General features: G+C 45.8%; 1 protein-coding gene across 6 annotated transcripts; it reads right to left on the bottom strand.

The window, feature by feature from the left end:
- Positions 1-69,678: 69,678 nt before the first annotated feature.
- Positions 69,679-198,141, bottom strand: LOC147124358 (transducin-like enhancer protein 1). 6 transcript variants are annotated; one of them, XM_085985553.1, is made up of 20 exons: positions 197,639-198,141; positions 197,067-197,167; positions 196,314-196,377; positions 196,097-196,141; positions 169,146-169,208; positions 167,770-167,871; positions 157,328-157,532; positions 153,664-153,680; positions 123,967-124,086; positions 121,601-121,654; positions 116,884-117,036; positions 110,165-110,297; positions 109,661-109,845; positions 93,294-93,370; positions 92,282-92,531; positions 85,967-86,214; positions 84,944-85,091; positions 82,900-83,050; positions 73,762-73,838; positions 69,679-70,957 (listed from the first exon to the last, which is right to left on the bottom strand). In XM_085985553.1, the coding sequence occupies exons 1-20, from the start codon at positions 197,660-197,662 to the stop codon at positions 70,850-70,852; spliced, it is 2,325 nt and encodes a 774-aa protein (XP_085841679.1). In that variant the 5' UTR covers positions 197,663-198,141; the 3' UTR covers positions 69,679-70,849. The 6 variants fall into 6 exon arrangements, 5 of the variants coding, with proteins under 5 accessions (XP_085841679.1, XP_085841669.1, XP_085841688.1 ...); XM_085985543.1 differs by having other exon boundaries at positions 69,680-70,957; positions 167,770-167,874; XM_085985562.1 differs by having other exon boundaries at positions 69,680-70,957; positions 167,800-167,874; positions 197,639-198,140.
- Positions 198,142-288,358: the final 90,217 nt, after the last annotated feature.

The raw sequence follows: 288,358 nt of genomic DNA, 5'->3' as shown, positions 1-288,358 counted from the left end.
GTGCTAAAGGAGCTTCACGAGGGGCATCTGGGTGGAGTGAAAATGAAGAACCTAGCTAGGGCGTTTGTATGGTGGCCAGGTATCGATGGAGACATCGAAGACATGACCAAGAGCTGCCTAGGATGCCAGAAGGTCCAAAATGCTCCGCCACAGGCCCCTCTACATCCATGGGAGTGGCCCTCATCTCCCTGGCAAAGGGTGCACATTGACTTTGCTGGTCCATTTATGGACTCAATGTTCTTAATCGCAGTTGATGCACACTCCAAGTGGCCGGAGGTAATAAAGATGTCCTCCACCACCACGGAAAAAACCATCACAGTATTAAGGACCATATTTGCCAGGAATGGGCTGCCGGAGCAGATATGTTCTGATAATGGACCGCAATTTGTGTCCGAAGAATTCAGAAAGTTCTTAAAGAACAATGTGGTAAAGCACTACACGTCCGCCCCATACCATCCCGCCACCAATGGATTGGCTGAAAGGTTTGTCCAGACCTTCAAGAAGGCCATCAAGGCCATGGGTAATGAAGACATAAAACTTCAGCACAAGGTGGATAACTTCTTATTTGCATATAGGAATGCAACGCATATGGTTACTAACCAAACTCCCGCCATGATGTTCTACAATAGAAACCTAAGATGCCGGCTGGATTTGGTCAAGCCCAACATCCGAAGGGACGTGGAGAACCGGCAGTTTCAGGGCATGAATGAAAGGCCAACTAGGGCCTTCCAGATAGGCCAACCGGTTTTGGCCCGGGACTACCGTACCGAGAAATGGCAGCCTGGAACTATCTGCATACGATTAGGACCACTGATGTATACCGTGGACATCGGAGACAGCATAATAAGGTGCCATGCTGACCAAATCATCAAGTCATCCGAAAAGGGACAACCTACACCACCACTCTATACATCTAACGATGAAGTAGAGATACCCATATCTACCTCCGATCCGGTGATACTGGAGCCCGATGAACCCGACACTGGCCTTCAAGCCGAATCAGCCTTGCCAGAAGAACCTACTACACCACCAGAAACTACTACACCCCCGAGGCGTTATCCGGACCGAGTCAGGAAGCCTCCTGAGAGACTAACTTATAATTAATTAATACAGCAATGTATATTATTTTGCATATAACATCTAATTAATAATTACTTAAAATATGATGTACTAGTTAGCTAGAAGGGGAGGAATTATGGTGTATGTGCCTTTAAGAGCCCCAGGTGTGCGTAATGCCGGTAATTGCCACTTGGGCTATATAAGCCTGTGTATTGTGTATATCCTTTAGAAACCCCCCCCCAGACTTGCTTAGTAAATACCTATGAACCAACTCCTGTCTTCAGTGTCTTTATCTACACACGGACACTACAAAGATAAAGACACTAGTATCGGCCTTTACAAGTGAAACAAAACATTTGGCCACACCTTCTACTTTTTCCCCCGCGAGGGTGATGCATTTCGCATCCGTGACTGGCCCCTGCCCGCCCTGCAGCTCCTCCTCACTGGGACCCCAGTGGCTGCAGCAAGGCTGGGGGAAGGCTGCTGAGGGTCAGATGGCGAGACGGCAGATGCCCTTGGGGGTCGGCCTGGACCAGCTCTGGGCCTGGAGGGGCCGGCTGCTGACTGCTCCAACTCTGCTTGGGCGGCAGCAGTCTGTCCAGCGGCTGGTGGCAGCTGCAATGGGGGAGTGACAGTTTCAGCTGCAGGAATGCTGCCAACCTGACAGATCACAGGTACTCCCTGGTCGCCTGATACATTGGCACTCGCACGGGCCAGCACTGCAGCATGCGCAGCAATCTGCTGAAGCACAGACTGCTGTGCTGCTGCGGCGCGGCGAGTGCCCTGGCAATGCCTGGCCGATCCAGCGAGGGTGGCAGCAGTTAGTGCCCGTGTGGCCCTGGTCTGTGTCCGCATGACACCAGCCAGTGAATGCACGGCACGACTGAGCACTTGGCTAGAAGCCGCCTGAGCTGCCGCGAAGTCCTGCTGACTCCTGGCCTGTGCTGCACTGAATTGTTGCAGACTCCTGGTCTGTGCTGCACTGAATTGTTGCAGACTCCTGGCCTGTGCTGCCCCGAATTCCTGCACACTCCTTGACAGTGACTCTATGGAGTCAGGCATCCTTGCCACTGCAGCCATGAGCTCAGTGTGCCTGCGCTCAGCCTGGGCGCCCATTTCCGCTAGGAGTTGCACCTCCTCTGCGCTCACCGTAGCAGGACTGGAGGCTGCACTCACCCTCCGGGGAGAAGGCCGCCGAGCTTCCCCACCCCTCCCGCGTTGCTGCAGCCCGCTGGGCCCCGGAGCTTCACTCTCCTCCGACCCTTCCCCCCTGCTCCCCTCCAGGGAAGACGTGTCCCCATCATCGCCATGGGCTGCCTCGGCTGAGGGTGGCACTGATGGTCCGGCTTCCTCTTCCTCCTCCTCGCCCTCCGATTCACTCACAGTGCCAGCTTGAGGGCCCGCCTCCTCACCTGGCGATTCAGCATCTGAAAGCAGGGAGGCACAAGAGTTGCTTTAGAGTGAGGACAGGGTGGCAGCGAGGGAGGCATGAGTGCTGCTATGCACTGCATTGGTCCGACAGTGGCAAAGGATGCTGTTCTGAGGCGCAAGTGGAAAGGGAGAGGTCAAAAAGGTGATGCCCTTACCATTGGGGCCCACAACAGGGTCGGCATCTCCACTGGCGACGGGGCCAATCAGCCGGCCTGACATAATGCGCTCCACACGCTGGTCCAGGTCGGAGAGCTGTTTGAGGTCAGGATGGCCTCCCCCGGTCTCACGCTGCTGCCTTCGGTTGTGCACCACCTTGCCCTGCAAGAGAAAGGACGGCCTCTAAGTACAGTGTGAAGCCCTGATCTTGTCTGCACTGCCTCCCATGATGGACTAGCCCTGACAGTGTGAAGCCCTGATCTTGTCTGCACTGCCTCCCATGGTGGACTAGCCCTGACAGTGTGAAGCCCTGATCTTGTCTGCACTGCCTCCCATGGTGGACTAGCCCTGACAGTGTGAAGCCCTGATCTTATCTGCACTGCCTCCCATGGTGGACTAGCCCTGACAGTGTGAAGCCCTGATTTTGTCTGCACTGCCTCCCATGGTGGACTAGCCCTGACAGTGTGAAGCCCTGATCTTGTCTGCACTGCCTCCCATGGTGGACTAGCCCTGACAGTGTGAAGCCCTGATCTTGTCTGCACTGCCTCCCATGGTGGACTAGCCCTGACAGTGTGAAGCCCTGATCTTGTCTGCACTGCCTCCCATGGTGGAATAGCCCTGACAGTGTGTAAAGTCCTGAATGTGCAAGTGATTTTCATGACAGTCCCATAGCTGCTGGATGAGGGCTGGGCATTAGGGCTTTCAGGTCCCTTTGCCCATAAACTGAGGTGCACATGCAGGGATGAGGAGGACACTGGAAAGGGTACTCACCCTGACAACCCGAGTGAGGTCGTTGAACTTTTTTCGGCATTGTACAGGAGTCCTGGCAACCACGCTGTTGGAGGTCACCCTGTTTGACACCTCCCTCCAGGCTTTCCGATAGGCGCTGGGCAGCGGCCTCCTGCCACCTTGAGGGAACAGAACATGGTGCCTGCGCTCCACTGCGCCAACCAGCACCCTCAGGTCACCCTCGCTGAAGCGCTGCGCTCTCTCCCTGGCCTTCTCCATTGTCCTGGGCGTTGTACAGATCAAGCAGCAGTGGTCAGGCCTTGCTTCAGGGCTGCAGTGTGCAGGGCGTGGCAGCCAAACAAATCCACCCCCCCCCTTTAAGAGCTCACCGGCGCCAGAGTGTCTGCCTTCAATCAGCAACTCACCGCACCTGCGCTGCGCCCGCCCTCGGGGGTATCGCCCCGGGCCGCCGGCTTAACGCCTAATGATAGTTGTGCATCGCCTGTTTTAGTGCAGCAGCAACCTCTTGGGGCGATGCCACTGAATATCGGCGAAGGTGGCGCTAAGTTGCGCCGGGTGCAAACTTTAGCGGCCGCCCGGCTGTAGCGCCCCAAACGTGGCTATACTGAATTTCTAGGCCAAAGGTTTTATAAGCAACATATACTGTATAACAACTATGTACATATATATAAAACGCCTTTAATGTAGAGAAAACATCCCAAGGTGCTTCACAGAGCCTTAATCATACAAAAATAAGCTGTAATAGGATAAAATATGTTATATAATATTATTTTTAACTGTCAATTCTCAAGCTCTTAGGCATTTCAACATCAGTCAGTATTATTTCTATTTGTGCTAAATAACCAAATTTTTTGGATTAATTAACACTAACATTCTTGTTTCGATTTCTGGTCTTCCCTAGATATTCTCTTGGATTCATTATCACCGGTCTCTCTCATAAGCAGATCCCGCAGCCCTTACTACCCGATATCTAGTTCTACTATAGTGTGACTCAGGGGCCTTATCTCAAGTGGAAGTGGTAAGTGGGAGCACAACTCTGGATAGACCTTTCATCTGAATTCTAATCTGAATTTTAAAGAAGCCAACTGTCCTGTGATTTTTATTTCCAATAAAAATTGGGTGAGATGTAAAACGAGCTGCTGATTTGCTATCACCCATTTTATACTATGGCACAAAGTAAATATCTACCCTTTGTAGTTCAAAGGGGTGTTGGAGGGTTTTTACTTACAGTTTACCTTGTTGGATTTGTGCCTTTTGGTTTTTGTCTTTGTTCCTGCATTTTGTTTTACATATTTTGGCCTGTTTTTTCCAAGCTAAGACATAAGGGGAGAAAAATTCGGCAACTTAGCGCTGGCACTAACAGGGCACTAAAGCATTATCACCGGGGCAAGGTGAATCCAGCGTCACACATCAAATCGCACCACCCCTGCAGCACCTCCGCTAACAGTTATCGCCAGGAGCCTCAACGCCAGGTGGATCATGACATCAGTGAGTGTGCAATGCTCACGGACCGCCCGATTTGCAAAATTAATTATCACCTGGAGGAAACAGTGACAGGGAGAGCTGGTGTGACATACCAGGAAGCCGGCTCCAGGAACAATATTTAAAGGGATCATCACTAATGAGTCGCAGCTGTAAGTTAGTGGAGTTTCAGTGCTTTCTTGTCAGTTTCACATAGTGCAGCAGTCTCATTCCATGATTTCAAGGATATTTAGTATCAGGAGTGTTGTGGCAACTAAAAAGTAGCTACATTTATTCTTTAAAAAATCAAACTGCTACACTTGGTTGCATTAATGGGGCTGTACTGGCAGTTGAACTCGCCCTCCAGGATCTACGGCGGAGGCAGCGAAAAAGACTGGAACATGTGGCCAGAGGGAGGAGGACAGCCATCAGGACTCTCAACAGGAGGCCTTAGCCTCCAAGGGTATTCCGAGAGCACTTCTCCTACCTCCAATTAAGCAATGAGCAGTGTATTAGAAGGCTCTGCTTCACCAAGGAGGTGGTCACAGAACTCTGCCACCTCCAGTAACCAGACCTCCAGCCTCAGATCAGGTCGACCACGGCTCTCAGAGTGGCAGTCAAGGTCACCATTGCCTTCAATTTCTTCACCAGCGGATACTTCCAGTCTGCAACAGGAGATATAGCTAACATCTCGCAGTTTGCCGTCCATCGCTGCATCCAGGAGTTCACAGAGGCTGTCTACAGCAGGAGAAGGGACTACATTTCCTTCCTCTTCACCAGAGATAAACAGGATAAGCGTGCATGTGGCTTTGCCAGGATAGCGGGATTCCCCATGGTGCAGGGCACCATTGAATGTATCCATGTGGCTTTGCGGCACATAACAATCCTGACATCTTCCGTAACTGCAAAGGCTACCACTCACTTAATGTGCAGTTGGTATGCGACCATAGACAGCTAATCCTCAATGTGCCAGCACTCTTCCAGCCACCACGTCAAGCTCGTAGCTGGCTGGTCAGAGACAAGGGCTATCCACTCTCCACCTGGCTCATGACTCCCCTCCGTAACCCCAATGCTCCTGCCCAGCAGTCATATAATGAGAACCATGCTGCCACCAGGAATATCATCGACAGACCATTGGCCTGCTGAAGCAATGGTTCCGCTGCCTTGACGGCTCAGGAGGAACCCTCTAGTACTCGGCTGAGCAGGTGTCCCATTTTGTGGTGGTCTGCTGCATGCTCCACAACTCGGCCATCATGAGGGTCCACCCTTGCCACCAGGGATTGTTGGATCACCTCAGGAGGAGGAAGAGGGAGAGGAGGAGGAGAAGGACGAGGAGGAGGAGGAACAGGAGTGAGGGAGGAGGCTGCCACTCATTCGGTTTGAATGAATTAAACACAGACAACCGTTGCTCACCACGTCCCCACAAAAGAATCCAAACTGAATTAATAAATTTATCAATAATCAGTGAACACATATGAACAACAAAAATATTAACTCTTCACCCCTGTGCAATCTCTTAGTGCCTCTTATTAATGTGCCATTACCTACTCTAGTGCTCCAATGAAGTGTTGGCCCAACGGCTGCAGCAGGGCTGGTGGAAGGCTCCTGAGAGTCTGTGTGGGAGACTTCAGATGGCCTTGCAAGACATTCTCGACCAGCTCTGGACCTGGAAGGCCCAGCTGTAGACTGCACCACCTCAGCATAGGCGACAGCAGTCTGGGCTGGCTGGATGACAGGCAGCGACAAGGCCAATGACGGAGTGGCAGTGGTGGGAACAGGAATGCTGTCATCCTGAGAGAGCAGGTTCCTGCTCCACTGACCCACTGCCACTTCCCTGGAGCAGCACTTCAGCATCCCCAGCAATGTGTTGGAGCACAGATTGCTGGCCTGCTGAGACATATTAAAAGCCCCAGTCGACGGTGGTAGACCCAGACACGATGGCAGCAGTCAGAGCTTGCGTGGCATCAAGCTGAGAATGCATGAGAGCAGTCTGAGATTGGATGTCACCAAGCATAGATTGCATTACAGCACTAAGACATTGCGTCACCTCTGCCTGTGCTGCAATGGAAGCTACCTGATTGACCAACACACGCGGCATCAGGTCTGGGTCGCCATGGTCTCTCTGGGATTCTACTATCCTTTGCAGACTGGAAATGATGGGCTCCATGGTGTGCACAGAGCCTTGTGCAATGTTGGAGGCGGACTTCTCCACGCTCCTTATCATTGCTGAGAGGCTCTCGGGCATCCTTGCCATTGCACCTATCATCTCCGTGTGCATGCCCATCACCATTCTTCTAAAGGCCTCTCCATTGAGGTCCTCATCTGAGTCCTGTGTAGCAGAACTCCCGCGTGGGGAGTTGGTCCCCGAGCTACCCTTTCCCCCGGCCTTGCAGCAGCCCACTCATCCCAGGTGCCTCACCCTGTGCACATCCCACTACTATACTAGCCTGTAAAGACTGTGTCGTGCCAGTGTCTGAGCTGGTATCTGCGGGTGAGACATGCAGTGACGCGGTGTGTTCTTCCTCCTCCTCTTCTCCCGCCTCGCTCTCAATGGTGCCCTCAGGGGCAGGCTGCTCAGGTGCTTGCTCATTATCTGAAAGCACAAAGGCACAAGAGTCGGGTTAAGGTGGGGAGGTGGGGGCAGGAAACAGCATGATTAGCTGGAAAGTGCAAAATGCTTGTGGGGTAAGGCAGAAGTGGGATGTAAGAAAAAAGAGTAGGGATGAACATACTGTTGTTGTCCCCAAGGGAGACAATGTCACCGGTGGCCATGGCGCCCACCACCTGATGCCCAATAATCTCTAGCACTCTATTTTCCAACGCAGACAGTGGTTGGGTGTCGGCTTGTCCCCTGCCTGTGCGTTCCTGCTTCCTCCTGTTGTGAGCCACCTTGGCCTGCAAAAGAAAGGAAAGTGGGTGTAGAGCGACGTGCCTGCCATATTTGAATAGCTGTCATTGTGTGCAAGGTGTGAGATGTGGGTGTGAGTGTTGGTAGGTAGAGATTGTTGGTGGGTGAGTGCTAGGGTTTGGTGCTTTGGGCAGTGTGTGAAGACTGGTTCAGATGGTGGTATGTAGCATTTGTAGAAGTATTGACTCACCCTGACTGTCTTGTTTTGCACACTTTGTACAAAAATAATAAATTGCAGGACAATGGAGTATTACAGTTTAAACTCTTTTATGAAGCATCAGGTCTGTGAGCTTTCTCATACAGCACAGTGTGGACAAGATGGAGTCAGGACCCCTTACAGATGCCTGCAGGCCAATGACAACTCAGCATGTGATCACATGTGAATATAATAGGTATTCCTTACAGATGCCTGCGGGCCAATGATAATTCAATATGCAAATATTACATCCCCTTTCTTTTAAAAGAAAAATGTTATGCATTACTTTTAAACCTTTCTTCTACATAATGTTCTCAGTAGCATAAACATATAAGTAAACTCAGCATTTAACTAGCGCTGAAAACATCTCAACGTTTCAATAATGATGTAAAGTTTTTTTTAGGACAGCGATCCGCCTACACCCTTTGACAGTTCACAAGTCAAGGATAACTCTAGGCTTGACCTCTTGTCCCGACCTTGTGTGGTATGGAACTGAGCATGCACTTGCTTGGAGCTGACGACCTCTGGCTACAGCTGCTGGTTGGTGCTTGGAAGGATTGAGCGAAGTCTACGGCTCATCAACAGCTGTGCTGGTGACTTGAAGTTGTCAACTGGAGTGTTGCGGTACTCAAGGAGACTGATGTAGCAGTCTCTTTTGTCCGCTTTGGCTTTGTCCATGAGTGTTTTTGCAATCTGGACAGTTTTTTCAGCAAGGCCATTACTTTGAGGGTAATGTGGGCTTGATGTGACATGTGTGAAATCCCATGCCTTGGCAAACGACTCAAACTCTTTTGATTTATATTGGGGGCCATTGTCTGAGACTAAAGTCTCTACCATGCCATGCCAGGCAAAGGCTGCCTTTAGCTTGTGGATCACAGCTGCAGATGTGGTGCTGTGAAGCTTGTCCAATTCAAAAAATCTGCTGTAGTAATCAACAGTCACGATGTAGTCCTCGTTGTTCCATGTGAACAGATCCATTGCCGTGACCTGCCAGGGCCTGTCTGGGATATGGTGAGGTATCATGGGCTCTTTGACATTTGATGGGCGGCGTTCTAAACAAATGGAACATTTTCCGATAATGTCCTCAATGTGTTTGCACATTCCGAGCCAAAACATAATGTCACGTGCTCTTTGTTTGCATTTTTCCATGCCCATATGTCCAGCATGAATTTTTGTCAACATCTTTTCTCTGAGACTGGTAGGAATGATGATTTTCTCCCCTTTGAAGACAATTCCGTTGATTTGTGACAGTTCGTTTCTGTGGTTCCAGAATTCAGGTATGCTCTGAGGGCATTTCCTCCTTTCCTCAGGCCATCCTTCGTGTATGACTTTGCTCAGCAGTGTGAGTTGTGCATCTTTCTCTGTTGCTGCTCGGATCTCTTTCAGTTTTGAGTCACTCACAGGTAAGCTGTTGTACACCATGTGTACCTGCACATCCATGCCTTCACTGAGGCTGCTGTCCTGGTAGCTAAGAGACTTTCTCGAAAGCGTGTCTGCGACAGGAATGTCTTTGCCTGGACGGTGAATGATTGTGAAGTAGTACTTCTGTAGCTGAAGGATCATTCTCTGTAGCCTTGGTAGGGCTGTAGCTAGTGGTTTCCTCATGATTGACTCGAAGGGCTTGTGGTCGGATTCCACAATGACTTGTCAGCCATAGACGTACTGGTGGAAACGCTTACATCCAAACAGAATTGCATAGAGCTCTTTCTCGATTTGAGCATAGTTGATTTCACTGTCTGTGAGAGATCTGGAAGCGTAGCCGATGGGCTTTCCTTCTTGCAGTAATACTGTGCCTAGTCCGTACTTTGACGCGTCCACTTGTAGTCTGATCTCTTTGTTGGGGTCGAAGTAGGCAAGAACTGATCCTGGCTCTCTGGTGATTAGGTCTTTCATTTTCTGAAATGCTGTGTCATGTTGTATGTCCCACAGGAACTCATTGGATTGTTTGAGCAACTGACGCATGGGTGCGTTGATTTCGGAGAGGCTCGGGGCAAACTTGGCTAAGTAGTTAACCACGCCTAGTACTGTCTCTAGCTCTGTGCGGTTCTTTGGCGGCTCCATCTTCTTGATGCCGGAAATTTTCTCTGGCTCCGGCTTAATGCCATCAGTTGAGAGGCGATGCCCGAAATAACTGACCTCGGTGGATCCGATTATGCTTTTCTCGGGGTTGAGCCGGATACCTTTCTCCCGTGATCTTTGTAGCATCGCATGGAGATTCCTGTCATGTTCCTCTCTATTCCTGCCATAGATGAGGATGTCGTCTATGATTGCGACTACTCCATTGAGGCCTTCATAGGTTTCGTCGATCTTCCGCTGGAATTCATCCTGAGCTGAGATAACACCAAGTGGTAAATGCAGAAATCGGTAGCATCCAAATGGTGTGTTGAACGTTGTTAGCTTAGATGACTCTTCTGTGAGCTTGATAGTCCAGTATCCTGATCATGCGTCCATTACACTGAAGTAACGTGCTCCCACTAGCTTGGGTGTGATATCATCTAGCGTTGGTAGAGGGTAGTGAGGGCGTTTGATAGCTTTGTTCAAATCTCTGGGGTCGAGACAGACTCTGAGCTTGCCTGTACATGGTTTCTCAACCACTACTAACGCGTTGACCCACTCTGTCGGTTCTGTTTCCCGGACGATGATTTCTGTATTCTCCATGCTCTGCAGCTCCTCCCTCAGGCGACTGCATAGAGCAAGGGGTATCCTTCTTGGCGCAAACCACAGGGGTTGCTGCTGGGTCAAGGTGAATAGTGCATTCACCTGGGAATAGTCCGATTCCTTTGAAAACGTCAGCAAACTCCTCCATGACTGTCTGCTTCTCAACTGGTGCTGTCAATGATAGCACTAGCTTGACGAGGTCCATGTCTAAACATGCCTTTAGACCTAGCACTGGAGGTGCTCAAGTGTCAATAATGTAAAAGTCCAACATCATGTCGCTTTCTTTGTACTTGCATTTCATCACGCATGTAGCTTTTACAATGAGCTGCTCACCTCCATAGCTGGTCAGTTTGTGTGAGGTGGGCTGTAGCTCATGCTCATCCTTCAAGCTGTGATACTCACTCAGAGGAATTATATTAACCGGAGATCCAGTGTCTAGTTTAAACTTAAGCTCTTTGCCCTGTTTTCCTATCTCAACATCAGCAAAGGCTTGCTCAGTCTCTGAAATCTGCTTTTTCTGTGACACAGAATCAATAAACAGTTCCTCTGCATTTGGCTCTCTATCTGGCATTTGGCTGTCACTCACTGTGTGTACTGCTAATCCAAAAACAGTCCTGCAAACTTTAGCAAAGTGGTTCCGTTTACCACATTTATCACATTGCCTTCCTTTGGCAGGGCAATGCTCCTTTTCTCCATGCATCTTGTTTCCACAATAGCCACAGTTTTTGAAGCATTTTATGTCTGTGTCGCTCATTTTTAGAACTCTGAAACATGCTCTCTGGGCGGTGTTCTTTGGTGTATACCTATTAACTGCTTGCACTGTCTGTTCACATGAGCTGTTCGTGGCACCGGTTATGGTTTGCAACTGTGCTTGGGCTATCTCGTGCGATCTAGCTATGTCCATAGCTTTGTCCAGCGTTAGCCCGGACCCAACATTCAAAAGTTTCTCTCTCACTTTAGCTGAATGTATTCTAAACACGATGCAGTCTCTGACCATCTCATCTTTATCTTCTGCATATTCACAGTCTTTTACCAGCAGTTTTAACTCAGTCACGAACTGTTCAAATGACTCACTAGCTCCTTGTACTTTCTCCTGAAACTTGTACCTAGCGAATATCGTATTTGAATTGGGCATCACATGTGCTTCAAAATGGTCAAAATAACTTTTCAGTACCTTTGCTTCATCCGCGGTGAGACACCATGTGTTAAAAATGTCTCTCCCTTTTTCTCCGATCCACAGGAGTAGGTAGCTGCATCTTTCTTCCTCCCCTTTGCTTTTCAACGGACCTGAGAACATTAACTCTACGTGTTGCTTGAACTTGTGCCATTCTCTATGTAAGTTCAAAGATTCCCAATTCATTCGAGGTAAGGGAGCTCCAACGATGTCCATTTCAAATCCCACTTCTGACACCATGTCTTGTTTTGCACACTTTGTACAAAAATAATAAATTGCAGGACAACGGAGTATTACAGTTTAAACTCTTTTATGAAGCATCAGGTCTGTAAGCTTTCTCATACAGCACAGTGTGGACAAGATGGAGCCAGGACCCCTTACAGATGCCTGCAGGCCAATGACAACTCAGCATGTGATCACATGTGAATATAATAGGTATTCCTTACAGATGCCTGCGGGCCAATGATAATTCAGTATGCAAATGTTACATTGACCACCCGAGTGAGGTCGTTAAATTTCTTCCTGCACTGTGTGTGAGTCCTGCGGACCACAGTGCTGCCCCAGACATGCTGGGCAACCTCCCTCCACATGGTGTGGAAGACTTGGGGTGAGGGTCTTCTGCCACTTGCCAGGTAGAGCACCGCCCTCCGTCTCTCCACAGTGAACACCAGTGCCTCCAATGCTTGATCGCTGAATCTGCGGGCTCTCTCCCTGGGCCGTGGCTCTGCCCTGAGTACAGCTGCTTCAGTCCGCTGGCTCCTTCTCCTTGACCTGCTTCTCCTTGCTGAGGCAGCTGCGCAGCCAACAATGCTGAGAATAAGGCTCTGCAGCATAAATGAACCTCCCCTTTAAGAACTGGGCAAGGTCCGTGGCAATGATGACTTGCGATTAGACTGCACCTGATATTGGCCCTTTGAGTGTAATGCCAGTGAGCTTGGGCTTAATGGGTGAGAAACTCTCAATGGCCCCATTTGGGGTGCTAAAACTTTAAAAGTTGAAGAAAGAGCGCCAGGCGCTAATCATTGTCGACTCCCGCGAAATTAATTGTTAGCGCTCCAAGAGGGAAGTGGAGCGCTAAATCAAGCGCTTCACTCCTAACTTAAGGCACTACCTCTGAGAGCAGGGCACTACCAGCAGAGCGATAAAGAATGTAATGCACAGTCCAAATGGCACTCTTTAATCACACAGGCTGCATCCATCTCTTAAAGGGAAGGGCCAATAACGCTGTATAACCTCATCGTCATCAGTGGTGTTTTACAACATGACCTGGGCGATGGCCATTGCAGCCCCCATCACTTTCAGAAAGTGCAGCATTTGGAGATGTTTGAGGAAAAGGTGTAAAAAAATTTGCACAGGCAGCAGACTGGTGCAAGTAATAAATGGTGCGATCAATGAAAGTGCCTTTTTCGCGATGTTCAAGCGACATGGAATCATTCAGCGTGAGGCGCGAAAGCAGGGGGCGAAAGGCAATTTTGCATCGGGGCCGTTAACGGGCCGCCTGACACCTCGCTTTTAATTAGCGCCGCCCCAGCCACAGGTAGGCCTCCCTGACACTGTCGGACATAGCGTCCGGCGGTAAACCAGGGGGCGCTACTGAAGATCGCTACTGGGGCGCGAGCTGGGCGCAGCGCACGGCGATGATGTCATCGCCGGCGGCACAGCGCCACGAGGCGCTAACGGTTACCACCGCCGCTAACCTCCTGCTGAATTTCACGGAAGGCATTAGCGGTGCCGCGCCTGGGCACTAGTTGCTTTGCGCCCCATTAGCACCCTCTTAAAGCGCTAATGGGAGGCGCAAAGCAACCGAATTTCTCCCCCATGTTGTTTGACTGTGTAAATTCTTACCATTAAAAAGAGGGCAAAAGAGGGCAGTGCCCTTTTTCTGGATGACAGGTTTTCTGAAAGTGTAAGGCATAATAGATGACATGCCTGTGGCCATCTAGGCCCATATCACTTCTGGTATACATGCACAGAAAGGACTACCATTCAATTAACAAGCAGGTAGCCTGTGACCATCTGCACAAAATAATGCGTCAATAATCACTACACTGAAAGAAAGCAGTTTCAACACCCCCAATCTACTGAGCCATCGTTATTTGGAGGCGGGACACTAGACAATGGTTCCTTCAGGGTGCCTACAGAAACAGAAACAGAACATCAGTTGGAATGGTGATACCAAGACTCCTCTTCAAGCAGAACTAATGTATTGGGGGCGAATCTTGAGTTCGATAGCACCCGTTTTTTGGGCACCACGAGGTCCCTTAAGGTTCCAAAATGGCGTCTGCGGCACACGCGCACACTTCTGACGTGAAGTGTGCTGGACGCCATATTGGTAAAGGGGTTAGCGCACATGCACCTAACATCCAGCGGTAGCATGCAGAGCAGGCAGATCATGACGCCAATCAAAGTGCAATGCTGATTTGACACCAGTGCTGTCATTTTGGAGCTCCACGCTCCAGCCTGCACCACCTTTTAACTCCCACAGCTGAACACTTGTTCAATGGAATGAAGGAACCCCTCTCCAGCGCTATTTAAAGGGATCATCAACTAATTACAGGTTAGTTGCTGGATTATTTCTTCTGGCTGTTGCTGCAATGCCACGCAATTTGGATGCTTTTCCATACTTGTTAAAGTTTAATTTGTCTACAGGGAATGGTCTGGCTGGTGCTGAAGTACTTAGAACATAAGAACATAAGAAAATAAGAAATAGGAGCAGGAGAAGGCCAATCAGCCCCTCGAGCCTGCTCCGCCATTCAATAAGATCATGGCTGATCTGATCCTAACTGCCAATCCACTATCACAGAACCATCTCCTGAATCTAACAGAATTAGACACACGAAATAGGAGCAGGATCAGGCTACACGGCCCCTGGGCCCACTCCGCTACCCACAGGGCCATGACCGATCCGAACCTAGACTCATGTCCAAATTCCTGCCCGCTCCCCGTAACCCTTAATTCCCTTTACTTCTAGGAAACTGTCTATTTCTGTTTTAAATTTATGTAATGATGCAGCTTCTACAGCTTTTTGGGGCAGCATATTACATGGACCTACCACCCTCTGAGTGAAGTAGTTCCTCCTCATCTCAGTTTTGAAAGAGCAGCCCCTTATTCTAAGACTATGCCCCCTAGTTCTAGTTTCACCCATCATCGGGAACATCTTCCCCGCATCCACCCGATCCAACCCCTTCACAATCTTATATGTTTCAATAAGATCGCCTCTCATTCTTCTGAACTCCAATGAGTAGAGTCCTAATCTACTCAACCTCTCCTCATATGTCCATCCCCTCATCCCCAGGATTAACCGAGTGAACCTTCTTTGTACTGACTCGAGAGCAAGTATGTCCTTTCTTAAGTATGGACACCAAAACTGTACGCAGTATTCCAGGTGCGGTCTCACCAATACCTTGTACAACTGAAGCAATACCTCCCTATTTTTATATTCTATCCCCCTAGCAATGAAAGCCAACATTCCATTGGCCTTCTTAATCACTTGCTGCACCTGCATACTAAACTTTTGAGTTTCGTGCACCAGGACCCCCAGATCCCTTTGTACTTCAGTACTTTCCAGTTTCTTGCCATTAAGGTAATAACTTGCTCTACGATTTTTCCTGCCAAAGTGCATAACTTCACACTTTCCAGTATTGTATTCCATCTGCCAAATCTCTGCCCACTTGCTTAGCCTGTCTATGTCCCCTTCAAGGTTTATTATGTCCTCCTCACTCACTACTTTCCCCCCATCTTAGTATCATCTGCAAACTTTGATATGTTACACTCGGTCCCCTCCTCCAAATCGTTAATATAGATTGTAAAGAGTTGGGGACCCAGCACTGACCCCTGCGGAACACCACTAGTTGCTGATTGCCAGTCTGAGAATGAACCATTTATCCCAACTCTCTGCCTTCTGTTAGATAGCCAATCCTCTATCCATGCCAGAATATTACCCCCAATCCCGTGATTTTTTATCTTAAGCAATAATCTTTTGTGTGGCACCTTGTCAAATGCCTTTTGGAAGTCTAAATACACTACGTCCACTGGTTCCCCTTTATCCACCCTATATGTTACTTCCTCAAAGAACTCCAGCAAATTTGTCAAACATGACTTCCCCTTCATAAAACCATGCTGACTTTGTCCTATTAAATTATGATTATCCAAATTTCCTGTTATTGTCTCCTTAATAATGGACTCCAAAATTTTACCTACCACAGATGTTAGGCTAACCGGTCTATAGTTTCCAGCCTTCTGTCTACTGCCCTTTTTAAATAAGGGTGTTACATTAGCAGTTTTCCAGCCTGCCAGGACCATTGCCGAGTCCAGGGAGTTTTGGAAAATTATTACCAATGCATCCACAATCCCTACCGCCACTTCCCTCAAGACCCTAGGATGTAAGCCATCAGGTCCAGGTAATTTCTCCGCCTTGAGTCCCATTATTTTACCGAGTACCACTTCCTTCGTGATTTTGATCGTGTTTAGCTCCTCCCCCCCTTTAGCCCCCTGTTTGTCCAGTGTTGGGATATTCTTAGTGTCTTCTACTGTAATGACTGATATAAAATATTCATTCAGTGTTTTTGCCATCTCCATATTTCCCACCATTAATTTCCCGGTCTCATCCTCTAAGGGACCAACATTTACTTTAGCCACCCTTTTTCTTTTTATATAACTATAAAAACTCTTACTATCTGTTTTTATATTTTTTGCTAATTTACTTTCATAATCTATCTTCCCTTTCTTAACCAATCTTTTTGTTATTTTTTGCTGTCGTTTAAAGTTTTCCCAATCCTCTATCCTCCCACTAGATTTGGCTACCTTATATGCCCTTGTTTTTAGTCGAATACTATCCTTAATTTCTTTACTTACCACGGATGGCTGTCTTTTCTTTTACACCCTTTTCTTCTCAGTGGAGTATATATTTTTTGGAAGTTGTAAAATAACTCCTTAAATGTACACCACTGATCATGTATCGTCTTACCCTTTAATCTATTTTCCCAATCCACTCTACTCAATTCCGCTCTCATACCTTCATAGTCTCCTTTATTCAAGCTTAGCACGCTTGTTTGAGATCCAACCTTCTCACCCTCTAATTGAATATGGAATTCAACCATGTTATGGTCACTCATTCCAAGGGGATCCTTTACTAGGACATTTTTAATTAATCCTGTCTTGTTACACAGGACCAGATCTAAGGTTGCTTGCCCCCTGGTCGGTTCAGTTACATACTGCTCAAGAAACCCATCCCTAATACATTCAATGAACTCATCCTCAAGGCAGCCCTGCCCAAATTGATTTGTCCAATTAATATGATAGTTAAAATCCCCCATAATTATAGATGTTTCCTTATTACAAGCCTCAACTATTTCCTGATTGATACTCCGTCCAACAGAGTTGCCACAGTTCGGAGGCCTATAGACTACGCCCACTAGTGTTTTTTTCCCCTTATTATTCCTTACCTCCACCCAAACTGTTTCATTGTCCTGATCTTTTGACCCAATATCATTTCTCTGTATTACAGTGATTCCTTCCTTTATTAACATAGCCACCCCACCTCCCCTTCCTTCCTGCCTGTCCTTCCTGATCGTTAAATAACCTGGTATGTTATTGACTTCAAGACTTGTGCACAAACCAGTTGCTTGCAGACATGGGTGGCCTAGTAGGGCTTCCTCTTGGCACTGAGCATGACTGGAAGAATGAGCAGAGGCCACGCCAAGCAGGACAAGCTGCAACAAGAGGGAGGGGGAGGGAGGAAAAAGTGTTCTCAGCAGGAAGCCATGTCCACGGAGGGTCTTTTGGGAGCAGATCTGTTGGAGAACAGATTGCAGGAGTGCTGTGATGCCCTGAAAGCCCCTTTGCACACTCGTATCCAGAGTCATGATAGCAGCAGTCTGAGATTCCACTGCAGCACTCAGACATTGGGCGGATGCTGCTTGTACTGCAATGGAAGCTGAGACATCGGCCATCAGATGCTGCATCATGGCGGGTTCCACAGGTGTGCTGATGGAGGTTGTGGTGTATGTAACCGTTCCACCTTTAAGAGAACTATTTTAAGAGATGCACTACTTTATCTTGGCTGCTGTATACTGTAATACCGGTGGTGACCACACCGGTATATAAGTGCTGTGTAATGATTTATTGGGCAGTTCAGCCTGACCTTCGACTAGTAAAGACCTGTTGAATTTATTCTTGTGGTCTGTGTGCAGTGATTCTTATTAACAATAACTAGAACACACAGACTTAACAGTGGCGACGATGACGATCTTACCCTGCGGCAGAGACATATCCAAGGCAGTTTAACGGGCGTCGAGAAGAGGCATCCGCCCTCATCATCCTGCTGAGAAAAGACTCGGGTCTGAAGAGCAAGGAAGAATCCTGACACGAAGCCTTCCATCAGCAACAGGCAGTGATCATCCCTTCTATCACGGTGGTGGGTAAGCCGATCAGCGACGAGCAGCAAGTTGGCCACGTTGGCTGTGAAGTAGGGGAGGGAAAAACGGAGGATATAAGGGCGGAGAACTCGACCACGGCCGGGGAAAAGAGCCGGACAGAAGTCGGGGCCAGAGGCGCTGAGACTGGGGCAGCGTAAGGCACGGGAGCCGCGGTGAATGCAAACGCAGCCGGTGTAAAAGACCGGGCTGCAAGCGGGCTGGGAGGCGCAACAGCGTCGAGAGAGAGCTCGACCGTGACCGGGGAAAAAGGCCGGGCAGCTACCGAGGCCGCGAGGCGCAGGAGAAAATAAAAATAATTTTTAAAAAAACCGTGGAGAACTCAGCCGCAGCCGGGGGAAAGGACCGGACTGCAAGAGGGGCTGCGAGGCACGATTTGAGAACCGCTGGGGAGGGCGAACGCAGCAATACGGCAATCGCCATTACAGCCAGCGGGGGAGAAAGGCAAACGCGGGAAGCCGCCATTTTCGTAGGCGGGGGAAGAAGACAAGCGCGGGAAACCGACATTTTGAAAAAAAAATAAAAGAAAAATTTCTTTTTGTTTCTCAAGAAGATTGCGAGGATGCCTAAACGTGGTAACATCAATGATTTTGATGCCGATGTTGAAGATTGGGCCACGTATGTAGAACGCATAGAGATTTATTGTAAGGCAAATAAAATATCAGATGAAGATAAAGCACTAACCTTACTAAACTCAATGGGTGCGAAGACATACGGGCTATTGAAGCATCTTCTATCACCAGCTAAACCGGCGGATCAGGCTTTCGCTAATATTGTTGCTGTCCTGAGAAATCATTTGAACCCCACACCGCTGATGTTAGCGGAACGATTTAAATTTTATGCGAGAACGCAACTGAAAGAGGAAAGCAACGCGGAGTATTTAATTGAACTGCGTAAGCTAGCGAAATACTGTCAGTTTGGGGAAAGACTGACAGAGGCACTGAGAGACAAATTCGTGTGTGGATTGTCGAAAGAAGGAACACAAAAGCGGCTGCTTGAAGAGAATGATCTTACACTTGATAAGGCTGTCACTATTGCAGCATCGCACGAAGCCGCAGCGAGAGGCACTGCGGAAATGCAGCTGAAGGCAGCGGTACTCAGCGTAGATCAAATGGCTTTGGGTACAGCGAAATGTTATCGTTGTGGAAAGACAACACACGATCAGAACCAATGCTGGTTTAAAAATCAGGAATGTAGAAAATGTGGCAAGCTTGGTCACATAGCTAAAGTATGCCGGTCAGGAAAGAAGACCAGCAACAAAAAGTCACCGCAGGAAAAGTGCAGAAAGGTACATAAGGTGGCTGAGAAGAGTTCGGATGAACAGAATTCGGATTCAGACTCCAACAGCAAGGAACTGGGTAGTCTGAGAATTCACAATGGGCCAGAAATTCCAGAACGGGGCTTGCAGCGCGTGCAAGCCCCGTATTTGCACTTACCCCGCGCTCCTGCCGATCAGCTCCAGGGACGCCTGCACTTCCAGAAACTGAAGCAAGAATCCCGGGCAGCGTATGACGTCACGCCGCCCAGGAGCGCAGCCAGCGCGGACCCAGGAGCGTGCAGTGTAAGTGAGACACGCCCCTTGAGGTCTCAGTTTCACTGGACACGCCCCCAATGTTTCTGTCAAGCTGCTTTGCTTTTTTACATGCAAAGCAGCAGTTTAAATAGGTTTTTGGAAGTTTTTTGAAGATTTTGGTAACTTTTATAAACTTTTTAAAATGTTTACATTATTTTGAGTAATCTGAAGTAGTTTTAAAGAGAATTAAAGTAATTTAAAGACTTTTAAAAGCCCTAAAAGAATTTTTTTAATTCCATTTATTTATTTAGCAATGTCGTCGTCATACGTGTCTTCACACTGTTCCCTTTGGGGAACTGTATGAAGTGGTGGAAGGATTTATGGCCGTGATTAACGCTCATTCCGTGACCGTAACCATCTTTGAACCAGCCATTAGGGCGGTTAGTCCTGTGGCGGGAGGGTTTTACAGGCTCCCACAAGCTATACAAGGAGGGGGGGCCACCCACACCCACGGACGCAAATATCCCACTGGATGTCAACCCAGAATTTAGAGCCGGAGCTCCGACTCCACTTGCCGGGACTGTCTGGAGCGGGGTTCGAAACCCTACCCTGATCTGGCCCAGCGGCAGGGATCCTACTGCTATGACAAAGGCCCAATCCGATTAGCAACGTGAAATGGCAGCATAGGGCTCCAGTCACGGGGAGGGAAAAGGCGCAGGAAACGTATGGGTGTCACCTTTTGTGCGGAGTGTGCCTTTTGCGTAGCAGTAACCATCCCCGCCGCTGGGCCAGAAGGAGTAGGGTTTTGAACCCCACTCCAGACAGTCCCGGCAAGTGGAGTCGGAGCTCCAACTTTAAATTCTGGGTGGACATCCAGCGGGATACTTGCGTCCGTGGGTGTTGGTGGCCGCCCCCCCCCCCAGATGGGTTGTGGGAGCCCGTAAAACCCTCCCGCCATAGGACTAACCACCCTAATGGCTGGTTCAAAGATGGTTACGGTCACGGAATGAGCGTTAATCACGGCCATAAATCCTTCCACCACTTCATACAGTTCCCCAAAGGGAACAGTGTGAGGATACGTCCGATGATGACCTCTTGCGCAATGCACCTCCTTGGACCCTCAGTCGCAGGTGCGAGGGGGCAAGTGGTGCAAGTGTTAAATTTTTTATTTTATTGACATGTAAAATGTTGGCCCAATAATTCCCTTCCAAATGCGCTAGTACGGTCGGGGTACTTACGCATCTGGCCGGATGAAATGCTGGTTTTCAGCATGCACAGTGCATGTGGGGAAAACCGGCATTTCCTGTCCTCTGAACGAAGGGGTTCAGAGGCAGAACGCGTGCGACTGCACATGCAGCGCGTGCGCAGTATAATTCGCCGCTTTCATTAATGCTTTCAGTGAGGTCCAGTCATTACAACTTACACATGAAAAAAGCATGGGTACAGTTGCTACAGAGGCTGCGGAGGAAGATATTTCTTATCGTGGAGCTTCTGAAAGTATGTATGTCTGTATATATTCCTTTGCGTGTTATGTATATATTCCTTTACTTATGTGTATGAATGTATTATTTAATTATGACTTTCAGAGAAAGTAACTTATTGGAAAATCATAATTAAAAACATACATTCATAGTAAAGGAATATAAAACATACATACATATACGTAAAGGAATATATGTGGACATACATACATAACTCATTCTCACATTCCATTCACACAGCCACAATTGCTCCTTCTACCCACCGTTCTGAAAACCCTTTAAAAAAAAAAAAATTTTTAACTTTAAAACTTACTTAAAATAACTTCCCTCCCTTTCCCAAACAAAAATATTGCATTTCAAAAGCTCCACGATAAAATATATCTTCCTCCGCAGCCAATGAACCACTTTACACTTGCTTTTTTTCAGTGTAAGTTCTGAGGACTTACCCTCACGGATTTCATGAATGAAATCCACGAAGTTCACTGCGCAAGCGCTGCCTGTGCAGTCGCACGCGCTCGAGGTCTGGAAATGCCGGCGTTCCCCGCATGCGCTGTTCCTGCTGAACGCCGGCATTTCCAACGGCCAGAAGCGTGAGTACCCCGAGCGCACTCACGCTTCTGGCCTGGAATTTCTGGCCCAATGTGAGTAAGGAAGCTGACCTACAAACTATCTGGGTCACACTTCAGATAGCAGGAGTCCAAGTGAAGATGGAATTGGACACCGGATCAGCGTTGACGGTCATGAATAAGCAAGATTACAAAAGGTTATTCACACATATTCCCCTACGGGATACGGAGATAGTATTGCAGACATACACGGGGCAAAGAGTATACCCCATCGGAAAGATAAAAGTCAAGGTGGTACACAAGGGCAAAGAACACCAAGGAATGGACTTATATGTACTACCTGAGGGAGGTCCACCACTTCTGGGACGGGAGTGGATCAGGAAAATAAATGTGGACTGGCACTCCCTAAAAGCAATAACGGTAGATTCTGGAAAAAAAGATGTCAAACCTGAACGATTGTCCAGAATATTGGTTGAGGCTAAAGAGGTGTTCCAACAGGGACTGGGAACACTGAGAGGAATTACGGCAAAAATCAAGATTGCAGAACATGCAAACCCAAAATTTTTCAAAGCCAGACCGGTACCTTATGCGATACGACCTGCTGTGGAAGCTGAGCTGGAAGGGCTAGAACGTTCAGGAGTACTGTCTAAGGTGGACTGGAGTGAGTGGGCCACGCCCATTGTTCCCGTCATGAAGCGTTCATCGAGTAACAAGCCAGGGGAACCGGGGAAGGTCCGCATCTGTGGAGACTTCAAGATCACGGTTAATCCGGTGCTTCACACGGTGCAATATCTGCTTCCGCGGATTGAGGATATCTTTGCTTCATTGTCTGGCGGGAAACACTTCACCAAGATAGACCTGGCACAAGCGTACTTACAGATGGAAGTTGAGGAAGAGTCGCGCCAGTATCTCACAATCAACATGCACAGAGGCTTGTATCGATATAACAGACTGGTTTTTGGAGTGGCTTCGGCTCCAGCAATTTGGCAGAGGGCCATGGAGCAGGTATTACAGGGAATTCCAAGCACTCAATGTTACTTGGACGATATCCTGATTACAGGAGATGACGATGAGGAACACCTTGCAAATTTGAAACTGGTGCTCACCAGATTGAAGGAATATGGACTTCGAGTTAATCGCCAGAAATGTGAGTTCTTTCAGAAACGGATCTCGTACTGTGGTCATGTCATTGACCAGGAGGGGCTGCACAAGTCACCTGACAAGATCAAAGCTGTTGTGAAGGCTCCCGCTCCGGAAAATGTATCCCAGTTGAGGTCGTTCCTAGGGTTGATTAACTATTACCATAAGTTCCTGCCAAATCTATCCACGGCGCTGCACCCGCTGAACGCTCTTTTGCAGAAAGAAGTACCATGGAAGTGGGGCGAGGACTGTAAGAAGGCCTTTCGCAAAAGCAAGGCATTGATCACCTCAGAGGAAGTGTTGGCTCACTTCAACCCAACGCTACCTATTCGTTTAGCTTGTGATGCTTCTCCTTATGGTATTGGAGCAGTACTCTCACACAAGTTGCCAAATGGCTTGGAAAGGCCAGTCGCATTTGCATCCAGATCATTGACCTCCGCTGAGCGCAACTATGCTCAGATAGATAGGGAGGCTCTCAGCCTTGTGTGGGGAGTAAAGAAGTTTAATCATTACCTGCAGGGCCAGAAGTTTACACTGCTGACAGACCACCAGCCGTTGGTATCCATTTTTAACCCTAAGAAGGGTGTTTCGGTGATGACAGCACAGAGGCTCCAGAGATGGTCCCTTTTCCTAGGGGCACATCAATATCAGATAGAATTCAAAGGTACAAAGCAGCATGGTAATGCTGATGGGCTGTCGCGCCTGCCACTACCTACTGAGGAGGAGGCACCGACGGTTGACCCGGTGGAGTTATTTCACTCGACCATCATCGAATGTTTACCTGTCACCAATGCAAATATTGAAAGGGAGATTAGGAATGACCCGACACTGTCCCGGGTCTACGAATTGACAGTAAAGGGATGGCCAGCCCATTGTGATCCACTGTTACCAGCATTCTCAGCAAGACGAGAACAGCTGTCCATCTGTCAGGGAACATTGATGTATGGAACAAGGGTGATTATCCCTCCTAAGTTAAGAGAGAGAGTTCTAAAAGAACTACATGAAGGTCATCTGGGGGGAGTCAAGACGAAAAGCCTTGCTAGGGCTTATGTGTGGTGGCCGGGTATCGACCAACAGATAGAGGATCTGAAGAAAAGCTGCTCAGGGTGCCAAAAAGTCCAAAATGCACCTCCAATTGCACCGCTGCATCCATGGGAATGGCCTTCAACCCCATGGCAACGTGTACATATTGACTTTGCTGGTCCATTCATGGACTCCATGTTTTTAATTGCGGTGGACACACATTCTAAATGGCCAGAAGTGATTAAAATGACTACCACTACCTCGGAGAAGACGATCGCGGTGCTAAGAACGATATTTGCAAGAAATGGATTGCCAGAGCAAATATGTTCAGACAACGGACCACAGTTCGTGTCAGAGGAATTCCAGAAATTCCTGAAGAAGAATGGGGTGAAACATTATACCTCTGCCCCATATCATCCAGCTACGAATGGGCTGGCCGAGAGGTTTGTACAGACGTTCAAAAAGGCAATAAAGGCCATGAGCGAAGATCAGATTCCACTGCAACACAAGGTGGACAATTTCCTACTGGCATATCGAAACGCCACCCATGCAACTGTGGTAAACCATTGTTTGTATTCCACTGTGTACATGCCTGGACATGCCTCGGCTGACTCCTCCCACAAGTCCTAGTATAAAGGTGACTGCTCCCCAGCCCTTTGTATTCTGGACCGGTCGACCACTCGAGGCAGACCTTCATTCTTTTGTTAATAAAAGCCTTTAGTTACTCTCTTAACTCTCAGTCTTTTATGAGTAATTGATAGCGCATCAATTTTATTAACAAAATTTTTATAATGGAGAAGATCCTCACACCAGCATGCCTGGACTTAGATCATCGGGAGGCGGACTCATCCACCAAGTTTACTCACTGGCTTAAGTGTTTCAAAAAATTCCTGACCGCCTCCGCAGCAATCAAATCGGACGAGGACAAACTGGATGTCCTGACCTCCAAAGTGAACCACCGAGTGTACTCGGTCATCCAAGACGCGACCTCGTATGCGGACGCTATCAAGCTCCTCAAGGACCAGTACACGCACCCAGTGAACGAAGTGTATGCCAGGCACCTTCTGGGGAGTCGTAAACAACAACCTGGGGAATCGACCATGGAATACCTTCAGGCACTGTCTGTGCTTGGCCGGGCCTGTGGTTGTAAGGATGTAAAGGCCGCCGTGTACACAGAGGAACTTATCCAGGACGCTTTTGTAGCGGGCCACAGATCCAATTACACCCGACAGCGACTGTTGGAGCAGAGTGACCTTGACCTCAACAAGGCCTCTGAACTCGCACTATCATTGGATGCAGCCTACCGGGGCATGGATGCCTACTCCTCTGTACCGTGGACGCCGCAGGGAATGACAGCCTGGGACACGGTAGGACCGCCTCATAGCGCCGTGCCACCCCAGCCACACCCCAGCAACAACCCAACTACCGCAGCAGTGTCCCAAGGCCAGACAGCAGTGTCCCAAGGCCAGACAGCAGTGCCCCAAGGCCAGAAATGCTACTTCTGTGGCCAGGCAAAACACCCCAGAGCGCGCTGCCCGGCGAAAAACGCGATCTGCTCGGGCTGCGGGAAGAAGGGACACTACACTAGCGTCTGCAGGGCCAAAGCCACCCCGAACCCCAGCAGCGCCGCGTGTGGGCCATGCGGGCCGCCATCTTGGGCCTCCCCGGCCATGTGCGAACCACCGGTACAGCAGCCATTTTGGACGCCTCCAGCCACATGGGGATCATGGACGCCGCCATCTTGGACGACACCCGGAACGCAGCAGGCCCCCAACACCGCCTCATCTGATACCCGCAGCGACACACCGACCCCTACGCTGGCATCCGTTACACTGGACCAAGCGAGACCGCACCAGCTGGCCAGTTCCACAATGGACATTAAGGCAAATGGTCACGATACAATCTGCCTTTTTGACTCTGGGAGCACGGAGAGCTTCATCCACCCCGACACGGTGCGGCGTTGCTCTCTCCCAGTCCTGCCTGCGCACCAGCGGATTTCTATGTCCTCCGAGTCCCAGTCGGCGGACATCGGTGGCTACTGCGTGGTGACACTCGTAGTAGATGGGACTGTGTACGATCATTTTAAACTTCTGGTCCTGCCCGACCTCTGCGCTGCCGTCCTGCTGGGGTTAGATTTTCAGTGCCACCTTAAAAGTGTTACGATGGCGTATGGTGGACCCCTACCCCCACTCACAGTCCGCAGCCAGCAGCTCCCAAATTGCCCGCCGCGCACCAGGTGCAACCTCTCCACACTCAGAGTCACCCCCCCCCCACTGTTTGCTAACCTCACCCCCGACTGTAAGCCCATCGCCACAAAGAGCAGGCGATACAGTGCCGGGGACAGGGTTTTCATTAAAACCGAAGTGGAGCGGCTCCTGAAGGAAGGGATTATTGAGGGCAGCACCAGCCCCTGGCGAGCCCAGGTTGTGGTCGTTAAGACCGGTGAGAAGCAGCGCCTGGTCATCGACTACAGCCAGACAATAAATCGCTACACCCTGCTGGACGCCTACCCACTCCCCCGCATAGCTGATATGGTCAACCAGATCGCGCAGTACCGCGTCTTCTCGACCATTGACCTGAAATCAGCGTACCACCAGCTCCCTATCCGCCCTGAGGACCGCCAGTATACTGCCTTTGAGGCAAACGGCCGCCTCTATCACTTCCTTAGGGTTCCCTTTGGCGTCACCAACGGGGTCTCCATCTTCCAAAGGGAGATGGACCGGATGGTAGATCAAAATGCGTTGCAGGCCACTTTCCCATATCTGGACAATGTGACCATCTGCGGCCGTGACTTGCAGGACCATGACGCAAACGTCGAAAAATTCCTCCGCACCGCCCAACTCCTGAACCTGACATATAACAAGGAGAAGTGCATATTCCGCACAAACCGCCTCGCCATCCTTGGCTGTGTTGTGGAACACGGAGTCATCGGCCCCGACCCCGACCGGATGCATCCCCTTATGGAACTCCCACTGCCCCACTGCCTCAAGGCCCTGAAGAGGTGCCTAGGGTTTTTCTCCTATTACGCCCAGTGGGTCCCCTACTATGCGGACAAGGCCCGTCCGCTGATCAAGTCCACCTCTTTTCCCTTGACGGCAGAGGCCCGCTTAGCCTTCCACCGTATCAAGGAGGACATTGCCAAAGCCACCATGCACGCAGTGGACGAATCCATCCCCTTCCAGGTGGAAAGCGACGCGTCCGACTTTGCCCTGGCCGCTACCCTCAATCAGGCGGGGAGACCCGTGGCCTTCTTTTCACGAACCCTCCAAGGCCCGGAGACCAGACACTCCGCTGTTGAGAAGGAGGCCCAGGCGATTGTGGAGGCTGTGCGTCATTGGAGGCACTACCTGGCCGGAAAACGATTTACCCTGCTCACTGACCAGCGTTCAGTTGCTTTCATGTTTAACAACAAGCAGAGGGGCAAAATCAAAAATGACAAGATCTTGAGGTGGAGAATCGAACTTTCCACCTACAATTACGAGATCTTGTACCGGCCCGGGAAGCTCAATGAACCCCCGGATGCGCTATCGCGTGGCACCTGCGCCAGCACGCAGATCGATAGACTGCGGGCCCTCCACAATGACCTCTGCCACCCGGGGGTCACCAGGTTCTTCCACTTCATCAAGGCCCGCAACCTGCCTTACTCTATTGAGGAGGTCAGGACCATGACCAGGAACTGCCAAGTCTGCGCTGAGTGCAAACCGCACTTTTATAGACCAGACAGGGCCCATCTGATAAAAGCCACTCGCCCCTTCGAGCGCCTGAGCGTTGATTTTAAAGGGCCTCTCCCCTCCTCCGACCGCAATGTGTACTTCCTCAATATTATTGATGAGTATTCCCGTTTCCCGTTCGCCATCCCCTGCCCGGACATGACCAGTGCCACGGTCATTAAATGTCTGAACGACCTCTTCACCCTGTTCGGTTTCCCCAGCTATATCCATAGCGACCGGGGCTCATCGTTTATGAGCGACGAACTCCGTCAGTACCTGCTAACTAGGGGTATTGCCACAAGCAGGACCACCAGTTACAACCCCCGGGGGAACGGACAGGTGGAAAGAGAAAATGCGACAGTTTGGAAGGCCGCCCTGCTAGCCTTAAAGTCTAGGGGCCTTCCAACCTCCCGCTGGCAGGATGTGCTCCCCGATGCGCTCCACTCTATTCGGTCACTGCTCTGCACTGCCACTAATGCCACCCCTCATGAGAAAATGTTTGTCTTCCCAAGGAAGTCCACATCAGGGACATCGCTACCGCCATGGCTGACGTCCCCAGGGCCGGTCCTACTGAGAAGACACGTGAGGACCCATAAAACGGACCCCCTGGTCGAGAGGGTCGACCTCCTCCACGCCAACCCCCAGTATGCTTACATTGCATACCCGGACGGGCGGGAGGACACAGTCTCCATAAGAGACCTTGCACCCTCGGGGGCCGCAGTAACCCACTACTCACTACCACCGCCCCCCCACGATCCGATATCCAGTCCCAGCAGACGGCAGGCCTGGGCCCCGCGACCCGCTCGACATCTACGAGGACGACACGCCTGTGCCACAGCCTACGCAGGACTCGACGCCGGAAGCTCCACTACCCCTGCCGTCGCCACGCCGATCACAGCGGCAGACAAGACCTCCGGAGAGACTCCAATACACTAACTTTTAATACAATTCACCCCGCCGGACTCAATTTTAAACAAGGGGTGAATGTGGTAAACCACTGTTTGTATTCCACTGTGTACATGCCTGGACATGCCTCGGCTGACTCCTCCCACAAGTCCTAGTATAAAGGTGACTGCTCCCCAGCCCTTTGTATTCTGGACCGGTCGACCACTCGAGGCAGACCTTCATTCTTTTGTTAATAAAAGCCTTTAGTTACTCTCTTAACTCTCAGTCTTTTATATTGATAGCGCATCAGCAACAACAAACCAAAGTCCTGCCATGATGTTCTATAACAGGAGGTTGCGGTCCAGGTTGGACTTGTTAAAACCAAATGTGCGGAGGGAAGTCGAAAACAAACAGTTCCAGCATATCAATAACAAGCCCACTCGGAGTTTTGAAATAGGACAACCGGTGTTAGCCAGGGACTATAAAAACGAGAAATGGCAATCTGGAACAATTCGGGCCAGACAAGGACCCCTGATGTACACGGTAGATGTTGGTGAAAATGTAATGCGATGTCATGCTGACCAACTGGTGGGATCGAGAACAAGGGTCGAGCCCATGGTTACGACAGAGACAACCGTGGAGGAAGTTAGTGAACCTGAAGCATCTACCTCAGAAGTGAATATACCTGATGATGATGTCCTATCCATAGGGGATCAACTAGATGAGTCACCCCAGCAACGAGAACCAGAGACCCCTGAAAGGCGTTATCCGTCTCGGATCAGGAGGCCTCCTCAGAGACTGAATCTGTGAACTGTTTTTACATGAAGTTGTGTATATATGTTATTATGTTATGTTAAATGGGGAATATATACTGTTAAGCTAAAAAGGGAGGATTGTGGTGTATGTAACCGTTCCACCTTTAAGAGAACTATTTTAAGAGATGCACTACTTTATCTTGGCTGCTGTATACTGTAATACCGGTGGTGACCACACCGGTATATAAGTGCTGTGTAATGATTTATTGGGCAGTTCACCCTGACCTTCGACTAGTAAAGACCTGTTGAATTTATTCTTGTGGTCTGTGTGCAGTGATTCTTATTAACAATAACTAGAACACACAGACTTAACAGAGGTGACCACCTGTTCCATGCTGGAAAGGATGGGCTCCAAGCTCTGCACAAAGCCCTGTGCCAAGTTGGTGCCTGACTCCTCCATGCTCCTTGACATTGAATGCATTCCAGTGCAACAAGCATTTGGGTGTGTACACCATCAGCCTTCTTCTGTAACCTGGTCCATCAAAGTCATCATCTGAGTCCTCTGCAGCAGAATTAGGTGCGACCTCACCCTCCAATAGCTGGCGCCTCCGCTATATTTTCCCTCTGACCTGGCTGCAGCGCACTTGTGCCCGGTGAGGGGAGAGGAGAAAGTAAGAATTGCATTCTTACACCATCAGCAGCTTCTCAGTCAACAGAGATTGTGGGATGAGGGAGAAGTGGGATGAGAGAAGCAGGATTAGGTTTGCGGATACTCTCATCTTCAATGGCTTCAGCCCTGCCGGTGGCCACGACCTCAGCAATGGCTCTTCCCATAATGGGCAGCACCGTCTCCTCCATGGGGGTTAGAACATGCAGGTGTGGCTCTCCCCCTCCAGTTAGTTCCTGCTGCCTCTGGTTGTGTGCCACCTTCTCCTGCAAGAGAGAGAGAAGTGTGTCATTGAGTGTCGTGCAATCTGTGTGTGTCATGTGGCTGTCATGGTTTAATAGCTCCCAGTGTATGCAAACTGTGGGATGTGGGTTTGAAGCTTGCAACAGAGCTAAGTGTATCTTCTTCTTCTTCTCCTTCTTAGGCAGTCCCTCGGAGCCGAGGATGACTTGCTTCCACATTAAAAATGAGTTCTCAGGTGATTGATGAGTCTAATACGGAACCTACAGTCTCTGTCACAGGTGGGGCAGGCAGTGGTTGAAGAAGCGGGTGGGTGGGGTGAAACATAGAAACATAGAAGATAGGAGCAGGAGTAGGCCATTCGGCCCCTCGAGCCTGTTCCGCCATTCAATGAGATTATGGCTGATCATCCAAATTCAGTACCCTGTCCCTGCCTTCGCCCCATATCCCTTGATCCCTTTAGCCTTAAGAAATATATCTAACTCCTTCTTGAATATATTTAATGAATTGACCTCAACTGCCTTCTGTGATAGAGAATTCCACAGGTTCACCACTTTCTGGGTGAAGAAATTCCTCCTCATCTCTGTCCAAAATGGCTTACCCCTTATCCTTAGACTGTGACCCCTGGTTCTGGACTCCCTGGCCATCGGGAACATCCTTCCTGCATCCAGTCTGTCCAGTCCTGTTAGAATTTTATAAGTTTCAATGAGATCCCCTCTTATTCTTCTAAACTCCAGCGAGTATAAGCCCAATCGACCCAATCTCTCCTCATACGTCATTCCTGCCATCCCAGGTATCAGTCTGGTGAATCTTCGCTGCACTCCTTCCATGGCAAGAATATCCTTCCTCAGATAAGGCGACCAAAACTGCACACAATACTCAAGATGTGGTCTCACCAAGGCCCTGTACAACTGCAGCAAGACATCCTTGTTCTTGTACTTGAAACCTCTCGCTACGAAGGCCAACCATTTGCCTTCTTAACCGCCTGCTGCACCTGCATGCTTACCTTCAGTGACTGGTGCACAAGGACACCCAGGTCTCGTTGCACTTCCCCTTCTTCCAATCTATTGCCGTTCAGATAATAATCTGCCTTCCTGTTTTTGCCACCAAAGTGGATAACTTCGCATTTATCCACATTATACTGCATCTGCCATGCTTCTGCCCAATCACCCAACCTGTCCAAATCATACTGGAGTTCCTCGGCATCCTCCTCACAGCACACATGCCCACCCAGCTTTGTGTCGTCTACAAACTTGGAGATATTACATCTAGTTCACTCGTCTAGATCATTTATATATTGTGAATAACTGGGGTCCTAGGACCGATCCCTGCGGTACCCCACTAGTCACTGCCTGCCACTCGGAAAAAGACCCGTTTATTCCAACTCTTTGCTTCCTGTCTGCCAACCAGTTCTTTATCCAAGTCAGTACCTTGCCCCCAATCCCATGTGCCTTAACTTTACACGCTAATCTCTTATGCGGGACCTTATCAAAAGCCTTCTGAAAGTCCAAATACACCACATCCACTGGTTCTCCCTTATCTATTCTACCAGTTACATCCTCAAAAAATTCCAGTAGATTAGTCAAGCACGATTTAGCTTTTGTAAATCCATGTTGACTTTGTCCGATCCTGTCAATGTTTTCCAAGTGCTCTGCTATTACATCTTTTATAATGGATTCTAGCATTTTCCCCACTACCGATGTCAGGCTTACCGGTCTATAATTCCCCGTTTTCTCTCTACCACCTTTTTTGAATAGTGGGGTAACATTAGCTACCCTCCAATCCATGGGAACTGTTCTAGAGTCTGTCAAATTTTGGAAGATGACCAGCAATGCATCTGCTATTTCTAGGGCCACTTCCTTAAGTACCCTAGGATGTAGATTATCAGGCCATGGGGATTTATCGGCATTCAATCCCGTCAATTTCCCTAACACCATTTCCCTACAAATACTGATTTCTTTCAGTTCCTCCCTCTCATTAGACCCTATGTTCCTCAACACCTCTGGGAGGTTATTTGTGTCCTCCTTTGTGAAGACAGAACCAAAGTAGTATTTAATTGGTCTGCCATTTCTTTGTTCCCCATTATAAATTCCCCTGATTCTGACTGCAAGGGACCTACGCTTGACTTCACCAATCTTTTTCTCTTCACATATCTATAAAAGCTTTTACAGTCAGTTTTTATGTTCCTTGCAAGCTTACTCTCATACTCTATTTCCCCCCTCTTAATTAATCCCTTTGTCCTCCTTTGCTGAATCCTACACTACTCCCAATCCTCAGGTTTACTGCTTTTTCTGGCCAATTTATATGCCTTCTCCTTGGATCTTATGCTATCCCTAATTTCCCTTGTTAGCCACGGTTGAGTCACCTTTTTTGATTTATTTTTATGCCAAACTGGGATGAACAAATTCTGTAGTTCATCCATACGATCTTTGAATGTTTGCCATTGCCTATCCATCGTCAACTCTTTGAGTAACATTCCCCAATCAATCCTACCCAACTTGCACCTCATACCATCGCTGTTTCCTTTATTTAAATTCAGGACCCTAGTCTCTGAGTCAACTACTTCACTCTCCATCTTAATGAAGAATTCTATCATATTATGATCGCTCCGACCCAAGGGGCCTCGCACAACAAGATTGCTAATTAATCCTTTCTCATTCCATAATACCCAGTCTAAGATGGCCTGATCGCTAGCTGGTTCCTCGACATATTGGTCCAGGAATCCATCTCGTATACACTCCAGGAATTCCGCCTCCACAGTATTGTTATTAATTTGGTTAGCCCAATCTATATGTAGATTAAAGTCACCCATGATAACTGCTGTGCCCTTATTGCACGCGTCTCTAATTTCCCGTTTAATGCCATCCCCAACCTCCGCATTACTGTTTGGAGGCCTGTATACCAGTCCCACTAACGTTTTCTGCCCCTTGGTATTTCTCAGTTCTGCCCATACAGATTCCGTATCATCAGAGCTAATATCCTTCCTTTCGATTGTGTTAATCCCCTCTTTAACCAGCAATGCTACCCAACCTCCTTTTCCTTTTTGCCTATCTTTCCTGAATATTGAATACCTCTGGATGTTGAGTTCCCAGCCTTGGTCACTCTGGGGCCATGTTTCCGTAATCCTAATCATATCATATCCGTTTACCTCTATTTGCGCAGCTAATTCATCCACCTTATTACGAATGCTCCTCGCATTCAGACACAAGGCCTTCAGGCTTGTTTTTTTTAACACTCTTACACCTTTTAGAATTATTATTTACTGTGGCCATGTTTGATTTAAACCCTTGATTTCTCTGACTGCCACCTTTATTTTTCTCCTTCCTTTCTTTTGCTTCTATCCTTGTTTCCCTTTCCACTTTCTCCCTGCCCAGGTTCCCAACCCCCTGCCATTTTAGTTTAAACCCTCCCCCAGAGCATTAGCAAACACTCCCCCTAGGACATCGGTCCCGGTCCTGCCCAGGTGCAAACCGTCCGGTCTGTACTGGTCCCACCTCCCCCAGAACCGGTTCCAATGTCCCAGGAATTTGAATCCCTCCCCCTTGCACCATTCCTCTAGCCACGTATTCATCTGAAATATCCTTCTATTTCTACTCTGACTATCTATTTCTACTCTGACTAGCACGCGGCACTGGTAGCAATCCTGAGATTGGGTGCTTGGATTGATGTGCGCTCCTTGTGCTGCTTGCACTGGCTTCCGCTTGCTCCCGGCGAAGAGACTCGATGTGTTTGGCACCTTCCCGGCTGCTTCTTTAAGTGTATGAGGGTGAGGTGAAGCACAAGTGTTAGTTATGAGGTCGATGACGAAGGGTCATCGACCTGAAACGTTAACTCTGTTTCTCTCTCCACAGATGCTGCCTGAACTGCTGAGTATTTTCAGCATTTTCTGTTTTTATTTCAGATTTCCAGCATCCGCAGTATTTTGCTTTTGTGTTAGTTATGAGTCCCAATTGATAGAAATTGTTGCTAGGTGAGTGATGGAGGTGAGGTGAACTGAGCAGTGGTTTAGGTTAGTGGTGCCATTGTTAGGATATGGCATTTGAAGATGCATTCACTGACCTTGACCACTCACGTGAGATCATTAAACTTCTTCTTGCACTGCATCCAGGCCCTTGGGTCTATACTCCTGGGCCTATCTGTTCCCATTGCCTTCTTATCGTGTGTCTGGAGGGCCCCTGTCCCCTGAGGGTGCAGGACATCTCTCCTCCTTTCCACTTCCAAGACCTCCTGTGCAGCATCCAAAAACGTGGGTGCCCACTCTCTCCCATGGTCAGCCACTCTTCACTCTTTTCCAGGTCAGATTCACCTGTAGAACGACTTCCAGCATTTGCTCCAGCCACAATGCACCTCCCTTTAAGAGTTGCAGGCTAATCAAAATAATCAAAAAGGCTGATGGAATGCTGGCCTTTATACCTAGAGGACGAGAATAGAAGAGGGTAGAAGTTATGCTACAGCTATGCAAAATCCTGGTTAGACCACACTGGGAGTACTGTGAGCAGTTCTGGGCACCACACCTTAGGAAAGATATATTGGCCTTGGAGGGAGAGCAGCGTAGATTTACCAGAATGATACCCAGACCTGAAGGGTTAAATTACGAGGAGAGATTACACAAACTAGGGTTGTATTTCCTGGAATTTAAAAGGTTAACGGGTGATTTGATTAAAGTTTTCAAGATATTAAGGGGAACTGAGATATAAAGTATTTCCGCTGGTTGGGGAGTCTATGGCTAGGGGATATAGTCTAAAAATTAGAGTCAGGCCTTTCAGGAGTGAAGTTAGGAAACACCTCTGCACACAAAGGATGGTAGAAGTTTAGAACTCTATTCCACAAATGGCAGTTGATGCTAGGTCAATTGTTAAATTTAAATCTGAGATTGATAGATTTTTGTTAACCAAAGGTATTAAGGGATATGGGGCAAAGGCGGGTATATGGAGTTAGGTCACAGATCAGCCATGATCTCGTTGAATGGTGGAGCAGGCTCGAGGGGCTGAATGGCCTACTCCTGTATGTTCCTATGCTAGCTTTAAGTAGTGCAAGGTAGTAACGATACAGGGCCCCCTGCTGATGTGAGCAGCCAATGAACAGCGCCGGGAGTGCTGGGTGCAGAGATCATTATAATCAGCAGGCAGCATGAAGTTGGCGTGCTGCCTGCATTCCACTCAACGGGCGTGGGTTAATCGCACATCGCGATCCCCACGCCCATTTTCGGGGGTTAACCAATTTAATCCCCATTGTGTCTTGTGCTGCTGTGGTACAATGGATGGCTACATGTGAGCGAGTGAGTGATTGAGTGTCCTGCAAGCAGATACAAGTCTGGATTTTACAATCAGTTTTATTTTAACACCAGTGGTAACTCTTTTTAAATGGGTTACTGCCACCTTTACAATAATGGTGGTCAGGAAAGTGCAGGTTACAGTGTGTTGAAATGTTGAAGATAGAAGAGCACCGACTTTGACACCCAAGTGTCCACCCTGTATCCCAATTGCATGTGAGTCAATAAACAGTAGCTCATTTATTTTAAATGGGGTACTGCCACATGCCTGAACATGCACCTACTTTTTGCTGGAGGCTTTGTGAGCACAACTTCTAAGATCTCTGTGTAATAATAATAACAACTTGCATTTATCTAGCACTTTTACCATAAAATAAAGTCCCAAAGCTCTTCACAGAGGTGTTACCAAAAAATGGGCACCGAGCCAAGGAAGGAGATATTAGGAGGTACTCTGATCAAAGAATTGGGTTTTTAGGGGTGTCTTAAGTAAGGAGAGGGAGGTGGAGAGGCAGAGAAGCATAGGGATGGAATTCCAGAATATAGGGCCTAAGCAGCTGAAGGCACGGCTGCCAATGTTGAAAGGAAGGGGAGCAGAGAGGAGGCACCAGAGGTCAAACTCAGAGGAATGAAGAGTTCTTGGGGAGCTTTCTGCAGGGCTGGAGGAGATTACAGAGATTGGATGGGGCAAGGCCATGAAAAGAGTTAAACACAAGGATGAGTGTTTTAAATTTGAGGTGTTGGGGACCAATAGCCAATGTAGGTCAATGAGCACAGTGGTGATGGATGAGAGGAATGGAATATGTGCAGCAGAGTTTTAGATGAGGTGAAGTTTACAGATGCTGGAGGGTGTGAGGCCGGCCAAGACGACATTGGAATAGTCAAGTCTGCAAGTCAGAAAGGCACTGAGGAGAGTTTCAGGAGCAGATGGACTGAGATAGGGGTAGAGGGCAGCGATGTTAGGTGGAAGTAGGTGTGCTTTGTGTTTGAGTGGATACAGCTCAGAATCTCAGCTCAGGGTCAATAGGGGGCCGAGTTTGCGACAGTCTGATTCAGCATGAGACAGTGGTCAGGGAGGTGGATGCAATTGGTGACAAGGGTACAGAATTTGTGGTGAGGAGTGAAGACAATGGTTTCAGTCTTCTCAATGTTTAACTGGAGGAAATTACATTTCATCCAACACTGGACAAGCAGTCAAAGACAGGTAGAGCTGGGTGTCAGTGTACATGTAGAAGCTGACCGTGTGTCTACAAATGATGTCGTCAAGGGGCAGCATGTAGATGAGGATAAGGAGCGACCAAGGATAGATCCTTGGGGACTCTGGAGGTAATGATGTAAGGGTTGGAAAAGAAGCCAATGTTGGAGATGCTCTGGCTACTATTGAATAGGTAAGAGCAGAACCAAGTGAGGGCAATCCCACTGAGCTAGATAATAGAGGAGAGACCTTGGAGGAGGAGGATATATTTCACCATGCCAAAGGCTGCAAAGAGGATGAGGAGGAGAAGGAGGAATGAGGCACCATCGTCACAGTTGCAGAGAATATCATTTTGACTTTGGTTAGGCTAATTTTTTGTACTGTAACAAAACAGGAAGTGGTGGGAAAGATATGCGGCGATTTGGGAGGCAACGATACTTTCAAAGACTTTGGAGAGGAAAGGGAGGTTCGAGATGGAGCAATAGTTTGCAAGGACAGAAGGATCGATGATGGGTTTTTTGAGGAGGGGAGTGATGGCAGCATTTTTAAAAGGCAGGATGACAGTACTGAGGAGAGGGAACCATTTACAATATCAGCTAGCATAGGGGCCAGGAAGAAAAGTTGGTTCGTCAGCAGTTTAGTGGGAATGAGATCAAGGGCACAAGAAATGGGTCTCATGGACAAGATGAGCTGAGAGAGGGAAGATAAGAGAGGAAGTAGAGAGAGCTGCGTCTTCAGGGCTAGGCAGGAGGAGCTTGGGAGGAGGTTTGACTTGGAAGGAAAGGGAAAGGGAGGGAAGTAACAGAGTGAAATGAACAGATGATCTCAACCTTAGTGACAAAGAAGTTCATGAGCTCCTTGCTTTTGTTGTTGGAAATGAGGGCGGAGGGAGTAAGGGAGAGGGGTTTACAGAGATGGTTGGTAGTGAAAAAGCCATGGGTTATCTTTGCTCTCCAGGATGATCCTGAAGTAGTGAGCAGTTTTGACAGATAATAGTTGCATATTGCAACCTACAAAGTTTGTCCTGCAGCAAAATGGGCTTGTATGTTAATGTATCAAAATGCTTTGCATGCTGCCTCAGTCAAGCTGCAGTAGGTTATCTTTAAACACTTGGGCCTAGAAATTGGGTATAAGCCCCGCTTGAGGCGCTAGAACTGGCGGTACGCAAAGTTTATAGCCAGACGAAACTTATCGCTGCCTGGCGAGATATTGGGTTGCATCGCCCCCAAAGGGGATTGAGGCGCTAATTCAGCCGTTGCACGGTGCTCCTAAGGCGCAAAAGTTCAGGCGCTACTCAATATCGACGCGGACGGGCGCAGCGCAGGTGATCTCAATTACGGGAAACCACGAGAATTCCAGGCGCCGGCCGGCTCTTAAAGGGGTGGGTCAGTCAGCCTGAGCTGCCACACCCAACGCCCTGTAGGCCTCAGAATCAGCGCTCGCCCTTCTCTGGCGTTAGAAACTTGTTGAGCATGGAGAAGGTTAGACAGAGAGCAGAGCGCTTCAGCACTGAGGTTCTGGACCAGTTGGTGGCTGCAGTTGAACGCTGTCGAGATGTCCTGTATCCGGACAATGGCAAGAGGCCGAATCAGAAGGCTTACCGATGATCTTGGAGGGAGGTTGCTGTGAGGGTCAACTCCAGCAGCATGGTGACCAGGACCCCTGTTCAGTGCAGGAAGAAATTCAACGACCTCACACGGATCGTTAGGGTGAGTGATGGTTTAGCAAACTTCTGATTCCCTCCATCTGCAGCTGACTTCGGGCACCTTGTTGCCATGATGCCCCAATGGCCATCTGTCAGCAAGCACCCATGGCCCTTTCTGGCCACACACATGGATAGATGTCTCAAGGCCTCATGTAAGGGCTCTTTCACCATGGGGGGCATGCGATGATGTCTCAAGGCCTCATGTAAGGGCTCTTTCACCATGGGGGGCATGCGATGATGTCTCAAGGCCTCATGTAAGGGCTCTTTCACCATGGGGTGCATGCGATGATGTCTCAAGGCCTCATGTAAGGGCTCTTTCACCATGGCGGGCATGCGATGATGTCTCAAGGCCTCATGTAAGGGCTCTTTCACCATGGGGGGCATGCGATGATGTCTCAAGGCCTCATGTAAGGGCTCTTTCACCATGGGGGGCATGCGATGATATCTCAAGGCCTCATGTAATGGCTCTTTCACCATGGGGTGCATGCGATGATGTCTCAAGGCCTCATGTAAGGGCTCTTTCACCATGGCGGGCATGCGATGATGTCTCAAGGCCTCATGTAAGGGCTCTTTCACCATGGGGGGCATGCGATGATGTCTCAAGGCCTCATGTAAGGGCTCTTTCACCATGGGGGGCATGCGATGATGTCTCAAGGCCTCATGTAACACAACTTCCCCTTCTTTCCTCTCCAGGCCAAGCTGGCGGCCAGGCAAAGGGACCACTTTCAAACCGGTGGCGGGCCTCCACAAGTGGTCCCTCTCACGGACCTGGAGGAGAGAGTGCACCAGATTCTTGGAGGACGTCTGTCTGGTCCTGTGACCACTGCATCTGCCGACTCCATTACCGACAACGAGGGTAAGACTCTCACCTTTTTCACCTGTTGCCTTCCACTTGGTCCCCCCGCCAGCATGCATCCTCAGTGTGCAGCCATGTCAGAGCCTTGCCACAATCTGGCATGCCTTTCCGCAAACCTGTCCTTTTGCTAAAGCCACTCTTCCACCTCCCTGCTTTCAGATGAATCAGCACCAACTCGGGCACAACGCACTGAAGCTGCCAGTGCCAGTGCCACCAGAGGCGAGGAGCAGGAGGAATCCGGACCAGCCATTGCAGAATCCGGGGAGCGGACACATCTATAGACTGGGGATAGTAGTCCCCTGGAGGGGAGGGGGGGGCGCTCTGAGGATGAACCAGTTGCCGGAACAAGCGGCATGCAGCAACGCAAGGGGGATAGGCAAGTTCGGCCACCGTCTCCCCGGAGGGCAAGGCAGGTAGTTATGACTGCTGCTCAGAGTGCAGAGGAGGTGCGTCGCCTGGGTGAAATGAGCAAACAGGCCCGGCTCAGACACACGGAGCTGATGGCTGCAGTGGAGAAGATGCCTCAGTCAATAGATACATTGGCTAAGAGTATGTTGGACTTCGGGGCAACAATGGAGAGGACTCTCCAGGGCTTTGGGGCAACAATGGACAGGACTCTCCAGGGCTTTGAGGCCGCTATGGAAAGGACTGTTCAGGGCTTCGGACAATCCCTGGAAAGGTCTGTCCAGGGCTTGTCTGAGGCAGTGGAGCGGTCGGCACCTGCCTTGTCCGAAGCAATGGAAAGAACTGTCCAGGGCTTCTCCGAAGCACTGGCACCTGGCACACAAGTCCTCACTGTTGCCACGCAGTCACTTGCTGGGCTCGTCCACACCCAGATTGAGGCAACGCGATCTCTCACTGCAGCCACCCTCTCTGCATCAGTGAGGATCACCCCGGGCCCTTCCAGTCCCATACAAGGCCAGGAATCAGTGGAGCATGCGATTGTGGTGGATGAGCCGAGCCGCTCCCCTCAGATAGCCAGTGTGTCGTCCGACCATGGTGCAGGTGTCCTCTCTCGGCAGGAGACCATTGCACATGCCAGCGCTGGGACGTCTGCAGTGCAGCTGCCACCACCTGCAGGGCACACTGCTTCCAGCCATGGTCACATCAAGCATCCTGCGTCCGCACCCTCCAAGCCCAGAGGTCGGCCAGGCCGTCCCTCAGGAGCTTCTGCGCTTCCACACAGTCAGCAGGTGTCCCCCAGCCTTGAGCCCGCCACTGGGGTCCAATTACGTAGGAGCAGCAGGGAGGGAAGGGGCCGGCCGCGAAAGAGAAGTCGTTCTCCCTCAAGGGGCCAGTTGTAGAGGGAGGTGCTGAAACATTTCTTTGTCCAAATTCAAGGACACCCTCACCTGTTGTTATATTTGCAGAAGGTTTGTTGAGTTTTGCGGCTTTGCCGAAGAGTTCACAGTTATTTTGTTAGTTATGGTTTCTGTTGACATGACGCTGTTTTGCTGTAATGAAAGACTTTTGTGACAATAAACAGAAGTTTCAATGTAGCATGGTGCACGTGACTACTTTCAGTGATGCTGGCATTCAGAGGCCGTCAAACATCCAAAGTGCGCAGGAGTTAAGACTCTCATCATTCCGCCAGAGGGGTCTCGAAACGAGTCCTGATGAGCCTCTGACGTATGGCCCTTTCACTTTCAGGAGCCCTTCCATCTTCCTCCTCCTCATCCTCCTCCTCCGCCTGCTCTTCCTCCTCCTCCTCCTCCTCCACCTGCTCTTCCTCCTCCTCCTCCTCATCCTCCTCCTCTGCCTGCTCTTTGTCCTCCTCCCCCTCCTCCTCCTCCTCTGCCTGCTCTTCCTCCTCCTCCTCCTCCTCCTCCTCCTCCTCCTCCGCCTGCTCTGCTGGTCGTTGAGGGACAGGTGGAATTGGCTGGGTGCGTCGAATCGCCAAGTTGTGGAGCATGCAGCAGACGACGACGATGTGACCCACTTGCTCTGGCGAGTACTGCAGGGATCCCCCCGAATGTTCCAGACATCGGAAACACTTTTTGAGAGCACCAATAGTGTGCTGTTCACTGTGCCTGGTCGCCTGATGGCCGCTGTTGATCAGCTCTTCTGCTGGGGTGTCGGCCACATGGAGTGTTGTCATCAGCCATGGGCAGAGAGGATAGCCCTTGTCCCCAGTAAGCCAGCCTCGTGTTCGAGCCAGCCCCTCAAAAAGGTCACAAACTGAGGTCAACCGCAGGATAAAGGCATCGTGGCTGCACCCTGGGAAATGTACGTTGACTGCCATGATGATTTGGCGGTGGTCACAGACCAGCTGCAGGTTGAGGGAGTGGAACCCCTTGCGGTTGCGGAAGTCCTAAGGATGCTGGCATGGCGCCCTCAAAGCTACGTGTGTGCTGTCAGTCGCCCCCTGCACCATGGGGAAGTCCGCAATAGAAGCGATACCCTGCGCGCGCTCCGCCTGCTTGTGCAGGGTCAGAGGGAAGGTCATGAATTGACGCCTTCGCCTATAAAGGGCATCTGTAACTTGCCGGATGCAACAGTGGACTGCAACCTGAGCAATAGTCGCAATGTCCCCAATGGCTGACTGAAAGGATCCGTTGGCATAAAAATTGAGGCCATCAGTCAGTTTAGCGAACACGGACAGAGAGGTTCTGCACCGTTCACGCGGCTGCAGGTCCTCAGCAAGCAGGTGGCACAGATCAGTAACAATGTCCCTCCCGAATCGGAGCCTTCGCAAACACTGCTCCTCCGACATGTCAAGGCTTGTCACCTGCTGCCTAAAGACCCTCGCAGCATACCGTCGGATTGGCCGACCTCCATTGCCCCTCCTCCTTCTGCCCAATCCCGGCCCTCTCTCCCGCCGTCTCTCTGCCCCTTCACAGTGTTCGGACATGAGGCCGTCGCCCTCCAAAGCAGCTCCCATTCCGATGCCAGTTGGTCAAAAGGCTGTTAGGTGTAGTGCTCCAACTGCTCCGGATAGGTTTGAAGGTCCCAAGAACTGTAATGCTAAATTCCCAAAACTCTGCTCCACAGTAGCTCGCCAACTCTCTCCAGCAACGATCGCAATGAGCAGGCCAAGTGGCTGAAGCTCCTGCACTAGAGCTGTCCCCTTTAAATAGCGCCCCCCCTACTCTGAGAAGGGCCTGCTAGCGCTCCCTCGAACTGTCACTAATAGCGCTAGGCGTTAAGGCTCCGGGCGCCACCCAATATGCGCTCAGGAGCTCCTAAAAGGCGTTGCACACTGAAATGACGTCATGATCTGCTTGCGCTCGCGGGTGCGTGCAAACGCTTAGCGCAGGCGTTAAATGTATAGTCAATATGCGAGTTGTCGCTATCTTCATAGAGACCGCCCCAACATAGGGTATCGCCCCAATTCTAGGTCTCTTTAGGTGCTCAACGCCGGCGCTACCAACCAAATTTCTAGGCCTTTGTATTGTGCAGCCTTCAGCCAAATACATTGTGTAAGCAAATACTGGGTACGCTTACATTGGTAATCTTTCTTAGGCCGGTAAACTTTTACATTTGCTCCCATGACAACTGGGTGAGAGAAACAGCGCCTCCATCCACTCAGTATGGACAACTTCAGGAAGGAGGGTGCCCCTGTGCCCCAAAGATGGTAACCCTCCTTTGCCATGTTTGCTGCAGAAGTGCCTTGACTGCAGCAGCTGAAAATGGAGCCATCCTATTTCTTCCTCTGGACGTCGCTTCAGCCAGTTCGTTAACTAGAAATTAAACTTCTCATCAAAATATTGGGTTCTGACAAAACAAAGACACTTTGGGTAGAAATTTGTCTTGGAGCTGAATATCTGATGGGGTGAATAACAGGCGGCTGATGCAATACCACCCGTTTTGCACTACTGCCCGAGATGAATTTCTACCCCTTTACCTTTAATTAGCACCAAAAATCCCCCCATCCCCACCACCAGCAATCAACGGGTGGCTGCAACAAATTCACACAGGGAGCTCACAGAGCATATATTAGTGAGCTGCCGTCACAAGATTATGCAAGTTCTGACTGTAATCCCTCAATGCACTGTATTCACAGCAGATTGGTCCTACCAGTTCAGCACCGGGAATGGGAAAGCTATTCTTGCTTCTCTATGAACTGGGAGTAATTATGGGACAATTTCAGGACCTGAGACTATTAAGGAACAGTTATGCAACAGTGACTGCTTTAAATTATCTCCCAAGATAGAATAATGCAAATACCTGTACACAGCATCTTAAATTTCCACTGGCAGTAGGTTAAGACACCCCTTCTAAAGATATTGTAGTATAAATCATTCAAATCTGTCACCTCAGTGAGTCAGAGTGGGACATACATTTGCTAATGTTTTTCTAATAAATGTGATCTGAAACACTAATTATGCTAAAAAATCATAAAATAGAGGCAAAGTAATAACTGTATAGAAATAAAATGATTGACTTTAGCTAAAAGAATGCATAAAATCCAAAGATGCTGGGACTGAAAATCTGCAGCTCATCCTGCACACTATTGCCATAATCCTGGTGAGAGTCTGGTGGAGGGGCTGCGAATTAGGTTGGGAATTGAATACACTAGGCCTTCCCCAGGAGTTTCTGGTAGGCCTTGTTTGGTCTGTCACAAAAAAGGATCAAAAGGATATGGGGTAGATTTTCAACTTGCTGCCTGGCATAACACTGACATTGTGGCTCTTCCCCTGTTGTCAGAATGTCCTGAAATCAATGAAAATTGAAATCGGACCATTTTATAATGACGGCCGGCACACAATAGCAGTTTTACGTTGGGTGGCAAGTTGAAAATCTAACCCATTGTTTCCAGTTTTGGGTTTCCTACTTTAGAAAGGATGTCAAGGACATGGGGAGCACACAAAAGACATTCACTGGGATGATACTAGGACTGAGAGACCTTGGGGGCGATTTTGCCAGCCCTGGGGAGGCGAGTTTGGAGGTGGGACTGCCAGGAAAATGGCAGAATCTGAGGGCGGGTACCCATCCCGCCACCAACCCGCCTCCGTGCTAACTTCCCAGGAGGCGGGTACCCGACCCGCGCCAGGTCCCATCTCCTGGAGGTGGGAAGGGGATTACAGCCACTTAACTGCCTGTTTACAGGTAGTTAACAGGCCGCTAAGAGGATTATCCCCATTTTTCCATCAGATGTGCGGGCTTCCCGTCGTCAAGAAACCCTGCCAGGGTCAGCGAGGTGAGCAGTGGGTCTGTGGGGGTTGGAGGGGTCCAAAAGTGCGCTGTGGAGGTGAGTGATGGGTGCAAGTGTGGAGAGGTAAGTATGTGGGGTGAGTGAAAAGTGTTAGAAAAAGTTTACTTACCTTTGTTTCTTCCTGCAGGCTTCAATCGTTGGGGATCCGGAAGCTCCGGCATCTCCACGGCAGAGATGACAGAATGGCTGCTGCATTCTCCGATGCAAGAGCCATCTGCTTTCTGCTCAGAAAATAGGTTTGGTGAGCCTTGAGTACAAGAACTCACCCAACAACAGAGAATGTCAGTGTTTGACAGCTTCTCAAAGCTGTCAAACGATGACAATTCATCTGAAATGTCATACGCTGACGTTCTCCGTCACCGGCTTCCCCTTAAATGGCTTGCTAAGCCCACTGGGTCTCACCGCCAACGCGCCCCCATTGGCAAAATCACCCCCCTTGGTTATGAGACTAGAGAAACTGGGGCTCTTTTCATTAGCACAAAGAAGTTTAAGAGGAGATCTAACAGCGGGCTTTGAAATTATGAGGGATTTTGATAAGGTAAATAAGGGAAAATCTATTTCCAATGATCAGCAAGTCAATAACTAGAGAACATGGGCAGAAATTCAACTCACGCCAGTTTCCAGCACAAAATGGGCAGCATGATCCAACCACATCAGCTTAGTTCATCTCTTCTGCACCCTCTCCATTGAAATCGAACCCAAATAGGGTGCCCAAAACAATATTTAACTATGTATAAACCAATCATTTGCATAGATTTAGCATTATCTCTGCTTTTTTACCCTATATCCCTCTATGAAACAGTGGATCCCTAATTTATTTTACAGCTATATCTATTGCCTTTAGCAACTTGTCCTCCCAATTTGAACAATTTGTGTTTCTGAACCCCTATCCTTCTGTTTGTCAACGTCAAATTTTTTCTCCTTATTCTTCCTCCAAGAAAATCCCCGGCAACGCTCTGCCAACAGAAGAGTGACCACTGTTCCTGACCCCGATGGAGTATCCGGCGTCAGGGGGAGGTCACCTAATTAGCATGGAAGTGGTGCGCATCTGTATCACTATTAGTGCCTCTTGGGACGCCCGCCAGCAGAGGATGGTGGTAAAAATGGCATCAACAAGCCACTCACTGGTCTGTTGACATCACCAATAACCAGGAGCAAGGAATTGCATAAGTGCTGTCGAGTGATGACTTTCTCTCCAAGTTTACCTCCTCCAACGTGAAAGGTGAGTTTGTATCTCAGATGATAGTGAATGTGAAGGAAAAACCACAATACTGGGTCCTTCCATCAGCAGCTTGTTGTTCCTTACATTAGCTATTAAGAAAATGGGCCTGTATGTAGTTGCTGTATTCTACATGTCCTAACTAGAACATTGTGTTTCCATCAAACAAGTAGAAATAACCACACCTGCCATTGCAAGTGAGATCCTAATGGCAGTGTGCAGTGATTAAATGAACCATACCAATTTCACAAGAATCAGGGATTGTCAATCAGCTTTGGTGGTTTTACTTAAACAAACAGTGCTTGTCACTCAGACCTCATAAGTCGCCCAGGGGTATGCAGCATGCGATCCCTCAATGTAACTTCCATTGTAATAATAGGAAAGGCGGGCCAAGGATTAATAAAGGGAATACTGCTGAATTTAAAATGGGGCTTTTATTTTTAACACAATTGAAACTGAATAATAGGCACTATTATTGCTCTTAGGCCTCAAGTCCTTTAGGGCTAAAACCATGTAAAGAGCCAAGAACCACCTTCAGGAGTGACTATTGTGTAATCTGTGCCTCAGAGACACTGTTCTGTTGTACATGTTGGACATCCTGTAACCTTTACTTGTCAAAACATTTGATAATGGTTTTATTGAAAATTTGAACTCGATTGCACAACTCTCTGCTCGTAATTTTTCTTTCAAGTTTTTATTTATTCAAACTTGCTACACGGTCCTGTTTAACAAGGTGTGTGCATATAACCAATTTTTCTCTCCTTTTCTCTGAAGGCAGTGATTCATGTTCGGATTTGTCTCGCGGACTATGGCAGACTGCTGGACCCTTCCCAGGTGGGTTAATTGAGACTCTGTGGGAGTCGAAAGAAACACAAATGAGGCAATGAATTGTTTAAATGAGGGAGTAGTGTAATCTACCCTGCTGTTTCATTCTTATAGCCAGAAATTCTCTCAATGAGCAAATGTATAGACTAAAGTTCATTTTTTGAGTGTTGATGGATTACTTAGGAAATTGGCAGATAGATTTTTGGCTGTTTGCGCTCATTGAAAATATCTCAAACCTTTACATATATGGCATCTTTTGTACTTTTAGAGTGCAACTTTGTGCTATAGCCTGATAGTTTCTTTTCTTGTTATCATTCTCTAATGATTTTCTTTCAATTCTCATCCCTCCTCTCATGAAGGTGTTGGCTTGTTGCTAGCGGTCAGCTGCATGGGCACCAGCTGCCCTCAAGAAACTCACCCAATGACAATGAGTGTCAGCAGACTATTCAGTCTTGGGCTGTGTCACAACCAGGACCCCACTCACCATGCACAATGCATGAATCCAGCTGAGGTGGCTGGATAGCAATCAGAAGGAGATTCTCTCCTCCTTAAATGGAGACACTGAGGCCATTGATCGCTAAGTGCGCTAACGAAAGCCAGATTGGACATCAGCTCTTGCTAAATGCACCGAGCAATCACGGTAACCCTTTTCCTACATTAAATTTTTTAAAGCAATTTGTTTTCTTTCTCTGTCTCAATTTTTTACCCTCCTCCTTCCCTGAAGGCATTCATTGGCTCTTTACTGGAAAACTGTTCCACAGGTGCCCTCTGGTTTTTCACTCCAGGGGACCGTACATCATGTGTAAGACTTTACAGTAAGTGTTGGCAGCCTGTTTTTCTACTCGCCTGATGTTCTCACATACACATTTTCCAGAAGTCACTCAAAAGGACTCAGGAGTGGGACCCAGATTGATTTTCCTCTTACCAGCTCAGGATATGGGCATAGGCAGATAAATGCCATGGTGTACAGTTTTATTCCACAGGGACTACGTAAGGGAAGCCCTCACTTATTACACACTTCAAAGTAGTGCTGCTGCCTCCCCTAATCAAATTCAAATTTCGGGCTGCTTCTTCCATCCTAAGTCCAGATGCTGTGCTGCTTCACGTCTGCCCGTGTTCCAGTGTGGTGCCGCTGATTCTCCTGCCCTGGGTCGCAATGTGGTGATAGGTCACATCCTGTTGCGCTGTTTCTCACTGGTCCCCATGTTGTGATGTTTCTCACTGGTCCCCATGTTGTGATGTTCCTCATTGGTCCCCATATTGTGATGTTTCTCACTGGTCCCCATGTTGTGATGTTTCTCACTGGTCCCCATGATATGATGATCCTCACTGGTCCCCATGTTGTGATGTTTCTCACTGGTCCCCATGATATGATGTTTCTCACTGGTCCCCATATTGTGATGTTTCTCACTGGTCCCCATGTTGTGATGTTTCTCACTGGTCCCCATGATATGATGATCCTCACTGGTCCCCATGTTGTGATGTTTCTCACTGGTCCTCATGATATGATGTTTCTCACTGGTCCCCATGTTGCGATGTTTCTCACTGGTCCCCATGTTGCGATGTTTCTCACTGGTCCCCATGTTGTGATGATCCTCACTGGTCCCCATGTTGTGATGATCCTCACTGGTCCCCATGTTATGATGTTCCTCACTGGTCCCCATGTTGTGATGTTCCTCACTGGTCCCCATGTTGTGATGTTCCTCACTGGTCCCCATGTTGTGATGTTTCTCACTGGTCCCCATGTTGTGATGTTCCTCACTGGTCCCCATGTTCTGATGTTCCTCACTGGTCCCCATGTTGTGATGTTCCTCACTGGTCCCCATGTTGTGATGTTCCTCACTGGTCCCCATGTTATGATGTTCCTCACTGGTCCCCATGTTGTGATGTTCCTCACTGGTCCCCATGTTGTGATGTTCCTCACTGGTCCCCATGTTGTGATGTTCCTCACTGGTCCCCATGTTGTGATGTTCCTCACTGGTCCCCATGTTGTGATGTTCCTTACTGGTCCCCATGTTGTGATGTTCCTCACTGGTCCCCATGTTATGATGTTCCTCACTGGTCCCCATGTTCTGATGTTCCTCACTGGTCCCCATGTTGTGATGTTCCTCACTGGTCCCCATGTTGTGATGTTCCTCACTGGTCCCCATGTTATGATGTTTCTCACTGGTCCCCATGTTGTGATGTTCCTCACTGGTCCCCATGATATGATGATCCTCACTGGTCCCCATGTTGTGATGTTCCTCACTGGTCCCCATGTTGTGATGATCCTCACTGGTCCCCATGTTGTGATGTTCCTCACTGGTCCCCATGTTGTGATGTTCCTCACTGGTCCCCATGTTGTGATGTTCCTCACTGGTCCCCATGTTGTGATGTTCCTCACTGGTCCCCATGTCGTTCGATTCCTTTCCCATCCAAATCAAAATAAACTCTTAGGACTTTTTTTGAAACATCTACAGAAATGGATGCAGTGCATGATAAAGTGAAGAAGAGTCAAATGGGCAGACAGAGAAGTCAAGAGAAAGCTTAAGTCAGAAAGTTTGGGAGGTGGTGGTGTTCCCATGCGCCTGCTGCCGTTGTCCTTCTAGGTGGAAGAGGTCGAAAATTGCAACAAAACACCACAATCGTTTTGTTCTCAGCTTACTTTTAACTTTAAATTTTGTTTTCCACCCTGGAGGTGTTAGAATTGAGTGTTCATGTTTCTGTTACTTTTCCACACTAATAATCTGCTTGGTATTTCTTCTTGTCTTTAAGATGAACACCATCATAAAATCTTGGTAATGACTGTAAAAAAAAGTTGCTGCAGTGATAAACTTTGCTGAACAAATGTTAGGACCAAGTTGGCAGTGCTAAAAGTTTGCATCGCCCAGCAGGGCACTGACTTTACCACAGTTTACTAGCAGGGTAACAGGTTATGCAAAGTGAGGGATGGGAGAATAACAGGCCAATGGTGTACAACATTTATTTTTGTACTTACATCCCTGTCCCGAGATACTGAGATCATCAGTAGCAGTCCTACTACCACCATACTTGATGTCAGCTTATTAAAGCACTTCTACATCATTGATTTGAATGGCTAGAAAATGAGAAGTGCTATGAATCTGGTGTGCTGACATGCACACCTAGTTCTCTGATGTGTGCTCCCATCAAGGGACACTTTGCCAGGAGTTGAGTCTCGCAATTTTGGGGCTTTATGAGAGAAGCTGACTGCATTCAGGCGTTCAGGCTTGGGCTGATAAGTGGCAGGTAACATTTGCACCACAGAAGTGCCAGGCAATGACTATCTCCAACAAGCAAGAGTCTAACCACCTCCCTTTGACATTCAACGGCATTACCATCGGTGAATCCCCCACCATCAACATCCTGAGGGTCACCATTGACCAGGAACTTAACTGGACCAGCCACATAAATACTGTGGCAACAAGAGCAGGTCAGAAGCTAGGTATTCTGCGGCGAGTGTCTCACCTCCTGACTCCCCAAAGCCTATCCACCATCTACAAGGCACAAGTAAGGAGTGTGATGGAATACTCTCCACTTGCCTGGATGAATGCAGCTGCAACAACACTCAAGAAGCTCGACACCATCCAGGACAAAGCAGCCCGTTTGATTGGCACCCCATCCACCACCTTAAACATTCACTCCCTCCACCACCGGCGTACCATGGCTGCAGTGTGTACCATCTACAGATGCACTGCAGCAATTCGCCAAGGCTTCTTTGGCAGCACCTCCCAAACCCTCGGCCTCTTCCACCTAGAAGGACAATGGCAGCAGGCGCATGGGAACACCACCACCTCCCAAGTTCCCCTCTAAGTCACACACCATCCTGACTTGGAAGTATATCGCCGATCCTTCATCGTCGCTGGGTCAAAATCCTGGAACTCCCTACCTAACAGTACTGTGGGAGTACCTTCACCACACGGACTACAGCGGTTCAAGAAGGCAGCTCACCACCACCCTCTCAAGGGCAACTAGGGATGGGCAATAAATGCTGGCCTTGCCAGCGACGCCCAGACCTCATAAGCAAATTTTTAAAAAATACCATGATGTAAATAAGCCAAGCTCCCTTATCGCTAACATGTGGGTCTAGGATTCTACTGTCGGAATAAGGGTTAGTTACAATAATGCAGGGAGCTGGTCTTGGGTCTTAATTCATTCTGGGGTTCCAGAAAAAGGCAAGATTCAGCACCCCCATGAAACCAACTCCTTAATTTGAATTTTAAAGCGAGAGCAAACTCCCAAAATTGTATGTGGTAATAAGCACAAATAAAACAACTTTAGAACAAACCAGGAATTAACCTTCTCATTTGCTTGACTCAGCTGCACACTGAATTTACTAGCTGAGTCATCACGGCAACTTTATTTCTAAAGCAATTCCCACAAAATGCAAGAGACAATTTAAACATCTACCATTAATAAGAGAAAACAAGTTGTGGAGATTGGCACACTAGATCAGTTCACTGTGCTGAGTTAATTCACTACAATTTATTTTGTCTTGAATAGGCATCTCTGAAATCTGGCTTGAAGGATTACAGGGGCTGTCAATAAGAGGGAGCCGAATTAACATTAGTTGACACAGTCATGAACCCAGGGTGCAAGCACTGTGTAATTTATAATTGTGTGTGTTAATTCAGCTCCCTTACACTGTCTGTCGTGCTAACTTCAAGTCATTATCCCAGAGGTCATACATTTCTCCATCCTCTGTTTTTATTATAACTGTTCATCAGCTACAGTGTGTTATCATACGCTTTGTGTATAATATGGTACGCAGCATATACGGATTGCCCGGGAGTCTCCAGGAATGGAAGTTTAATCTCCTGGACACTGCTGCAAGCAAGCCAGGAGAAAAATCATATGGCATTAAAAAAATTGTTTTTTTTTCATTTTCTTTGAACACTTTTGTTTATTTGTTGGAAAAATATTGGAGCTGGGGGAAAAATGGCTGTTCGACTGGGCGGGGCTGTTGGAGGCAGGAGGTCATGTGATGATACCTCTAGGAATACATCCAACCAGAGTTGGCAACCCAGATCAACTGGCAGTTTTACCTCAGTGTATCACTATAGTTGCCCTTCATTGCCCCCAGTGTTGCTGTCTGGGCTTGTTTTGGCTTATCTTTGTGTATCTCTCAGTTGAGCAGTTTGATGCAGACATGTGGTCACTGGGGCTGTGTGCAGTGGTGGTAGTGGTTTGGTGGGGATGGGGGAGGGAAGGGTTTGTTGATGTTTCAGCCTATTCTGGCAGTAGATCCAAAAATGAGGAACAGATTTTGGAGATATCTTTTTCTGAATTTAGTCTTAACCAGCATACAATATTTCCCCAGATAAGGGTTATAATAGTGATTCATTGGCTGGGTAGAAGAATGGTGTTCCTGTCATAAACACTTAAAACAAGACACTAAATGGTTCATAAAGATACCAAAAAAAAATTAAAAGGGTCTTGAAGGTAACAGTTTTGCAACAGTTTGATTTTTAATAAAAGGATCCTGAATTCCGTGGCTCAGCTGGCAGCACTTTCGCTTCTGAGTCAGAGGTTGTGGGTTCAAATCCCACTCCAGAGATATAATCCAGACTGACACTTCAGTGCAGTACTGAAGGAGCGCTGCACTTTTGGAGGTGCCGTTGTTCTGATGAGACATTAAATCAAGGCCCCATTTGTCCTCTCAGGTGGACATAAAAGATCCCATGGCACTATTCGCAGAATAGCTGGAGAGTTCTCCCCAATGTCCTGGCCAATACTTATCCTCCAAACAACACCTAAAATAGATTATCTGGTCATTATCACAGTGCTGTTTGTGAGAGCTTGCTGTGCACAAATTGGCTGCTGTGTTTTCCACTTTACAAAAGTGTCTACATTTCAAAAGTACATTTCAATCGGCAGAAAAGCGTTTTAGGACATCCTATAATATAAATGCAAGTCTTTCTTTCTTTTATGGGGAGACTCAGTTGATGAAATCTTGCATATATTGGATTTTACAGGGCCTATGACGAAGTACGTTGTGTGTACGCGGTGGTAAGTGCCCCGCAATTTCCGGGTTTACGCATGGGCTGCGCATGCGCGAAAACCCGGAACTTGCGATCTGTCAAGTTTCAGCTTGACAGATCATCCACATGTGCAGGAAATGGACATTTGCTGGCAGAGAATTGGGCTATTTGCCCAACTACTGCCCAGCAAATGCCCACGAAACCCTTACACCTGGTAAAAACAGGTGTAGGGCCTTCTTTTACCAGTGTAAGGGTTTAAATAAATATTAAAATACATTAAAAAAAATCATTATAAACATTCAAAAACCTGTAAAATTAGTTTAGGTTATGTTTGGCCCCTTTAAAAATTTCTAAATTTATTTCTCCAAAAATTAAAATTTTTGTTTTAAATGTTTAATTAAATTGTATTTTTAAACATGTGGTGATTTATTTTTATTTAGGTTGTGTGGAAATGTGTTTGTTTGGTGATTCCTATTCATGCTTATGGGGATTCTGTAGGTAATTGGAATCCCCATAAGCATATTAGGAATCCCCCTTGTTGATTGGTTGGTCTGGCCCACATGATCCCAGGGCGCTTGCGAACTGCATGCATCCCTGGGATACATGGGCCTTTACGTAGGCCTACGCCTGGAGACCCAGGACCGCAAGAGTCCGAAGATATGGAGGCACCAGGTAGGTGCGTACTTTTCTTGCGGATCAGAGGCATTTGCCAGCGGGAAGCCTCCGACCGCAATTTCAGGTCCAATATTTATTTTCTCCATTCTGTAGTTACTTGGTTAAAACGTTACTTATTTGTTATGCTCCCATCTGCCATGTAGTGGAGTTGACTAGAAGCTATTTGTTTTTACGTTACACTTCATGAATGGAAAACAAAAGGAGTTCAAGAGTCAGTTTCAAATATGCCAAATGGGTTCAAATTGCCAGTGGCTTATATAAAGTACAGGCTTTAAATAACGTTCTCACTTGCCAGACATAAAATCTTGTTAAACAGCAACATAAACTACACAGTATAAGGCCAAAAATGAGCTGCCCATACATGATCTTACATTGCAATTATAGCAACTATCATAAGCACAAACAGGCTCCTGCAGCAATCAAAACTAATCACTTGCCCAAGCTTAGTTTTTCAAGTGCATTACAGGAAATGTATTTGCTTTTAAAAAAAGCTTGGTACTAACAGATAAATTCCACAGTGTACTTAAAATGTGTAAGGATAGAGAAGACCATTAGTCACGGTACACTGGAGTACTATTTACTATCTGGCTATAAGCCATAGAGAATATTTATAGAGAGTTACACTGAGCCAGTTATACAAATCTCTAAATCGCCATCAGATCATGCATCTTTCACTTTCAACAGATGTCTATTGTCTGAAGGCGGTCCAAAAAAACAAGACAGCTTTCACCTGCCATGGAGGGCATATCCACACAAAAAATTGTACACACTTTGGGCTGAATCCGCAATATCAATGTGAGCCAAGGACATTCCTTTTAATTGCCCAATAGAGGCTCATAACTCACAACCCAATCAAATGCTCAGTCATTCTCTGTCTCATAACCTTCATCAGCACAACCTCTTTTTTAATAAAAACCAATGATGATTAAAGGAATTGAGGGCAAAAATCAGATTTCTCCAATTATATTAAAGGGATTGAGGGCAAGAATTCGATTTCTCTAATTATGTTTGATAAATTAAAATGCTTCGACTCTCTCCTAACTTTACATGTAAACTTTGGATGGTTTTGATTCTATGAGAACTGCATGTGCGATAAAGGGCTAGGTCGCTCTTTCAAGGAACTTTTATATTGGTAGTCTACTATTGGCAACGTGCTCTGATGATTTCCAAGACATGACTTCATTCGGAGTCCCAGGAGGTTCAAAAAGCATGGCTACATCCTATTAGCTCTCTAATAGGCCCAACCAGGAACTGGCAACACACCACTAAATGTTAAAAAAAGTGTTTGGCGGTCATGGCCTACAAATTTGATGGTGCCACCAATTGCCCTTCTCCCAGTTAGTCCCTTCTTTCCCGGACATCCCCTCCCGATTGCCCTCCCTTCTCCTTTGGCGACTTACATGAGGGCCACCGCTGGCGACGCAATGGCCCAAAATTCAAAGCCTCTTCAACTGTGAGTTGTCTAGGGAGGCCCTGCAAATGCCCTCATTTAACTGAGGCCCAATATTGGGCATGTCTTGAGTCTACTTGTTCAGGCACGGGAAGCATTCCCTGTCCCCAGTTTGCACAGGCCGGTGCGAACTAATTTCTAGATCCATAAGTCTTCACCAGAGTGCCAGTCTCCCAGCATCAATATAAAATTGCTGTAAGCACCTTGAGGCCAATTTTGATCACCATTGCCTGGTGGCAATGGCCTTAAAATGTAATAGGTAGCCTTACCTCCCTGTTAGCACCGGAGTTTCAGCCAGCTCCATTTTGAAAGGGGCCTACCACTGGGTGTCCAAAGCACCAGCCTGTTTCAGGCAATAAGGCACTTTTAATAAGGAAATAGTACCCCAATTGCCATTTTAGATTGGAACAGGTCGGAGCCTGGATATTGCACACTCCAACCAGTTCCACGGGCAATGAATCCGAAGTGTTGAATTTTTTGTGTGTCCCCGGAAGAGCTGCCCCATAACCTTCATCCTCTGTGATCGCGGCCCTGCCCTCGCAACTTGCGATGCTCAGGCCTCAGTCCAGTGAGCTGCTCTGGGATGCCTATTTGGTGCCCGCCAGCTCACCAGCCAAATTTAAATGAGGCTGGGGCATCAAAATCGCATTCTGCCGGTCGGTCGCCCAAAAGTCAAAATAGACCCCTTTGTATACAGCTCCTCAGACAACTGTTCTGTAACATATGTTACCTTTTCTAACCAGACACTAATTGAATAAACGGTTTGCATTGGACTCATTTCTTTTGAGTCAGGTCTTCTAATATGTGTTTTTTTTTTGGCACTGACCCCATGCCAAATCCCGGGAAAAGGGTAATTTGCATAATAGGGGCAGACGCCCATCCCATGGGGGCCCCACATATCCAGAGCAGACTGGTCTGGGCTAAGTGGATAAAATGAAAGACTGACCCAAATTACTTGCACCATCCAGATGACATCAATTTTCCACCAAAAATGGCGGGAATTATAAAATATGCAGTTTTCAATACTGACCAGCAGCAGCGATTTTGTTAACTAAGTATTGCAGCACATGAGTTTCTTCACTTAAAGGAAACCAGCTGGACAAATACCTTCACCAGCATTGTTTTAATGGGCAATGCTGCCCTACCTCCAAAACAATCTCACAATCAAGATTAGATGATGACATTAATTGAAGTCATCCCTTCCTTCCCCACCACTAAATATAGTAATATTTTAAACAAGAGAGGTCTTAAGGTAGTTAAATTCCACATAGTTTGCAATAAAAATATACTTCACTATAGCTAATGGATTTGTGACGAGACCACTTTTACAAATAATTTGTTGGTTAAAATTTAACCCTTTCATGTAGATGACACTAATTTTGCATTTAAATGTTGAGTAAAGTCTACTACGATATTAAGAGTGAAGAAAGCTACAGAGGATAAACTGATTTATTGAAATTCCACTTGACTTTCAATTAACTACTGAGATGTGAAACTTTTCAGGAACAATTTACTGTGTTGGTAAGTTTGCAAATTGTAGATTTGTGAACACAGTCAGAAGTATTTGGGATATAATTTAAAAATTAAGTGTAGAAATTCAGCTTGATTGTGCTTTGTTCTCCGCATCCACTGAAGTCTTCTTTTCCACAGAAAAATTTACATTTTTCGTCTTTCTTGTTCCTCCAATGCCTTAGGATCAACAGTACTGCCTGGTCTGCTATCAAGCCACACAAACTGAAAGTTCCCAAGTTCAATCCCTGGGGCTGTGCTGAGTTAGCTAATCTCAGACAGGGCTGAGCTGGGGGTGTTACAGTTGATATCAGCACTCCTGGTTTAGCAGTTGAAATAAAGATCAGCCAAGGGTCCCAACCCTCATCAACTTTTGGCTGTAATGCACTCTTACCCCCTTTCACTCAAAAAAACCACAACCTGTTCTCTGTACATTAACTATGGAATGAAAATCCTGTGGGATACTCCTTCCCTCATCTTCAAGACACCCATTAGAGAGAGCCATTCCTTTCTGTATTTTCAAGTCCTTCAGCGATGCCTATACCTGCTATTTTCTGTTTAAATTGGCTTGGTCAGTTTGGCACATTTGCTTCTTCAGAATGGGCTTCACATATATATTTATTTCCATATTATAATGTGCACTGACTTAACAACCTGGTTTCAAATAAGATCACATGGTTCTAGAGGAAATGTCAGACAATTGCCCATTACAATAAGGTGCCTTCCCCCTGAACACAACAGTAACCCCAGACAATAGACTTGCTCCAAAGACTACAGCATTCCTGCTTGGCATCTGCCATCTAAAGAAATGGCCATTAATGATCAGCAGCTTTTTAAATACAGAATATCCAACCACAGGAAAACTAGAAATCCATGGACTCCGATACACATTTTCTTGCAGTTTCTGGGACTGACACATCTCTTTGTGGAGTGCACACTTCTGGACACAGTCCCAGAATTCTTCACAACTTATTGTTACTTGCCTGATCACACAATGCATCATTCAATCAATGATCAGAAAACAATCTTCTGAGACACCTGGGTTGACAGAACTGGTGCCACATCACCTTTCTGTTGCTGGATGTTACATTCAAAATGGATTTTTTCAAGTTTGGAGACCGTTATGTGCTGAGTCCATCCTTGATTGAGAGTTGCCATGATACAGGGTAATGCTAAACCTGGTTGATTTTTTTTAAATTTCAAGTTGAAGTAACACTGAAACTGGCTTTGAAAAGTATTCACAGCAAATTATCTGACGTTATTCCAAACTGGTCATCTGTAATGAACAAAAAGAAAAACACAAATGCGGGAAACCTGAAACAAAAGCAAGACAATATTGGAAATATATGGTAGATCCTCAGCAGTGTAAGAAGACAGATCAAAACATTTTGTGTATAACAGCCTGACAGAACTAAACAATAAGCATAATCATGTTAGTAGGGCTGGGGAAAATGGGAGGGGAAAGAAACAACAGATATTCCAATCAGACAGGAAGTTAGAGATTGAATGCCTTGCAAACTGTGTCAGCCTTGACTCAGTGGCAGCACTCTTGCCTCTGAGTCTGAAGGTTGTGGGTTCAAGTCCCATTCCAGAGACTTGAGCACTTAATCCAGACTGAACTTCAGTGCAGATCTCAGGAACTGCTATCTTTGGAGGTGCTGCCTTTTGAATGAGACATTAAAGCGAGGCCCCGTCTACCCTCTCAGGTGGACGTTAGGTTCTCTTGGCACTATTCGAAGAAGGGCAAAGCAGTTCTCCCAGTATCCTGACCACTATTTATCCCTCAACCAGCATCACAATAGCAGATTATTTGGTCATTATTTCATTGCTGTTCGTGGGAGCTTGCTGTGTGCAAATTGGCTGCTGCAGTTCCTACGTTACAACTGACTTCACTTCAAAAGTGATTCATTGGTTATAGAGTGCTTTGGGACATCCCAAGGTCATGAAGGGCGCTATATAACTGCAGGTTGTTTTACTTTCTTTCTCAATCAGAAAGCAGTAACCTGTTAGATGTATAGAAGATCATCTCAGTGAGGCACTGAAATCTATTTGAAGAGCAAAAGAGTATGTAAATAGCTAAGATGGTGAAAAGGCTTGAGAAAGTTAAGGGACTTCAATGTCCATCACCAAGAGTGGCTCGGTAGCACCACTACTGACCGAGCTGGCTAAGTCCTGAAGGACGTAGCTGCCAGACTGGGCCTGCGACAGGAGGTGAGAGAACTAACAGGAGGGAAAAATCTACTTGACCTCGTCCTCACCAATCTACTTGTCGCAGATGCACAGAGTCATTACAGCACAGGAGGAGGCCATTCGGCCCATCGAGTCCGTGCCGGTTCTCTGTAGAGGAATCCAGTCAGTCCCATTCCCCCGCTCTATCCCCGTAGCCCTGCAAGTTTATTTCCCTCAAGTGCCTATCCAATTTCCTTCCACCACCCTCGTCGGCAGCGAGTTCCAGGTCATTACCACTCGCTGCCTAAAAAAGTTCTTCCTCACATCCCTTCTGTATCTCTTGCCCAAAATCTTAAGTCTATGTCGCCTAGTTCTTGTCCCATCAGCTACTGGGAGCAGCCTTTCTCTGTCTACCTTATCGAAATCATGATCTTGTACACCTCTTATCAAATCTCCCCTCAACCTTTTTTGCTCCAAGGAAAACAACCCCAGCTTCTCCAAACTAACCTTGTAGCTAAAATCCCTGATCCCTGGAACCATTCTGGTAAATCTCCTCTGCACCCTCTCAAGGACCTTCACATCCTTCCTAAAGTGTGGTGACCAGAACTGGATGCAATACTCTAGTTGTGGCCTAACCAGAGCTTTACAAAGGTTCAGCATAACTTCCCTGTTTTTGTACTCAATACAGGAAACTTTGTGCTATCCAGCACCGACGGGACCGAGCTGCTGCCGTTCCCTCAAAACTGCCGTACACTCCAGAGCTAATGTTGAAACATACGGAGATTTTCATCTCGGTATGAATCAACAAACCCTGTTGCTTAGCAACAGCCTCTAAACAGTCGGCAAGCGTCTCTGTAGCGTCTCTAGCTGAAGCTGTTGCTTAGCTACAGACGTTGCAGAGCTTGACTGTTCAAAAAAAGCAAAGAAAAGAAACGAAAATAATAAAAAACGGCTCCTGATTTTTGCCGGTGGCTCGAGCTTGCCGGATGGTTCGCCTCCGGATAACACAAAGTTTCCTGTACCTCTATTTATGAAGCCCAAGATCCCATATGCTTTGCTAACATAAGAACATAAGAAGTAGGAGCAGGAGTAGGCCATACAGCTCCTCGGGCCTGCTCCGCCATTCAATAGGATCATGGCTGATCCGAATCTAGACTCACGTCCACTTCCCTGCCCTCTCCCCGTAACCCCTAATTCCCTTATCTGCTAGGAAACTGTCTATCTCCATTTTAAATGTATTTAATGTTGCAGCTTCCACAGCTCTCTGGGGTAGCAAATTCCATAGATTTACTACCCTCTGAGTGAAGAAGTTTCTCCTCATCTCAGTTTTGAAAGGGCAGTCCCTTATTCTTAGATTATGCCCCCTAGTTCTAGTCTCACCCATCAGTGGAAACATCCTCCCCGCATCCACCCGATCAAGCCCCCTCACAATCTTATATGTTTCGATAAGATCGCCTCCCATTCGTCTGAACTCCAATGAGTAGAGTCCCAACCTACTCAACCTTTTCTCATACGTCAACCCCCTCATCTCCGGAATCAACCGAGTGAACCTTCTCTGAACCGCCTCGAGAGCAAGTATACCTTTTCTTAAATATGGAAACCAAAACTGCACGCAGTATTCCAGGTGTGGCCTCACCAATACCCTGTATAACTGCAGCAAGACTTCCCTGTTTTTATACTCCATCCCCCTTGCAATAAAAGCCAAGATTCCATTGGCCTTCCTGATCACCTGCTGCGCCTGCATACTAACTTTTTTTGTTTCATGCACCAGGACCCCCAGATCCCTTTGTACTGTAGCACTTTGCAGTTTCTCTCCATTTAGATAATAACTTGCTCTTTGATTTTTTCTGCCAAAGTGCATAACCTCACACTTTCCAACGTTATATTGCATCTGCCAAATCTCTGCCCACTCACTTGGCCTGTCTATGTCCTTTTGCAGGTTTTTTATGTCATCCTCACTCATTGCTTTCCCTCCCATCTTTGTATCATCGGCAAACTTGGATATGTTGCACTCGGTCCCTTCCTCCAAATCGTTAATATAGATTGTAAAGAGTTGGGGTCCCAGCACTGACCCCTGCGGAACACCACTAGTTACTGATTGCCAGCCCGAGAATGAACCATTTATCCCAACTCTTTGTTTTCTGTTAGATAGCCAATCTTCCACCCATGCCAGTATATTACCCCCAATCCCGTGATGTCTTATCTTGATCAGTAATCTTTTGTGTGGAACCTTGTCAAATGCCTTTTGGAAGTCCAAATACACTACATCCACAGGTTCCCCTTTATCCACCCTGTATGTTACATCCTCAAAGAATTCGAGCAAATTTGTCAAACATGACTTCCCCTTCATAAAACCATGCTGACTCTGTCCTATTAAATTACGTTTATCCAAATGCTCTGTTACTGTTTCCTTAATAATGGACTCCAACATTTTGCCAACCACAGATGTTAGGTTAACTGGTCTATAGTTTCCAGCTTTTTGTCTACTTCCCTTCTTAAATAAGGGTGTTACATTAGCAGTTTTCCAATCTGCCGGGACCTTTCCTGAGTCCAGGGAGTTCTGGAAAATAATCACCAATGCATCCACAATCACTACCGCCACTTCTCTCAAGACCCTAGGATGTAGGCCATCAGGTCCGGGGGATTTATCCACCTTAAGTCCCATTATTTTACTGAGTACCATCTCCTTAGTGATTTTAATCGTCTTTAGCTCCTCCCCCCCCCCATTGCCCCCTGTTTATCCAGTGTTGGGATATTTTTAGTGTCCTCCACTGTAAAGACTGATACAAAATATTTGTTCAGCGTCTTTGCCATCTCCATGTTCCCCACCACTAGTTTCCCGGTCCCATTCTCTAAGGGACCAACATTCACTTTAGCCACCCCTTTTCTTTTTATATAGCTGTAGAAACTCTTGCTATCTGTTTTTATATTTTTTGCTAGTTTACTTTCATAATCTATCTTCCCTTTCTTAATTAATCTTTTAGTTATTGTTTGCTGGCTTTTAAATGCTTCCCAATCTTCTATCCTCCCACTAGATTTGGCTACTTTATATGCCCTTGTTTTCAGTCGGATACTATCCTTTATTACTTTACTAAGCCACGGATGGCTGTCTTTTGTTTTACTCCCCTTTTTCCTCAGTGGAATATATTTATCTTGAAAGATGTGAAATATCTCCTTGAATGTAGATCACTGCTCTTGTACCGTCTTACACTTTAATCTGTTTTCCCAGTCCACTTTAGTCAATCCTACTCTCATACCTTCATAGTCTCCTTTATTTAAGCTCAGTATGCTGGTTTGAGATCCAACTCTCTCAATATGTCCTGCCACCTTCAAAGATCTATGCACATGAACCCCCAGGTCCCTACACACTCTTTAGAACTGTGTCATTAATTCTATATTGCCTCTCCCTATCCTTCTGCCAAAATGCATCACCTCACACTTCTCTGTATTAAATTCCATCTGCCACTTGTCTGCCCATTCTGCTAGCCTATCTATGTCCTGTTGCAGTCGATTGGTATCCTCCTCACTGTTTGCCACACCTTGAAGTTTGATATCATTCCAATATCCAAGTCATTTATATATATCAAAAAAAGCAGTGGTCCTGGCACTGGCCCTTGGGGAACACCACTGTCTACCATCCTCCAGTCTGAAAAACAACCATTTAACACAACTCTCTGTTTTCTGTCCTTAAGCCAATTCCTTATCCAAGCTGACACTGACCCACCTATTCCATGAGCCTCAATTTTGTTAACCAGCCTTTTATGTGGTACTTTGCCAAACGCTTTCTTAAAATCTATATAGACAACATCCACTGCATTCCCTTCATCAACCTTCTCTGTTACTTCATCAAAAAATTCAATTAGATTAGTCAAACACGATCTGCCTGTTACAAATCCATGCTGGCTCTCCTTCATTAACTTAAACCTCTCCAAGTGCCTGTTAATTTTTTCCAATTAGTGTTTTAAAAACCTTACCCACCACTGATGTTAAACTGACCGGCCTGTAGTTACTGGGATTGTCCTTACACCCTTTCTTGAACAATGGTGTCACATTTGCCACTTTCCAATTCTCTGGCACCTCCCCCGTATCTAGGGAAGATTATGGCAAGCCCTTCAGCTATCTCCACCCCCACTTCCCTTAGAAACCTCGGATGCAAACCATCCAGACGAGGCGACTTATCCACTTTACGTCATCTGTCCATGACAGCATTGGTAGCAGTGACCACCACAGTCCTTGTGGAGACGAAGTCCTGTCTTCACACTGAGGACACCCTCCATCGTGTTATGTGGCACTACCACCGTGCTAAATGAGATAGATTTAGAACAGATCTAGCAGCTCAAAAATGGGCATCCATGAAGCGCTATGGGCCATCAGCAGCAGCAGAATTGTATTCCACCACAATCTGTAACCTCATGGCCCGGCATATCCCTCACTCTACCATTACCATCAAGCCAGGGGACCAACCCTGATTCAATGAGAAGTGCAGAAGAGGATGCCAGGAGCAGCACCAGGCGGACCTAAAAATGAGGTACCAACTTAGGGAAGCTGCAACACAGGACTACATGCATGTTAAACAACAGAAGCAGCATGCTATAGACAGAGGTAAGCAACCCCACAATCAATGGATCAGATCAAAGCTCTGCAGTCCTGCCACATCCAGTCGTGAATGGTGGTGGACAATTAAACAACTAACGAGAGGAGGAGACTCCATGAATATCCCCATCCTCAATGATGGTAGGGCCCAGCACGCGAGTACAAAAGATAAGGCTGAAGCGTTGGCAAACATCTTCAGCCAGAACTGCTGAGTGGATGATCCATCTTGGCCTCCTCCTGAGGGCCCCACCATCACAGAAGCCAGTCTTCAGCTCATTTGATTCAATCCGCGTAATATCAAGAAACGGCTGAGCTCACTGGATACAGCAAAGGCTATGGGCCCTGACAACATCCTAGCTGTCGTGATGAAGACTTGTGCTCTAGAACTAGCTGCCCCTCTAGCCAAGCTGTTTCAGTACAGCTACAACACTGGCATCTACCCAAAAATGTGGAAAACTGCCCAGGTCCTGTCCACAAAAAGCAGGACAAATAAAATCCAGCCAATTATCGCCCCATCAGTCTACTCTCAATCATCAGCAAGTGATGGAAGGTGTCATCAACAGTGCGATCAAGTGGCACTCACCAATAATCTGCTCAGTGATGCTCAGTTTGGGTTCCGCCAGGACCACTCGGCTCCAGACCTCATTACAGCCTTGATCCAAACATGGACACAAGAGCTGAATTCCAGAGGTGAGGTGAGAGTGACTGCCCTTGACATTGAGGCAGCATTTGACCGAGTGTGGCATCAAGGAGCCCTAGTAAAACTGAAGTCAATGGGAATCGGGGGGAAAACATTCCACTGGCTGGAGTAATACCTAGCACAAAGGAAGATGGTTGTGTTTGTTGGAGTTCAATCATCTCAGCCCTGGGACATCACTGCAGGAGTTCCTCAGGACAGTGTCCTAGGCCCAACCATCTTAAGCTGCTTCATCAATGACCTTCCCTCCAACATAAGGTCAGAAATGGGGATGTTCACTGATGGCTACACAGTGCTCAGCGCCATTTACAACTCCTCAGATAGTGAAGCAGTCCATGCCCGCATGCAACAAGACCTGGACGACGTTCAGGCTTGGGCTGATAAGTGGCAGGTAACATTGGCGCCACACAAGTGTCAGGCAATGACTATCTCCAACAAGCAAGAGTCTAACCACGACATTCAATGGCATTACCATCACCGAATCCCCCACCATCAATATCCTGGGGGTCACCATTGACCAGAAACTTAACTGGACCAGCCACATAAATACTGAGGCAACAAGAGCAGGTCAGAGGCTGGGTAGTCTGCGGCGAGTGTCTCACCTCCTGACTCCCCAAAGCCTTTCCACCATCTACAAGGCACAAGTCAGGAGTGTGATGGAATACTCTCCACTTGCCTGGATGAGTGCAGCTCCAACAACACACAAGAAGCTCGACACCATCTAGGACAAAGCAGCCCGCTTGCTTGGCACCCCATCCACCACCTTAAACATTCACTCCCTCCACCACCAGTGCACCATGGCTGCAGTGTGTACCATCTACAAGATGCACTGCAGTAACTCACCAAGACTTCTTCGGCTGCACCTCCCAAACCCGTGACCTCTACCACCTAGAAGGACAAGGGCAGCAGGTGCATGGGAACACCACCACCTCCAAGTTCCCCTCCAAATCACACATGATCCGGACCTGGAAAAATATCGCCGTTCCTTCATTGTCGCTGGGTCAAAATCCTGGAACTCCCTCCCTAACAGCACTGTGGAAGTACCTTCACCACACGGACTGCAGCGGTTCTAGAAGGCGGCTCACCACCACCTTCTCAAGGGAAATTGGGATGGGTAATAAATGCTGGCATTGCCAGCGATGCCCACATACCAGGAATGAGTAAAAGAAAAGGCAAAAAAAAAAGGAAAATTAGAAAAAACCCTGCAAGTGTAGTTGGTCTGGAATAAAACAAATCGGCCGTGAAATTGGAGCCTTTAGTGCAGGCCGTTAAGGCCGGTTTGGAAGAAAAAATGGCGGCTGCTTCGCTTTGGTCCACTTCCAGTGGGTTCCATGGTAGCCGTCATTTTGGGCAGGTCAGCAGTGCTGCCACTGCCTGTGCCCATTCCATATATTTAGAAGAGACAGATTGTGACATCAGTGAGTGTTCAAAACTAATTTGATGCAAAATCTGCCATTTTCGGTGTTGCCGCTCCATTTAACGCCCTCATGACCAGCTGACCATGCAGCTGGAAGGACCTCCCAGCAGCGCTATTTAAAGGGATCATCAACAACTTGCAGCTGACTTGCTCTTTCATTTTTACTGACTCGGTGTAAGTTTGTGCCACTGTTTGGAGCTTTCTTGAGTTGTTTAAAGTTGCTGAGGTGACAGGGAGTGTTGCTGCAAGGAAGAGGTCAAGATGTTTGCAGAGGGAGGAGGAGGCGGCGCAGGAGTGCTCTCAGCAATAGGCCTTACCCACCTAGAGTCTTTCGAGAGCACTTCTCCTAACTGCACCTAAGCCAGGAGCAGTGTATTAGGAGGCTCTGCTTCACCAAGGAGTTTGTCGCAGAACTCTGCCGACTCCTGCAACCAGACCTGCAGCCTCAGCAGGGTGATGATGGCTCTCCCAGTGGCCCTCAATTCTTTCGCCAATGGATCCTTCCAGTCTTAAGCAGGTCGCCATTCATCGCTGCATCTGGGAGGTCACAGAGGCACTGTAATCCAAGAGAAGAGACTTCATTGTCTTCTTTCTAAACAGAGAGAAGCAGGACAAGTGCGCATGTGGCTTTGCCAGGATATCGGCCTTCCCCATGGTGCAGTGCGCCATTGACTGCACAAAAATGGCTTTGTGGGCATCGTATCTAAATGCTAGGATATACCGCAACTGCAAAGGCTGCCACTCACTTAATGTGCAGTTGTTGTGCAACCATGCCCAGCGCATCATGATAGTGAATGCCCGCTATCCTGGCAGCAGTCATGATGCCTTCATCCTGCATCAGTCCAGTGTGCCAGAAATCTTCCAGCCACCATGTCAAACCCAAGAGTGGCTGCTCGGTGACAAGGGCTATCCACTCTACACCTGGCTGATGACTCCCCTCCGCAACCCCACCACTCGTGGCCAGCACTCATATAATGACAGCCATGCTGCTATGAGGAATGTCATCGAGCAGACCATCGGGGTGCTAAAGTAACGGTTCTGCTGCCTTGACTGCTCAAGAAGAGCTCACCAATACATGTCGGAGCGGGTGTCCCATTTCGTGGTGATCTGCTGCATGCTCCACAGCTTGGCCATCATGAGGGCTCAGCCCTTGCCACCATAGCTTCCAGCACCACCTCAGGAGGAGGAGGAAGGGAGGAGGTAGGCAGCAGATCTCCATTCTGGACGGGCTGTCTGTGAGTGGCTCATCAGACTCCGGTTCCAACGAATGAAACTCCGGATCCCCATTGCTCACCACTTCCCCATCATACCGTCCCTCTGTCAAGGAACATCACAGCATCCTCCTGGGCACAAAGCTGAAATGAAAGCCACCACAAAACACACATTCCAAACATAATTTATAAACTTATCAAATGCAATCAAAAGAACAAAGTGAACCAATCACCCTTGTGCATTCCCTGTCTTTTGTGTACCTTTTCCTACTCGAGTGCTCCTACAAAGTGCTCCCCCAGTGGCTGAAGCATAGCTAGTGGAAAGCTGCTCACTTTCAGTGGGGGAGACTGCAAATGGCCTTGCAGGACAGCCTCGAGCAGCTCTGGGCCTAGAAGTCCCGGCTGTAGACTGCACCACCTCGGCATGGGTGGCAGCAGTCTGGTCTGGCTGGATGACAGGCAGCAGCAAGGGTACTGGCGGAGTGGCAGTGGTGGGAGTAGGAATGCTGTCATCCTGAGAGTGAGGACAGCAGGTTCTTGCTCCACTGACCCACTGCCACTCTGCCGGGGCGGCGCCTCAGCATTCCAGGCAATCTGTTGGGAGACAGATTGGAGTGCCGAGACCCTGCAAGCCCCTTTCCACACTCGTAAACCCAGCCACGATGGCAGCAGTCTGATCTTCAACTGCAGCACTGAGATGTTGGGTCGCTTCTGCCTGTGGTGCAATGGAAGCTGCGAGATCATCCATTGCATGCAGCTTCATGGCTGGGTCCACAAGATTTCTCACGGAGTTGCCTATCATTTCCATCCTGGAAATCATGGGCTCCAAGCTCCGCGCAAAGCCCCGTCCAATGTTGGAGCCAGACTCCTTGAAACTGACAAGAGGCTCTATGGCAGGCTTGCCATTGCACCTAGCAGTTCTGTGTACATGACCATTACTCTTCTTCTGAAAGCCGCCCAATCAAGGTCATCATCTGAGTCTTGTGCAGCAGAGCCTGTGTGCAAACTCGTCCTCCGTGGAGCTAGCACTCGAGCTACCCTTTCCCCCTGGCCTTGCTGCAGGCCACTTGTGCCTGCTGACTCACCATGTGCAGATCCCACCTCTATACTACCCTCTAAAGTACGCACAGTGCCATTTTCTAAGCTGGTGTCTGCGAATGTCAGATGCAGTGCCGGTGTGTCTTCTCCTCTACCACTGTCCTCCATCACTTTATCTGAAAGGAGAAATGCACAAGAGTCGGGTTGTGGTGAGGGGAGGGGAGGGGGTATGCAAGATATCCATGATTACACCATCAGCAGCTTGTAAGTGAGAAAAGATTGTGGGATGAGGGGGAAGTGGGATGTGAGAAGGATTAGATATGAGCATACCGTCATCAGCAATGCTTTCAACTTCCCCACTCGCAATTGACTCTGTGACTGCCCCTCCAATTATTTTGAGAACTGCTTCCTCCAGCTCCATGAGGTTTTGAAGTCTGGCTTGCCCTCCACCCATAAACTGGTGCTCCTGGCGGTTGTGTGCCACATTTGCCTGCAAGAGAAAGGGAAGTGTGTCAGTGAGTGTGGTGCAATGTGTTTGGGTGGGTTTTCTCCGGGTGCTCCGGTTTCCTCCCACAGTCCAAAGATGTGCAGGTTAGGTTGATTGGCCATGATAAAAATTGACCCTTAGTGTTAGGGGGGATTAAATACGTGGGGTTACGGGGATAGGGCTTGGGTGGGATGGCTGTCGGTGTAGGGACCGGGTGCTAGGGTTTGGATGATCAGCCATGATCTCGTTGAATGGCGGAGCAGGCTCGAAGGGCCGAATGGCCTACTCCTGCTCCTATCTTCTATGTTTCTATAGCTGGCAGTGTGTGCAAGGTGTGAGATGTGGGTGAGAGTCTTGCAACAGTGAGAGTGTGAGAGTGAAGTGAAGCTATTATTGAGGTATGAGTGCTGATTGGTACAGTTTGTTTGTAGGTGAGTGATGGGGGTGTGGTGCATTGAGCAGTGTGTGAGGCTTGTGGTGTCGATGGTGGGATATTGCATTTGATGATGCATTCACTCACCTTGACCACTCGTGTGAGGTCATTAAACTTTTTGCGGAATTGGATCCAGGTCATCGCAGTGACGGCTTGAGCGATCTCCTCAGACAGCCTTCTGGTGGTCAGGCTTCCTGCCCCCCTGTGGGTAGAGGAGCTCACAGCGTCTTTGTACCCCCAGGACCAAGGCTTCCAGTGCCGCATCGTAAAATCTCCTTGCTCTTTCCCTTGGCTGTTGGGCGATGGCTCTGTTCAGAATGACAATGAGGTGTTTCTGCAACAAAGCACCTCCCCTTTAAATAGTGCTGAGAGCCTCGGCCACACTTTATTGGCCAGTAGACTGCACCCGATATTGGCCCCCCTGCTGAACGCCAAGCCAATCAGCAGCACGTTTCACGCTTAGATCAGCGCTGCGATCATAATGAGCAGGCAGCATGAATTTTGCGTGCTGCCTGCACCACTTTGAATGGGTGCAGGCACATAGTGCTGTGCGATGCTCCCACACGTTTTCGGGCCTTATCCAATTTCTGGGCCACCATCTTTTGTTCTTTCAGTGTCTTTTTTGCCTCATTAGGGTGATCTTTCATATCATCTAATGGATTCCTGCTTTTCTATCAAGTAGTTTGCAGGACTTTCAGGCCACCTGTGATTAGAGTACTTGTTGATTCTCCCTTCTCTCCCCCACATTAAAATCCCTGCCATTATTTCAGTTTGGACACTGAATATTGTCTTTTCTCTTTACAGATGCCTTTTTTGTTTAACCAATAAGAGTGATACTGGGTTGCCCTAGTGTCATCAACAGAAAAAAAAACAATTCTGCAAGTACCTCCTTATGTACAGGAGGCACATCTAATAGCATAATTTAGTCTAGTTTGAATAAAAGAAAAGTAAATTCATATTATTGTGTGTCCACCAGACACTCAATTCCTTGCAGTGCCCAGCGGTCACAGAAGTCCCCAAGGGTACCGGTTGATACCAAATGCACCCTCCCTGGACCACCCGGACAAGACCACGGAAGAGAGGCAGGCAGCCAGAATGACCCTCCCTGTTGGCCACGCTCATTCTGCAACTAGGTCCAGGAGCAGACCCACAAAAAGGTCCTCTGACTTGCCTGTCCTCCGTGCCAGGTGGCCAAAGATCAGGAACTTTGGGCTTAAATGTAACCAAAAATTGAGGAGCAGCCCTCTCTAATAATTAAATAGCATCTGCAACCTCTCGCTCCACATAAGTATGATACACAGTTTCATCGAGGCTGCAAAAGTTGCAAGCGGCCTGACTATCTGTGAAGTACCTTTTAAAAAATGCTGTGTATTTATAACATTTTCTCTTTTTGGTTATCCAGGCAAGGCCTATTCAGACAGCCAAGAATATCAATCCTGCCACTACACTACCCATCAGGATATTTCTCCTTATATTTAAGCAGAACAACAGTATTAAAAAGCCGATGAGAAATATTGCTGGAGGATAACATTGTATTTTGCACAGAAACCAGTCAGTCACAATTTGCCATTGATCTTTATTTTCAATAATATTGTTCCTATGTCACTGCCTAAATACCCCAGACTCTTTGTACAGTTCTCAGTTATACCAATGTTTCAAAACAATTTGGAATCTTAAGGAAGGAGATCATTTAAGTTACAAAAGGGCCAAGTCAGTTTTGAAGGCTACTAGGATAGAGGGGCACAGCTTTGAGCACAGATGGTTCCCAGCATGCCCATTTTCAAAAGAAGCTCAAAAGCGGATGTCAAGAAGCCACTCAGCGATTTTGGTAAAAAATCCAAGAAAGCATAAAATTTACAAAATGCTGACTAATCAGTGTTGAAGGAAGCAGAGTTTATGGGCACGCCTATTTTCAAAGGGAGCCGATAGGTAGAGCATAGGAAGCCAATTCTAAAATTTGGTGAAAATCCAGAAAGTATTTTAAACAACTGTGCTCTAATGGTTGGACAAAAGAAAAAAAACTTTAAAAATATAGCAAGTGTTGCCCCACACAGGGATTACATAGTAAGTTTTGCAAATGTAAAACCATATAATGTATTTACTTTTGTTTGTACACATTTGTAGACTAATTTCATTCCTCTTATTTCAAGTTCTGATACATAATTGAATAATGGCACTGTTCTTACTTGCTTGAACCCATTCTTAGCTTGCAGCAAAAGCAACACGAATCATAAATGCTCCATAATTTAAAAAAAGTTACAAAACCAATTTGTTTCAATACTGTCTTTACTGTATTAAACGGAATATTTACAATTTGTACAAATATCTGAGCTCCAACAAGATACAAAATACATTTCACAAGATGCAATAACCATGATCCAGGTTCACCTGGAACACCATTGCACTACAAAGGACAGAATGTCTTTCAAAGAACAAATGAACATCTGGTTAGGCAACTCCACAAATGCAGCAATTCAGGCAATAACAAAAATACAACATGAGGTCAGAGAGGATTCAAATGCTCTTCTAATAATCCAGGGTTCTACAAAGCAGGGTCCTGGAATTTTCTTGAGACTACCAAAAACAGCTAATCGTGCCCAGTTCAATTGAGTTTTCTTTTAATCCAGTCAATCATTGGTGCGATGATCATCAGTCCTTAAGTACAGGCATTCAGAAACACCTGTAAGAGCTGAAGGCCGGGAGGTTGCTGTCTTTTTTTTTTTTAAAAACAGTTCTAAATATATTTTCTCAGTTATAGATTTTAGTAAATAACTTCATAGACTGACGCTTTCTTATCTCCAGAGCCAGTGACTATATATTTATCGTCCACTGAAATATCGCAGCTCAACACTGACGATGACTCTTTAGACTGTAGAAAGAAGGGGGAAAAAAGGTAAATCTAAAATAAACAGAATTAATTTACAACTATAGCTTTCAATTAATACATCATAATGAGTTCAAAGTCTAGAGCAGGGGTTCTCAACCTTTTTGCTTCTGAGGCCCCTCTCTCGCATTATAAAAATTCCATGGACCCCCAGAGGGTGGTGGGGAACTCACTGCCTGAAAGGGTGGTAGAGGCAGAAACAGTCATTGAATTTAAAAAGTACTTGGATATGTACTTAAAGTGCTGTAATCTACAAGGCTAGGGACCAAGAGATGGAAAGTGGGATGAGGCTGGATAGCTCTTTTCCGCCGGCACTGACACGATGGGCCGAATGGCCGCCTTCTGTGCCATAAACTTCTATGATTCTATGGTGACACAACACACATATTTTTTGTGTATAAAAATTCTCTCAGCACCGCTCCCACTGTTACTGCTATCCTGGCACTGCAGAAAATACTGGTCCTCATGCCGATCCCACTCCCTCTTTCCCTCCATATGAGCCCCAATAACCTAACGCCCAGTGTCCCTCTTTCCCCCGCAACCCCCAACTCCCTCACTGACTGTTCCCGGCACATCAGTCGGTCCCGGTTCTCTGCTTGATTGTCAGTCAAACAGCCATTTCCCCCCCACATCTCCAACATTTTCACAACTAATAAACAAAAGTGTACAATGAAAATGAAAAAAAAACACAATTTTTTTTAAGGCCTGTCTGATTTTTCTCCCAAATTGCTGGCAGCAGTGTCCAGAATAATGTTATATTCATGGCAACTCTAGGACAATCCTGGAATGTTGAAATCCTAGCTGGAGGCCAACATTGGGTGTGAACAATCAGGTCTGCCTGTGATGCCCTCCTTGACAGAGTAAGACTGCATTAAGTGGTCAACAGCCAAAACATGCCTAGCTCTATCTTATATTCATGAAACATAGAAACATAGAAGATAGGAGCAGGAGTAGGCCATTCGGCCCTTCGAGCCTGCTCCGCCATTCAACGAGATCATGGCTGATCATCCAAGCCCTAGCACCCGGTCCCTACACCGACAGCCATCCCACCCAAGCCCTATCCCCGTAACCCCACGTATTTAATCCCCCCCTAACACTAAGGGACAATTTTTTAAATTTTTCTATCATGGCCAATCAACCTAACCCACACATCTTTGGACTGTGGGAGGAAACCGGAGCACCCGGAGGAAACCCACGCAAACACGGGGAGAATGTGCAAACTCCACACAGACAGTCACCCGAGGCCGGATTTGAACCCGGGTCCCTGGCTCTATGAAGTCATAGAGCACAGCCTATCATGTCTGTGTCGGCTCTTTCAATGAGCTATCCGATTAGTCCCACTCCCATGCTTTTTTCCCCATAACCCGGCAAATGTTTCCTTTCAAGTATGTATCAAGTTCCCTTTTGAAAGTTACTATTGAATCTTCTTCCACCACCATTTCAGGCAGTGCATTCCAGATCATAACAACTTGCTGCGTAAATAAATTTGTAATCATCTCTCCTCTGGTTCTTTTGCCAATTATCTTAAATCTGTGTCCTCGGGTTACCAACCCTCCTGATGTGTCAGCTGTGGCTCAGTTGGTAGCACACTCGCCTTTGAGTCAGAAGGTTGTGGGTTCAAGTCCCATTTAAGGGACTTGTGCACATAAAGCTAGGCTGACACTCCAGTGCAGTGCTGAGGGAGTGCTGCACTGTCGGAGGTGCCGTCTTTCGGATGAGACGTTAAACCGAGGCCCTGTCTGCTCTCTCAGATAAAAGATCCCAAGGCATTATTTCGAAGAAGAGTAGGGGAGTTATCCCCGGTGTCTTGGCCAATACTGATCCCTCAATCCACATAACAAAAGCAGATTATCTGGTCATTATCACATTGCTATTTGTGGGAGCTTGCTGTGCGCAACTTGGCTGCCGCGTTTCCCACACTGCAACAGTGACTACACTCCAAAAGTACTTCATTAGCTGTAAAGCGCTTTGAGACGTCCGGTGGTCATGAAAGGCGCTATATAAATGCAAGTCTTTCTTTTCTTTGCCAATGGAAATAGTTTCTCCTTATTTACTCTATCACAACCATTCATGATTTTGAACACCTCTATTAAATCCCTTTTTAACCTTCTCCGCTCTACAGAGAACAATCCCAGCATCTCTAGCCTCTTCACATAATAGAAATCTCACTCTGGTATCATTCTAGTAAACCTCCTCTGCACCCTCTCCAAGGCCTTGACATCCTTGTGCATTCACAAATGCCAGCGATCATATTGGAAGTGTTAAAAAATCACTTAAATCTCTTAAACATTAAGACAAACTTTCTCAGGTGTACTGACTTCTCAAAAGGCTTTTAAGCTTCTTCACTACTCTATAATTTTTTTTATAAACTCTCGGGATGTGCGTGTCATTCATTGCCCATTCCTAGTTACTTTTCAGAAGGTGGTGGGCCTTCTTGAAATACTGAATTCCATTTTTTGTAGTGGTTTGATACAACTGAGTCGTTTGCTAGGCCACTTCAGAGGACAGTTACGAGTCAACCATGTTCACGCAGGACTGGAGTCACATACAGGACAGACTGAGTAAGGATGGCAGTTTTCCATTTCTAAAGGACATTAGTGAACCTGTTGGGCCTTTATGTCAATCCGACAGTTTTGTGGTCACTTATACAGGTACCAGTAAGCTTGTCAAAGTTATTACAAATAACAACTATCCATACTACCCTGGATCTATGCAATTTTGCTTAACATTTTTTTTTCCAGCAAATTCAAGAAATTTAGGTTTGACTAGAAGTTTTGCCATAAAATTACCTGGAATATGCTGGCTCCATAAGGCGTTCTCCATGCATTCAGAAGATTATCTTTTCCAGTGCTTACAAACCATTTACCTGTATAAATATACCAAAAATCATTAAATTAGCCATCCACTGTCTGGCCCAATTTTAGTGTTAATCAATAGCTTACAGCCCATTGTCTCCATCTTGTATCCAACTCTTTACTTCCTGTTCTGATCAATAAAAATCAAAGAGCTTAAAGTCCCTGCATACACATATTATAAACTGATGCCTTCAACCAGGTCAATGGGTTCATACAGAATATCTTGCTTTGGTATTAACATCCAGTTATGAAATGTTTGTGAGCAGTGATGTTGTCAATTTTTGCAAAACTCTTCCCTGAAGTGCAGTGGAGTCTTCAACTACATCCTAAAGGTGAGGAAGTTAGGCCGTCTCCACTATAATCTTCAAACAATACACACGTGTCAGCTGCAGGACAGGTATCTTTAAATCACTATCATCCTATGTTATTTACTGTATTTTATTTCTGCTCTGGTAATGGTGCACTAAAACTAAAGTATAAACATAGCAAATATTATTCACTACATTTTGAATATTCCTTTCTTCAAATTTGGAACTGTAATTATATTGTTTAGCTTGTATGATTTGAAATATAATGCATAAATAAGTAAATACATCACGAGAAAAGCTGTCAGGTTTGGAGGATTGATGCTTGGTCATGCATGTCAAACCAGTAAGCATGCATGGCCTTCTCTGGGTGCATCTCATACTGGTCCTATCTCTCAGCAGTGCTTATGTGGAATTTCAACCTAGAACCAGCATTAAATCAGCACCAGTATAACTAAAGTATGTGTTGTTTTCAATGTTCGTTTTATGAGTACATTTAGACTGCCCCCCACCCCCCCTCCCGCCAAAAAAAACTTCTTTCCTTTCTCTATTATCTCTTCCACTCCTGGAAGCATGACCTATGGCAGGGTTCAGTTCCAAAGCACTGGCAACCCTCCTACATTCCACCCAAAAGGCCATTCTTTATGCATGAGCCTAGACAGTGAGCATCAGTTGGCTTTTTAAACCATGAGATGGGATGTAGGAAGGGAAAGAGAATCACAGCCAAACCCGATCCTATTCTCACCAACCCACACAGCTACACATTTCAAGTGGATGTCACTACACAGCAACAAAGAACAGTCACACTGTCAGATTTTTCTTCCTCCTGGTCCAGGAGTATGATGGTCAACTATAACACTTCCAATGCCAACCTGACTGGGATCAGCAAACACAGCACAGATCAGGGATTGAGTCGGAAACCATTCTTATCAAAATGAGTCAATATCACATCATTGCTGAGTTTTAGTTTTTGAAAGAAATATTCTCTCAAAGCCTTTAATTCACAAAACATATACACCATTATGTCATTTCTTCATTAAAGGCAAACCAGCACATCAAGTTTGGACAAAAAACATTTTAGGTAATATTCGGCATTTATTTGAATGCAGTACACTTAGGCTGCTTTGCATATGAAACATATTGAGGAATTGGCCATGCTGGGATCAGGATTTTGTATTTTTAAGGTTATGCACGGATTAGAAATTCTCTACTTCAGCAGTGAAAGGGAAGCGGTTTCTTATCTTATTCATCTTTAGGTCAACTCTGTAACATTTCAAACAGCAACTGTGGCTTAGGACATGGGGCAGGATTTTGCTGGTGCTCAGAATGTGGGTTTGGAGGCAGGTCCGCTGTCAAAATCAAAATGATTGACAGCAGGTTGGGAACCCGCCTCCATGTAAGTTTCCAGAGTATCGGGTCTGCGATTTCAGAACAGACCCGACACCAAGCGGCGGGGGAGGCATTTAAGATACTTAACTGCTTGTTTACTACTATTTTGCCACCTTTTTATATTTTCCCACTTTTTTATTTTAACGGGGTTTACATTGTTCGGAGACCACGTCAGGTAAGTAGGTCAGGTTCTCTATGTCTCCCCATTGCTGTGAATAGGTGACAGCTGCAAAAGTGGTATGAAAGCTACCATTTCACAGCTGGACACTTTCCATTGTCAGAAACTTGAGCCTTCAGGACTTGGAAGACACTTTGAGCTGTATGCAGTTTGGAAATGTTTGGAGTAAACTCTCTATCCACTGTCACCTCCTTGCAGCAAGCTCTCTCACCATTGACAGATCGTTTCTGTCATCTCAACTTCAGCTGCCATCTATTCCAGCAACATCGGTGCCCTTGAAAAAATCTCAGCTTGGTCCTCTGAATCCCTCCAAGATCAGCCCCAGCACCAACATCACCAGGCACACCAACAACAATACAATACCAACAGCAATGCCTACCTTCTCCGCAATCACCTGATGCTGCACAGGACACAGAACATTGCTGCCCGGAAGGCCAGTGATGGCATCACCATGGCCAGATTGTGCACCCAGGCTGTCACATGATGCACCAGGTTAACACCACCCCAGACCAACAACATAAATCATTCCTACAATGACCAAGCCATTCCTTTCACACTCATCACCATTGCGGGGGTACCATTATGTCTCACCATTCACTGCAACTCACTAAGACACTTCCAAAGGTGAGCACAGATCTGTACAATAAGGCAAAGTGTTGAAAATAAAGATTTCAATGTTTGACAACACAGTAACAGAAAATTTACATGAATATTGTATAAAACACCCAAGTGCCTACCTTTGTGTGTTGTTAGTTGGTATGATTGGACTAGGATGAGGATGAGTGTGAGGGGTGGCTAGTGAGATGGGAAAGTGATAATGTAGATCGAGAGGGATGGGTGGAGGTGCAAGGTAAGTTGATGTGAGGAAAGATGTGCAGGAGTAGGGTAGGGAAGGCAGAGTGATGGGGATGTGATGAGCAGCACAGCAGGATGAGGTTGAGTGTGGCTTTGCAGTAGCGTTTCATGATCTACTGAGATCATTGAAAGGTTTGCGCCACTGCAGCCTGGTCCTCCTGACAACATCCCTGCTTTAGCCCTCCTGTGCAATAGAGTCATAGGGCAGGATTTTCATTGGGCCGTGGAGTCGGGATTGGAGGCGTGCGGGGGGTTAAAATCCCGAAATCAAGAGTCCCGACCCCATCCCGCACCCAAATTCAAAGGAGGCGGGTACCCGCCCCGCACTGGGAACCGCCTACCCGAGGCGGGAAAGGATTAATGCCAATTAACTGCCTGTTAACAGGTAGTTCAGGCAGTTTTTAGCCTAATCCCTATTTTTAAGGTTGAAGTGTGGGATTCCTGACGGCTCCAAACCATGCCAAGTTAGAGGAGGCGGGCCGTCGGGTTGAAGGACTTGGAGGGGTCGAGATGTCGGTGTTCAGGTGAGTGATGAGGTAAGTGTGTTTGGTGTGTCTAAAGTGATTAAATAAGTTTTACATACATTTTCTTACCTTTTCAGCCTTCCTTCCTTTAGGTCTCGGGAGTCCCGCATCTCACCGGCACAGAAAGCAGAATGGCTGCGAACTGTCAAAAGTGACAGCCTTCAGCTTTCTGTGCAGGAGAGATTTCTAACTGAGTCTGTGGAGAAGGACTCATGTTAGAAGACTGTTAGTGTTTGACAGCTTCAAACAGCTGTGAAACGCTGATATTTCATCTGTCAAAACCTCTTGACAGATGAAATTTCAGTCTGTGACTCCAGCTGTTGCCGGGTGGCCCTTAATTGGCCTGCTGAGCCCGCTGGGTGGGCTCAACAAGGTCAATCAAGTTAAAATCGTGTGGATTGGCCACATCTTGATGGAGGCGGGACTACAACCCTGAAAGTTGTAGTCCCGCCTCCAACCCGACTCCTGAATGAAAATCCTGCCCATAGAGTCATAGAGTAAAACAGCACAGAAAGAGGCCCTTCGGCCCATCGTGTCTGCGCCGGCCATCCAGCCCTGTCTATTCTAATCCCATTTTCCAGCACTTGGTCCGTAGCCTTGTATGCTATGGCGTTTCAAGTGCTCATCTAAATGCTTCTTGAATGTTGTGAGGGTTCCTGCCTCTACCACCCTTTCAGGCAGTGAGTTCCAGATTTCAACCACCCTCTGGGTGAAAAAGTTTTTGCTTCAAATCCCCTCTAAACCTCCTGCCCCTTACCTTGAAACTATGCCCCCTGGTTATTGACCCCTCTACTAAAGGGAAAAGTTCCTTTCTAGCTACTCTATCTATGCCCCTCATAATTTGGTACACATCAATCAGGTCCCCCTCAGCCTTCTCTGCTCTAAGGAAAACAACCCCAGCCTGTCCAGTCTCTCCTCATAGCTGAAGTGCTCCAGCCCAGGTAACATCCTGGTGAATCTCCTCTGCACCCTCTCCAATGCAATCACATCCTTCCTATAGTGTGCTGACCAGAACTGCACACAGTATTCCAGCTGTGGCCTAACTAGCGTTTTGTACAGCTCCATCATAACCTCCCTGCTCTTATATTCTATGCCTCAGCTAATGAAGGCAAGTATCCCATATGCCTTTTTAACCACCTTATCTACCTGTCCTGCTGCCTTCAGGGATCTATGTACATGCACACCAAGGTCCCTCTGATCCTCTGCCCTTCCTAGGGTCCTACCATTCATTGTGTATTCCCTTGCCTTGTTAGTCCTCCCAAAATGCATCACCTCACACTTTTCAGGGTTAAATTCCATTTACCACTGTTCTGCCCATCTGACCAACCCGTCTATATCGTTCTGTAGCCTGAGGCTTCCCTCCTTGCTATTTACCACTCCACCAATTTTTGTGTAATCTGCGAACTTACTGATCATACCTTCTACATTCATATCTAAATCATTAATGTACACTACAAACAGCAAGGGACCCAGCACCGATCCCTGCGGTACACCACTGGACACAGGCTTCCAGTCACAAAAACAACCTTCGACCATCACCCTCTGCCTCCTGCCACTAAGCCAATTTTGGATCCAATGTGCCAAATTGCCCTGGATCCCATGGGCTCTTACCTTCTTGACCAGTCTCCCATGTGGGACTTTGTCAAAAACCTTACTGAAGTCCATGTAGACTACATCAACTGCACCACCCTCATCCACACACCTAGTCACCCCCTCGAAAAATTCAATCAAATTGGTTAGACATGATCTCCCCCTGACAAAGCCATGCTGACTATCCTTGATTAAGGACTGCTCTCGCCGCATCTTGAGATCCACGCTCAACGCCATGCGGCGCCACATGAACACTCTCGACCTCTCTCTTCAGCAACACCGGCGCACTCTATCTCAAAGCTGTCCGGGTCCACAGTTCCATTTCATCCTTCGACTCATCTGACACTTCAACAAAAAACTTTTTTTCTTCCTTTCCGATGTCAAGGATTGCAAGCTTCATCAACTCTTGGACACCAACGCCCCTCCGGAACCTTCTTCCCCTTCACTTTCCTCTGACCCCCCTTCTCCCAATCTCACCCCCTGCCGCGTTTTCACTATCCCCTCTGACCTTCCCCTCTCTGACCCCGAACGATCAGTCCTCAGCAAAGGCCTGAGCTTCATCCCCTTACGCCCCCACCTCAATGAATTTCGAGCTCGGCACGATGTTGAGCTCTTTTTCCGCCGCCTTCGTCTCCATGCCCACTTCTCTGGCCAGGAGTCTTCCCCCCGCACGACTGACCCTTTCTCCCACTTTCAGAATTCCCATTCTACCTGGACCCCTCCCCCTGGCCTCTTACCCTCTCTAGATCTTTTCATCGCTAACTGCCGCCGCGACATTGGCCGTCTCCATTTCTCTGCTCCCCTCACTCACTCCAACCTACCTCCCTCTGAACTTGCAGCACTCCATTCTCTTAGATCCAACCCTGACATTGTCATTAAACCTGCTGACAAGGGTGGTGCTGTTGTTGTTTGGCGAACTGACCTCTACCTAGTGGAAGCTGAACGCCAACTCTCCGGCACCTCCTCCTACCTCCACCTGGACCATGACCCCACTACCGAACATCAAACCACCATTTCCAAGACTGTCACTGACCTCATCTCCTCTGGAGATCTTCCCCCCGCGGCCACCAACCTCATAGTTCCCCAACCCCGCACAGCCCGCTTCTACCTCCTTCCCAAGATCCACAAACAGGACTGCCCTGGTAGACCCATCGTTTCAACCTGTTCTTGCCCCACGGAACTTATCTGTTCCTATCTGGACTCTATCTTTTCTCCCCTTGTCCAGTCTCTTCCCACCTACATCCGCGACTCTTCGAACGCCCTCCGCCACTTTAACAGTTTCCAGTTTCCTGGCCCCAACCGCTTCCTTTTCACCATGGACGTACAATCTCTCTACACCTCCATCACCCACCAGGATGGCCTGAGGGCGCTCCGCTTCTTCCTTGAACAGAGGCCCAACCAGTCCCCATCCACCGGCTGAACTTGTTCTCACATTGAACAACTTCTCCTTTAACTCCACTCATTTCCTCCAAAATCAAAGGTGTTGCTATGGGTACCCACATGGGTCCTAGCTATGCCTGCCTTTTCGTGGGATATGTGGAACACTCTTTGTTCCAGTCCTACTCGGGTCCCCTCCCTCACCTCTTTTTCCAATACATTGATGACTGTATCGGTGCTGTTTCCTGCTCTCGCCCTGAACTAGACAATTTCATTCACTTTGCCTCCAATTTCGACCCTTCCCTCACCTTCACATGGTCCATCTCTGACACTTCCCTTCCTTTCCTCGACTTCTCCGTCTCCATCTCTGGGGATAGGTTATTGACCAATATTCACTACAAGCCCACTGACTCCCACAGCTACCTGGACTACACTTCCTCCCACCCCGTCTCCTGTAAGGACTCTATTCCATTCTCCCAGTTTCTCCGTCTCCGCCGCATCGGCTCCGACGATGCCACCTTCCACACCAGTGCTTCCGACATGTTTTCCTTTTTCCTCAACCGAGGATTCCCCTCTACCGTGGTTGACACGGCCCTCGACCGTGTCCGTTCTATCTCCCGCACTTCTGCCCTCACCCCTGCCCCTCCCTCCCAGAACCACGATAGGGTTCCCCTTGTCCTCACCTTTCACCCCACCAGCCTCCACATTCAACGGATCATCCTCTGCCATTTCCGCCACCTTCAAAGTGATCCCACCACCAAACGCATCTTCCCCTCCCCTTTCAGCATTCCGTAGGGACCACTCCCTCCGAGACACCCTAGTCCACTCCTCTATCACCCCCAGCACCCCTTCCCCTTGCACCTTCCCGTGCAAGCGCAGGAGATGTAACACCTGCCCTTATACCTCCCCCCTTCCCACTGTCCAGGGCCCCAAACACCCCTTCCAGGTGAAACAGCGATTTACTTGTACTTCTTGCAATCTAGTATACTGTATTCGCTGCTCACGATGCGGTCTGCTCTACATTGGGGAGACCAAACGCAGATTGGGTGACCACTTTGCGGAACACCTCCGTTCAGTCCGTAAGGGTGACCCCGAGCTTCCGGTCGCCTGTCATTTTAATTCACCGCCCCATTCCCACTTGGACCTCACCGTCCTTGGCCTCTTGCATTGTTCCACGGAAGCTCAATGTAAACTCGAGGAACAGCACCTCATCTTCCGATTAGGCACTTTACAGCCTTCCGGACTCAATATCGAGTTCAACAATTTCAGATCATAACCTCGGCCCCTATTACATTTTTACTTATATTTTTTATCCACACCTTTGTTTTGGTTTCCCCCACTCCCCCCACCTTTCCTTTTTTTTTCTCTCTCCCACATGGCAGCTGTCTCCCATTCTGCCAGCGCATTTCACACCTAATCTAGAGCTGTCTTTTGTCTCCACTAGTCCTATCACCATCTCGTCTCATTTTGAATACCTCTTAATGTCTCTTCTTCTCTTTTGTTCTCTCCCAGCCCGGCCTCTTAATCTATTTCATTCCCTGTGCCTCTTTAGTCTTGATAAAGGGTTTTGACCCGAAACGTTGACTCTAATTTCTCTCCACGGATGTTGCCTGGCCTGCTGAGTTTTTCCAGCATTTTCTGTTGTTATCCTTGATTAACCCTTGCCTCTCCAAGTGGAGACTAATTCTGTTCCTTAGAATTTTTTCCAATAATTTCCCTACCACTGATGTTAGGCTCACTGGCCTGTAATTCCCTGGTTTATCCCTACTACCCTTCTTGAATAATGGTACTACGTTAGCTATCCTCCAGTCCTCTGGCACCTCCCCTGTGGCCAGAGAGGTTCTTAAAATTTGTGTCAGAGCCCCTGCAATCTCCTCCCTTGCCTCACACAGCAGCCTGGGATACATCTCGTCTGGGCCTGGGGATTTATCCACTTTTAAGCCTGCTAAAACCGCTAGTACCTCCTCCCTCTCAATGCTAATTTGTCCAAGTATATCACAATCCCCCTGCCTGATTTCTATGCCTACATCGTCCTTCTACATAGTGAGCACAGATGCAAAATATTCATTTAAAACCTCACCTACGTCTTCCAGCTCTGCAATGTGCAACCAGGCTGTGTTGGTCTCCTGGGGGGGGGGGGGGGGGGGGGGTCTCTTCCGCCCTTGGAAGGGAAGAGAACCTCGCTGTGTGCTGTGACTCCCTCCATAAGCATATGGAGGGAGTCATGCGCGAGTCTGGTGCAGCCGTGCACATTTGTGCAGTGGTCGGCAGTGTTTACAGAATCTCAATGCTGCAGAACACTGACAGCACAACTGTCAAAATCAATGCAGCTATGGTCCCTTTAAGCAAACCGGCTGATGACGTGTCATCAAATGATGTCATCAGACCCGCTTTCTTTTAATTGGCCGGCAACCCCACAGGGCAGGCTTAACAAGCCCAATTAACAGAAAATCCTTTTCGCAGAGTGGCTGCAGCCGGGTGTGGGACCGGAACCCGCCAACCTCCTCTCCCCGCTGTGATCCCGCCTCCGCTGGCGAAATTGCGGCCATAGTTACAACTGACCTCAAATCTCTTGGGCTGGGAGGGGTAGGAGAGATGGGAAACCAAAATCAACCAGGATTCTTACTCCTAAGCGACATCCAGCTAGAGGTACACATCAAAGAGAGGACAGGTGAATATATGGTCGAATAACCTATCTGTAAAGGCTCATGCAAAAAAATGGCTACTTGGGCAAAGTACAAGAGGACAAATGATGCCACAAGAACTGTATCCCAGCATGGAGTCAATGACTTTGGGAATAGGGAGAAAAGAAAATGGTGAATTAGATCATTTAACCACAGCTGATGATCCTTACCACAGTAAGCAAATTTAAGGGACAGCACACAGCTTTCGTGGAGGTGCAGTTGATATTTGTCTGGTTTGGTTACGTGCAGCACTTCCACATTGCTGCTCTCCATCCCTACAGCCAGCCATTCCCCAGTAGGACAGTATCCAAGAGAGAAGATCTTAAAAAAAAATTTGAAAATGAATGTTTAGTTGGGGATTATGCTCTAAAATACTATGAAACAGATATTACAAAAGTACTGAATAATGATAGGTACACAGTAATGGTTATAATACCAAAGCTTTATTTGCTCCTTTTCAGCAATCTATGCAACAGTTTTGCTTCAGCTTTATACACTCAAAATTAACTTGTAATCTCTGTGCAACTTACATCGATTTGAAACAAGGCCATCAATAGCTGGATTATCACAAAATTGTATTTGAAATGGAGATTATGATTCAGCAGTTACAGAAGGATTTTATTACTGGTTTTAAAAAAGGGATAGCTCCAAATGGACCAGCAGTCTTCCAGCATCTTGCACAGGTGGTCATTGTTCATATGTGAGTCAGGACAAGGTAGGGAAACTATTTTATAATGTACCACAGCTGAGCACATCTTGTACTCAACCAATATTCTCACCCATGCAGAAGTCACTGGATAGTAATCAGGAGTAGGCACTCTGGTTGATCTCTTCCTCCTCAATAGCCAGGAGAAACTGAGGCCACTTGTAACATTGCCACCATGTAACATCTCCACTACTGTCTGAGATCTATCAATGCAGAGCAAGGGACCTTCCTGTATGGCTCTGAACCACACCATATGCTACATTTACCATGAGCCATCAAAGTAGCCTCGTCATGTTCATCTACTGTTTGCCCAATTCTTCACTCTCATTCACCCCATGGAAAGCTCCTCGAACTTTGGCAGTTCTGAACAACTGCAACATTTATGTATAGAAAAAAACCCATTGTGATTTTTCATTTAAAATTGATCTCACCTTCCTTCCCCCACCCCACACAGCTATGAAGAAGAATGAAGGGTAGAGAGGTGGCAGATCCACTATATCCACTCCAGATTTGTATCGATACCCTAAACCAGCCAAAAGGAGGTGTGTGCAACAGCAGCCTGGGGAGAACTTTCCAAATTAATTTTCCCTTCTCCTTTGGGGTGGCACACAACCACTGCTTGGTGTCTCCCTGCGCCAGAGATTGGGAATTTTGTGCTGGTGGGTGCAAAAGAGAGAAAAAAAATGAACCGCCTGCTGCAAATAGATCACTCACTCTCGAACTGGTTTGAAAAAAATAATTATTTTAATCACTTCCTTCTTTCCGCATTCTCTCACCATTCCCACGTTTCAGGATAGAAAGGAGATTACGGCATATAATTTTTCAATGGCTATTTTGAACCTTCACCAGCTATAGCTACAATCTAAAGGGTTAGGTTAAGAATCTGTTCTTTTAGTTTCAGAACAATCTGCTGATGGATTGTTCAAAGAAAACCACTCCCAGCATATTAACATTTAGATTGCTTCAAAATCTGGTACATCAGTTATATCTTTACATGGCTTTTTATCACAAGTGAACTCCCAAGTTGTACTGGTAAGCTTAAAGATCATAAAAATCCAAGAGAAGGTTCAACCAATGCATTTGTAATACTTTTTTTCTCTCTACATATTTCATACACACACAAATGCTGATTGCACTCTGGGCTGCTGGAGTAAACCATTAGCCAAAGGGTTACAGAAGTGATCAAGAACATCAGCTGTGTGCTTTACTTAAGAGACATGAGCTTATTTTATAGACAGAAAACTGCAGTCAATCTGTACATTATGCCTTTGCAACTAATTTTATTTTAACATTGAAAACATTAACTTATTTGTGCATCTTTTATCAAGTCAGTGAAGTTTATTCTCTGGTGTAATCATCTGCTGTCACATGCTGATGACTATTAGCTGCTGATGGTAATTGGTGAGAAATTGCAGCTACTTTCTTGCAAGTGATTATTTTTCAATTATAGTTATGATTTAGTTCAAGACATACAAAGAAATTAGTGTTAGCATTAGATCTCCAAATACCTGGGACGTGAAGTCATGCTGCTGTAGTTGCCTTCCTTCTCGGAGGTCCCAGGATCTTACAGTGTTGTCTAAACCTCCGGTCCAAAGCTTGGTGCCATCATTTGAAATGTCAATACAGCTGGCTCCATCTGTGTGACCCTGGAATTGCCTGATTAAACAAACAAATAGAATAAAGATTTCCTGCACAAGCCTTAGATAAACACAATTATGTTGTTAGTTTTGGACTCCAGATCAACATGTTTCTTCACTGTCTGGTACTGCATTTGGTTAAACAAACCGTGGCAGGACATAACATTGATCTATGATGTGCAAATATTACCCAGGTGCAACAAGCCCAAAGCAAAATAGCTCTTCTCTGCAAAATTACATCAGTCAAAATGCAGCTGTAACAAGCACATTGTTCCACCAGCCACTGCCCGCCCCCCCCCATCTAATCAAAGTTAGTGCCACACATATTTATTGCTAAACTCTTACTTTGCTTACTCAAGGCTTCTCACAGAATTACATACAAGGACTAGCTCCTACTAATTGAATTCTGAAGATGACTACTCTCTAGTGGCACTTTTATAAAAGTGGCCCCTAGGGAGCAGTGCTCAAATAAGCTATGTGCCCTTTGTGTACCGTTCTTCATTATTACTGCTCCAAATCAAGACCAGGTACCTTTGATTCTTATAGTTAAAAGGATAGGGATTCAATTCTGTGATTTTAGCGTTAACTAGAGATCCAATAGCAGTTCAAGACCCACAAAAAGATGCGCCTTCGAAGGTGGAGGTGTTGCATGTCTGATATTTCTTTTAATTTAACAATATAAAACTGCCATAACACAGGCAAATCATATCCCCCAGTAGTCAGCCATTTAAGTTGGTAATTTAAAAAACTGACTTGGCTACAATCAATATATGAAAGTGGATCACGTTTATTCTGAAATATTAATTTCTAAACACTTATCTATAATCATATTTTCAGCCACCTTCCAATCTGCACAAAACAACAGGAATCCAGTTTTCATGATTAAACTCTTACCTGACTAATGTTTGATTGTGCAGATCCCAGACAGCGATATTACCATCACTACAGCAGGAGAAACAGACCTTGGAGTCAGGGCTGATAGCCAAAGCATAGCAGGCAGGAGCAGAGGATGTCAACTCTGCCTTTATACGTGGAGTTGGGGCTGCCAGGTCCCAAATAGATAACGTGCTGGCTTCACCACCAACAATCAGGGTACATCCATCAGGTAACAACTTGCATGATCGGATGTAATTGTCTCTGTTCTGTAGAAAAAAATAAAGCGAGGTTCTGTGTGTTGCCTCTTATTCACTAAAGTATATTCATGTCTTTTGTTTGGCAAAATGTAGCAAAATCTCAGCAACCTAGAAAAACTGCCAGTAATCAGTCTCAAGACTGAACAATTACATAGTCATGAACTTTCAAAAGTGGGCATGCTCCAAGCAGACCCACTTGGCTTACATAACTCCATCATTTGGCAGATTATATGCAGGCTATACAAAAGGAGGCTGCAAATAAAAAAAAATTCAGACACCACTCCCAACTGCACCAGTGTATTTTGCACACCAGTCATATTTGTGGTTTGAGCGAGACTGATAATTTATTGTTGAGTTATGGCCAGTGTGGATTTACACTGTCTCCACATGGTGACCAAGAGACAAAGACTTCATCTGATCAGCCGGAGTTGAATAAAGATTTTCTAATGCTCCTTAAACCATGTCTTCTTTATCCCATAATTCACCCACAAGTTTATCTTGGATTCCAATACACCCATAAAAAATGTCTCAACGCCAGTCCAGCTCTCCATTTACAAACAGAAAAAATAACCAAGTTATAAAGGTTATTTCAAGGAAAGTGGGGGGGTGGGGGGGCTTGCAGGGGTGGTGGTCATGTCAGGTCCCTTTAGATTTTCTTGTGATACCTTGTGGTCTGCCATGCACAATTAAAATTAATTTCTCATCTGTACAAATGGTTCCAATGACCACAGCTGATATCTGGGCTGAAGAAAACAAACAAACAAACTTCTGGAAGCAAGTATCCGTGTTTATTTTATCCTTATACCATTACCATCAGTGCCACATTATTGAGCAACATTTTCCAATAAAGCAGATATTGAAATTCATGGATTAGCTACACAAGACGTTTAGTTGATTCCACGCTCCCCCCCCCAATAATTCTAAAGCTAAATACAAAGGCCGTGATTTTCCCAGTGGAGGCGGGTTGGAGTCGGGTTGAGTAGTTGGCGGTTTCCGGTCTCGCTGTCAGCTTCTGCCGCTCCCAAATCAGGATTTTAATTTAACTGGGCTTATTAAGCCCAGCATGCGCGCTACCCAGCCTAATCAGTGGGTTTGGGTGTGATGCTCGCCTCTGCTGACGTCTTCCATTCAGGAGTTTTTAAAGGGCCCATGCAGCCGTTGCATTTCATTTGGCTTATGCCTCTGAAAACGGGTCCTCTGAAAATGACTGCTGCAAGATCGAAGGCTGTTCCTAGATTTGATGATGACTCCCTCCATTCTCTTGTGGAGGGAGTAGGAGGGTGCAGGGATGTTCTGTTCCCTCTCGATGGCCGGAGGAAGCCTCCTCAGCAGACAAAGGCAGCCTGGCTGCAAATTGCTGAGGAGGTCAGCGCAAGGTCCTTGTGCTCATGCACCTGGGTCCAGTGCCGAATAAGCTACGCTCAGCAAAAGTGAGTATCACACCACACTTACCTTCATTCTGCCTCCCATCTCTTCTCATCACCAGCACTCTGCATTGTCAACCTACTCCTCCACATCTCAACTTACCCTTACTTCCCTTGCACCCTTACCTATCCCTCTCTATGTACAGAATCACTTCACCATCCTACTCTGCACCACTCACACTCGCTCTCACTGTTATGCAATAATAACAACTAACAACGTACAGGGAGGCACCTTGGTTTTGGCACCTCTCTCCATTTTTGTCTCCCTCTAAGCTTCAATGTTATGTAATCTTTACACTCACTCCATCAATCTCGCTGAAACTCCACTTGTGTCCCTCATTGCAGGAAAAGAGAGCCCACAATAAGAGGGAGAGAGAGAGGACAGGAGGAGGCCCACCATCACTCACAACTGTAACAAGCGCTGAGGAGGTTGCTCTCGACATCGTCGGAGGTGCAGAGGAGCTGGAAGTGGGGGATGGAGGGACTGGCGCAGTAGAGCAAGCTGGTGACAGAATAGATTTGCAACCCTCTCAGTTAGATTTCATGAGTGACTGAAATGGCATCTGATGTTCATACAGATTGAATTCTGATCATCTGCACAATAGGATGCTTCTGGTACCTAAATATCACATGTCTAACTCATGCCTTTACTCCCCCACAGGACCATCGAGAGCCCCCCTCCCCACTGTCCAGGAGGAAGAGCCGGACTCCTCCTCAGAGGAGCCTGGCGCCTCTGAGGGAGTAGCGTCACCAGAAATCAACGCACCCAGCTCCAGCGCAGAGATGCACACCTCAGTGGGTCCTTCGCGACATAGAGTAGTGTTGTCACCTGGTGTTTCACAGCTCACAAGTGAGCATCAGCAGATGGTGGAGACAGGGACAGCAGTGGAGAGTCCTCGTCAGAGGCCACAGGATGCTCCTAGCTCTGCTCAACTGCATATCGACACTGTGCCTCTGGGGGCATCCAGAGAGCGGTGCTGGAACTCCAGGAACAAGTGCAGGAGTCTCTGACAGGGTTTGCATCCACGGTAACGGTGAGTGTGCAGGGAATGGAGGAGTCCATCTCAAACATGAGCAATGCGGTGGTGCACTCAATGGCGAATGTAGGTGCCGCCGTGGAAAGGGTGGCAACCTCCATGGAGGATATAAATTGCCAGACTCAAATGAGCATGGTGACTCTTCTAAATAGATGGTCTGCTATGGAGGATAGATGGGCATCTATTGAGGAGAGACACCAGAGGTACACGGATGTCCCCGTTATGAGGACTGTCAGTACAGAGACGGGTTCTCATGGCCCCACTGATGTGCAGCAAGATGTTCTCCAGCCACTTGCTAGCAGTGAAGTGCAGGTGACCCATGAGAGGGATGTTGGTGGTCGGCAACCAGGAAGTGTGGGCTCCTCTCCAAGCGCTCACACAACCATGCCACAGTGCAGCCCTTGATCAGAGCCCCAGATTCCTCGCCCAAATGAGATGGCCGTCTCAGCCCCTGCACAGCCGCAGGAGGAGCAGACTGTTGCGGAGCCCTCCCAGGCTCCCAAACCCAGAGGACGCCCGCCAAAGGTCTCAAAGCAGGCGCAGCATAGAAGTGAGCAAGGTGCCTTTACATCTGCTGAAGCTACAGGGGAAGCACCACATAGAAGCACAAGTAAGAGAAAGTTAACACACAAATAGTCACAAGTAGTCACAAGGTTAGTCTCTTGGGTATTTTCATCTGATACAAACATTTGTCATCGTTATGATTAATGTATTAAAGAAAAGCGATGGCAAAGATTCAAAGAGTTGGCCTATGTGTGCTCAGAAATGGAAGTTGCACAGTGAGGGGTCAGGGGGCCTTTCATCTATAATGATGGTGGTGAGAGTGATAGACGACCACAGTTTATTGCACAGGTGCTGTATGGTGTGTTAAGAAGGCCGGCCAGACATTCATTTCCATGTGCCAGCCATACATGATTGAAGTGTCACATCACGCGAATCTGGCATGGATAAGTGCATCCCTTGCCTCACGGCCAGCAATGTGCTCGCGTGCTGGTGGAATTGGCACATCCGCCCCGCAAGGCGCCCCTCATCTGCCGCTGCTTCCTCCTCCTCTTCCGAGGAGGCTGTGCTGAGCCACTTGCTCCTCAGGCAGTGGTAAGCCATGCTGCTGTGCAATGTTATGCAGGGCACAGCAGACCACGATGATTCTGGACACCCTGGCTGGGTGTACTGTAGGGCTCCACCTGCTCTGTCGAGGCATCTGAATCACATTTTGAGCAAGCCGATGGTTTGCTCAATGATGCTTCTGGTGGAAGTGTGACTCACATTGTTCCGCTCCTCAGCTTCGTTTGATGGCCTCCTCATCAGTGTCATCAGCCATTTTTTCAGGGGATAGCCCTTGTCTCCAAGTAGCCATCTGGAAAGTTGTCTTGGCGGATTGAAGAGCTGAGGCACAGTAGACTGCCGCAGGATGAACGAGTCATGGCAACAGCCAGGAAACTTGGCGCAAATATGCATAATGTTCTTCCTGTGGTTACACACCAGCTAGATGTTAAGGGAGTGGAAGCCCTTGCAGTTCACAAATATAGCTGGGTTGTGATGGGGTGCCCTAATGGCCACATATGTGCAGTCTACAACGCCCTACACCCTTGGGAAGCCTGCCATATTTGCAAAGCCAACCGCATGCACAGTTACACTTGCTTCATCCATGGAGAAGTGGATGTAATTGTGCGCCTTTGCATAGAGGGCATCAGTAACCTGCATGATGCAAGTGTGTGCGGCCGACTGGGAGATGCCACTGATGTCTGCTGATGATCCCTGGAAGGACCCTGAAGCAAAGAAGTTGAGTGCGGTGGTGACTTTGATAGCTACTGGTAAGGAGTGACCACCCGCTTCTCTGGGCTCCAGGTGTTGGTGCAACATTGTGCAGATGTCAGCGACTACCTCTCGCAAAAGTCTCGGCCTCCTTTGGCACTGCTGCTCACTCATGTTGAGGAAGCTCATCCTCGGCCTGCAAACCCTGTGTTGGGGGCATCTCCTGCGGCGAGGTGCAGGCCTGCGCTGACGGCCTCTGCCCTGTGCAGCATCAGGTGGATGAGGAGAAGGTTGGCGCTCCTGTTGTTGCTGCAGCTGTTGTAGCCTGTTCTGCTGCTGCCGCGGCTGCTCTTCCTCCGATTCTGAGGACCAGGATGAGAGGATATAAATGGTTCCCATCCCGCTGGTATATATCTCAGTTGAGGAAGAGATGTTATAAGTGCTCAGTCAATGTGGCCAGAGGGTCTTCCAAGGAGGTCACAAAGCATATGGATCTCAGCTTAACACTCACAAGCTCAAAAAACCTGGAAAATGTGTTCCAAAACCTCAAAGCACAAAGTTCTGTCATCTGAAAGTCAGCCATATTACACCTCTGCTTTTATGCTGCAGGAGCAGCTGTCAACAATTCAGATCCTTGCTGAACCCGGCACAATCAGCTGCTGTGTTTGTCACGCGACTGGCAACACGCTGAACATTTCTTAAAATGGGAAGAGCCAGTTAAAAATGTATTATTTAGGCAGTTAACAAGCTGTTAGCGTTTGGTGTCGGGTTTGATCGGGACTCGCAAACCCGACACTTTGCAAAGTTGCGTGGAGGTGGGATGGCGGTGGGTTAGCTACCCGCCCTCAATCATTTTGATTTTTACTCCTGACCCGCCTCCAAACCCGCCCTCTGAGCGCTGCCAAAATCGCGGCCAAAGGTTCAAATTTGTTGACTGTTAGCTGCTGTATAAGCACAGAAAAAAACCTTTTACTTTTTAGAATAAAACTTCTAAACAATTCTTTCCCCCCTTTATAGTTTCAAATGTCACAGAGGATGCCTGAAATTTGGACAAACCCATCATATACAATAAATTTTCTATACCATAGCTTCCAACAAGACAGCACATCAAAAGTACATATGCAGAAAGGATTGAACAGCTTTCATTATAAAACAGCCACATTGTAAAATAATACTGTTACCATACAAGTCCTTCTGCAGCCACTTGTATAACTGTTGCTCTTTTTGGTAGATCTAGGCTGCCCCAAGTCCAGTTTCCCAGGTTTTGAGTAAGCCATGTGGAAATTTTTTAATGTAAACTCGAAGTAAAAAGTCCAGTTTATAAAATGGAATTCAATTTTTCCACTTAGTTTTGTGTCTTGGAATGTGGCGGTATTATTCAGGTTAAAGTTTTCAGAGACTTTTCACCTGTAGCAAACATCAGAACCACAGCCAAGATCCCACACCCTGACCTACCTTTAACCTGCCTCTGATATAGTTTTGAATTTGAGAAAAGGTGGAAACTGTAAAACTGTATGGAAACACCACTTGAAAAACTCTCACCAAGGCCTGCTTCTTCAATGACTTTGTACACACAATAATCCTTTATCATTAGATCCTATTTCTTAACGAATTTCAAACGCAGATGTAGATGTGTGTCCAACCAAACCTTTAATTTCCCAGCTGAATCTGGTTCACACAGCTTTGATGGGGGAAATGGGAATATTCCAAAGTTGGTGTTAAAAATGTACTTCAGGAAACAACTCACTGCTATTTCCTTATTTCTGAACTGACAAACAGCTATCTAGAATTGTTTCATAATTTCCTGATTAAATCTCAAAAGAGGGAACTGGATTTCAACAGTAGTTTACATTCACTTACCAAGCAGTCCAGCTGGGACACCGGGCTCTTGCTGCCAGACTGGCTGATATCCCAGACCTTCACACAACCCTTCCCACCAGTGTACACATGTCTTGTGGGGTTGCTGATGGTAACTGCGCACACAACTTCACCATGGCTCAGTGTGTTGATCTGCCGAGCATGTCTTGGGATCCCTGGTCCAATTAGGGCATCAGGAGGAAAAGGCACAGGCTGCATTTGTCCATCCGCAGTAACATGGAATGAATAGGCTCTATTTAGAAAAAGTTGAAAGAAAACAGAACTGAAGGATTTGGGCTAACATCTGCTGAATACTAACCGCATTTCTCAATATTTTTTTGCTTACTATTGCAAGTGACCACCTCCAGTTTGCATGCCATAAATTAACAGTTCACAACACTGTTACTTTTTTTTTAAAACATCTAGAAATACTGTTGCCATGTTTCTGTTTCTCATGTTGAAGTGACCTACATGAAAGGGTTGAAATTTTCTGGATTCAAAACTCCACACATCTCAAAATGCTGGAGTCAGTGCAAATCACAGAAAAGCCAGAATTCAAAACCTGATCAAATATTTGTATATGATTAATTCCTGATAACTCAACATCATTTTTGCACTAAAAACCTTAAATTATCCGATAATGTGAATTAAGCAATGCTCATAGCACAGCAACATGGGAATTTAATGCAAAAAAATTATCAAATAATTTGTATTAAGAAACTTTGAATTAAGAGTAGACTATATAATTTATGAACAGAATGAAAATACTGTATCAACAGTTTAAAAATTTAAAAATATGCATTTTTACCGTAATCCGTTTGAATTAAAACGGTTATAAATGTTCGCAAAATGAACATTAGTGATTTTACTGCCACTATGAAGAAAGCAAAAGAATTAACTTTCAACGTTAACATATAGAAAGGAAATCCAGGCACAGTTCGTAATGTTCATTCAAACTACACAGACATTACATATATTTTTATTCAGAAAAGAAGAATTTTCATTAGTTACTTACGGTTTTCCACCAGGGATGCCAGTCAAATTTGGAGGCATTCCAGGTACGCGCATGTGAGGATGAGGGTCGAACCCAACCTGTAATTAAAAACTAGTGGATAAGCCAAGTATAATATGATTGGCAAAGATCTAAAAATTCTAAAATGTGTACAAAAGGTGCAATCCATTCTTGGGGCCACAGTGCTTGATGGGTTGTCTCTAGCCACTTATATATCGGCACTCATTTAGTTGAATTGTGGGAGAGTGGCCACAAAAATGTGGGTCAATGATTCTGCCATTGGAATAAAGGAACTTGTTTTAGCAATGTAAATGTGAGGAGTCATGTATCAACACTGCTCTCCACAATCCAAGCCAAACAAATGCCCAGGAAAAGAGCTATATAACTGCAAGTTCGTTTTTTCTTTTAACACTACAATGTGTGTAAAGTGCTTTGGGGCATTCTGAGGTCATGACAGGTGCTATATAAATGCAAGATCTTTCTTTAACAACAATAGCATACATTTACAGAATACCATTCATGTAAAACAAACAACCCAAAGTACTCCACAGAGAAAAACTGATGCTGAGCAAAGGAGAAACAACTAGGCAGGGTGAACAAAGGTTTGGTCAAGGAGTTGGATTTTAAGGGGGTTCTTAAAGGAGAAGAGGGAGGTGGCGGGTTTAGGGATGGAATTCCAGAGAGGTGGGACCTAGGCAGGTAAAGGCACCGCTATCAATGGTGGAGTGGATGTATAAGAGGCAGGGTAAGACTGAAGGCAGTTACAGAGATAGGGATGGGCTAGACCATTAAAGTATTTAATAACAAGAAGAAATTTAAAGTTGAGGCCAATGTAGGTCAGCAAGGATGGGGGCGATGGGTGAATGGGACTTGGTGTGGGATAGGATATAACCAGCAGAGTTTTGGGTGAGTTGATGTTTATGGTGGGTGGAGGATGGTAAGAAGAGCAGTCGAGTGTGGAGGTGATGAAGGCGTGTACAGGTATAAGGGTTTCAGTGGCAGATGAGTTGAGGTTAAGGGATGAGAGTTCCAGCAGTTGAGGTAGGGATAGAGGTGGACAAGATGATGAAGGCATCAGTAAAACTAAAAGTTCATCAAGTAAGGCACAATAATTTTATGGCATCTTGCATGACTCCCCAAGAATCCCTTTTAACTAGTACTAAACCACCACGTCCAACTAATACTATTTAACCTCTTAATTTCTGGATAGCTTTCTACATTTAGCTTATTATAAATTGGTTGTATTCAATATGTCCAATGCATCTATTTCATTTTTTCCCTTCCAACGGTCTCCTAAATTGGCAGCTTCTGTTGGGGTATGGCTTCATGTGCCAGTAGCCTTCTGGCATCTCCCCAATGTGGCCATGCTTCAAGTATGAGCCCAGTAAGCCCTTGCAGGATATTTCACCAAGCCCATCCACAAACATAGGTACTTTCCATCAATTGAAAGGAGGATACACCTCCTTCTCTGATTTCTCTCTACCAAGTGCAAGGGTAGTGAGATCAATTAAAGCACCCCCACAGCCAACCTGGTAAAGCAACAATGCAAATGGAACCTAGTGGGCACTACAGTTGGTCTCAGTGCCCTCAAGTTTGGGGGTGGGGGAGGTCAGGGTTGTTACTCTTAATTATGGTCCAGTGCGTCCTGTTGGAAAGTGGGAAACACGGAAATTGGGCAAAGTTCGGATCAAGCTCAGCTGTAATGCCTGCCATATCAAATAGCTTGCCAATACATGCTACACAGGCCCCAAAAGAATGGCCACTTGGGCAAGGGACTGGCGTGTTGCCAGTACAGGTTGACTATCCCTTATCCGAAAACCTTGGGACCAGCTGTGTTTTGGTTTTCGGAAATTTTCGGATTTCAGAAGGTATTATTTCAGACTGGGAAACTCTGAACATTAAATTAATTTGGTAATTAGTATTTGTATTTAATATAAATTTTAAAAGTTCAGGCTACCTCTTGCGACTGTTGCGTGTCTCATTCCCCTTCCTGCTTCTCTGTGCTGCCGCTCAGTCTGTTTACAGCTCCCCCTGCTCCGTATCTGAATTCCCCTTCCTGCTTCTCTGTGCTGCCGCTCACAGTCTGTTTACAGCTCCCCCTGCTCCGTATCTGAATTCCTTGACTTAGCGGGGGTCTGGGGCTCGACTGCCGCCGCCAGTTGTGGGAAAGCCGGATATCGGCTGACTCCTACGCTAAACTGGCCCGCAAATCAGGTCAGAAAAGCATCGGCCGCGTCGGGTCATGTTTGGCGCCACTCGGGTTATGTCGTGCGCACGACTTACGCTCCACAAAAAAACTTTCGGTTTTCAGAAGTGCGGATAAAGGATAGTCTACCTGTACCTACAGAACTCTGCTGCGGCTTGTGCCACCATTTTCGAAAGAGGAGGGAAAACTGGCAGTCAGGAGGTTGGCAAGAAATGTAAATACATCTCAACCAGCATTCATGACATTACCAACAAAATGGAATCACTGGTTTGACATCATATCAATATATCAAGACCAAAATTCATTTAAGACCACACCATCCATAATTTTAATTTATTATACAGAAAGTTACCCTTGCGAAAAAAGTTGCAGTAATTAAGGACCATGGAAATAATGATCACCTCAGGAAAAAAGGATTAAATTACAAGTGCGTGTTTTATCTCTAGATTTACATTCAAATAAGTAACCATAACCACTCAATGAAATCCTAATGAGCGTGTTTAAATCTAGCTCAGTAAAAAAAAATAGCAGTTTTAAAAGTCTTGTTGAAAGATGTCCATTAGGGGATGTAGAGGAAGGACAATGTTAGTTTGTTATGGCCCTTAAAAGTTTTGCATAATGGACCAAGAACACAAGTTGAGAATATTACTAAAGCAAAGTACTGTGGATGCTAGAAATCTGAATTAAAAACTGAAAATGATGGAAACACTCAGCAATTCAGGCTGATGAGTTTATGATGAATTTATTCAAAGTATTCCCCTAACACAGTACTATTCCCCTTTAGATCATACCTATGGAAAGAAAATAATTGGACACTGCAGCTTTAACCTGAACCATTTAGTAACAAAGCTCAGTCCTGCCCAAGTCCTTATATATCAGATAGTTCGCAACCTTAATGATGGCAGCATCAGAAAAGGGAAGTGCTGGGGAAAGGTCACTTGCGGGTGGAGTGGTAGGTGTGGGGGACGGGGAGGGGGTGGTGGAGGGGGATGGGGGCGGTGCGGTGAAGAAGAAAGAGCGTTCTCAAATTCTTTCTCCATAAATTAAAGGAGTCACATTTTAATGTTCATTTTAACATTGAGAACATGCTCATTGTAGCACAACAATAGCTACACTCTTCAGTGAATATCCTCAACGATTCTCTCAATCCACCACATCGGCGGCAACCTTGTTACGCACATAAACAAGGTGGAACGGGAGAAGCGTCGAGGAAATTCACTCCCCACTTTTTATTGAGTGGGGATTTAATCTTTGCAAGTAATATTTCATTTGCATTGAGTTTTTGTCATTTTGAAGAGTACGCATTTATGAGAAGCGTTTTATTACTTTTAAATTGCTGTGTAATTCATTTCATGATCATTGCTAAAATAAAAGCCCATATCAAAGTGCTAAAGATTTTTAACACACTGCTGTACTATCGCCAAGAAGTTTTATTTCTTTTCCTTGTAAGTTTTGTGTCTGGAATTTCTTTACTAGTAATGCTTCACTGGCTAGTGTTCCTGTTTATTACTATTATTAAAATGTCTAGCCAAGAAAGCCTTAAGATTAGAACATTAAACCTGCCAGATATTCATTGGGGATTCGCGGATTTCATTTTTATAGATTTCTTTTTATAAATGGCAAAAACAATACAATTAAATCCTGAACAACATTAAGTGATTATGCAGTTTTCGTAGAAACATAGAAGATAGGAGCAGGAGTAGGCCATTCGGCCCCTCGAGCCAGCTCCGCCATTTAATGAGATCATGGCTGATCATCCAAATTCAGTACCCTGTCCCTGCTTTCTCCCCATATCCCTTGATCCCATTAGCCTTAAGAAATATATCTAACTCCTTCTTGAATATATTTAATGAATTGACCTCAACTGCCTTCTGTGGTAGAGAATTCCACAGGTTCACCACTCTCTGGGTGAAGAAATTCCTCCTCATCGCTGTCCTAAATGGCTTACCCCTTATTTTTAGACTGTGACCCCTGGTTCTGGACTCCCTGGCCATCGGGAACATCCTTCCTGCATCTAGTCTGTCTAGTCCTGTTAGAATTTTATAAGTTTCAATGAGATCCCCTCTCATTCTTCTAAACTCCAGCGAGTATAAGCCCAATCGACCCAATCTCTCCTCATACGTCATTCCTGCCATCCCAGGTATCAGTCTGCACTCCCTCCATGGCAAGAACATCCTTCCTCAGATAAGGCGACCAAAACTGCACACAATACTCAAGGTGTGGTCTCACCAAGGCCCTGTACAACTGCAGCAAGACATCCTTGCTCCTGTACTCGAATCCTCTCGCTACGAAGGCCAACATACCATTTGCCTTCTTAACTGCCTGCTGCACCTGCATGCTTACCTTCAGTGACTGGTGCACAAGGCCACCCAGGTCTCGTTGCACTTCCCCTTCTCCCAATCTATTGCCATTCAGATAATAATTTGCCTTCCTATTTTTGCCACCAAAGTGGATAACCTCGCATTAACCACATTATACTGCATCTGCCAAATATGTCCAAATCATACTGGAGTTTCTCTGCATCCTCCTCACAGCACACACGCCCACCCAGCTTTGTGTCATCTGCAAACTTGGAGATATTACATCTAGTTCCCTCGTCTAGATCATTAATATATATTGTGAATAGCTGGGGTCCTAGCACCGATCCCTGCGGTACCCCACTAGTCACTGCCTGCCACTTGGAAAAAGACCCGTTTATTCCAACTCTTTGCTTCCTGTCTGCCAACCAGTTCTCTATCCAAGTCAGTACTTTACCCCCAATCCTATGTGCTTTAACTTTACATGCTAATCTCTTATGCGGGACCTTATCGAAAGCCTTCTGAAAGTCCAAATACACCACATCCACTGGTTCTCTCTTATCTATTCTACCAGTTACATCCTCAAAAAATTTGAATAGTGGGGTAACATTAGCTACCCTCCAATCCATAGGAACTGTTCCAGAGTCTATAGAATTTTGGAAGATGACCAGCAATGCATCTACTATATTTCTAGGGCCACTTCCTTGAGTACCCTAGGATGTAGATTATCAGGCCCTGGGGATTTATCGGCCTTCAATCCCGTCAATTTCCCTAACACCATTTCCCTACAAATACTGATTTCATTCAGTTCCTCCCTCTCATTAGACCCTATGTTCCCCGACATTTCTGGGAGGTTATTTGTGTCCTCCTTTGTGAAGACAGAACCAAAGGAATCTGCAGTTCATTTTTCCTCCTCCCATCTTTCTCATTCATCTTAAACCTTTTCATTTATATTGCATTACAAGTTTCAGCCTGTTTACACTGCCTGGCTGGAACTCCAATGTTCCAGCCCAGGACAGTGTTTGACACATACATGTAAGCATACATGCACAGAGCTCCTCACCCCAGTTTAAATTTAAATATTTAGAGTGTGGGCAGCAATGTCCAAACTCTAAACATTTAAATCAACTGTAGATAGGCTTATAAAAGTGACATCCTGATACTTTCTAAACCCAGTGGCCCCGATTTTCTGGCCGCCGTTGGGCGGCTTTTCATGCAGCCAGGGGCCGAAAATCGGTGAAAAAGCGGGTCGGAACCCCCCCCCGCCTGATTCCCCGCCTGATTCCCTGCCCCATCCAACTTTCGGACTGCTGTTTCCCCGCGCCCCGCTTCAGTCCCGGCCGCCGCTGGCGGGACTGCTCGTCGGAGCACTAACAAGCAATTATCTGCTTGTTGAAGTTGATTTTCCCGTGCAGTTGCGACTTTGGGGCTTTCTCCACCTGAAACCCGCCTGCGGGGAACCCCGCTGCTGAGACCTGGCGTGACGCTTGCTAGCTGTCAGCTGCAGGTAAGGAGAAGCTGCGATTTAAAGGGCCAGCACTTGTATGTTGAAGGACCTTGTTGTTGCAGGTTTGGGGCTACTTCTTCAAGGCTTAGGCATGTTGTGTATGTGCCTTTAAGAGAAGAACTGATTCTATACTGCAGTACTGGCAGTGACCACCCCTGTATATAAAGCCATAGCAGGCTTCTGTATTTCAGTCTTGAATTACTCTCTGTTCAGTAAATACCTCTTTTATTGTTCTCCTGCAGTCTGAGTCTTATTGATCCTCGGACACTACACTGACGACGGGCAGGTTTGAACTCACCTGCAGTACTGCATCACCTCACGGGGATCTTTTCCCTGAAGAGAAGCTTCTTGGAGGTCGAAGTCAGAATGGCGGGCGTCGACCGCGGGCAACCGCCCAGGGATCCATCGGAGAGTTGCAGGGGAGGCTGTGGAGAGCTGGGCCTGGCTCCCCAGTCGAGGTGTTCCAGCAAGTCGTGCTGGTAGCAGGTAGTGCGCTGACCCTTCCGGACTGCGGCGGGCTCGATCGAGCGGCTCTGCAAAGGGGCCGTGTAGCGTCGTCGGGAGGAAGAGAGAGAGGGTGGAGCGCACAGGGCGCAGTCGGTGCTCAAGAACAGGGCAGCGTGGAGAGGATAGAACGAGGGGAAGGAAAAGTGATACGCGCCAAAGCCGCGGGTCACCGCCATTACCCTGTAGAACGCTAGGAGCAGCGTGGCAGCAAGGGGAAGAAGAAAAATCGCGGGAGGCGCCATTTTAAATCACCCAAGATGCCGAAGAATGGCAGTATCACTGCTTTCGACAACGAGGTAGAAGACTGGACCACGTATGTGGAAAGAATTGACGTGTACTGCAATGCCAATGAGGTGGCCAATGGAAAGAAGGCGTCGGTATTATTAAATTTGATGGGCGCGAGAACGTACGGCCTATTGCGGAATTTAATTACCCCAGCTAAACCAATGGAGAAAAGTTTTGAGGAGATTGTTAATATCTTACAGGAACACCTAAACCCTACACCGCTGCTGATACCAGAAAGATTCAAGTTCCATAAAAGAAACCAGCACAAAGATGAGAGCAATGCTGACTATCTTACGGAACTACGCAAGTTATCGAAGCACTGCCAGTTCGGAGCAGGACTGGCAGACACCTTACGGGATAAGTTTGTCTGCGGGCTCCAGAGTGAAGGAACCCAGAAACGACTACTTTCGGAAAAGGACCTGACGCTAGAACAGGCTTTCAGCGTGGCAGTATCCTACGAAGCAGCAGCACGGGGAGCTGCGGAAATACAACAGAAACCACAAGAATACAGCGCTAACGAAATGGCGTATGGAGCAGAAAAGTGCTATCGCTGCGGCAGAACAACCCATGATCAGAAGGACTGCTGGTTTAAGGACAAAGTATGCAGGCAATGTGGGAAAATGGGACACATAGCAAGAGTCTGCAGGTCGTGAAAGAAAACCAACACTACAAGAACTACTAAGGAAAAGTACAAGAAAGTAAAGAAATTGACAGACAGTAGTTCGGAAGATCAGGAGAGTGATAAGGACTCCGGGAGCAGGAGACTAAGTTGTCTAAAGTTACACAACGTGGTCGCAAAGGAGGATCACCGAACCATTTGGGTCACCCTCATGATAGCAGGGTCCCCAGTAAAGATGGAATTGGACACAGGATCAGCCCTAATTGTCATGAATCGACGAGACTATGAGCGGCTATTCTCACACATACCCTTGAAGGACACGTCCATTGTATTGAAGACATACGCGGGGCAAAAAGTCTACCCCAGAGGAAAAATAAGGGTGCCAGTTGAATACAACGGCAAGGAAACACAGAAACTGTATCTATATATACTACCAGATGGAGGACCACCATTATTGGGACGTGAATGGATCCGAAAAATACAATTGGATTGGCATTCCATTCAGGCGCTAACTGTGACTGATAAAAAGGATGATGACGTCACACCTGGACGACTGTCATAAATTCTAACTGACGCGAAAGAGGTGTTCCAACAAAGACTTGGGACTCTAAAAGGAGTAACGGCAACGATAAAAATCGAAGATAACGCAAACCCAAAATTTTTTAAGGCCAGACCGGTACCTTACGCGATCCGCCCAGCCGTTGAAGCAGAGCTGGAGAGTCTGGAGCGTTCGGGTGTGCTGTCCAAGGTGGACTGGAGCGAGTGGACCACACCCATCGTTCCTGTAATGAAGAAATCATTGAGCAGCACGCCTGGGGAACCGGAGAAGGTTCGCATCTGTGGGGACTTCAAGGTAACTGTGAACCCAGTCCTGCACACAGTACAATATCCACTTCCACGGACAGAAGATATTTTCGCCTCACTGTCTGGAGGGAAACGCTTTACAAAGATTGATCTGGCCCAAGCGTATCTACAAATGGAGGTGGAAGAAGCGTCTAGGAAATACCTCACGATAAACACTCACAAAGGCCTTTACCAGTACAATCGACTGGTATTCGGGGTAGCATCAGCCCCGGCTATTTGGCAGAGGGCGATGGAACAAGTCCTGCAAGGGATCCCAGGGACCCAGTGTTATTTGGACGACATCCTGGTTACGGGCGAAAATGACAGTGAACACCTTGCCAACCTCGAGCAGGTGCTCACGAGATTACAGGAATATGGGCTACGAGCCAACCGCCCCAAATGCGAGTTCTTCAGGAGACAAATCTCGTATTGTGGCCACATGATTGATGAGGAAGGGTTGCATAAGTTGCCGGACAAGATTGAGGCTGTAGTCAAGGCTCCAGCACCGGAAAATGTGTCGCAACTGAGGTCGTTCCTCGGGTTGGTGAACTACTACCATAAGTTCTTGCCGAATTTATCTACAATTCTGCACCCACTGAACGCCCTACTGCAAACTGGAGTAACATGGAAATGCAGTGATGTGTGTAAGCGTGCCTTTCAGAAATGTAAATGCCTAATCACTTCAAAACAAGTATTGGCCCACTACAATCCAACACTACCGATTCGGTTAGCATGTGATGCGTCTCCCTATGGCATCGGAGCGGTGCTGTCACACAAGTTCCCTGATGGTTCAGAGAGGCCAATAGCCTTTGCGTCGCGCTCATTAACCTCAGCCGAGCGTAACTATGCCCAGATTGACAGGGAGGCCCTCAGCCTGGTGTGGGGGGTGAAGAAGTTCAATCACTATCTGCACGGGCAGAAATTCACCCTACTGACTGATCATCAGCCCCTGGTCTCCATTTTTAACCCAAAGAAGGGCATTCCGGTGATGACGGCGCAACGGCTGCAAAGATGGTCACTTTTTCTAGGGGCACATCAGTACGACATAGAGTACAAGGGTACGAAACAGCATGGAAACGCTGATGGGCTGTCGTGCCTACCGTTGCCTACGGTAGAGGAAGCACCTGCAGTGGACCCTGTTGAGATATTCCATGCGACCATAGTCGAATGTCTACCTGTTACAAACTCAAGTAGAGAGAAGGAAATCCGAAATGACCCGACACTCTCTCGGGTCTATGATTTGACGGTGAAGGGGTGGCCAGCACATGGCGACTCACTGTTGCCAGCATTCTCGCCAAGGAGAGAACAGCTGTCAGTGTGCCGGGGGACCTTGATGTGTGGATCCCGAGTGGTAATTCCACTCAAGTTGAGAGATAGAGTGCTCAATGAGCTTCATGAGAGTCATCTGGGAGGGGTAAAAATGAAGAGCCTAGCCAGGGCGTTTGTGTGGTGGCTGGGAATCGATAAAGAAATTGAGGATATGACCAAGAGATGCACAGGATGCCAGAAGGTCCAAAACGCTCCACCACAGGCCCCGCTACATCCATGGGAGTGGCCCTCATCTCCATGGCAACGGGTACACATTGATTTTGCTGGTCCATTTATGGACTCAGGGGCCTAGAAATTCAGTTAAGGCACGCCAGCAGGCTAACGCCCAAAGGTTAGCGCTGCGCGCGGAGCCAGGTGCGCCCGTCAGAAATTCGGCTTTTGCGCCCCAAGTCGGAACCGGGCGCTATTCCAGGGTGTGCCCGCACCCGCTTGGGGCGCTGAAACTGAATTTCTGCGCTGTAGGCCCCGCTGCGCCACCCGCTGCGGTACTGCAGGCCTCCTCCTTCTCTTAAGGGGGAGGTGCCTGCAACAGCGAGATCGCCGCTGGATTGTGCCGGCAAATGAGCCCGGCACCACGGAGAAGTGCCGGGCTCGCGGAAAGCAGCCGGCAATGCCGCGGGGGGGGGGGGGGGGGGGGTGGAGGAGGCCGGGGAAGGAGGTGTGGGCAGGCGGCCGCCGAAAAAGCGGCCGGCCGCACCTCCACCTTAAAGCGCCCCAGTAGCGCAGCAGTACGGCCCCGTTTTTCAATCGCTGTTTGCGGCTGCTGCCGAAGAGGCGGCCGCAACTAAATATGGGGTTTGGGCCGGAAGCGGGGCGGAACCGGGGCACTGCGCACACCGATGACGTCATCGGTGTCGGCGCAGCGCTACCGGCTACCGCCGCCATTACCGCAGCGCTGAATATCAGCGCACCCTCTTACACTGGCGCAGAAACCCTATTTGGGTGGTAACTGGGTGCAAAGCCCACTGAATTTCTAGCCCAATGTTCCTAATCGCTGTGGACGCCCATTCGAAATGGCCAGAGGTCATCAAAATGTCCTCCACCACCACGGAGAAAACTATTGCAGTCCTACGGACCATCTTTGCCAGGAATGGCTTGCCAGAACAGATTTGCTCCAACAATGGGCCACAGTTTGTGTCAGAGGATTTCCGGAGGTTTCTGAGGAATAATGGGGTGAAGCATTACACATCTGCCCCATATCATCCAGCCACAAATGGATTGGCTGAGAGGTTTGTTCAGACCTTTAAAAAGGCCATAAAGGCAATGCATAATGACGACGTACCACTACAACACAAGGTGGATAATTTCTTGTTTGCTTACCGGAATGCGACACATGCAGTCACCAACCAAGCACCAGCCATAATGTTCTTCAACCGAAAGCTAAGATGTCGCCTGGATTTGCTCAAACCAAACATAAGACGAGATGTTGAGGATAAGCAATTCCAGCACATAAATGAGAAGCCAACCAGGAGCTTCAAGATAGGGCAACCAGTCTTGGCCCGCGACTACCGAACAGAAAAATGGCAGCCAGGAACGATATGCACACGGCAGGGACCACTAATGTACACAGTGGACGTTGGAGAGAGCATCGTGAGACGCCATGCTGACCAGATTCTAGAGTCACAGGAACAAGCCAAACCCATACCACGAGCAGGTGCACCTGGTAATCAACCCGAAGTACAGATTGCGTTTACCTCAGAAGCAGTGGTATTGGAAGCTGACGAACCAACCAATGACAATGAGCCAGAATCAACTCCGCCGCAAGAACAGGATACTCGAGAAAGGCGCTATCCAGTCAGGATCAGGAAGCCTCCTCAAAGACTGAACTTATAAATGATTATTTCAGTTGATGTATATAGTACAGAGAAAATTGTAATTGTAATTAGTTATTATTTAGTTGTTAAATGAATGTTATGTACTGTTTATCTAAAAGGGGAGGAATTGTTGTGTATGTGCCTTTAAGAGAAGAACAGATTCTATACTGCAGTACCGGCAGTGACCACCCCTGTATATAAAGCCATAGCAGGCTTCTGTATTTCAGTCTTGAATTACTCTCTGTTCAGTAAATACCTGTTTTATTGTTCTCCTGCAGTCTGAGTCTTATTGATCCTCGGACACTACAAGGCACAGCTGTGGAAGGTTGGAGCCTCACACACTTCTCCAATGCGATCTCCTGGGAAGCCTCTCTCGCCACCCTCACTCAGCGCTTCCTCAGCGGAGGCATCTACGAGAAGCGCGGGACGCCTTTTTTTCCTTCCCTTCTTGCCATTAGAGGACCTCCAGCAGCAGAGGCGGCAGCAGCAGAACCAGGAACAGCATGATGAGCATCAGGCTGCTGCTCACTCACCTGAAGCTGCACAGGCCAGAAGGGGCCAGTGCTTGGAAGTGGCTTGAGAGCACCTTGCTGCGCTTTAGAGGGCCATGGGGACCCGTATCTGCACTGGCAGTCCTACTCAGAAGGACTTCCATGAGGATCTGGTTTCTCGGTTCAACAGATGGCCAACGCTCCTCAAGAGCTGTCATTCTCTTATGTGCACTCACCATGTTTTCCGTACCCATGCGAGTTATCTCCTCCATGGAGGTTGCCAACCTTTCCATGGTGATGCGTTCATGCGCCAATGACTCCACAAAGGTTCTGCTCATGGTCGCTTGGGGCTCCTCCATTCACTCCACACTCGCAGCAACCCTGGAGACAAAACCTGCCAGAGACTCCTGCATCTGTGCATGGAGATCCATCACCTCTTCTCTTGCAGATGGACCCAGAGGCAGAGGGTCGACATGCAGCGCAGCTGAGCTGAGCTGGCAGAGTCCTGCGCCCTCCGACGAGGACTCTATACTGCTGTCCCTGTCTCCAGAATCTGCTGAGGCTCACTTGTGTGCTGTGAAACACCAGGTGACAACACTACTCTATGTCCCGAAGGTCCCCCCGAGGTGTGAGTGTCTGCGCTGGTGCTGGGTGCGCTTACTTCTGCTGACGTTGCGCCCTCAGAGGTTGGAGCTTCCTCTGAGGAGTCTGGCTGCACAGCCTCTTCCTCCTCCACAGTGAGGACGGGGGCTCTGGATGGTACTGTGGGGGAGTAAAGGAAGGAGTTAGAGATGTAATGCCAAGGTTCTTCTGGTGACTCCCAGCGAGTTGGCATCTTCTGACAGCTGCATCCATGCAGCATTGGTCTCAGTGGGAGGCCTCTTCCGCCCTGACCTAGGGAAGAGGACCTCCCTGTGGGCCCTAACCCCATCCAATAATGCCTGCAGTGAAGCCTCGTCGAATTTGGAGGCAGCTCGGGGTCTGGCACTGGCCACAGCTGCTGCAGGCTCCTCTGCCATCCTGTGTGGTTCATTTGGAAGCCTTCAGAGGATGCAGTGCTTGCTATGGACCCTTGAAAGCACCACGAATGATGACATCATTCTGTGGGGATTTCTGACTCGATTTAGAAAATTAGCAAGGCTTCCCACATGCTGGGAATTAATTGGCCAATTGAGGGAAAATTGCGTGGAGCTGGCTGACACTTTTTTAGGTGTCAGAAACCCCACATTCGGGGAAACCCGACCATTTCCCACACAAGCCGAAAATCGGGGCCAGTGTGTCACCATACTGGAGTTGAACTCCAAACAGCGTTGAAACATTCCAAGACTACTCCTTCTGCACTCTTTTACTCTCTGTAGTGAGTGTGTCCCAATCTGGATTTACACTGCAACTTTAGCTTTATACCTCTTTACAGTGATGTTAAAATTACAGTGTAAATTAACTTTGGCAAATCTAACAGCTAGGCCCATTGAGGGCCAAGGATTTCATGGCTCAGCTTTCCAAATGATCAATTTTATAAAATATTGGTTGCTGAGCCTTTGAATGTTAGATACAAACTTAATTATAACTGCAATGTCATTAGAAACTGGATGTGGCTAAAGATAAATGTCAGGAAGAAAAAATAGCACGTGCATATGCATTCATTCCACTCTGAAAGTACACAGCAGGCTAAGTAAACCAGTCGCAAGCATTTCATGGGAATCTAAATGTGGGGACAGACCATTTTAACAATGACATCATGACTGGGCTAAATGCCATTTTATCATTTCCAGCATTATCATTTTGCAACTACAAACTCATTGTATATTGAAAAGTAAAAAAAATAATTTTGGATCAGTCAGGGTAACAAACCTATTTCTTTCTTGGCCTAGTAAGAACTTTACAATTCCAAGAGGAGTTGTGACCAAGACAAATCATCTGTTATTCAGACTAACTATTCTGTTATTTTGTGTTAATGCAGGTCTTAAATGCAGACTTTAACACGAGGGGAAATAAAATTGATTTGGTTTCCATAGGTAGCATCACTGCCAAGAACTGGTGCTCTTCATTTAAAAAAAAGAAAGCCTTTGTGTTTGCTTTAATTCTGACTTAATTCTTGTCTTATTCAGGTCTGTTTTTCCTTTATCTTATTCTGAATTTGAGACTTGTGATATAACTTTCTGAAGATCCTACCAGTCTTATTTTTACACATAAAGTTGCAGTAACAGTAATATTTAATATTTATTTAAATAGTACAAGCATTTTGGCTGCTATCTGGTCTTCAATCAATCAGATTTCAGCTACCTGATAATGGTTACATCAATAATTTTACAATTAGGGAAATAACTTGCTCGAAATCTTAAAAACAGCACCGTGAAACAAGACAAATATGTTCATAACTACAGTACATATATGTGTGCCCTACTTTCTCCTCCACCTCACACTGCCTTCCAAAAAAAACCCAAACACCAAGGGGTCAATATTGACCCCCCTCACAACGGGCGGGAGCGGGTTGAGATAAAATTAAAAATTGCAAAACGCGACCTCAACTCGCTGCGTACAAGCTGCTGACATTTTTATGACAGCCAATTGCATACCGTGTCTGCATTCAATATAATAATGCAAAACCCGGCAGCAAAATGGAAATGGGAATTGACGGATCAAGTAGGTAAGTGCTTTTTATAGAAGTGCTTGCGAGCCAGGAGGAGCAGGAGCATTCCCCCAGGCCTCACAAGCAAATCTTCTGCCGATCGCTGCCTTCGTTAGCCGGTACCCCCATCTAAACCCGCGGGGTTTGCCCCCACCCCCATCAAGCCCTGTTCTTTGCCTTCCTCCTGATTGCCGTGCTCCGATCTCCCACCCCCAATCATTTCCCGATTGCTGGGGACCATTGGGTTCTGCCGCTGGCTTTCCTGACCAGCAGGGTGTCAACCTGGCCGACTACCGCTGGGAAATGGAATTTTAAAAATGATAATGAGGTCGTGCCATTAAATTTGGCAGGAACTCCAAGTTCCCGAGATTTCCCCCCTGCAAATGCGCTCCCTCCCCGTAAATATTGAGGCCTAAATCTCCAGATTCAGTAAGGTTTTCACTTCAAATTTGCATTTGGCAAGAATGCATGAACCAAATAGCAATTGGACCATTTTATAGGTATAGGAAAAGGCCAGCCTTCACAATAAACTCAACCTAAGCACCTTCTCACCACATCCCCCAATCTCTTCTCTGCCCAGATATGCATCTGATTGTCTTGCGAACCATTATACAAGCACCCCGACACCTCTCTGGATCCACCACTGCCCCTCTGCTGTCAGAGACAGCTTGTCAAACGTCCAGTTTCAGATGAGCCGCAGTTTTCCCAGCAGACTGAAGCTATCGTCTTTGATCCCTGTCACAGATATCCCTGCCACTGATTCCAACCCCTCCCTGTCTCAGGTTCAACCAAACTGTTCACAACCCTATTTGACACTGAGCTGAGCTTTTGACCCCAAGTCCTATCTATCACAAAGATTGTCTACTTCAACCTTCGTAACACCATCCGCCTCAGCCTATCAGCTGCTGAAACTTTCATCCATGCCTTTGTCACCTCCAGATTCGACTATTCCAATGTTCCCCTAGCCAGCCTCCCATCCTCCACACTCTGTGAACTTCAGTTCATCTAAAACTATGCTGTATATATCCTATCCTGCACAAGTTGGTCTCACCCATCACTTCTGTTCTTGCTGACCTTCACTGGTTCCCCAACACCTCCAATTTAAAATTCTCGTGTTTAAATCCCTTTGTGGACTTGTCTCTCCCTTTTTCTGTAACATTCTCCAGTCCCATAACCCCACACCTCCAAGAACAATTTGTTTCTCTGACTTTGGCCTCTTGTGCATCCCTCCTCCCTTTGCTCCACCATCGACTGCTGTGCCTTCAGCTGCCTAGGCCCAACATTCAATTTGCCTCCCTAAATCCCCCCGCCTCTCCATCGCCCTCTCCTCCTTTAAGACCCTCCTTAAAATCCACCTCATTCCCAAAGCTTTTGGTCACCCCCTCTTAATAATGCCTTTTTTGGCTTGTCGGACATTTTTGTCTTCTTACACCCGTGTGAAGTGCCTTTTTTCTATGTTAACAGTGCTATATAATTGCAAGTTGTTATTGTTGTTTAGCAATATCCTTCATAATCTTAAAAACTTCACTCAGCCCACCCTGAAGTCTACATTTTTCCAAAGAAAACACTGCCAATATCCTCAACATTTCCTCATTACTAAAGTTCACACTACCCAGAATCACTTTTGGTGCTCACCTCTAAATCTTTTCAATGGCAATAGTCTTCCTGTGATTTGGTGACCAAAATTGCACAGTATTCCAAGTGGGATCTGACAAACATCTTACAAGAATATAACCTGTTGATTTGTAGTCTGTTCCTCTACTATTGCTACCTAGAATCTTATTTGCCTTTTTTTATTAATGAAGAGAACTAACTTTATGAATGTGTGTAGTACGTGGCTTACCATAGGGGGTCGTGCATAGGCAACTACTGCTGCTGCTGCCGCAGCACTCATCTGAGGTGAGATATTATGCAAGCCTGGATAACCTCCTGGGCTGTTCAGGTCTCCATTTATGCCAGAATGAGGCACTATCCCAAAAGGTGAAGGATAAGGTCCTGGCACTGCCAAGGGTGCCCTTAATCCGGAGGCTGTAAAGCAATTGTGAGAAAAGGTTGCTTTATTTTACCCAATATGGATTATGCTTCAGATTCAAAGACAAATCTACACTATATTTATCTTTTTAGTACAGTTGGCAACTAATCACAAAAGTACAATAGCTTTTGTGAAATACAGAGCTACCAAATACGCTTAAATTGCTGACAATTTAAATTAACATGACAAATATGTAGATTTGCAGTTTTCCCTTCTCAAATTGGTCTTTGAATGACTACTCTAACAATGGAAGTGTCATTTTATCAGATGTTTTACCATTTATAAACAAAGAACCATAGATTACAGATTGGTTACCTAATGGGTCCATCCCTGGAGGTTTGCAGAGGCCTGGACGCAGTCCTGAAGTAGCACTTGTGCCTGGAGTTTGCACATCGCCTCGTGGAGTTGGGGTACTGGATTTCATCACAGGAGTGCTAGCCTTTTCATGCTACATCAAGGTTATATTTAAAGTAGCCATTAACATTTATTACAATAACAACTGTAATATATTATTTCAATTACATGGCTAACATTAAACATGTGCATCAAAAAAGTACAAACTACTTTTTTTTTAAAAAGCAAAAGTTCTCAACCAGGATATCAGTAACACGTTATTGCTCTCAGCAGTCCTGGGCTAGAGAGGAAAAAGTCAGCCAGGCTTCCCAAAAGCTTTGAGCTGTAGAAGTGCAACTAGGCCCGTTCTCAGAAGGGCAAACCAGCTACAACTAGTCATTTCCACTGCAAAATTCCAGCCACAAATCCACAAAAATTGTTACCTGAAGCTGCTGGTGCTCTTAGGGATGGAACAATGTTGTTTTGTGGGTGGGAATTCCTGATCTCAGTGTTGTGAAATTAGGAATTCCTGCTTGCATTGTGCAGCAGCTTTCAATTTTCCACAGCAGCATCAGGTAGGAGCCAGGAGCAACACAGAAAGGCAGCTGGTATTGTAAAGTCTGTAGGTATTATGGCGAATTAATACACAGACTACAAGAGTAAACTTTAACAGGACTTTACTATTCGAAGGTCAGGGCGAATCTGCCCAATAAATCCTGACACAGCACTTATATACCGGTGTGGTCACCGTCGGTATTACAGTATACAGCAGCCAAGATAAAGTAGTGCCACACCTAAAATAGTTCTCTTAAAGGTGAACGGTTACATACAATAGTTCTCTTAAAGGTAGAACAGTTACATACACTACAATCCTCCCTTTTTAGCTTACAACATACTTATTCCCCATTAAACATAACATCATAACATATATCCAACTTCATGTTAAAACAGTTCACAGATGTAGTCTCTGTGGAAACAGTTCACAGATTCAGTCTCTGCGGGAAACAGTTCATAGATTCAGTCTCTGCGGAAAACAGTTCACAGATTCAATCTCGGTGGATGCGCCTTCCGTGCTTCTTGACTCGGTCCTGACAACACCTCAGTGGTGTAGCAGTTCCCTGTGGTGTAGTCGGTTCACGTTGCTGGAGTGACTCATCCAATAGTCCTTCACTGGACTTAACAGCTTGAACTTCCGTCCTTCTGAGCCAGCATTGTTGGCTTGTAAAAACTTGAGTACCTTGGGAAGTTTTTCTACTTCCAAACTGATTTGGCTCCGTTCAAAGGGACCCCGTGCGTGATCTAGTAGTGATGATGATGGTCCAGATGATCATCATCTTCTGCTTCGTCTTTTCCTTTTCTGCTTCTTGGAGACTCTCTGGGCTCCACTGTCAGCTGCCAGCTGCATGCACAGTTCCTCCTTCTCGTCCTCCTTTTTCCGTAGTAGCGCCACCATCTCCCGATGTTCCTTAGACTTTTTGTGATTCTTCATGGTTTCTGCACTTTGGGAGTTTTCATCACAAGCTGGGCAGAACAGGTCATCGTAATATTCGATGTCGTCCAACAGGTCATGGTAATATTCGGTGTCATCTTGAGCTAGGCCAGTGAGAGGGTCTTCTATTTCCTCCATACCCAGCTGGACATTAGCCAGCTTTTGTTCCAAATCCAGACATCTTTCCTGAAGAGACTTCTTCAGGCGTTCAGCTTCATCCAGCTTTTTCTGGGCTTCCTGCAAGTCTTTTACTAATGACGTCATTTGTGATTTCAATACTTCAACTTCATTCGGAGATTGGTTGATCGGACTATTCAATCCCTCTACTGCAGCAGCTGTTTCAACCTTCTGTTGTTCAACATTGACGTGAGTCAGCGTACTTTTGGCATCCAAGGGTTGCTCTGCTGCCATCTTCTCAGTCTGTGTTGCAACCTCAGCTATTTCAATAACTTTTGGGAGCTCCAAACCCCTCTCCTTTGAAGATTTAAACTCCTGTTCAATTTGTTCCCATTTCAGAGTCTTGTCCTTCAGCATATGAAAGAGTTGGCTGACCGTTAACTCTTCTGACCTCATACGTTTCCCAGTAGCTGCAGGGCTGTTTATAACCTTGCCCTGGGGCTCCTTTGCTGTTTCTACTTCGCCATCATCCGCAGCCTCCACCATTCGAATTTCCCCACTTGAATCGTCCGGTGATGCTGCACCCAACTTCAGTAGGAGCTCGGAGTTCATGGCGACCAAATCAGTCTTTTCTGCCTGCAATCCGCTAACAAGCGCTTTCAGTTGCTGAACCTCTTGCTCCACCAGATTAAAGCACGCACCTTCTGAAACCGAATCAGCTTTGATTCGTTTGGCCTCCTTGCCCCGACGGTTTGTGTGCTCCTGCTCCTTTTTCTCCATCAGCTGTTTCTGTTGTCTTTCCAGGTTCTCCCACTCTGTGTCACAGAACTTTTTCATTGCTTTCATCTCTTGTTCGAGACGGCAACACAATTGTTCTAATTGCTGTTGTAATTTGAAATGGAGTTGAGTTCGAGCCCGGTGTTCCTCAGAATTGTGCATATCTGTAAACTGGACAGACTCAGAATTCTCTGTCAAACTATGTTGTTGTTGTTCAGTGGAATTCTGTTCTGAAACTTTGTTCTCCTCTGAAGCATAAGCATTTATGCACTCCTTCGTTTTTCCAACCTTAGTCAGCAAGTCCATTTTAAACTTGTCTTTCGCACCTGGGCTGGTCCTATCGTCATCCGTTTCAGAGTCTGAGCTGATTGTCTTCACCGAGTTCTCACTCATTATTGCTTTTAAATAGTGCCATTCCATGTTTATTTCCCAGATCCACTCCCGTCCCAGAAGTGGTGGACCTCCCTCAGGTAGTACATATAAATACATTCCTTGGTGTTCTTTGCCCCTGTCTCTCACCTTGACTTTTATCTTTCCCATGGGGTATACCTTCTGCCCCGTGTATGTCTGCAATACGATCTTGGTATCTCTCAAGGGTATGTGTGAGAATAGCCGGTTGTAATCCCTTCGATTTATGACTGATAGGGCTGATCCTGTGTCCAATTCCATTTTCACTTGGACTCCGGCTATTTTTAGCATGACCCAGATAGTTTGCAGGTCAGCTTCCTTACTCACATTGTGAATTCTCAGACTACCCAGTTCCTGAACGGTTGGGTCTGAATCCGAATTCTGTTCATCTGAACTCTTCTCAGCCACCTTGTGTACCTTATTGTACTTTTCCTGCGGTGGCTTTTTTTTTGTTGTTGTTGGTCTTCTTTCCTGACCGGCATACCTTAGCTATGTGACCAAGTTTGCCACATTTTCTACATTCCTGGTTTTTAAACCAGCATTGGTTCTGGTCGTGTGTTGTCTTCCCACAACGATAACATTTCGATGTACCCGAAGTAATTTGATCCACACTGAGTACCGCTGCCTTCAGCTGCATTTTCGCTGTGCCTCTCGCTGCGGCTTCGTGCGATGCTGCAATAAGGACAGCCTTATCAAGTGTGAGATCGTTCTCTTCTAGCAGACGCTTTTGTGTTCCTTCCTTCGACAACCCGCACACGAACTTGTCTCTCAATGCCTCTGTCAGATTTTCCCCAAACTGGCAGTATTTCGCTAGTCTACGCAGTTCGACCAAGTATTCCGCGTTGCTTTCCTCTTTCCGTTGCGTTCTCGCATAGAATTTGAATCGTTCCGCCAACATCAGTGGTGTGGGGTTCAAATGATCCTTCAGGACAGCAACAATAGTAGCGAAAGTCTGATCCGCCGGTTTAGCTGGTGATAGAAGATGCTTCAATAGCCCGTATGTCTCTGCCCCCATTGCGTTTAATAAGGTGAGAGCTTTATCATCATCTGCTATCTTATTGGCCTCAATATATCTCGATACGTTCTACGTACGTGGCCCAATCTTCCACCTCGGAATCGAAGTTGTTGATGTTACCATGCTTAGGCATCTTCACTATCTCTCACTATCTTTCTGCGAAACAAACACGAAATTTTTCTTTAACTTTTTTTTTCAAAATGGCGGTTTCCCGCGCTTGTCTTCTTCCCCCGCCCACTTTCAAAATGGCGGTTTCCCGCTTCTGTCGTCTTCCCCGCCTACTGGCGGCTTCCCGCGTTTCTTCCCCTGGCGGGAGGGGTAAGCTTTTCCCTCGGGCGACGACCGCTGGCTTTCGGGGTTCGCAGCCTGCGCGTCAGCTTCAGTGCGTTCCTTGTTCCCTTTTCTCGGCAGGGCAACCGGCGCTGGGTACAACCCGTTGACGGCGAACAGTTTCAGCCGCTGGGCTGGATCTCGCTCAGTCTCCCTCGCTCGGGCTCTGTTGTTCCCTTTTCTCGGCAGGGCAACCGGCGCTGGGTACAACCCGTTGACGGCGAACAGTTTCAGCCGCTGGCTGGATCTCGCTCAGTCTCCCTCGCTCGGGCTCTGTCTCTCCCGCTCGCTCGGGCTCTGTCTCTCCCTCAGCGGCTTCCAATCGCGCCTCCCAGCCCTCTCACAGTCCGGTGCTTTCCTCCCCGGCTACGGCTGAGTTCTCCATGATTTATTTATTTTTATATCTTCCCGCGCCTTACGATCCCGGTCGCAGCGCTTCGTGGCCTCGGTCGCTGCCCGGCCTTTTTCACTCTAATCGCGCCTCCCAGCCCTCTCGCAGTCGGTGCTTTCCTCCCCGGCTGCGGCTGAGTTCCCCGCGGTTTATTTATTTTTATATCTTCCCGCGCCTTACGATCCCGGTCGCAGCGCCTCGTGGCCTCGGTAGCTGCCCGGCCTTTTTCGCCGGTCGCGGTCTAGCTGTCTCACGACGCCGTTGCGTCTCCCAGCCCGCTTGTACCGCGGCTTCCGTGCTCCACGCTGCCCCAGTCTCAGCGCCTCTGGGCCCGACTTTTGTCCGGCTCCTTTCCCCCGACCGTGGTCGAGTTCACCGCCCTTATCCTCCGTTTATTTTTTTATTTTCCCTTTACTCACAGTCACCGTGGCCGACTTGCTTCTCGTGCTGATCGGCTCACTCACCACCGTGGCAAAAGGGACAATCAGTGCCTGTTGCTGATGGAAGGCTTCGTGTCTGAATTCTTCCTTCTTCCTTGCTCTGCAGACTCGAGTTTTCTCTCAGCAGAACGACGAGGGCGGGTGCCTCTTCTCGACGCTCGTTAACTGCTTCGGAAGTATTGTTGCCGCAGGGTAAGATCGAACTCGTCGCCACTGTAAAGTCTGTAGGTATTATGGCCAATTAATACACAGACTACAAGAGTAACTTTAACAGGACTTTACTATTCGAAGGTCAGGGCGAATCTGCCCAATAAATCCTGACACAGCACTTATGTGGTCACTGTCGGTATTACAGTATACAGCAGCCAAGATAAAGTAGTGCCACACCTAAAATAGTTCTCTTAAAGGTGAACGGTTACATACAATAGTTCTCTTAAAGGTAGAACAGTTACATACACTACAAGTATGGCTCTGTGAACGGGATTGGGGAAGGGAAAGAACAATGCCAACGTAAAGTGAAAGAGAGAGGGGGCAGGGGGGAATTAGTGGCTCCATGAACTTGGAAGGGAGGGGCAAAATTAATCAACATTTTTAAACAACGTAAATCAGATTTGACAATAAGGTATGCCTGTACATATCCACAATAGCCTGCAAGAAATAAGGGAAAATCTCTGAAATTATCATTAAAAATTAGGAGCAGTAAAATCAGGATTTCAATTTACACATCCAGCCTATTACTACACGGGTGACCAGTGTACGTAACTAAATGGATACTTTCCAGCTATTTTGAGATTTCAGATTAGATTACGAATGGAATCTAGAAGGCTAATTTATTTTGAAAGTTTGAAATGATGTTGCTTGGGCAAAACTTCTGGCTGTAAAATAAAATAAAAGAAAATATTGTGCAGTTGGCTCACTGCTGCAGGTTGCACTTGTGTGTTTTTTAGGCCAGGCAAACAATGATTGCCTCAGCACCCAGCACCCACAATGATTATCTCAATCAAGTTTATAGGTTATAAAACCCTGCATGTGTGTGCAGCTTACGAACCATGTTTTATAATGCATGCTGTAACTGTAAAAGCAAAGAAGGCAACTTATGCGCAGGCATCGCGGATAACAATGTTAGTGCATTCTATGGATAGTAAAATCTATTTCAAAATCAAGCTTAACTACTTGAACTAATGAATAACATCAGCACGCGGAGTTTAATCTGGACCTGATGCTATGTGAAACAGTTGAACTTATCCAAGCTGCTAAAGGCTTCTATTACAACTGCCAGTATATAATAAATTACTTCCTAGTTTTATTTAGAATCAAGACTTCTAACAGTATAAACAGTTATTCAACCAAATGTACACAATTTTAATCGGACATTAATTCATGTTGTTTTTAAAAATTCTCTCCAGGGCTTGACAGTACATAAATGCTTCGTCTCAGTGGAATTTATTTCAACTACTATTTCCAGAACCAATTATCAAGACAACGGTTTACATAATGTTTTATTCCCTGTTCTAAACAGAATAGGGTTATGTTGCCAACATATGCAAAATCGTTGAAAAGTCACAACTATGAATGTGCTGCTTGGATGCCCAAACTTGTTACATGTAACAAAAGTCATATAAATCTTTTCTGTTCAAAAGTACTTTTAAGATTTGCAAAATTTCTGGAGTAAAATAACTTTGCTTTGTGCAACTTCTGGCATGATTTATGAGAAAGGTTACACCTGATACTCACATGGGCTAGCTCTTTGGATTTGAGAGATGAGGAACTGCCAGAAGATGCTGTGGAAGCTGGGCTACTGGAAGCGTCCTTCTTGAGTAGGCGAGATTTATCCAAGCCATTCTCACGTGGTGAATGGGCAGGACTGCCTCGTGGCGATGATGGGTCCTACACACAGATGCAACACATTCTTGTTATTTATGTATTCACATCATGAGGAACTGGAATGCTGTACTCATAATTGGTATGCTCCTCGTTTTAAGTGGATATGAAGTCTTGGAGGGAAACTTTAGCAACAGCCTGAGCTCCTGGAACAATCTGCATCAAAAAGCTGTATGAATTTTGCTAGAAATAATCTGCATTAGTGCACATGCAGGTGAGAGGCGCTCACACATTGGGGTAGATTTTGAAGTAAATGGAAATAAAATTTGGGAGAGATGCAAAACGGGTTACTGATTTGCTATCACCCATTTTACACTATGGCACAAGGTCAAAATCGATCCCAATGTCGTTTAATATCTGGGACCTGGGGTGAAAATTAACCTAATGTCGTTTAATATCTGGAACCTGGGGTGAAAATTAACCTAATGTCTTTTAATATCTGGAACCTGGGGTGCAAATTAACCTAATGTCGTTTAATATCTGGAACCTGGGGTGAAAATTAACCTAATGTCGTTTAATATCTGGAACCTGGGGTGAAAATTAACCTATGAGTGGCAGCCATGGCTCAGTGAGAAGCAATCTTGCCTCTGAGTCAGAAGGTTGTGACTCCAGAGACTTGAGCACAATCTAGGCTGACACTCCAGTGCATTGCTGAGGGAGTGCTGCACTGCCGGAGGTGCCGTCTTTCGGATGAGACGATAAACCGAGGCCCCTTCTACTCTCTCAGGTAGACGTGAAAGATCCCATTGCACTATTTCGAAGAGATGGGGAGTTATCCCCGGGGTCAACTCAATCACAGTGCTGTTCGTGGGAGCTTGCTGTGCACAAATTGGCTGCCGCATTTCCCACATTACAACAGTGACTCCACTTCAAAAGTACTTAATTGGCTGTAAAGTGCTTTCAGACATCCTGAGGTCGTGAAAGGCACTGTATAAATGTAAGTCTTTCTTTCCCAAAGGAATTAAGCCTTCTCTCTATAATGGACAAAAAGGGGCCATATAGGTTTTAAGTACAATGAGTTGGGCCTATTCCTACTGGGTGCCAATTCACAATGAGAAACTGCCTGCAATACGGCACGAATTAGGAATCCAACGCAATGGCCTTAAAGATAGCTGACAGGGGAAAGGGGAAGTGGATAAATTCACACTGATGCAGTTTAAGGAGAGAAAGGAAGGGGTGTCCTCTGTGTTGGTGCTAAGGGAGATGAGGGAAAGGGCTAGATTTTGACACCAACGCCCAAAATGGAAAATATTCCAACTGTTAGTACAGATATCTTCCACACCATAGAGAGCCCAGATATCTTCCACACCATAGAGAGCACAGATATCTTCCACACCATAGAGAGCACAGATATCTTCCACACCATAGAAAGCACGGATATCTTCCACACCAGAGAGCACAGATATCTTCCACACCAGAGAGAGCACAGATATCTTCCACACCATAGAGTACAGATATCTTCCACACCATAGAGAGCACAGATATCTTCCACACCACAGAGAGCACAGATATCTTCCACCATAGAGTGTACAGATATCTTCCACACCAGAGAGAGCACAGATATCTTCCACACCAGAGAGCACAGATATCTTCCACACCAGAGAGAGTACAGATATCTTCCACACCATAGAGAGCACAGTTATCTTCCACACCATAGAGAGCACAGATATCTTCCACACCATAGAGAGCAGATATCTTCCACACCATAGAAAGCACGGATATCTTCCACACCAGAGAGCACAGATATCTTCCACACCATAGAGAGCACAGATATCTTCCACATCATAGAGAGCACAGATATCTTCCACACCATAGAGAGCACAGATATCTTCCACACCATAGAGAGCACAGATATCTTCCACACCACAGAGAGTACAGATATCTTCCACACCATAGAGTACAGATATCTTCCACACCATAGAGAGCACAGATATCTTCCACACCATAGAGAGCACAGATATCTTCCACACCATAGAAAGCACGGATATCTTCCACACCAGAGAGCACAGATATCTTCCACACCAGAGAGAGCACAGATATCTTCCACACCATAGAGTACAGGTATCTTCCACACCATAGAGAGCACAGCTATCTTCCACACCACAGAGAGCACAGATATCTTCCACACCATAGAGTGTACAGATATCTTCCACACCAGAGAGAGCACAGATATCTTCCACACCAGAGAGAGCACAGATATCTTCCACACCAGAGAGCACAGATATCTTCCACCAGAGAGAGCAGATATCTTCCACACCATAGAGAGTACAGATATCTTCCACACCAGAGAGAGTACAGATATCTTCCACACCATAGAGAGCAGTTATCTTCCACACCATAGAGAGCACAGATATCTTCCACACCAGAGAGAGCACAGATATCTTCCACACCAGAGAGCACAGATATCTTCCACCAGAGAGAGCAGATATCGTCCACACCATAGAGTACAGATATCGTCCACACCATAGAGAGCACAGATATCTTCCACACCATAGAGAGCACAGATATCTTCCACACCATAGAGTACAGATATCTTCCACACCATAGAGAGCACAGATATCTTCCACACCATAGAGAGCACAGATATCTTCCACACCATAGAGAGCACAGATATCTTCCACACCATAGAGAGCAAGAAAAAAAATCACCAAACAAGATTTTAAAATAAATCGATTTGCAGCATGACTTTTTCTCTTACTAGCTTTCAGTAAAATAAACTTTTAAAAATCCAACATGCAAAGAAAGGTGCAGATGAGGGAGGCTCTGAAGACTGTTTAACCCCTCCATTTTTGATTCCCCTGCCCCCCACCCACCCCCAGCGCAGCACAAGGTGAGATGAAACATCGTTGAAATGGTTTAGAGGACAGCTGCCTTCCAAGATTTATAAACTGGCACATGTTCTACGAAAGGGAAGTCTCTGCAGAGCAAAGTTTCCAATTAGAATCAATGCCTTTACACGAGCATGGAAAAACAAAACCAGCGTAAGATAACACACCAAAGCTAATAAAGGCTTCATCGGCGCTCTAACACTGGTGGGTAAAACAAATGGTTATATAGACCAGAAGTTCCAAGATACAAAAAGAAAATACTGCAGATGCTGGAAATCTGAAATAAAAACAGAAAATGCTGGAGATACTCAGCAGGTCAGGCAGCATCTGTGAAGAGAGAAACAGAGTTAACGTTTCGGGTCGATGACCTTTCGTCAGAACTGGAAAAAAGCAGGAAATGGAACAGATTTTTAAGCAAGTGAAGAGGCTGGGAAAGGGGGGAGGGGATGAAAGAACAAAAGGGAAGGTCTGTGATAGGATAGAAGGCAGAAGAGGTTAAGAGACATTAAGAGATATTCAAGGCAAAAGGAGATGGTAATGGGACAGGTTAAGAAACAAAGGATGGCTCTAGATGAAGTGTAAATTGTGCTGGCAGAATGAAAGACAGCTGCCATGTGGGGGAGAAGAACAAAAGTCACAGACAAAAAGTGTGGATAAAAAATATATAGATGATAGGGGCCGAGGTTATGATCTGAAACTGTTAAACTCTATGTTGAGTCCGGAAGGCTGTAAAGTGCCTAATCGAAAGATGAGGTGCTGTTCCTCGAGCTTACGCTGAACTTCCGTGGAACAATGCAAGAGGCCGAGGACGGTGAGGTCTGAGTGGGAATGGAGCGGTGAATTAAAATGACAGGCGACCGGAAGCTCGGGGTCCCCCTTATGGACAGTTCCAAGGTTTGGCCCCTGGGTTGTGCTGAATAATTTGCTGATCTCAGCAAGGGCACAACTGACTTCAGTGCCAGGAGCTAAAGGTGGGGGGCAAATCTCAGTCAGGGGTCCTGCTCATGTTGCTATCAAGTGCTGAGAAGTGTTTGTTTGTGGACATCAACTGAGAACAGGATCAAGCTCAGCTGCAATGGCCTCCATAGTCAAATATCCTTCCAACATTCAAAAAGTCTTGGGCTGCCAGTACCCATAGAACCATAGCTCAGTATAAATCAGCATCTTCAGAAGAGGTGCAGGGGAAGAGGAAAAAAAATTGGGCCTTGAAATTACACTGTGTGAAGATAATATACAATGCTTAACACATTTGTATTACAGGAAACTTTCTTTTATCCGGCACGGACGGGACCGACGTGGTGCCGGTTCATCAAAAATTCCGGATAACCGAACGCTATAGTAAAAGATAGGGCGAGCTGACAGCTCCGTATAAAGCAACAAACCCTGTTGCTTAGCAACGACTGTAGAACAATGAACACAAGTTTCAAGCGTCTCTGTAGCTTAGCAACAGCTGCAGTCACACCCTTGCACAGCAACAGATGGAAGGCGGCAAATAAATATGAAGTAAAACCTACTCCTGAATTTTGCCGGTTAACAGTCATTTCCGGTTATTTAGGTGCCAGTAAATCGAAAGTTTCCTGTAAATTCCACTGCCCATTATTTTAAGGGAGATGTTAAATAACTTTTGAATTTTATATCTAGTCTCCTTTCAACACAAAAAATATTTAAACATTGCAGCAAGGTCATTAATTTTAATAAAGTATCAAACAGCATGCAACACAAAATGGAAAAAAAGTACAAACCTCATTAGAAACATCCACTACTAAATTGTCGTCACTTTTATCCCCATCACTATCCTTTAAAACAAGAGAAATATTTTCAGATAAACTTAAAACAAAAGTGGGCCAATTACCATCCAAGTTGCGAGGAATAATGGCTTGATCAGCCTGGCTGCTACATTATGGCATAGCAGGTATTCATCACATACAAAGAGAACTGTTTAACTCAAGACCAGAGGCAGACACTGGGTGGAGGGAGATTAGGAAATAGCAGGGGGAATTTTAATGAGTGATCACATGGGATTGGGTGTGGGTGGGGGGTTAAATCATGCAAAATTCTGAGCGTGTTGGGAATCCGCCTCCAACCTGCCCACTTCTGGGTTTAACAGAGGCGGGACAAGGGCAGCCAATCCACTCCCAGGAGGCAGGTTGGAATTTAAATATTTTAATGAGGCTGGTAGCCTCTGATTTAACCAGCTTTGCCGGTTTTAGTGTGCGGCCGGGTTTCTCAGGCCTCGGGAAACCCGGCAGCTGATGTGAGGGGAGGACAGCTTCGGGGAGAAGGTAAGTGCCTTCACAGCACTGCTTGTGGTTCAGGAGGAGCAGACCCCCCCAAACTACCCCCACTCCACCCCTATCAGACCTCCCCTCTTATACAAAGGCCCCCGGGATCGGGGATTGGACACCCCCCAGGGTCATGGATCGGACCTACCTGGTCCTGCAGCCTGCTCCCTGCCCGACTGGAAGCCAAGCCTGTCAATCAGGCTGACTTCTGGGCGGGGAAACTGTCAGGGCCAAAAGACACAAACTGTTAAAACTCCACAGTGTTCGGGGAAACCCAGACTTTGGGGTTTCCCATCCAAAACTCCGTCCCCACCTACGTAACCAGCCCTCGTTAATATTCAGGCCAGTGTGTCTCTCGCCCTCCATTCTTTTGGCACCCTTCTCCTCTTCTCTCCTTCTCCCCCTAGCTCAGTCCATATTGCAGAATTACCTCCGAGGAGCTCCCTCAAAAGGCTGTATTTGTGATTGCACTTTTGCTCATCGCTTATGATCTTCCAACTACATATCTAACACACATACAGAATTTAAGAGTTTCAACAAAAACACATGTAAATAGGGAGAAACTGGGTCGGCAACCAAAGGATTTCAGATAATTGACAAAAAATTCAAGGTGGAAATGAGCAGAATTTTTTTTATGCAGCGAGTTGTTATGATCTGAAATGCACTGCCTGAAAGGGTGGTCGAAGCTGATTCAATAGTAACGTTCAAAAGGGAATGGGCTATACACTAGAAAAGGAGAAATTTGTAGGGCAATGGGAAAGCGATGGGAAGTGGGACTAATTGGATAGCTGTTTCAAAGAGCCAGCGCATACACGATGGCCGGAATTTTCTCAAGGGAGGCGAGATGGGGCGGGGCGGCCTCCGAGGCGGGCGGGAAACCCGGAAGGCCGGGTTTCCCGCAGGCCCTGCCGACTTTACCAGCAGGGCCTGATTTGAATGTGAGGCCTCGGATTCCTGCCCACAGCCAGCTAGATTGAGAGGCTGGCTGACTGCGGGCGGGTAGGTCTCAGAAGCGAGGGGCCGGTCCGGGGGAGGGTGGTCGGCAATCGGTCGGGGATTGGGGGTCTGGGGGAGGGGAAAAGAGGATCGGCAGGGGTCGGGGATCGGGTAGGGTGGGGGGTTGGCTGGGGGTTTTGGGGGGGCGGGGGGGAAGAGAGGATCGCGACCGTCCTCAACATCATCGTTGTGGGCGGGGGGGGGGAGAAAATCGGAGGCCTCGTGGGGGGTGGGAATGGTTGTGACCCTGGATCCAGGAGGTAGGTATAAAGCCACTTACCTCCTGGATGCAGCAATCCCCACCTCTGTTTAACTGCCGGGTTTCACGAATTGTGTGAAACCCGTCCACAGGCAGTTAAACAGAAAATGGAGGGGGAAATAAAAGGCTTCCAGCCTCATTACAATATTTAAATTGAGGTAACGCTCCCTGGGAGCGGGTTGGTCGCCCGCCCCCGGCTAAACCGGAAGTGGGCGGGTTGGAGATCAGATTAGGTCAGGAATCCCATTTTTAACAATTTAACTGCCCCCACACTCCAAACCCACCCATTTTTTAATGGGGAAAATTCTGGCCAACAGGCCGAATGGTCTCTTTCTGTGCTGTATGATTCTACGATCCTAGGAAATTAACAGATGAAATTAACTGAACAAATTTCTCACTAAATTTTAGCACTTATGGTTTTATTTAAATTTTTGATTTCATTAATGCATTTTATATAACCATTAGCAACCTTCCACCCTTGTAGATGCACTCAAAAAAAAAGCTATCTTCTGAATGACTGCACTTGAAGGCAAGCCTGCATGTTTCTGAAGCCTGGACTGCATGCACTTACATAGTGGCTCATGGAGTCCTTATCGTCAACCTTCCTCTTCTTCACATCATTAGAATAATCAGGCCCATTCCTGCGCTTATCTGTGCCTCGCAGACCATCGGGTACCAACAGGGAATTACTCTGTGAAGACATAACAGCTGCTTTCTAAAGAAAATTCCTTTCAATTTCCTTATGCAACCCCGTGAATGCTTATAATACTAAACACAAATATATTCTAAATACCGTATTTACAGAGTATTTCATGCCCTTAGCAATTCAATGATTTGTTAAAAGGAATTAAAGGATATATGTTTAAAAATAAATAGACCTATTACCCCACCCCCACTGAACCGTCAAGACTGTATTTTAAAAGTATAACCTGCAGAGTAAACTGCTAACAAAATACTCATAGGTATCAAGCATTTAACATTACTCATTAAGATTTTACTGCCTAACCTATAAAGTCTGACAGCTTGTTTACAGTAGCTTCTCGCCAAACATCAACTATTTAGGGAATAAGAGCCAACATTTCTCATTTAAGTCTACAGTTATATTGCCACTTTTCCACTTCATAATAATGCAAAAGTGGCAGTACAAGTCTGGAGTCAGATGACTAATTAAAGTAGGAGTGATAGTCCCAGCAGTGGGGATTTCAAACCAGTCTTCCAATTTGCAGGTATACAGCAAGGCATTGGATTAACATACTACATCATGATGTAATGACATCAGGAATGGAAGAACCAAGTCTAAGTGGCAATATAACGCCAGTCTGTGTAAATGCAAAAGATAAGCTGATCACAGATTGGTACATGCAACAACAACTGCAACCAAAGTTTATTCCCTACAATAATAAAAACAACCTAATAGCTGCTTTTATAATGGTCTGGTATTAATTCAAAGTCCTGCTGCCTTGCATCCATGAGCTGGCTCCCTGAGTTTACACTACTAAATCCAGCTCCTTTACCCTGGCAGCAGACTCTCAGACTCATAAAAAACTGGGTTTATTCTGCACCAGAATAAGAGAGCTGAATTTACCAATATAAACATCAGGAGCAGGCTCACAGATGCCGCTGTCTTTGAACCTGAATTAGGAACATAGGAACAGGAATAGGTCATTCAGCCTGAACCTTTAAAAAAGTGGATATAAAGACAGTTTCTAACTGCATTGGCACAAGTGCAGAATAATGGTAAAGAGGATTGTTTATAGCAAGACAGACGTCCAATTTCAATCTTCATTTGTATGTATGTATTTTTTGAATTAAAACAATGCATATCCAAAAGGCATTCTACACCTAACTGCTGACATATACGTTAAGCAATTTCAATGTTTCGGCTGTCACATGGTACAATTTAACACACCCACAGTTCTCATCTACCCTCCATGCAACAATGAGCCATTTAAAGAACTGGACTGGATTAACATATCCAAGGGAGCAATTTGTTCAGTGATGTGTTAAAGGATGTGAACAATGTAGAATAAGTTGTGTGAAAAAAAACCTTCTAAAACATTTTGAGAAATTAATGCGGAGCCAGATGACATTCACACACTGTTTTCACTGCACTGAGCACTTCCCCTTTTCTTTTCTATTTTACTGAGACGGTAAATATAATAGAAATATTTCACTCTTTAGCCAGAAGGACAGGGTTCTCACCCACATGTGCGATAAAGCTACTTAAGAACCAGGCTCAGGAAAGGAAATAAAAGCTTTCCTTTAACATGTGCAGTTTTCCAGCACAGCTAAAGATGATATAGAGTTACAAGCACAAGAAACAATAAGAGTGCAGAACACTTCAAGCCCAATTCTGTCAACTTCTAAAACCTTCTGCCTACTTCAGCGAATGCTCCTCCAAGGGTTATACTAAGCTGTCTTTTATTCACGGTCAGTCAAGCTAAAGAACAGCCAGAGGTCTCACGTAAATTGTACAAGACTCCAATGAAATTTAATCCAGTGTAACCTCCCGTGTAACCTTTACTACTGGTTTGCAGCCAAAAGGCACAGCCTTCTGGAACCCTGACAACACTTCATTTCATTTCCAGGGGCAATCTTCCTTATTGTGCATTTAAAACGTAACTGTGCAACCAGTACGATATTATTTATGAACTTCAGCCACACACACACACACACACACACACACACACACAGAAGGGCAGCTCATCTGAAGTTATACAATGCAAATACAAGTCCTTATACATTTTGTGGAGTACACAGAGGATAATTGATGCCTGGGAGCAATTACAAGGTATTAATCTAATTGAGAGGTTTAGACGATGCCCTGAACCGCAAGCTTGAAGCTTCAACGGTTTAGAAACTGTCATCTGAATCCAATGATTAGATTTCTGCCTTGAAATCATTCCAGGGCTTTTATTTAAAAAAATTATAGGGCGGTTTTGTTCAGTTTTTGTGTTGACAGCATCGGAGTTGGTTGGCAGATGTTGACTGCCAAGATGTCCACCCTCACTGAAGCTTGATGACGTTCACTGAAAGATTAATAATTGTGACATTATTGCAAGTATAGTGCAGAACAATTTGCTGTTGATAACTGGCAAGTTCTAGGGTCAGTATTTATAATTTACCAACTGGAGCTGAAACACCCCTTTGGTAAGAAACTTCAATGACAGAAACCCTATAGGCCATCTCAAGGGGCAATGCAAGAGGAACTGCTGTGGGCTAAGTGCATGCTACAATTATCTTTACCCCATCAAATAATCGACCCCCTCCATTCCCAAGGTATTACAGTTTATGAACCTCAAATAGTAGCAATATAATTAGTCTGGCACAAAAATAAGAGTGAGCTTTTGATGCAGCTCACAAATTCAACTTTGAACCATTTTTGGTTATAAAAAGTTTATTACGTGCTCTGGTATTTTATAGCACATTACAGCTTAGTACTTTATGAAGGCTGCTTTAGGCCTATTTTGTTAATGTAACAACTTTGACCTTAGGATTAACAAGATTTAGAGCCCAGCTTATAAAATTCCCTGCAGTCTATCAAAATCATGCAGCTGTGGCAGGCTTTGGCTGCAACATACACTTAATCTTCAAGACCAGACATCTTCTCATTTCATGCTAGGTCAGAGTATTTTGGAGTAGGCCGGGCAATGATCCGATGGCATTAATCCCATTCGCAATGTCAAATAGGCATAACTTCAAAACCATCACATAGCTCAGAGTCACTGAGCAAAGTGCTTCATAAAAGCCAGGCCGCTCTATTGTAGTGTTAATAACCTGACCAAAGTATTCAACTTGTTTTGTGATTAAAATCCTACAGGGATTGTTCTAAACGACAATGAAATGGGTGAGATTTGTCCTTTTTTGAATGTGTTACGTGTACGCTGATGACACCCAGCTCTACGTCACCACCACCTTGCTCGACCTCTCCAGTGCCTTTGGTTTGTCATGCTGCTTGTCCAGTACTGGATGAGCAGAAATTTCCTCCAATTAAATATTGGAAAAAAACAAAGCCATTATCTTTGGTCCCCACCACAAACTCAGTTCCCTAGTCACTGACTCAATCCCTCTGCCTGGCCACTGTCTGAGGCTGAAACAGACTGTTTGCAACTTCGGCACCCTATTTGACCCCGAGATAAGCTTCCGACCCTGTATCCTCTCCATCACCAAGACAGCCTACTTCCACCTCTGTAATATCACCCATCTCCGCCCCTGCCTCAGTTCATCTGACTGAAGGTCAATCACAACCCCAGGACATCGCTGCAGGAGTTCCTCAGAGCAGCGTCCTAGGCCCAACCATCTTCAGCTGCTTCAGCAATGACCTTCCCTCCAACATAAGGTCAGAAATGGGGGATGTTCGCACAATGTTCAGCGCCATTTGCAACTTCTCAGATAATGAAGCAGTCCATGCCCACATGCAACAAGACCTGGACGACATTCAGGCTTGGGCTGATAAGTGGCAGGTAACATTTGCACCACAGAAGTGCCAGGCAATGACTATCTCCAACAAGCGAGAGTCTAACCACCTCCCCATGACATTCAACGGCATTACCAGCGCTGAATACCCCACCATCAACATCCTGAGGGTCACCATTGATCAGAAACTTAACTGGACCAGCCACATAAATACTATGGCACCAAGAGAAGGTCAGAGGCTAGGTATTCTGCCACGAGTGTCTCACCTCCTGACTCCCCAAAGTCTTTCCACCATCTACAAGGCACAAGTAAGGAGTGTGATGGAATACTCTCCACTTGCCTGGATGAGTGCAGCTGCAACAACACTCAAGAAGCTCAACACCATCCAGGACAAAGCAGCCCATCCACCAACTTAAACATTCACTCCCTCCACCACCGGCGTACCGTGACTGCAGTGTGTACCATCTACAAGATTCACTGCAGCAACTCGCCAAGGCTTCAACAGCACCTCCCAAACCCGCAACCTCTTCCACCTAGAAGGACAAGTTCAGCAGGCGCATGGGAACACCACCATCTCCAAGTTCCCCTCCAAGTCACACACCATCCTGACTTAGAAGTATATCGCTGATCCTTCATTGTTGCTGGGTCAAAATCCTGGAACTCTCTACCTAACAGCACTGTGGGAGTACCTTCACCACACGGGCTGCAGCGGTTCAAGAAGGCGACTCACCACCACCTTCTCAAGGGCAACTAGAGATGGGCAATAAATGCTGGCCTTGCCAGCGACGCCCAGATCCCATGAACGAATTTTTAAAAAAATCTGCGGCTGAAACCCTGATCCATGCCTTTGTTACCTCCAGATTTGACTATTCCAATGCTCTCCTGGCTGGCCTCCCATCTTCCACCCTCCGAAAACTTGAGCTCATCCAAATCTCTGCTGCCAAATTCTAACATGCACCAACTCCCATTCCCCCATCACCCCTGTGCTTGCTGACTCACGTTGACTCGCGGTCTGGCAACACCTCAATTTTAAAATTCTCATCCTTGTGTTCAAATTCCCCCATGGCCTCATCCCTCGCTATCTCTGTAACCTTCTCGAGCCCTGCAACCCTCTGAGATCTCTGTGCTCCTCCAATTCTCTTGCATATCACCAATTTTCTTCACTCCACCATTCAGCTGACTAGGCCCTAAGCTCTAGAATTCCCTCCCTAAACCTCTCCACCTCTCTCTCCTTCTTTAAGTCGCTCCTTAAAACCTACTTCTTTGACCAAGTTTTGGTGACCTGTCCTAATGTTTCTTTATGTGGCTCATTGTCAAATTTTGTCTGATAGTGCTCCTGTGAAATGCTTTGGAATGTTTTTACTATGTTAAATGCACTATATAAATGCAAGTTGCTGTTAATCTGTACATCTAGCTTATTCTTCAAACTACAAGCTAAATTTTCTTCTCTCAGCAGTCCAACGTGATATTTTCAACAGATTATTATGCCAACAATTGCAAAACAATAATTGGAAGATTATGCCAAACAAACACATAGGACACCAAAACTAATTAGTCTTATCACAATATGTGACACCAACGAAATTCAAATTCTACTGAATCGCTATCATGTCTCACTGAAACATCTATCCTGCAGCTCCAGGCCTAAAATACAAATTAAGTTTTGATTGCTTTGCATAGCTCCAACACAAAAACTCTTTCTCCACCATGCCCAGTGTTCTCCCATTCTTTCCTGAAGGCGCAGATTCATGTTCGGACTGTGATTCCACAGGCACCAGCTGTCGTCTGGGACTTGCCCATGTGGCATTGTTCATATGTGAGACAGCAGAATATCAACAGCTTTCCCACATGGGGAGTTTCACAACTGGACCTGATGCTTCCATCACCTGACAAGCCACAATGCACCTTGTCCAATACAAGTCATTAAATAGCTGATTACAAAGTTAGTGCTTTTGTAATTTGGGTAACAGGAGACCAAAGTCCACATTCTGGCTTCCAACGTTTACACTGTTAAAACGGGCTCCCTAATCTCAATGGCACAAATTGTGACACACGAAAACGTGGGGAGTCAGTGCAGGGACGGCAGTCCCTACAACCCCAACTACTGAAATCCTAAATGCAAGAATGTCTAAGTGATCTGGAGTTGGAACTCAGTCTTATCCTTCCCCTCTCCTAGTCTAACAGCACCAAGGCCAGCTGTAATACCTCTACATTTCCCCTCAGCTGAGATTCATATTGGCCAGCTTGACTCAATTGGTAGCACTATTCCCCACCCCAACCCCCACCCCCGCCGCCACCCCACTCTGAGTCAGAAGGTTGTGGGTTGAAGATCTACTTGAAACTTCAGCATATAATCTAGGCAGACACTTCAGTATAGTAGTGAGGGAGTTGTAAGAGTGGCTATTCAACTGAGGCCCTATCTAAAGATCCATGACACAATTCTAAGAAGAGCAGGGTGTTCTCTGACCAACATTCACCCCTCAACCAACACCACTGCTATTCCAGTTCTAACTGTTCCAACTCACTCAAGGGTTCTTCTCTTTCTCCCCATCCCCTGAAGCTATGTTGGATACTGCATGGGGACTGGCTGACGAAATCCCCCATGGAAAACAAAGGGTGAAATAAAATAATAGAATCAGAGAAGTTTATGGCACAGAAGGAGGCAATTCGGCTCATCGTGTCTGTGCCGGCCGAAAAAGAGCGATCCAGCCTAATCCCACTTTGCAGCTCTTGGTCCGTAGCCTAGTAGATTATGGCACTTCAATGCATTTTCAACTATTTTTTAAATGCGATGAGGGTTTCTGCCTTTACCACCCTTTCAGGCAGCGAGTTCCAGATCCCCACCATCGTCTGGGTGAAAAACTTTCTCCTCAACTCCCCTCTAATTCTTCTACCAATTATTTTAAATCTAAAGGTATATAAAAAGGAAGAGAGTAGCTAAAGTAAACGTTGGTCACTTAGAGGATGAGAATGGGGAATTAATAGTGGGGAACGGGGAAATGGCAGAGACTCTGAACAAATATTTGTATCTGTCTTCACGGTAGAAGACACCAACAACATCTCAATAATAGATAATCAAGGGGCCACAGGGAGGGGGGAACGAAAGACAATCACTATCACTAAGGAAAAAGTACTTGGCAAAATAATGGGACTAAAAGACGACAAGTCCCCTGGACCAGATGGCCTGCATCCCAGGGTCTTAAAAGAAGTGGCTGCAGAGATAGTGAATGCATTGGTTGCAATATACCAAAATTCCCTGGACTCTGGAGAGGTCCCAGCGGATTGGAAAACCGCAATGTAACACCCCTATTTAAGAAAGAGGGAGACAGAAAGCAGGAAACTATAGGCCAGTTAGCCTAACATCTGTCGTTGGGAAAATGCTGGAGTCCTTCATTAAGGAAGCAGTAGCAGGGCATTTGGAAAATCATAATGCAGTCAAGCAGAGTCAGCATGGTTTTATGAAAGGGAAATCATGTTTAACAAATTTGCTGGAGTTCTTTGAGGATGTAATGAGCAGAGTGGATAATGGTGAGCCAGTGGATGTGGTGTATTTGGATTTCCAGAAGGCATGCAATAAGGTGCCACATAAAAGGTTACATAAGATAAGAGTTCACAGAGTTGGGGGTAATATAGTAACATGGATAGAGAATTGGCTAACTAACAGAAAGCAGAGAGTCGGGATAAATGGGTAATTTTCCAGTTGGCAAATGGTAACTATTGGGGTGCCACACTGATCGGTGCTGGGGCCTCAACTATTTACAATCTACATTAATGACTTGGATGAAGGGACTGAGTGTAATGTAGCCAAGTTTGCAGATGATATAAAGATGGGTGGGAAAGCAAATTGTGCAGAGGACTCAAAGAATCTGCAATGGGATATAGACAGGCTAAGTGAGTGGGCAAACATTTGGCAGATGGAGTGTAATGTGGCAGGAAAAATAAAAAAGCTAATTATTATTTAAATGGAGAGAGATTACAAAATGCTACAGTTCAGAGGGACCTGGGGGTCCTTGTGCATGAAACACAAAATTTAGCATGCAGGTACAGCAAGTAATCAAAAAGGCAAATGGAATGTTGGCCTTTATTGCAAGGGGGTTGGAGTATAAAAGCAGGGAAGTCCTGCTACAACTGTACAGGGTATTGGTGAGACCACACCTGGAGTACTGCATACAGTTTTGGTCTCCTTATTTAAGGAAGGATATACTTGCATTGGAGGCAGTTCAGAGACGCTTCACTCGGTTGATTCCTGAGATGAGGGGGTTGACTTATGAAGAAAGGTTGAACAGGTTGGGAATTTAGAAGAATGAGAGGTGATCTTATTGAAACATAAGATACTGAGGGGGCTCGACAGGGTAGATGCACAGAGGATGTTTCCCCTCGTGGGGAAATCTAGAACTCGGGGGCATAGTTTCAGAATAAAGGGTCACCCTTTTAGAACTGAGAGGAGGAGGAATTTCTTCTCTCAGAGGGTTGTAAATCTGTGGAATTCTCTGCCCCAGAGAGCCATGGAGGCTGGGTCATTAAATACATTTAAGGTGGAGATAGACAGCTATTTGCAAGATAAGGGAGTGAAGGGTTATGGGGAGCGGGCGGGGAAGTGGCTTTGAGCCCAAGATCAGCCATGATCTTATTGAATGGCGGAGCAGGCTCGAGGGGCCAAGTGGCCTATTGCTGCTCTTATTTCTTATGTTCTATGCCCCCTGGTTATTGACCTCTCTACTGAGGGAAATAGCTGATTTCCTATCCACTATATCTAGGCCCCTCATAATTTTATACACCTCAATTAAGTCTCCCCTCAGCCTCCTAATAATAATAATAATAATAATAATCAACTTTATTGTCATTGTTAGTGCACAAGTGCAGTACAACGAAATGTAGGCTTGCGGCTCCCGAGAGTGTACATTTAGATTAAGACATTTAAACATTCAACATTCATTTGGCTTGTAATACATTAACATAAACATAACCATAATAAAGTGCATTGGCAGATGTGCAGGCTTTAGAGTTTATTTGTGGAGTTCAGTAGGATGACAGCCCTGGGAAAGAAGCTGTTCCTAAATCTGGTCGTTCGGGTGCGAATGCATCTGTAGCGTCTCCCAGATGGTAGGAGGGCCAACAGACTGTGGCTGGGGTGGGTAGGGTCTTTGATGATGGTCCATGACCTCCGTAAACAGCGTTTCTGGTATATGTGCTCTATGGTCGGTAGCCGGGTGCCGGTAATGCGTTGGGCAGTTTTGACTACCCGCTGCAGGGTATAGTAGCTACAGCTGACATACCATACCATACCTCTGTTCCAAAGAAAACAACCCCAGCCTATCCAATCTTTCCTCATAGGTTAAATTCTCCAGTCTTGGCCACATCCTCGTAAATCTCCTCTGTACTCTCTCTAGTGCAATCACATCTTTCCTGTGGTGACCAGAACTGTACACAGTACCCTAGCTGTGGCCTAACTAGTGTTTTAGCATAACCTCCCTGCTCTTATATTCTATGCCTCGGCTAATAAAGGGAAGTATCCCGTATGCCTTCTTAACCACCTTATCTACCTGTCCTGCTACATTCAGGGATCTGTGGACATGCACTCCATGTCCCTCTGTTCCTCTACACTTCTCAGTATCCTACCATTTATTGTGTATTCCCTTGCCTTGTTAGGCCTCCCCAAATGCATTACCTCACACTTCTCCGGATTGAATTCCATTTGCCACTTTTCTGCCCACCTGACCAATCCATTGATATCTTCCTGCAGTCTATGGCTTTCTTCCTCATTATCAACCACATGGCCAATTTTGCATCATCTGCAAACTTCTTAATCATGCCTTCATATTGAAGTCTAAATCATTGATATATACCATAAAAATCTTATGCATGCACAGCTTTCCCTCTCCTCAGTTACATTAAAAACAAACTTTGTTGCTTTGAGATCTCTTCAGCAGATCTGCATGCAGCAACAACCGGTTGAATCTCACACTTTATGGTCAAACCCATATACTGTTCTCTCAAGTTAATGGAGGTCTCAAACCAAGAACTGAGGTTTGCCCAGAAGAGATTTGCATTAGTTAGTTTACAAGAGACAAATGCAGATAAAGGTGTGCAAATTCAATGCCTTTTTTGTAAATAAAGTGAGGTATTACAAGATTGGTACAATACTTTATCAGAAGATATGTTTATGATTTCATTATAAATAGCAAACAGCAGAAATTATCCCTCTTTGTGACCTGAGTGAGATTACCAACTCTGTGCCAAATGGTATAAATTAGTTCAATTTTTGTGCTGTGGGCCTATGCCCACTGGGCATTCTCAATCAACTCCCAAACTATATTGACATAGGAACTTTAAAGTCAGCAGAGCAGGAAGATTTTCATGCATCAGTTTGGGCTGGTTTCAAACGCAGGCCTCAAATGAAAGTAGTAATACCACTATTCCACAAAGTCCCAAGGATGAAGGATTTACTTGAAACTAAAGTGAAGTAAACTAATAAGTTACAGCTAAACTAAAACCTGGAGTAAATTCCTTTCATCCTTCATCACTCAAAGCAGTGAATTTTCACAACACTTGCATTTATAAAATAATATATTTGCTGCAGACTGATCAATGCATAGATATTGGGCCATAAATTTGCTGTCACAGGGCATCGAACGGCAGCCGTTAGACTTGCCCTTGCACGTTTAGGTTCTTAAAATTTTTGTGTAGCAAGTTGCTGAAAGTGCGAGCTGATAACGGCGCAGTGAGGGGAACTGGGCATCTTCTACTCCTCCTGTACTGCTTTGTGGCAGTGTTATCATTTAGTTGCAGCATTCTCAACTGATGGCCCTTTGTTTGAAGTAAATAGATCAAATTTAGAATTGATTTTGCTTTTCACCTCTTAGCTATTCATGGCTCATGATAAAATAAACTTAGCAAGATAAAAATATCAAAAATGATTCCAATAATTCATTGGCTTGTTGAGGTATGTCATCTAAGGAGTCAAAATAAACTAATATAACATTTAATGTGCAATATTTTCAATTTTCCATTTTTTGGAGAGGCACAGAGCTCCGAGAGCAGGAGAGGCTGATTTAAACAGAGCCGAGAGCGGGAGAGGCCGACCTGCGAGAGGCTCAGAGCTCCGAGAGCGGGAGAGGCTGATTTAAACAGAGCCGAGAGCGGGAGAGGCCGACCTGCGAGAGGCACAGAGCTCCGAGAGCGGGAGAGGCTGATTTAAACAGAGCCGAGAGAAGTAAAACAGTAATCGAAGTGTGATGTCACCAGAAAGCAGGTAAGTGATTGGTTGGTGAGTATTTCTCTCTTTCTCGCTTTTTCCAAACTTAAATTTTGTGGTTCATAGTTTCTAGGGTCTCTGTTGTGTAGCGGGGCGTGCTGGTAAACAAGGGCCCTTGAGTATATCATTTAATTGTAGTGTAATTGGTGAGATTGATTTGAGTTAATTTAATTTGAATTAATTAAAGGGTAAGTCATGGCAGCACAGCTCGGCGCCGTGGTATGCTCCTCCTGCACTATGTGGGAAATCAGGGACACTTCCTGTGTCCCCGATGACCATGCTTGCGGGAAGTGTATCCAGCTGCAGCTACTGGCAGACCGCATTGCGGCGCTGGAGCTGCGAATGGATACATACTGGAGCATTCGCGATGCTGAGGACATTGTGGATATCACGTTTAATGAGTTGGTCACACGGCAGGTAAAGGCTGCACAGGCAGGAAGGGAATGGGTGACCGCCAGGCAGAGTAATAGGCGCAGGCAGGTAGTGCAGGGGTCCCCTGTAGCCATCCCCCTCTCAAACAGATATACCACTTTGGATATTGTTGGGGGAGATGGCTTATCGGGGGAAGACAGCAGCAGCCAACTTCCTGGCACCATGGGTGGTTCTGCTGCACAGGACAGGAGGCAAAAGAGTGGGAAAGCTATAGTAAAAGGGGATCCTATTATAAGGGGAATAGATAGGCGTTTCTGTGGCCACAAACGAGACTCCAGGATGGCATGTTGCCTCCCTGGTGCAAGGGTCAAGGATGTCACGGAGCAGCTGCAGAGCATTTTGGAAGGGGAGGGTGAACAGCCAGTTGTCGTGGTGCATCTAGGTACCAATGATATAGGTAAAAACCGGGATGAGGTCCTAAAAGCTGAATATAGGGAGTTAGGTGGTAAATTAAAAAATAGGACCTCAAAGGCAGTAATCTCAGAATTGCTACCAGTGCCACGTGCTAGTCAGAGTAGAAATAGAAGGATATTTCAGATGAATATGTGCCTAGAGGAATGGTGTAAAGGGGAGGGATTCAAATTCCTGGGACATTGGAACCGGTTCTGGGGGAGGTGGGACCAGTACAAACTGGACGGTTTGCACCTGGGCAGGACCGGGACCGATGTCCTAGGGGGAATGTTTGCTAGTGCTGTGGGGGAGGGATTAAACTAAAATGGCAGGGGGTTGGGAACCTGTGCAGGGAGACAGAGTAAAGGGAAACAAGGATAGAAGCAAAAGATAGGAAGGAGAAAAATAAAGGTGGCAGTCAGGGAAATCAAGGGTTTAAATCAAACATGGCCACAGTAAATAATAATTCTAAAAGGTCAAAGAGTGTTAAAAAAACAAGCCTGAAGGCTTTGTGTCTTAATGCGAGGAGCATTCGTAATAAGGTGGATGAATTAGCTGCGCAAATAGATGTAACGGATATGATATGATTGGGATTACGGAAACATGGCTCCAGGGTGGCCAAGGCTGGGAACTCAACATCCAGGGGTATTCAATATTCAGGAAAGACAGGCAAAAAGGAAAAGGAGGTGGGGTAGCATTGCTGGTTAAAGAGGAGATTAACACAATTGTAAGGAAGGATATTAGCTCTGATGATGTGGAATCTGTATGGGTAGAGCTGAGAAGTACCAAGGGGCAGAAAACGTTAGTGGGAGTTGTATACAGACCCCCAAACAGTAATGCGGAGGTTGGGGATGGCATTAAACGGGAAATTAGAGACGCGTGCAATAAGGGCACAGCAGTTATCATGGGTAACTTTAATCTACATACAGATTGGGCTAACCAAATTAGTAACAATACTGTGGAGGAGGAATTCCTGGAGTGTATACGGGATGGTTTCCTGGACCAATATGTTGAGGAACCAACTAGAGATCAGGCCATCTTAGACTGGCTATTATGTAATGAGAAAGGATTAATTAGCAATCTTGTTGTGCGAGACCCCTTGGGGCGGAGCGATCATAATAGGATAGAATTCTTCATTAAGATGGACAGTGAAGTAGTTGACTCAGAGACTAGGGTCCTGAATTTAAATAAAGGAAACTACGATGGTATAGAAACATAGAAGATAGGAGCAGGAGTAGGCCATTCGGCCCTTCGAGCCTGCTCTGCCAGTCAATGAGATCATGGCTGATCATCCAAATTCAGTACCCTGTCCCTGCCTTCTCCCCATATCCCTTGATCCCTTTAGCCTTAAGATATATATCCAACTCTTTCTTGAATATATTTAATGAACTGGCCTCCACCGCCCTCTGTGGCAGAGAATTCCACAGGTTCACCACTCTCTGGGTGAAGAATTTCCTCCTCATTTCAGTCCTAAATGGCTTCCCCTTATCCTTAGACTATGACCCCTGGTTCTGGACTCCCCGGCCATCAGAAACATCCTTCCTGCATCTAGTCTGTCCAGGCCTGACAGAATTTTATAGGTTTCGATGAGATCCCCTCTCAATCTTCTAAACTCCAGTGAGTATAAGCCCAATCGACACAATCTCACCTCATACGTCATTCCTGCCATCCCAGGTATCAGCCTGGTGAATCTTCGCTGCACTCCTTCCATGGCAAGAACGTCCTTCCTCAGGTAAGGCGACCAAAACTGCACACAATACTCAAGGTGTGGTCTCACCAAGGTCCTGTACAACTGTTGCAAGACATCCTTGTTCCTGTACTCGAACCCTCTTGCTACGAAAGCCAACATACCATTTGCCTTCTTAACCGCCTGCTGCACCTGCATGCTTACCTTCAGCGACTGGTGCACAAGAACACCCAGGTCTCTTTGCAGTTCCCCTTCTCCCAATCTATTGCCATTCAAATAATAATCTGCCTTCCTGTTTTTGCCACCAAAGTGGATAACCTCACATTTATCCACATTATAGTGCATTTGCCATGTTTCTGCCCAGCCACGAGACCAGTCGCTGAAGGTAAGCATGCAGGTGCAGCAGGTGGTTACGAAGACAATTGGTATGTTGGCCTTCGTAGCGAGAGGGTTCGAGTACAGGAACAAGGATGTCTTGAGGCGTGAGTTGGGTAGGATTGATTGGGAAATGTTACTCAAAGGGTTGACAGTGGATAGGCAATGGCAAACATTTAAAGATCGCATGGATGAACGACAGAATTTGTTCATCCCAGTTTGGTATAAAAATAAAACAAAAAAGGTGAATCAACCGTGGCTAACAAGGGAAATTAGGGATAGCATAAGATCCAAGGAGAGGACATATAAATTGGCCAGCAAAAGCAGCAAACCTGAGGATTGGGAGCAGTTTAGGATTCAGCAAAGGAGGACAAAGGGATTAATTAAGGGGGGGGGAAATAGAGTATGAGAGTAGGCTTTCAGGGAACATAAAAACTGACTGTAAAAGCTTCTATAGATATATAAAGAGAAAAAGATTGGTGAAGTCAAGCGTAGGTCCCTTGCAGTCAGAATCAGGGGAATTTAAAATGGGGAACAGAGAAATGGCAGACCAATTAAATACATACTTTGGTTCTGTCTTCACAAAGGAGGACACAAATAACCTCCCAGAGAAGTCGGGGAACATAGGGTCTAATGAGAGGGAGGAACTGAATGAAATCAGTATTTGTAGGGAAATGGTGTTAGGGAAATTGACGGGATTGAAGGCCGATAAATCCCCAGGGCCTGATAATCTACATCCTAGGGTACTTAAGGAAGTGGCCCTAGAAGTAGTAGATGCATTGCTGGTCATCTTCTAAAATTCTAAAAACTCTGGAACAGTTCCCATGGATTGGAGGGTAGCTAATGTTACCCCACTATTCAAAAAAAGGTGGTAGAGAGAAAACGGGAAAACATTGGTAGTGGGGAAAATGCTCGAGTCCATTATAAAAGATGTAATGGCAGAGCACTTGGAAAACAGTGACAGGATTGGACAAAGTCAACATGGATTTACAAAAGGTAAATCGTGCTTGACTAATCTACGGGAATTTTTTGAGGATGTAACTGGTAGAATAGATAAGGGAGAACCAGTGGATGTGGTGTATTTGGCCTTGCAGAAGGCTTTCAGTAAGGTCCCGCATAAAAGATTAGCGTGTAAAGTTAAGGCACATGGGATTGGGGGCAAGGTACTGACTTGGATAGAGAACTGGTTGGCAGACAGGAAGCAAAGAGTTGGAATAAACGGGTCTTTTTCCGAGTGGCAGGCAGTGACTAGTGGGGTACCGCAGGGATCGGTCCTAGGACCCCAGCTATTCACAATATACATTAATGATCTAGACAAGGAAACTAGATGTAATATCTCCAAGTTTGCAGACGACACAAAGCTGGGTGGGCGTGTGTGCTGTGAGGAGGATGCCGAGAAACTCCAGTATGATTTGGACAGGTTGGGTGATTATACTGCATCTGCCATGCATCTGCCCAATGTGGATAAATGCGAGGTTATCCACTTTGGTGGCAAAAGCAGGAAGGCAGATTATTATCTGAATGGCAATAGATTGGGAGAAGGGGAAGTGCCACGAGACCTGGGTGTCCTTGTGCACCAGTCGCTGAAGGTAAGTATGCAGGTGCAGCAGGTGGTTAAGAAGACAATTGGTATGTTGGCCTTCGTAGCGAGAGCGTTCGAGTACAGGAACAAGGATGTCTTGCTGCAGTTGTACAGGGCCTTGGTGAGACCACACCTTGAGGATTGTGTGCAGTTTTGGTCGCCCTATTTGAGGAAGGATGTTCTTGCCATGGAGGGAGTGCAGCGAAGATTCACCAGGCTAATACCCGAGATGGCAGGAATGACGTATGAGGAGAGATTGGGTCGATTGGGCTTATACTCGCTGGAGTTTAGAAGAATGAGAGGGGACCTTATTGAAACTTATAAAATTCTAACAGGATTAGACAGACTAGATGCAGGATGTTCCCGATGGCGGGGGAGTCCAGAACCAGGGGTCACAGTCTAAGGATAAGGGGTAAGCCATTTAGGACAGAGATGAGGAGGAATTTCTTCACCCAGAGAGTGGTGAACCTGTGGAATTCTCTACCACAGAAGGCAGTTGAGGCCAATTCATTAAATATATTCAAGAAGGAGTTAGATATATTTCTTAAGGCTAAAGGGATCAAGGGATATGGGGAGAAGGCAGGGACAGGGTACTGAGTTTGGATGATCAGCCATGATCTCATTGAATGGCGGAGCAGGCTCGAGGGGCCGAATGGCCTACTCCTGCTCCTATCTTCTATGTTTCCCTCTCTCTTTGGCTTCTATTACTTTCTTGAAGGTTACTGATTATGGCCTCAAAGTCCTGCCCTTCAAAGGTTAAAACCTATACTGTACTGTAAGATACATTATCCCTATCCACATGTGAGCCCAGAACCTGAATGGCAAGGCATTACACTCCAAACCAGGCAACCAAAGCTCCAATCTCAGTCTTGACTCAATATTTAACACTCCATTTACATGAAAATTGCCTCAGGAGTTAGGGAGCTTTGAGGAAGGAGTTTTGCTCGATGCCTCCGACTGCAGCAAATGATATTGGGTCTACAATTTTAGCTCTGGCTACAGGCAGCTTTGATCCTAGCTAGATGCATACATTTACTTTAAAAATCACATTTGTAACTGTTGAGGAAATACACAAATATCTGTTTGCTTTGTTTTTGCTGAAACTTACCCGCATCACAAAGAGGGAAGATTAAACAACAATGGAACATGGTTATATCATGGAACTACTTTTGAAATGTAAATGTAAAGAAAGAAGGACTTGCATTTCTATAGCACCTTTCACGACCATCGGATGTCCCAAAGCACTTTACAGCCAACAAAGTACTTTTTGAAGTGAAGTCACTGTTGTAATGTAGGAAACTCGGCAGCCAATTTGAACACAGAAAATTCCCACAAACAACAATGTGATAATGACCAGATGATCGGTTTTCAGTGATGTTGATTGAGGGATAAATATTGCCCAGGACACCGGGGATAACTCTCCTGCTCTTCTTCGAAATAGTGCCATGGGATTTTTTACGTCCACCTGAGAGAGCAGATGGGGCCTCAGTTTAACGTCTCATCTGAAAGACGGCACCTCTGACATTGCAGCATTCTTCAGCACTGCACTGGAGTGTCAGCCTAGATTTTTGTGCTCAAGTCTCTGGAGGGAGACTTGAACCCACGACCTTCTGACTCAGAGGCGAGAGTGCTACCAACTGAGCCACGGCTGTCATGGCTGGTGTATACAATACACTGGCTTTTTTAGACTATTGTGGGCAAATATATTGAGCACTTTTTTTGCACAGTATTTCACCAAGAGCTCGGGTAAAAGGAGAAAAAAATCAGGGTGGGATTTAACTGATCTTGAAACGCCTCTGACAGAGAATTTGGAACAGTCTATGAACTAGACCATTCCATCCGACTGGTAGATGGAGGCAAAAGGGAAAACAAAATAAGACTTCTATCCTCCTCTGCAATGTTGAAAAAAATCAATCTCGGGAACAAGTAACATTGAGCTACTATGAATCACTGAGTTCATTTACGCAAAAGAGCTGGTGAAGATTACTTATAATATTCCATTATTTAGCAATGTGTCAAGATGATTTGCTGTGTAATGCAGACAGGCGACTTTTCCCCAAGCACCGATACATGCTGCATTAACAGAATCAAAACTAAACCTGAAGTTTACGTACTGCAGTCCCTTAAAGTAGCTCAATGTTTCCATTACTAAATTAGCCAAGCAGGCCAAACACATAATTTTTCCAACTATTACTTAAAAAGCATTTTAATGCTTAACATAGCATTACTTCCTGTCATTGTGAACTATGTGGTTTGAAGCCTACATAATGGCTAATCTGGGCCCTCAAGCTGACTTTCTTGCCAACAGAATTCAAAAGAAAAACCTCAAGTGGCAAACGCAAATCATCTTTTGAAAGGAAAACCCAATCGTGCATCACAAGCAAGATGGCAGGCTCCCTAATGCGAATATAATGCCTATTATTCAGATATGTTTCCTCAGCTGCCACACCAATCCCCATGGGACCAATACTTTCCAGGCTGTAAGAAATAAAGGAAGCATGTCTGAAAAACAGACCTGAAGCCCATGACAACTCATTTATCCTCGCTAGCCTAACCCAAGCATAATGTGGTTAATGCACGAATAAGCTCATAGTGTTGATAAATAACTTGGTGCGCTGCACATTTAAACAATTAGATAGTCATTAAGCTCCAAATAATATTATGTGATAATTCTATGCTGCACCTGGTACAAATTATGACATTTTAATTCACCTACATACTCATTATGATATGCTTTATGCATGTGTGGCTAACTGCATCTTAATGAAAGAAACATAATATGGGAAAGAACAAAATATGTTCAAGCGTTAAAAGGATGTAATTTTAAAAGATGATCTTTATACACATGAGGAGAGCAATTAGGACAGTACAAAGCAAGCTAAGGATTTTCACTGGCGCATCATGGCCACATTTCAGTATGAAGCTGTGAACATTTGTCAGAGGGTTTTTAAGAGTAGCTTCTGTAAAATGTCATGGGCATTTTGTTATACAGGCACAAAACTACAGAGGTCACAAACCATTGCAAACTGAATTTCTTTCACATATGCAGAAAATTTAAGCTAATTTCCATTATTTTCTAAAATGACAATGGACTATCCATTTTGGGTATAAAAATGATCATGCCATCTAAAGGCACTGGGGTCCGTTTTCAGGCGCAAAATGGTTGGTATGCTCGAAGTGGGCCCCAAAATGCTCCACATGCCTCATTTGAATGGAATAGGTGAGCTACCAGCACTGACCACACTCCAGTGGCAGCTGATCTCATTTTTTTTTGTGGGGGGGGGGGGGGCGGGGAGAAAGGGAGGAAATCATTCTTCCCTGTCACCATTAAAAAAGAGGTACACTTTAGCTACAGGCACCTAGAATTAAAGATTCTCAAAATGGCAGACAGTGAAGAGGCTTCCCTCCCCCCACCCCCGGCTTTCGAATGTTGCCTTGGTGGTATAAGTGGAGGAGGTCGGCAGGGAGATGGAAAACCTTGTTCCACCCAGCAGGAGGAAAATCTCTGGGCAAGCTCGAGGGCAGTATCCTAGGCCCAACAACCTTCTGCTGCTTCATCTATGACCTTCCCTCCATCACAAGGTCAGAAGTAGGGTTGTTCACTGATAATTGCAGTGTCCAGCTCCATTTCCAATTCTTCAAATAATGAAGCAGTTCATGCCCGCATACAGCAAGACCTGGACAACATCCAGGTTTAGACTGTTAAGTGGAAATTAACATTCGTGTCACACAAGTGACAGGCAATAACCATCTCCAAGAGAGTGCCTAACCACCTCCCTTACATTACCATCACCAAATCCTTCACCATCAGCATCGAGGGTCACCATTGACCAGAAACTTAACTGGACCAGCCACATAAATGCCGTGGCTACTAGAGCAGGTCAGAGGCTGGCTATTCTGCAGCAAGTGGCTCAACTCATAACTCCCTAACATCGCTCCAGTACCTACAAGGTACAAGTCAGGAATGTTATGGGATTCTTTCCACATATCTGGCTGGGTGCAGCTGTAATAACACCCAAGAAGTTTGACACTATCCAGGACAAAGCAGTCCACTTGATCGGCACTCCATCCACCATCAGCATACAGTAGCTGCACTCAATGTTCCCGTTAAGCTGCACGGCCGTGCGGTGGTCTGGAGGTCCCATGCAGACCACTCACTGGCTTTTACATAGGAGAAAGTGCACATGCGCGAAAATCTGAATGGACCACAAAGCCAATTAAAGGGGCCGCGCACAAAAAAAAATTACACGGAACATTGGCTGCTGGCTGCAATGTGTACTATCTACAGGATGCACTGCAGAAAAGTAGGACCTCAAAGGTAGTAATCTCTGGATTGCTACCAGTGCCACGAGCTAATAAGTTTAGAGAGAGTAAGATAGATAAGCTAAATACGTGGCTTGAGCAGTGGTGCAAGGGAGAGGGATTTAAATTCTTGAGGCATTGGAACCAGTTCTTGGGGAGGAGTGACCTGTACCAAGGGGACGGTCTACACCTGAACTGTGAGGGAGCCGATGTCCTCGGGGTAATATTTTCTAGGGCGGTTCGGGAGGATTTAAACTAATTTGGCAGGGGGATGGGAACCTATGTAGTGGAAAAGAGGGAAGTCATATGAAGTTAGAAATAGATGGTAGAAAGGTGAGAAGCAATAAGCAAAGGAGAGAAACACAAAGGGCCAAACTAATTCATAATGAGAGTGTGAAAAAAGCAAGCCTGAAGGCTTTGTATCTTAATGCTAGAAGCATTAGGAACAAGGTGGATGAATTAGTTGTGGAAATAGAGGTAAACAAGTATGATTTGATTGGGATTACAGAAACGTGGCTGCAGGGTGGGCAAGGCTGGGAACTTAACATCCAGGGATATACAATATTTAGGAAGGATCGGCAAAAAGGTAGGGGAGGTGGGGTCGCATTGCTGGTAAAGGAGGGGATTAATGCAATGGAAAGGAAGGATATTAACTCGGATGAAACGGAATCTGTATGGGTAGAAATGAGAAATAGCAAGGGGAGGAAAACGTTAGTGGGTGTGATATATAGGCCTCCAAATAGTAATATGGAGGTGAGGGAAGGCATAAAAAGGGAAATTAGAGAAGCGTGCGATAAGAGCACAGCTGTCATCATGGGTGACTTTAATTTACATATTGATTGGACTACCCAAATTAGTAAAAATTCTGAGGAGGAGGAATTCCTGGAATGTTTTCGGGACGGTTATCTGGACCAATATGTCGAGGAGCCGACTCGAGATCAGGCCATTTTAGACTGGGTATTGTGCAATGAGAAGGGACTTATCAGCAATCTTCTTGTACGAGGCCCCTTGGGTCAGAGCGATCATAATATGATCGAGCTCTCAGTCGAGATGGAGAGTGAGGAAATTGAATCAGAGACTAAGGTCCAGAACTTAAATAAAGGGAATTACGAGGGTATGAGACGGGAATTGGGTAAGATTGATTGGGTGGTGTTTCTGGGGGGATTGACAGTGGATAGACAATGGCAAGCATTCAAAGATAGAATGGAAGAATTCCAGAACATGTTTATACCGGTTTGGCATAAAAATAAACCTAAAAAGGTGACTCAACCGTGGATAACGAGGGAAATTAGGGACAGCATAAAATCAAAAAAAAGGGCATATCAACTGGCAAAAAAAAGCACCAGACCGGAAGATTGGGGGCAGTACAGGATACAGCAAAAGAGGACAAAGGGATTAATCAGGAAGGGGAAAATAGAATACGAAAGTAAACTTGCAGCAAACATAAAGGCAGACTGCAAAAGCTTTTATCGGTATATCAGGAGGAAAAGACTGGTAAAATCCCAAGTCGGTCCCTTGCAGTCCGATTCGGGAGAATATATAATGGAGAATAAGGAAATGGCAGACCAATTAAACTCATACTTTGGTTCTGTATTCACAAAGGAGGACACAAATAACCTCCCAGGAATATCGACAAACATAGGGACTAATGAGAGGGAGGAGCTGACAGAAATTAGTATCTCTAGGGATATGGTGTTGGGTAAGTTGAGGGGACTGAAGGCTGACAAATCCCCGGGGCCTGATAAACTACATCCTAGGGTACTTAAGGAGGTGGCCCTGGAGATAGCAGATGCTCTAAGGATCATCTTCCGGAACTCCATTGACTCGGGAACAGTACCCGTGGATTGGAGGGTAGCTAATGTTACCCCAATATTTAAAAAGGGGGGTAGAGAGAAAGCAGGGAATTATAGACCAGTAAGCCTTACATCGGTTGTGGGCAAAATGCTAGAGTCCATTATTAAGGATAAAATAGCGGAGCACTTGACAAATGGGGAAAGGATCGGACAGAGTCAACATGGATTTACAAAGGGTAAATCGTGTTTGACTAATCTGCTGGAATTTTTTGAGGAAGTAACTGGTAAAATAGATGGGGGAGAGCCAGTGGATGTGGTGTACCTTGACTTCCAGAAAGCCTTCGATAAGGTTCCACACAAAAGATTATCATGCAAAATTAAGGCTCATGGGATTGGGGGCAAAGTATTAACGTGGATAGAGAACTGGCTGGCGGATAGAAAACAGAGAGTTGGAATAAACGGCTCGTTTTCGGAGTGGCAGGCAGTGACCAGCGGGGTGCCGCAAGGATCTGTCCTGGGACCCCAGCTGTTCACAATATATATAAATGATCTGGATCAGGGAATTGGATGCAATATTTCCAAATTCGCTGACGACACTAAACTAGGAGGGGTGGGCTCTGATGAGGATGTCAGGAGGCTACAGTGCGATTTGGACAGGTTGGGGGAATGGGCGGATACGTGGCAGATGCACTATAATGTGGATAAATGCGAGGTTATCCACTTTGGGGGTAAAAACAGGAGGGTGGATTATTATCTAAATGGCAATAGATTGGGAGATGGGGAAGTGCAGAGGGACCTGGGTGTTTTTGTGCACCAGTCACTGAAGGAGAGCATGCAGGTGCAACAGGAGATTAAGAAGGCAAATGGTATGTTGGCCTTCATATCAAGGGGGTTCGAGTATAGGAATAGGGATACCTTACTACAGCTGTACAAGGTGCTGGTGAGACCGCATCTGGAGTATTGTGTACAGTTTTGGTCGCCCCATCTGCGGAAGGATGTTCTTGCCATGGAAAGAGTGCAGCGGCGATTCACCAGGCTGATACCTGGAATGGCGGGAATGACCTACGAGGAGAGATTGAATAGTTTGGGCTTGTACTCACTGGAGTTTAGAAGATTGAGAGGGGATCTCATCGAAACGTATAAAATTATGGCAGGCCTGGACAGGCTGAATTCAGAGAGAATGTTTCCAATGGCCGGGGAGCACAGAACCAGGGGCCACAGTCTAAAAATAGCGGGCAAATCATTTAAAACAGAGATGAGGAAGAATTTCTTCACTCAAAGAGTGGTGAGCCTGTGGAATTCCCTGCCACAGAGGGCTGTGAAGGCTAATTCAATAAATATTTTCAAGAGAGAATTGGATATATTTCTGAAGGCTAAGGGGATTAAGGGTTACGGAGAAAAGGCGGGGACGGGGTACTGAACTGGTAAGATCAGCTATGATCTCAGACGAAGATCAGCCATGATCTCATTGAATGGCGGAGCAGGCTCGAAGGGCCGAATGGCCTACTCCTGTTCCTATCTCTATGTTTCTATGTTTCTATGTTAACTCACCAAGGCTTCTTTGGGAGCACCTCCACCACCTAGAAGGACAAGAGTAATAGGTGCAATGGGAACACGATTACGTCCAGGTTCCCCTCACGAGTCTGACTTGGACATACAATCATCATTCCTTCATTATCGCTGGGCGAAAATCCTAAAACTCCCTACTAAATAGCATTCTGGGAGTACCTACACTACATGGACTGCAGCTGTTCAAGAAGAAAGCCCACCATCACCTTCTTGAGGGAAATTAGAGATGAGCAATAAATGCCGACCTTGCCAGCAACACCTATATCGAGAGAATGAAAAAGAAAAAGCTGCCTGACACCAGTAGGCAGAGATGACAGAGCGGGCGAGCAACAAAAGCATCACACCGAGGAACTGGCTGCAATGCAGAAAAAAAAGTTTAATGACCTGACAAGGCTTGCTAAGGTTAAGATTCCTAACTCCTACCTCATTACTCTCTGCTTAGCCCTGCACTACCTGCTGCCCCAGTAATCGCAACTCTTCCCTCCCCCAATATCCACTCTCCTCCAATCACTTCAGCACTTCTTCTGCTTTTACGATAACCATCTCAGCTATTACTTCCCTCACCTCCTTACACCTGTGCCATGTTTCAATCACCAGCGACATGCACATCCTCAAACCTTCTCACTAGGCGAACACTAACACACTTCCTTCTTTCTTGCAGCACAAGCTTGCACACAATAAGGAGCAGGCAAGCACAGGAGGAGGGCGAGTGTCCATCCACATCCTGCCCCCATTCAAAGACAGCGTGATGGACATCATGGGCAGTGGGCATGTCAGGAGCAAAGCCCCATGGAAGAGGCTGGAGGATCCGTCCTGCAGGGTTTTTGGCCATCTTATCCTCTTTCCCATTTTGCTTAAATCTCACCCCCACACACTATGCATGACAAAATGCTGCTGCTTTCAGCAGCCACTCATCGGTCTCTGTGTACCTTTGCCATTAAATGCTAACCATTTTGTCTCTCTTTCCTTTCAAGTCCACCAGCTCTAAACATTCCAGGGGCAGCAGAGGAAGAGGAGGACAACCCTCGTGAAGGTGAAGTGCCACTCAACTGTAACTTCACAAGCACCAGTTCAGAGACCGGCAGCCTGGGTACATTAGAGCGTCAGCTATAGGTGTTTGCATTGGGAGATTCACCATGCACAAAGGACCCAGCAGCAAGGCATGGGAAAAGGATGGCCCAGGAAGCAGCTTGCCAGAGGAAGAGCCCATATCCTAGCCATGTTCTGGGAGGCACAAATGAAGACTCCCAGGCCCAGCATACCTAAAGAACTGATCTTACACCAGGACCTTTTAAGCACACTTGCCTACCTGCTAGTGAGCTTGCGCAGCGTCAGAGAACATGTAGGATCCAGTTCCAACTTATATGGGGTCGTTGCCCACGGCATCGAGATCGTGTAGTCAACTATGGAATGAGTGGTCTGCTCTATGAACAATGGAATGGAGCACACAAAGATTGAACTGCTGGTGGCAGTTCAGATAGCTTTGCTGGCCGCTCAGACTGCAGTTATCTTGGCTCTGGGGTCCAGCATCTCTTCAGCTGTTCAAAGCATGGAGGACCATGGATAGAGGCTTCCAAACCATCACTTCACACCTGCACTCATTTTTGCAGAGCAGTGGGAGTGCTGACACACAGCTCCGAGAGTGGCATTGGCTCCATGGAAGAGGAACATACTGTCCTCGGCACGGAGGACAGTATGCCTACTCCCTCATTAGTGCTAGACATCTAGCTGAGCCAGCCTGCCCCAGTCAATGCCAAGACACTGCAGTCTACAGCCAGAACTGTGCGGGATGGCTGACCTCAACTGCCCTCAGTCGAAGCAGCCTTCCACGAGGTTGATTTTTATTTCTCTATAGTTAATTAGGCAATTCAGGAGAGAAGAAGTATGCTGCAGTAGTAAACTTTTTTTTTTTTTATTGCTGTCGAGCTTAATATGGTTAGCAAAGTAACAGCAACACATATGAAGTTGTACTGCTTGAAGGCATTCAGATGGTGGGTGTAAGGACTGGATGAGCTAGGAAAAGGTACTTTTGATGCATTGGGAGGGGTGGCGGGGGGGGAAAGAGAAGGATTCTTTAATAAGTTGCTGCCTTATATTTATGTAGCTGGCAGCAGTGCTGGGCATTGCTATTCCTCTGCATCTGCCACTTCCTCATCCCTTCCTCAATGTTCCTTCTCCGGTTCTTCGGCTGAGGGTAGCTCCAATGCTTACGAAGTTGTGCCATGTGCATCACTCTCAGCTGTATTAAAGGATGCCTCCAGGGCCACCCAGACAGCGGAACCTTTGCTTTAAAACGGCAATCATCTGCTCCCTTCGGAGCTCTTGCTCTCACATGATTATCTTTATATCAGCACTCCATGTCTGTGCTTGGGATCCTAACAGGAGTCATGAGTCAAAAAGTAAGAGAACACCATTTGTTCGCAAGCAGCCATCCTTCCACTAGACGGTCTGAGTGGGGGAGAAGGGGTATTGCAGACTGGCACAGGATAAAATAAGCATGGCTGCTTCCAGTAAACTGGGCACAAACCTGAATGATTCACTGCTTATGGCCACAAATAATTGGACATACAATAAATAGAACTTCCTGTTGTGGAACATTACAGATCCTTTATAGGGAGCTCACAGGGCTACAGAAGTGTCTTTTATGTTGCCATGGATCTTCAGAAATCCAGCCATTTGAGCAAATACCACAGCACTTTACTGCTGCTTGGTAGCCTCATGGGAAAGGTGAAGAAATCTTGGTGCTTCGCAAGGAGTGCATCTGTCACCTGCCTAATTCAAGTGCGCACAGCAAACTGGGTGTATAGTCTAGAATAACCTAGAGACAAGAGTTTAGAGTAACTGTGAATTTAGTAGCTATAGGCATTGCTGTGGATGCCTTGGTACTGGGCCCTTATCCTCCGTGCAACAGGTGACTGAAATCACAAGCCACTTTGCAAGCACCTCCACTCCCCTCCTGGGCCTAAAATTTCTTTAATTTTTTTTTCCCTTTTGCAAATCAACACATCCTCCCAACACCCAGTGCCACGACTTATATAACCCAAAACCTCAGCCTCACACCTACCCTTGTCCAGCGTTTAAAAATCAGTGACTTCGACCAAAACCCATCTCCTACTTCTGCCAGGCACACAGCCAACCCCCTCATCCCCATAAGCATCAATGTGGTTGATCAAGTCAGCAATGGTTGGATATAAAGTTGATTTGATTGTATGGCCTTTTGAAGACAAATATTATCTACAGTCTATAATATTAAAAAACAGAAATAGGAAGATGCTTAGAATCATCATCACTGAGGAAATTTGACCATAAATAAAGCTAGAAAATGAAAGACTGGAGTTTCACATTCAGTAGGCAATGTTCAGTTGAAGAAATGAGGCTTTGAAACTATGCACATAAATTTCCATTGCTCTAATCAAGAGTAATGGAAACCTGGGGGTGAGAAATAAAAGCAGCTAGTGTGAAACATTAAATTCTAGGAGGAAATGGTTAATTGGTCCAACAAACCCATTCCTTTTAAACAGGCACCTACCCACTTTCTCAACACATCCCTCAGTTTGGTCTTTCCCCAAAAAAGCATAGAATTATCTCTTGAACCCACTTATACAGTTTACTTCAATGGCTTTCACTGGCAATTTATATTACAATTTAAGATAATCACAAAATTAAAAGGGATGTTACAAAAAAAAGTTGCAGTGATCAGGATGTAGAATTCTTTGGTTCAAACTCTTGTTGAAGCAGTGTCCATAAATTGTTTTAAAAGTGAACTATATAGCCGCCCAAAAAAAGGAAATGTTAAAGCGTGTAAGAAGTGAGCAGTGAAGTGGGATTAGATTAGGTCACTCATGTGGAAGACACAGGGATTTGGGCCAAATACCACAGAAACACACTATGATTCCAATCTAATATTTGAGCAATGCAGTTTTGCCTGACATTTCTCAACCTCAACTTTATAAACTGCTGACTTGTCATATTTGAGCTCTTCACCAATGAAAAAATTGTTTTGTAAATGCTCTTCATAATTTGGGAAGTTTTAAGTCATTTCTTGATCTCCCTGGAGTTCAGATGTGCAGCTCAGTTTAACCTGGATTAGGGCCTTGTAACCTGTCACTTTTGACTGTAATTTGATTTAGTGGTGATGTTTGGGTTATTTGCTTCAACTTTTCTATATGCCAACAACATCAGCATAATTGCATATCCTTTGCAAAAATGTATTATACTGTATAATGTTGGCAAATGATACAAAATCTACTGCAGAATAAACACATGCACACCCGGTAAGCATTACCTCAAAAATAAACCAAGCAATGTACCAACCCTTGATGGGCTATGTTTCCACAAGTTCTGCAGAGTACAATGCTGTTGAACTTTCTCCTGCCCACAACTGCTGCTGTGTCAGGCACTGCAGACATTTTCATTTTTTTGCTTTCACAGTATGATCTCTAAACAGTGGGAGAGCAAATGATAAATGAATACCTGAGCTAAGTATGACAGATGCACCAGTACATTCATTAAACTCTCTCGAGGTAAACATGGACATCAAGTGCTTTGTTAAGTGTAGCCACCTAAACCTGTGTCAGGTCCAAGCAGCTCAAGCTTGATGGATCGTTTTGGATTTAATTAAATTCACTAGGCAATTTTAGCCATAATGAAAGACAGCAAATCAAATTTCAAGCTCAAGGGAGATTTAGTCACAAAAGGAAATCAAATGGTCATGGGTTTGTGTGAATTCCTATAAAAATGCAGTCTTTACCAGGTTTCATGCACTACATGGAGCAGTCAATATTTCTCACATTAGGAAACAAATGAGAAATCACACGACTGGAGCAGCACTTAGAAGGTTTTAGGTCATCAGTGTGAAACAATTCCCATTTAAATTCAGGAGGTACCAAAATGTAATGGCCTAAATGTGAATCCAGTACAATTTCACTACAATTCAGGTAGACATTTTAATACAACGGTATGTAAAAAAAAGAGCAAATATCTGTCTGGTGGAATCTTTGCACTGTTAAACGTCATTTTTGATTTACCAATCTCAAACTATTTTAAGCAGCAACCATTAAATGCACTACCCCTCCTAAATAGCGCAAGATCATACGTATGGCTCCTCTACAGCTTTGCCTTTGGCAGCAGGTAAATGAGGCTGTGCTGCCACCTCCGGACCACGTTAAGGGATCCATATTACCACTTCAGAGACCTTCATTTTACTTTGGATTGCAGGCAGAGTGGTCAGTCTGCATAGATGTATAGACAAACAATGCAGTTTTCCACTTTAGCGTGTACAGATCTTCCCCAGTCACAGAGGAAAAGCACTATGGCCAGGAAGAAAGCCCCAACAAATTGCGACTTCCAAACGACTGCATGCAGACATTGCCGTCTTTAGTTGCTCTGGGTTGCGGAATCTTATCCACAATATAAACGGCATCAGCCGCCTCACATACTACAGTTTCTTCTTGAAGTGGTTATGTAATATCAAATGGGTGCTAGGAAGTTACTCAGCAAAAAATAAATAGGACATACAAGCAACATCAAAGTTCTTTTTATGTGACAATGGAATGGCCCTCAAATTTTATCCTCAATTGTAAGTTTGTTTGATAGAATCACCAAGATTCCAAAATGTCCCTGATTTGTATATTCATGTCAATTTCATTAACCAGGTCCTGAAAGGCCAACTATAAACAAATTGACGAGAAAACAGAAGTGCATTTGAATTTGCAACTATACACAAATGGTGGAAAATTAGATTTAACTATCTTATTTTTGCCAGCAAGATAAACCTTCATGAACTGCCAATTAAAAAAGTAAAATGCTCAAGCACCATTTATGTGCAGACTCAACTAAAATACAGTAGCCATTTCAGTTACTGAAATTACACTGTTTATGTAGCACTTTCACAAACTGGTGGAAGAGACAGCCATTGTAAACGGGAGCCGAGTCACCAATTTGACATTCATGTAACTCTAAACATATTTACTTGCCAGATTTGTAATTGAGCTGCCAATGCACATTAAAGTTGGTATAAACTCATACATCTCCAAGAGTACAAAATCAACAGTACAGATATGGGAAGCTTACCCAAAATTTGTATGAGGCACCATCAAGTGAATTCTCCTTCCCCATAACTTTTTACCATTGGAAGCACTGATGGTATGTATCGGTCAGGTAACTTATTTGATGCACTGCAGTAATCAAGTATAATTAAGGAAGGAAAGGGATATAAAATGGAGGGGAGGGGAGAGCAAATACCCATCCAGTTTGTGTCACTTGAGATCCAAGAGTAAACAGGATTCTAGTAATTTTTAAATTATATAGAGATTGCATTAGTTATTTCAAAGAGAAATTGGCAGATGTTATAATGAAATAATTTATATGTTTTTACCTGCTCCCATTTGATAAACATTTTGCCTTACTAGCTGGTCGTTTAAAAAAAATGGAAAGATAGTGGAAGTGGGATATTCAGAAGTACTTACTGTGCCTGGGTCCCTCTCTGTTTCCACAGTAACCACAAAATGCATAGATATGGTGGTTCAGATACAAAGGCAAAAAAAGAAACAAAGAAAAAGAAATTAGAACGCAAGTCGACAGATGCTTTCACAACAGCTTTTATTCATTCAATTCATTGCACATTCCTAATACATTTTCCTTTTAAAAGTTCCACTTGTACTTTAACATTATAGGTACAACAGTTCTTTGCATACAACCCCTGGCCTTGGAACCAATGACAGAATAAATTACTGCTGGGTTATTAAATTAAAATGGCAACAAGAGAATTATTCGGCAAGTGCAATTCTTATTCATTAAATTAAATGGATTCACAGCACATCGATTCTCAATACAAGATTTTTTATATAAAAAGAGAAAACTGTTCAATTTAACAGCAAAATGATTTGACATGATTACAGCTGAAAACCTCGCAACATCAAGCTTTTTTCCTCTCCCTGTACACATTTTTCAAAAAAAGATAAACAGTATGGGTGGTTTTCTGGTGATGTCATTGTCCATCAAAACTTTTCTGGTTATCAGTAGTAGTAAAAGTGCTGTGAGTAATAAAAAGATGAATAAACTGCAGTAAGAATATGAGCCGCTCCCTTTTTGTTTCTTGCTAGTGCAGAATCCACTATACATGGTTAGGTGAAGCGAAGAAAATTGCACAGTGTGGCCCACTTAAGTTCAGGCCAAGTCTGTTTAGGCTCAAAACAGTTTTTCATTTACAAAAGAAAAGTCTACAGTGTATATCCTGCCCATCCTAAGATCACTATGTGAATTATGCTTTACAGTTGCTGGACATTTCGATGGAGGAGAAAAAGAGGAACAGGAAGTAAAGAGAGAGATAGAATCAAAGTTTGTCTTTGCTTATTTTAGTTTAGATTAGTGGAGGAAACTAACGTTTTATTTGGCTCAGTGCATGAATTGCGCTTTTCCACACCTTTCCAGCATCTCTTCAATACACAATACATACATAACATTCTCATGATACAAAAAAATACCATTAGCATCACTCCATCTGTCACCATTAGGAGAACATAACTGTTAAATACAAATTTTGAACGCCTAATCCAACAATGCTGTTAACTGTGAGGAAACAAAGATTTCAAGTAGGTGTGGTTTCTGATTTCTTATTGGGGGCAGAGGAAAAAAAAGAGAAAGGATGGGGTTACGAGTGTAGGGTTTCAGGTAGTTGGCTGTGCAGAATATTTGTTACAAAAAGGACCAAACATGTAGCAAGGAATGATATGTGGCCGACAGTGACAAAATTGTTAGACATCTTGCACGATGAAAGTGTCTCTTTGCGATAACAATCTTGATTATCTTAAGCTAAACTACAAGTGACCTATTTAGTCTGTTCTCTTGACTACTTTGGATCTAGTCAGTATAGGAAAAATGCGACTTGATTTATACATGGCTGAGGTTTATTCTAGATTTTTAAAAACAATTTCCATATATCTGGCATCGTCCAGATCACAGAAAACCAAATAACTTGTGCCTGCTCATCATTACAATCATGGAATCCATCTTGTAAATCAAGTTTTGATGGAAATCATTTTCTATTGAATTTCAACTATTAAGACTATTCCCAATTAATTAATGAACCATCTGTTAATAAACACAAACAAAACAGATTACTATTGACAAAGCCATTGTGCATTATTTGAGATAGTTACTTCAGCTAGATTTTTTTAAATCCCATTGATTAGATAACTGAAGTCACTGTTTGCGAAAGCTTTCTTTTAAAAAAAGACAAAATCATATTGCACTTCAAATTGCAAAGTTCACTTTTTAAAATATAGTTTATTAGATCTGGAAAGTTTGCATAGATATGTGGTGAAAAGATGCACTGCGATTTACCGTACTCACAGGAGTATACGTTTATGCATCATGTTGAGTAAGATGTAGACGTTTGGACACTACAGTCTGGTAGCAGGCTGCTTTTTGGGACAAGAAGCTAATGGGCAAGGGACTTATCCTGTATTAGCTTTGATGAATAGTTGATCTTTAAGAGGTTTAGAATGTCATCACCATTCTGTCCCTCCACTTTCACAACAGCTTTTTTTTTTAGGGTGAGGGCAGGCATAAGGCGAGGGAGGTAAGGGGACCCAGACTAGTATCCCTCTACCTGCAGTTAGAATGTGCACAAAACTTAAGACTTTCATACATCCTACACAGATGCTTCATTTGTATGATGTCACATTGTTTTGCTGCTGTTAGCGAGAATTATGCTTGCCTATATGTTACACGCGTTTCATACCTTCCATGCAAGAGGCTTAGCAGTGGGTTGGGTCTGAAAGATCGCAAGATTATTATTGGTCCTTGCCATCACTAGGACCTGTGGCCATTTGGGGGACAAGGGCGGGTGCAAACGAGGGAAACTGATCATTTGCAATGCACAACTCCAATCAAAAACTATAAGCATATCACTTAAGGCAAATGTTCTAAACATTACCTAACAAGAAATTTGGATTAAGACACCTGAAATTACTTCAAAATTTGTAAAGATTATGATTAAGGCAAAGGTGCCTCTCTGTCTCACCTGTTCTGAATTTGCAAATTTAATAGTTAAGATAGGGAGCTGGATACAGGGAGGGGGAAGAAAAAGGAGTGGTTGCTAATGCTGACAAATATGCACCAGTGCAATTGGCTCCTTACTCCACTCATCCAAGTCAATACAATTAAAAATGAAGTTGGTGCAACAACTAGTTGTCAGAACAATACATCTACTGAACAAATAGCAAGTGTTGCAGAAAGTAGGGGATGAGTTAAAATCAACTGGCTTAAGATCTATGCATTCCATGAGCAAATATCAATTGGACTAAAGGAGGACAATGAGTAATAGGGCGTAGGAGTAAGCAACATTGTATTATTCCCATCTAAATCATACACCATTAATTCCTGCTGCATTGATTCTCAAAAGTTGTAAACGAAAGGCTTCCCCCAGTCTTTCCCAAGTCAATCCATTTTAATGGAGCAGCTGTGTTGTAATGATGTGATAAAGGGGATTGGTCTCCTTCAAGTATTTCCACTCTACATCACTTCATTGCTAGGGTATCTTATTTACATGTGGACTTGGACCTTTGTCCAGCCGTTGAGTATTTGTTAATGCGTAGCAAGTGCTCAAGAACAATCGGCAGCAAAGAAGCTTGAGATCAATCAACAGACAGTAAACATTACAAATTAATTGCCACGAATGCTGTAGATTGCAATCCCCTTGCCCAATGTAATTACAACATTTGCTGCATTAAAGTGGGATGGCACACTACATTAAGAACCAAGTTCAGAGTGGGGCCCAACACATCATTCTTGCACCTCAAGTTCCCACTTAAGGAAGGATAATGTTTTTTAAATGAGTACAATACTTCTATTTAAAAAGGAGTTATGCTCCATTTTAACATAAGCAGTCAACAAAATAGTAGCATTTGTAATCTGGGTCCTAATACATCACAGAAAACCATAGAAAAATTCTTCAGAACATGACAGGCTCATAATTTAAATCTTGGGTTAAAAGAAAAAACTGATTGTTTGGGCAATTGGTTAAATTTTTTTTTGCATCTTATATCAATTTGAAAACTACAAAAAAAAACTAGCTGTGACAGGACTGAAATTCACAGTGTGTCTAATCAGGCCTTCCTTGCTTCTCACCTCTGTGGTGGTCCGATTCATGGTGCTTCTTATCATCTTTCATAGAAAGGTGGGACTGTCCACCCAAAGCACTTGATAGAGCCAAAAGGCCTGCACTGCTACCAAGTGAGGGGATTGATGGTGGCTGGAGTCCTGAAGGGTGAGGGGTGAGAGGCACTGGAGGTCCATGACCATGAGAGAGATGTTGAGCCTGAAGTTGCTGTTGCTGTCCACATCAAGACCACCATAAGTTTGCCAGCAAAAAAAAAATGAGGAGAGAAGAAAACAAAATGTAGTTATTTCAGTGAGAAGTTCCCCATGCAAAGTTCAGCAACAAATGTAAAGTAAAACTGGCACTCAACCGACACAGCAATTACAAAACATTCCTACTCTTATCTCCTCAGCTAGAATGGATTAACATATTCACATGGTAATGATTGTGTCAAACTTTTGACTTGCAGTCTCTGCTGGATACAGTCACACAGTGCCAGTAATATGCAACCACACAGATTAGATGCAATGTCTGCATAGGGCCTTAGTATATTTTAAAATGGTATATGCTTGATTTGTATGGTTGCCAATTCTGAAATTCAAAATTTCCCATTTGGTCAAAAAGCCCCACTTACACTACAGCTACAAATTCTAGAGCAAGAAGATACAAACCAAGTCTCAATGATTTTATTCTGATTGCACATGTGAATTAAAAACTTCAAACTCTGGATCAGAAATGCATGTTGGTCATTTTTATATTGGTTCAATTTCAATTTGGTTTCTGGGAGATCAGGATCTATGAATTGTCCTCATGTTTATGCTACTAAATCTGGCTCCCTCATCAAGGCAACAGAATCAAACTTAGTAACATAAATGCTGAGAGCTGGCTTACTGACGTTGATCTGCAAAATAATAATATGCAATATAAAAGAGTAGTTTTAAGGTGGAAATTCAGTCAGGAATTTTAAAAAATGTGATTTCCCAAACTCAACTAAGAGGATAAAATGACTGGTTAGCCAATATGTAAATAGTAAAATTGTAACTTGTCTGTGTAACAGTGAGAGGCAACATGGTCTTTTCAGATGCACATCTGATCCAACAGATCAATTTTTGGATGTTGCAAACCAAAATTTATGTTTATGTTTAATGTTTTTAAAAAATGTCAACCTATCACTACCCTCCGAGCAGACAAGATCTAGCTTAGTTCTGAATTTGAATGAACAAACCCTCAGACTCTAGCAGCTTTAAGTAATAAAGCACTTTGGTGGGGAGACTAATGGCCACATGCAAACAATGGATAGCTTTTGATGTAATGAAAGTTAATAGGCAAGTTTAATTCAGATTTGATACCAGGAACTCAGTTAATTATGACTTCTGTGAGCCTTCGCTATACTGTGAATGAAAGTGCTTTAACTGGATTTTACATCCAACGTTTCACCTATGAAGTCATAATGGCTTTAGTCATTAAGTATACAGGTCGTCCCATCCTCTGTCGTCGAATTACAGTATGCAGATGACGCTTGCGTCTGCGCTCACTCGGAGGTCGAACTCCAAACCATCGTCAACACCTTCACCGAAGCGTACGAGAGCATGGGCCTTACACTAAACATCCGTAAGACAAAGGTCCTCTACCAACCTGCCCCCACCACACAGTACTGACCCCCAATTATCAAAATCCATGACAAGGCCTTGGACAGCGTGGACCACTTTCCATAGCTCAGGAGCCTACTGTCAACAAGGGCAGATGTCGACGACAAATTCCCACACTGCCTTCAGTGTGCCAGTGCAGCCTTCGGTCGCCTGAGGAAGAGAGTGTTTGAAGACCAGGACCTCAAACCTGGCACTAAGCTCATGGTCTACAGAGCAGCAGTGATACCCGCCCTGCTGTATGCCTCAGAGACATGGACCATGTACAGCAGGCACCTCAAAGCACTGGAGAGGTACCACCAACGCTGCCTCCGCAAGATCTGCCAATGGATTTGCAGGATAGGCGCACCAACGTCAGTGTTCTTGCTCAGGCCAACATCCCCAGCATCGAAGCTTTGCCCACGCTCAATCAGCTCCAATGGATGGGTCACATCGTCCACATGCCCGATACGAGACTCCCAAAACAAGTGCTCTACTCTGAGCTCCGGCACGGCAAGAGAGCCCCAGGTGGGCAGAGGAAACGCTTCAAGGACACCCTCAAAGCCTCCTTGAAAAAGTGTAACATCCCCACCGACACCTGGGAATCCCTGGCCCAAGACCGCACAAAGTGGAGCAGAAGCATCCGGGAAGGTGCCGAACACCTAGAGTCTCTTCGCCGGGAGCAAGTGGAAGCCAAGCGCAGGCAGCGCACATCAACCCAAGCACCCCACCCACCGTCTGCCCCAGCTGTGACAGAGCTTGTAGGTCCCGCATTGGACTCATCAGTCACCTGCGAACTCATTTTTAATGTGGAAGCAAGTCATCCTCGGTTTCGAGGGACTGCCCAAGAGGAGAAGAGACAGGTATATAATCACAAGGTATCAGAACTGTCTGACTTCCAGTTTCTCTTCACTTCAGTTTTTTCACTTTACCTTAAGATCCCAGTGACTTTGCCATACCTTGCATTCTTCATGATCATTGGGGGAGGGAGAGGGGAGGAAAGAGCATCACAACCTAACAAGCCCCTAACCAACATCAGCAGGCCTAACTGGATAGTCAATTAATAATAGAAAGCCAAGCATTAGTTACCACGACCCCAGGCGAGAATAGATAACTCCGCATAAATCAGGGGCTGATCTTCGCTTCTGTATGACAATAACCACTTGGCTATACTACCAGACAATGAACCTACTTTCATACCATGCAGGGCCCATATTTGCACTGCTAGTTTCCAAAGCACCAGTGTAATGCAGCCAGCTGCAACCCAAATGTAAACCTGCCAGATTTGCCAAGACTAGTAGCCAGGAAAACCCAATTTAAAAAATCTTCCAGCCAGCCAAACCTTATTCCAGGTAGTTTACCTTAAACTTGCAGCTGAGTGCACAAGACCCGAGCAAAGCATGGGTCAGCTTTAGATGTTGATAGCAGCAACTGGGAACAAAACACATTTTCATGACGGGGGGAAATTTAGGCAGGTATAACAAGAACAGTGACATTTCCCCCCCACCCCCAAGGGAAAAATGAGGAAGTTCAATATTCAGGAATGGTTTTACTGCATCAAGCATACAGAAAGCAATGATTATGCAAAAAATATAAATGAAGTATTTTTTGGTTTGCCAAGTTTAAAAACTGATCCTTTAATATTGGAGATCAAAAGTTGTTCGAGATGCAAGTTAACAGACCATGCTGCCTCTATTACTGATGGAGACGTTACAATTCAAAACACATGTACTATCTTCTATATCTCCAGTTGCATAAAACAAGCTAGCTGTTCATATAAACTAGAGGAAGAAAGGGTTAAGAAATGAAAGAGAAAAGGGTAAAAATCATCACGTAGATGACATGCAGTTCAGATCATCACAAATGGAATAAGTACATTGGCCTGGAGTTTCCGATTGATTGCGCAGTTTTTCCTTCCCAGTGCAATTCTAATAGACGTAACCGGTGCAAAAATCACAGAATTTCAAGCACAAATTGTGTTCAGCGCAACTCAAGTTTCTGCGATCTTTTGTGCTAGTTTTAAAAACATTGCACTAGCAGGCTCGGCCCACAAAACTGGCTGTGCTCCCAGGACGAATTAATCAGCATTGGGAGTTTCCACTAATTGCACTCGTTTGCAGGCCTTCAGGAGGCTCCAAAAATTAAGCTGGAACTTTTGGGGGCAAGGACATTAATAGGTATGTTTTGAATGTTTTTTATTTTACTAAGTAACTCACTACTGTACCCCAATCTAACTAGTTTTGTATATTTTGAAAGTCATTTCTAGTCATTTAAAATTGGGTTACTCACAGGTGGTGTATTGACACGAATCTAAAAGGCTTATTTCTTTGTGATAAACCCAATTTCAGCTGTATTAATCAAATTTTACCAAGTTACCACTCTTAAATATATCAAGTAATATGTAGTTAAAGCAAAAAGATTTTATTTTAGAAAAACGCTGCCCGATTGCTTGGGTTCATGGCAGATATTGTGCTCAGCAATATGCAAATGAGTTTGAACAGAAACTCGGGGGGGAATGAGAAGAGAAACACTTTCCAAAACAGACGCAATTTGTGCCAGAATCAGCAAATGTGCCCAAAGTGGAAACTTTTACCCCATTATATGTAGCACAGTACATGTACAGGACACAACACAACAAATGTATCGGAGTTGCGAGATTTTCTCACACTTAGTGCAGCTACACAAAACACTACATAGTGCACGATATTAACACAGCCCATTAATCTAAAAGCATTGATAGAGCACAGAATATGCCGCTAATTATTTTCTACAAGTCTACTTTTTAGAAACCATATATAGAGCAATAAAATTCCAAGTTTAACATGACAATATCTAAATGATTTTATTAAAAATACTCTTAGTAGTGGAACTTCAAACATTACTGCACAGTACAGGTTTGCTAAAGCAAGTTAATATAATTCAGTGTGTCCTATTTGATTGTGAATTTTCGTGATAGGCTACATGCCAGGAAAGAAAAAACTAAGCTTGTCTTGATGTCTGCACTATGGTTGACCAGGCATGCTTATTAGCACTTAATTAAAAGCTGGACACCTGCCATTAGAACCATGTTCATTGCAACCCAAGTAACAAGTTTGTCCTATTACCAATTACTACCACTGCTCACTCCTCAAGTGTTATGTCCGATTTCTTTGAAAGAAGCGGTGATGCATGTATAGGCAGCTGAACTGACAGCAATTAACAACAGACTTTATAAAAATAGCTAAAATGTGGACACACAACCCTTCAGCACTAGAACTCAAGAAGCAGAACAGAACTTCACATCGTGAACAGTTAAGTGCATTAGCCTAATTTGTCTCCCCAATTGAATTGTAGATAATAGGATTAATTCTGTGCAACCAGCATTCAGGTTTCTAGAGATGCAGAATTAAATAATGGTTCACACTACTCAGATTTCAAATATCCAAGACAGCTGGCAAGTCTCTGAACTACCAAGCAAACATTACAAAAATAAGGCAACTTGAACTTCCTACCACAGTCTGCTCAAAGCAACTGATTGAATAGTCTTTTTTTACCCGAAACATTTGTTATGTTTATATGTGGAAACACTTTTGGAAGTGGTTTTGCAATACCAACTCAGGTCATGGGTAGAAATGGCAATTCATAGCTACTTTTATATTGCACTCTTACAAGTCATCAGATGCCAAGATGCAGATCTTACAAAGCTGATGGCAACCCCAGAGTAAGTTTGATGGAATTCTTCTTAAAGTCAGCCATTGGAAGGAATAGTTTTTTTTTTTTTTTAAACTTAATGTACGCAACTAACAAAACATTATAGATTTCTACATCACGGAACTTAGCATTTTTAAATATTTATTTTCCGAACGGGTGCAGTCAGTAGCTCGTCTCTGCTCATCTGGCTGCTGCAATCGTGACCTCCGAGTTTTCACTCGGACTCTGCTCCAAAAAAAAATTAGCACTAACAGAAACTTAGATTATTGCATTGTGTGTGGTGGGTTAGTACTTGGACTAGGTTTTAGTTATTAGTTCTTAGGACATGGGTGACACTGGAAAGACCCATCCTTGGTTGCCCTGAAGGCATCGAGTCACGACCAGGTCGGAGTGGCAAATTTCCTTTCCCGAAGGACATTCATTGGTGAACCACTTGAGCTTTTACAACAATTCAACATCTTTCATGGCCATTTTCTGGTACTAGCCCACAATTTACCAGATATATTAAATTCAATTTCACAATTTGCAAGGTGGAATTTGAATTTATGAGCTCTGGGTTGCTAGTCCAGGACCAAAGACGCTAGGTTACCATACCTGTACGGTATCCAATTGAATCTGGTTATTAGATTTAATCAAAGTCTTCCTTTATCTTTTAAATTATCATGTGATTAAGGCTGCATCACTGAGCAAGCACACAGATTGGAAATGGGGCAGGGATGGAAAACTGAGAAACTGGAAGCAAACCGGCACCAGCAGATGGTGGCCAGCAGGATCAGGATCATTAGGGATTCAGTTTGAATATAAAATATTTTTTTGAAGAAAATAAACCTGTCCATACTCACTGTAGAAAAGGGAGGCAAAACAAACTATTAGTGTTACTTTGCATTTGTGCGAGTGAGCCAAAAAACATAAAAGATGCAAGCAAAGTTTTTCAGAAACATGTTACGTGACTGGCACCAGAAAAACCTGTTCAGTTAGTTTTAAACTGCAAGATTTTCAAGCTTTGCTGCCATCATGAGCAGCATTTCAAACTGGGACTTTCTTGTGAGATTCACATTAGCAGCCTATTAGTTGGCAATAAAGTACAACAAATCCTTCAGGTAGCTAGCATTCCATCCGCTCATAGTATAAAGTTCCAAAGTTGGAAATGGGAAAAACTCATCACCCTTGTCATGTCAAAAACAACAAATTGAAACATGATTAGAACAGAACATACTGCATCTCTACTTCTGAGGCTAACCACCACGAAAGATCTCGCAGCTAGTGAATCTGTTCAGGGTAGTATTTATAGTAACTCACCATTGGACATCATCTATCCTCTAACACACTGCAAGTAGTCTAGTTGGTACCCTAGTAAGAGTTCACAAGCTCGTTTACGATCATTCATCCTGCATTGAACAGTCCAGAAACAAAATAAAGCAGATCTACAATCTATCAAATGTCAGTTTCTCTTTCTCCTTCCTCTTTGCTTCACTGCCACCCCCCGCCCCCAAAAAAGCATTATGCATTGCTGGGTGGGCATTTACAAAGCCGCAAGTCTGTTTGAATATAACCTTTCAAGCAGAACTGCAGTTCTTACCACAACTATTTGGCTTTGTCCGTCTTATTGTATGTCCTCATTCTAGTTATTTATAGAGCATCATATGATTGACCGATTACTCTGAGGAATAAACCCTCAAGAGGTTAACTGAAGCCCATCACAATACAGATAGCAAGGTGAAAAAACAACTGGGGGGGGGGGGGGGGGGGGTTTTAAGAGAAACAGGGGAATATACACCAACATCTATTCATTGTGTCAAATCCAATCATGTGATGGTAAAAACACAATATTCTGAAACTCAATTGTCTTAGTATTTCAAAGTATAGCACCACCATGCCTGTGCACAATTCCATTATTGTGGAAATCAGTTCTGAGGAGGTTAACTCTAAATCACTAAGCCACATTTCCATGTCTCTTCTATCTGCTTTCATGAAGAACAAGATACCTAATTTTACATTACAATGCTACACATTGCTAATTAAATTTTAAAACTTTTTATGGATTTGTATGCAGTGGGAAAAAAAATTAACACATCGTATGGGTTGCTAATCAAGCAGATATATTAGCAGCAGTCGACAAATGAGCATGTAGTCTGATAGAAGAGACAAATAGAACCAGTCTAAAAGGAAGCACAATTTAGGAACTTAGATTCCCTGCTAATCTAGAAAGAATTTTGGTCTTTTTAAAAAAAAAAAGAACTTTACCAGGACTTTTGCTTCATCTAGTCTAATTATCAGTGTTTTTAGTGCATGACCCCCATTGTCCTTTACACTAGGTCATGTCCCTTCACGATGCAGGCAGCTGCCATGAAATGGGTCAGCATTTATTCGCAGTGCAGCTGCTGATAGTACGAATAGATAGACTTCTGTTGTCTGCTTCCCCTTGGGAGACAGGTTGACACATTGCATGTTCAACGGTGGAGCAAAGGTCCCCTGATTTGTCAGCCCAATTTTATGCTATTCCGGTTTGTCAGGATGCACCAGTCTCTTTCAAGCAAAAATGATGCATGTGTCAGAGCATGAAACCAATTGTACTACACAGGATAATTATTAAAATGGCCACTTGATCTGTGAAAGGAGAGACAGAGCGACAGAGCTACAGAGATGTCTAGAACAAAAAAAGTGGAACAGTATTTATAAAGCTACAGTATCTAGTTAGGGGACAATATTAGGTATTTTTTGGAAGTCATATTGATAATCAAGTTTAAGATATTTTACAGTTTTCTGAATTAAGACCAATCATTTGTCCAGAAATGGCAGTGGATATTTGAGGTGTTTGGACAGAGTTGGATTTTCCAAATTAGGCACGACACTAAAATGGTTAGATTACCAAGTACATTTTTTTAAACTATAAAACAATTGCTAATTTATCCAATTTTGAAGTTGCCAATCCTTTCACGAGTGTTAATTATTAATATTTGAACTTGGAGGGATACAGATTTACAGAATATTTTTCTTTTAAATCAGGGGTTTACATCTTATCACTTGTAGAATTTTCAAAGCATCAGGATGTCTTTTTTACATTAAAGCCCAAATAAATGCAAGTTGTTGGAGTAGAAACCAGGAACGACTCAGGAAAAAAGCTTGTTTTGTTTTAAGCAGCAGGGGCACTAAACGGACCTAGGTTGCCACTCCTGATCATTACCTAGCAATTCCTTTTGGAACTACACGTCGACTGATACTTGCTCATTTTCTACACCCAAACAAAGAAATGACTAATAAGTAACTACAGAATTGGACCCTAAAAAGCAAGTGTGTTCAGGAGAGGAGGAATGGTTGAGAGGAGAGAAATTGCCAGAAAAAGGGGGGGGGGGGTGTGAAGTGCCACTGACAATAGATATCCTGCCTGTTCAGGCAGGAGCTAGCACAGGAGCTTAATAAAGTATGTAGGCAGTTACGCCCTTTTGTTTCCGAAGCTCACCATGGAGCATCCAATGATTTAATTAACGTACAAAGACACAATCTGGTGTAGTTCTAATCCATTAACAGCCAAGTTTTGATTCCCTTTCTGTGCAAAGTTAGCAAATTTCAGGCAGAGCTGCAGCTGGATCCTACAACTGCAATCAGCACCTTAGGTGAAAGGAGGAGGAGGAGCAGGGTCTTTGCTCTCTCATGATCCCTGGATCACGATATTCCTGAAGAGCATGTAATGTTGATATCTAATAAAAATAGCATCAAGATCAGCAGAATTACCCTCCATGGTAAAATAGACCGTCTAAGTTGTATATAAAGAAATTGCCACTTGGGCAATATCCCAAAGGGCTGCCAGCACATACAGAACCGTTATAACACCACAAAACAACAGTGAAGTGAGTACACTTTAAAAGCAAGTCATTGGTTATGAATCATGAGGATGTAAAAAGTGCTAGATAAATGAAAGTTCTTTCTTATTACAGAGTCTGTGCCTTCAGAAGAGGGGATAAAACCAGTTTGGAGCAATTGTGGGATAACCAAGCATAGAGGTTTGCAGCTCTAATAAAATATGAGACCAAATTAGATTAAATGGAGGAGGAGGTGGTGATGAGAAGAGGGGAGAAAAGGAGCTTGGGAGAGGAAAGAGAAGGGTTAGAATGTAGGGGGAGACAGAAAGGAAATGAATGAGAATGTGTGTGGAGATGTACCTTTATGCAAGGCTTAATAATCACACGTAAAACTGCGTGAAAAATGTATTCTTAAAATGTCACTGACGCTGTTTTGAGACAAAAATCTAAGAAAAATGAAGGTCACCCTACCAGTTTATTTCACCTAATTGACTGCCAATAGTTTACCAAAGGCAAATTGACTGTAGATCTGCAATTGAGAAACTGATGAAAGAAAAGTTTTCAAGCTGTGTCCAATTCTTTTATCAGCACTAATCCACAGCTTTTATTTTTCAATCTCCAGTTGGGATGTAATTTTGAGCACAGATGGATTAACTGGTCTCTTTGTCTAAAGACGTCACTGGTCTTTGCCAGTGTTAATCCTTACAGCGGCATGTCTAATTATCATTACAAAGTGTCTCAGAACTATAAAAATCAGCAGGGCATCTTCACACGAGCAATTAACATAAATTGATAAATGAGTAATTTGAATTTGCCAAATCCTCTCATGTACGAATAAAATTAAGAGAGGACAAACTCTACGACAGTGGATTGTTTCAGCAAGACAGAAAACATCAAGATTTTGAACACTCATTTCTGATTGCTAACATATTGTTAAAGAGGGAAGGGGGTAAACAGCAGAAGCACCAGCACTCACTTGACTCAATAGTATACGTGGCTCATTTAACGAAAATGGTGTGTGACTGACAATCTGGAGACAATGCTGCAGTCATACAATGCTGCAGTCATCATAAGAATACAGTAGAGATGCAAAAAAATGACCTGGACAACAAGAATATTGTCTGGCTAAATTTGACAGGCCATTAGGAAATACACATGCTGAAGTTCAGTCACAGATTTCCATACACCTTTCTATATTTAGATGGCATCTAGGAGAAAATTCTGTTATGTACTGAGTCTGAACACTAAGGATTGAAGATCTAAAATTGTTCTGAAGTACATAAAGCATAGTACCCTAAAGCACCAACAATCAAAAATATACAACTAAAAGTAAGTGAATAAGATGGGTATACACACTGTAAGAGGCAGACTGGGAAGCCCACGTACCCCGATGATGCCGTTCAACTCTGCCATAGTCACTTGCTTTGCACGTTCCACAGCCTGTGCCACCTGTTGTTGATGCTCGTTCACAGAAATAAGATTCTTGTGTTAAATCACTAATCTTCATAACTAAATCCTACTGCATTTAAAAAACTGAAATATGAAGTTTGCTTCATTTATCATTGTACTGCAGGTGGACCAAAGTCAAAATGTGTAGATCAAAACATTTACAAGAAACAAAATTCAAGGTTATGCAGTGCCGCACATGAAAAGCACCAGTATGCAGTACCATGGCAGTGGCAAGAAAAAGGACCTCACCAAAATGCCCATTCTGTCTGCGTGAGCCTCAACAATAAGTGTAAGCAGGCATCCTAACTGAACCAGATCATGCCCTCATTTAAAATGACCACACCTACTTCCAGCAGGAGTCACTGGATAGTGATCCGCAGCAAAACCCTCAGTCTCTTTCTCGCCACTTCCCACCAAACACCCCATCAAAATCAAATCAAATCAACTTTTATTGTCATTGTTAGTGCACAAGTGCCGTACAACGAAATGTAGGCTTGCGGCTCCCGAGAGTGTACATTTAGATTAAGACATTTAAACATTCAACATACATTTGGCTTGTAATACATTAACATAAACATAACCATAATAAAGTGCATTGGCAGATGTGCAGGCTTTAGAGTTTATTTGTGGAGTTCAGTAGGATCACTGAGCCCAAGAGCATGGAGGGCTATTGTAGCACTGTGCCACTACCCTGGTTGAGATCAAGTAATTTAACACAGACCAGGAATCAAAGCTGGGATCTTCCTGGTCTGTATACTCAGTGCCACACCAGGAGAATGCACTTACAAACTTAGTCACCCACATGTGGGGTGGGGGTGTGGGCGGAAGAGTAAAGGAATAGGAGGAGGGAAAGTCAGACAGTTTAGAATTTATGTTGCAGTCTGACAATTCATGGGAAAACAAAAAGTTTTTGACAACAGTTCTTTATGGGGCATGGACAAGGATCCGAGAAAAACTATCATATTTCCTTGCAAAAGTGTTTATAAACCAAAAAAAACATGTGAAATATAGTATTTGGACAGCTATGGGGAAAACACAATTAAAACCAAGACAAGCACTGAGAATACCTAAAATCTGCTGCAGCATACTCAGTTTTCTGCTGTGGATTAGGGTGTGCACTAAAGTACTCGCCTCTTGTTATATTAAAACTAAGTAGTTTAAACACCCTGCCGCAAAACAGTAACAGGTATTCACAACATTCATCAGTGATGATAACCATCTAATTTACAAACACAGAACATAATTGCACTTCAACAGCTGAACAGTCCAATGAGTTCACTTACTTCCTGAGACAGAAAGGGAATCACTTGTGCACAAATCGTATTCAGCCTTTTCGCTATTTCTGTCTGGATAAGAAGACGACAATTGATTAGTGGCAAAATAAATCTCAGCATTCAGTGAATAAAGAATTATATGTTACAACATAGTGAAGTGTGAAATATGCGAGAAAAACTCAGGCTCTCTGGTCAATGCCAACAAAAATTTAACCGAACTGGACAGAAGTTCTCTTTGACTTTGTTTTTGGTTCAAAATTCAAAAGTCATTCAGTGCTCTTTGAAAATGTAGAATTGCACGATCACCACATGGTGCTAGTTTCAGTATTTTCAAGATGTAATATTTTCTAGAAATGCTGCATTAGTGGTTTAGTTAATCATTCTTAAAATGGAACATTGCAACCAGAACTGGACACAGTTCTCAAGGTGTAGTCTGACCAGAATACTATACAGTTTGATCATTACTTCCTTGGACTAAGTTTCTGTTTTGGCTACATAGGTCAACATTCCATTGGCTTTGTTGGTTGGGCATCTTTAACATCAAGTCTACCAAGACTTTTGTTTTTTTTTTCCTCCCAACTTCTTCCTTAGCAATTCAACACCATTCATGGAGTATGCATGTTGCCTGTTTTTTCTTTCTGTGTACAGTACTTTCTGCTATTGTTCTGTCGACATACATATTTTGCCCAACTCATTCTGTAGTCTGAGCTGCCTCCTTATGATTTCACTCTCCCTCCCTAGTGTGGTGTCATCTGCAAATCTGATTAATCTGTATTGAGTTTCTGAATCCAAGTTAATGACATAAACCCAAAACTGCAGTACCAACACAGAGGGCTGGGATACCCCACTCAGAACTTCACCCCGCACCCCCACTTAGCTCCTTTAATCCCACAGCACTGACTTTAAATGTGTAGTATTGTAGCTATCTGGCAAGTTTCTCAATTGGAAAGAAAGAAAAAATAGTGCTTTTTATGACCTTTTAAGTCCTCGAGGGGCAGACCGGGGCCTTAGTTTAACATCTCATCCGACAGTGCAGCTGCATTGAAGTATCAGCCAAGATTATGCACTCAAGTCTCTGGAGCAGGGCTCAAACACAAAACCGACCGACTCAGAAGTTGAGTGCTATTGACTTGAGCCACTGCTGGTTTTAATTAAAACACAATGCAAGCCCCGATTCTACATATTTTTGCATTTGAACGTTATCTGGCAAGAAAAACTTTAAGTGTTGGGAATCAAACAAAACACGAAAATACACAGAAACAACGGGTTAATGTTTTGGATAAAATCCCTCATCAGAACCCACTTCCATCAAAGGGTTATACCCGAAATGTTAACCATTCTTTTCTCTTTAGATAGATACAGATTAGCCTAATGTGTATTTCTAGCACTTTCAATTTTTGTTCAACCATCATAGAACACTCATTGAAAATTAACTTCACGCCTAACCCACATTAACAGATAGTTTAAAGCAGAAACAAAAATTAGTTATGCCAAGTACAAGCAGTAGCTTCATAGTCCTACTCATACCTCTAATGTAGGGCGAGATCAGTTTTCTTTTAAATTTAAACCGCGATGTCACTTGACTTTGGGCCATAATATCAGTCACCAGCCAGAGTTATTGAAACAAAAGTGGTTTATGAAAAAAAAAGTTACTGACTTGACATCAGTAGTATAACTTCTAATTTGGCACAAGTAGGATACAAGGCTGATGTTTGATTATTGATCAGTACCCAGTTGATGATCTTGGTTGTGGAAGTGGTAGAGGCAGTACAAATTGCTTCAGAGATTCTGGACTGGGAGAGAGAAAAGGTAGAGTTCCTACTCCTAATCAATATCCAGTGATGCCTGATGGAAGTGTACAGATGTCAGGCGAGGACAGAAATCAGGTTTAACGGAGATGTCATTCCTACGGTGAAGTAACCTACCACCCACTATCTGAGCACTCGTAAAAATACTGGCCACTTGAACAAAGTACTAGTACCAACAGAACTGTTTCCCCAAGAGCAGTTGCTGTATTCAGAAGAGGTCAGAAAGCAGAGAGGAAAAATGTTTTAATGAACGTCCTTGAACGAGCCAAACATAATGGCTTGGGTTTTGCGGTAAAGTAATGGCATTCGCTGCTGAGCTCGAAGAAAGCTGCCCACAAAAAGATCTAGCAAGGACTGTGGCATTCATTTGAATCGAATGCCAAGTCTATGGGATCACCAGCGTCCAACAACATCGATGTCATCAAGCAGCCAACCACATTGAAGAATTCTAAGACAGCAAACCAGGAAGTAAAATGCACTGATTTTCCTTCACTTTTTAATCAATTTACAGAGCTCAAAATAAAGATTGGGACATACACATGGGATTAAAAAGGTAGAAGCGGAAATATCAAACAAACTTTTTTTAAAAAGTTAGATTAAAATGGAGAAATTAGGGCAGATCGCCAAAAGCTTGGTCAAAGAGTTAGGCTTTAAGGAGCATCTTAAAAGGAGGAAAGAGGGGTAGAAAGGCGGAGAGGTTTAAGGAGGGAATTCCAGAGCTTAGGGCCAAGGCAGCTGAAGGCACGGCCACCAATAGTTGAACGATTAAAATCAGGGATGCGCAAGAGGCCAGAATTAGAGGAGTGCAGATATCTCCGGGGGTTGTGGGGCTGGAGGAGATTACAGAGATAGGGAGGGGAGAGGCCATGGAGGGATTTGAAAACAAGGATGAGAATTTTAAAAAAAAAAGTGTTGCTTAACCGGAAGCCAATGTAGGTCAGCAAGCACAGGGGTGATGGGTGAATAGCACTTGGTGCAAGTTAGGACATGGGCAGCAGTGTTTTAGATGACCTCAAGTTTACGTGGGCAGCCAGCCAGGAGTACATAGGAATAATCAAGTCAAGAGGTAACAAGACATGGATGAGGGTTTCAGTAGCAGATGAGTTGAGGCAGGCGCAGAGATGGGCGAGGTTATGGAGGTGGAAATAGGTGGTCTTAGTTATGGCGCGGATGTGGTCAGTAGCTTATTTCAGGGTCAAATATGACACCAAGGTTGCGAAGTGTCTGGTTCAGCCTCAGACAGATGCTAGGGAGAGGGATGGAGTCGGTGACTAGGGAACGGGGTTTATGGTGGGGACCGAAGACAATGGCTACAACTGACACGATGGGAGTAGCGAGGCCACAAGAGATGGCAAGATCAAGGGGGTGGCCGTGAATATTGGTTGGGGAGTTTACATGCTGGGAGAGATTAAGGGAGGATAGGAGGATAGTGAACTCAGAGGAGAGAGAGCGCATGCTGAATGCAGATGGAAGTTGAAATCACCGAGGAGAAGTCGCTCGGTGCAGAGGCTGAGGGAGGAAAGCAGTGAAAATATCTCGGTGATAAAATTTTTATGGTACTTGGGTGGGCGGTAGAGAATGAGAATTTAAAATGAGAGGCGTGAGGTGTGGAACAAGGCAAGATGCTCAAAGAAGGAGAATGTGGCAGGTGTAGGGGGGACACACCGAGGTGTGATTTGGTGACGAGAGCCACACTGCCACCACGGCGGTCTGAGCGGGGCATGTGCTGGAAGGTATAGCCAGGTGGGGAAGCTTCATTTAGGGGAAGGTGTCATCATCCCTCAGCCAGGTTGTCAGGGCCATGATGTCGATGCAATCATCCACAATAAGCTCATGGATGGCAAGGGCCTTGTTCACAAGTGAACGGACATTCTGGAGGGAGATGTGGAGGAGGGTCGATGATGGCTGATACACTGCCAGAGTCCACAGGATGAGCACTGGGGAGGGGGGCGGAAACAGGGAGGAGATTGGCAAGGGGTTGCTGTTCATGAGGAGGCAGCGATGAGTGCCTCGATGGGCCCTTCGGAGGATGCCAAGAGAGGCAGAGGGAAGCTGTAGGCTTATCTAAGAGGGAGTCAAGCCTGGGACGGCAGCAGGAGAGTAGGAAGGTCGAAGAGTAATGAAGGGTTGGGGTAGGGATTTGGGAGGGCAAAGTACCAGAGAGAGGAGAGATGAAAGGAGGCATGATGACAGGAGAGCGGTCAAGAGGGGATAGAGAAAAGAAAAAAAGGGGGCAAAATAAATGGAAATAGAAGAGATCAGTTCAGGTCCGGAGCAGCAGCCAAAATGCGCACGTAAATGGACACAGGGAAAACTCAAATTACATAGGCCTGGTTAGATAGCAATTTTTGGGATACATATTTCCTGGTAGTAACAAGGAATAGGTAGGGAGTCCAGTGTTAAAGTCAGAGGTCCCTTGGAAGGATAAAGTTGACGTAGGTAGGGTGGAGTATTGACGAACTGTTGTCCAAGTTCAGAGACAGGTGTAGTGGGAGAGTGAAATCCAGAAGTTATTGAAGGGTAGAGAGTTGGAGGATGGGGTAACCGAGAGATGTGCAGAAAGATGGTGAAGTTGAAGCAAAGCTGGAGGTCACTGTAGATCAGAAGCGACGGAGAAACGTAACCCACAAGCCAGCAAAGCTGAAAAACCGTAGAGCGACTCTCCCAGTTCAGCAGAGAAACAGCAGCAGCTTGGGTGGTTGGGGGGGGGGGGGGGGGGGTGCAGGCAAAGTTACTTTCAAAATTTTCAGCAGCAGAATCAGTGACAGCAGATGAGTCTTACGGTGTAATCCAATGCAAGAGCGTAGTCTCGATGTCCAGGAATTCGGAAACCAAATTTAAGAGCAGCTCAACAGAAACAGTGCAGACATAGGGATGGGGGAATGGGTAATGGCAGTTTAACATAGCAGTTAACTTGTAGAGAGCGAGAGCAAGAAGATTCCCATGGATATAGGTGAAGCAATGAGGAGCTCCTTATGGAACAGCCAACCTAGCAGCAGCCATCTTGCACCAGAACAGTTGTTCAGCAGTAATTATGGCTCCGTACGCCATTGAAAACCCAGTTACACCTCTTTCAACAAGGACTTCTGGATTTCAGTGTTTAACTGCACATGTGCGTACTCCAGAAGTTGCGGTCAGATTCAGTTGTAAAGACGGTGACCGCTAACAGTTTCGCTGTCATTACACCTGCAAATTCCGGGCCAATTAATTAAATTTTTTTTTTTTTTTTTTTATAAAAGGCATGCACTTGCACTTATATAGCACTTCTCACATCCTCAAGACATCCCGAAAGTGCTCACAGCCAATGAATTACTTTTAAAGTGCAGTCATCATGGTTATGTAGGGAAGCACAGCAGCCAATTTGTGCACAAGGTCTCACAATCAGATAAATAGTGGAATTGCAAGCGGGGTAAAATTTGGCCAGGATACTGGAGAATACTTGCTTTATATTTTATGATCATCACATGTTAAGTCATGCTTACATGTATATTTAAATGGGAGACAATTTTGTGATGAATACAACGATTGTAAGTTTGGCAAATGAAAAAAATAATGTAGCAGAATCCAAGTTAAGATGATCACTTGTGATGGGTGAACAGATTACTGTAACAGATTTGTGGTTAGATACTGTGCAAGTATGCTGCTAAAATCTTATGAAGTTTCACAATGCTCTTTAATGTCAAACTATTTAGGAACATAGAAGATATTCTCATAGCAACTTCTATTTGTGTAAAGTACATGCTTCTCAAAAATGATTACTGCTTTAGCCTCAATATCCTGGTCATAAAGCTTCAGCCAAACATTGTTATGTATTGTGTGTTCTATTGTGTGTTCTCCTCCCACCTGTGGTGGCGCTGTCACAGGAGATAAATGGTTGGGTGTTCTCGGTTAAGTTTAGCTCTCTTTGTTCGGAACTTGCCAGAACTTCCTTTCCTTCCAATAAAGCACTTCATGTTTGAATCTCTGAGTTCGGAGTCCTAAATTGTGTCTAGGTAGAAAGGTACCGACACAACAAACATCACATTAAATGTACAAAATTAGCCATAACCTCATTTAAACCCAGTAGTGATGTCTAGAGATTTATCTGCTTTAGGGGATACAATGGAGAGACAGAGGGTGCGGGGAAGGAGATACAGCTCATGCACATCAAGGAAAAGTAGAAGTTGGTCAAACTAGCCCATGATATCCTAAATTTAGTGTTGCCTAAAAAGGCAACTTCTGTCAAGTTACCAGAGATGACATTTTCTCAAAGGCATTAAAATAAGTCTGCCAATTTTCTGATCGTTCGTTACCTTAAAATCTATTAAAGCTATTTTTGGTTCTTACTGCTCCTACATGAAAAAGGAAAAAAATCTCGAGATCTCAAAGTGCTTTACAACCAATTAATTAGTTTTGAAGCAGTCATGTAGGGAAACTCAGCTAGTTTGCAAACAGCAAGGTCCACAGACAGCAAAATGAAAAATGACCAGCTAATCTGTTTGAGGTACAATAGCAAAATACTGCGGATGCTGGAAATCTGAAATAACAGAAAATGCTGGAAGCACTCAGCAGGCCAGGCAGCATCCATGGAGAGAGAAATAGAGTTAACGTTTCAGGTCTGTGACCCTTCATCAGAAGCCTCCGGAGTGCTTCCAGCAATCTGTTTGGGGTGTTGTTTGAATGATAAAAGGTTGGTGAAGATAACAAGAAAATTCCTGCTTCTCTTCAAATAGTGCCATGGGATCTTTTTAATGTTCATCCAACACAATGTACTGTTTAATGCCAGCACTTCTGACAATGCAGCACTCCCTCAGTACTACACTCAAGTTTCAGCCTAGATTATGTGCTCAAGTCCTTGAGTGGAGCTTGAACCCACAACCTTCAGACTCAAGCGAGAGTGCTAGCAATGAGTAGTGCTAGCATTGAGTAAAGTTGATAACGATAGGAATGAATAGTCTGTTTCACTGTCAATACAGCTCCTAGTTCACACACAATGACTGTGGTAATGCCATTAGGTTCTTGCCTGCTCCCTCCATCACCTACAAACTCTCACTTCAACTCAGAAGTTCAATGGACAGGGCAACATAATCCATTTACACAATTAATGACCCAAATCAAAGGCTAACTTTTAAAATAGAAGATAGATTTGTACTATACACTATACGGTGTAAACCAAGAGCTCAAATCATTATCTTCCCCATTCCCCAAATGCTTCATACTTCAATATCTTGATGTCATTTTAAGATGCATTTGCATTCTATGTAAACCATTGCTCCTCAGATCTTGGATTCAACACTACATCTATGTGATCACTACAAACGGATTCTACTCTACTGGAAACAGATCAGGATTAAAAAACGATCTATCAAGAGGAAATTTAGTAATCTCTGAGAATCTGCTCCATAGCCCCATGACCTCCACACCACCCCCCGCCAATTTGGTCACAGGATGTGGGCAACACTGGCAAGACTGCAATTAATGCACATTCTTAGCTGCTCCAAGGGCCTCAAGAGTCAACCATGTAGTGAGGGACTGGAATCACATGTAGGCCAAAACCAGGATGGCACATCTATTCCCGGTAAGACATTAGTGAATCAGTAATCCAGCACCTTTCATGGCCATTTTTCTAGTGCCAGCTCACAAATGTGGACAGACCGACATCTATCTGATAATGTGGAAAATTGCCTTGGCATGTACTGTCCACAAAGATCAGACCAAATGCAAACCAGCCAATTACTGCCCCATCAGCCTACTCTCAATCAACAGAAAAGTAATGGAAGGAGTCATCAACAGTGCTATCAAGCGGCACTTACTCAGTTTGGGTTCCACCAGAACCACTTGGCTCCAGGCCTCATTGCAGCCTTGGTCCAAACATGAAAAAAAGCATTGAATTCCAGAGGTGAGGCAAGAGTGACTGTCCTCAACGTCAAGGCAGCGTACGACCAAGTGTAGCAATAAGGAGACCTAGTAAAACTGAAGTCAATAGGGATCAGGGGGAAAACTCTCCAGTGGCTGGAATCATACCTCGCATAAAGGAAGATAGTTGTGGTTGTTGGAGGTCAATCTCCTCAGCCCCAGGACAATGCTGCAAGAGTTCCTCAGAGCAGCATCAGAGGCCCAACTATCTTCAGCTGCTTTATCAATGACCTTCCCTCCATCATAAGGTCAGAGATCCCATGGCACTATTGATCCCGCAATCAATATCACTAAAGAATGAGGAACTACACTTCAAATCGCTTTACAGCCAATAAAGTACTTTTGAGTGTCGAGGTCGTGAAAGGCACTATATAAATGCAAGTCTTTCTTTCAGAAGTGGGGATATTCGCTGATGATTGCAGTCTTTAGTTCCATTCACAATTCCTCAGATAATGAAGTAGGCCACGCCCGCATGCAGAAAGATCTGGACAACATTTGGGCTGTTAAGTGGCAAGTAACATTTGTGCCACAAGTGCCAGGCAATGGGCAACTGCAACAAAGAGCCCAATCACCTCCCCATGACATTTGATGGCATTACCATCTCCAAATCTTCCATCAACATCCTGAGGATCACCATTGACCAGAAACTTAAATGGACCAGCTACATAAATACTGTGGCTACAAGAGCACGTCAGGACCTGGGTATTCTGTAGCGAGTGGCTCACCTCCTGACTCCCCAAAGCCTCTCCACTGCCTACAAGGCACAAGTCAGGAGTGTGATGGAATACTCTCCACTTGCCTGGATGAGTGCAGCTCCAACAACACTCAAGAAGCTCCACACCATCCAGGACAAAGCAGCCCGCTTGATTGGCACCCCATCTACCACCTTAAGCATTCATTGCAGCCACGGTATGCCAGTGGTGGAGGTAGTGTACACCATCTGCAGCAACTCGCCAAGGCAGCGGAATTGCAGGAAATGTGTTCATACAGCTCTACAGCATGGAGGCGGGGCCATTATAAGAAGCTGAAATGCACTTGGCTTCTTGCCATACAAGGGCTGAAAAGTCCCTCATAAAAATCTGTTAGCTAAAGTTGAAGCTCATGGACTTTTATTTATTTATTTATTTTTTAAACTCGTTTATGGGATGTGGGCGTCGATGGCAAGGCCAACATTTATTGCCCATCCCTAATTGCCCTCGAGATGGTGGTGGTGAGCCGCCTTCTTGACCTACTGCAGTCCGTGTGGTGAAGGTACTCCCACAGTGCTGCTAGGTAGGGAGTTCCAGGATTTTGACCCAGCGACAATGAAGGATCGGTGATATACTTCTAAGTCAGGATGGTGTGTGACTTGGAGAAGAACTTGGAGGTGGTGGTGTTCCCATGCACCTGCTGCCCTTGCCCTTCTAGGTGGAAGAGGACATGGGTTTGGGAGGTGCTGCCGAAGAAGCCTTGGCAAGTTGCTGCAGATGGTACACACTACCTCCACCACCGGCGTACTGTGGCTGCAATGAATGCTTAAGGTGGTAGATGGGGTGCCAATCAAGCGGGCTGCTTTGTCCTGGATGGTGTGGAGTTTCTTGAATGTTGTTGGAGCTGCACTCATCCAGGCAAGTGGAGAGTATTCCATCACACTCCTTACTTATGCCTTGTAGATGGTGGAAAGGCTTTGAGGAGTCAGGCGGGAGACACTCGCCGCAGAATACCTAGCCTCTGACCTGCTCTTGTTGCCACAGTATTTATGTGGCTGGTCCAGTTAAGTTTCTGGTCAATGGTGACCCCCCAGGATGTTGATGGTGGGGGATTTGGCGATGGTAATGCCGTTGAATGTCAAGGGGTGGTGTTTAGACTCTCACTTGTTGGAGATCGTCATTGCCTGGCACTTCTGTGCCGTGATGTTACCTGCCACTTATCAGCCCAAGCCTGAATGTCATCCAGGTCTTGTTGCATGCAGGCATGGAGCTTCATTATCTGAGGAGTTGAGAATGGCACTGAACACTGTGCAGTCATCAGCGAACATCCCCATTTCTGACTTTATGTTGGAGGGAAGGTCATTGATGAAGCAGCTTAAGATGGTTGGGCTCAGGACACTGCCCTGAGGAACTCCTGCAGCGATGTCCTGGGGCATCACCACCACCACCATCTTCCTTTGTGCTAGGTATGACTCCAGCCAGTGGAGAGTCCCGCCCCCCCCCCCCCCCCCAAAAAAGCATCACATCAGCACAAATTTCAGGAAGTAATTGCATACATCTATCATGAGGTCATGGAACCCATTTCCATGCAATTGCTGACCATCTAATTTACCTTCTTGGCCCCCATTGTAATTTGTTCCAGTCCCTCAGGTGCTGCCCTTCTCCCTTTCAAAACCACCACCAGCACCCCCATTGCAGGTCTGACAGCAGTTTCTGCACATGATATTTGGTAGTAAAACTGGAATAGTTTATGTAATGTCTGATAGTGTTATGTTCCAAGACCTTTTTTAAATTTATGAGTGCTGCTTGCTAAGCAAACAAACATTGGTCACATGGTGGGTGTTGAATCTGCAATTTTCAGGGTACAGAGCTCTTGGGAATGTGGATAGTCAGTTCACTGAGCACAGTGGAGGTGTTCACTGAGCATGGTGGAGGTAATACCCAATGCGCAGAAAGCGGTATAGATCATGCAACTCCGAGTTAGATGCAATCTGCCAGTAACTTGCTGGAAAGAGCATGATCTAGCCCAATGTGAAGGAGTTGGCTCGGCTGGTGAGTTTGCACAGTTCTAATTAAAGTGCAGTTGGTCTTTACCATGTTACTCCAGAAGAAAAAGTTGTGTTTAAAAAAAGATATGAGGGCTACAGAAAGCTGAATCCAGCATAACAAAGGCTTTAAATTCTAACCTTGTTAAATAAAAAAGGTCTAGGTAATTACAGTGCTAACATCAGAGTTCAATGATGCTGGGAATGCAAAATCCTTGTACTACAGTCCAGTGTTGTCATGAGGCATTTAAAAGCCTAATTGTGACAGATACACAACTGGTAAAGATGAGTGGTGCACAAATGAACCAATTATAGCTAAAATTTCCATTTAAAAACTGCATACTGGAAGTCACCAAGCTGCTGCAAGAGGATTTTGTTATATTAAAATAAACAGATTAAGATCTTCAGAGAGGAAAAAGATAAAGGGAGAAACATACAACAGGTTACACACACCACTGTTGCACTTTATTCAGGTATGGTGATAACTCCTTATTGCCCACTTTGAGCTACGTAAAAACAGGGTAGAATGTTGGTGATTGAAGGTCCATCTCTGGTAGGCGTAACAATTTGAAGTGATGAATTAAGACCAACAACATTAGTGCATAGTCACTAAAGTGCAATTTTTCCCTATAGCATATTAGTACGATTATTATGCTAAATAGTGTCTGGATAATTGGGTGACGAATGGGTCTGATGTCCAGATCTTTGCGCACAGGTCATAGCCTGGGATTGTCTGGCTGGGTCACTCGCAGTGCGATTTTTGCATTTTTCCCTCACTCTCTCCTCGTCATTCATTTTTGAAGGGACTGACATTCTATTGTGGGCAAGGTGACATGCTATTGTGGGCTATTCACTACCGTGTAGTACTCATCAGGGAAGTGCTACATAGTTGAGGCGGTTTTGCATGTCCTCTTTGTATCACAAGAACATTGAGCTTTTCAGCAAACACCGAATCATATTTTTGCTCAATTTACCAATACTGGAATAATTTGCATAAATGATAACCACCAACTTTTTTTTGCATATAAACAAATTTTGAAACATTCTAAAATGCTACAAATTAGCAGTCACACTTCCTCCAAACACCCTGGAACCAAACTATATAATGGTGTCAGCCGTGGGTCAGTGGTAGCACTTCCGTCACTGATCATGAGGTTGTGGGTTCAAGTCCCACTCCAGAGACTGGGTACAGAATTTAGGCAGACATACCAGAGCAGTACTGAGGGAGTGCTGCACTGTCTTTCGGATGAGACATATGGGCAGATGGAACCTCGGTTTCTTACGCGGACATAAAAAGATCCCATGGCACTATCTGAAAAAGAGCAGGGGAATTCTCCAGATATCCTGACCAATATTTATCACTCAACCAACATCACTACAAAAAAAGGATTATCTGGTAATTATCTCATTGCTATTTGTGGGACTTCACTGTGCTGCCATGTTTCCTACATTACAATAGCGACTGCACTTCACAAGTACTTCGTTGGCTGTTAAGCGCTTTGGAACATCGAGGTCATGAAAGGCACTGTATAAATGCAAGTTCTTTCTTTGTGCTTCTTAAACTTAACAGAATGAATTATGAAAAAACACAGGAAAAGGATCTAGATTTGGTTGTGCCATCTCTCACTTGTGACTTATTTGATCAATCCATTCAAGATGCAAATCATGTTTCAAGGGTTTTCATAATATCGCATCATCCCCCAGAAAAAAATAAAACCGCTTTTCTATTCAAAGTGACTAGTTATACATTTAAGATAGTCATGTCCCAACACTTGGCAGAAGCTTCTAGTTGCAACGTTGACCAACATAAAAATTAATCACCCACTTCACAGCTCTTTTACAGGAACAAAATGGGACCAGTACCAAAGTGGTTGAGGGATCTGCCTGCACTATTAAAAAGGGGATATACATATAAAGGCACCCTTTGGGAGAGGTGGTGGTGAAGGAATCACTGAAAATATTAAAAGGCATCTTAAAAACCATAACATTTGAACACTAGTTCAAGATTCCAACCACTTTGTAGCAATGAATGCTTTAGAAGTACACAATATTCAAAATGTATTTATTCTTTCCTTTACAGGTATAAACTTTCTTTTGAAAGCTGCATGGCCAGGTTTGGAAGCACTGACTGCATTGCCTGCCTTCACTCTCAAGGCAGATTGCAAGCCCATTGACAAGAGGAAGCTCTTGTATCTGTCTGGCAGCTCTTAGCCCAGCATCTCAAGTGCCCTTCATTGTTTATGTTCCTAATGCAGAGCTCTTGAAACATGCCAGAATGTTTGCATTCATTTTTAATAGCAAGCTTAAGAGCAGGGCCTATCAAAAGAATGACAAAGCAATTCCATTCATCAGTTCCTGCTACAGCGATGATGGCCTTTTGATTTATTCACAAATAGCAAGCTTGGCAAGCCCCTTACTGAAGTACTTTCCTCCTTTTGAGAATCATTAGAATTAACATGAAGGAATTCTGCTGCATTTTACATGATGAACGAGTACATGACATTTTGTATTCTTGCTTCGATTCTTACTAATTAACAGCTTAGAGCACTGACCTAGAGTTTTTCAGCCAAGCTTAAATTATTTGCTGTGTTTATACTCAACATGCAACTGCAAGACTAAAGCGGACAACTAAAAACAGCAACACAGCTTTCAGTCTGACATTTTAACAGTAATTATGAATACCCCGAGCGTGACGGAGTTTGTCACATTACAAAAACCCAACAATTAATAATACTGTCAAAAAGAAAGCAATTTCACTATTAACTGCTGTAACATGCATATCAGCTACATAAATTTACACTGGACTTACAGCACTGACAAGTACCAACAGACAGTACAAGATATCTTCCAGAATGTTTTACCACACAAGAATTGTATTGTAATTTAAATAATAGGCTTATTATTTCAAACTCTTAGAATATTCTAACACCAGACATTTATAGATCATAGAAACTTACAGCACAGAAGGAGGCCACTCAGCCCGCCGTGCCTGTGCTGGCTCTTTGAAAGAGCAGTCGTGCTTAGTCCCACATCCCCGCTTTTTGTCCGTAACCCTGCAAGTTGCTCATCCTCAAGTACCTGTCCAACTCGGTTTTAAAATTATTTATGGAATCAGCTTCCACCACCTTTTCAGGTCGAGCGTTCCAGATCCCGACAACACTCAGTGAAATTTCTCCTTCTCTCCCCTCTAGATCTTTTGCTAATGACTTTAAATCTCTGGTTCCCTCTGGTTATTGATCCACTCACCAGAGGGAATAGTTTTTCTCTATTTACTCTAACAAAACCACTCATAGGTCATCTCTTAACCTTCACTGTTCTAGAACAGTCCAAACTTTTCTAACCTCTCCTCATAACTGCAGTCCCTACAGCAAAATTTCTTTTTTGTAAATTAACAAAACTCCTAAGCAATCAAAACAAGTGTCTTTTTTCTGCATATGCTAAAATATTTAAAGTATCAAAAAGTTGACAGTACCATAAAAAGAGCATTTCTTCTGCTTCTTACAAAATGGTCAGCTGATCTCCATTCATGAATTCACATACCCATCTCTCAAGTCAATTCAAGCACTAGGCTGCATGGAAGCCATATTCTCCAGCTTTCTCTTCTGAAGGTACTGACTGGGGATATGGATCAGCAGCCTTCCGACAACTTGTTCAAATGACCATGCTCCATACAAGAGCCGGGATGCTGCGTCGAAAGGATATGCAATCACAGAGGACATCACATTGAGCTCAGTGCTGTCCTCACTAGGTGTTCATATGTGCGCATGTCAAGATGTTACTGGATAGCAATCATTAGCAGATACCATGGCCTATTTTCTCCTGCTGAACTGGGATGCGGAAGCCAATTGAATGTAGTGCTCCTGCTGCTGCACCAGCTGAGGTCAGTTAACTCATCACAGAACTAAAGATGGGACCTTCATGGTGTACATAGCTCAGCTACTCACCACCTTAAACCAGCTAGCCATTTCAGGAAACCTTACATCATGGCTTTAAACATTTTCTGGTCATAAAGCTTTAGTGATGTTGGCAATAGATCCATAAAAGCCAGAAATGGACTGGAGGGGAGGGAAGGCAGGAGAAGCAGCAGGAAAGATATATAGAGAGAGATATTTCCCAAGGGGGCAATGCGGTATCACCAAAGGCAGTAGTTCATCTTCCGCATCAGTCATCTGGATGTTAACTGGCGCAGAACCCATCACCATGTTTAAGAGGCTCCAAAACAACTGTGAAGTTTTGGTTTGCCTAATATGGAGTGCATGGTCTCTCCCCATTGTGACACACCCTTAACAACTTATCCAACTCCAGAAAGTTTAGGCACATGTTGCCAAGAGCCAAAGCTTAGCAACCCCAATCAAAGGGTGTACAAGGGTACTGCTGAAGTGTGCACAGGAGTGTTGCATGAAGTTTAATGGACTAAAAGTGCATAAAGCACTGTTGAACTCTTCATTGTTTCATCAGCCACAATCACCCTACCGGTTAGAAAATTGCCTTATAAAAAGGAGAGTTGGAGCAGATATGATCCCAATCTCTAGTGAGACCCACCCCACATACTTTGGTAATTAGTCAAGCTGCCGGATGAATCAGTAGTGCCCCGAAAGTACCTGTAGACCTGCCTGATTCAGATACTAGATTACTGAGCCTGCCATCGAGCACCAACTTGCCACAATTTTTCATTAGAGCAGGCATCTCATCTTGGAGTCATCTCAACTTTGAAAAGACCCTACTTAACACTCTCTCTCTCTCTTCTCCCCCTCCCCCTTCACAACCACATATATATTATAGCATTACAGCAGCAGCCAAGGATATCTCCAGTGCCAGGTACAAACACTGCATCAAATTAACTGGATTTGTGAATCACCCATTGGTGCTACCAACAATGAACTAATTTTTTCATGAAGCCACTCACAATGGCAAAGTTATCGCTAAAGAACTATGGAAACAATTTCATAGATAAATCATGGCTGGTACAGCGGTAATCTTCAGCTGATGGTTCAATGAATGATACATATTATACTGCTAAATGAAGCATTACACGTTAGGTAAGTAGATTTAGCATGGTGTTTACTATCTACACAATAAACTACAGCCCACTTTCAGCAATATAATGGCATTAGTGATGGATATATTTGGAGTCAAATTTTAAAAAAGTGACCAGATAGATTTCCTCCCAAAATCTAAGTCCAGCTACAAATGTCAACTGTACACTATGGGCCACTTTAGAAATTGGCAATGGTAGGAAACACTATTTATACTTTTGATTACCAATTACCACAATGAGGACATTTTAAATATGCTGTCAGAGAGCAGAGAAACACAGGAATTCTGTTGTGTGCTAATTCATTAACAAGGAGGTCGGAGGCTACAGTGCAAATATACAAATCATTTACGACATTTATTGCTGAAAGTGGGCAGTGGATTGCTGTGTAGTTAGAAAAGTAAACTTTGAGACTTACTGACATACAAATCTTCAAATAATCGTGTAGCGTTATTATATCTTTCATCATGAACAAATGTGGAAACTTGGTTCTCAGAAGGGAGAAAGGAAGACTTCTAGCTTATGCACGTGGCACAATTCATTGCTCACAAAATTATGTTGAACAGAAAAGTCAAATATTATTGATTGCTTTTGAGCAGAGCACAACAATGAATTATGTACATTTTTTTAAAAACAGGCAATATACAACTTGGTTACACTGCCACAATTTTGAGGTCATGCCTATTACCAATATTACCATGGTGAAGTTAAAGCGCATTACGTTAATTCTTACAGCAAAACATTCCCATGTTGACTTTGAACTGAACTTCTCCTGTTTTAGTTATTATGAAATATATAGTAGCAAATCCAGCTTTTGTTAAATATTTGCTGTCGTGCCAGCATGAAATATGGGAAATTACTAAGCGGACACCAACAACAGCCTCCACACTTGTGATCCTAAACAGAAATGTGAACAACCATCTGAAAAGTCAGTAGCATTTCAGATATTCAGAACTAATGTGGTTCATCTCCAAGCCAGATATTAAAATGTTACATCTCTGCTCAAGAAACTTTTGAAAATAGAGGAGTATGTACATTTATACCACAATATGATAAATCAACTTCAGTAATATTTTTCAAACCTCTTCCAACCATCTTTACATGGAAGAATTTTCAAATTTTTTGTGGCCTTCCCAAATCTTATGAACATATTACGAATATGGGCCTCGAAATTGGATAAGGCGTGAAAACAGGCGATGACACGGGCCAGCGCAATTTTCCTGCACCCGTTCAAAGTGGTGCAGGCAGCACACAAAATTTGTGCTTCCTGCTCATTATAATGATTGGAGTGCTGGTCTCAGCACTAAACACACTGTCCTCCACAGATTGCTAGGAATGTTGAGGAACCGCCCCCGGGGAGTTGCAGTGGGTCTGTGGAGCAAGAATCTGTTGTCTTCCTTCAGGAGGATAGCATTCCTACTCCCACTCCACCATTGCACTTGCCGCTGCCCATCAGCCAGCCAGCCCAGACTGCTGCTGCCCATGAAGTGGTGGTGCGAAGCCATGCCTTCTAGGTCCACCCCTGCTCGAGGTTGTCGTGCAAGGCCATCTGAAGTCTCCCCCACTGAAAGTCAGCAGCCTTCCACCAGCCATGCTGCAACCACTAGGGGAGCACTGCGTAGGAGCACTAGAGTAGATAAAGGCACACGAATGACGGACACTAAGGGAATGCACACTGGTGAAGTTAATATTGTCATTTTGATTACATTTGGATAAATTTATGAATTTTGTTCAGAATGTGTGTTTTGTGGCAGCTCTCATTTCAGCTTTGTGCCCAGGAGGATGCTGTGATGTCCCATGACATGCTGGATTGTATGATGGGGAAGTGGTGAGCAACGTGGATCTGGCGTTTCATTCACTGGAATCAGTCAGATGAGGCGCTCACGGACAGCCCGTCCGGAACGAGGATGTGTTGCCTGCCTCCTCCTGTGGTCACGAGTGGTGGGGTTACGGAGGGGAGTCATCAGCCAGGTGCAAAGCGGAGAGCTCATGTTGCCAAGCAGCCACCCTCAGGTTGGACGTGGTGGCTGGAAGATTGGTGGCACACCAGACTGGCGCAGGATGCAGCATCGTGACTGCTGCCAAGATAGCAGGCATTCACCATCATGATGCGCTGGGCATGGTCGCACAACAACTGCACATTAAGTGAGGAGAGGTAGCCTTTGCGGTTAAGGAACATCTCAGCATTGTTACATGGTGCCCGCAAAACCACGTGTGTGTCAGTCAATGGCGCCCTGCACCATGGGGAAGCCCACGTGTGCTTGTTCTGCTTCTCTCTGTTCAGAGCGAAGACAATGAAGTCCCTTCTCATTGTGTAGAGAGCTGCTGTGACCGCCAGGATGCAGCGATAGATGGCAAACTGGGAGATGTTAGCTATGTCTCCTGCTGCAGACTGGAAAGATCCGCTGGTGAAGCACTGGGGGCCACTGGGAGAGCAGTGGTTGCCCGGTTCTGATGCTACAGGTCTGGTTGCAGGAGGTGGCAGAGTTCTGTGACCACCTCCTTGGTGAAGCAGAGCCCCTCCTCCCCACCCCACCAAAAACACTGCTCCTGGCTTAAGTGGAGGTAAGAGAAGTGCTCTCTGAAGAGCCCAGGTGGTAAGGCCTCCTGCTGAGAGCCCTCCTACTCCTGCCAGTATTTCCCTTTGTTGCCTCTGCTCCCTCTCCCAAGGGAAACTACAAGTAGAGCCCCCATGACTGTGAGCAAGTGGTGAGCAGAAATGAAAAGCAAGGTATCCTCCACTTGCAGCAACACTCCCAGTCACCTCAGCAACTTTAAACAAGTTTAGAAAGCTGCAAGAGTTGCAGAAACTTCAGAGCCAGTAAAACTGAGAAACCATGTCAGCTGCAAGTTGTTGTTGATGATCCCTTTACATAGCGCTGCTGGGGGCTCCTTCCTGCTGCTGAATGCTTGATCAGCTGGTCGTAATTAAGAGAGGACGGTAAGTGGAGCGACGATGTTGAAAATGGCAGATCATGCGTCAAATCAGCACTGCACTCATTTGACGTCACAATCTGCCTCGTTTCCATTTCTCTAGCGAGCGCTGGCAACAGCAGGGCTGCCGACCTGCCGAAAATGGCAGCTGCTGCGGGACCCACCGGAAGCGAGTTAGCATCATTTTTTCAAACAAAATGGGCCTGAACAGCTGGCGCTAAATCCAAATTTCTAGGCCATGGTTTAAAAAAAACTAAATTACAATTAAATTTCCAAGGATGGTCATGACAGATATCCTTCCATTTGTAAACTGTAATACAATAATACACAAGGGGAAAGCTCATTATTGAATCATTTAAAATGATCTGTGCAAAGCACAAGGGAAAAAAAAAAAAAAAATCGAAGATAGTCAGGCCACCACAAATGGCTTATTGACCTCAAGCCAATTTTCATCTCCATTTTTTTTTTTTTAATAAGCAGACAAATGACTGAAAGGCATTCCTTCAGGGGCTTTACTTTAAAAAAAAATCCATGTCACTCAATTAAAACGGTCAGCACACTAATGTATTCTAGCGTTCCATTAATTGATTGGTTAATAAATGAGAAGCCTGAACCAAATTGTTCTGAATATAGCACGTCAAATACTGTCCATCAGCACCCAGTGTGGTTTGAAAAAACAAATTTCACACAATAGGACCACAAAAATTTTAAGTCTTCGCATATAAGACTTTACAAGTGCTTTCAAGGTTTGATTTTTTTTTAAAACATACTATGATTTATGTCAGTTCTCATTATAAAGATGATCTTTGGGACACAAATGTTATACAATAGCTCGTCAACCCCAATTTAATCCATGAAAGTGCCACTGCCAAAATCCTTGCTCCCAGAAGCACTTAAAAGCTTATTTCATTCCTTAAAATTTAATTTGTTCCAGCTACGGTCTCCGTAGCAACACAGGCTCAATCCCTGAATCATTGAGTAATTGGAGATCTTGTCTTTCTATCACTTTCAAATTCAATGATTTGTTTCAACAGCGCTGGCACAATCAAATTTACAAGTCTCTGATGTAATATTCCTTTAAGAATCCATATTCGTCCCCACTTTGCAGAACCATTAACAAGGACGGAATCAAAATTTGGTATTTAAAACTATATGTAGACAATAGCCTCATTCATGCTTTTGTTACCTCCAGACTCGACTATTCCAATGCTCCACTGGACAGCCTTCCTTCTTCCACATTCCATAAATTTAAGCTCATCCAAAACTCTGCTGCTCTTATACTAACATGCACCAAATCTTATTCATCAAATCATCCCTGTGCTCGCTGACATTGGTTGCCAGTCCAGTAACACCTCTATTTTAAAATTCTCATTCTCCTGTTCAAATCCTTCCATGGCCTCGCTCCTCGGTAACCTCCTCCAGCCCTGTAACCCTCAGAATTCTGACCTCTTGTGAATCCCCCACTTCCTTCACCCCACCATTGGCAGCTCTGCCTTCAGCCATCTCGTATGTTACACCAGTGACTACACTTCAAAAGTACTTTATTGGCTGTAAAGCACTTTGGCACATCCCACAGTCATGAGAGGCACTATATAAATGCAAGTCTTAAGGTCTTGAGCTCTGGAATTCCCTCCCTAAAATCTCTCTTTTCAGATGCTCCTTAAAACCTACTTGTTTGACCTTTGATCACCGGTCCTAAATGTCTCCTTTGGCTCAATGTCATTTTTTTCCCCTGATTACGCTCCAGTGAAGCGCCTTGGGATGCTTTACTGCCTTGGGATGCTTTACTATGTTAAAAGGCACTACATAAATGTAAGTTGTTGTAGCCTGGCAAAGCAAATGGTAGAATATTTCAGTTATGTCTGCTAGCAGCCATCTCATTACTATCAGGGAAGTTTATTAGTTAATAGATTATAAGGACGTAACACAGAAACACAAGATTTCACTACAGCCTAAACATTTTAGACATTAGTTTAAGTCAACTTTCCATTGAAACATGCAAGATTCAGAGAAAATTTCTCACTATCAAAATTGTTCAATTTTTTTTTTTTAAAATGGGACACTATGCAAATGCAAATTTGAAACTGTCACAATTGCACCATGAAAGTTGCAAATACACAAACACTGGAGCAAAATGTGCCGGAAAGTTAGTTAGTTATTCAGTGTTCCATTTAGAAACTGATCCAATTTTGGGAAAAGAAAATTTAAGAAAACATGTTTTTTTACAATTTAAAAACACTCATTTCCCCCCCCCCTCACTTACTGGATGGAAACTAGTCTCTAGTAGCTACTCACTCCCTAATGTAAATAATCTTATTGCACAGCTGCAGCTGTGAATATCATTGAACCAGAGCCAACTGACAGAAACTAAGCGGTCGTCAAGAAGCTGGGAGTTTCTCTCTCACATCTTTAGTGTGTCATGACTCTCCTTGGCATGAATGCATCACGCTGTTATCAGTAGTTCTAGCCCCATTTCAGCACGTCCCAGTACATTCTAATCTATTCAGCTTCACCACAATGAAGTAGAATCAAAGTGAACACTACAACCTGGAATCACATGAAAGCAAACGACTTGGCCCTCCACCCAAATTATGTTCATGTTGTGTTAACTTACATTTGATGTTGGTCAGCAGGCTCTCTGGGTACTCGTTTGTGAAAAATAGGAAAAGGTTTCCTTGCCATTAAAGATATTCAGATTTTTTACTGAAGTATTTCAGGAAGAAAAGCCAAGCTTGTTCTGCTCAGTCGTGGAAAAAAAGACTTGCATTTATATAGCGCCTTTCACAGCCTCAGGACGTCCCAAAGCGCTTCAGTCATTTAAGTACTTTTGAAGTGCAGTCACTGTTGTACTGTAGTAGCTATTGGTTGGTGGACCTATGAACTGAGGCACACAATCCACAAATCTATTTTAAAAAGTTTCAAATTAAATTTGTCAGAAGAAAAAAAATTGAAAAATGCAAAAAAACTCATTTAAAGCAGGGAAAAAAACTATTTAGCTATACAAACACATCTAGTTCTGAAAATGCAGCTACTTTTTTGGGGACATGACTTCCAATCTTATTTCTGTGACCCTGCTTTTACTGGTTTGTGGCATGCAGAGGCTGATTATACAGCCAAGTTACAACCAAACAGCATCTAATGAGCCAAGGCCCATGCAAACCTCTGTCCTGCCGCCCCCAACAATCAGCTCTTCTACAATTCACAGGAGCTTTTCATGATTCACCCAAAGACAGCAACTGGATCTTAGTCGATTTCTTCTCAGCCATCACCAATGCTTTCCAACAGCCTTTCCCTTCTAATGCAAAAATCCATACTGCGATTGCCCTTGCAAAATGCTAAACAAGCAGTATTGGCAATTCACTTGAGTGCTGTAATATATTTACTGCAAATCCCTACAGCAGGACTCCTAATACAGTTTTTATTGTGTCTGCACTTGTCAATACAGTGACTGGTCACTGTCTGGATAATCTGCCAAGTGCAACTGTTTACCCAAGACAGCGATAGGATACACAAGCGGTGTAAGCTTTTAACTGTCAAGAATCCCTGGCTCTTGTCAATGGCCTTTAATTAACACTTCACTTTATAAACTTTAGGCCTTATCAGTACTGTCTTACAAAAAAGATCTAGGGAGAGAAGTGCCTGGTATTCCAGTCAGTTATCACGGTTGGATTTAAAAAATATATACCTGTATAAATAAAATATCCCTTTGTTGTTTAGATTAACCAATTTCAAGCCAACACCTAGTCTTAATGCATCTGCAGTATTTTGCTATCGTCCTAGTCTTAATTTATTGGCTGAACTGTTCCATGAAATTCTTCTGCATAAAAGTTTTGATTTAAAAACCCTTAAAAGCAGTTTTCAAAACACTTGGCTACATTAGTTCACTTTGATACAACAACAAAAAAAAAGATCATGAGCACATGTAACCTTCAATTCCCCAAAGAAACCACTAACAGTGTTGAAATTTTTTAAAGACCACACACACTTAACCTATACATCACATCCACACTGACCACTCGCCTGCAAAATAGGCAGTGATGAGTGGCTAAACAAAGGCAGCTGGTAAATATGTATTTGGAATGCATTTAAAAAAAAACCTTCCATGTCAAGCTCCCCATTTTGTTCTAGTATTATGTATGCAAACAAATGCAAGGCTTTTAAGTAACAATTCACAAAATGAAAACACAATGTTGACCTCCATGATTAGAGTAGCTTGTCCCAATCTAGTTAACAACCAGACTTAAACAAACATTCAAATCCCTGTTCTGCTGTCAATACAGGCAACCTCTTTACACTTAAAGTTGGCCAAAGAGTGCAATCAGATAGAAACTGCTCATGGAGGTACATTACAGTAATATGCACTTGTTTACTTACAAAATAGGGTTTTTGCATTCTTAAAAATAACCACTAATTCAACAAAAGTAGAGAGTCAATTTAAAAGAGGTTCAGCTACTGTTGCTACAGCAATTAAATAAAAACCTAAAAGAACTGGAGTAATATTAATGGTTCACCAAACGCAAGATCCAGCTTGAGCACGACGTCAGAAAAATTAAATACACAAGTCACCTACAGCACCCTCAAGCAATTCAATTGAACCTAATGAGAAAAGGGAGATTAAAATCTCCAGTATCAGCACTGGCAATTACTCGGCCACTTTGGAGAACCCAAGGGAACCCTACCAAGGGCTGTAGAGATGAAAATCTAATAAAGTGAACAGACCCAAAGATACAAGAGATATGACCTACTCTGTAATTAAATGGGCCTTACAGATACCTGCACACAAATTGAGAGATCAGCATGAGACTATCAGACAAATGAAAGAATTTGACAAGACTTTATTACGTCAACAAATGCAATAGGTCTCAATGGTTTTTGTTAGAACCACCTTTTATTTTGTAAAAAAACAGATGCATCTTTAAGCATTTAGATAAAGGATACAAGAGGACCCTTCAACTATTATTTGATTAAATGAGGCTGAAAATATATGAAGTACTAAGATTCAAATCGGAGATTGTTTACACGATCAGATGGTTCAGTTCAGTGAAGTGATTTAAAGCTATTCCTCCAACATAAGTGGCCTCATACGCTTGGCAATATTAGATGATAATCCCAATGCATGTGGGGAAAAAAGTGATCTGGACACAATTCCCTTGTTCCATTCCCAGAAGGATTTCTTCATTTGCAGCCGAATTGAAAAATCAGATATCCAGCATTGTGCATTATAAACATTTTATACTCTTCAATCACATACTACAGCTAAACTCAGCAAACCTATAATGTGAAGCAATATGACTGCCCCTTACATGAACACCTGGTGTTAATCTCTAGCCAAGGCCTAAATAGACCTCAAACTAGATTAGATGGAGAGGCTAAGAACTTTATTGCCCATCTCAGCATCAAGGATGAAAAAGAGTTACTGACTGGTCAAATTGCCTGGAGGAATTTGCGGGTCACTGGGAGTGTGGAGGCCAAGGGAAAGAAGAGGGAAGGTGGGACTGGAAGGGAACTATTAAATTAAAGCACTGTAGCTTTGTCAATTGATTTAACAATGGCAAGTCTTCTTTGACTAGTTGCCATGAACAAAGTCTGATCTTACACCTAAATAATGTCTGCTTGAAACATAGGAAGCTGTATCTGCTGAATTATCCTGGAAGAGACCGGTCTGCCAAAAAGCACACAGTTGATGGCAGCAAGCATTATGGTCAATGAAAAAAAACCTACAACAGTGTCAAAGTAATGCAACTGGCAGATAGGGTCACTGATTCCATGGTTTTTCCAATTAATTCTATGGTTTTTCCAATTAATTTGTCAAATGTTAGATGTTACAGAACTGCCAGAACAAAAAATACTATTTTGTATAATATACAGTATATTATCTAAAACTCCTACAGGACTCAAAAATAACCCATGTCAACTAAACATTTTAAATGTACAATTGTAAGTTCAGTACTAAGGGCAACAAATTAGGATAAATGTCAAATCAACGTTAAAAACTATATAGTATAATCTCAATATGCAAAGTTATATTTATGTTGACAGTGTCCATAGATCAATGTTGACCTGAGCCTTAATCACCACTAGGGGAAAAAAAGTGTAACCCATGACTTACTGCACGTGCCTATTTACTGAACAGTAGCTCAGTGGCTGATTGTGCCTCATTTGGGTCAAAAAAAAAAGGAATTTTAATGAACATTCAACAGGCAAAACATGATTCCTCCTGCATCAATCTGCAAAATAAATTTGGTACCACTGCCAGTTAAACCGTGCGATCACAACATTCCACCTTTAATTATCTGCCCGCACATTATAGTAGGAAATCATTAAACTCTGGAACATTATACAGGTTGATGTGAAGAGCCGAAACATTAACAACTGTAGTTTCAAGCTGTTCTCAATTTATCACCGTGCTGTTTTCCAGTAACAAACCATGCTTCTCCCATGGACACATCACCATTATAGCAAAAAGGAAAACATGCATAAAAACTTGGGAGGTTACAGCCATAATGATTAAATTTAAAGTAACATTAAATTAAGACAGTTCAAGCAAAGAACATTCCCCACTAGTGAAAATACAGGAGCTTCTCAAGCCAAGGAGAATTACATGAAAAACACCCACTTTACCAATTTAAATTTAAAAAACCTGCTAATTATAATCAGTATCAATCTACTTCCTTACAACAGCAGTTTCTACATATGCTAAAGGCCCTATGTTTAAAGAAAATGATGGGAAAGCAAACTTCTCTTTTCTCATGACTTGGGTATTACACCATGAATGAAAAGCACTGAAGCCTGAATAAAAAGCATTTGCTCGCAACTCTACAACCCTGCAGGTGGTATTCACAAAGAGCAAGCAGAGTGCCTACTCAGAAGACAAACCACGAGAAGGATGACGCTTTGCCCTCAAGATATTTCAACAGTTACGCATTTCCGATGAACAAAGGCATGATAAAATGACAATTTCACCCCCCCCCACATTTTTAATACAATGCTCACTTGTCATCTAGAGTAGAAGCCATAAAAGGGAGAATAATTTGAGCCTGCTAGGAGCCTAGCTAATGCCCAGTTTTCCCCCCCAGAGAGAACTCTTGTCAAATGTAATGAGACTGCATAGGCCCTCTCTACAACATAATGAGCACTTAGGCCGCACTGGTGATCAGTCAGAAAAATGCATCAGTTTCAGCCAAGTTACACCCTTGAGCCCAGACGTCATCAGTTTTTAAGAATTATGATCAGATACCTCCGTCAGTCTATACGGTAACAATGGGGTCTGAAATTCGTAGCTATAAAAATTCAGCATGCATTGAAAACACGTCTTTTAAAAAAAAAATTTACTTAATGTAACCTACAAATCCAATTCTCTAGAGGGAAGCAATTCAGCACTTAAAAACAATCCATCTACATTCTGAAGAAAGTGTTGTACTTAGAAAGCTTCATTTATGCACATAAATACCACTGCAGCATTTGACAGCCAAAAGGAGGTTATGCAGGCAACTCAGGATTTTTTTAAATGCAAGATTATCAAAGCAAAGAGCACACTAGACTGCCAGGGCAATTACTGCATTTACAACAACACATCAAGCCATCATTTCTCAGCTTTGGTGAAATTTTAAGAGCATAAACTAACAAAGCAGCATCCAAAATTAAACCCAGTTTGCATTCTTTTAGGCTTAGATGTGTCAGCTGGAGAGAGTTAATTTAGTGATAATCTTTTTAAAGGAGTAAATCAATGTCTTAAAGACTTGTCAATAGTATCTTAAGGATTAGAAACCACAAAGTCAGCACTTCTCCCGAATTACTTACATCCTGCAATTAATGCTTTCTTTAGCAACAACACCCAGAAACAAAGCACCATTTAATTTATCAATTGCTGAGCTTCGCTTCCCATGCATAGTCTTGGCTAGCCCACCTTTACTCTGCTTAGTTTCATTGTTATTTTAATGCTTACCTCAGTATCACCAATGGAGTATATACAGTGTCTCGTATACAAGAACTGCTTCAAGTATCATCTGAATGTGCACACACACACACACATCACCTTAAACCACAAAGCTATTTTTCCCCCACAATCACCATATGCACAGGGAGAAGCAGAAGGCATCCGTTCATCTTGAATCAACTTTTTGCATTTATAGGCACATTAGTTACACTACACCATGTTCTCTGCACATTGCATAAGACCTCCTACAATATTAATCATGCTTAACAAGGCATGAGTATCATACCAAATTCCTAGCTCCACAACAAAATGTGGAGTTTAACACAATTATATAGGATTTGCAAATCTATACTTTACTGTAATCCAGAGCCACTTGCAGCAATATTTAAAAAAAATGAATGCTGGAAATGAAATATTTTCTGGGAAAAAAAAGAGCTGCTCCAGTCAGCCTCTGAAAGAGACAGGCTGTTCTGGGTAAAGATCCTTCAGGTCAGAATTCTGATGAGACTTAATCCAAAACATTAATCAGTCTTTTCTCTTTTCAGATGTTAATGGAAAATTGTTATTTCCATTTTACTACATGAATGCTTTGAAAAAATCTCATCAAAACAATCTTACCTGTTTGTGCATTTCAATATTCAATCCATAAGACATTTCATAATACTGTAAAAGAGGAAAATATTAAACTTATAAACAAAACTAGAATTTCAGTATGTTGACAAAACAACATCAAGTGTGAACTCTCAGTAGTATATTTTCCAGTTCAGATTGGGAAACATCACTAGCTAATAAAACACCGTGCTTTTAATTTTACAAGCAACTTGTTTAAACTCACCATGACATAGTGTCGCTGCATTTCTGTCTTTTCACTTGCCAGTTTCTCACATTCCAACTTGAGACTGTAAAACACAAAAGGTAACATTACTTCCATCTTAAGAGAGCAGAATAAATAAATAGTAATGCATCAATATAGAGAAAGTGCACTTCTGAAGAAAACCTGAATAAATCTTCAAGACTCCAATGGTAAGAGAATGCAGTAATGACAAAAATAAAAGTACTAAATAATCGAAGGATAACACAACTCCTTATTATGCACCAGATATTATTAATGCAACTGTAAAGATCAGGGTGCATAAAGCATCAAATATAAATGCTACTGGTCCAAACGGCTTAGTTTTTATACAATAGCAAAATACTGCAGATGCTGGAAATCTGAAATAACAGAAAATGCTGGAAACACTCAGCACCAAGTGTGAACTTGGCTTAGTTCTTAACTTGAACTGAGTTTTATATACTTGTAATAATCAATTGCTGCAATTTATAAATTAGATTTAAATATTGTAGATGTCAAAAAAGTACAATTGAGGGGGTCCAGAACAGAAAAGCTGCTGTTTTCCTCAATATCTGTGGTTTGTTTGGAGCCTTTTGAAAGAAACCCAAATCTACCCGCAGCGAGAGCGCCGCTCTGTGGCGAGGGAAAGTAACCATTGGCTACCTACCGCAGGCAAACCAACAACACTGGCGACTGGACTGACCGGCAGAAAATAAACATACTTTCCCCAGGCACAGAATGGGAGACTTATTTCACCTGTGATACTGAGCCTGTAAAAACTGGAACTCTTCCTTAATACGGTCCAGCGATTCGGGGATGGTGAATTTGAAAGGCTGGGCTGCAGCCTGGTGCGGCGTCTGAGGAAACAGAGGAGTAAAGAAACAAAAATTACAAGTACACAAAAACAACAGACCACGAACGATGCCACTCGCATCCTAGACGTATTTATACTAGAAACTTTCCGACAGACTTTTTGAAGCAAACAACGAACAAACAGCACATGGTGCTGAAAGAGGGCAAGGTCATTTCACGGAACTAAACACTGGACCTTTTGTTGATCCACGTAAGAAACTGTGAGCCTTCTCCCCAACTTTCAAGAGGACGCTCATTGAAAGATGACATTTTAAAACGGAATTGAACAGATGTGCACACGCACGTTATTCGGACGCAATTAGGATTAGCTTTCCGCTGGGCTGCAGGCGGTTTCCAAAGATACCACACCACACTTTGTTGGCAGTGTAAGAATACATAATTTCGCTAAATGTGCTTTACTCATGCACTGAATCAACAAAGGGCCCGGCCCGGCAGCGCTGCCTGCTCCTACTTACGGGATGCCTGCTCTGAGGAAACATCGCTGGGTCCGGGTCCGGGACCGCTCGGCTCCGTTGCTCAAACAGTCGCTCGATTTCCTTTAAGAAACGCACATTAAGTGAGAACCCCCTCCAAAAGAAAAAAAAACAATTTTACTGGAAGCGCATCCTGGGTTCTGGTCCCAAAAAGGTGATGTTTAAAATATATTTTAACCCCCTCCGGGAGAGACTGCGAGATTCCGCTGTCCCGGCTCAACTCCACTCGGTCTTTAGGACAACAAAACCTTTAAAAAAAAGCAGTTGCCACTTTTGCAACAAGGCGACCAAATTCCTACGGCGCCCCGGGAAATCTTCTTGGGTTCTTTTTTTGATTGCAGAATATCCACCAGAAGAAATATACAAAATATACCGTGCGAAGTTTAAACGGATCTAATTGCGACAATAGAGAACAATGTGGCAGTTTCCCCCACACACTGGTTACATTAACACGCGGTTTCTATCCCCTCCTCACACTGATAACTAACCAAATTTAGACACGCGCAGTCCTAGGCTTCCTCCTTCCCGCTTTCCGCCAATCAGGATCCTGCGAGCTGCATTTCGCGCACGTGGGGCCGTGTCGTCATCGGAAAGCTCCGTCCAATCGAAGGCGGCGGACGGAAAGGGCCCGGCTGTCAATCAGGCGGAGCGATGACAGAACGGAGCAATCGCGAGCCGGTCTGTTGTTTTTGTCTTTGCGCCAACGTTCCCAATGGCAACTAATGGGACGTCAATCATGGTGATGGATAAAGGGTCGGACCAATAGGACGCACGGGCTCTGAGACTGTGCCTGTTTGTCTCTCTCTGGCTGGTCTAAATGCTCTCCCCACCCCCAGCCCCCACTCCCCGCTGTTTCTCTCGGGCTGGGCTGAAAGGGTTCGATAAAGACTGGACCGCCAGTCAGACGGAGAGTGACAATGGAGCGGCGGGCCCAGCTGTCACTCAAAGTAACGTGGGCTCAAAACTCCGACTGAGAGAAAAAAAACAGACAGACAAGCCTTTGTCCCACCCACAACTAAAAGAGCCAGACCAGGAATGTTAACTAATTATAACTGTGTGGCAAAGCTTCACATGTAGGTTTTGCTGAAGGAGTTGCATCTTGTTGGGCTGTTACTATAGAGGACGATTTATAATTGTGAAAAGGAATTTACAACATTGAGATGTGAACAGAATGGTTTCCCTTAAACTTATTTATTCATAATCTGCTAGCTTTTTTTGCCGGAAGGTAATGCAATATATATACGAAGTTTGAAATTAAATAAATTGGGATTTATTTTGTCTGTGCCCCCCCTCACACCACACATTTTACCAAATTCAGCTTCACTTTTGGGACCTGGGATTGATGAAAGCGCGAATACATCAACAATGTCTGCGCTGAAACGCACATCAAAGCGGCCGCGTTTGTTTTAATTTCGCTTTACTAGAAAATTGCATCCAGATGTTTAACAGGTATTATGTCGGGTTTCCCAACCTTGATTGGATCTGTTTATTCTGTTTGTTTACAGCTCTCGTGGCTTGATAGCTAACACAAAAGAAATATTCACGTCGAACTTCTAATTCATTATTTCAAAATGACTGGCGTCGAGGAACAGATTATATCCATTTCCCCCCAAATGGATACAATCTGCTCCGAGTCCTGGCTATATTTTCGTTGTAGGGGCAAACCCTCGGGGTGATATTCTCCAGACAATGCCTTCTTTGCACGCAGGACCCTAGTGAGCTGAGATTCTGGTATATGAAAGGACTCCAGACCACACACGCGATACCTTGCAAAAGCCTTTATTTGTATCAACTGTTTAATTGAATGAATTTTAGTACAGTACAATATTCTAATTTCCCACTCCTCAGTAATGCCTGTCATATCAAGGCAGCGTGTTAAGGATCAAAATGAACGAAAGTTAATGCTCCTTTATCGAGGTTTAGCATGTATATGTAAATAACCCCCCCCCCCCCATACACACACAATAATCTCGCTTTTAATATATATTCCTAATATTTTATAGCCGTCTCACACAAGAAGTGTGCACTGGAAACAGTTAGAGATTAACAATAAATGTGACTCAGTTTGAATATATATATAATATATTCTTTGCTCTCCTATGATATTGCACTTTGGGAGTGAAGACTAAATATATCTTCAGATGAGCCAGGGTTAGAGGGCAGAGGGTAATTGAATCAGGGCATGCAGATGCAATTTGGTCCCCATTTTAAAATCATATATTGTGTTCTTACTTTTATATAATTACATCAGGGTACTCTTTTTGTAAACAATTCCTTAGTTCGTATTTCATGTTTTTGTTACACTTCTGTGTTAATTTTTTATTATAATTTCCTATGCCCATATTTATAATGGAAATGAGACTGTAATTAAACCTTCTCGCCCGCCCATGGTGGTGCCGCACCACTTCAGCTTTGCATTTCCAAGCTCCTCAGCCTGTACTACTAAGAGAAAATCCCATGTTCCAACCAACTCTACCTTCTGCTTCCCAACTTGCTGTAAATTTTACAACTTATCTCCTGAATAATAACATAAAATCAAAATATTATATAAACATAAGGACAGAATGTATGACATTAAAATGGGAACTATGTTTCATCTGAATGCCCTGGTCCAATTACTCCCTGCCCTCTAACCCTGCTTCACCTTAAGACAACACTTGAACTTGACTCCCTGGGGATGATGTTCAACTGCTGGCCGTATGAAAAACAGACAGCCAGCAATTGAAACTTGGGGTGGGGGGATGGTCCACCTCAGCCACCCCATTAACAAGCAAGGCCAGCCTGATGCAATTTTTAGGTGGGTCTGTAAATGGGCGAGCAGCCACTATGCCTGAAACAGGTGTACTCTTCTTGTTGGGTGATTAAATGAATAAACTGTAACTTAATAAAACTTTAAAGGAACCTTAACAAATTAAATTAAAATTTGATTGGCCGGGGTGATGATGCACTCCAGTCCCCGAGGCGCCCACCGGTCGCAGAAGGCCTCAAGCATGCCGGTGGACACCGCGTGCTCCATCTACAGGGCCACCCGCTGAAACAGGTGTAAGGCTGCTAAATATGCAAATCAGGATCTTATGCCAGTTGTGGGACACTGATTGAAATTTTCAGATACAAATGGGGGAAGCGTGTGCCATACCTGCTTCACCTATCTATACTAGGCATTGACTGGCCTAACCATCAGTTGTTAAAGTGATCACTGGTGGCTGCTCACTAAACAACACAGGAAATCTTGAATTATTTTTGGATGAGTCCAAAAGAAGCAAGAGTGCTCCTCCTGCTCCCTTAAAAACCTCTGTCCCACTACTGGCCTCTTCGACCACCTCCCCCTCGCCCCCCTCCTGCCCACCACACCCAGGCCTCCCCAAAAACCTCTGTCCCACTGCTGACCTGTCCAACCACCTCCTCCCGCTCCGACTCCCCCCCTCCCCTCCCCTCCCTCCCTCCCCCTCCCTCTCCCCCTCCCTCTCCCCCTTCCTCTCCCCCTCTCTCCCTCCCACCGTCCCCCTCCCCCCTCCTCCCCCTCTCCACCTCCTCCCCTCCTCCTCCTCCCCTCCCCCTCTCCTCCTCCCCTCCCCTCCTCCTCTCCCCTCCCCCTCCCTCACCCCTCCTCCTCTCCCCCTCCTCCTCTCCCCCTCCCCCTCCCTCACTCCTCCCCTCACCCCTCCTCCTCCCCTCCCCTCCCTCCCTCTCCCCTTCCTCTCTCCCTCCCACCGTCCCCCTCCTCCCTCCTCCCCCTCTCCACCCCTCCCCTTCCCCTCCCCCTCTCCTCCTCCCCTCCCCCTCTCCTCCTCCCCTCCCCCTCCCCTCCTCCTCTCCCCCTCCCCCCTCCCCTCACCCCTCCTCCTCCCCTCCCCCTCCCTCTCCCCCTCTCTCCCTCCCACCGTCCTCCTCCCCCTCCCCCCTCCTCCCCCTCTCCACCCCTCCCCTCCCCTCCCCCTCTCCACCCCTCCCCTCCCCCTCCCCTCCTCCTCCTCCCCTCCCCCTCTCCTCCTCCCCTCCCCCCTCCTCCTCCTCCTCCCCCCTCCTCCTCCTCCTCCCCTCCCCCTCCCTCACCCCTCCTCCTCCCCTCACCCCTCCTCCTCCCCTCCCCTCCTCCTGTCCCCTCCTCCCTCCCCCTCCTCTTCCCTCCCCCCATCTCCCCACCCCTTCTCCTCCCTCATCCTCCTCCCTCAACCCCCTCCCCCTCCCCGCATTTGCAGGGCTTTAAAATGCTCACGAGTTTTGGACAATGTCAAATTCTAGATGATTAAACTCAGTCTGTTTATAATAACATCATACACATGTAAATACCTCTGTTTGCCTTTTTAGAATTTTTCAAAGTTCAATGTTAATTGTCTTCAGTTATTACTGCTAACTATTCCTACGCAATGAGTTTTTCCAATGCTCCACATTACCTAACAAGAAGAGGGGATAGTTTACAAGATTGTAATGCTAAAATAGGGTTACAATAGGGTCAGCTAACAAGAAGGGTTTTACTGAGACTGTTTTACTGGGCTCTAACTCAATTATTGTAAACCCCTTGTAAAATACTTTGTTGAATCTAGCTGAAGCTCCAATATACTCGGTAAGTATGATGAAACCTAGATAACATGAACCCCTAGTACATTTTCAGGCCCCAATAACAAGGTTTGATGATAAAATAGGTTAATTGATTTTATCCAATAAAAAGCCAGATGCCTCATTAACACTTGGATGTTATATGATTTTTAACTATAAACCAGTACACAGCAAAACCAGTCACTTTCTCTTTAAATGGTAATGTGGGTCATTTATTATACTTGTGTACAAAGAGGTGCACAATAATTTATCTGTTGCTGCACTTTTTAATAACAAAAATGAGGAACTCTCACTGCAACAGATAGAGTATCTGTTAAAATGCAGACTTTCCCTAATCCTCAACAGCAATCCTCAACAACAACAATCCTCTTGTTCCAGGAACTTAGTTTAACCAACACCCCCCCCCCACCCTATGATAATATTTCTTTAGGTAATCAAATTTACATATTTAAAGGGAATGATGTCTTCTAAGTAAAGTACCTTGCAAAACACTTCAAAAATATTGTGGAGGTGGTGATTTTGAGACTTTTACAATATTGATGTGAAAACTGCTAGGGAAAAGATTAAACTACAAAACAATACAGTACATAATCTCCTCCAAGCAGCCAACACAGTCCTTACTGCTATACTGTAAGGCCATTCCAGGAACTAAGATTACTTGTTTTACTACTTGTCATTTATGGGCAATGATGACAAAACCACATTATTATTGTCATCCCTGGTTGTTCTTAGAAAGTGGTGTTGGGCTTCTCCTTGACCCACTGCTGTGCTTGTGGTGACGGTATTCCAGCAATGGTGTTGGGTTGGAACTTCCATGATTTTGACTTAGCAACGATTAAGTAATGGCAGTATATGTCCAAGTCAGCATGGTATGTGAATTGGAGGTGAAGTTGGACATAATGGTGTTCCTCTATTCTTGCTGCTGTTGTCCTTCTTGATGGTAGAGGTTACTGGGTGTTGTCAAAGTAAGCTTGGTGAGTGGATGCTGTGCATCCTGTAGATAATATATAGTGTAGCCTCATTGCACTGGTAGTGGAAGGGGTGGATATTAAATCCAGTAGCAGGGCTGTTAATCAAATGAACTGCCTTGTCCTGGGTGGTGTTCAGCTTCTTGAGTTTTGTTGTGGATTGTCCCACCTAGGTAAGTGGTGACTATTCCATCACACTTCTAACCTGAGCCTTGTAGCTGGTGGAGAGGCTTTTGAGGGATCAGGAGGTGAGTCACTTATTATCGAACTCCCATTATTTGTCCTGCTTGTTAATATGGCTGCTCCAGTTAATCTTCTGATCAATGATGACCCGAGGCTGTTGATGGTGGGATACTCAGTGATGGTGGTGTCATTGAAGGTCAGAGGGAGGTGGTTTAGACTTTTCTTGTTGGAAATGCACATAAACTAGCACTTATGTGGCACAAATGTTATCAGCTCAGGCCTGGACATTGTCCAGTTCCTGCTGTAGGCTGGCATGGGCTGCTTCACTATCAGATAAATTGTGATTGGAGAGATAATTAAGACTAGCTCTTCATTACATTCCAGTGCTCTTATAACACAGCAGAGTTAAAATTAAGACCCTGCTCTTCAATTTCAAGTAGATTCCATGAAGGTGGGGAAAATAGGAGAACGTATAGATGGAGTGGGGAAGGGCAAAAGTGTCAACCAGTTTGCATAATTCATTGTGCTAGGTGGTGATACATTCGAGTAAATCACACATCCATCTGGGATTTTGACATTAATAGTTTAAAATACTTACCAAACGCTTGTCCTAAATTTTAATTTACATCACCCGAGAAAATAGTTCAAATCTGATAAGCATGCAGTCGGAGGCATTTATGGGATGGGATATACTATCTACATGACCATGTAACTATGTTATTTATCCATCATGCAGCCAATATAAACACTTCAATTGTATAATGAAGTAAGCTTCTGTTTCAACCCCTCAGTGACATTGCATGCAACACAGCAACGCAGAGTAAATTTACATGTTTACTATGCAATCAGAGAAGGCATTCAAGGTGAAATCTGGTCATTACTAATGCAGGTCTCCTCAATGGTTAGAAAGAAGCTGCCGGAACGTCTGCTGATCTCTGCATCTTTTCACTGACACAGGTGTGAGGGCTGAATGTTTATATATATTATACAGTACAATTAAATCTCATCTGGGAAGTATAAGGTAACCATTGTACTTCTCTGTGAATGTGAAATCAGTTTTAAATTGTGATTTTGAATTTAAAACAAATATGCTTGGTTTATGATGAACTCCAGATATATAAATTTGGTCTGTAATTAAAACCAATTTGCTTTGCACAGTAGTGCAATAAACTGCTTTAAGGAGACATAATGAGCAGTGAAGTTGGAGCACTTTTTAAAACAGATCAGATACCACCTCTTGTGATAGTGCAGTGTTGTTTGACATTTCACTACGAATAGGCTTTCAATAAACATTGCTTAACTTTAGGTCTGCTCTTAAAGAAAATCTAAGCATCAACAGATGGGCAGAGAGAGGTGCAGCACAAATCAAGCCCACACATACATAGCAAGATTAAAGTAAAGTAAATCTATTTAGGAGAACTCTTACTTATTGTAACAACTAATACTATGAAGATAACAAAGATTTTCTTTTTTAAAACTCTTGTGCCTCATATGGGATCATTAAATATGGTTCATTCAGTTGTTTTTAAACGAGTGTAAGGAATTTGCATGTGAGCCTCTGGAACCAATTCATTTCCAACAATATCCTATATAAAGAATATTGTTTATTTACAAAACCTGTGTAAAACTATTTTTCTCCTTTGTCTTTTTTGTCTCCCTGCACCATAAATGTGCCAATCTTCCTGTATGGTGCACATAGGCCATGCAGGAAATTTTCATTGAGCCATTTAGCACAAATATTGCACAGTTCATACACAGCTGGATTAATAAATCTTTGAAATGTATTCCTGTTCGGTGTCTCATTAACTGCTTGAGAAGTGTTAAAGAACCACTGTTACAGGTGCAGGGTGATTGTCGAGTTCTCTCTTGTTCTCAGAAACAAAACTGCATTCCCAGGAATTGGACTTTTGAAAAGCCATTGTTCCTGTGATTACATTGGAAGGTCAAAAATGACAAAGGAAAAATATTTTTCTCACTGTTTTTTTCAAACAGAGGAAATGATAGTTCGATGTGGACTGCTTTTTTGTTTCTTGATTTATTTACTAAATCAGCAATGTCAATATCCATGGAAACAAAAACATAGCAACATAATCTAAAAGGTAGCACTCCTAAAGGTATTTTAAATGATCAACATTTTTTTAACATTCGTGTGTTTCGTAACACTTCTGAATGCCATTGGCAATCTCATTTTTCTGCAAAGCAGTAGGTGTAATCGGGTGACACATTACAGAACACAACTATTTTCCCTGAGGGGTTATCTGTCATTAAAGCATTTATTTCTCTTTTTAGTGTGCAGTTTACATAATTATTAGCCATTTGAAGAATGGTGGGAAGTTGTGGGTGGATAATTCAAGGCTGATTTGTTGCTATATTCTGTGCGGGTTAAACATTTCATTAAGGAGACTTCAGGCTGTGCATATAGATTGCTCTTCTAAATACACTGTTCTATTGATTCTGTTTGTAATAATTTGAAACTTTAAGAAAATGTATAAAATTATATCCTATCTACTCTTAAATAGAAGAATTCCAAACAAATTAGAGATTGGGAGAACAAGGAATAAGTGGTATCCTAAAATGAATCTATAGGAAACTTTCGTTTAAATGGCACCTAAATATCCGGAATTCTCTATTAACCGGCAAAATTCAGGAGTAGGTTCAAGTAAGTTTTATTGTATATTAGTGGCCGTGTAACCGGGGTTCCTGCACCTGTGGCCGTGTAACAGGGACACCTGGATCTGTGGCCATGTAACCGGGGCTCCAGCACCTGTGGCCGTGTAACAGGGACACCTGGATCTGTGGCCATATAACCGGGGCTCCAGCACCTGTGGCCGTGTAACAGGGACTCCTGCACAAGTGGCCGTGTAATCGAGGTTCCTGCACCTGTGGCTGCGTATCAGGGACTCCTGGATCTCTGGCCGTGTAACAGGGGCTCCAGCACCTGTGGTCGTGTAACAGGGACTCCTGGATCTCTGGCCGTGTAACAGGGACTCCTGCACCTGTGGCTGTGTAACAGGGACACCTGGATCTGTGGCTGTGTAACCGGGGCTCCAGCACCTGTGGCTGTGTAACAGGGACTCCTGGATCTGTGGCCGTGTAACCGGGACTCCTGCACCTGTGGCTGCGTAACAGGGACACCTGGATCTGTGGCCATGTAACCGGGGCTCCAGCACCTGTGGCTGTGTAACAGGGACATCTGGATCTGTGGCCATGTAACCGGGGCTCCAGCACCTGTGGCTGCGTAACAGGGACACCTGGATCTGTGGCCATGTAACCGGGGCTCCAGCACCTGTGGCTGTGTAACCGGGACTACTGCACCTGTGGCTGTGTAACAGGGACACCTGGATCTGTGGCCATGTAACCGGGGCTCCAGCACCTGTGGCTGTGTAACAGGGACTTCTGGATCTGTGGCCGTGTAACCGGGGTTCCTGCACCTGTGGCTGTGTAACAGGGACTTCTGGATCTGTGGCTGTGTAACAGGGACACCTGGGTCTGTGGCTGTGTAACCGGGGCTCCAGCACCTGTGGCTGTGTAACAGGGACTTCTGGATCTGTGGCTGTGTAACTGGGACTTCTGGATCTGTGGCCGTGTAACCGGGGCTCCAGCACCTGTGGCTGTGTAACAGGGACACCTGGATCTGTGGCTGTGTAACCGGGGCTTCTGGATCTGTGGCTGTGTAACCGGGGCTCCAGCACCTGTGGCTGTGTAACAGGGACACCTGGATCTGTGGCCATGTAACCTGGGCTCCAGCACCTGTGGCCGTGTAACAGGGACTCCTGCACCTGTGGCCGTGTAACAGGGACACCTGGATCTGTGGCCATATAACCGGGGCTCCAGCACCTGTGGCCGTGTAACAGGGACTCCTGCACAAGTGGCCGCGTAATCGAGGTTCCTGCACCTGTGGCTGTGTATCAGGGACTCCTGGATCTCTGGCCGTGTAACAGGGGCTCCAGCACCTGTGGTCGTGTAACAGGGACTCCTGGATCTCTGGCCGTGTAACAGGGACTCCTGCACCTGTGGCTGTGTAACAGGGACACCTGGATCTGTGGCTGTGTAACCGGGGCTCCAGCACCTGTGGCTGTGTAACAGGGACTCCTGGATCTGTGGCCGTGTAACCGGGACTCCTGCACCTGTGGCTGTGTAACAGGGACACCTGGATCTGTGGCCATGTAACCGGGGCTCCAGCACCTGTGGCTGTGTAACAGGGACATCTGGATCTGTGGCCATGTAACCGGGGCTCCAGCACCTGTGGCTGTGTAACAGGGACACCTGGATCTGTGGCCATGTAACCGGGGCTCCAGCACCTGTGGCTGTGTAACCGGGACTACTGCACCTGTGGCTGTGTAACAGGGACACCTGGATCTGTGGCCATGTAACCGGGGCTCCAGCACCTGTGGCTGTGTAACAGGGACTTCTGGATCTGTGGCCGTGTAACCGGGGTTCCTGCACCTGTGGCTGTGTAACAGGGACTTCTGGATCTGTGGCTGTGTAACAGGGACACCTGGATCTGTGGCTGTGTAACCGGGGCTCCAGCACCTGTGGCTGTGTAACAGGGACTTCTGGATCTGTGGCTGTGTAACTGGGACTTCTGGATCTGTGGCCGTGTAACCGGGGCTCCAGCACCTGTGGCTGTGTAACAGGGACACCTGGATCTGTGGCTGTGCAACCGGGGCTTCTGGATCTGTGGCTGTGTAACCGGGGCTCCAGCACCTGTGGCTGTGTAACAGGGACACCTGGATCTGTGGCTGTGTAACCGGGGCTCCAGCACCTGTGGCTGTGTAACGGGGACTTCTGGATCTGTGGCTGTGTAACCGGGACTTCTGGATCTGTGGCCATGTAACCGGGGCTCCAGCACCTGTGGCTGTGTAACAGGGACTTCTGGATCTGTGGCCGCGTAACCGGGACTCCTGCACCTGTGGCTGTGTAATGGGGCTCTCATACCTTGGTAGGTATACATCTCCGTTATCCAGAATTTTTAATCAACTGGCGCCATCCCGGTCCCATAGGTGCCGGATACCAAAGAGTTTCCTGTAACATCTAACAGCATCTATAGTGCGGAGGAAAATCAATTTCATATTTGAAAGTATCACACTTGAAAGTGACACACATCATACATGCAAAGTGTCTGCCCATCTACCTGAAATAAGGGTACGGTAGCATAGTGGCTATGTTACTAGACTAGTAATCCAGAGGCCTGGACTAATAATCCATGAGACTTGAATTCAAATCCCACCACAGCAGTCAGGGAATTTAAATTCAGTTAATTAAATAAATCTGGAATAACAAGCTAGTGTCAGTATGATGACCATGAAACTGGATTGTTATTAAAAAACCAACTGGTTCACTAATGTCCTTTAGGGAAGGAAATCTGCTGTCCTTACTCAGTCTGGTCTACGTGTGACTCCAGACCCACAGCAATGTGGTTGACTCTTAACTGCCCTCTGAAATAGCTGCTAGCAAGCCACTCTGTCATATCCAAAAAAAAACTGCTACAATGGACTGCAGCGGTTCAAGGAGGTGGCTCACCATTACCTTCTCAATTAGGGATGGGCAATAAATGCTGGCCTGGCCAGTGACACCCAAATTCTGTGAATAAAAAATATATTTTTTTTAACATAAAAAAGGAACAAATCGCACCAAATCAATTTTAATTGAATGATACAGACTGCCTCAAATGTTACTAAACAGCTGGAACACCTACCAATGAGCAAGCAGAAAGCGGGTGGGAAAACACCAATCAGCAAGCAGCTACAACCCCAAAAACAAATCAATCATCATTTCAATTTACTAAATAGTTGCCAATCAATAATCAAACAAGCATCAGAGAAAAAATCAATCAAACCAAGCAGAGTAGGCAACCCTACTTTCACTGTATCTCACATGCAGGTAAGCGGGGCTTGCAAACACAAAGTTGTGGCACATTCTGTCATTGGCTGGATTTGCTGGCAATCATAAACATTCAGGTGCTTTAAAGACACGTCCCAACTTTCTCATTGGACAAACATTTTTCCCCAGCTACGTCCTTCTGATTGGGAATCGGATCCAGGGAACAATAAAATTCTCTCAGAATAGCTTCTACTTCGCCTGAGATCCTGTAGTTTCAATTTAAAAATAGTGTACACCTCTTTTTCGCTCTGCTGTGCTTCCCTCCCTGCTCCTCTGCTGTTTGGATACATCTCTCATTATACTCACTGTGGTGTATGTAACTTGTTCCACCCTAAGAGAACTTAAACCTGTTCCACCTTAAGAGATGTACTACTTTCTCTGGCTGCTGTATACGGTAATACCGGTGGTGACCACACCGGTATATAAGTGCTGTGTAGTAATTTGCTGGGTAGTTCAGCCCTGACCTTCGACTAGTAAAGACCTGTTAAAGTTATTCTTGTGGTCTGTGTGCAGTGATTCATATTAACCATAACTGGAACACACAGACTTAACAGTGGCGACGAGTACGATCTTACCCTGCGGCAGAGATACATCCAAGGCAGTTTAACGGGCGTCGAGAAGAGGCATCCGCCCTCATCATCCTGCTGAGAAAAGACTCGGGTCTGAAGAGCAAAGGAAGAATCCTGACACGAAGCCTTCCATCAGCAACAGGCAGTGATCATCCCTTCTACCACGGTGGTGGGTAAGCCGATCAGCGACGAGCAGCAAGTCGGCCACGTTGGCTGTGGAGTAGGGGAGGGAAAACGGAGGATATAAGGGCGGAGAACTCGACCACGGCCGGGGAAAAGAGCCAGACAGAAGTCAGGGCCAGAGGCACTGAGACTGGGGCAGCGTAAGGCATGGGAGCCGCGGTGAATGCAAACGCAGCCGGTGTAAAAGACTGGGCTGCAAGCGGGCTGGGAGACGCAACAGCGTCGAGAGAGAGCTCGACCGCGACCGGTGAAAAAGGCTGGGCAGCTACCGAGGCCTCGAGGCGCAGCGACCGGGACAGCGTAAGGCGCGGGAGAAAATAAAAAAAAACGCGGAGAACTCAGCCGCAGCCGGTGGGAAGGACCGGACTGCAAGAGGGGCTGGGAGGCACGAATTGAGAACCGCTGGGGAGGCGCGAACGGCAGCAATACGGCAATCGCCATTACAGCCAGCGGGGGAGAAAGGCAAACGCGGGAAGCCGCCATTTTCATAGGCGGGGGAAGAAGACAAGCGCGGGAAACCGCCATTTTAAAATAAAAGAAAAAAAAAGAAATTTTTTTTTGTTTCTCAAGAAGATTGCAAGGATGCCTAAGCGTGGTAACATCAACGATTTTGATGCCGATGTTGAAGATTGGGCCACGTATGTAGAACGCATAGAAGTTTATTGTAAAGCAAATAAGATATCAGATGAGGATAAAGCACTAACCTTACTAAACTCAATGGGTGTGAAGACATACGGGCTATTGAAGCATCTTCTATCACCAGCTAAACCGGCGGATCAGACTTTTGCGAATATTGTTGCTGTCCTAAAGAATCATTTGAACCCCACACCGCTGATGTTAGCGGAACGATTTAAATTTTATGCTAGAACGCAACTGAAAGAGGAAAGCAACACGGAGTATTTAATTGAACTGCGTAAGCTAGCGAAGTACTGTCAGTTTGGGGAAAGACTAACAGAGGCGCTGAGAGACAAATTCGTGTGTGGATTGTCGAAAGAAGGAACACAAAAGCGGCTGCTTGAAGAGAATGATCTTACACTTGATAAGGCTGTCACTATTGCAGCATCACATGAAGCCGCAGCGAGAGGCACTGCGGAAATGCAGCTGAAGCCATCGGTACTCAGCGCAGACCAAATGGCTTTGGGTACAGTGAAATGTTATCGTTGTGGAAAGACAACACACGATCAGAACCAATGCTGGTTTAAAAATCAGGAATGCAGAAAATGTGGCAAGCTTGGTCACATAGCTAAAGTATGCAGGTCAGGAAAGAAGACCAGCAACAAAAAGTCAACGCAGGAAAAGTGCAGAAAGGTACATAAGGTGGCTGAGAAGAGTTCGGATGAACAGAATTCAGATTCAGACTCCAACAGCAAGGAACTGGGTAGTCTAAGAATTCACAATGTGAGTAATGAAGCTGACCTACAAATTATCTGGGTCACACTTCAGATAGCAGGAGTCCAAGTGAAGATGGAATTGGACACTGGATCGGCATTGACGGTCATGAATAAGAAAGATTACAAAAGGTTATTCCAACATATTCCCCTACGGGACACGGAGATTGTATTGAAAACATACACGGGGCAAAGAGTATACCCCATCGGAAAGATAGAGGTAAAGGTGGTCCACAAGGGCAAAGAAAGCTGAGAAATGGACTTATATGTGCTACCTGAAGGAGGTCCACCACTACTGGGACGGGAGTGGATTAGAAAAATGAATATGGACTGGCATTCCTTAAAAGCACTAACGGTAGATGCCAGGGAAACAGATGTCAAACCTAAACGATTGTCCAGAATATTGGACGATGCTAAAGAGGTGTTCCAGCAGGGACTGGGAACACTGAGAGGAATTACGGCAAACATCAAGATTGAAGAACATGCACAACCAAAATTTTTCAAAGCCAGACTGGTACCCTATGCGATACGACCTGCTGTGGAAGCGGAGTTGGAAGCGCTAGAACGTTCAGGAGTACTGTCTAAGGTAGACTGGAGTGAGTGGGCTACGCCCATTGTTCCCGTGATGAAACGTCCTTCGAGCAACAAGCTGGGAGAACCAGGGAAGGTTCGCATCTGTGGAGATTTCAAGATCACTGTTAATCCGGTGCTTCACACGGTGCAGTATCCGCTTCCGCGGATTGAGGATATCTTCGCTTCATTGTCGGGCGGGAAACACTTCACCAAGATAGACCTGGCGCAGGCGTACTTACAGATGGAAGTTGAGGAAGAGTCACGCCAGTACCTCACGATCAACACGCATAGAGGCTTGTACCGGTATAATAGACTGGTTTTTGGAGTGGCATCGGCTCCAGCAATTTGGCAGAGGGCCATGGAGCAGGTATTACAGGGAATTCCAGGCACACAATGTTACCTGGACGATATTCTGATTACAGGAGATGGTGACGAGGAACACCTCGCAAATTTGGAACTGGTGCTCATCAGATTGAAAGAATATGGACTTCGAGTTAATTGGCAGAAATGTGAGTTCTTTCAGAAGCGGATCTCGTACTGTGGCCATGTCATTGACCAGGAGGGACTTCATAAGTCTCCTGACAAGATCGAAGCAGTTGTGAAGGCTCCCGCTCCGGTTAATGTATCTCAGTTGAGGTCGTTCCTAGGATTGATTAACTATTACCATAAGTTTCTGCCAAATTTATCCACAGTACTGCACCCGCTGAACGCTCTTTTGCAGAAGGGAGTACCATGGGAGTGGAGCGAGGACTGTAAGAAGGCCTTTTGCAAAAGCAAGGAATTGATAACCTCAGAGGAAGTGTTGGCTCACTTCAACCCAACACTGCCTATTCGTTTGGCTTGTGATGCTTCCCCATATGGTATTGGGGCAGTACTCTCACACAAGTTGCCAAATGGCACGGAGAGGCCAGTCGCGTTCGCATCCAGATCATTGACCTCCGCTGAACGCAACTATGCTCAGATAGATAGGGAGGCTCTCAGCCTTGTGTGGGGAGTAAAGAAGTTTAATCATTACCTGCAGGGCCAAAAGTTTACGCTTCTGACAGACCATCAGCCGTTGGTATCCATTTTTAACCCTAAGAAGGGTGTGTCGGTGATGACAGCACAGAGACTCCAGAGATGGTCCCTTTTCCTAGGGGCACATCAATATCAGATAGAATTCAAAGGTACAAAGCAGCATGGTAATGCTGATGGGCTGTCGCGCCTGCCACTACCTGAAGAAGAGGAGACAACGAAGGTTGACCCTGTTGAGTTATTTCACTCGACCATCATCGAGTGTTTACCAGTCACCAATGCAAGTATTGAAAGAGAAACCAGGAATGACCCGACACTGTCCCGAGTCTACGAGGTGACAGTGAAGGGATGGCCAGCACATGGTGATTCTCTGTTACCGGCATTCTCGGCAAGACGAGACCAGCTGTCCGTCTGTCAAGGAACATTGATGTATGGAACGAGAGTGATTATTCCTCCTAAGTTAAGGGAAAGAGTTCTAAAGGAACTGCATGAAGGTCATCTGGGGGGAGTCAAGATGAAAAGCCTTGCTAGGGCTTATGTGTGGTGGCCGGGTATCGACCAACAGATAGAGGAGCTGACGAAAAGCTGCTCAGGGTGCCAAAAAGTGCAAAATGCACCTCCGATTGCACCGCTGCATCCATGGGAATGGCCTTCAGCCCCATGGCAACGCGTACATATTGACTTTGCTGGTCCATTCATGGACTCCATGTTTCTAATTGCGGTGGACGCACATTCTAAATGGCCAGAAGTGATCAAGATGACTACCACTACTTCAGAAAAGACAATTGCGGTGTTAAGAACGATATTCGCAAGGAACGGATTGCCAGAACAAATATGTTCCGACAACGGACCACAGTTCGTGTCAGAAGAATTCCAAAAATTCTTAAAGAAGAATGGGGTGAAACATTATACCTCTGCCCCATATCATCCGGCTACAAATGGGTTGGCCGAGAGATTTGTACAAACATTCAAAAAGGCAATAAAGGCCATGAGCGAAGATCAGATTCCACTACAACATAAGGTGGACAAGTTTCTACTGGCATATCGAAACGCCGCTCATGCAGTGACAAACCAAAGTCACAGAATCACAGAAACCCCACAGTGCAGATAGAGGCCATTTCGGCCCATCGAGCCTGCACCGACACATATCCCACCCGATCCCCGTAACCCCTACACCAACACATATCCCACACATCTTTGGACTGTGGGAGGAAACCGGAGCACCCGGAGAAAACCCATGCAAACACAGGGAGAATGTGCAAACTCCACACAGACAGTCACCCGAGGCCGGATTCGAACCCGGGTCCCTGGCGCTGTGAGGCAACAGTGCTAACCACTATGCCACCGTCCTGCCATGATGTTTTATAACAGGAGGTTGCGGTCCAGGTTGGACTTGTTAAAACCAAATGTGCGGAGGGAAGTTGAAAACAAACAGTTCCAGCATATAAATAACAAGACCACTCGGAGTTTTGAGGTAGGACAACCAGTGTTGGCCAGGGACTATGGAAACGAGAAATGGCAATCCGGAACAATTCGGGCCAGACAAGGACCCCTGATGTACACGGTAGATGTTGGTAAAAATGTAATACGGCGTCATGCTGACCAACTGGCAGAATCGAGAACAAGGGTCGAACCCATGGTTACGACAGAGACAACCGTGGAAGAAGTTAGTGAACCTGAAGCATCTACCTCGGCAGTGAATGTACCTGATGATGATGTCCAAGACATAAGAGACCAACTAGAGGAGTCACCTCAGCAACAAGAATCAGAGACCCCTGAAAGGCGTTATCCAACTCGAATCAGGAGGCCTCCTGAGAGACTGAACCTTTGAGCTGTTTCTACATGAAGTTGTATATGTATATATGTTATTATGTTATGTTAAATGGGGATATAACTGTTAAGCTAAAAAGGGAGGATTGTGGTGTATGTAACTTGTTCCACCCTAAGAGAACTTAAACCTGTTCCACCTTAAGAGATGTACTACTTTCTCTGGCTGCTGTATACGGTAATACCGGTGGTGACCACACCGGTATATAAGTGCTGTGTAGTAATTTGCTGGGTAGTTCAGCCCTGACCTTCGACTAGTAAAGACCTGTTAAAGTTATTCTTGTGGTCTGTGTGCAGTGATTCATATTAACCATAACTGGAACACACAGACTTAACAGTCACCTTCCTGGTGCCATCAGCCCTCTTATACTAAGATCGCTAGTCTCTACCCGGTTGTGTTCCATTTACTGGCTTGAACTCAGAATCACAGAAACCCCACAGTGCAGATAGAGGCCATTTCGGCCCATCGAGCCTGCACCAACACATATCCCACCCGATCCCCGTAACCCCTACACCAACACATATCCCACCCTATCCCCGTAACCCCACGTATTTAATCCCCCTAACATTAAGGGTCAATTTATCATAGCCAATCAACCTAACTCGCACATCTTTGGACTGTGGGAGGAAACCAGAGCACCCGGAGGAAACCCACGCAAACACGGGGAGAATGTGCAAACTCCACACAGACAGTCGCCCGAGGCCGGATTCGAACCCGGGTCCCTGGCGCTGTGAGGCAACAGTGACCACATTGATCTTTACAACTGCGTCTGGACTCCAGACTGGCAAAAGCATCACCACAGGAGATCAGCTAATATCTAAAAAGCAACCTCAGAAATTCATTTACTTAATCTAGTGAATGCAAGATTTAATTAGATAACTAATGGATCTTCCATGGTGTTATTCATGGTGACTTAGAGGATACGCTATTTTATTTTTATGTAATGTACAATATTATATCTGTTTTAATATGTCAATTGTTATGACAAAGTATTGTAGTTGTTTTAGGGATAATTTTGGGCTCAAATTCTATGATTATGTACATATTTGCATGGAAACTGTAAATCAGTGGCCTTGATTAAGATTAAAAGTTTATTTAGCAATTTTGTAAAGCCAATACTGGGAAGAAAGTAGGGCAGATGTTCCAGGTAGGTAGGTTGGAGGTAAATTGTAAGAGTTGCACATAGTACTGTTGAGGGGCTGTGTGGGTCAGTAGCAATGGGGCGAGGGGGCCTGGAGATTGAGAACAGGAATTATGGGGGTTTGTGAGCACTGGAGGATGCATAACCAGGATGGTAGTTGTGGAGTGATGGAACAATATAAGGAGCCATTGCAGTGATTGGGAGTATTGGGAAAGGGGTACCAGAGTGTGGTAGGAGCTGAAAAAGGGTTTTGGGGATGTTTGGGGTCACAGTGAGGGGAGCCAGCCCTTATGTACATGTAGAAGTTCCAATGTAATGTTAACCATCTTATGTAGAACCAAACTTGCAGGAGCAGGCATTTGGCCATGGGTAAGTTATGTAATTAACCATTCGCAATCTAGCATAATTTTTGTCACTTTTAATGCTGTCAGAAATCAACAGGTTCAGTTTTGTGAGACATCTTTTTCATACTGTCTCTGTCTACACCCTGTTTTACAATATCTAACATAGCAAAATCCAAAAGCAAAATAACATCAAAAGAGTACTTGCCACTCCCCAATAGCTCAGCAAGTCCATCCAGTGAGTAGCTGAGCCATGCAAATCACAAAGGTCCCAGATTGGGTCCTGAGTCTGTGTTAAATTAGTCGATCTCTGGTGGAGCTGCTACAATTGACCTCAACACATAAGAACATAAGAAATAGGAGCAGGAGTAGGCCATTCGGCCCTTCAAGCCTGCTCCACCATTCAATGAGATCATGGCTGATCTTCTGCCTCAATTCCATTCACTGGCTCTATCTCCATATCGCTTGATGCCCTTACTAGTCAGAAATCTATTGACTTCTGTTTTGAATATACCCAATGACTGAGCCTCCACAGCCCTCTGGGGTAGAGAATTCCAAAGATTCACCACCCTCTATGTGAAGACATTTCTTCTCATCTCAGTCCTGAATGGCCTACCCTTTATCCTGAGGCTGTGGCCCCTGGTTCTAGATTCCCCAGCCAAGGGAAACATTCTCCCAGCATCCACCCTATCAAGCCCTGTAATAATTTTGTATGCTTTAATGGGATCCCCTCTCATTCTTCTGAATTCAAGAGAATACAGGCCTAGTTTACTCAATCTCTTCTCATACGACAGTCCCACCATCCCAGGAATCAATCTCGTGAACCTTCATTGCACTCCCTCTGTGGCAAGTATATCCTTCCTTATGTAAGGAGACCAAAATTGTACACAGTACTCCAGGTGTGGTCTCACCAAGGCCCTATATAATTGGAGTAAGATTTCTTTACTCCTGTACTCAAATCCTCTTGTAATGAAGGCCAGCATACCATTTGCCTTCCTAATGGCTTGCTGCACCTGCACATTCACTTTCAGTGATTCATGTACAAGGACACTCAGGTCCCTTTGAGCATCTGCATTCCCCAATCTTTCACCATTTAGGAAATACTCTGCCTTTCTGTTTTTTCTACCAAAGAGGATAACTTCACATTTATCCACATTATATTCCATCTGCCATGTTCTCGCCCACTCACTGAGCCTGTCGAGATCCCCTTGAAGCCTCTTCACATCCTCTTCACAACTAACACTGCCACCTAGCTTTGTGTCATCAGCAAATTTGGAAATGTTACATTTAGTCCCCTCATCCAAATCATTGATATAGATTGTGAATAGCTGGGGCCCAAGCACCGATCCTTGTGGCACCCCACTAGTCACAGCCTGCCATCCTGAAAAAGACTTGTTTATCCCTACTCTTTGTTTTCTGTCTGTTAACCAATTCTCAATCCATGCTAATATATTACCCCCAATTCCATGTGCCCTAATTTTGTTCACCAGCCTCGTATCGAAGGCCTTCTGAAAATCCAAATACACCACATCTACCAGTTCCCCTTTGTCTACTCCACTAGTTACATCCTCAAAGAACTCCAATAGGTTTGTCAAACAGGACTTCCCTTTCATAAATCCATGTTGACTCTGCCCAATCTTACTATTAGTTTCTAAGTGCCCAGTTATTGCATCATTTATAATAGATTCCAGCATTTTCCCAACTACTGATGTGAGGCTAACAGGTCTGTAGTTTCCCATTTTCTCTCTTCCTCCTTTCTTAAATAGTGGGGTTACATTTGCTATCCTCCAATCTGCAGGAACCGTTCCAGAATCTTAGAATTTTGGAAGATGACAACCAATGCGCCCACTATCCCAATGGCCACCTCTTTCAAAACACTAGGATGTAGGTCATCTGGTCCTTGGGATTTATCGACTTTTAGTCCCATTAATTTTGCTAGTACTTTTTTTTACTAATAATAATTTATTTAAGTTCCTCATAATCGCCACACCCTTGTTTTTTTCATATTTCTGGGAGGTTTTTGTGTTTTCCTCCGTGAAGACAGAAACAAAGTATTTATTTAATTTCTCTGCCATTTCCTCATTCCCCATTATAAATTCTCCCGTCTCTGACTGTAAAGAACCTACATTTACCTTCGCCAGTCTTTTCCTTTTCACATACCTATAGAAGCTTTTACAATCCGTTTTTATATTTTTCGCTAGTTTGTGCTCATATTCCATTTTTCCTTTCTTTATCAGTTTCTTGGTCCCCCTTTGCTGATTTCTAAAAAGATCCCAATCCTCAGGCTGACCACTTTTTCTGACAACTTTATAAGCTACATAGGGTAGAGAGGGAAAACCTAGCCAGGATGTTCATTCCTAATCACTGTTCAACGGTGTTGGACTTGCATTTGGGTAGATATTTGGTGAGGAAACAATTGGACTCACATATAATGGCCGCTATGCTTGAACAGCTTGTTGATACTCACTGTCAAGGCTCAATATGAATACTGGGTACTTGGGTGAACCATACCCAAACAAGGAGCCAACACCATCAGAAGTGGAGCGATGGGGAGAAAATTGGTAAGGAAGGAAAACATAGTTGACAAGTAGTTAACAGTCTACATATTTGTGCCAATAACACTCCAGATCCCTCATCCTGCAGTAAATTAGTTGAGTATGTTCCCTATGTAATGAACAGGAACTGTTGCCATATACCTGTTTTTCTCCCTCCTCTTTGTTTTCTTGGGCATAATCTGACTTGGCCTTGGCAGTCCAGAAAAGGTTTCTGCAGTCTGACTGCCAGTTCTGATGAAGGCCGACATATGAAACAATACCTAAATTTTGTTTTCAGATGCTGAACAACTTGCTGTTCATTTTGCATTTCCTGTTTTTATTATAAATTTACAGGAATTATATTTTTAAATTTTAATTCAGACATGTTGAATTAGCATTTTATGTACTCTGTGGGTATAAGCATCAGTTATTGTTTGAAATACATGCGTGAATTGGCTGTTTTATTACCTAGGTTTGCATCAATAATCCTTTAATAAGTATGGAGTTAAAATTAAGTTGTAACTTTGGTGGGAGTGTGCTGGAAAGGCCACAAATTAGGCCAAGATCTGGATACAATGGGCTAGATTTTCATTGAGGAGTCGGGTAGGAGGTGGGACTACAACTTTTGGGGTTGTAGTCCCGGCTCCATCGAGTTCTTGCCAACCCATGCAATTTAGACTTGATTGACCTTGTTGAGCCTGCCCAGCGGGCTCAGCAGGCCAATTAAGGGCCACCTGGCAACAGGTGACGTCACAGATTGAAATTTCATCTGTCAAGGCCTTTTGACAGATGAAATATCAGCGTTTCACAGCTGTTTGAAGCTGTCAAACACTGACAATCTGTAGGCCAGGTTAATTCCTTCCTCTCAGGATGATTTAGAGATCTCCCTGGAACAGAAAGCAGAAGGCTGCAGATTTTGACAGCTGGCGGCCATTCTGCTTTCTGCGCCGGTGAGATGAGGGACTCCCGAGACCTGAAGGAAGGAAGGTTGTAAAGGTAAGTAAAGGTTAGTAGAACTTCTTTAAACACTTTACACAGACCAAACACACTTACCTCTGCACTCATACACCCATCACTCACCTGAACACCGGACATCTTGACCCCTCCAAGCCCTTCATCCCGACGGCCCGCCTCGCTAACTTGGCGTGGTTTGGAGCCATCGGGAATCCCACATTTCAACTATGAAAATAGGAATTAGGCTAAAAACTGCCTGTTAACTACCCGTTAACAGGCAGTTAATTGGCATTAATCCCCTTCCCTTCCCGCCTCCTTTGAAACTGGCATGGAGGCGGGTTGGGGCGGGATGGGGTCGGGGCCCCCGATTTGGGGAGTTTAAACCCCCACACGCCTCCAATCCCGACTCCACGGCCCAATAAAAATCCAGCCCAATGGGTCCTGGTTTACGTCAGGATTTCTGCCATAACCGGTTCCAGACAGAGGGCTAGATTTTCAATGGGCTATGGAGGTGTGATTGGAGGCGTGTGGGGGGTTAAAATCGTGAAAACTGGCGGGCGGGACAACCCCCCTCCCCGGCCTGATTCCCGACTCCGAGCAACTTTAACTCAGTCGTGTCTAATGGTCCCGACTCCGTCCCGCCTCCAACAGGCAGGATAGGTCGTTAAGGCCCTTAACAAGCACTAAATAGCCTCTATAATCCTATTTTGAAAGGCCTTTGCAAATTTAACCCTTTTCCCACATGAAACATGCCTGGTGGGAAACACGATGATGAAACCTGGCGGGAGCACTATTGGATTGCTGACTATCAGCTGCAGGCCAATCATTAAAGAGGAGATTTGATCAGCCATCATTTGCAGGTGGCAGGACTTTGTTGTCTCAGGTCGGGGGAACTTTTAGAAGGCATAACCACAGCTGTGGAAGTTTGGAGCCTGACACCCATCTCCAGTGTGACCTCCTGGGAAACCCCTCTCGCCAGCCTCACTGGCGCATATACCAGAAGCATGGGAGCCATTTATTTCCTTCCATTCTGGGCATTAGAGGAGCTCGAGCACCAGCCGCGGCAGCAGCAGAACCAGGAACAGCTGCAGCACCAGCAGCAGCAGCAACAGGAGCGCCAGGCTGCTGCTCACCCACCTGAAGCTGCACAGGCCAGAAGGGGCCAGCGCTTGGAAGCCCGTTGGCACAGGAGATACCCTCCAAACAGGATCTACCGACACAGGGTCAGCTACCTCAACATGTCTGAGCAGCAGTGCCAAATGTGGCTCCGACTTTCGCGAGAAGTAGTGAGTGACATCTGCGCAATGCTGCAACAATATCTGCAGCCCAGAGGATCAGGTGGACAAGCCTTACCAGTGGCCGTCAAAGTCACCACCGCACACAACTTCTTTGCCTCAGGCTCATTCCAGGGATCAGCAGCAGACATCAGCGGCATCTCCCAGGCGGCCGCACACACTTGCATCACGCAGGTAACTGATGCCCTCTTTGCCATCACGCACAATCACATCCATTTCACCAAGGATCGAGCAAGTGTCACGGCGCGAGCGGTTCAATTAGCTAATCTGGCAGGCTTTCCAAGGGAGCAGGGTGCCGTTGACTGCACACATGTGGCCTTAAGGCACCCCATCGTAATCCAGGTATTTTTGTCAACCGCAAGGACTTCCACTTCCTTAACGTTCAGCTGGTGTGTGACCACAAGAAGGAAATTTTGCATGTTTGTGCCAAGTACCCTGGCAGTTGCCATGACTCTTTCATACTGCGCCAGTCTAGTGTGCCTCTGCTCTTCAGTCTGCCAGACCAGCTTAACAGATGGCTACTTGGAGACAAGGGCTATCCCCTGAGGATGTGGCTAATGATGCCGTTGAGGAGCCCATCCAGTGAAGCTGAGGAGAGCTACAACTCCAGCCACATGTCCACCAGAGCCATAATCGAGCAAACCATCAGCTTGCTGAAGATGCGCTTCAGATGCCTGGATAGATCCGGTGGAGCCCTACAGTACTCAGCAGCCAGGGTCTCCAGAATCGTCGTGGTTTGCTGTGCACTTCAGAACATGGCACAGCGTCGTGGCTTGCAGATTCCTCAGGACTAAGTGGCTCCTCACATACCCTCCTCAGATGAGGAGGAGGAGGAGTGCGAAAACGCACATCCTGCAGAGGCCCATCAACCAGCGGCAGCATTACACGAGAACATTCCTGCTCGGGATGCAAGGAATGCACTCATCTTGGACAGATTTGCCTAGCCTAGCCGATCAAGCACTTTTGCCTCGCAGCTTCTTGCCTGAGCATCGACAATGGCCTAAACCCTGTTGTTTCCTAGCTATTTGACCAGCATACTGACAGTTGCAAGTAATCCTAAGCCCTCAATGTGAAAGTCCCATTCGCGAAATGACACACGCCACAACTGCAACAGTTGCCATCAGAATTTTTATGTACAAGAACCAACTGATGGCATTTTTACAACAAACACAACATTTCACCCAATTGACTACCCTTGTGACTATTTGTGCAGAATTTTTCTCTTACGCGTGCTCCTACATGGTGCCTCCCCTGTGGCTTCAGCAGATGTGGAGGCCCCTTGCTCACTTTGCTGCTGCTCCTGTCTCGACACCTTTGGTGGGCGTCCTCTGGGGTTTCAAGCCTGTGCGGGCTCATCTACAGTCTGCAGCTCCTGTGGCTGTGCAGGGGTTGAGACGCCTATCTCACTTGGGTGTGGACTCTGGTGGGGCTCTGACCGAGGGCTCTGCAGTGGTATGGAAGTGTGAGCGCTTGGAGAGGAGCACCCACTTCCTTGATGTCTGCCACCAACTTCCCTCTCATGGGCCAGGTCCCCCTCAGCATCTGCAAGTGGCTGGAGAGCACCATGCTGCACATCAGGGGGGCCATGGGGACCCGTATCTGCAATGGCAGTCCTACTCAGAATGACTTCCATGAAGGTCTGGTTTCTCAGTTCAATAGGTGACCATCGCTCCTCCAGGGATGTTGGCCTAGATTTTCAGTGTGCCGTGAGGTGGGCTTTTAGGCGTGCGGAGGGCAAAAATCCCAAATTCGGGGGTCCCGACACCATCCCGCCCAAAACCCGTCTCCACGTAAATTTCAAAGGAGGCGGGTACCCGCCCCGCACTGGGACCCGCCAACCCGAGGCAGGAAGGGATTAGTGCCAATTAACTGACTGTTAACAGGTAGTTATCAGGCAGTTTTTAGCCTAATCCCTATTTTGAAGGGTGTCGTGTGGGATTCCCGACAGCTCCAAACCACGCCAGGTTAGAGCAGGCGGGCCGTCGGGTTGAAGGACTTGGAGGAGTCGAGGTGTCGGTGTTCAGGTGAGTGATGGGTGCATGAGTGCAAAGATAAGTGTGTTTGCTGTGTCTAAAGTGTGTAAAGAAGTTTAAATTACCTGTACTTACCTTAACAGCCTTTCTTCCTCTAGGCGTTGGGAGCCCATCATTCAGCCGGCACTGAAAGCAGAATGGCTGCAATCTGTCAAAAGTGACAGCCTGCAGCTTTCAGTGCCGGTGAGAGTTCTAACTGAGTCTGCGTAGAAGGACTCAGGTTAGAAATCAGACTGTCAGTGTTTGACAGCTTCAAACAGCTGTGAAACACTGATATTTCATTCAGTCTGTGACGTCACCTGTTGCCGGGTGGCCCTTAATTGGCCTGCTGAGCCCGCTGGGTGGGCTCAACATGGTCAATCAAGGGAAAATCGCATGGATTGGCCGGACGTCGATGGAGGCGGGACTAAAACCCGAAAGTTGTAGTCCCGCCTCCTCCCCGACTGCTGAATGAAAATCCAGCCCGTTATTCTATTATGAACACTCACCATGTTTTCAGCACTCTGGCGACTTATCTCCTCCATGGCCGAAGCCATCCTCTCATCTACTGTTGCCATCTGTTCGAGGGAGGTTGCCATCCTTTCCGTTGTGATGCATTCATGCGCCAATGACTCCACAAAGGCTCTGCTCATGGTCGCTATCGACTCCTCCATTCGCTCCACACTCGCAGCGACCCTAGAGACAAAACCTGCCAGAGACTCCTGCATCTGTTCCTGGAGTTCCACCACCGCTGATCTTATGGATGGACCCAGAGGCAGAGGGTCGACATGCTGCTGAGCCGAGCTGGCAGAGTCCTGCGCCCTCCGATTAGGACTCTCCACTGCTGTCCCTGTCTCCACAATCTGCTGATGCTCACTTGTGAGCTGTGATACACTAGGTGACAACACTATTCTATGTCCCGATGGTCCCACCGAGGTGTGAGTGTCTGCGCTGGTGCTGGGTGCGCTGAATTCTGGTGACGTTGCGCCCTCAGAGTTTGCAGCTTCCTCTGAGGAGTCTGGCTGCTCAGCTTGTTCTTCCTGGCTAGTGGGGACGGATGCTTGCGATGGTCCTGTGGGGAAGTAAAGGAAAGAGTCAGAGATGTGATGCCAAGGTTACATGCACATTGCATATTGCAGATGCTCATAAGCCCATCTGTTAGAGCTTCAAAATCATTATCAGCGACTCATGCAATGCCAATGAGAGAGATGGGAAACTTTTCTGTCACCAGCTTGCTGTGTTACACCCGTCTGTCCGTCCCCCACTTGCGCATCCTCCTCTACTCCCATGATTTCCAAGACCGCCTCCTCCCAGGGGGTCAGGTGGGCTAATGAGGCTGTCCCTCCTCCTGTCCTCGCTCGCTCTCTTTTAGTATGAGCTCTCTTTTCCTGCAATGAGGGAGACAAGTGGAGGTTGAGTGAGAATGAAGGAGTGAGTGTAGAGATTCCATAGCATTGATACTTAGAAGGAGACAAAGATGGAGTGAGGTGGCAAGACCAAGGGCCCTCCCTGTGTGTTGTCAGTTGTTTGCATAGCATCACAGTGATAGGGAGTGTGAGAGCTGCATAGTCGAATAGTTATGTGAATGTGACCATAGAGAGAAAGGGAATGGGTGAGGGTGCATGGATGTCAGTGTCAAGTGGGATGTGGAGGAAGAGATTGCTGAAGTTGAGTGCTGGAGGAAAGGCAATGGGGATCAGATTGAGGTTGATGGGAAAATCATACTCACTTTTCAAGTGCGGAGAAGGTCATGAAATCTCTTGCGGCACTGTATCCAGGTTCTGCGGATGACTCCCAAGGAGTTGCCCTCCTCAGCCACCTGCATCCACACTGCCTTGGTCTGCTTGGGAGGCCTCTTCCTCCCTGTAAAAGGGAAGAGCACCTCCCTGTTGGCTGTAGCCCCATCTACTAATGCCTGCAGGTCCACCCTGTCAAAACGAAGAGCTGATCTGGGTCTCCCGCTAGTCATCTTTCCTGCAGGTCTCTCACACTCCACAGGCAAAAAGCTTGGCAGTCTTCAGAAGAAGCAAGGCTTGCTGTAGGCCTTAAATGCAGCAGCAATGATGACATCATCGGAGGCGACTTTCAGTCAGGAAAAACCCATTTGACAAGGGTTCCCACACGTTGGAAATCAATTGAACAATTAAGTTAAAATTGCATCAGTTTCCCACATCCATTTAGATTCAGGTGGATAACATGAATTGTGGATAACACGACACCATCCCACACCTGAGTTAAAATCCAGCCCAGAGTCTCCGTCCACCCCAAGCAAAGCCATTGGTGTAACGGGTGGACTGGTGACAAGTTTCCACTTTTACAGGGTCGGCTGGCGGAGATATGGCAGGTCAGACCAGGCATCTTTAATCACCCCACCTGGAGGTTCACTTCTGCAGTTTGACACATAGGCAGCTTAACAATATTCCTGGGGATGGACCCGGCATCCCCAATCCTCTCCACCCACCCCCCCAACATCACAGCTGGTCACTCTACTTGCAGACTAGAAAAAACCTAGCACCTCACAACACCCTGCGTCACCCATTCCAATAGCAGCACCAGCACAGATTTATCCATTTCAGAGTTGGTCTGTTACTGAGTTACGGAGCACTTGGCACAGTGCACAGCAAGAGTGAGGAGGAGAAAGTGCAGGCAGAATTGCAGATGGCATAACCTGGGACCACTAAAGAGAGACATGATCAGAGACTTCCAGAGTGTCACCAATGCTGTTGGGTCAGTTCTCACATTGATCAGCTCATGTGGTGGCACTGAGGCCATGACCGGGGAAAGAGGGGAATTAGTGGATGTTGCATGTTCTCCGGCCTGCACCAGCTCCACTGAAACCATCTCCCCCTCCCATCAACCGCATCTGACCCTGAGAATATGCAGGGTCAGGCTGTTACCCATCCCACATCCAACTGTGGTGGAGCCATAGCCTCAAGCTAGTACCTCTGAATTGCAAGCACCTGCAAATCAGGAGTCACCAAGTTATTATTCTCACAAAGGCCTTCGACACTGTCACCCATGAGGGATTATGGAGTGTCCTCCTCAAATTCGGCTGCCCTCAAAAGTTTGTCACTATCCTCCGCCTGCTTCACGACGACATGCAAGCCGTGATCCTGACCAAAGGTTCCACCACAGACCCAATTCACGTACGAATCGGGGTCAAGCAAGGCTGTGTCATCGTACCAACACTCTTCTCGATCTTCCTTGCTGCGATGCTCCATCTCACCCTCAGTAAGCTCCCCACTGGAGTGGAGCTAATTTACAGAACAAACGGGAAACTGTTCAACCTCCGTCGCCTCCAGTCCAGATCCAAGGTCGTCCCATCCTCTGTCGTCGAAATACAGTAGGCAGACGACGCTTGCGTCTGCGCTCACTCGGAGGTCGAACTCCAAACCATCGTCAACACCTTCACCGAAGCGTACAAGAGCATGGGCCTTACACTAAACATCCGTAAGACAAAGGTCCTCTACCAACCTGCCCCCGCCACACAGTACTGCCCCCCGATTATCAAAATCCACGACAAGGCCTTGGACAACGTGGACCACTTTCCATACCTCGGGAGCCTACTGTCATCAAGGGCAGACGTCGACGACAAAGTCCAACACCGGCTTCAGTGTGCCAGTGCAGCCTTCGGTCGCCTGAGGAAGCAAGTGTTTGAAGACCAGGACCTCAAACCCGGCACTAAGCTCATGGTCTACCGAGCAGCAGTGATACCCGCCCTGCTGTATGCCTCAGAGACATGGACCATGTACAGCAGGCACCTCAAAGCACTGGAGAGGTACCACCAACGCTGCCTCCGCAAGATCCTGCAAATCCATTGGCAGGATAGGTGCACCAACGTCAGTGTTCTTGCTCAGGCCAACATCCCCAGCATCGAAGCTTTGACCACGCTCAATCAGCTCCGATGGACGGGTCACATTGTCCGCATGCCCGATACGAGACTCCCAAAACAAGCGCTCTACTCGGAGCTCTGGCACAGCAAGAGAGCCCTTGATGGGCAGAGGAAACGCTTCAAGGACACCCTCAAAGCCTCCTTGAAAAAGTATAACATCCCCACCGACACCTGGGAATCCCTGGCCCAAGACCGCACAAAGTGGAGGAGAAGCATCCGGCAAGGCGCCGAACACCTCGAGTCTCTTCACCGGGAGCAAGCGGAAGCCAAGCACAAGCAGCGCAAGGAGCGCACATCAACCCAAGCACCCCATCCACCCGCCTCTTCAACCACCGTCTGCCCCATCTGTGACAGAGACTGTAGGTCCTGCATTGGACTCATCAGTCACCTGCGAACTCATTTTTAATGTGGAAGCAAGTCATCCTCGGTTCCGAGGGACTGCCTAAGAAGGAGGAGAAGAAGATTCAGGATTCTGTTTCATTTGTTATGATAATTGGTTGAAGTTTGCAAAGGTAGGATTTAATATTTTGGCGGTGGGGGGAGGCACTTTAGTGTTAATTAAGATGATCCTCTCTGCTCCCTGGATCAATGAATCTGTGGCTTGGGCTATACTATGGTGCTCCACTGACTAGTTGATGTTTGCCACATGCCCTGTCACCCTCTGTAAAATTCCTGATTCACAGACGTTTTGGGCCATTGTCACTTTTTTCTCCACAGGTTGTGTGTGGCTCCAGGCCTTTTCTCAAAAGGTCACAAATTTTCCTGACCATCTCCCTGGAAAACACTGACAGCTTCAGGTATGTCCTCCAGGTATTTTAGATGCGGTTACAGGAATATGGACAAATACAGAAACCCCTTTTCCGCTGCTGTCTTACAGCACTGGCAACGAATATTATTTCCTATTTATCTTTGTCCTCCTCCTCCAGGTACCATAGATAAATATAGATTACGAAAGACAGACTCATTGACCTAGAACTTGGGTCGTGCTGCACCTGTTTTACTGGCTTAAAATGGGCACCTAAAAATCCAACGTGGCAGGTAGCTTGCATGCGCTCATTCCACGGCAGAAGTGTGCCGCATGCCACAGTTAGTTAGAGCTCCTCTGTAGGTGTCCATCATGTGCACTTGGAACAGGCATTAGCGTCTTTGCATATTCAGATCTAAAGTCTACCTCCTGCTTCAGGCTATCTTTGCAAAATTTGATTGGAATATGTAGTAAGGTTGAGGCCCAGCTTAATCTATGTACATACAGTCGAGTTTGTGGTAACTTCTAATTGGGGCAGTATAGGAAAATATGTCTGACTTCTCAGATGTACCATGTGGCAGCTTGGAGGGTCCATGTGGCTTAAAAGTTGAGGGCAGTGATCACATTCATTGTCACTGGTATTCTAGTGAAGATGGTTGCTTATCTCTGCAGGTCTTTATAATCCACTTTAATCATAGCTTCCCATGTCAGTCTAAGCCTCATTATGCACTGCTTCTGTGCCATGACTGATAGGTGACACCCAATGCTATCGGCCATGCATCTCATGTACTCCTCCCACTCCTGTTCCATTGCACTATAACTACCATCAATAAATTCCACACCCATGCTCTTGGGAGGAACCTTCTCTGTATTATTCACTTCTCTTAGTGCTGGAATCTTCCCTTTCAAGTTGACCTGGAATAAAATAACCACTTAGCAATGTGACTCTGCAGCGGTGGAATGTTGCACGAGTTCATCATTATTATAATGACCTTTAATGAGATTTTAACTAGTTAAATTGATCTTTTTGCTAACTTTTTGCGAGCTTTTAAAAAAAATTAGGTATGGTTGGAGCAGCGCCCCGAAAATCCACAACTATTCTGGTGTACTGCCCCTGCAACTTCCACAGGAATACACTGGAACATTAGGCCAGGATCCCAGATAATGCTGGGCCTCAACCTTGCAGTGAACTTTCAGAGATGGCCTGTGGGAACAGAATCTCTGACTGCCCCTTAAAAGGCTATTGTTGTAAGGCAGGGCTGGGCTGGATGCAGGGAAGCCCTACATTGGATTTTCAGGGACTGACGAATAATCTAATGGCAGTTTCTCCCAACATTCCACTACACTTTACTCATGTCTTTTTTTGTTGCTAACATTATCAAAGAATGTTGGTCTATGTAATAGCCTTGGGATGTCTCACTGATGATGACGACTTAGTGGTGTTCATTCATGATTACGAAAGACACGGCTGCAGCTCACAATATGATCAAAGGTAAAAGTGAAAGAACGAGTCAATCGTTACGGGATATATGGTCATGGTTTTTGTTGAGGGGTAGATGGACTGCAGAGTCTTTTCCAGTCCTGTACTTTCTTAGTTTACAATGTTGTCACATGTTCCATTTTGTTGATGTAAGTGTAGATTTTATTTCAGGATGCTGCATGTGGCTGGTGACCAGTAAGTGATAATCTACTAACATGGATTATGGTCTTCTAATGCCAGGTAAGGTGGCAACTGGCAGATATACAAGTGAGTAATATTAGAGTTAGTACTTGGAAGATGGACAGCTTGTTCACCCATGTCACCTGTCTAGGTTTTGGTACTGTATTACATTATAGTTTCACTGGTTAATCAATTTTCAAATGGAAGTTATTTTAGATATGAATTGCTGACTGTATTACACACATAAACAGTGAAAATAATTGTTGTGGAATAAATTGCAATTCTTTTAATGTGGCCATAATATTTTGAGGTACTCTACCCTCATCCCAAGCTTTGTTCATCCAGAGCATACTGTTCTCCTATACCCCATGCTTTAAAAGATTGCTTGGCGAGACATTCATTTGTGGATATTTCTTATTTTGTGTGGGTTTTTCCGTCATTTCCCTCCCCCTGCCTTTTTTTCCTCCTGATCCTGCAGCAATATGGCTCTGCTGATGCCAGGGACAATTTTGTGTCTTCCCAAGTGGCGATTATTCATGCGTGACTTTGGCAGGATATTCAATCAGCAAGAGCATCATAGCCAAGCCCTATCCTGTCCTCACCATGTGTTCTTACCTGAGACATATGCACTTCCTGCAGGGATTACTGAATAGTGATCAGTAGGAGAACCATGGTTGATTTCCGTATGCTTAATCCAGGGGTGTCGCGGTCTATTGTACCACCCCTCCTACTGCTGTGGTTGAGATTACTTAATTCAGCATGGACTGAAGATTGAAGCTGGGACTTTCTGATTTAAATGATCTGGTTACGCTTTGCCTTTGCTTTTACCAACTGAGCCATCAGTGGAGCTTTTCCACTTTTGCAAGTGCAATATTGTTATTTTCTCCTGTTCTCCATGCACCATCCCTGGTTGAGAAGGGAGGTAAGATGCTTTTTTTTATATATTTGGTCATGGGATGTGGGCATCACTGGCAAGGCTAGCATTTATTGCCCATCCCTACTTGCCCTTGAGAAGGTGGTGGTGAGCCACCTTCTTGAACCGCTGAAGTCCATGTGGTGAAGGTACTCCCACAGTGCTGTTAGGGAGGAAGTCCCAGGACTTTGACTCAGCGACAATGAAGGAACGGCGATATATTTCCAAGACAGGATGGTGTGTGACTTGGAGGGGAACATACAGGAGATGGTGCTCCCATGCGCCTGCTGCCCTTGTCCTTCTAGGCGGAAGAGGTCGTGGGTTTTGGAGGTGATCTCAAAGAAGCCTTGGCAAGTTGCTGCAGTGCATCTTGTAGATGGTACACCCTGCAGCCACGATGCACCGGTGTTAGAGGGAGTGAATGTTTAAGGTGGTGGATGAGCTGCCAATCAAGCGGGCTGCTTTGTCCTGGATGGTGTCAAGCACCTTGAGTGTTGCTGGAGCTGCACTCATCCAAGCAAGTGGAGAGTATTCCATCATACTCCTGACTTGTGCCTTGTAGATGGTGGAAAGGCTTTGGGGAATCAGGAGGTGAGACACTCGCTGCTGAATACCCAGCCTCTGACCTGCTTTTGTTGCCACAGTATTTATGTGGCTGGTCCAGTTAAGTTTCTGTTCAATGGTGACCCCCAGGATATTGATGGGGGGGGATTCGGCAATGGTAATGCTTGCTTGTTGGAGATAGTGATTGCCTAGCACTTGTGTGGCGTGAATATTACCTGCCAATTATCAGCCCAAGCCTGAATATCATCCAGGTCTTGCATGCAGGCACGGACTGCTTCATTATCTGAGGAGTTGCGAATGCCACTGAACACTGTGCAGTCATCAGCGAACATCCCCATTTCTGACCTTATGATAGCGGGAAGGTCATTCATGAAGCAGCTGAAGATGATTCGGCCTAGGACACTGCCCTGAGGAACTCCTGCAGCGATGTCCTCGGGCTGTGATGGTTGACCTCCAACCACCTCAACCATCTTCCTTTGTGCTAGGTATGACTCCAGCCAGTGGAGAGTTTCCCCCCTCCCCCGCTTCAGTTTTACTAGGGCTCCTTGATGCCACACTCGGTCAAATGCTGCCTTGATGTCAAGGGCAGTCACTCTCACCTCACCTCTGGAATTCAGCTCCTTTGTATATGTTTGGCCCAAGGCTGTAATGAAGTCTGGAACCGAGTGGTCATGGCGGAACCGGGCATCAGTGAGCAGGTTAGTGGTGAGTAAGTGCAGCTTGATAGCACTGTTGACGACATAGAAACATAGAAACATAGAAGATAGGAGCAGGAGTAGGCCATTTGGCCCTTCGAGCCTGCTCCGCCATTCAATGTGATCATGGCTGATCATCCAAATTCAGTACCCTGTCCCTGCTTTCTCCCCATATCCCTTGATCCCTTTAGCCTTAAGAAATATATCCAACTCCTTCTTGAATATATTTAATGAATTGGCCTCTACTGCTTTCTGTGGTAGAGAATTCCACAGGTTCACCACTCTCTGGGTGAAGAAATTCCTCCTCATCTCTGTCCTAAATGGCTTACCCATAATCTTTAGACTGTGACCCCTGGTTCTGGACTCCCCGACCATCGGGAACATCCTTCCTGCATCTAGTCTGTCTAGTCCTGTTAGAATTTTATAAGTTTCAATGAGATCCCCTCTCATTCTTCTAAACGCCAGCGAGTACAAGCCCAATCGACCCAACCTCTCCTCATACGTCATTCCTGCCATCCCAGGTATCAGCCTGGTGAATCTTCGCTGCACTCCTTCCATGGTAAGAACATCCTTCCTCAGATAAGGCAACCAAAACTGCACAGAATACTCAAGATGTGGTCTCACCAAGGCCCTGTACAACTGCAGCAACCCTCTCGCTACGAAGGCTAACATACCATTTGCCTTCCTAACCAACTGCTGCACCTGCATGCTTACCTTCAGCGACTGGTGCTCAAGGACGCCCAGGTCTCATTGCACTTCCCCTTCTCCCAATCTATTGCCATTCAGATAATAATCTGCCTTCTTGTTTTTGACACTGAAGTGGATAACCTCGCATTTATCCACGTTATATTGCATCTGCCATGCTTCTGCCCAATCACCCAACCTGTCCAAATCATACTGGAGTTTCTCGGCATCCTCCTCACAGCACACACGCACACCCAGCTTTGTGTCATCTGCAAACTTGGAGATATTACATCTAGTTCCCTCGTCCATTATGAATAGCTGGGGTCCAAGGACCGATCCCTGCGGTACCCCACTAGTCACTGCCTGCCACTTGGAAAAAGAGCCGTTTATCCCAACTCTTTGCTTTCTGTCTGCCAACCAGTTCTCTATCCAAGTCAATACCTTGCCCCCAATCCCATGTGCCTTAACTTTACACGCTGATCTCTTATGTGGGACCTTATCGAAAGCCTTTTGAAAGTCCAAATACACCACATCCACTGGTTCTCCCTTATCTATTTTACCAGTTACATCCTCAAAAAATTCCAGTAGATTAGTCAAGCACGATTTACCTTTTGTAAATCCATGTTGACTTTGTCCGATCCGGTCACTGTTTCCCAAGTGCTCTGCTATTACATCTTTTATAATGGACTCTAGCATTTTCCCCACTACCGATGTCAGGCTTACCGGTCTGTAATTCCCCGTTTTCTCTCTACCACCTTTTTTGAACAGTGGGGTAACATTAGCTACCCACCAATCCATGGGTACTGTTCCAGAGTCTATCAAATTTTGGAAGATGACCAGCAATGCATCTACTATTTCTAGGGCCACTTCCTTAAGTATCCTAGGATGTAGATTATCAGGCCCTGGGGATTTATCCGCCTTCAATCCCGTCAATTTCTCTAACACCATTTTGATGCGCTATCAATTACTCATAAAAGACTGAGAGTTAAGAGAGTAACTAAAGGCTTTTATTCACAAAAGAATGAAGGTCTGCCTCGAGTGGTCGACCGGTCCAGAAATACAAAGGGCTGGGGAGCAGTCACCTTTATACTAGGACTTGTGGGAGGAGTCAGCCGAGGCATGTCCAGGCATGTACACAGTGGAATACAAACAGTGGTTTACCACATTCACCCCTTGTTTAAAATTGAGTCCGGCGGGGTGAAGTGTATTAAAAGTTAGTGTATTGGAGTCTCTCCGGAGGTCTTGTCTGCCGCTGTGATCGGCGTGGCGACGGCAGGGGTAGTGGAGCTTCCGGCGTCGAGTCCTGCGTAGGCTGTGGCACAGGCGTGTCGTCCTCGTAGATGTTGAGCGGGTCGCGGGGCCCAGGCCTGCCGTCTGCTGGGGCTGGATATCGGATCGTGGGGGGGGGTGGTAGTGAGTAGTGGGTTACTGCGGCCCCCGAGGGTGCAAGGTCTCTTATGGAGACTGTGTCCTCCCGCCCGTCTGGGTATGCAATGTAAGCATACTGGGGGTTGGCGTGGAGGAGGTCGACCCTCTCGACCAGGGGGTCCGTTTTATGGGTCCTCACGTGTCTTCTCAGTAGGACCGGCCCTGGGGACGTCAGCCATGGCGGTAGCGATGTCCCCGATGTGGACTTCCTTGGGAAGACAAACATTTTCTCATGAGTGGTGGCGTTAGTGGCAGTGCAGAGCAGTGACCGAATAGAGTGGAGCGCATCGGGGAGCACATCCTGCCAGCGGGAGGTTGGAAGGCCCCTAGACTTTAAGGCTAGCAGGGCGGCCTTCCAAACTGTCGCATTTTCTCTTTCCACCTGTCCGTTCCCCCGGGGGTTGTAACTGGTGGTCCTGCTTGTGGCAATACCCCTAGTTAGCAGGTACTGACGGAGTTCGTCGCTCATAAACGATGAGCCCCGGTCGCTATGGATATAGCTGGGGAAACCGAACAGGGTGAAGAGGTCGTTCAGACATTTAATGACCGTGGCACTGGTCATGTCCGGGCAGGGGATGGCGAACGGGAAACGGGAGTACTCATCAATAATATTGAGGAAGTACACATTGCGGTCGGAGGAGGGGAGAGGCCCTTTAAAATCAACGCTCAGGCGCTCGAAGGGGCGAGTGGCTTTTATCAGGTGGGCCCTGTCTGGTCTATAAAAGTGCGGTTTGCACTCAGCGCAGACTTGGCAGTTCCTGGTCATGGTCCTGACCTCCTCAATAGAGTAAGGCAGGTTGCGGGCCTTGATGAAGTGGAAGAACCTGGTGACCCCCGGGTGGCAGAGGTCATTGTGGAGGGCCCGCAGTCTATCGATCTGCGCGCTGGCGCAGGTGCCACGCGATAGCGCATCCGGGGTTTCATTGAGCTTCCCAGGCCGGTACAAGATCTCGTAATTGTAGGTGGAAAGCTCGATTCTCCACCTCAAGATCTTGTCATTTTTGATTTTGCCCCTCTGCTTGTTGTTAAACATGAAAGCAACTGAACGCTGGTCAGTGAGCAGGGTAAATCGTTTTCCGGCCAGGTAGTGCCTCCAATGACGCACAGCCTCCACAATCGCCTGGGCCTCCTTCTCAACAGCGGAGTGTCTGGTCTCCGGGCCTTGGAGGGTTCGTGAAAAGAAGGCCACGGGTCTCCCCGCCTGATTGAGGGTAGCGGCCAGGGCAAAGTCGGACGCGTCGCTTTCCACCTGGAAGGGGATGGATTCGTCCACTGCATGCATGGTGGCTTTGGCAATGTCCTCCTTGATACGGTGGAAGGCTAAGCGGGCCTCTGCCGTCAAGGGAAAAGAGGTGGACTTGATCAGCGGACGGGCCTTGTCCGCATAGTAGGGGACCCACTGGGCGTAATAGGAGAAAAACCCTAGGCACCTCTTCAGGGCCTTGAGGCAGTGGGGCAGTGGGAGTTCCATAAGGGGACGCATCCGGTCGGGGTCGGGGCCGATGACTCCGTGTTCCACAACACAGCCAAGGATGGCGAGGCGGTTTGTGCGGAATATGCACTTCTCCTTGTTATATGTCAGGTTCAGGAGTTGGGCGGTGCGGAGGAATTTTTCGAGGTTTGCGTCGTGGTCCTGCAAGTCACGGCCGCAGATGGTCACATTGTCCAGATATGGGAAAGTGGCCTGCAACGCATTTTGATCTACCATCCGGTCCATCTCCCTTTGGAAGACGGAGACCCCGTTGGTGACGCCAAAGGGAACCCTAAGGAAGTGATAGAGGCGGCCGTTTGCCTCAAAGGCGGTATACTGGCGGTCCTCAGGGCGGATAGGGAGCTGGTGGTACGCTGATTTCAGGTCAATGGTCGAGAAGACGCGGTACTGCGCGATCTGGTTGACCATATCAGCTATGCGGGGGAGTGGGTAGGCGTCTAGCAGGGTGTAGCGATTTATTGTCTGGCTGTAGTCGATGACCAGGCGCTGCTTCTCGCCGGTCTTAACGACCACAACCTGGGCTCGCCAGGGGCTGGTGCTGCCCTCAATAATCCCTTCCTTCAGGAGCCGCTCCACTTCGGTTTTAATGAAAACCCTGTCCCCGGCACTGTATCGCCTGCTCTTTGTGGCGATGGGCTTACAGTCGGGGGTGAGGTTAGCAAACAGTGGGGGGGGGGGTCACTCTGAGTGTGGAGAGGTTGCACCTGGTGCGCGGCGGGTAATTTGGAAACTGCTGGCTGCGGACTGTGAGTGGGGGTAGGGGTCCACCGTACGCCATCGTAACACTTTTAAGGTGGCACTGAAAATCTAACCCCAGCAGGACGGCAGCGCAGAGGTCGGGCAGGACCAGAAGTTTAAAATGATCGTACACAGTCCCGTCTACTACGAGTGTCACCACGCAGTAGCCGCCGATGTCCGCCGACTGGGACTCGGAGGCCATAGAAATTCGCTGGTGCGCAGGCAGGACTGGGAGAGAGCAACGCCGCACCGTGTCGGGGTGGATGAAGCTCTCCGTGCTCCCAGAGTCAAAAAGGCAGATTGTATCGTGACCATTTACCTTAATGTCCATTGTGGAACTGGCCAGCTGGTGCGGTCTCGCTTGGTCCAGTGTAACGGATGCCAGCGTAGGGGTCGGTGTGTCGCTGCGGGTATCAGATGAGGCGGTGTTGGGGGCCTGCTGCGTTCCGGCTGTCGTCCAAGATGGCGGCGTCCATGATCCCCATGTGGCTGGAGGCGTCCAAAATGGCTGCTGTACCGGTGGTTCGCACATGGCCGGGGAGGCCCAAGATGGCGGCCCGCACGGCCCACATGCGGCGCTGCTGGGGTTCAGGGTGGCTTTGGCCCTGCAGACACCAGCGTAGTGTCCCTTCTTCCCGCAGCCCGAGCAGATCGCGTTTTTCGCCGGGCAGCGCGCTCTGGGGTGTTTTGCCTGGCCACAGAAGTAGCATTTCTGGCCTTGGGGCACTGCTGTCTGGCCTTGGGACACTGCTGCGGTAGTTGGGCCGTTGCTGGGGTGTGGCTGGGGTGGCACGGCGCTATGAGGCGGTCCTACCGTGCCCCAGGCTGTCATTCCCCGCGGCGTCCACGGTGCAGAGGAGTAGGCATCCATGCCCCGGTAGGCTGCATCCAATGATAGTGCGAGTTCAGAGGCCTTGTTGAGGTCGAGGTCACTCTGCTCCAACAGTCGCTGTCGGGTGTAATTGGATCTGTGGCCCGCTACAAAAGCGTCCCGGATAAGTTCCTCTGTGTACACGGCGGCCTTTACATCCTTACAACCACAGGCCCGGCCAAGCACAGACAGTGCCTGAAGGTATTCCACGGTCGATTCCCCAGGTTGTTGTTTACGACTCCCCAGAAGGTGCCTGGCGTACACTTCGTTCACTGGGCGCGTGTACTGGTCCTTGAGGAGCTTGATAGCGTCCGCGTACGAGGTCGCGTCTTGGATGACCGAGTACACTCGGTGGTTCACTTTGGAGGTCAGGACATCCAGTTTGTCCTCGTCCGATTTGATTGCTGCGGAGGCGGTCAGGAATTTTTCGAAACACTTAAGCCAGTGAGTAAACTTGGTGGATGAGTCCGCCTCCCGATGATCTAAGTCCAGGCATGCTGGTGTGAGGATCTTCTCCATTATAAAAATTTTGTTAATAAAATTGATGCGCTATCAATTACTCATAAAAGACTGAGAGTTAAGAGAGTAACTAAAGGCTTTTATTAACAAAAGAATGAAGGTCTGCCTCGAGTGGTCGACCGGTCCAGAAATACAAAGGGCTGGGGAGCAGTCACCTTTATACTAGGACTTGTGGGAGGAGTCAGCCGAGGCATGTCCAGGCATGTACACAGTGGAATACAAACAGTGGTTTACCACACATTTCCCTGCAAATACTGATTTCTATCAGTTCCTCCCTTTCATTAGAACCTATGTTCCCCGACCTCTCTGGGAGGTTATTTGTGTCCTCCTTTGTGAAGACAGAACCAAAGTATGTATTTAATTGTAAGAAGTCACACAACACCAAGTTATAGTCCAACAGTTTTATTTGAAATCACAAGCTTTCAGAGCGCTGCTCCTTCGTGGAGAGATGCATAAAGACACAGCTTATATAGTCAGAATAATGCCAGATGATTGCAGGTAATCTTTCTAACTGCCATTTATCACACCTCAGCAGAGAGATAATCACAGCAATCAAAGGTGTGAATTGTGTCCAAACAGGTCAGTCAGGAAAACATTACATCAAAGAACAATGAGGTGGGGTCGCAAGGGGTCAAATGTTGCAGATGCTGGGGTCTGTATGAAAAACAAAAAACAGAGCGGACTATTGCAAAGAAGCATACTGACAACTGGACAACCAGGAGCACTACAGACAGTTACCCGCAGATCCGACCAAAGAACACACCCGCCAACTCAACAGACTGATCAAGACCTTCGATCCAGACCTTCAAAGCATCCTACACGCTCTCATCCCACGTACTCCCCGCGTGGGAGACTTCTACTGCCTCCCAAAGATACACAAAGCCACCACACCCGGACGTCCTATCGTATCAGGCAACGGAACCCTGTGTGAGAACCTCTCTGGATACATCGAGGGCATCCTGAAACCCATCGTACAGGGAACCCCCAGCTTCTGTCGCAACACTACAGGCTTCTTACAGAAACTCAGCACCCATGGACCAGTTGAATCAGGAACACTCCTTGCCACGATGGACGTCTCGGCACTCTACACCAGTATCCCCCACGATGACGGCATCACTGCGACAGCCTCAGTACTCAACACCAACAACAGCCAATCTCCAGACGCCATCCTACAACTCATCCGCTTCATCCTTGACCACAATGTCTTCACCTTCGACAACCAGTTCTTTACCCAAACACACGGAACAGCCATGGGGACCAAATTCGCACCCCAATATGCCAACATCTTCATGCACAAGTTCGAGCAAGACTTCTTCGCTGCACAGGACCTCCAACCAACGCTATACACCAGATACATCGACGACATTTTCTTCCTATGGACCCACGGCGAAGAATCACTGAAAAGACTACACGATAACATCAACAAGTTCCATCTCACCATCAAACTCACCATGGACGACTCCTCAGAATCGATTTTATTCTTGGACACACGAATCTCTATCAAAGACGGACACCTCAGCACTTCACTCTACCGCAAGCCCACGGACAACCTCAGGATGCTCCACTTCTCCAGCTTCCACCCTAACCACGTTAAAGAAGCCATCCCCTATGGACAAGCCCTGCGAATACACAGGCTCTGCTCAGACGAGGAGGAACGCGATGGACACCTACAGATGCTGAAAGACGCCCTCCTAAGAACGGGATATGACGCTCGACTCGTCGATCGACAGTTCCAATGGGCCACAGCAAAAAATCGCATAGACCTCCTCAGAAGACAAACATGGGACACAACCAATAGAGTACTCTTCGTCGTCCAGTACTTCCCCGGAGCGGAGAAACTACGCCATGTTCTTCGCAGCCTTCAGCATGTCATCGATGATGATGAACACCTCGCTAAGGCCATCCCCACACCTCCACTACTCGCCTTCAAACAGCCGCCTAACCTCAAACAGACCATCATTCGCAGCAAATTATCCAGCTTTCAGGAGAACAGCGACCACGACACCACACAACCCTGCCACGGCAAGCTCTGCAAGACATGCCAGATCATCAACACAGATACCATCATCACACGTGAGGACACCACCCACCAGGTACATGGTACATACTCATGTGACTCGGCCAACGTTGTCTGCCTCATACGTTGCAGGAAAGGATGCCCCGGAGCATGGTTCATCGGCGAGACCATGCAGACACTGTGACAACGGATGAACGGACACCGTGCAACAATCGCCAGAGTGTTCCCTCCCAGTCGGGGACCACTTCAGCAGTCAAGGACATTCAGATTCCGATCTTCGGGTAAGCATTCTCCAAGGCGGCCTTCGAGACATAAGAACATAAGCACATAAGAAATAGGAGCAGGAGTAGGCCAATCGGCCCCTCGAGCCTGCTCCGCCATTCAATAAGATCATGGCTGATCTGATCCTAACCGCCAATCTACTATCACAGAACCATCTCCTGAATCTAACAGAATTAGACACACGAAATAGGAGCAGGATCAGGCTACACGGCCCCTGGGCCCGCTCCGCTACCCACAGGGCCATGTCCGATCCGAACCTAGAATCATGTCCCCGTAACCCTTAATTCCCTTTACTTCTAGGAAACTGTCTATTTCTGTTTTAAATTTATGTAATGATGTAGCTTCTACAGCTTTTTGGGGCAGCATATTCCACGGACCTACCACCCTCTGAGTGAAGTAGTTCCTCCTCATCTCAGTTTTGAAAGAGCAGCCCCTTATTCTAAGACTATGCCCCCTAGTTCTAGTTTCACCCATCATCGGGAACATCCTCCCTGCATCCACCCGATCCAACCCCTTCACAATCTTAAAAGTTTCAATAAGATCGCCTCTCATTCTTCTGAACTCCAATGAGTAGAGTCCCAATGTACTCAACCTCTCCTCATATGTCCATCCCCTCATCCCCGGGATTAACCGAGTGAACCTTCTTTGTACTGACTCGAGAGCAAGTATGTCTTTTCTTAAGTATGGACACCAAAACTGTATGCAGTATTCCAGGTGCGGTCTCACCAATACCTTGTACAATTGAAGCAATACCTCCCTATTTTTATATTCTATCCCCCTAGCAATGAAAGCCAACATTCCATTGGCCTTCTTAATCACTTGCTGCACCTACATACTAACCTTGTGAGTTTTGTGCACCAGGACCCCCAGATCCCTTTGTACTTCAGTACTTTCAAGTTTCTTGCCATTAAGGTAATAACTTGCTCTACGATTTTTCCTGCCAAAGTGCATAACCTCACACTTTCCAGTATTGTATTCCATCTGCCAAATCTCTGCCCACTTACTTAGCCTTGCAGGTTTTTTATGTCCTCCTCACTCACTACTTTCCCTCCCATCTTAGTATCATCTGCAAACTTTGATATGTTACACTCGGTCCCCTCCTCCAAATCGTTAATATAGATTGTAAAGAGTTGGGGACCCAGCACTGACCCCTGCGGAACACCACTAGGTACTGATTGCCAGTCTGAGAATGAACCATTTATCCCAACTCTCTGCCTTCTGTTAGATAGCCAATCCTCTATCCATGCCAGAATATTACCCCCAATCCCGTGATTTTTTATCTTAAGCAATAATCTTTTGTGTGGCACCTTGTCAAATGTCTTTTGGAAGTCTAAATACACTACGTCCACTGGTTCCCCTTTATCCATCCTATATGTTACTTCCTCAAAGAACTCCAGCAAATTTGTCAAACCTAACTTCCCCTTCATAAAACCATGCTGACTTTGTCCTATTAAATTATGATTATCCAAATGTCCTGTTACTGTCTCCTTAATAATGGACTCCAAAATGTCACCTACCACAGATGTTAGGCTAACTGGTCTATAGTTTCCAGCCTTCTGTCTACTGCCCTTTTTAAATAAGGGTGTTACATTAGCAGTTTTCCAGTCTGCCGGGACCTTTGCTGAGTCCAGGGAGTTTTGGAAAATTATTACTAATGCATCCACAATCCCTACCGTCACTTCCCTCAAGACCCTAGGATGTAAGCCATCAGGTCCAGGTGATTTATCTGCCTTGAGTCCCATTATTTTACCGAGTACCACTTCCTTAGTGATTTTGATCGTGTTTAGCTCCTCCCCCCCTATAGCCCCCTGTTTGTCCAGTGTTGGGATATTCTTAGTGTCCTCTACTGTAAAGACTGATATAAAATATTCATTCAGTGTTTTTGCCATCTCCATATTTCCCACCATTAATTTCCCGGTCTCATCCTCTAAGGGACTAACATTTACTTTAGCCACCCTTTTTCTTTTTATATAACTATAAAAACTCTTACTATCTGTTTTTATATTTTTTGCTAATTTACTTTCATAATCTATCTTCCCTTTCTTAATCAATCTTTTTGTTATTTTTTGCTGTCTTTTAAAGTTTTCCCAATCCTCTATCCTCCCACTAGATTTGGCTACCTTATATGCCCTTGTTTTTAGTTGAATACTATCCTTAATTTCTTTACTTAGCCATGGATGGCTGTCTTTTCTTTTACACCCTTTTCTTCTCAGTGGAATATATATGATATACCTATCAATTCATCCAATGAAAAGCGACGAGTTAAGAAAGTAACTATAGGTTTTTATTGGCTAAATAACAGAGCCCACCCTCGTGGGTGATCGGATCCAACAAGGAGGAATACCAGCCAGTCGACCACCTTTATACCTGGGCAGGTAGGTGGAGCCATGGGCGGAGTCAGCAGTGTTCAGCCCAGGTATAACAGCGTGACAAGAGGCGACCTCGTATAGTGATACAACAGTGTGAACAGTGATAACGATATAACAGTGATAACTATAGTGTAACGATAGTGAATGACAAAAGTGGTTTACCACATTCACCCCTTGTTTAGATTTGAGTCCGGCGGGGTGAAGTGTACTACCAGTTCTGGTAAGTCAGTCTGTCCGGAGGCCTCGTAAGCCTTTCTGATCGTCGCAGCGGCGGTGTTGCATTCTCCGGTGTTGATGCTGGTGTCTGCGTGGTCGGCGAAGGCTCGTGGGGTTCCGGCGTGCCGTCTACCTGAGCTGGAGTTGGGGGGGGGGGTGGGGGGGGGTAAAGGTGGTGTCTCCGGAATGCCCGAGGGTGCGAGGTCCCGTAAGGAAACTGTGTCCTCCCGCCCGTCTGGGTAAGCCACATAGGCGTACTGGGGGTTGGCGTGCAGGAGGTTCACCTTCTCAACCAGGGGGCCCGTTTTATGGGCCCTCACGTGCTTTCGCAGCAGGACGGGCCCCGGGGAGGTCAGCCAGGTTGGTAGTGTGGTTCCCGTAGTCGACTTCCTGGGGAAAACGAACATTCGTTCATGGGGGGTGGCGTTAATGGCAGTGCAGAGTAGTGACCGGATGGAATGCAGCGCTGCCGGGAGGACTTCCTGCCAGCGGGAGGTTGGGAGGCCCTTAGACTTTAAGGCTAAGAGGACGGCCTTCCATACCGTCGCGTTCTCTCTTTCCACCTGGCCGTTCCCTCGGGGGTTGCAGCTGGTGGTCCTGCTTGCAGCAATACCTCTCGCTAGTAGGAACTGACGGAGTTCCTCGCTCATGAAGGAGGAGCCCCGGTCACTATGTATGTAGTTTGGGAACCCGAACAAGGCGAAGAGGTCGTTCAGGCATTTAATGACCGTGGTACTGGTCATGTCTGGGCAGGGGAAGGCAAAGGGGAAACGGGAGTACTCATCAACGATGTTGAGGAAGTACACATTACGGTCAGAGGACGGGAGGGGCCCCTTAAAGTCGATGCTCAGGCGCTCGAAGGGGCGGGTGGCCTTGATCAGGCTTGCTCTGTCCGGCCTAAAGAAGTGCGGTTTGCACTCGGCACAGGTCTGGCAGTTCCTGGTCATGGTCCTGACCTCCTCGATGGAGTATGGCAGGTTGCGGGCCTTAATGAAGTGGTAAAGTCTGGTGACCCCGGGGTGGCAGAGGTCATTGTGGAGGGTCTGAAGTCTATCACTTTGCGCGCTGGCGCATGTAATTCGTGACAGAGCATCAGGGGGATCGTTCAGCTTACCTGGCCGGTACAAGATATCATAATCATAGGTGGATAGTTCGATTCTCCACCTCAATATCTTGTCATTCTTGATTTTGCCCCTCAGCTTGTTATTAAACATAAAAGCGACCGAACGCTGGTCGGTGAGGAGGGTAAATCGTTTGCCTGCCAGGTAATGCCTCCAGCGTCGTACCGCCTCCACAATCGCTTGGGCCTCCTTCTCGACCGACGAGTGTCGGATCTCAGGGCCCTGTAGGGTCCTTGAGAAGAAGGCCACTGGTCTCCCCTCCTGGTTAAGGGTAGCGGCTAGGGCGAAGTCGGATGCATCGCTCTCCACTTGGAAGGGGATGGACTCGTCCACTGCGTGCATTGTGGCCTTGGCGATGTCTCCCTTAATGAGGGAGAAGGCTGCGCACACTTCCTCCGTAAGGGGGAAGGATGTGGACTTCATGAGGGGTCTGGCTTTGTCTGCATAATTGGGCACCCATTGGGAATAGTAGGCGAAGAGCCCCAGGGTTCTCTTCAGAGCCTTTGGACAGTGGGGGAGGGGTAGCTCCATGAGGGGACGCATTCTTTCGGGGTCGGGGCCGATGACTCCGTTCTCTACTACACAGCCGAGGATGGCAAGGCGCGAGGTGTTAAACACACATTTATCCTTATTGTAGGTGAGGTTCAGCCGTTGGGCCGTACGGAGGAATCTCTCCAGATTAACGTCATGGTCCTGCTGGTCGCGGCCGCAGATGGTGACGTTATCTAGGTAGGGGAACGTGGCATGCAGCCCGTTCTGGTCAACCATCCGGTCCATCTCCCTTTGGAAGACCGAAACCCCGTTGGTGACGCCGAAGGGAACCCTAAGGAAGTGGTAGAGGCGGCCATTCGCCTCGAAGGCGGTATACTGGCGGTCCTCAGGGCGGATAGGGAGTTGGTGGTAGGCCGACTTAAGGTCGATGGTAGAGAATACTCGGTATTGTGCGATCTGATTGACCATATCAGATATGCGGGGAAGGGGGTATGCGTCCAGCTGGGTGTACCTGTTTATGGTCTGGCTGTAGTCGATGACCAGGCGGTTCTTATTGCCCGTCTTAACTACCACGACCTGGGCATGCCAGGGGCTGGTGCTCCCTTCGATGATGCCCTCCTTCAGGAGACGCTGCACCTCAGGGCTAATGAAAGCTCTGTCCCCGGCGCTGTACCGCCTGCTCTTGGTCGCGACGGGTTTGCAGTCGGGGGTGAGGTTAGCGATAGTACCCTTAACCGATAGGGTCACAACACAGTAGCCGCTGATGTCTGTGGCGTGGGATCTCGATGCCATCGAGATCCGGTTGCGCGTTGGCAGGACAGGGAGGGAGTAGTGGCTCACCGTGTCTGGGTGGATGAAACTCTCCGTGCTTCCGCTGTCGAACAGGCAGGTCGTGGCGTGGCCGTTTACTCTGATGTCCATCATTGACTTGGACAGGTGATGCGGGCGGGCTTGGTCCAGTGAGACGGAGGCTAGTGTATAGCTGAGCGAGTTGCTGTAGTCTGCGGGTGAAGCGGTAGTCGGGTCTAGAGGCACGGTGGCGGTCGAGCGTGGTGGGTAAAATGGCGTCTCCCACGAGGTTGGACAAAATGGCGGAGAAGATGGCTGCCCCCGTAACTCACATGAGGCACTGCTGGTGTCGGTTGCCTGTATCAAAGATGGCCACCCCCATGACTCACATGTGGGGATGCTGGCCTCTGTTGCCTTGAAGGAAGATGGCCGCCCCCACAGCTCGCATGAGGCACTGCTGGCCTCTGATGATCCACCTCTGCAGGCCTTAGCGAAGTGGCCTTTCTTCATGCAGTTTGAGCAGGTAGAGTTCCTGGCTGGGCAGCGCGACCTCGGGTGTTTCGCCTGGCCGCAGAAGAAGCAGCCAGCGGCCCGATCGCGGGGGTCTGATGTCGGAGCCGGTACCGGGGTGGCGGTCTCGATCGGGTCCGGGACGCCGACGCTGAGGTAGGTCCCAGGGGGGTTGCTGCGGGGGTATCGCGGTCGGGGTCGGTCCCAAGTCCCAGGGTCGCGAGTTACAGTGCCTTGAGTATGCCTCGAGGTCCCAATGGGCCACCTCTAGAGAGAGAGCGAGGGCTGCAGCTTTGTCCAGGTCGAGGTCCCTTGCTTCCAGTAGTCTTTGCCGTGAGTAGTCGGACCGCAGGCCTTTCACGAAGGCATCGCGGACATTGTCTTCAGTATTTTCTGCCGCCGTTACCGCTTTAAAGTTACAGTCTCTGCCGAGTGCTTGTAGCACCCGTAAAAATTCCTCCACGGGCTCTCCTGGCTGTTGCGGGCGGGATCTTAGGAGGTGTCTGGCATACATGGAATTTACCGGGGCTTGGTACTGTCTTTTCAGCCGGTTGATGGCGTCCTCGTATGTTTTAAGGTCCCGGATGAGTGCGAATACTTTAGGGCTCACTTGGGCGTTCAGTACTCTTAGCATGGATTTCTGAGGCACGCCGGATTCTCCCAGGTAGGCTTTGAAGCAGCTCAGCCAGTGTTCGAAGTCGAGGGCTGAGTTTGTTGCCTGTGTGTTTAGGTCCAGGTAAGGTGGTCTGAGGGCTCGCAGCCAGGCCGGCTGCTGTGGCTGTTGTAGCTGGGCGTCTGGCTGGTCGCTTGGCTGGTCGTTTGACTGCTCAAGTGTCGACATTTTAAAATTTAGCCAATAAAATTGATATACCTATCAATTCATCCAATGAAAAGCGACGAGTTAAGAAAGTAACTATAGGTTTTTATTGGCTAAATAACAGAGCCCACCCTCGTGGGTGATCGGATCCAACAAGGAGGAATACCAGCCAGTCGACCACCTTTATACCTGGGCAGGTAGGTGGAGCCATGGGCGGAGTCAGCAGTGTTCAGCCCAGGTATAACAGCGTGACAAGAGGCGACCTCGTATAGTGATACAACAGTGTGAACAGTGATAACGATATAACAGTGATAACTATAGTGTAACGATAGTGAACGACAAAAGTGGTTTACCACAATATATTTTTTGGAAGTTGTAAAATAACTCCTTAAATGTACACCACTGATCATGTATCGTCTTACCCTTTAATCTATTTTCCCAGTCCACTCTACTCAATTCCGCTTTCATACCTTCATAGTCTCCTTTATTCAAGCTTAGCACGCTTGTTTGAGATCCAACCTTCTCACCCTCTAATTGAATATGGAATTCAACCATGTTATGGTCACTCATTCCAAGGGGATCCTTTACTAGGACATTTTTAATGAATCCTGCCTCGTTACACAGGACCAGATCTAAGGTTGCTTGCCCCCTGGTCGGTTCAGTTACATACTGCTCAAGAAACCCATCCCTAATACACTCAGCTAACTCATCCTCAAGGCAGCCCTGCCCAATTTGATTTGTCCAATTAATATGATAGTTAAAATCCCCCATAATTATAGATGTTCCCTTATTATAAGCCTCAACTATTTCCTGATTGATACTCCGTCCAACAGAGTTGCAACTGTTCGGAGGCCTATAGACTATGCCTGCTAGTGTTTTTTTTCCCCTTATTATTCCTTATCTCCACCCAAACTGTTTCATTATCCTGATCTTTTGACCCAATATCATTTCTCTGTATTACAGTGATTCCTTCCTTTATTAACATAGCCACCCCACCTCCCCTTCCTTCCTGCCTGTCCTTCCTGATCGTTAAATAACCTGGTATGTTTAATTCCCAGGCATTGTCACCCTGCAGCCATGTTTCTGTAATGGCCACAAGATCATACCCATATGTAGTTATTTGTGCCATTAACTCGTCTATTTTGTTACGAATGCTACGTGCATTCAGATAGAGAACTTTCAAATATGTTTTGTGACACTTAGTTCCTGCTTTTGCCCTTTTTATTACTTTACCTTTTACTCCATACCTTCTGCCCCTTCCTGACACGCTTTGGTTTTTAATTTCCCCACTGCTCCCTAAGTCTATGACCTTCTCTGTTGTCATTTTTATTATTTGCTCTCTAGGAACCTCCCCCCCACTAGTTAGTTTAAAGCCCTCTCTACAGCCCTAGTTATATGATCCACCAGGACTCAGGTCCCAGCACTGGCCAAGTGAAGCCCGTCCCAACGGAACAGCTCCCTCCTGCCCCAGTACTGGTGCCAGTGTCCCAGGAAGCAAAACCCATTTCTCCCACACCAGTCTTTGAGCCACGCATTTAACTGTCTAATTTTATTTGTCCTAGCCAAATTCGCTCGTGGCTCAGGTAATAATCCAGAGATTATTACCCTTGAGGTTCTGTTTTTTAATTTGACCCCTAGCTGCTCATACTCCTTTAACAGAACTGGCTTCCTAGTCCTATCTACGTCGTTTGTACCAACATGGACCACGATAACTGGATCCACCCCCTCCCACTGCAAGTTTCTTTCCAGCCCAGAGGAGATGTCCTTAACCCTGGCAACACAACCTTCGGGACTCTCACTCTCGGCTGCAGAGAACTCTATCTATCCCCCTAATAATACTATCCCCTACCACTACAGCATTTCTATTTACTCCCCCCTCTTGAATGGCCCCCCGTTCCAATGGTGCTGTGGCCATGTTGCTCATCCTCCCTGCAGTCCCTGCTCCTGTCCCCACAGGGAGTAAGAACCTCGAACCTGTTGGACAAGAGCAAGGGCTGCGGCTCCTCCAGCTCTATCTCCTGGATCCCCATACCTGCCTCACTCGTAGTCACACCGTCCTGTCCCTGACCATGGGCTACATCTGAATTAATTAACTTCATAGGTGTGACCACCTCCTGATACACAGAGTCCAGGTACTTCTCCCCATCCCTGATGTGTCGCACTGTCTGAAGCTCAGACTCCAGCTCATCAACACAGAGCTGGAGTTCCTGTAGCAGCAGACACTTGTCACAGACATAATCACCGTGAGCCTCAATGGGGTCCACCGGCTCCCACATCTCGCAACAGTAACACATCACCTGCTCCATTCTATGTAATTAATTAAATTTTTATTGTTAGTTATGGACACCCTCTGCCCGATTTTAGATGCTAGTATCCCCTTTAATTAATTGGATTTAAATTAAATCAATCCCTCTAGTTACACCAGTTAAATTGTTTACCAACAGTCACTCTGCACCAGAAAGGCCTTATTAACTACAACCCACAGAGTTAAAGTTTGAAAAGAGCACCTAACACCCCACTTACCCTAACTCACACTTACCCAAACTCACAGCACTCTCTGCTGACTCGCACTCAGTGCTTGCTCGCACTAGCCTGGTCTTTTTATACTGTTTGTTTGTTTACAGCCAAATGAGTCACCCCTGCTGACTGGTTAGAAAACTGGTTTCCATTGCCTGCTGTGCTAATTTACTCCTACTGCAGTGTAACCTTGTTTTACTCTTCTTAAACCAACAGAATCCCAAATATTTAACTTTTCCCCTTTACTTAAACTGCTTAAGTAATCTTATCAAGAATGATTTAAAGAGAAATAACAATGAAAGAACTCTCACACTTACCCAAACTCACAGCACTCTCTGCTGACTCGCACTCAGTGCTTGCTTGCACTAGGACACAGGACAACGCAAAATCGTAGAGCAGAAACTGATAGCCAAGTTCCGCCCTCATGAGGACAGCCTCAACCGGGATCTTAGGTTCATGTCACGCTACATGTAACCCCACCTGATGTAGGGTCATCCAGACTCAAGTCATCATTGGCTTGTTCTCTCTACACAGATGCTGTCGGACTTGCTGTGATTTCCAGCAAAAAAAATGTTTTTTTGTCTGTTTTTTGTTTTTCATACAGACCCCAGCATCTGCAACATTTGACCCCTTGTGACCCCACCTCAGTGTTCTTTGATGTAATGTTTTCCTGACTGACCTGTTTGGACACCATTCACACCTTTGATTGCTATGATTATCTCTCTGCCGAGGTGTGATAAATGGCAGTTAGAAAGATTACCTGTAATCATCTGGCATTATTCTCTGACTATATAAGCTGTGTCTTTATGCATCTCTCCACTTCACCTGACAAAGGAGCAGTGCTCTGAAAGCTTGTGATTTCAAATAAAACTGTTGGACTATAACCTGGTGTGTGACTTCTTACATTTGTCCACCCCAGTCCAACACCGGCATCTCCACACCATGTATTTAATTGGTCTGCCATTTCTTTGTTCCCCATTATAAATTCCCCTGATTCTGACTGCAAGGGGCCTTCGCTTGACTTCACCAATCTTTTTCTCTTCACATATCTATAAAAGCTTTTACAGTCAGTTTTTATGTTCCCTGAAAGCTTACTCTCATACTCTATTTTCCCCCTCTTAATTAATCCCTTTGTCCTCCTTTGTTGAATCTTAAACTGCTCCCAATCCTCAGGTTTACTGCTTTCTCTGGCCAATTTATATGTCCTCTCCTTGGATCTTATGCTATCTCTAATTTCCCTTGTTAGCCACGGTTGAATCACCTTTTTTGTTTTATTTTTATGCCAAACTGGGATGAACAAATTCTGTAGTTCATCCATACGATCTTTGAATGTTTGCCATTGCCTATCCACCGTCAACCCTTTGAGTGACATTCCCCAATCAATCCTACCCAACTCACGCCTCATACCATCGTAGTTTCCTTTATTTAAATTCAGGACCCTAGTCTCTGAGTCAACTACTTCACTGTCCATCTTAATGAAGAATTCTATCATATTATGATCGCTCCGACCCAAGGGGCCTCACACAACAAGATTGCTAATTAATCCTTTCTCATGACATAATACCCAGTCTAAGATGGCCTGATCTCTAGTTGGTTCCTCGACATATTGGCCCAGGAAACCATCCCGTATACACTCCAGGAATTCCTCCGCCACAGTATTGTTACTAATTTGGTTAGCCCAATCTATATGTAGATTAAAGTCACCCATGATAACTGCTGTGCCCTTATTGCACGCTTCTCTAATTTCCCTTTTAATGCCATCCCCGACCTCTGCATTACTGTTTGGAAGTCTATATACCACTCCCATGAACGTTTTCTGCCCCTTGGTATTTCTCAGTTCTACCCATACTGATTCCACATCATCAGAGCTAATATCCTTCCTTATAATTGTGTTAACCCCCTCTTTAATCAGCAATGCTACCCCACCTCCTTTTCCTTTTTGCCTATCTTTCCTGAATATTGAATACCCCTGGATGTTGAGTTCCCAGCCTTGGCCACCCTGGAGCCATGTTTCCGTAATCCCAATCATATCATATTCATGTATCTCTATTTGCGCAGCTAATTCATCCACCTTATTACGAATGCTCCTCGCATTAAGACACAAAGGCCTAGAAATTCAGTATAGCCACTTTTGGGGCAGTAAAGTCGGGCGGCCGCTAAAGTTTGCGCCCGGCACAAAGTGGAGGCCACTTCACCGATATTCAGTAGCTTTGGCCAAGGAGTTTGCTCGAGCGCTAAAACTGGCGATGCACGGCTATCTTTAGGCGCTAAGCCGGCGGTGCAGAGTGACACCGCCGAGGCCGGGCGCAGCGCAGGTGCGGTCATTTCTTGATTGACAGCAGACACCCTGGCGCCGGCCAGCTCTTAAAGGGGGAAGGGTCGACTTGGTCTGCTGCCATGCCCTGGATACTGCAGCCCTCCAGCTAGGCCTAAACACTGCTGCTGGAGAGAAATAGCGCCAGGAAGGATGCAGAGGGCCCGTGAGCGAGTGCAGCGCTTCTCTGCCCATGATTTAAAGGTGCTGGTTAGGGCTTTGGCGAGGAGACGCCATATCTTGTTCCCGGACAGTGGCAAGAAGCCTGCCACCAGGGTGTACAGGAAAGCCTGGTGGGATGTCGCCCAGAGGGTCACAGCCACCTGCGATGTCCCCAGGACTGGTGTCCAATGCCAGAAAAAGTTTAACGACCTCACTCGGATTGTCAGGGTGAGTACCCTTTCCAGTGTCCTCCTCATCCTTGCATGTGCACCTCACATTATGGGCAAAGGGACCTCAAAGCCCTAATGGCCAGCCCTCATCCAGCAGCTATGGCACTGGCATGAACATCAATTGCACTTTCTGCACTTTACACACTGGCCAAGCTATTTGACCATGGGAGGCAGTAAATACAGCAACAGGGCACCACACTGGCCAAGCTATTCGACCATGGGAGGCAGTGCACACAACAACAGGGCACCACACTGTACTTAGAGGCCGTCCTTTCTCTTGCAGGCCAAGCTGGCCCAGAATCTGAGGAGCCGGACTGACACCGGGGGAGGCTGTCCCCAGTTCCAGCAGCTCAGTGACCTGGAGGAGCGCGTGGGTCGACTCATGGGTGGCCGGCTGATTGGCCCCGTTGCATGTGGAGATGCCGACCCTGTGCTGGGCCCCAATGGTAAGGACATCACCTTTTGGACCTCTCTCGTTCCCCTTGCACTTCAGATCTACATCCTTTGCCACTGTCCGACCAATGCGCTGAATGCCACCACTCATGCCTCCCTCGCTGACGCCCTGTCCTCACTCTAAAGCTACTCTTGTGCCTTCCTGCTTTCAGCTGGTGAAGAGGAGGTCCCTGAAGCTGCCAGTGACAGTCCCTCGGAAGGGGAGAACGAGGAGGAGCAAGAGGAAGGCGGCCCATCGGGGGAACCCTCATCCGCGCCAGGGGATGGCAATGGAGGGGACACGTCTTGCCTGGAGGAGAGCCAGGGGGAAGTGTCGGAGGGGGGTGTAGCTCCTGTGCCCAGTGGCGTCCAGCCACGCGGGAAGCGTCGGGCAGCTCGGCGGCCTTCTCCCCAGAGGGGGGAAGTGTTGCAGGGGAGTGTAGTTCCTGTGCCCAGTGGCGTCCAGCCATGCGGGAAGGGTCGGGCAGCTCGGCGGCCTTCTCCCCAGAGGGGGGAAGTGTTGCAGGGGAGTGTAGTTGCTGGGCCCAGTGGCGTCCAGCCACGCGGGAAGGGTTGGGCAGCTCGGCGGCCTTCTCCCCAGAGGGGGGAAGTGTTGCAGGGGAGTGTAGTTGCTGGGCCCAGTGGCGTCCAGCCACGCGGGAAGGGTCGGGCAGCTCGGCGGCCTTCTCCCCAGAGGGAGAGTCCGGCCTCCAGTCCGGAGACGGTCCTCGCCCAGGAGGTGCGCCTCCTCGATCAAATGTCCGCGGACTCGGATCGCCGGCACACCGAGTTCATGGGGGTTGTGTCACGGTTGCCTGAGGCCGTCGAGTCCCTGGCTCATAGTGTGTCCGATTTCGGGGCCTCACAGGCCAGGGGTTTCGAGCAACTCGGGGCAGCACAGGCCAGGGGTTTCGAGCAATTCGGGGCAGCACAGGACGCGAGTCGGGCCGAATTCAGGGCAGCACAGGACGCGAGTTGGGACAACTTCAGGGCAGCACAGGCAGCGAGTGGCCAGTTGATCAGTGGTGCCGTGCAGTCACTGGCTGGTCGTATGCGGGCACAGACCAGGGCAGTACGGGCACTCACTGCTGCCACACTCGCTGTGTCAGCCAGGCATCGCCAGGGCACCCACCGCGCTGCAGCAGCACAGCGGTCTGGCCTTCAGCAGATTGCTGCGCTTGCTGCAGTGCCAGCCCGGCCGAGTGCCAGTGTCTCAGGCGAGCAGCGAGCGCCTGCCATCAGCCAGCTTGCCCCCATTGCTGCAGCCGCCACTGCCACTCCCCCAGTGAAGCTGCCACGAGCTGCTGGAGAGACTGATGCTGCCCAGCCACAGCTGCAGCAGTCAGCAGCCGGCCCCTCGAGGGCCAGAGCTCGTCTAGGCCGACCCCCAAGGGCATCTGCCGTCACGCCATGTGCCCCTCAGGAGCCTTCCCCCAGCCTTGCAGCACCCACAGGGCCCAGGTTGAGGCGGAGCAGCAGGTCGGCCAGGGGCCGGAAAAGGCTGGACAAGGACTCGCCCTCTCGGCACACAAAGTAGAGGGTGTTGCCAAATGTTTTTTTATATGGGGGTGGTTGTGTTGTCTATGGGGGTGGTTGTTTTGGTAAGGCCGAGGATGAAGGCCATTTGGATGGAAAAGTTTTGTTATTCCTCCCCAGGTTGTGGGAGTGAGTCATGTGTTTGACTGTTTTTTGGGGGTGTTGTCTGTTTTTGGGTTTCATGTGGGAAGGGCCCTGAGTTTGTTCAATAAAGCTTTTTCTTTATTCAGCTTGTCCATGTTTGATGTTTGAAGTGGTTGTTGCGTTAACCGGCTGAGGGCTTGCAGAGCGGCTGCATTCATGTCCCTTCATTGCCACAAGCCATTCCCTGACAGGGGGCCTAGAAGTGTCGTTCAATAAGCCGCCGACGGACGGCCCTTGGACCTTGTGGCTCCCTCCTGGGCTGGTACTCCTCCTCCTCCTCATGGTCCTCCTGCTCCTCCTCCTGAGGTGGTGGTCCAACGTGAGGTGGCAGTGCCTGAGTCCTGCGGATAGCCAGGTTGTGCAGCATGCAGCAAACGATGACGAACTGGGAGACTCTATCCGGCGAATACTGCAGAGATCCGCCGGAGCGATCCAGGCAGCGGAACCGTTGCTTGAGGACGCCAATCGTTTGCTCTATGATGTTCCTTGTGGCTTGATGGCTTTCGTTGTATGCCTCCTCAGCAGGGGTCCTGGGCGCGCGGAGCGGGGTCATGAGCCATGTACACAAAGGATAGCCTTTGTCCCCGATAAGCCATCCTCTTGGGGGAGGCTGTGCCTGGAACATGTCAGCCACAGTAGTCTGGTGCAGGATAAATGCATCATGGCTGCTGCCTGGAAAGCGGGCATTGACAGCTAGGATGCGCTGCCTGTGGTCACACACCAGCTGTACATTGAGGGAATGGTAGCCCTTCCGGTTGCGGTAATCCTCGGCATTGTCGATAGGTGCCCGCAAAGCCACATGCGTGCAGTCAATGGCACCCTGCACCTTGGGGAAGTCCGCGATCCTCGCAAATCCGACTGCACGCTGCTCCTGCCTCTCCAGGGTCATGGGGAAGGAGATGAATTGGTGTCTCCTTGTGAAAAGGGCATCGGTGACCTGCCGGATGCAGCGATGCACGGCGAACTGGGATATGTTAGCTATGTCCCCAGCAGCGGTTTGGAAGGAGCCGCTTGCATAAAAGTTCAGAGCCACCGTGACCTTCATTTCCACCGACAGAGACGTCCTGCACATCAGCTGTGGACGCAGATCTCTGTGAAGCAGCTGGCAGATCTCTGCAACCACCTCCCTTCTGAAGCGCAGCCTCTTAACACACTGCGCGGCAGTCATGGTGAGATAGGACACCTGCTGGCGGTATTCCCTGAGTGGGTAAGGCCTACGTTGCCGACGCCTGATGCCCCCTCTGCGTCTAGGCATGGCTGCCCCTCTCACACAGCGTCTGCGAGCCCTTCGCACATAATGCTGGAACTGAGGGTTGGCACCCCATGCAGCCCCCATAATATACTGGCAAACAATGAAATCACAATGAGGCAAATTTCCAAGCTCTGGCCAGAAGCCAAAAATACCTCTCCTATGTTGGGCCAAATCAGTAAGGTGTCTTCCTTGGTCTCTGTCCAGAAATCCGTTGCACAAAAGTCATTGCAGCAAAATGGCTGGCCTTTATAGTTCAGTGTAAGTGCCCTTTAATTAGCGCTCCCCGAGGCCCGCAGGGCCTCTGCTGCGTTCCACTTCACAGTTCTTAGCACCGCCATGCCCACATTGGGCGGGCGCGACTGAAGTTCCGGTTTGGGGCGCACAAAGGGCGTTGCACGATGAAATGACGTCATAAGCTGCGCGCGCAGCTGGCTAAATGTCTACTGAAGTTGGGCGTAGGCGCAGATCGCGCTGCGCCCGGCCGCTAAGTGCCTAGCGCTCGAAGTCTACTCCTCTTAAGGCGCTAACGGCTGGCGCACGCAACTGAATTTCTAGGCCAAAGCCTTCTACCCATCACTTTGCTGATGATTGAGAGTAGACTGATGGGGCAGTGATTGGCCGAATAGGATTTGTCCTGCTTTTTTGTGGACAGGACATACCTGGGCAGTTTTCCACATTGTCTGAAAGATGTCAGTGTTATAGCTGTACTGGAACAGCTTGGCTAGAGGCGCGGCTAGTTCTGGAGCACAAGTCTTCAGCACGATAGCCGGGATATTGTTGGGGCCCATCGCCTTTGCTGTATCCAGCGCGCTCAGCCTTTTGTTGATAACACGTGGAGTGAATCGAATTGGCTGAAGATTGGTGTCTGTGGTGGTGGGGATCTCAGCAGGAGGCCGATATGGATCATCCACTCGGCACTTCTGGTTGAAGATGTTTGCAAACACTTCAGCTTTGTCTTTTGCACTCACGTGCTGGGCTCCACCATCATTGAGGATGGGAATATTAATGGAGCCTCCTCCTCCCATTAGTTGTTTAATGGTCCACCACCATTCACAACTGGATGTGGCAGGACTGCAGAGCATTGATCTGATCCGTTGATTGTGCGATCGCTTAGCCCTGTCTATAGCATGCTGCTTCCGCTTTTTAGCATGCATGTAGTCCTGTGTTGCAGCTTCCCCAGGTTGGCACCGCATTTTTAAGTACGCCTGGTGCTGCTCCTGGCATGTTCTTCTACTCTCCTTATTGAATCAGGGCTGGTCCTCTGGCTTGATGGTAATGGTAGAGTGAGGGATATGCCGGGCCATGAGGTTACAGATTGTGGTGGAATATAATTCTGCCGCTGCTGATGGCCCACAGCGCCTCATGAATGCCCAGTTTTGAGCTGCTAGATCTGTTCTGAATCTATCCCATTTAGCACGGTGGTAGTGCCACACAACATGATGGAGGGTGTCCTCAGTGTGAAGAGGGGACTTCGCCTCCACAATGACTGTGTGGTGGTCACCGCTACCAATGCTGTCATGAACAGATGCATCTGCGACAGGTAGATTGGTGAGGACATGTTCAAGTAGGTTTTTCCCTCATGGAGTTCAGAGTCAATGTTGAGAACTCGCAGCACCCCTCCTTCCTGACTGTATAACATGGTGCCACCACCCCTGCCGGTGGGAGGAGTTTGGGACATTGGCTGAAAGGTATGATTCTGTGAGTATGACTATGTTTGGCTGTTACTTGACTAGTCTGTAGGACAGCTTTCCCAATTTTAGCACAAGTCCCCAGCTGTTGGTGAGGAGGACTTTGCAGGGTTGAGCCGTTGTCATATCCGTAGTCCATCTGGTTTTATTCTTATTGTTTTTCTTGGCAGTTTGTTACAACTGCATGGCTTGTTAGGCCATTTCAGAGGACAGTTAAGAGTCAATGTCTGCAAATGTGCAATGAATGGAGGAGTCCATCTCCAACATGAGTACCACCATGTCGCAGGCAATGGTGACGATGTGCTGTTCCATGGAAAGGATGGCCACCTGTATGGAGCAGCAAATGCAACAGTCACACAAGAACATGCTTGCTGTGAACAACAGATGACAGATGCTCAGAGACCTCATCTTGAGGAGGGATATAAACATAGACTTGGGCCTTCATTGCCCCACTGCTGTTCCGCACGATGCTCTCCAGCTCCTTGCTAACAGGAAAGTGCGGGTGGCCCATGAGAGGGATGATGCTGAGAGGGGACATGGAAGTGGGGTCTTTTCTCAAAGTGCTCCCAATTCTTCCTCATTGCCTTCCCTCAGTCAGAGCCCCACATGCTTCCTTGGATCCTGATGGCTGAGTCTGCCACTGCACGGTTGCAGGAGGAACAGGCTTTGGTGGGGCCCTCACAGGCTCCAAAACCCAGAGGATGTCCGCCAAAAGTGTCTGACGAGTCGCAGCAGGGAAGTGAGCAGCCTGCAACTACCTCTGCTGAAGCCAGAGGGGTTGCACCGCGTAGAAGCACTCGGGAAACAAAAAAGACAGAAAAGTAGATGCACAAGGGTATGCACGCGGGTGTATGAAAAAATGTTAGTGTTACGTTTCAGTTATTTTGATGACACAGATAACTGTATTTCTTTGCACCACTTTCCGGTCTTGTCCATTTTTTCCTGCTACCTTGGAAGTGACTTTGTCACTTGGAGTGAATGGTGAGACATTACTTAACCTCAATCATTGGGGGTTTGGGTGAGCGGAATGGCTTGGTCATTGTAAGGATGCTTTATGGTGTTGTTGGGGGTGCCAAAACCTAGTACAGCATGTGGCAGCCATATGGGTGCATTGGAGCAAGCTAAGTGAATCTGGCCATGATGAGGCCATCCCGGGCCTCCCGGGCAGCAATGTGCACCGCTGCTGATGCCATCTCCACCTCATGTTCCTTCTCATCCTCCTCCTCCTTGTCTATTACCTGTTCCCCCTCCTCCTCCTCTGAAGAGGCTTTGTGCTCTGTGCCTTGCTCCTCCTGCAACTCCAGTCCTTGCTGCTGCGCTATGTTGTGCAGTGTGCAGCAAATGCGATTATTCTGGAGACCTTGGCTGGTGCGTACTGAAGGGCTCCTCCAGATCTGTCAAGGCATCTGAAGCGCATCTTCAGCATGCCTATTGCTTGCTCTACGACACACCTGGTGGATATGTGGCTCTCATTATAACGCTCCTCGGCCTAGGTACTTGGCCTCCTCAAGGATGTCTTGAGCCACGTCTTTAGTGGATAGCCCTTGTCTTCAAGTAGCCAGCCGGTAAGTCTGTTTGGAGGTGCTAAGAGCTGAGAGAGGGTGGACTAGGGCAGAACAAAAGAGTCATGGCAGCTGCCAGGGAATCTGGTGCACACATGCATGATGATCTATTTATGGTTGCAGATATTGAGGGAGTGGAAGCCCTTGTGGTTCACAAACACTCCAGAATGATGTGGGGGTGCCTTCATGGCCACGTGTGTGCAGTCGATGACACCCTGCAACTATGGGAAGCCAGCCAGAGCCGCAAAGCCGAGCGCCTGCTCAGTAACATTGGCTTCATCAGTGGCAAAGTTGACATAATTGGCTGACTTGTGAAACATGGCATCGGTCACCTGGGTGATGCATCTGTGGACAGCCGACTGCGAGATGCTGCAAATGTCTGCTGCAGATCCCTGGAAGGAGCCTGAGGCGAAGAAGTTGAGGGCATTGGTGACTTTGACAGCCACTGGTAAAGCATGTCCACCAGGTCCCGTGGGCAGCAGGTCTTGTTCTAGCAATCTACAAATATCTGCAATGACCTGGCGTGATAGCCTGAGCCTCCTTTGACACTGCTGTTCAGTCATGTTAAGGAAGCTCATCGTTTGCCTGTATACCATGAGCTGGGGATATTGCCTCTGGCAGCCTTGTTGTGCCCCCCACTCTCCTGTGGAGCATCAGGTCACTGAGGAGAAGCCTGCTGTTGTGATTGCTGCTGCTGCTGGTGTGGCTGCTGCTGCTGGTGGGGCTCATCTTGGTCCGATTCTGAGGACAAAGGTGAGACAGTATAAGCGGCACCCATGCTGATGTAGTAGATGGCAGGTAAAGTGGAGATGAGAGGGCAATCCCTCAATGTTGTGATAATGAGTAGCAATGTGGTGAGAGTGGCTTCTGAGGTTGCAGAATGACCTGCAAAATATTTACACCTAATTCTGTGGACAAAATGAGGTCAGCAAGAGCCTTTCCATGAGGCAAGTAATGAAGTGTAATGTGGGAGTATTTATGTGCTTTTCCCAGCTCTCAATGGATGAATTCGCACAATGGCCACTGAGCCTCCGCCATCCCTTCACAAGCGAGGTTCCTGAGCTGCGTGAATCCCGTACTCCTGCAGTTAAAGTTAAAAGCTGGTATTAAAAGCCATCTTAAGGGTCTCTCAACAAGCAGTTAATTAGTTGAATAAGGTCGCCCGCCTCTGCTGATCGGGTCTGTGGCACACCTTCAAAGCCGCCCGAGTTAAATGCGCAAGGCGGCAGGTTCCCAACGTGCTGACAATTTTGGGGATTTTTACTGCCGACCCGCCCCCAAACCCACACGCTCGACAATGGGAAGATTCCAGCCTGTGTTTCCCCATAGTGCCATAGCTGAGGTCATGACTCTGGTCTTATTGTATCTCACCCAGCAGACTCCTGTACAGGCTTCCCGCAACATTGAAGCAAGAATTAAACTGTTAAAATTGTCTGGTACACCATTCCTATCTCTACCTCAGCCTCTTGAATTCATCAGTATTTTCATTGATCATTGGTGATTTCTTTGATATTAGCAGGAGATTGAAACGTGCCTTCTGAAGCATTCTCCAGCCTTTTGCATGTGTGCTTCACCTCTGGTTTCTTTGACAATGGTGACATGAGGCTTTTCTAAGATTGGACTGGGCAGTAGAGCCATGAGTAATCAGTAGTGTGAGAAAGAGATGAGGTAGCGGGGCTATATGGAACCAGATGGGGAAGATTGGAGTCAGGAGCTGGTGACAGCAAGAAAGTTGGGGCTTAGCATCGGCATATGATGGGAATGAGAAATTAAGTTGATGCCCAGCTGACTGAGGTAGAAATGAGCCTGGGTCTGGGAAGGATTAGGTCAGAGTATATATTTTTGAAAAAAAATCCATTGCAATTTGTGATATTTTCCAAAAAATGAATAAATTGCTCTTTGATCTTATTATGTGGGTTATGACCAAGTACTTGAGAAATCTTAAAAGATTTCAAGGAGCAAGGCCAAAAGTCATTGGCAGAGTTAAAGTTGCAGGGGCCTAAGGTACCCAAGTAAGAGGAGTACCCCCCCTTAACAAATTCCACTTTAAACATTGCATCCAGGAATATCCCTGATTAAAACATTGAAGCAGCAAACAGAGCTTTCAAACAGCTGCAGAAGTGTGGACTTGCACATGCACAGCTGTTTCTGTATTGCTGCTAGCACCTTGAATACTGCTCCATAATTTAAGCAGGACAAACTCCAGAACACCGGGAATCAATACATTCAGAATACAGACTATTTCCATTTAAAGCTGGTCTGTGCAATTTATAAACAGGCCAGAGAGAATGTACTTGTTACCTCAGTGTACCAGGGACCATTGAAAACTTCGATTGACAATGAAGCATTGATAATTCTGGGGCAGATGAGCTTACTCGAGAGGATTAAGTTAAACACAGGCTTTCTATTAACAGTTGCTTCAGCCAATCCATTTAAATATGATTGTGCTGACTCTCAGTAAGTAGGTCAAATTAATTATAGCTCAGTTACATTGAAAAGAGCTTAAGAAAAATACCCATATAACGTCTACAAAATACCTTGTTATGCGCATTTGAAGTCAGAATTTTGGTAAAATGTTATCACTACACACAAGATGCATTGAATAAATTGGATTTTTTAAAAATTCAAAACAAATAAAATATATTGTTTCTTCCCCCGCTCACGATCATGCATCATTTCCCATGAGATATTTTGCACTATTTGATAACTGGGACTCAGGAAATGCATACGGTCAGTAGGGTGATACTTCCTCTGATTTCCCTTCCTCCCTTCCAAATCTTATGTTCACAGATTAAGAATGCAGTGTATGGGAAATCCTGCTCATTATACTATTGGGCCTTCCTAACAATAGGATTTGTTTTATTTTTTTATTTTTTTATCCCATTCTTGCCCTCCAATTTTTTGCTCCTCTTCTGAAGGCTGGGTTACAGTTCCATGGGCACTAGCTGGTACCTTGTCCAAGAGGTACACTCTTTATGTAGACAATGAGTAACAGTAGGCTATATGCCTGGCAGTCAGAGGTACAATGCAGTCCTCAACTGATATCCACCAGCGGGATTGTACATAGTAATTGGCAGCTGGAACGCGAGCTAATGTTTCTCCTCCCCAGTCTGAGGAAACTGAGGTCAATTATAGTATCACTATGACCACACCTGTTCAGATCAGCTAACAGAGCACAGACTGGGGATTAAGCCCCTTATGGTCTACATGGTTCAGTACCACACTGGGCAATACACTTAACCACTATGCCACCAAAAAAATGCGGTACTATAAGATTTCCAACATATCATGTTACCTGTACTTCGTTATCAGTACTACACTGCGTTTGTTTACAAAATAAATTGCATGTAAAACATGTAACAAGTCAGCAATGAAAGTTCATGTTTTGGAATAAATCCACGGAATTTTTGACCCTGATATTGCTTAGCAATTCTGGCAGAATTCCCGCCCCAACTCTGGATGGGCCCTGGCCTTGTGTGGGGGTTTCCAGTGATCTTGTATGTGGGATGGGATCTCCCCTTGTCCTAAACAAGGCCGCCAAAATGGAGTGGACAGGGCCAAGGGCAGGGACTCCCTACTCCAGGAGATCTTGCATGGGTTTGTAGGCTGGTATGCTATGTGAGATGACACATACCAGCTTCCTGAAGAGCACAAATGGGCTGAGGCTGGTGTTGGGTCCTGGATCTGAAGATCAGCAGGGTGGACATTTTTATTTTAAATTATAAGGCAGCCTCTTGATATGGGGAGCTGCTAAGGCTTTGATTCACCCTTTTTTGAGGAAGGACCTGGCACCCCACCCCACCCACTCAGAATTGGAAGGTCTCGTTGGAGTGTTTGGTCTGTGGGGCAAGGTGGGTGGGCAAGATGCACCCCTTGTATTGTGGACATCCACTGGCCCCATGCAAATTAGGTGCACTCATCCTGACCCTGGCAGGGTCAGCATTTAAGGGCACTCGTGGGTGCATTTCTGACATCAGTGTCAGGGTTATAGCCTATGCAAATTTGGGGCCTATGTGTTTGCAGCAAACATCCATCAATTTTCTTCCTCCTCCTTGGTAAGTGTTATTTCTTATTCCTCATTGGGCAAGTTTCTACAATTTTCTTATTTCTAATTGATTATTTTCTATTTTTGTTACATCAGTCATATTGCACATAAACCTCCGTCTGTCCATTCACATTGCCATATAAACATTTCTCCAAGAATGCAGCTGCTGTAACAGTTTTTCATTCAGCCCACAAGGAACACCAAAAATAAAACTTATCACATAATTAGCACTTCAAAATAATTCAATAACGATTCACAAAACAAATTACAAACTTAGCTTCCCCATTCCACATTTCAGTTGCTCAAATGTCTCCCTATTCTTGCAAAAACCAGCAGCCTTCATTCCAGATGCACCCTCCATCATCATTAACATACAGTACTATACCACTCACTCCCCTGTACGATAGTGGTCAGGCCAACTTAGGCCTGCCATTCTAAGGCCTAATGTGAAAAACAGATGCTTAGCAAATTAAAGGCATGTGCATTCAGACAACACCATCCCTCCCTGTGATTATGGAGCTGCCTATGGCTGTCCTGCTCACTGTCTCCCATATCCCTTCACTTACTGCTGGCTCCAGCCACTCTCCTGCTCATTCTGTTTTGTATCTCCAAATAGTGCCAGAGTTCAGGTCGTGACTTTGTTCTTATTGTTTTAGAAAAAGCAGCAGTTGTAGGCCACTGAAAGAAAAGGACACAGTTATCACCAATTAATGGAATAACAGAAAAAGTCCTAGGAGCACTGCGAAAGTAACAGAGAAGGGATGACAATAACAGACACACAGGAAAGAATGAAAAATAAAGAGAAAAGCACAGGGATTCATTTCAATGGACAGAAAATTGTAGGCCCGTTAATCAGACGCACTCCCGAGTTCCTGATATACACTCCCAATGAGTGAAACTCTACTGGGAGTACTAATGATGATAATATATCCCAGAGAGAGAAAAAAACAGAGGTACAGGGACAGATTAACAGAAAGAAACACAAATAAAAAGAAGCAACATAGTTATAGGGGGGAACTAGAGTATTCAGTCAGGAGCCGCCTAAATCTCTTGATGCAGCCATTCATACCAGGTGACTCCAAGATGCACATCTAAACCACAACAAGTCCAAAAAGTTCACCATCAAAAAAGAACAAAGCATCCAACAGCATAATCATCCAACCTCAGCCTTGCAAGCTTGTAGCCCCCAGTCACCACATCAACCCAATGGACAAACAAAGCCCACAAAATACAATTGTAAAACCTTGATGAGAAACAAAATGACTCAATACAGGTAATATATATGGAGCACAGCGCTCCACACTCCAGACTACTCACATGCAATGCCCTGGGAGATCGACTAATCGTATAAAATATTCCCTTTATAGTACTAGAATGAATATTTTTCAGATTTAAGTGAAAATGACTGATTTTGGCATCTCAGTGTTTGGATATTTCAGGGCCAGAGGACTCATTACATATCTATTTGGAAGAATAATAAGAAATATAAATCATCACTGTTTCTCTTGGCCAACAAAAATTCTCATGTAAAAATAAAATAACTCTGTAAAATATATCATTCATCATAACTTTATAAGATTTTAATCTTGTTTTCAGCACCAATTAAAGAAAATACCAGTAGCAATAAAAGTGCCACAGTAATCATCATTTCAGTTAGTGCCTTGCTATATTTTAAAAAAGGCTTCTAAAAATAATTTCATGTAAACTAAACGCAGAACACACACAAATAGGTGATGGTGCGCACACTACGTTTGGCAAAAAGAATACTTTAAAGGGGCATTCTCTTTTTAAAAGAGTGTTTGGCAAGCTTTTATTTGCAGTGAGGGAAAAGAATTGGAGAGCTGCATCTCATTTTCACAACAATGATGACCATGTATTTCAACATGATTTATATCATTATGTTATGTGCTTGCAAACAAATAAAAGATTGGCAGAAACTGTTCAATAAGTCATGTCCTTTTAATACAATGCAAGTCTAATTGTGAATGATCCTGTTGTAAAAGAACAGAGCTGAACCGACACTACAAACGTTGACGTACACAAAAATGTTGATTAACCCTATGTAAGTCCCTTTTATGTTCTGCAGTATTTCCGTTTGCCATCATTTCCTTTACGTGGTGTTGAATGGAAGCCAACAACGGTTGCCTTATCCAAACCATGTTGTTTTCATCGGATTTCCAAACAGGGTCAGTGTAGGTCTGGTGGGTTCATTAAGGTTGAACCTGCTTAATTTATTTCATGCTTGTGGGAAGTTAAATAGATGAGAGAATTCATAAATAAGATGACAGAATTTAGATTATAATTTTCCAGGGTCTTTTTATCTCAGTGGATGAAAGTTTTTTTCTCCTCCATTTGTTAGATGATAAAATCCGCTCAGTGTGATTTATGAAGGAACTTGAAGTGATTAGTTTCACAGCACATGAAATTCCTTGGGTTCAGAAGGATGTCCAATCTGTTACACCACAAACTGTTGACTGTATGAGAACATGAGCAGCTCTGCACTAAGGAGATTGTGTTGAGTTATTAAACACTTGTGCTAAAGCTGCTTATTGTTAATTCCCCAATGTCCTGCTGAACCGATCAGATCAAATCAGATCAGATTAGATCAAAGAGCCTGGGAACTGGGGCTTTGAGCAGATTCATTTAATCACTAAAAAGAACCTCAGAGGAGAGAGCAGTACCAGGATCACAGAAGATTAGAACAGAAAATATGAAACAACAATCAGATGAGCAATGTCAGTAAACCAAGTATGTTAAGCATGGGAAAAGCGTATTAGTGTACTGGTAAGTAACCTTTTAAGTGCTGCATTTCCATTGCAGTTCATCTAACAAAATACATATTTTCCACCAGGTTGTTTTTTACAAGTAGAGTTGAATTGTTAGTAGTAATAAAAAAAAAAGCACAAAGGTAAATTGCTTTAAAAGCACTGGTGTCTAAAATAAAAATGCTTTCTCTACTAAGTGTGTATTCACCAATAATTGTATCTGTCAAGTACAACTTTCAGTGGGCGTTAATATAGCTGGAAAACACAGCAGACTTTAAAAAAAAACTTCTATTGCTTTCCTCCTGTTTTTTTCTTCACTGGTCTCGAAAATGTTGAGCCGTGGCAGGATATAGTTCCACAGGCCATGGCAGACCTCTGGTCCCTTGCTTAATATGTAGGCTTAGACAGCGAGCATCAGTGGGTTCTTCAACCACATGAGGCATCACATTCAAGCCCAATTCTGCATTCACCTGTCATGCACACCTGTGCTCTTTCCAGCAGGAGTCACTGGATAGTGAGCAGGAACATGATGCCTGGCTGATTTTACAAGGAGAAAATGGTGGAATTTATTAAATTTATAAAAATATATAATATTAATAAGTAATAAAAATGTAAAGTCATGTTGTTGTCATGTTCTTTTTAAAACTCTACTTGCATTTAACATGATAGATATAAGACATGAATGCCTTTAGTAGAGAAAGGCTCCAAGTTGGAAGACTGATAACTGTATACTTTTGACTAAGATCTTTAAAATAGGCCTTGTATTAACACCATTTATTGGGGGAAAAAATCTATAAATATTAAATTTTCTAAATTGCAAAATCATTTGTACAGATAAATTTTTTACAAAAAAAATTAAAGACTGAAGTTGGCAAAATCAGCCATTTAAAAAAATTGTGTTACAATACAATCAAAATAATGCATTCATTTTATATATTGCACACTTGAATTTCCCAACTAGAAGATTACAACTAGATTTGGATGCCTGTCAACCAAACTTGCTGTCTTCACTTTGGCAAAGCTTCTCAATTTCTGAAAGGGGAGTTAAACAGCATGCTGGCCCAGAAATTCGATACCTGTGCGCCAGCTGTTACCACTGGCTTGCTGCAAAAAAATGGTGGCTGCCTTGCTTCCGAGTGCCTCTGGCGCTCCCACGGCAGCCACCCTTTTGTTAAGGGCTATAGCGCTGCTGTTGACAGCACTGGCCCCTGAAATGTAAATGAGCAGAGCATGACGTCAATCAGTGTGCAATGCCAACTTGACGACATGTCTGCAAACTTCAACATTCTTGCTCTGTTTAAAGCCGGGTCCTAAGCATGCTCAGAAAAGCATGTATGAAGCAGCCCTGCAGAGATGCTGTCAGTGCTTCTTAAAGGGACACCCACATCTTTCAGGTAAGTTTGGAATTAAGTTTTTGAGACTGTTCTTTTTATATTTTGTTGAAGTAGTGGCTTGGTGCAATAGATATTAAAAGTTTTTAAAGAGTGCAGGGAGTGCTGCTGGATGCTTGCAAGGCTTCGGACAGAAAATGCTGGAAATACGCAGCAGGTCAGGCAGCATCTGTGGGGAGAGAAATAGAGTTCATGTCTCAGATCGAGATGCTCTCTGACCTGATGAATTTTTCCAGTATTTTCTGCTTTTATTTCAGATTTCCAGCATCCGCTCGTAGAGGGATGAGGAAGACGCAGAAGAGGAAGATGCAGAAGAGGAGGAAGTGGAAGGATGCAACCCAGACAGACGCTTTCTGGCTGGGATATCCGGGATGGAATCATCTGCCTGCAATACCAGTGACCACAACCCCAGTTCCCCTTTCAACATTTGTCCCACACATTACCTTCCCTCTGTTACTAAACATCACAGTGTCCTCTTGGCCACAATGCTGAAATAAAAGCCACCACAAAGCAAACTTTCCAATCCAACTTTATACACCTATCCATCCAATATGACATCAAGAAATCAACTAATCACCCCTGTGCATTCACTTAGTGATTGTCTTGTATGTGCCTTTACCTATCTTAGTGATGTCACGTAGTACTACCCCAGTGGTTGCATGTCTCGTGGAAGGCTGCTGTCTTTCAGTGGGGGAGACTGCAGATTGCCTTGCAGGATGATCTCGAGGAGCTGGTGGCTGGGAGTGATGGTGTTTCTTCTTCTTCTTCACTCTTGGTCATCCACTGGCTAGGCAGGCTGGATTCCTTGGGTGTCTGAAATAAGGAAGGACAAGGGTATAGTTATGGAGAGGGGAGGGCTGAAAAGCAAGAGATGCATGCTTACACCGTGCGCATCTTATAAATCAGAAGATATTGTGGGATGGAGGGGGGGAAGTGGGATGTGAGAAGGAGGATAACGTATGAGGATATGTGATATCCGAGTGGTAAGGTCAAGCACTGAGATAAGCCAGACTTCAGGAACCAAACACAACTTTTTAATTATACATATGTAGCAGAGAACATAGCTTTACAGGCTGCCAGCAAGATACTCTATTTCTTACTGTGCGATCCAAAGATGGAGGATCAACCTCTGAGTCATACCCAGAATGCAATGCCACTACCTTAATAAGTGGTGTGCCAGGATATTACCTTAAAACACTGGTAATTGTGATCCCTTAATATTTGTCTCCATCTGGTGGATAACTTAAGCATTACATCCCAGATTACTATATCCCCCCTCTTATGTTTACAATAATTTCTTAACAACATTCTTAAAAAGTCCATAAGGAAACTCCTTTAACGATAGTCCATACTGAACGAATCTAGCAGGTCATGATCAATCTCTCTGGTGGCTTGTGAGTCCTTGGTGAACGTCTTACACCAAGTTGTAAGTAGAGCCACCTGCTGCTCCTGAGCAGTACTCAGAGTATCTGACTCTGCTACAATGGTTTCCTCTTGACGAAGGGGTCCAGGTATAACTGGTTCTGTTCGTGGTGTTGGTACCACCAATGCATTTGGATAACTGGGGACCAACTTGTCCTCCAACATTTCCTCTGGAACCTCCAGTTCGATTTCCCTTTGTCTGGTCAGTATCTGATCCACATGTCTGCATACTACCTGACCAGTTCCCACCATGACCGTATATGACACTGGACCGGTCATTGAGTCTATGATGCCAGGAATCCATTTTGGACCATAACTGAAATTCCTGGTAAGGACCGCATCTCCTTCTCCAAACTGCGGCTCTTTGTCCTTCTGTCATGGTTCTCCTTTTGTTTGATTTGTCGGTTTTCCACCTTCCTTTTTAGATCTGGGTGAACCAGGTCAAGAGTGGAGTGTAGTCGACGTCCTAACAACAACTCAGCAGGAGAGAGTCCTGTGGTAGATTGAGGTGTTATTCTGTAGCTGAACAGAAACCATGACACCTTTGCTGCCAAACTCCCTTCCGCACTTTTTTTCATCATCTCCTTAAATGTTTGTACGGCTCTCTCCGCAAGTCCATTTGAAGACGGATGATATGGAGCTGAAGTCACGTGCACTATGCCATTGTTTCTCATGAACTCTTTTGTTTCTGTACTCACAAAACATGTGGCATTGTCACTTACCACAATCTCCAGTATCCCTTGATTACTAAAACTCCTACGCAGGCAGTCTATAGTAACAGTAGATGAAGCAGAATTTACAGGATACACATCCATCCATTTTGAATGTGCATCAATGATTATGAGGAACATCTTTCCCATGAATGGACCTGCATAATCCACATGTAATCTTCTCCATGGTTTATCCGGCCACTCCCAGGGGTGGAGTGGAGCCACTGCTGGTGCCTTCCTGTGTACTTGACAAGTGCTGCATGTCTTGACAAGATTTTCTATCTCCTCATCTAGCTTTGGCCACCACAAGTAACTCCTTGCCAAGGCTTTCATACGCGAAACACCAGGATGACACTGATGTAGTTGCACTAGGATAGACTGTCGTGCTGGCTGTGGAATAATCACTCTTGCCCCCCACAACACACAACCATCCTGCACACTCAGCTCTGTCTTCCTGACACTGTAAGGTATGAAATCAGTCCCTTCCGGATGTTGTGGCCAACACCTCATTACATATTCTCGGACTCTAGACAGTACTGGATCTTTACCTGTCCATGTCCTTACTTGTTCTGCGGTCACAATTGCCATATCCATGTCCTCCAACATCAAAACTCTGTCCTCTGGAGCTGCACGGATAGGTGTACCTGGTAGTGGAAGACGGCTCAAGGCATCTGCGTTCCCATGGTACTTGCCCGCCTTGTAAATGATGACATACTCATACGCCCTTAACGTCACTGCCCACCTCTGGATCTGGGGTGACACCATCTGTGGTACTGCTTTCATCTCATTAAAAAGAGATAGAAGAGGTTTATGATCGGTGCATATGGTGAATTTCCTGCCATACATGTACTTGTGAAACCTCTGTAACCCAAACATTACTGCTTATCCCTCTTTATCCAACTGAGAATAGTTTTTTCCGCTGGGGTCAGAGTTTGAGACATAAACCCTATCGGTCTTTCTGTTCCATCTTCCAAGCTGTGTGAAAGAACTGCCCCCACCCTGTAAGGTGAAGCATCACAAGAGAGAATGATGTCTTTCTCTGCATTGTAGTGAACCAACACATCGGAGGACAGCATCAGTTTCTTGGACTGTTCAAATGAAACCCTCTGTTCCTCTTCCCACTGCCACTGTGTCTCCTTGCGCAGTAGTTTGTGAAGAGGTGCTAATACTGTTGCCAAGTTTGGTAAAAACCTGTTATAATAGTTTAGCAGTCCCAGGTAAGTTTTTAACTCAGTCACATTGGTAGGAGCTGGGGCCTCCTGCAGTGCTTGTACCTTCTCCTTGATTGGATGGAGCCCTGTGGCATCCACTCTGTGTCCCAGGAACACGGCCTCATTCCCCAGGAAAGTGCACTTACTCCTCTTGAGCCGTAATCCAGCCTTATCCAATCATTGTAGTACCTCTCTCAGAGTGCTCAGATGCTCCTGGTCAGTTCTTCCCATCACCAGAATGTCATACAGATAAATAGAAACATGTGGAATCCCTTGCAGTACACCCTCGATAGTCCTCTGGAAAATAGCTGGATTAGATGAGACACCGAATGGCAAGCGGTTATAGGTAAACAAACCCTTGTGTGTATTTATGGTTACATGCTTCTTGGATTCCTCATCTAGTGTAATCTGTAAGTATGCATGACTCATATCCACCTTCGTGAATTTCTTCCCTCCAGCCAGGTTTGCAAAAAGATCCTCAGTTTTAGGAATAGGATACTGTTCAAGTTTAGACACCCTATTTACTGTCAATTTATAATCTCCACAGATTCTTACCAAATTGTCTGGTTTTAAAACAGGTACAATGGGAGCTGCCCATTCTGAACATTTCACGGGTTCCAAAATGTTCTCTCTCAAAAGACAGTCAAGCTCAGCCTCTACCTTTGGTTTCATGGCATACGGCACAGGTTGTTGTTTAAAAAACCTTGGCAGTGCCTCCTTGTCTACATAAATCTTAGCTGGGGGGCTATTAAATGTTCCAAGTTTGTCCTTGAACATGTTCTCATGTTTAATCAACACGTCTTGCAAAGACAATTGTTTGCCTCCCTCTAGTTGATTTATTGCTCCCCCATCTAATTTAAGTTCTTTTATCCAGCCCCGACCTAACAAGTTTGGTCCAGAACCCGATACTACAACTACAGATAGCTGTTCCACGGTCTCCCTGTGTTTCACAGTTACAGTAGCTGTACCCAATGTCGCCACTCATTCACCGGTATAGGTTTTAAGCTTCATAGAGCAAGACTTTAACTCTGGAACTTTTGCACGGTTCCACAATTTTAAGTACTCTTCCCTGTTCATTATGGTAACACCACATCCGGTATCCACCTCAAAGTTCAACTTAGTGTCATTTACTATCAGTTGCAAAGTGATAGGATCCACTTTTGGAATGTCCTCTACCATACTATGCAACATGAACCCGTTGTCTTCTTTCTCAGCTTCTCCACTGATGTGATGTGCTCCCTGTTTTTTCACTTCTCTTACTAGGTTTTGCTTTCCTCCCCCTTTAGGTTTGTATACCTCCAGGGTAGCTTTTGCTCGGCATGCATGTTTTATATGTCCTTTTTTCCCACACTTGTGGCACTTTTCCTCCAGAAACCTGCCAGGTGATCTCCATTGCATCTATAACATGCCTTTACATGCTCACATTGTGGTTTCCGACACATAGTTAACTTGTGCACCAGCGGACCTGCAACTTGTCTCATAGTAGCCCAGTCTGAACCTTGTATTTCTTCTACATCACGGTTAGCTGTCTCTATTAATTGAGCAAGTTCCAATGCTTTTTCATACGTAAGCCCAGTCTCAGACAATAATCTCCTCTGCATTCGAGCATTCATTATCCCACAAACAAGCTTATCTCTCAGCATATCTTTCAAACTGTTCCTGTAATTGCAATCGTGTGCCAGTTTTCTCAACACTGCTACATAATCCAATACAGTCTCTCCCGGTTTCCTGTTCCACAAATTAAATTTGAAATGCTGTACAATCTCACTCGGTCTGGGATTGAAATGTTCCTTTAGCAAGTCCACTAAGTTAGCAAATGGTACATCTCCAGGCTTTTCAGAACTGCATAAGTTCCTCATTAAACTATACGTCTGACTTCCCATGGAAGTGAGCAAAATAGCTCTCCTTTTCCCGACATCAACTATATCATTTGCTACAAAGAAATGCTCCAGCAACTCACAGTATTTTTCCCATGTCTGCGCCTGAACATCAAAAGCAGAGAGCTGTCCTACTATAGCAGCCATGATTCCTGGATTCAGTGCTTTTCTTTTATTTCTCCTTCTTCAAGATGAGATCTGTTCAGCCTCATCGCCAAATGTGATATCCGAGTGGTAAGGCCAAGCACTGAGTTAAGCCAGACTTCAGGAACCAAACGCAACTTTTTAATTACACATATGTAGCAGAGAACATAGCTTTACAGGCTGCCAGCAAGATACTTTATTTCTTACTGTGCAATCCAAAGATGGAGGATCAACCTCTGAGTCATACCCAGAATGCAATGCCACTACCTTAATAAGTGGTGTGCCAGGACATTACCTTAAAACACTGGTAATTGTGATCCCTTAATATTTGTCTCCATCTGGTGGATAACTTAAGCATTACATCCCAGATTACTATAGGATACCAGCATCTTTTATCCTTTCAGCCCCACCGCTGGCCAAGGGCTCAGTCATGCCCCTGCCAAGAATGGCCAGCACCATCTCCCCAAGGGGGTGAGGTGAAGCTAGGAACATGAGGTGTGCCTCGTGTTTGGTAGAGAATGTTGGTAGATGAGAGTTGGGGGGTGTGGTCATGCATTGAGCTGTGAGTGAGGCTAGTGGTGCAGTTGGTAGGAGACGGCTTTTGAAGGTGCATTCACTGACCTTGACCACTGGTCTGAAGTCATGAAGCTTCTTTGGGCACTGGAGCCAGGTGGTGGGGGCGACACTGCTGACAGTGACTGCCTCAATGACCTGGTCCCACATCTTTCTTTCTGGAGGGCCTCCTGGCCCCTGTGGGTAGAGAACCTCTCTTGCAGTGTTGACCCCCTGCACAAAGCTGGAGTGCTCCGTGCGGGACCTTGGGTGCCCCTTCCCTGGCTTGTTGAGCCATTTGTGTTAGTGCTGAAGCACTTTTACCATTTTTTATATGTGGAAGGCAGTTCAGCTTTAAGAGTTGAAGACTGCCATTTCAGAATTATTTTTTAATGTTTTTCTTCTTTTTAGAAGACAGTTGAGCTCTAAGGGCTGAAGACTGCCTATTTTTATTGGAAATGGTAGCATAATGGTTATGTTACTGGACTAATAATCCAGAGGCCTGGACTAGTGATCCAGTGATATGAGTTTAAATCTCCACCATGGCAGCTGGTGAATTTAAATTCAGTTAACTAAATTAATCTGGAATAAAAAGCTAGAATCAGTAATGGTGACCATGAAACTATCGGATTGTTGTAAAATCCCATCTGGTTTACTAATGTCCTTTAGGGAAGGAAATCTGCTGTCCTTACCTGGTCTGGTCTATATGTGACTCCAGACCCACAGCAATGTGGTTGACTCTGAAATGGACGAGCAAGCCACTCAGTTGTACCAAACTGCTGCTAAGAACAGTGGTTCAAGAAGGCGGCTCACCACCACCTTCTCAAGAGCAATTAGGGATGGGTAATATATGTTGACCTTGCCAGCAATGCGCATAGCCCATGAATGAATAAAAAAAATTACTTTAATTTTTTTCATTTTAGAAGGCAGTTGCTCTTTAAGGGACTGGTACTGCTTTTAACATGACAGGCTAGCTTTAAGACATCGCTGCTTTTGCTCCAGGGACACTATGGCCATGCTACTCAAATTTCTAGGCTGCTATGTAAAAGGCTGGTATTCTGATAAAGGGAGCAAGTGATATAGTTCAATAATACATGTTGGATGGTCAATACATGCAGTTAAATGTCCATCAAGGAAAATTCATACAAAAACAAAATACTGCGGATACTGGAAATCTGAAATAAAAACAGAAAATGCTGGAAATACTCAGCAGGTCCGACAGCATCTGTGGAGAGAGAAACAGAGTTAACGTTTCAGGTCAATGACCTTTTGTCAGAACTGGAAAAAGTTAGAGATGTTACAGTTTTTAAGCAAGTGCAAGGGCATGGAAATGGGGGAGGGGAGGAAAGGACTAATGGGAAGGTCTGTGATAGGATGGAAGGCAGGAGAGATTAAATAATAAAAGTTATGATTGTACAAAGCTAAAGGAGATGGTAATGGGACAGATAAAGAAACAAAGGATGAGTCTAGAAGAGGTGTAAATGGGAATGGCAGAATACTCAATAGCTGCCATCTGAAAAAATAGGGGCAGAGGTTATGGTCTGAAATTGTTGAATTCGATGTTGAGTCCAGAAGGCTGTAAAATGTCTAATCAAAAGATGAGATGCTGTTCCTCGAGCTTACTTTAAGCTTCGTTAGAACAATATAAGAGGCCGGAGACAGAGAGTTCAGAGTGGGAGTGGAGCGGAGAATTAAAGTGAAGCTCAGGATCACTCTTACTGACTGAACGGGAGTGTTCCGCAAGATGGTCACCCAATCAAATTTCATGCTCTACAATGGAGGACCAAAGCAATCAAAGAAATACCCAAGTCAGGTCTTAAACTTATTTTTCATCCTGTAAGCAGAAAAATACACTTAATTGTGAACAATAATCCCATCACATGTTTATGTTCATGTTGAAATGCAGTCTAGAGCAAGAGGATATAGATTTAATTCAAGCCTGAGATTTAGATTTGTTTGGATCAGATTTGCTGATGAAAGAAAGAAAAATGAAAGAATGAACTTGCATTTATATAGCACCTTTCATGACTTCAGGAAGTCCCAATACACTTTAAAGCCAATTTACTACTTTTGAAGCATAGTCACTGTTGTAATGTAGAAAAATGTGGCAGCCAATTTGCACACAGCAAGGTCCCACAAACAGCAATGAGATAATGACCAGTTAATCTGTTTTGTAGTGATGTTGGTTGAGGGATAAATATTGACCAAGAACAAGGAAGAACTCCTCTGCTCTTCTTCGAATAGTGTCACGGGATATTTTACGTCTACCTGAGATGGCGGATGGGACCTTGGTTTAACATATAATCTGAAAGACGGCACCACCCTCATTGCAGCACTCCCTTAGTACTGCACTGAGGTGTCAGCCTGGATTATTTGCTCAAATCTCTGGAGTGGGGCTGGAACCCACAGTTTTCTGACTCAGAGGCAAGATCTCCTAGTAACTCTGATGGAAGTCTGAAAAACTAAAGCTGATGCATGACCTTGGAAACCTCCCTGTATCACCAAGGAACTTGAATAAATCATAGCCACTAAAGCTGAGATTTCTTGGGTACATTGGTCCCATCAGGGAATTCAGAGTCACTGGGTTCATTTGCCCCAGGGAACATACTTCACTAATCTAGTAAGGGACTTACTCATTAGATTGTTTGCTAGACTGTCAGGGAATCAAAACTTGGGAAAAGATTGCCATGGATTTATAACCAGAAGATCACCATGTAAAATGAACATGACTACAAGACAATCCTGGTAGACCAGGTTAGCGAATGAATAACATTTACAGAAGAAACGCATGCTCTCAAATCACGTTGCACACAAGAACAACAGAAACAAAGTAATAAATTGATTTGCTGCATGAATGACATCCACTGAATTAAATTCTAAACCTGCAGTGACTTGAATTTGGCTATTTTGTGTTATTTTCTCAAATACCCACACTTAGACTGTATCAGACAGTTCTGTTTCTAAATTAGTAGTTATTGGGTGGACTACTGCTATCTTGGTTGGAACCATCATAACAAGGGAAAGTACTTTTAAAACATCTTTCACCAATTTTCCCTCTTTTTCTTCTTTCCTCTCCTAAAGGTGCCAACTCATTGTAGGCTACAATGGCCACCTGTGGCCCTCCAGTACTTTGCCTACCTCATGGTAATCTGTTCTTTTGATCACTGTTAATGTATAGAGAATGGCTGCTTACAGATTTGCGGAACTGTGTTCATTGCTCCCTTCTCAAGCCATTAAACACAGGTCAAACTACAGTAATAGAACTTTTTTCTTGAACTAAAGACCATGGATAGAAACCATTGCCATTCTGAATTGTGTACTATGGCCGTAAAATTTGACTTTGAAGGACTCACGCTTTATATATTGTTAATGTGAAACACTAAGTAGAATTATCCAAATATTGGGGCCAAAATTCCTCAGAGGTTCCACCAGTCTCTCTTTGTAACTCCAGTGGGAAATCAGTGGAAAGCCATTGCTCTGGATATGCGCCATTTCTAGGAGTGTCCTATTTGCCTCATAAGGGGCGGAAATTTTGTCCACCCCTCACAAGGAAAATGACAAAAAGGGATGGAGCCAGTGACAGGGACTCCCTACAGTGGGAGTTGCTGATATTTAGGCTCAGTCAGGATCTCTCTTCTTCATATAGTGCCATGGGATCTGTTAGTTTAGCAGGCAGACAAGGGCTCTGTTTTAACGTCTCATCTGAAAGACAATATAACACTCACTCAGTATTGCATAAAGTGTCAGCTGAGGTTATGTGCCAAAGTCCTGGAGTGGGGCTTGAACCCAAACTCCAGAGTTTCTGCCCACCAAGGGCAGGCAGGTGCCAAAGATGCACTCAAAGTGGCACATGCATCTGCCTTTCCCATGCTAATGAGGTTCTCTCCCGCTGATCCTACAAACACCAGCGGGCGCAATCCTGACATAATCACTGGGATTGCGACCCGTGGATTCTTGGCCCCATTTACTCCACAAAATGAGTAACATATTTACAGCGTAAAACCATTCTATATGCTTCAGCATTGAGCATGAACAACACAAATGTACAGAAAGAAAGTTGTTTTGAGATTGTGTATTGCTGCACTGTGACAATATTTTAGGGCAATCCCAGGACTGAAACTATTCCTGTATTAAAAGATGCATGGTGTAACGTACTGTTGCAATGTGCTGCTCTAAACAGTGATTGATATGAAGCAGGTTTTGGTCTGTGATTTTTTCCATCCAAGTTCTTAATTTTAGCCATAACACAGGGGTCGATTTTAATTGTTCCCACTGGTGGGAAACGGGCGACAATGGGTCAGACACCTGTTTTACACCCTACCTTCTGCCTCCTATTTCCCACTTGGCAGGATCAGTTAAATCAACTCCAATGGTGGAGGTACTGAGTGGAGGCCAGGTGTAAAGACAGATGAGGGAGAATCCACCCAGGTCATTCTAACCCAGTTACAGGCTGGCTCAAGGTGGCATAATCAAAATTCTTGTTAGGTGTCTACCTACCCTTTCAGTCTTGGGAGACATAGGTGCAACCATTGGAAGCGATAAGGGTTATTTGTGGCATGGAATAGTCCTTCTCTCCCTCCTACTCCATATCCTGAAATTGATCTGAACTTCCCCACTCCCAACATTATATATATGATGATGCCTCTGTGGGAAGACCTATAAAGGGCAAGGAAATTAAAAAGGAGGAAAAAAATGAAAAAATATATATTGCAGTGCCTTTCGCTGGAAGTAGTTTTCATTCTGAAACAATGTGACTTCACACCTCTGTAAAGCACCAATAAAAATAATTATACATGGTCATCTGCAGAACTGTAAACAGCATTTACAGTTTCCCTTTATCTTTTCCTATATTATTTCCTTTCGATCCTGCAACCAGAATTAATGTTTTCTTTCTTCCACATAATGCCTCACCAATATTGTTTTTCCTTTTGTACTATTTCATTAAGCTAAATGGGGCATCCACTCAGATAAAGTACCTGATTGTTTATACTGTATTGGGTTAGAGCTGCTATTGCAAGATAATAGCATTTCACCAACAACTTCTTCTCTTTCATTTTAAACGTCCAAATCCATTGCATCTAATCCTATAAGCTGACCAGCAGCATAGTTCATCTCATGAGTAAAATTTGCTGTGCAGCACAATATAATGAAACAAATCTGGTTTTGATCAGTAAAACTTGATTAACATTTTGTGCCTTTAGCTCAACTGATTACCATTTTCAAATGTAGATCAGCAATAAAGCATGACAACATCTAGAATTGTTGTGATGAGTGCAGTACAAATTGGGAAATATTGTAAACAAAAACTGTACTTAAAATTCAATCATGCCAGAATGCAATTTAAAAAGTAAATTGAGAACTTTGTGTTACAAGCTAAATGTTAAGGCTTTCATAGCTGACTAGCAGGAGGTCAGGTTGGCCAGTTAGGTAGCTCCTAATTTTACTTCAGTTAGAGTAATCATCAGTACAGCACCTAAACAGGGAGTAAACTTACTCCGTACAGTAAGGTTAGCAAAAAAGGGAATGTAAACATAAGAGTTCTGTTACCCATTTGATGCTCATATTGCATTTTGCATGAAACTTTGCACCCCCCACCCCATATGGAATAGACTTTCACCTAAAGAAGTTAATGCTGTATCAATTCACACCTTTAAAAGAGAATTAGTTGAATATTTAGATGAATATTGAAGGTTGTAAGGATAAGTATTGATAGTGAAGACCAAATGCTATGTTGAACATGCTGGTTCCTGAGTTGCTGGAAGTATGATATTCTTCTGCAGCAAGATTTCCATTTTTTGGGGGTGGGGGGAGGAAGCAGAGAAATAGAGACATTTTGCAGTAACTTTTCTCAGGAGATTAAGTAAATGGGATAAAGTCCATGAAAAAGAGAATGTTACAGGGTAAAAATTTTGTCGGCATGATATGACGATGCGAGGTCTGTGATTTGGGGTGCTGGGTCACTGGGTCCTCACTCCAATAACACACTGCCCAAAATCAAAGATCTGGTTTTCTGCTGATGAATCTTGTTCTCTCCCAGAATGTAGGCCAGCCTCAATACACCTTCAAAAACTGGTATTCGTCCCCATCCCCCACCCCGATTCCAGGAAAAGGCCCTGCCAAGAATGCATCCGGGGCCATGAAAAAAGTCTAGGATAAAAAATGTTTACAGGTGGCCAATGCTCCCTCTAATTTTTTTTTTCGTGCGCGGTCCCTTTAAATTTGCTGTGCGGCCGCGCATTCGCAGTATCGTCCAGTGGCAGCGGCTGGTGAGCGGCCTACATGGGACCTCCCAATTGGTGCTCAACCGCGCGCCTATGCACCTCAGGGGGAACATTGCAGGTGGCCCTAATATACCTAACTTTGAACATGTATAGAGAAAAGGCACCGGAGTTGGCAGCAAAGAGCCAGTAATGTACCGTTGGACTTTGTTCAGTTCAGTTCTGCATTGACCTTTCTGGCATGAATGGCCTCCTTCTGTGCCTCAAATCTCTATGATTCTATGAACAAAGTAGCTTCAGTCTGGAGCATAAAATTCAGCCACTGAGTAACTCAAGAGTATGAGTTGTATTGTGTGGCGCTGTACTGTCTACACCCCAGCTTCTGTAGGATATTTTTTGTTTGGATATCTTTCCTTATCAATTTGCAATGTGCAATCTGATTGTTTGTACAAATTAATGTTTCCACACATCAACCTACCCAGAAGCTATTCAGTTGCCAATGTGCTTCTTGGTTATGTAGATGTAATGCATATAATTAGCTTTTGGTCAGGATTGGTTTGTGCTACCACATCTATAATGGATGGATTATTCACCCTCAAGGACAGTTTCAGTTCCTGTGAAATTTACTAATTATGTCACATCCCAGAGGAAGCAGTACTAATCGGATGTGATTGATCAATTGTAAAGATGTTAAAGCTCAATTGTGCCAACACTTACTTTGGAAGTAAATTGTTACATTATTTTTTCCACCAACTTCACCAGCCTTTCAATTCCAGAAAGAAGCAACAGCTTTAAAGCATGGCTTGGATTATCACCATAATATAATTTCCCTTATCAAATTCTCTGAAAATGTTGAGAAATAAAAGTCTGCTGCCTGAATGACAATTCAGTCAGTATTCACCTGTTTCAGTTTCCAACATTATTATTCAGAATTTGAAATGATTCAAGCAAATTGTTGATTACAGTGAAAGGTTCAAATACCAGGAAATACAACTTAAAAAATCACGAGGAACTTTCCCACTCAAAAGGTAACAGATTTGTAGTATAAGTTATCAGGAAGGGACATTTGAACTTTACTTTTGATGGCTGTTCCCTAATGTCTTCATCTACTGACAAATGTTCTTGACCCATTTTCTGTGACTTCAAGTGGAACTTTCACATCTTTTCCATTGCTGAAGCCAAATTTCCACTTTCATATCAAACATGTTTTTCCCTTCAACAACTTAACTCTCTATAGAGTGCAGGTTCATACAAAACTTGAGTGCTGCTCCTCTAACTGGGGAATCTATTCTAGCATCTCTCTCAGGCCCTGAGACAAGGGAAAAGCTTGTTGTCTTATAGGAGATCTATCCTATACCTTGAGCTGTCCAACCTCTCTCTACATTCTCAATGTCCGGATCTTTTGAACAGTGGAAGTGGGGCCCACATGATAGTCCAACCTAAGGTTCTGGCCTGGATCCCCAATTAAATCTGCTGCTCTGCCATTAAAATCATGCTCCTTATAATTAATTGGTGCCAGTTGCCTCACCGGCAGCTGGCCAGAAGTGCATTTCCCACCTCCTTTCTGGCAGGCAACCAAGAGGCCTCTATAGTCATGCGAGTGCCCACCGCTTCCATGTTAATGAGGTGACTCCTTCTATTATGTCCGTGTGTAATTGAGACACGGACTGCAGGAGCTGGTTACAACAGGTGTTTACTGAGTGGAGACAAAACTGGAACTACTATGCAAAGTTACTACACAGGCTTATATACAGGGGTGGTCACTACTGGTACTGCAGTATACAGGGGCTGCAGAATATAGTTCCTTCTGCAAAGTACATACACTACACCTTCCAGACTCGAATACACCAATGGAGACAAGACTGGAAGTCGCTGGCGCCCGGTCTGCAGCACTTCTGCTGGTGGAGTGGGCCCATGGATTTTCGGGGCCTTACTTTTTTTAACAAGCTGAATTATTTTCTTATTCTCTTTGGCTTTTGTTTTTTTATTATTAGGATGCCCTCAACATTTGAATAACCTGCAGATATTCAGGGGTGGATTTTAATCCTCCCCAACAGCTGAACCATGGTGGGAGGTGCCAACTGGCCAGAAGAGCTCAAGGTAAGTTATCAAAATTACTTTTCTGTGAAAGCCTTGTGGGCCAGGAGGAGCAGGAGTGCTCTCCCAAGACCCAGCAAGGAGTCCTTGAGCTTCCCCAGCTCCGACCTTGCCTTTTCCTCTTGATGTTGGCATCGGCTGCCAAAGCCCTTGCCCAGTGCTAACATTATGCCAAGGACCACTCCCGAAGGCTCCCGACCCGATTCTTGTTCCGGCTCACCAGCCCTGATGTCAATCCTGCCAGTTTTGGGAGGGAGATGAGGCCTGGGAATTAAAATGGTCCGTGCCTTTCGCTGAGCACCCCATGGGGGTTTTCCTCTCACCCGTACACTCAACCCCCACCCCGTCCCATCTTGAATGCACCCCTCCCCACCCCCGTTAAAATCGATCCCTCAGTATTTAGGCTGACACATGAAGAATAGTTACTTGGACAAGGTACCAAGGATTGCCAACGCTTATGAAACTGCGCACTTTTGGCTCATAATGGGTATTATTTAAATGGTGATGGATTGGGAAATGTTGATGTACAAAGGGAGCTGGGTGTCCTTGTACACCAGTCACTGAAAGCAAACATGCAGGTGCAGCAAGCAGTTAGGAAGGCAAATGATATGTTGGCCCTCATTGCAAGAGGATTTAAGTACAGGAGCAAGGATGTCTTACTACAGTTATACAGGGCCTTGGTGAGACCACACCTGGAGTACTGTGATGAAATAACTCTGTGTTCTGGCATTTGTATTGTTGTTGTTGTTGTTGTACTTGTTAATGCCTGGAATGTTCCACCGGTGTAACCACTAATGCTCCTCCCTAGCCCCGCCCCTCTTCTGGACTGTTCTACCAAGGGCTGGGTCGGTGATGACTGTGTTAACTTGATGCCATGTTCTTTCTTAATAAAAGCTTTAGTTTTAAGCTTTAACCTCATGGATTCAGGCAGTCATTTGGCACATCAATTTTATTAAGTAACAACTTTTGGAAGATGGATCGATTTTTGAAACCAGAGCGTCTGGATATTGATCCCCATTTGGCAGACGCGTCGAAGAAATTTACGCATTGGCTTCGATGTTTTGAACACTTCATCGCATCGGTCGATTTGATGGTTAACAAGTTGGGTCTTCTAACCAACTTGGTAAGTCATCAAACTTACTCTATAATTGAAGATATTACTACATATGAAGAGGCCCTCGCAGCCCTTAAGGCCCAGTACCTTAAGTCGGTTAACGAAGTATACATAGATACATAGATACATAGAAGATAGGAGCAGGAGTAGGCCATTCGGCCCTTCGAGCCTGCTCCGCCATTCAATGAGATCATGGCTGATCATCCAAATTCAGTACCTGCCTTCTCCCCATATCCCTTGATCCCTTTAGCCTTAAGAAATATATCCAACTCTTTCTTGAATATACTTAATGAACTGGCCTCCACCGCCCTCTGTGGCAGAGAATTCCACAGGTTTACCACTCTCTGGGTGAAGAAATTCCTCCTCATTTCAGTCCTAAATGGCTTACCCCTTATCCTTAGACTATGACCCCTGGTTCTGGACTCCCCGGCCATCAGAAACATCCTTCCTGCATCTAGTCTGTCCAGGCCTGACAGAATTTTATAGGTTTCGATGAGATCCCCTCTCAATCTTCTAAACTCCAGTGAGAATAAGCCCAATCGACACAATCTCTCCTCATACGTCATTCCTGCCATCCCAGGTATCAGCCTGGTGAATCTTCGCTGCACTCCTTCCATGGCAAGAATATCCTTCCTCAGGTAAGGCGACCAAAACTGCACACAATACTCAAGGTGTGGTCTCACCAAGGCCCTGTACAACTGCAGCAAGACATCCTTGTTCTTGTACTCGAACCCTCTTGCTACGAAGGCCAACATACCATTTGCCTTCTTAACCGCCTGCTGCACCTGCATGCTTACCTTCAGCGACTGGTGTACAAGAACACCCAGGTCTCTTTGCAATTCCCCTTCTCCCAATCTATTACCATTCAAATAATAATCTGCCTTCCTGTTTTTGCCACCAAAGTGGATAACCTCACATTTATCCACATTATAGTGCATTTGCCATGTTTCTGCCCAATCACCCAACCTGTCCAAATCGTGCTGGAGTTTCACGACATCCTCCTCACAGCATATCCACCCCCCCAGCTTTGTGTCGTCTGCAAATTTGCAGATATTACATCCAATTCCCTCGTCCAGATCATTAATATATATTGTGAACAGCTGGGGTCCTAGGACCAATCCTTGCGGTACCCCACTAGTCACTGCCTGCCACTCAGAAAATGGCCCGTTTATTCCAACTCTTTGCTTTCTGTCCGCCAACTAGTTCTCTATCCAAGTCAATACCTTGCCCCCAATCCCATGTGCCTTAATTTTGCACGCTAATCTCTTATGCGGGACCTTATCGAAAGCCTTCTGAAAGTCCAAATACACCACATCCACTGGTTCTCCCTTATCTATTTTACCAGTTACATCCTCAAAAAATTCCAGTAGATTAGTCAAGCATGATTTACCTTTTGTAAATCCATGTTGACTTTGTCCGATCCAGTCACTGATTTCCAAGTGCTCTGCTATTACATCTTTTATAATAGACTCTAGCATTTTCCCCACTACCGATGTCAAGCTTACCGGTCTATAATTCCCCGCCTTTTCTCTACCACCTTTTTTGAATAGTGGGGTAACATTAGCTACCCGCCAATCCATGGGTACCGTTCCAGAGTCTATCGAGTTCTGGAAGATGACCAGCAATGCATCTACTATTTCTAGGGCCACTTCCTTAAGTACCCTGGGATGTAGATTATCAGGCCCTGGGGATTTATCGGCCTTCAGTCCCATCAATTTTCCTAACACCATTTCCATACAAATACTGATTTCTTTCAGTTCCACCCTTTCATCAGACCCTATGTGAGACCTTAGAAACTATAAACCAGAGTTAAAGTTTAAAAAAAAAGAGAAGAGAAATACTCACCAACCAAATACTCACCAACCAATCACTTACCTGCTTCCTGGTGACGTCACACTTTAATTACTTTTTACCTCTCTCCCCTGCTGTTGAACTGGTCGGGCTGCTCCTGACTCACTGCCGCCGGTGTAGCTGCCGCCGATGCTGTGTTCCCACACAGGCCCACTCTAGTCGGGCTGCTCGCTGACTCACTGCCGCCGGTGTAACTGCCGCCGATGCTGTGTTCCCACACAGGCCCGCTCTGGTCGGGCTGCTCCTGACTCACTGTCGCTGGTGTAACTGCCGCCGATGTTGTGTTCCCACAAGGCCCGCTCTAGTCGAGCTGCTCCTGACTCACTGCCGCCGGTGTAACTGCCGCCAATGCTGTGTTCCCACACAGGCCCGCTGTAGTTGGGCTGCTCGCTGACTCACTGCCGCCGGTGTAACTGCCGCCGATGCTGTGTTCCCACACAGGCCCGCTCTGGTCGGGCTGCTCCTGACTCACTGCCGCCGGTGTAACTGCCGCCGATGCTGTGTTCCCACAAGGCCCGCTCTAGTCGGGCTGCTCCTGACTCACTGCCGCCGGTGTAACTGCCACCGATGCTGTGTTCCCACACAGGCCCACTCTAGTTGGGCTGCTCGCTGACTCACTGCCGCCGGTGTAACTGCCGCCGATGCTGTGTTCCCACACAGGCCCGCTCTGGTCGGGCTGCTCCTGACTCACTGCCGCCGGTGTAACTGCCGCCGATGCTGTGTTCCCACAAGGCCCGCTCTAGTCGGGCTGCTCCTGACTCACTGCCGCCGGTGTAACTGCCACCGATGCTGTGTTCCCACACAGGCCCGCTCTGGTCGGGCTGCTCGCTGACTCACTGCCGCCGGTGTAACTGCCGCCGATGCTGTGTTCCCACACAGGCCCGCTCTAGTCGGGCTGCTCGCTGACTCACTGCCGCCGGTGTAACTGCCGCCGATGCTGTGTTCCCACACAGGCCCGCTCTGGTCGGGCTGCTCCTGACTCACTGCCGCCGGTGTAACTGCCGCCGATGCTGTGTTCCCACAAGGCCTGCTCTAGTCAGGCTGCTCCTGACTCACTGCCGCCGGTGTAACTGCCGCCAATGCTGTGTTCCCACACAGGCCCGCTCTAGTCGGGCTGCTCGCTGACTCACTGCCGCCGGTGTAACTGCCGCCGATGCTGTGTTCCCACAAGGCCCGCATTTCTGAGATGGTGAACCAGATAGCTCAGTACCGCATGTTCTCCACCATTGATTTAAAGTCTGCCTACCATCAACTCCCCATTAAAATAGAAGACCGACCTTATACGGCCTTCGAAGCTAATGGGCGCCTGTACCAATTCCTTAGGGTGCCCTTTGGAGTGAAGAATGGGGTATCCGTCTTCCAACGGGAGATGAATCACATGGTGGATGAATACACATTGGAAGGAACATTCCCGTACCTGGACAATGTTACTATCTGTGGGCGTGACCAACGGGAGCATGATCAAAATCTCCAGGTATCTTTTGTCTACTCGCAGGCAATTACCCGAGGAATCTCTGGACGATTTCCTGCAGGACCTTAAGGCTTTGGCTAAGGATTGCAACTACAAGGCTGTCTCTGCCATAGTGTATCAGGAAGAAGCCATCCGCGATTCTTTCATATCTGGCCTCTGATCTAATTACATTAGACAAAGACTCCTCGAGAACGACTCATTAGTTTTAAAAACGGTCGTCGCTGCTGCTCGATCGTTAGATGTAGCCCAGAAGAATTTAGAAGTGTATGCAACAGCCCATGCATCTCTCTCAGCCTTGTGTGTTCTGAGTATGGAGGCATCCATAACACCAATGGAGCCTCCACTTAATCCTATTGTTGCGGCTGTATCCCATGGGTCTAAGTGTTATTTTTGTGGCCAATCTAAACACCCCAGGCAAAGATGCCCAGCCAGAGAGGCTACCTGTTTTAAATGTAAGAAATGGGGACATTTTAGTAAAGTGTGTAAGGGTAATCCTGTACCCGATGTCTTCTCTGCTGCCGCCCATCGTTTTACTCTAGCCTCGGCTACGGTTGACCAGACCATACCGTGTTCCTTGTCGAAATCTATGATGGACATCAAGATTAATGGTCGTCCTACTGGGTGTTTGATAGACTGTGGCAGTACTGAAAGTTTTATACACCCCAACCTTGTTAACTCCTGTTCATTGAAGGTGTATCCTACTCGAAGTGAAATTGTGATGGCGTCGAAGTCCCTTACTTCGGAGGTAACTGGATATTGTAAAGTCACATTGACCATTAAGGATACGGAGTATAAGGACTTTAAACTCCTCATATTACCTCAGTTGTGTGTGAACTTAATTTTAGGCTTGGACTTCCAGTGTCAGCATGAGAGCGTTATCCTTAAGTATGGTGGATCTCAGCCTCCACTCACAGTCTGCGGCCTTTCTACTTTAAAAGTAAGCCCGCCTTCTTTGTTCGCGAACCTTGCTCCTAATTGTAGACCTATAGCGACTAAGAGTCGACGGTATAGTTCAGAAGATAAAACATTTGTAAAAGAGGATGTGGAAAGGCTTCAATGGGAGGGAATTATCGAACACAGTAAAAGCCCGTGGCGTGCCCAGGTGGTGGTGGTTAAAACTAATGAAAAGAAAAGACTTGGGGTCGATTATAGCCAGACTATAAACTTGTATACCCAATTAGATGCCTATCCTTTGCCTCGTATTTCTGAGATGGTGAACCAGATAGCTCAGTACCGCGTGTTCTCCACCATTGATTTAAAGTCTGCCTACCATCAACTCCCCATTAAAATAGAAGACCGACCTTATACGGCCTTCAAAGCTAATGGGCGCCTGTACCAATTCCTTAGGGTGCCCTTTGGAGTGACGAATGGGGTATCCATCTTCCAACAGGAGATGAATCGTATGGTGGATGAATACACATTGGAAGCAACATTCCCGTACCTGGACAATGTTACTATCTGTGGGCGCGACCAACGGGAGCATGATCAAAATCTCGCGAAGTTCCTAGAGACGGCAAAGAGGTTAAACCTGACCTACAACGAAAAGAAGTGTACCTTCAATACTACACGTTTGTGTATTCTTGGTTGCGTTGTGGAGAATGGGGTAATCGGGCCAGATCCTGAAAGATTACGCCCACTTAAGGAATTACCTTTACCTCACACTGTTAAAGCTTTAAGAAGGTGTCTGGGATTCTTCTCGTACTATGCCCAGTGGGTGGCTAACTACTGAGATAAAGTCCGACCTCTTATTAAGTCGACGTCTTTTCCGCTATTGGCGGAAGCTCCTCAGGAGGCTTTCCTTAATATCAAACGGGACATTGAGAAGGCAGAGGTATGTGCCATGAATGAATAGATCCCTTTTCAAGTGGAAAGTGATGCATCTGATTTTGCGTTGGCAGCAACTCTTAACCAAGCTGGTAGACCAGCAGCTTTCTTCTCTCGTACATTGCAAGGACCAGAAGTTCGACATTCTTCAGTGGAAAAGGAGGCACAGGCGATTATCGAAGCAGTCAGGTATTGGAGACATTATCTCGCTGGCCAACGTTTTACGCTCATTACTGACCAGCGGTCCATGGCCTTTATGTTCAACACTAAGCAGAGAGGCAAGATCAAAAATGATAAGATTTTAAGATGGCGAATAGAACTGTCAACATATGACTATGATATTCAGTACAGGCCTGGAGTATTTAATGAGCCATCGGATGCTTTGTCACGAGGAATATGTGCTAGTCTAGGTATAGATAAGTCTCCACGATGCACTCTGCCACCCTGGGGTTACCAGAATGAACCATTTCATTAAGTCCCACAATCTACCCTACTCTATTGAGGAGGCCCGGACAATGACCAGAACCTGTCGTGTTTGTGCTGAATGCAAACCCCGCTTCTATAAGCCGTCCGAGCCAGCTCATCTTATTAAAGCAACTCGACCATTTGAGCATTTGAGTCTCGATTTTAAAGGTCCCCTTCCATCAAGCGACCGTAATGTCTATTTTCTTAATATTACAGACGAGTACTCTCGGTTCCCTTTTGTTATCCCCTGTCCGGATGTGACTAATGCTGTTGTAATTAAATGCCTCTGCCAACTGTTCTCCTTGTTTGGCATGCCTAACTATATACATAGTGGTAGGGGTTCTTCCTTTATGAGCGAAGAATTGCGACAGTTTTTGCTATCGAAAGGGATTGCAACGAGTAGAACTACCAGCTATAACCCTCGTGGTAATGGGCAGGTCAAGAAAGAAAATGCGACAGTGTGGAAGGCTATCGTACTGCCTCTGAAGTCGCGAGGCCTGCCAACCTCTCGCTGGCAGGTGTCCTGCCAGACATGCTGCATTCCATAAGGTCTCTTTTGTGTACAGCGACGAATGCCACCCCTCATGAAAGGATGTTTAGTTTTCCAAGAAAAGCTACTAATGGAGTAATGTTACCCACATGGTTGATGACCACGGGCCCTGTGTTGTTGTGCAGACATGTGAGAGGCCACAAGACTGATCCACTGGTGGAGGAAGTACAACTCCTCCATGCTAATCCCCAGTATGCGTATATTCAATATCCGGATGGACGAGAGGATACGGTCTCTATTAAAGATCTTGCACCTGCTGGAGCTCGAAAAGAGTTCGACTCTGAGAGTAGAGTTATCAATCGTGGTATTGGACCTTCAGAGACACAAACCCTCAGTGTGGAAAATACTGATGATTCTGGGAATTCGAATGAACCAGAGTTAGTACTCCGGGAGGAGCCTCAGCAAGAGTTACGTCGTTCCCAGAGGATTATCAGACCTCCTGACAGACTGAATCTATAGCAGGGGGTGAATGTGATGAAATAACTCTGGGGGAAAAATTGGGTGAGTGGCGCCACCTGTTAGCGCCTAAAGAGGCAGTCAGTGGCTGTAGCGCCACTGGCTGCGCCTCCCGCGATATTCAGCAGGGGCGCTAATGGTGGCGTTAGCCTTTTGCGCTGCGCCACCACCGATGACATCATCGGTGTGCGCAGCGCCCCATTCGCGCCCCGTGCCCGGCTCACGGGGCCTTGCTGCACCGGCAGAGGCGCAAGTTAAGGTGGAGGTGCGGGGCGGCCGCTTTTTCGGCAGCCGCCTGCCAGCACCTCCGTCCCCGGCCTCCTGGTCCCCCGCCCCCCGCCGTGGCATTGCTGGCTGTTTCCCGAGAGCCCGGCACTTCTCCTTGGTGCCGGGCTCTTTTGCCGGCACTCGCTATCGGGGCTGTTGCAGGCCCCTCCCCCTTAACATGCCAACGCCTGTTCTTCC

The sequence above is a fragment of the Somniosus microcephalus genome, chromosome 1, assembly GCF_052327205.1.
Source record: "Somniosus microcephalus isolate GS21.2 chromosome 1, FLI_Smic_1.0, whole genome shotgun sequence".
In the NCBI taxonomy this organism is placed as follows: Eukaryota; Metazoa; Chordata; class Chondrichthyes; order Squaliformes; family Somniosidae; genus Somniosus; species Somniosus microcephalus.
Note: the sequence above shows the minus strand (reverse complement) of the source record. Positions and strands in the feature narration are given on the sequence as shown.

Excerpts from the sequence above, each read along its gene's own strand:
- LOC147124358 (XM_085985543.1), bottom strand. The coding sequence starts at position 197,662 with ATGTTTCCTCAGAGCAGGCATCCC. Across the intron at positions 196,378-197,066 it reads TTACAGGCTCAGTATCACAG|TCTCAAGTTGGAATGTGAGA; the intron begins GTGAAATAAGTC and ends TGTGTTTTACAG. Across the intron at positions 83,051-84,943 it reads AGCATGACTTCACGTCCCAG|ATCTTCTCTCTTGGATACTG; the intron begins GTATTTGGAGAT and ends TTTTTTTTTAAG.